The 288358-nt window shown below is 35.0% G+C and overlaps 4 protein-coding genes, 1 long non-coding RNA gene and 1 other non-coding gene across 8 annotated transcripts in view; 2 read left to right on the forward strand and 4 right to left on the reverse strand.

Annotated features, from left to right (window-relative positions):
* Positions 1–18123: 18123 nt before the first annotated feature.
* Positions 18124–28445, forward strand: Gycbeta100B (guanylate cyclase soluble subunit beta-1-like). The gene is made up of 15 exons (XM_073089414.1): positions 18124–18267; positions 19906–19936; positions 20167–20240; positions 20529–20629; positions 21009–21127; positions 21266–21421; positions 21882–22035; positions 22372–22526; positions 22805–22936; positions 23025–23107; positions 23193–23363; positions 23689–23926; positions 24525–24662; positions 24897–25054; positions 27459–28445. The coding sequence occupies exons 2-15, from the start codon at positions 19934–19936 to the stop codon at positions 27577–27579; spliced, it is 1803 nt and encodes a 600-aa protein (XP_072945515.1). The 5' UTR covers positions 18124–18267; positions 19906–19933; the 3' UTR covers positions 27580–28445.
* Positions 25080–26935, reverse strand: stops (SOCS domain-containing protein stops). Its single transcript, XM_073089415.1, has 3 exons — positions 26618–26935; positions 25958–26191; positions 25080–25760 (listed from the first exon to the last, which is right to left on the reverse strand). Exons 1-3 carry the CDS (start codon positions 26745–26747, stop codon positions 25099–25101), a joined length of 1026 nt encoding a protein of 341 aa, XP_072945516.1. The 5' UTR covers positions 26748–26935; the 3' UTR covers positions 25080–25098.
* A 9324-nt stretch (positions 28446–37769) lies between the features above and the next one.
* On the forward strand, positions 37770–142223 carry LOC140754597 (glutaredoxin domain-containing cysteine-rich protein CG31559). The gene is made up of 5 exons (XM_073089641.1): positions 37770–38006; positions 74359–75993; positions 105437–105670; positions 129874–129939; positions 141856–142223. The coding sequence occupies exons 2-5, from the start codon at positions 74536–74538 to the stop codon at positions 142030–142032; spliced, it is 1935 nt and encodes a 644-aa protein (XP_072945742.1). The 5' UTR covers positions 37770–38006; positions 74359–74535; the 3' UTR covers positions 142033–142223.
* Positions 142224–151088: 8865 nt separating this feature from the next.
* On the reverse strand, positions 151089–151170 carry TRNAL-AAG (transfer RNA leucine (anticodon AAG)). The gene has a single exon. It is a non-coding gene; the product is annotated as a tRNA-Leu (tRNA).
* Positions 151171–179747: 28577 nt separating this feature from the next.
* LOC140754436 (synaptotagmin-10) overlaps positions 179748–288358 on the reverse strand; it is a 127052-nt gene continuing 18441 nt past the window's right edge. For 2 of the 3 annotated variants that reach the window (XM_073089446.1, XM_073089447.1), the window contains exons 2-11: positions 238852–239008; positions 236563–236719; positions 225263–225406; positions 211637–211759; positions 206686–206840; positions 201793–201961; positions 193773–193893; positions 185871–186042; positions 182876–183073; positions 179748–182579 (exon numbers count right to left, since the gene is read on the reverse strand). In XM_073089446.1, coding sequence (XP_072945547.1) covers positions 182576–182579; positions 182876–183073; positions 185871–186042; positions 193773–193893; positions 201793–201961; positions 206686–206840; positions 211637–211759; positions 225263–225406; positions 236563–236719; positions 238852–239008 — 1400 coding nt within the window. In that variant the 3' untranslated portion in view covers positions 179748–182575. The remainder of the gene's footprint in view (positions 182580–182875; positions 183074–185870; positions 186043–193772; positions 193894–201792; positions 201962–206685; positions 206841–211636; positions 211760–225262; positions 225407–236562; positions 236720–238851; positions 239009–288358) is intronic. The other variant, XM_073089448.1, reaches the window with a different exon arrangement.
* Positions 204189–205887, reverse strand: LOC140754411 (uncharacterized). Its single transcript, XR_012103657.1, has 3 exons — positions 205733–205887; positions 205214–205422; positions 204189–204869 (listed from the first exon to the last, which is right to left on the reverse strand). It is a non-coding gene; the product is annotated as an uncharacterized LOC140754411 (long non-coding RNA).

Consider the following 288358-nt stretch of genomic DNA (forward strand, 5'->3'; position numbering starts at 1 on the left):
AGTCCATGTGCGGCAATCGCCACTTACCATCAGTTGGATTGCATGCTCGTCTGCTACTCGTATATTATAAAAAAAATACCTATATAATTTATTTCATAATTCCATAAAATGATGTACCTACTTTAAAAGCGATACATCTTTAGAATATAAATGTAGATGTACAAAAATCCTGGCTCACGTATATATTTTATTGCAGCATCCCGGGATTATCCTTTCAGATAAAAAAGGTCCAATGGCGGCCATGCCACTCGAATAGGTTATTTAGATACCTCACTTACGTTTTACATTTTAGATGTCCCTTGAATTACATCAAATGAATAAATGGAAATTAAATTTACATATTATTACACGATTTTCTTTTCAATTTTTCTTAAGGTTTGGACTATCTAACGATTTGGTCTGTCTTTACCTAGACAAAAAAATATTACAACATACAGAAGTTCTGAAAATATAAGGGAGTGTCGTTTTAACTTAAGGGATAGGGGAAGACACATTTGTGACCGAGCTCAGGTAGACTCTTATCAGTACCCATACCATGAGTTTTTACGTTTCGACAAATATGACTGTTTTGGTATTTGTTTACGTATTTGTTATATATTGGCCTTAATCACCATAGTTAGAAATTCGCCTTAAACAAAATTATCAAGAAGACATCTGATCAATTTAGGTTAGATTTAATCCAAAACATGTAATATTCTGTTTTGATTAAATACGTTTATATAAGTAATTCGGTCTTTCTGTATCCTGGCTGCTGCATCCCGACGCATTATACAGGGTGAATCTCCATAATGTGCACATATTGAAACAGGTAAAATTAAACCGCATTTTGTCGACAAAATGCATGCTTTTTTTAGTGTTTGAAAGCTTATACGACGTAGAATTACATTAAATAATAAAAATAAAATAAAAAGCCTAGATTATTTTGAGGAAATTCACGATTACTGAAATTTAACCTAAAAAAATTGCTTTCTTCACACTAATCTGACTATTTTTTTCTGGGAAGATAAACTTTTTTGTTTTTTTTGTTCATGGATTAGTACGGCCTATAATTGGCACTCATTGTAATTTTTGTTTGAACATGATAACTCTTTTAGTTCAAAAGTTATAGCGATTTATTTACTTTAGGTGCACAATTCCAAAAAAAAAACTTCAAAAGGTCGTAAAACCCAAAAAAAAATTTTTTAATTATTTTTTTTATTTTTTTTGTCGACAAAATGCGGTTTAATTTTACCTGTTTCAATATGTGCACTTTATGGAGATTCACCCTGTATAAGTTATTGGCCCATACTATTTCCAAGTTCTTATATAATTCGCTAGGGGCGCTGATTGGAAATAGTATGGGCAAATACGTAAACAAATACCAAAATAGTCATATTTGTCGAAACGTAAAAACTCATGGTAAGGGTACAGGTAGACTTACCTCTTACTTACCACTTTACACCAATACGCTTATACTTTTTACATATCTAAGTGGACCACAACTTAATAAATTATTTATTAATTATATATTTATTACTTAATAAGTTATCTTAAAATATATTTTAAAAAAATGAGATATTTTAAAGTAAAATTAAATATTTAAGTAATTTCTTAATGTTTTTCATATCTATTGTTTTAAAACTTTAATTAAATACCAAAAGGTGTTCTAGATTTTAATTATTACACGTTATTTGAGACGTCGTTTAATAAAGGGCTCTTAGTACAAAATGAAACCAAATAAAATATTTATGGAAAGAATTTTAGTTCAAATGACAGGTTTCTATATATATGGTAGTATTTAAGCACTTGCTAACAGAATTAGTAATTCGAAATTATTATTTACTTAATATAACGTAACTCGAAGTCGTCAGGCAGTAAAGTGACGAAACTACTTTGCGTATTTGAGGCGTACCAACTTATTCCTCAGGGGTACTAACGCATTTGTAGCCTCAGGTAGGATTCTACTCATATTTGTTGTTGATAACAGTACCCTTACCATGAGTTTTTACGTTTTGACAAATATGACTGTTTTGGTATTTGTTTACGTATTTGCCCATACTATTTCCAATCAGCGCCCCTAGCGGATTATATTAGAACTTGGAAATAGTATGGGCCAATACGTAAACAAATACCAAAACAGTCATATTTGTCGATACGTAAAAACTCCTGGTAAGGGTACTGATGTCCATCACCGTCATAGATAAGTATAGATATCTCACCGTCTTGTAATTGAAGAAAGCCATTAAATGGCTTAAACGGCTGACAATTCTGTCAGACATTTAATGGCTGACGTGATGATTACATCGTTAATTATAAGCGGAACAATGCCGACATGCGCAGTTAAGTTGTGCAAAAATACGAAATCGAATAAAAAGTGCGGAGAAACATCGTTTCATAACAAAATTATCTTAAACTACAATTTTTTAATATTTTTCAAACACGAAAATAGATGACAGTGACAATTTAAATTGTCAAAACTGGTTACATTTTCTTGTTAGGAGAGAGTAATCTTTACTAGTTGATTTTGTGAATTAAATAAATAAATAAATAAATTACCGGGCATTAGTTATATACAGTAATAGCAACTGGCTATTACTGTAGCCACTCACCATTATGTGAACTCCACGTACGTTTGCTACTTCAAAATTATAAAACAGTATGTAAATTATAAACAGTTATTTTAATTTAAGTTAAATGTGTCTTTAACTTAAATTAAAATACCTACTAACAAGAAAGAAGACACAGGTTCTCAACTTTCACCTCAAGCTATCAACTTGAACAGTGTGCCTCAAACTTTACGTTCCTATAATGAAATTCCTCGAAGCCAGCAATTTAAGTCTTGCACTTCCGGACGTGTTATAGCAGGGGTAATAAAGTTTATTATTCATAAGTGGTCCAACTTAATGAGTTATGGGCCTTTTATTACTTCTCAGTTTACGCCCCCTTTTAAACACGGGAATAAAGTTTTAAGTGACGATATTACAGTTTACGCGTTTATGGGGAAATGATTTAGGGGCTTCTACACATACATGTGTTCTTCGAATACACACATGCACACACACAGATTGTATTTGTCTGAGCATGGTAAACAAACGCTTTAACAAATATATATCTACTACGACAAAAACCTAATGACCAAAATGCAATTTCCTTTTAACTATTTACTGAATTTGTTTAAGAGTTTGCTACTTCATAAAAGTCTACAACATTCATAATTAGCCAGCGGGCATATGGTCGATTTGGACGACAAAGTCCCATATACACACAGAATAAAATTAATAAATATACCAATTTGAATAATAAATTATTAGGTTGTTTGTTAATGAAGCTTCCAATAGGCAGATACCGTATTGAAATGTTATAGTGTAATAATTATCAATGTTAGTTAGTTAAACATTGTGTTAATGAACTGATTAACATAACCTATCGGTAATCCTTGATTATTATCATATCAGGGTGGGACATATTTCACATAATACATGCGCCACACTTATTTGTCCTCTATAAAAAAATCAAGATCTAGATTTTTTACGCAAACTAGCATTTGTTCCGTCTACCACTTATAGTAAAAGTATGAGTGCTTATTATTATGTATGCATAGAATCTATAACACAAAGAATATTAACCAAAAATTCTTTAATTACAAGAAACATTCATATTTATATGAGAGATCCAAAAATAAAAATAATACACAATTTGACTATGTAAAAAAGCTTTTAATAAAACATCCAGTGTCTAAAAGAGCTGTTTTCGTACGAATTTTAAAAATAAAAGCTTTATTTTAAATATTTTTACCCGATAAATAATAAAGCAGCTATGAATTTCGAATTGTTATTTGGAAAGCAGAGTAATCGAGAATAATTGGCCGTTCGCTACTCAAGTTGCGAGGGTGTTAACAGCCTCGCTATCTTTAAGAATAAGGGTGGGTTTCACCATGTAACCTTAACGTTTACAAAACCGTTACCAACCTTCAAATTTATGACTAAAAATATTTATTGCACCACTTCAGTTAAGGATGAAATCACATCATAACTAACACTTAACATTAACTACTCGATTTCGATCGGTTAAAGTTATTGTACATATTTGTCAACTTCCGTATTTGTCAACGTTGATTAAAAATGGTGGTGACTTAAGTCTAACGACGTTAATAGCACATAACTTAGTACGACACAAAATTGTTACATTCCATCGCTATCATTAAAGTTATTGTTATAGTTAAGTTTAACGCAAATTTTGAATGTGCTTTCGATGCAACCCGCCCTAAGAAGAGATAATTAGGCTCGTTTGTAATACAAGTCATGTCTGAGTGGAAATTTTCAACGACATTAATGGAGAAAATAATCGAAAAATAAGTTAATTATAGTAAATTTTAAATAGATGTTCTAAACAAAGGGAAAGGTTTCATAGTTGATTCAGTACATGATTTTCGACAAAAAATATCGCAGAATTAAGATATTTCGCGGATTTAATTTCTTAATTACCGATATTTCGACACCGTTGTATTCCACAGTCACGGCGACAACCATGCAAAAATGGATGAGTATGGTTCAATGAAGAGGTACCATGGGTCCATCTGTCACAATGGCCGCAAACCTGGCCATCAGATAGATTGACATTATTTTATTATTGACTACTTTAGTTTGACTTAAAATAACGTTTTAGCAAAGAAACTGCTTATCAATTTCATTACACCATATTTATATTTCCTAGGGTGTTTTGTATTATCCAGTATACCAGTAAAACGTCCATTATTCATTTGAATATGTCCATAGTAAAAACGGGATTTACATTTACGACATGAATCTTTATTTTTATTCTCCAGAAGTTTTATTGTAAATCGGTCGGCAATCTCAATTTATCGGAGCGCTGGACGGACAGCTCATTTAAATAATAACACGATTGAATATGCACGGACAGGCGTGTCATTCATTTTATGGGCAACATCCTTCGATCACTACGAAGGCAACATCGTATAATTCGTTTTAGCGGAGAACGAAATGAGCTGTTATTCGATTTGTTGTATCGAATTATTCGATGCAATGCGATTGGATTGGATAATAATTTATTATGTACTTTAATTTAGCTTAAAATTTCATTATAAGCAATGAAACTGGTTATTATCTGTTTTATTATGTATACCACATTTTATCTCTTTCCTAGTGTGTTTTGTGTTATCGATGTATACCAGTAAAGTATTCATTAATTTTATTTAAATATATCCATCGTAAAGACAGTATTTACTTTTATTACAAAGCGAATCTTTATTTTTATTCCCCAGAAGTTTTATTGTAAATCGGTGCGCAATCTCAAATTATCGGAGAGCTGGGCGGTCAGCTCATTTAAATAATAATACGATTGAATATGCACGGACAGGCGTGTCATTCATTTTATGGGCAACATCGTATGATTCGTTTTAGCGGGGAACGAAATGAGCTGCTTTTCGATTCATTCGATTTGTCGGTATTCGATGTTGTGCAATTGAATTGGATAATTAGGTATGTTTTCTGTAGTAATTATTATCAAAGAGAAACTATCTCTTTGCTTATTGTGTTTTACTTTTTTGTATCTACTAGTTACACCACCCACGTCGACTTCTGGATCTTTCCATAAGTTTAAAATTACTTATTGGATAGTAAATCCCATACAATTTAATTCACTGAAATGCCTAAACGTGTAAAATGTGTCCGTTTTAAATTCCGTCTATTCCTATTTTAATCGTTTTTCAAACACTTTAATAAACCTATGATAACAACCAGCACGGCTTAAAATATTATCACAAGCACTAATGGTCCACCATGATTTTTTTTTTTCACACGCGAAAATATTTAGCCTGTACCCTTACCATGAGTTTTTACGTTTTGACAAATATAACTGTTTTAGTATTTGTTTACGTATTTGCCCATACTATTTCCAATCAGCGCCCCTAGCGGATTATATCAGAACTTGGAAATTGTATGGGCCAATACATAAACAAATACCAAAACATTCAAATTTGCCGAAACGTAAAACCTCATGGTCACAAACACGCACACAATACGTACCTATCTATATCCTGGCATGCAGTCCATTCTGCAAAACTTTCATAATAAATCGTTGAGAATCGCATTAATTAATGGGAGATGGATACGGACTCATTTGAATACTATCATTATTAAACCACGAACGAACGTTGGTTTTATAAGCAATATGGGATGATTCGTTTAACAAGTGATTAAATGGGCTAATTGGATTTGGTAATCGATATTCTGCTATTCGTAATAGCCTACTGTCATTATCATTGATTTTATAATTTTTATCATTGTTGATATAAATGCATTATTACGTTTAAGTAAAAGATATTTTTACTATATGAGATAGAGAAATATAGGTAAACATAGATAGAGGCAGAAGAGCGTTATAAGCTATTCTCATTATCTATAATCTATATTATGGCAAATGCATCCAATCTGAATAAATGTAGAGTAAAAATTGAGACGTACGCATGACCGTAGAAATCACACGGCAGCAGCGCTAAAAACGTTTTTTATAGGACAGAAATATGTAAGGCGATACTGCCTCCAGAATCCAACCGTTAGAAACCGTTAGAAAACCAACAGAAAGAAAAAGTTCCAACGTCTTTAAAAATACACATATACCTACATACGTTTGTGTGATTAGTACTTACTGCATATTTTATTTTCTTACTATTTCTTCCACAAAATTCCTACACTAATTCAGGCTTAAATTAAGCAACATTATCCTAATACCCGCCGTTACAACTTGCTACATTTAAGCGAATAAGCGAGAGAAGTTACACGCGAAACTACGATTTACAGCGGCCGCAGTTATTGGTACTTATTCACTTAAGGCTTTGTATGAAGCCAGCGTGAACTTCGCACATGCATGTGTTGGTTCTATTTTATAAGTAATTTTAAACCTAAAATAGCAAACTCACGTGCTCTACTTGTTGATAAGCAGTCGCTACCAATCATGGAAATCTAAAAAACCTTAAATAGGATTAGAGTCCTACTTAAACTATGTTGAAGGTGGTGGTAGTAGAACCCTTTGTGGTTCGACTCCGACGGCACCACCGCCACACCTATTTCTGCCTAATAACAGCAGTGTTAGGCGCTGCTGTGTTCCGTTTTAAAGGGTGTGGTAAGTGAGACATACTTCTCCGAGGCGTTCCAGTTTAGTCCTCTATGGCCGACCTCAGGTAGGAATATCTAATCCTACCTGGGGTTGATTACAAATGTCCATGGGCGGCAGTAGCCACTTACCATCAGGTGAACTGCATGCTCGTCTGCTACTCCTAAATTATATAAAAAAAAAATATATAAAATACACAGTAAATATTTAACAGAAAATAAAACATATTTTTAGCGACCAAAACGGAACGTATTTTGGGACACTTGTCAATTCGGCATATTTTTTTGAAAGCTTACTAATGTTATATGCTGCCAGTCTTATGAATTAAGATAGCAATATTTATGGATGTTTTTAAAACACTTTAGCTACAAGTAAATACTTTGGTTTATTTGATTATAATAATATAATAGTAATATTATTCATATGATGAAGTAGTAGTAGATAAGTAACATTTTAAATGTTAATCCCTATTGTTGAACCCTACGTGGTAGTTATGTTAAAGTATAAAAGTAAAACCTGTAACTATTAAAATAAATTAAGAATAAAATCGATATCTTGTGTCTGCCAATTCGTATTTGGCCAAAGTCCTACCTACTATACCTACCTACTATGGTACAAACCACTCTGGCTCTGCGAATAGACCCGTGCCCAGCAATGGGATAGAAATAGTTATGTAGACTTAAGCCAGGACCTGCTCAAAACCTGCTTTATAACTGCTTGATGACTGAATGTCACTAAAAATGTACATTATCGAATAACCTTTCACCCCATGTACATTGATATAATAACAAAAGATACGTTATTAACCATAGATTAGTAAAGATACTTCGCCGCCTTGAAATTGAATGAAGCCACAAACGGCTTATTAGTAAGTTCTTTTTTTGAATTCTTGAGAAATAAAAACATTTTTAGAGAAAATTTACGCATAAACAACTAATACTGCGTAATTTGTATACTAAATAAATAATTATTTCAAATATGTTAGGGTCATTTTAGAACGGAGACGTGGCAAAACTTTTTTACGCATCCATTTCAATTCTCAAAACTGGGTACATTTTCTTGTTAGGAGTGAGTAATCTTTACTAATCTATGTTATTAGCGGGCAAACCTTGATTGCCTATGTAGTGATGTCAACGGTAAATATAAGGATCTAAGCAAATATCGCAAGGTGAATCCTAAGATTTTAAGGTTAAACCTTATATCACGTAACCACAGAACCATTCTCGAAACAATATGGGGCCCGCATAATTGTTCGGTGCGGGGCTTGAGCAAATCTCTTTTTATTTGCTTGCCACCTGCACAAAGGATACACTGTAATTAGAAGTGCTTAACTCTTGTCTTGTTTGTTTGGGGGTCTTTAGAGAAAGAAATTAGACCATTGAGACGTATTGCTACGTACATTTTCAACGGAGATATTTTCTCTTTACGACAGAATATGGTCAGGTATAAATCTGATATTAGAAAAATATACGTTACTTTCAAATAAATCCGTTTACAATTTAAAATTTAAAAGGGTAAAATTTAAGGTAAAGGGTAAGAGTAAAGGTAGGGTTTAAGGGACTAAAATCCATTACCAGATCATAATATTGTTTTCGTTCATAAAATGTATAAGTGTATATGGATTAACAAATCGAAGCTCCTTTTTTGGATTTTTTTTCGATAATTTTTATGAGGTTGTGTGTAATGTGTCTAATAGATATTATATAACAAGTCTACTTGAAAATTTTCCCTATATAGGCAAGTCATAAAGAAAATAATCAAAAGCAGACACACGGATAACAAAATAGTTAAACATCTGACAGGAGAAATACATCAAAATCCTTTTCCTTTGTCGTAGATAAGTAGGGTTTGCGGGACGTCTTAAAAGTGACTTAACGTGCGACAGACATCTTAATTACTCACCCAAATCTCCATCAATCTGTGCTGGATCAAGTCTTGCGAGCTTTAGAATCCTCTCTATAGAGGGAGAATCGCAACCATCAGACCAACAAAGTGAACACTTATACATATCACATTGAATTTAAATCTAAGCGTCACCTGTATTGCAGGTGTAAAATACATGCTGGAAGCAACTTTCTCATGAAACACAATAGGAACAATAATAATTTAATTAGGAAATAAAATAAGTAATAATGTGTGTTTTCATTTTTATACAATATAGGAGTAGCAGACGCATACGGTCCACCTGATGGTAAATGGCTACTGCCGCTGGACATTTACAATCAACCCCAGATAAAATTAGATTCCTAAAGTTGGCCACAGATACGCGACTGCCGTACCACCGCACTATAGAACTGATGTTCTACCTAAAACCGATCACAAATTCCTTGTATACCCTAAAGCTCCACATTCTTTCGAGAATCTCGTGAGAATCTCGCGATATTCTCATTTCTCGTGATTTTTTCGCGTTCTCGCGAGATTCTCGCGAGAATGTGGAGCGGTCTTATGGATTGAGATAGCTTCATATGTAAGTCGGCCGTCATTCATACCCTTCCCCCGAAACTCAGCACCGTCTCATACTAGAAATACGTAATTGATCATAATTGCATGCATCTAGAATGTACACATTTCTTATAAGAAATATTAACCACTATTATTGGTACCACCACGGTTTAATAACATAGAATTCTTATACCTCCAGAAAATACTAACTAAACACCATATTTAAAAGTAATTTAGCTTTATTACAAAACGTTGCATAAATATTACAGTTTTTCCTAGCGTACTGTTGGTTTTATTAATTTTTATACTGACCATACCCATAACCAAGTTATAATAAAGGGATTATGAATTTTAATAAATTCTTGCTTCTTTTAACTTATTATGGTATTAATTTAGCCAGTGCTTTGAGCTCGTTGGACCGTATTTTAAGTCCGGATTAACTTTACTTGGCTTATTTTAATGTAGTCAGGGCGCTACAGTTCCGCAACATGCTAAAACGCATAGTCTAAGCGCTTTTTAGCTCTTAGTTTTATTTTTCGGTTGTAAGTATTTAGACTTTGGATTTTTAAGTCAATGAGATAAAGTTTTAAAGAACATATTTCGAGGGAAACATATGCGCGACTTTTCCATAGTGAGCGTTGACTTTCCACAATTCCTCAAAAGATGCATCTGTGATGGCTGCATGAACCATAAGTTCTATATGAACGGCATGTACTTTTTTATTTTTTATAATATAGGAGCAGCAAACAAGCAGTTCACCTGATGGTAAGTGGCTACTACCGCCCGTGGACATCTGTAATCAACTCCAGATAGCATTAGATATTCCTACCTGAGGTTGGCCACAGATACCCCTGAGGATTAAGCTGGCACGCCTCGGCAAAATATGTCTCTGTACTATATAGAGTTTGTCACAGATAGCCATGGGCGGCAGTGGTAGTGCATGCTCGTTTACGTTACATATAAAAATGTTTATTTTCAAATATTATTTTTAATTAACGTCGATATAATTCAAGAGTTAAGCTCCTTATCCTTTCGCTTTTTTGTGCTAACGCTAGAGATAACTTTATATATTTTGCATTGAAATAAAGTATACTAAATTCAATTCAAGATTTAGAGAATGAAATATTATTTTTTTTGTAAATAAACTGTAAATAACCTTAGCCAAAAACCTTGTCATTGGTTACCTGTGTACCCTTAGTATGAGTTTTTACGTTTTTACAAAGATGACTGTTTTGGTATTTGTGTACGTATTTGCTCATTTCCAATCAGCGCCCCTAGCGGACTGTATCAGAACTGATTGGAAATGTATGGGAAATACGTAAACAAATACAAAAAAAAAAGTGTGTGTGTGTCAGCTACGACGCACGATTGGAGTTTACTCCTTACGAACGATAATTATGATATATATCGAATAGAAAATAATACGCAGGCGCGCAACACACACGTACAAACATACGCACACATTCAACTCTCAGACTGGAGGTAGTGAACTATACAGTGAGACTACGAAGTGTCGCGCAAAGAGGAGACCCCGAGAATGAGATACGCTGTGTAATGTCTATCTCATTCTTTTACACGTTCAATCCTACAGATATATATGTTTGTCTCTTTCTACGTTACGCCTCAACTTTTCGTGTTACACTTGATTTTACTCCTCATAAAATTTCCGTACCGGGCCTTATAACTCAAATCGTTTCTTAAGGAGTAAACTCCAATAAACTCCAATAAACTCCAAAAACAGTCACTTTTGTAAAAACCCATACTAAGTGTACTTATAAGATGATTTCACTTACAACACCCATCAAAAATGACCTTAATACTTCTAACGAAGCTGTTATTGGGGAGAAAACCTAGTTCTACTACGTTTATTTATTTTTACACTTCATACAACGTCACTCTGACATCGTTACACAAACTCAATAAGTTTACAAAGAAAACACATTACAAAGTTACTGATTACTTCATGTCCTTTATAACTCAGTAGGTTATGTCGTATTTTTACGCCGTAAGTAAAGTTATTTGAACAGTAGCGTGCTAAAACCCTATAACGGTTAGGGCCGACAAATGTCTGCTATTATTCAGCTTGTCCTAATTTAAGCATATTGTTAACGACGCCACGCTTTCGGGGTTGATTTTTGGATTTTGGATTAGTAGTATTGATTTAATTTTCAACGGGCATCCGTAAATAAAAAATTCGCACGTATTTTTTTTTAAATATAGGAGTAGCAGACGAGAGTAGATTTGTTGGTAGGACCCTTTGTGGTTCACCTCCAGCTGCACAACCGCCACACCTATTTCTACCTAATAACAGCAGTGTAAAGCGCTACTGTGTTCTTCTTTAAAGTGTGTGGTAACGGAGACATACTTTTCCAAGGCGTTCCAGCTTAGCATTTTTTATAATATGGAGCAGCAGACGGGCATGCAGTCCACCTGATGGTAAGTGGCTACTGCCGCCCATGGACATCTGTAATCGACTCCAGATAGGATTCGATATTTGTACCGGAGGTCGGACACAGATGCGCCGCTACCCCTGAGGACTAAGCTGGAACGCCTCGGAAATGTATGTCTCCTTTACCACACTCTTTAAACTAGAACACAGCAGCACTGACCACTGTTGTTATAAGGCAGAAATAGGTGTGGCGGTGGTGCCGCCGGAGTCGAACCACAAAGGGTTCTACCACCTTCCAACCACCAGCTCTCAGGGGTAGCGGCGCATCTGTAACCGATCTCATGTAGGAATCTAATCATATCTAGCGATGATTACAGGTGTCCATGGACGACAGTAGCCACTTACCATCAGACTGCATGCTCGTTTGATACTCTTATATTAAAAAAAACTCTACCCTTAAACAATGATTTTCACTTATCACTAATTGGTATAATCATTTAACATTATTTATCGTAACCTTGCTCGGTGTATCTGAGAAATCAAGCGATATTCAGCAAATGATTGATCGGCTCGCACCCTAACGACTATAAAATGAGTCTCTCTTCCGTTAATAAAAATAACTGACGACTTGTATTTGAACGTATTTATCGTAAAAATATTATTTTGTGATGTGATATGAAAACATGATAACCTAGTGGCTGAATCTTGGTTTCATAATCGGAGAGTCTAATGTTCAAATCCAAGCACACTTCTCTGATTTTTCAAATTAAACTTGTTAGAAATTGATTTTCACTAGCGGTACGGTGAAGGAAAACATCACTAGGAAAATTTCACGCCTGAGAGATCTTTTTAAGAAATTCTTAAATCTAAGATAAGTCTACATATTTCCACTTGGCTAACATGGTGGCCTATGTAACCCTTAACTAAAAGGAGACCCGTACTTAGCAGCGGGACAATAATGGGTAGATGAGGACACAAGGCGATAAAATCTAGGCTGTGTTTCTAATCTTGAAACTATCACGTAACTACAAAGAACTTTACAACAAGGGACTTAGTGCTATCTCAAAAAGATCTAGAGCCCAGATAAAAAGCTTCAAACCTTTCACGGGAGCGCACATACCCAGCTAAAACTCGCAATATAAAAATAATTACGTCAACCACTCGTGGAGATCAAACGAGCCTTTCCAACGTGTGATTGATCGCGCCGCTCCGAGCCTAAATGACATTGAAATGAGTCGCTTTCTCAAAATAATCCTCGAGTTATATTAACTCGATGATTAAAGTGGGAGAAACAGCCCTAAAATTCTGTTATATTTTTATATAAACTTTTATTTAACTTGAAAGGTCGAACCCTCTGTGATTCGACGTCAGCGGCATCATCGCTATATCGATTTCTTCCTAATATTTTAAAGGTGGTCGTAAAACCGTCTGAGGTTCGCCTCCGCCAGCACCACTACCACACCTATTTCTGCCTCATTACAGCAGTGTTAAACACTGCTGAGTTCTGGTTTTAATGGTGTGGTAAGGGAGACATACTTTTCCGAGGCGTTCCAGCTTAATCCTTAGGAGTAACGGCGCATATATGGCCGATCTCAGGTAGGAATATCTAATCCTATTCGGTATTAGCCACTTAACATTATGTAAACTGCATACTCGCCTGCTACTCCTATATTATTAAATAAAAAGAAAATAAAACAGTGTTGAGCACTGCAGTGTTTTGATTGGAAGGGTAACAGAAGAATTTTTCCTAGGCATTCTAGCTTAGTCTTCAAGGGTAGTTGCGCATCTGTGGCCGACCTCAGTTGGAATCTGATCTTGTCTGGAATTGATTGTAGGTGTCCATTGTCTTTCAAATCTTTTTGGTCCATTCGGACTTAAAGGCCTTTCTCTGCATATTACAATAAAAAATCTTAGCAGAATTTTATCAGACAAGTTTATTTATGTGAACTTTGTGCCCTTTAGCGAAAGAATGATTGATCTGAGCCTCATTTCGAGCCCTTGATGACAATATAATGAGTCAGCTCCGAAAAGTAACCTAGATATTATATAAAGTATAATTAGCTAGAAAACTTTATTCTCGTTAAATCACGACACATTCAAACAGTACTGAGATACAAGATACATAAAGTATCAAGCATTATAACCATACAAGATAATCAAACAATCGGAGTGGAAATAAAGAGATATAAATAAAAGTAAAATATACTTATTTAATTCTAGTTAGTTTGAAGATATACCTTCTATAACTTTTACAAGAAATGCAGTTCATCTGATGCTATGTGGTCATTGCCACCCAGACAGTCAAACTGCAAATAATTCAACCATTTAAGTATTTTTAAAATTTTCATACAAATACCTAGACACTTTGTAATTCCTAAATTAATTAGAGTTGGTAATTTATCAAGAATTTACAAACAAAAACTCATCGGCAAATTCGTTTTAATCATATAACCAGTGCCTTGGGGACCGTGTGGCAGATTTGCCTGAAACGATACGATGGGTGTGGACCTAATTACATAAATGGAAACCAACATTGCTAGGTGTGCCTTTATGGCAACGTGTGTTAATTTCAACGATTGTTGTCACCGCAGACCGACTGTCTAGTAGAAATGGAGCCTGCAGTAGCCTACTGTACAATAAACAACGGCTTTACAATATTGTAAGCTTTTATAGTATAATATTTAGGCATTGGAGAATGCTCTTCGGCTCTCACAGACTAGCTACTGTTTTGCGTTTTTGCGTTTGTATCGATGCTGCATCTCGTTTTAGCTACTTGCTGCGTTGAGTCACGGTTTCTAAAACAAGCGTTTTGATTGACAACATTAATATTAGGTCGTGTTTTTTGGACTCTGTTGCATCAAACGACCAAAAGTAATAATTGACGCTTTTGAACAGCAAAGCAAACCGTCAGGCGTCGATGCTAAAGTAGCATATCTGTTTATGGCCTTAGATATATGCCCAACAGTGTTCTAATGTACCTTTACCAAAAGAAATTGAAAATTTCTGTATTAACTAGAAAAAATATATAATAATGTATCCTAAGTTAACTTACTACATATTGGTAAAATTTACTGCTCCAGACGCAGAAGCTTTTTTGTAATCAGTTATTTCTTTTTGTATCTCATTGTAAATGAAACTCTGTTTTGTATGAGAATAAAATTCTTTAAACCTAATTGAGAATAAAGCAAAACGCAGTAAGACTTGCAATTATTTTCATGAAGTATGACGAAATGCCAGTGTTTTTAATTCTAGTCTTCTGTAAAATCTTTATCTAAACCAACATAATTAATCTGTACATTATGTTAATTCGTAGATTTTTTTCAATTTCACTTCGTAATCCCTACGTACCTTTTTTTTTTTTTTTTTTTTTTTTTTTTTTTTGTTTACGAGGGGGAAACCTTCAAAAGGTACCCGACGACGTGGGAGCGACGCCGGGTTATGTGGGATTTTTACCGCACTAAAACCCCCCCGGTGGTCGTCCTCAACGCTTGTTGGAGAACTCCGGGATCTCCGAGGGAACACAACCGGAGTCCTCCAAGCGCAATGCCCCGATCGGGCTCTACCCTGGGGGAGCACTTTTGGCTCCTCCCACACCATCTGGTGTTTACGACGGTAGGCGACCACACATACCGTCGTCCTTCTCGGGGTTGCTTGCTGGACGGTCCGAGCTCCCACTCTTGCCACCCGCAACCCCGGAAGCCCCCTTTTAGTCGCCTCTTACGACAGGCAGGGGATACCGTAGCCCTATTCTATTCCCGAGACTACAGGGACAATCCCTACGTACCTAGCAATCTGTAATTTTCAAAGGTGTGTGAAGTCTGTATACCTGTTACATAGGCCTCGAAGAATGGGTTAAGACCAAACGTGGGCTTGTTAATTTGAAATAACATTTAAACGTTACGAAGAACTCAAACACGTAGATTTTCTTATCATATTTTTTACTATTGATATAAACAAGGTGTGCCGTTAAATCGCGTTTTCATCATCAACCCATTACTGTCCCACTGCTGTGCACGGGTCTCCTCTCATAATGAGAAGGATTAGGCCATAGTCCACCGCGCTGGCCAAATGCGTATTGGTAGACCAATCCCGTTTTAGTGTCTGTAAAACAAAGGAATTTCTAATAGACACATGTTCTGTAATTGTCATCGCATGCGAAATGCTGTTACAATTACTTGCTTACACTTAATTGGGCGGCGGATTGTTAGTCTTAGTTGTGTAGATTTTTATGTGAAACAAGTAGAAAATTCCCATGCATTCAATTTGTTAATTAATCACTGTTATTTATAAACATTTGTAATTAACCTTAAATAGGACAGAGGCCGCTACGTATTGTTAATTTATGTTTAACGGCCTGTCCTTATACAGGGTGTATTTTTCAAGTTGGTCTTCAAGGCCAAATCCGAACTATAAGAAATAGGGAAAAATTGAGAAAGGAGTCACATAACCAATTTTAATAAAACTCAAACTGTACATTTTGATTTTTAAAATCAATTTCCGTAACCTGGTATTGGAACGAGTGCATGTTGAAAAAAATCATCCTGTATTATTTCGCCATCGGATAGTGTCGCTTATAAGGATGAAATTCTAGGAAGTAATGTATTTAATGGCCTTGTAAATATATAATTTTATAAAAAAAAAAACAAAACAAATACATTTCCGGCTCTATAAGTAGGTAGTACAACCACCATTACCATCAACTGCATGTACATTGGCTAATAATATTATATAGAAAAATCCCTAATCTAATCCTAATGTTTATTGTAATACTATGTAACTACATATTATTTATAGTATAGGAGTAGCAGACGAGCGTATGTTCACGTGATGGTAAGCGGCTACTGCCACCTTTGGACATCTGTAATTAACTCCAGATAGGATTATATATTCCTTCCTTTATATATTTCTCAAGATCGGCCTCAGATGCGCCGCCAACCCTGAGGACTAAGCTGGAACACCTCGCAAAGGTATGTTTCCATTACCACACCCTTTAAACCAGAACATAGCAACGCTTAACACTGCTGTTATAATGCAGAAATAGGTGTGGCGGTGGAGTCAAACCACACGAAATTCTAGCACTTTAGCTTATATATTTCAAATGATTCCGGCCTCTGAATTTTGTCACTAGCAGTCTGTAGCTGTTGTAGCACCTAATTATGCCTGAAGTTGTTTTTTTAAACAATTTACCTATATTTGGGTGTAAGGGATAGAGAAACCGGCCGAATTAACCCCCCAAAATATGAAGGTCGTGGCATGATAAATTGTGCTATTCCAAAATTCACTAGATTTCTCATCGTCAATGTCACTTTAATGCATTATTATTATTAATGTTTTATGGTTTTGGCTGGAATAATTAAATTTGGAAGCACGCACACTTTCATATCATTTATCATTGAGGTATTGGAATAACGTTGAGTGTGTTTTGGCTCCAAATTTACTTATAGTCTTTGTTTGAAGCTTTTAAGCGTCATTAAGCTTCGACTCGCATTAAATTTCTTTTCTTTGTGTTTCATGCCAATTTTGTTTGGTCATTCAAAAATTTTAGGTACTTAGTTATTAAACTTCGTTTGAGTTACAAGTAGGTAGGTTTACCAACTTAAGGTTTTAGTCATATTTTAAAGATTTATAACAAATAAATGTTTGATTACATTCTAAACGTTTTTTAAAAATGTACATTAATCAACTCTTCATTGAATCAATCATATTTTAAAATGTACAATTTGAGCAGCAATAATTATTTTTGAAACGCATTTTCATCTAACATCAAGACAATAATTGTAATCAATCATTGTTTAAAGCTATTTATAAGTACACAATGTACATATCTCGTCTGCAATTTTAAACTAGTACGCACATAATAAGTATTTATGACATTAAACATAAAAGTTTTTGCATAGTAAATCTTTACTCATACTGCCATCTATTGACAAATAGTAAGCAACTTTTAACTCGGAAAAGTCATGGTAGATGTCGCTGAAAAACGCAAACAAAAAATACATTTCTACGATAAAAATACCTTATAAATTGTTCTAAAAACATACAGAGTACAAAAATCTATTTCTAAACTTTTTGCAAGACTATTTTGTGTATTAAATAGGTATTATTTACGTTTATATGAATGTTTTGTAGAAAATATTTTTCCCTTAAGTAGTGGTGGTGCGTTACGTCAGTGTGCGCCTAACCTTTGGCGCGGACGGTTGTTGGGTGGTTCTGTGTCGGCCTAAATAATAACAAACGATACGTAGCTCCGAAATATATGGCTTCAGTGCTGAAAAAATAATTACTACAACTTCAAACATTATTTGGTGGGGCGAAAATATTTAAAGGTGAGTTTTTTAAGATTTCTTGTTGTCATTACATAGTGTTTATTGATGTTTTGAGTCACTTGGCAGTTTACATTTTTTTGGTGTTTAAAAAATAAGTATACAATATTTTTAGTTCAGCTTTATGTAATTAAATTGTATATTTTAGGTTTGTAACTCATATAAATAAATATGTTAAGTCTTTATTTATTTGTTGATTAGAAAAATGTGTATTAATTAACATTTAAATATAATTTCCTAATAGTTTATCTTTTTATTTATTCTAATTAGAATTAGCTTCTTATTTGTGATATTTATAATTCTTTTTTTAAGGAGAAATATATTTTTGTTTACAATTAATACATTTTGAAATGGACGCAATTCATATTTGTGTACAAGTACAGCCATCTACCGGCGAAAGGAAGGAAGCTTTTGGTAATGGCTCTGTAGCTCATAACATCAGAGCCACGGTCAAAACTTGGTTTGAATGTCTTGCAGTACCTTTATCCGCCGGTAGATGGCACTTACAGTCTTAATCATACGACTGTTTTCACATAATTTACAAATGAGCCATGTCAAATGAAATAAGGTTGTGTGTGTATATATATATCCATAACGACCATAACCTTGTTTTCCTGTTTTATTTGTTTCATAAATGATACCAAAAGCTGAAAACAAGAGGTTTTCTTTTTGATTTTGAATTCCTGTAGGTACCTACAACCTTTAAGTCTAGCAGCCTTGCATAGTTAGGACCCTTGCTACAGGAGACGGTAGTAGACACTATGTTACACGGGTCATCAAAAAACAATCAACATAGTATACTAAATAATTATTATACACCATGAAACTTCGCTATTTATATCACAGGTAGTAGACGATACACTACGCGGAGCATTAAAAATACAATGAATATTGTATACTATAAAATTATTATAAACCAAAAAACTTGTGCTTAATATATTAGCTTTGTCACTCCTATAATTAAGACGAATCCAACGTCACCTCATATAAAATCCGTTAAACCCTTTGGGCTATAGGGCGTGCCAAAGAATGATATACGCTAGAAAAACAGTACTCAAAGGGTAAAACAACTCTTAAACAACAACCATTACAGAAACAAATAACAATATCAGACGAATCCGTTAAACGGGATCCATTTTTATTCATTCGCTCGAGAGAAATTAATAAAAAACAAACTCTTTGTCTTACTCAAAGTGATTGTGGGAAAACACAAAGGAAAATGAATTTTCCACTCGTAAGATAAACAATCTTCGACCTAGATATCTGTGACAGAGTAAGATGGTCTGAGATGATATTGCGTCTAGGATTCTTAACTCATTGGTTTTTCATTATATTTGCAGACGACTTGTAAAATTAATCTTTCAATTTGTCAAATGATATTGAATGGAATGTTATTAGATCTACTGTGATTGTGAAAGGTTTATCTCGATGTATGTAGCTTTAAATCGTTTGCATTTTAGCCAGTTACAAAAAGGTACCTTATAATTTTTTTAGTATATGCATATGTGTTGATAAAGTTAATTTGAAAATATACAGTATTCTGCCCTGATTTTTCTGCTGTTAGAAAATTTTATTGCATTCATTTGGACTTTTTTTATTTACAAATTAAAACTAACGTTAGTAAATTATTGTTATTTTCAGGAAAGTTGAGAGAAACTGAATACCCAAAATGGTAAGGATATTTATTGTTATTCAAATTATATTCTTTTCATTATTTTTAAGAAAAAACGAAATGGTTAACAAAATGAATTAGGAGAATTTTATCAACGATGTTGGTTGTAGTAGAGAGTTGGTTGTATTAGTCTTGGTATTACAAGTAATTTGCCCGCTCTATTATATTGAATGAACAATACAGATTACAATCACTTATCAATATTATTTGATTAAAATTTAACCTTTCAGTACGGGTTCGTGAATTATGCTCTTGAGCTGCTGGTTATGAAAACTTACGGAGAAGAAACATGGGAAAAAATCAAGTAAGAGTCCTTATTCCATTTATATGCCTCTTAACGATTGTTTTAACAAAAAATCAGAACTTTTTGTAGGTACGAGTATTATGGTAGTTTACAGTGACTTTTACAACAATGTTTATTTAGATACAGTTTCTAATATTAAACGTGCACCAGTCAAGCTTTTGAATTAAAGTTTCAATATCATTATTCATTTTATGTAAAGAAGCTTCTAAAATTAGAAAAAGGGATTTTATAAATCTTTTTTTATTTGTTTTTAAATTACTTAATTTACGCACAATTATATAATTATAGGAAGAAGGCCGAGGTTTCAATGGAAGGGTCGTTCTTAGTGAGGCAGATTTATGAGGACGAGATAACATACAACTTGATTACAGCCGCCGTTGAAGTCCTGGGTATGTATTTGTATATATAAGTAAAATATATACTAAGTAAAAATATGAGTATATATAATAGACTTGAAATAAGCATAGAATAATCTATCATCGCATTGAACAAACTAAAACTGCATTCGCAAGTGTCACAACTGCAATCTCAAATGCAATCACAATCTTTAATCTATTCTTAAATGTAACTCAGAATTCCTTGAAATCAATATCCAGAAATACCATTATTTATTTTTAACGTACTCCCGTATTTGTTCACACATGGAAATCTTACTTGTAGTAAAGACAAAAAGTATTCTTCTCATTTATAAATTATGACAGGGTGAAGTCGCAGATATTGTATTAAAAGTGTTGGTTAATTTTATAAACAGCTACCAATATTTTTCAGAGTTACCGGCTGACGCTATTCTGGAGTTATTTGGTATGACGTTTTTCGAGTTTTGTCAAGATTCTGGATACGACAAGATATTGCAAGTGCTTGGGGCCACACCCCGTGACTTCTTGCAGGTATATTTGACAAAATTCCTTAAAAGTACACATTACAGTACGTACCATATACTTTAAAAATTATCGGAGAAAAATTTAAAATTAAAAAAAGTACAACTTAATCGAGATTTTTTTAATATAAACGGTATACACTTTCAGAATTTGGATGGTCTTCATGATCATCTGGGTACCCTATACCCAGGTATGCGTTCACCGTCATTCAGATGTACCGAAAGACCCGAAGATGGAGCTTTAGTCCTCCATTACTACTCTGATCGGCCGGGGCTGGAGCACATTGTCATTGGTATTGTGAAGGTAATTGCTAAATTTTTAATTTATCGAATTTAAGTACCTCAAAGTCGAAGAGTCAAAATTATAGAAAATTTGGAGCTTCGGCTTCGGTGATTAGGTTACTAATAAGATGTTTAAGTCCTCTTCATAAATCCTTCCAAATATTGATGCAGCTCTGACAAAATTTCTTATTAGAAATTCTGTTTAGACATTATCAGAAAATTTATTGTAATTTATTTCTAACTGAATTATTACAACACTAATTAGCTTACTCAGTAGGTAAACAATATATTTTCCAAATAAGTATACACATATTTTTAATTGTATCATCTTTTATTTGAAAGACTGTGTTGGAGATTAAATTTCTTAGAACACTCATTACAAATTTTCCCGATATTTAGAGTATTTACCATCTGATAGAACATACAATATATATACGTTCAACGAATACGGATACGGATGTACAATATATATACTCTTACAGACTGTAACAAGCAAGCTACACAACACAGAAGTAAAGGTGGAAGTTCTGAAGACGAAGGAAGAATGCGATCACGTTCAGTTCCTGATCACAGAGACTTCCACCACGGGACGGGTTTCTGCTCCAGAGATCGCTGAAATTGAGACTTTGTCGCTTGGTATAAATATTTAAAATATTTTCAAAAATATGAATAAAAACTTAATCAATATAATCATGTTGCAAAACCAAAAATCGGATCCAGAAATCATTAAAAAATATTTTATAAATAAGAAAAAAAAGTATTACATAAGTAAGTGTATTTTTAGTTCCCTCTGCATTGAATGAATGAATTTGATGATGATGAACTTATGTAAATAATTAAACATTTTACCAAAGCCTGTCGAATATCCCATTGTACAATACATCGAATACGATATAGTTAAGACAATCATAAAATATTTTTAAGCTACCCGTGAGTTTAATCAATGAGTTTCTTGTCAATTATTTCTTCCAGAACCCAAAGTGAGCCCAGCGACCTTCTGCCGGGTATTTCCGTTTCATCTGATGTTTGATCGTGAGCTGAACATCGTCCAAGCTGGGCGCACTGTCTCCCGCCTCCTGCCAAGGGTCACTAGGCCCGGCTGCAAGATAACTGATGTTTTGGATACGGTACATCTTTCTAACTTATTTAACTTATTATTATTACTCTCACACTGCCAGGCCCAGGTCTCCTCTCAGATTGATAGGGACTTATGCCATGGTAACAGCGGTGGTAAAGTGCGGAATGGTAAACTTCACACACCTTAAAAAAATTAGTACTCTTTGAAGTGCAAGTATCACGATACGCTTAACACATTACTTTTAACATGCAGGTGTGCTTGAATACCTAATTTTATTAAATGGGGATATTATTTATTATCCATTTAATTATTAAAATATTATTATAGGTTCGACCTCACCTGGAAATGACATTCTCCAACGTCTTAGCTCATATCAACACCGTTTATGTGTTAAAGACCAAGCCTGAAGAGATGACTGTTACTGACCCTCATGAGGAGATAGCATCTTTGCGTCTGAAGGTCAGCATCATTTATACATATATATTTAATAATAACTTGAATTAGTTAACAAAAAATGTTATTGTTTCGTCAAAAACATTAATTTCAGGGACAAATGCTCTACATTCCTGAAACTGACGTGGTGGTATTTCAGTGCTACCCTAGCGTGACCAATCTCGATGATTTAACTCGGTATGTATAGATTATTTATTATTAACTATTCTTTAATTTCTTCCCAAATGAATTCCATAATATGTTTCTTTTACGATCTCCACAGTCGGGGCCTCTGTATCTCCGATATTCCTCTTCACGATGCTACTCGAGACCTGGTTCTCATGTCTGAGCAGTTCGAAGCCGACTACAAGCTGACACAGAACCTGGAAGTTCTGACCGATAAATTGCAACAAACCTTCAGGGAGCTGGAAGCTGAAAAACAAAAAACTGATAGGTGATTTATTATTTTATATTTAATGCACTTAAACTTGAGGTATTAGAACTTTAACTGTTAGAAGAATTAAACTTTACTGCAGTAAAACTACATAGTGATATTCTTAGTTTGTTGTACCTTGCTGAATTATCTAAATTAGCTAAATCTCAAGTACAAGTAAAACCATTATTTAAGATTGATTCCACCTATATATGAGTAGCATATCAGTAAAAGCAACTGTACAATGGGATCCCCATTGTGTTTAACTTTCACAGACTAAAAATAAAAATAAAAAAAAATCTATTTTGCTTACTTTACTTTAACTCTTGCTAATAATTTCTTCCAGACTCCTCTACTCAGTATTACCAATCAGCGTTGCAACTGAACTGCGTCACCGTCGTCCCGTGCCCGCTCGTCGTTACGATCCCGTTACTCTCCTCTTCAGTGGCATCGTCGGTTTTGCTAACTACTGTGCTAGGAACATCGACCACAAGGGCGCCATGAAGATTGTGAAGATGCTTAATGATCTGTACACAGCTTTCGATGTTCTGACTGATCCTAAACGGAACCCTGATGTTTACAAGGTAATATTATGACCATTTTTTAATCTCACAAATAATAAATTGGTAATTAATTTTGGAACACATAACTCATTATGCTAATTCTGATCATAACAATAATTAAGAACCAGAATAAGGAACAAGAGAAACTATTCCATCATCATCATCATCATCAACCCATTACTGTCCCACTGCTGGGCACGGGTCTCTTCTCAGAATGAGAAGGATTAGGCCATAGTCCACCGCGCTGGCCAAGTGCGTATTGGTAGACTTCACATGCCTTTAAGATTTTTTTTTATAAATCTCTCAGGTATGCAGGTTTCCTCACGATGTTTTCCTTCACCGTTTAAGCAAGTGATAATTAATTTCTAATACGCACATAAATTTGAAAATCAGAGGTGCGTGCCTGGGGTTTGAACCTCGGACCCCTCGATCGAGAGGCCGCGTTTCTTAACCACTAGGCTATCACTGCTTACTAAAAAACTATTCCATATTTAATACAATATCTTGATATTCCTAAGTTAAATGCTTTGTATTAACTATTTAAATATAAAAAATAAATTAAGATGAAAATAAAATATGGTGGAATGTGAAACTTAAATATGTTATTTGTATTCTTCAGGTGGAAACAGTTGGAGACAAGTACATGGCAGTATCTGGGCTCCCGGAGTACAAGGTGGCTCATGCAAAACACATCTCGCTCCTTGCTCTCGAGATGATGGACCTATCTAGAACTGTCACTGTAGATGGCGAACCAGTCGTAAGTTGTATTTGCTTTAATTTTTTACTCTAATTAAAACAATTATTACAGTTAATTTACATTATAAGGTATACCAAAAACCTTATAAGATGTATGGTAATACGGGGTTATAAGGGTACCCTTATAAGGATTTTGGTATAAGCAGATAAATAAAATAAATATTGTTTTGGCATATTTTTAATTGTTTAGTTTAAGGAGACAATTATTCAACGTATTTTAATTGTTATATCTCAGGGGATTACCATTGGCATTCATTCTGGTGAAGTGGTAACTGGTGTGATTGGTCACCGTATGCCACGCTACTGCCTGTTTGGGAACACCGTCAACTTGACAAGCCGGTGCGAAACTACTGGCGTTCCCGGCACCATTAACGTTAGCGAGGATACATACAGGTAAGTAAAACAAAAAACAACTCCAAATTGTACATTTCAAACATTTAATCATCGAACAAATCCAAATAGCGTTTTAGAGAAGCAGGCACAGGTAACTTATAAATACCGAAAGGTAATTCAAAGTTTTTCCACAACGCTTCACGTACTTTGCATCTGCATAGATGTTTCAGTTCAACTGGTCTCAACCCACATCTTGAAGCAGGCACCAAATGGTCTTCTAATATCTCGCCATATTTTTCCAATGCAACTCTCCTTTGAAAATTATAGTCATTTGGCAATTCTAAATGTCTTAGAATGGCCTTATCGATGGTAAAACTAACATCTGGAATTGCTCTCAGAGACAACTTCAAACACGTGACGAGTTCATAGGGATATTTACGATTGTACTCTTTTAATCGATCCAAAATAGATTCCACAGGATTTGTAGAGGCATTTTCTGGTGTTATTCTTGCTCCAAATCTTAGCAGAATCATAAGCATTTCTGATGCTCCTAATTGAATCACAACTCTTACTGGAGACGCCCTTCCACAACTTTCTAACGGCACATCTATAAACCGAAAAGCCTTTTCACCTTCCCTATATTCAAGATTAGCGTTAGTTGCGTGATCCAAAAAGAAAACAAGAGCGTGAACGTTTTCTTCCTTATCCAAGAAGTCTGATTTCCATCCGGCCAAGAAATGAGGAGCTGATGTTCCAAATATAGCACCTGAAAATAAATATTTAACAAAATCAATAAGATAAAAACATTCCACCTCTTTCAGTCGAACTCTTATACAGTTCGTTCGTGCCGCCATTATACTTTAATTGACTATTTCATTATTTATCTTGTACGTCCTATAAGTATTAATTTTAAATATAGGTAATTTATTTTAAATATAGTAATCTCACAAATTCAACACATACCCAAAAATATCCTCTCGAAAGTTTTCTCGCATGCGTACAGTTCATCTAGTAAGGCTGCAACGACTCCATTATCCTGAACACTCCAATCAAATGCTAGCTTTATGGCTATATAGAGCAGATCATGATATTTCCCCATAAGGCACACATCGCTATTGGTCGATTTACAATGATTGTGATATTTTAAAGTCGATAAGATGAAGTTCTTACAAGTTGCACCATCGGATTTGTTTTGACCTGAAAATATTTCATAATGCAATAATTATAATATTGTAATACACATCTAGTGAACAACTATTAACAGTAAACTAGAATAGTATGATGTGAACTGATGACCGAAGACCATTATTAATAAATCTATACACAAGTATAGTTTATTGATTTCAGTCATAGATATACGTAATTACACAAAAATGGTGCATCATTTTTGTATAATTATAAATATTTTCTATAACTGTACGGAATTTTTAAAACCCAAAATAAGACAAACAGTCGACCAAGTCATTCGTTTCGGTTAATCGCAGTGAAGGCGGGGAAATAAATAAGATACTAAATCAAAGTTTCTGCGTAGATATAGTGGGCACTTGCTCATAGTAATTCCAGAACACGTATTTTCTTATTAACAGAACACAAAATATTTACTTGAAACATTATTTAAAATACCTTTAGCACACCCAGCGATCACAGCATTGAAATACGCGACAAGCTCTCTCCTTTTATATCTTTCATTTAATCCATCACGTTTCATATTACTGAACACTTCTTCGAAATAGTAATCCATAAATGTATCCATATTTGTATCACTTTTTAATTTATCTTTTACAAAAACTACTTCATCAACTGTTACGATATTATGTTTATGTTAAACTTTCATTTTGACTTTTAGTGTATCTTTGACGTTGTTATTTTCTTTTTTTTTATTTTTTGTGTCGTTTGAGTTGTAATGTCACTACTAGGACGGATAGACAAAGTGTGGTGGAAATCAGTATAAAAGTCCGTTTCCAGTAAGAAGCCATGCAAGTGAGCTTAATCCGCTTACCTCCGCTTATTTTCTGGAATCCTTAGGAATGCTCGTCTAGTTTACTAAGTTTTGCTTTGTTGCCAATTTTGTTTCTATTTTTAGTATTCCTATAAGAGTATAAATCACTACATTATTGTAGTTATACATAATACTGGTATATTAATAGGTCATTTTATAATTGCTTTCGTCGTCTTATTTAAAAGATTTATAAAGAAAGTGTAGGATGAATTTATGAATGGTAAATTGTATGACTTGATTGTTTCCATCATATTTTTATTGTCATAAATATTGTTTCTAGAACAGAAAGCTCTGCATTATTAAGACTACTTGCATCCTTTTTACTACTGTCTGGATCTATAAAGAAGAAATAAATAAAATAAATACAAGACAATTTTTTGAGTCACTTTTTTATATTTATTCTTTAAATTATAAACTTATTAATATATTGTTAGACTCAATAAAACATGTTTCCATATTTTTCAGCTACTTGATGAAGGAAGAGAACTTCGACGAACAGTTCGAGCTGACGTACCGCGGTCACGTGACCATGAAGGGAAAAGCTGAGCCGATGCAAACCTGGTTCTTGACCAGGAAGGCTGTTTAAATTCCAAAAAATCATTGAAAATTCCATTATTCGTCTCTACTGATTATTAGCACTTAGTGGATATATTCGATATTTTGATGTTAGAAGTATTCAATGCATTTTTAGAGTAAGGGTAGTAAAATTCTTTGTGATTTAATTGCAGTGGCACCTCTGTCACATAGTATTTATGCTTTGATGCGTTCATCTTTGTTCTGTTTTGATTTTTTAAGGACTGATAAGTTAAACTTGGTTTTCCAACAATCAAAGTAGACCGCGAATCCACTGCAGCTACACCTGTTTTGAAGTATCAATCTGTATGCTGTCTTCTTCTTCTTAAACGTGACGCTCTCGTCAGAGGTCGTGATCATTATGTGACCTTAGTTTGCTATAATTTCCTTCAAAGGTAACCAATTCTAGCAGTCAAAAAGCGGCGAGTCTTATATGAGCTGTGTTTTTTCTTACTTCTTTTGAATTTTTCTTATTTATTACTTTAAATAGGTAATGTTGTATTACTTATGCGTTAGTTTAAAAAACTTAATAAATCGTCTTTTCAAATAGTGCTACGGTAGTCGATTTAATAGTGGGCCTATTTTTATCAACTAGTATTTATAATCAAATTACTTTAAATCTGCCCTTTATATGATTCGATGATTACTATTTATAATATATTAAATGTGTAGTGTACTTGTAGGACCAGAATTTTAGTCGTTTTAAATGGGCCTAGCTGTAGAGGCCTACATATTTCATAAACGATAAATTCATGCCTAAACTAGGCACTAAAAATATAAGGCAAATTATATCATTTCTTATGTATTAAATACTTAATATTATTTAAGAATGCAATACGCTCTCCTCAATCGTTTGGGTTGCGTGTTTAACAAAGTTTTATGTCATATGACATATTCAATTGAGCTTAATGAAGAATATTTAAATATTTTATATCATAGATACTTAGATATATTTATTTATATGTTTAAAACAACTGTTGTTTTTAAAAGCAATTCTATCTCTTTATACTAAAGCATACTTGAAATTGTTGCGTAATTCTCGTATCTACTAATTATTTATATAAGTATAGTAAGAAAATACTGTTATGTGCAAGTTAAATATTGTTACCTTATTTTAAAAATATAAAATGTATCGTTAATTTATTAAAATGCAAAAGCTACAGTTTCCAAAGTTAAATAAAGTCATAAATAAAATGAAATATATTCTAATGAAATATAAATAGCATACAATTAAGTTGTAGAAAAGCAAAATTGCTATAAAAGTATCATCAGGCGCATCGAAGTTTATCATTAAATATTTTTGTCTTTTATTGTTACGAGTATGTTCGAGTACCTAAAGTATGTATTTATATTTCCTAAATATGAACTATTCAAATCTAGTCAATATTATACGTTATGCAATTGAATGCTTTTGCAATACGATGCTTTGTAGGTGAATCTTCAATCGTCAAGTTTAGTGTCTACGATAAAAGATTTTATGAATCGAATACCAAAATAATATAATAAATTATTTCTTCTATGTGATTACAAGAATATTATATCCTTAATAAAAAATAAATAAAATAAATGTGATGTGTGTTTATTACTTATTGTTAATTTAATTAATTACTGACTGCGTAAATATCTTAAAATTGACAGTTTCATAATATGTTTTGTAAGTCTCAAATGGTCCTAAAATATTATATTAATTTCAATAAGGCTGTTTGCACAATAGTGCACATGGACCAAACGTACAGGTGTATATACCTATGCGTATACGTATAAAATACTATTTTTAGAGCATGTTATCAATGTCCCTGTAGTTTGGGGACCAGAATATTGCTACGGTATCACTTGCCTGTCGTAAGAGGCGACTAAAAGGGGGCTTCCGGGGTTGCGGGCGGCAAGAGTGGGAGCTCGAACTGCCCAGCCAGCGACCCCGGGTAGGACGGCGGTATGTGTGGTCGCATACCGTCGTACGCATCAGACGGTGTAGCGAGCGCCAAGCTCACCTGGGCGAAGCCCGACGGGGCACCGCGCTAAGAGGACTCCGGTTGCGTGTCTTTGGAGATCCCGGATCCCTCAACGCAGCGTCGAAGACGGCCACCGGGGGAGTTTTAGTGCGGTAAGAATCCCACATAACCCTGCGTCGCTCCCACGACACCGGATACCTTTTGAAAACGATCAAAGGATGGTCCTTAAAAAATACAATTATGGGTACCTAAGGAAAGGTAAGATACGTGTCCAGCAGGAGACTGCCAAAGGCTGTTGGATGAATGATATTTCTCCAAGTATATATTTAATCTATCAAGGTAAGTTTAGACCGCCTATTTGTATACCGTCTCATGTATTGTTTTATATGTTGCTTATATTTGGTGTACAAATAAAGAATATGTTGTTGTGTTAAAAATAAGCTATAATTAAATGTATTGAAGTTCATTTTGTATAGAGTTTGTGTAGTATTTTTAAATGTATCGTAACACAACTAGTAAAATATGAAATAACACATACAACAATATACGTATAAAGTATATACAAATTCTCCAAACGCATGACAAATGTTTAATCTCGAACCGGATGGTCACAGTGCCTTAAAGTATTTAGTAACACATTAGGATGATACCATGATTATATTATCTTGAATATCTTAGCATCTTTGCGGCATAATGGCAAACGCCTAAAAATAATCAGAATGGAATGCCGACAGACGACCTCGGGCATCCGGCTAACAAGTGCTTGTTACCGATGGTTCTCGAATCTAATTTAATTTTTCAAACTATGCTTTGAAATCGAAATTTTATTAAATACCATTTACAGTAGCAATATTGCTTAACCATTTTTTAACACAATTTAAAGAGCTTTTATCTTATTGTTTGAAGAATGCGGTAATGCACAGATATTCAAACAACCTTCTTAGTGATCTGGAGTAACAACGCATCTGTCAAACTCTCAGGTAAGAATCAAAAGCCATTTTATAACACATTATTAATAGCTTTGGTTTTATTGTTCTGAGAATATGGTAATGCACAGAAATTTACACGGCTTCCTTTGTGGTCAGGAGTAACAACGTATCTGTGGTCAAAACCTCAGTTAGTAATCAAATTCTTATTGCTGTTGATTACAGATGCCCAGAGGTGGCAGTAAGAATCCCACCGGCTTATTTATTACAATTTTAAACGGTTTTATTAATTTAAAGATTTGTTTTCTTTCTGGTATACATCTCATTGTACAATGTACATCCATTATAACCTATTCACGTGAGATAGTGACAATAATGAACAAAGGCGATCTTGTCGCTATTCCGCGATTTCTGGCAGATAAGCTTTAATAAAATAACAATTCATTACAAAAAGAAAGGAAAATAGGCAGGTGTGTTTTACAATGTGACATTTATTAATATACTTTAATTCCTAAAGCGAGTAAATTATTTATAATACGTATTTGTTTTCGAAAAGTAAAATGACATATTCCAAAAGCTATAACCCATATCTGCTACAAATCAATCAATGTAATGGAAATACCAGCTTAAAAACAAAATATATCTTACAATAATTCTAAACAGGTTTTCATTAAACTATTTTATTCATAATCAACATAATTTGACATTTCATTCACAACTCGATGCATTCTCACAAAAATGACGTCATTCCGATCGACATGAGAATCGAACCTGTGTTAGTGGTCTAACTAACTGAACACGCCATAACTGTACTATCTTGTTTACTCCCTGCCTGTTATCATTAGGCCAATAGGATATCGCGCTTGTATTTAACTGTCCTGCTTTAACTTTGTTTATATGTATAATGTACTAGCTGACCCGGCAAACTTTGTACCGCCTCAAAATCAATTTATCATATATATTTCATATAAAATATAAGCCTATGTTACTCGTGGATAATGTATCTTTCGAATGGTGAAAGAATTTTTAAAATCGGTCCAGTAATTTTTGAGCCTATTCATTACAATAAAACAAGCAAACAAAGTTTTCCTCTTTATAATATTAGAAGATAAATTATAATAAACCCCAATCGAAAATTTGAGGTTAAATTGAAATATAACAACAACAACAACAAATACTTTAATTTTTACACCATATAAGATACATATAAAACAATAAATGAGATAGCGCACAAAAAGGCGGCCTTATCGCTTAGAAGCGATTTCTTCCAGACAACCTTTGGGATGGAGTTAAAGAAATATGAGATCGTAAGAAGGCAGGGTGTATACATACAATAAGAGAGTATATACATAAAATAAAGTATATAAATAAATACATAGCAGAAAAGTCAATGGCGTAACATAGGTAAGACGGAAAACATAAGAAGGAAATATGTTATGAGGAAGAAAGGATAAAAGGAAGAAGGAAACCAAGTCAAAGCTGCGAGTAATGAGCCTTGACTTGGTTCTTAAAAATAGACAAGGAACTGGATAGACGGACTAATTTAGGAAGGGAATTCCAAAGGCGGACAGCAACAACAGATTTTTTTGTAGAAGGAGGAGGAGTGTATAGGAGTACTGAGGACGAGGGTTAAGTGGAGGTAATTGAAACGAGTTTTAAGGTAAGGAGAAGAATTCGGATCAAATAGCACGCAGTAGAGAAGTGAGAGAATATGAGCATTCCCGTCGGAATGTCGAAAATTACAATATATCGTCATATATTACAATATATCGTCATATATTGTAATTTTGTGAGCATATTAATTACTTAGGTTCATGTGTGTCGCTTTCTTCTGTTATTTGTGTTCGTTACTTTTAACATGATTGTCATTTCATTGTCAAAGTTCATGTCATTGTTAAAGTCATTTTTGCATAATTATAATGTAGCGAATGTTTTCTATTTTTGGTTTTTAATATTAGAGGAATACGTTTTTATCCGATCATGTACAATACGATAATCCATCTGTTACCGTACAGTTGCAGTACGACTAAAATTTCTAAGTCTAAGTCTAATTTGAAAGGTTCCTAAGATTATAAGCACACATTCATACAAGCTCGTAACGGAAAATGCGAAACAATTCCGTATGAATATGTGGAAAGACCCTAAGTGTATTGCCATGTTTTCGCAAACGAACCTCTCTTTATTTCCATTTGTCCAATAGAATGCACAATGTATTACCAATTTACCTAAACATAGCTTTAACTTACTTTAACTTTAGCTTACGCGTTGTGTAGGTTACTTGATAATATAATATTTAGTTAATTGAAGATAATCTATACAGTGTTTGTGTGCGTAATTTGTGCGTATGTGTGCCACAGTATTAAACTAGTAATTAATATAAAAGCTAGATACGCGACTTAAAAATAAATAATTATAATTAACTGAAAAGGCAAGCAATGTAGTATATGTCACTCCCACAATTTAAACTACTCCAAAGATATCTTATATGTGAAAATCTGTTAATCCATTTGGGAAATTGGGATGTAGGGCGTGCCAAAGGATGTGACATACATACGTACGCTCGAAACATATTTCCCTTAGCAAACGGACAAAAGGGGTTAAAACAGTTTGTAAATTTAAATAAGCATACAAAAATATCCACGGTATTCGTGTGATATTTATATATTTACTAGCTGACCTGGCAAACGTTCTCTTGCCATATAAATAAAAAAATGTTAAGGGTTAACAACCCTTATCACCAAGGGGTATGTAAAATAGATAGTAGCTGATTCTTAGACCTACTGAATATGTATATAAAATTTGGTGAAAATCGGTAAAGCCGTTTCGGAGGAGTACGGTAACTAACATCGTGACACAAGAATTTTATATATAAGCTAAAAAGACTTACTTGACACAAAAATAACCGGCAATAGGATCAAACCTTCAATACAGTTACAGTAGTAATGAGACGCTCAAACATTCTCTTCACAAGATTCATACATAAAATAATCTTAAAATTAACTTATCATATTTTAATATAAACCATCTAACTTTCTATGCGGTAGTAAAAGTTTATTAATATTTCAGACGTTTAATTTACTGTAACATATTTGTACATACATATTTTACTTTACCGCTAAAATATGAACGGAAGCATAATCAGTTTTAATAGTGATAATATTCATAGCGCAAAATTAATTTGGTGATGCAACGCGTTGATGTCTTTTGTTGCAAAGTTATGTGGGATTTGAATTTTACTCTTATATCATCGAGACAGCTCGTCAGATTATCCACTGAGGCTTACCAGAACGAGCACGACCTTCAGAAATGAAAAAAACGACGAAGAAGAAGATCATCGAGGCAGTGATAATATTGAAGGTATTAGAAGTTGTATGGTTCGGGAAGGAACCATTGTTACCTATTTCTTGCATTAAGCAATTGTTGCGTTTTGCTGGAAGGGTGCGGATGCCAGCTAACTTACATATACGAACATCTTAGTCCACTGAAGTGGCAACGCATCTGTAACCGGCTTCAGTTAGGTTAGGTTAGGTTAGGTCACATCTTTAGAAACATTATGAAGAATGGTCTCGCTGTTTACCTTATTCATTTTTCATTAAAGCTTGATTGATGATTTTTGATTTCCAATGCACTTATACCGGAATATAATAGTTTTAAATGTATTTAATAACTTCTTTATTTTTGTAATGAAATGTAATTGTCTTATAACAAAAAGAAATTGCTGGTACAGACTATTTAATGCAAGATTGTATTGTTTAGATAATACAGGCTAATAAACATTTTTTTCTCATAATCTTCCTATATCTATCTAATCATGTTTGCACAAAATTTCAAAATACAGTATTTATTTATAATAATTATTCTCAGTTAAAAAATCGATGTACTTACGTCTATATTATATGAAATATTATCTTAAGAATAATTCTTGTTAAAATATCGTTGTTTAAAAAGAAATTTTCGACCAACCGACAATACTACCAGCGTACTGGTTCGACCAGTTTTTTAAAAGAATTAAAACTTAAACACGGCCTCAAAGTTTATCCTTCGCAGCAAACCAAATAAATATTTTAAAATTCGTCAAATTACAATATTCGATGTACATTGCAACATCAACTTAGAGTTAGTGTTAAAGAGAACTAACAAAAGATTCAATGTATAACAAAATGCTTGAGCTCATGAAGAGTTTTTGTCACTGAATCCTTGGTATGGTGTATTTAGGAAGATGACATCACGACTTGAACATCAGTTTGCGTATAAGTAAAATATCTGTGTGATCATCACTTTAGCCTTTTCGTATGACTTACAATTTAACATTTACACATAGTAAAGGTTACATACTAAAATTATTAGACTTCAATAGGAAAAGAGTTTTACTTAATGCCAATAACAATGTTTTTTTTTTACAATAGTTTGAAAATATTCTACTGATATTTGAATCCTTGAGATCTTCTTCCGATGTTTCACTATACAATATAACAATAATAATAGCTTCTATTCTTATTAAACACATTTGAAAATGCTTTGAAATACTTATTACAGTTATTACACATGTAGGTAATATTTATTTTAAGCTAGGAGATAATTTGACAAATATAAGAAGGTACTATGGTTCAAAATATTTTGTATTGATACGCTACGATAGGAGATATAAAAACGCAAAATTATCAAATTTGAAATTGATTCTGATGTCGAAAAATATGGTCCATTTCCCCTACAATTTCAGTCGTCTTATCCCAGCTCCAATTACTCTTAATAACCTTAAATGTTGTTTAATTCTTTAAATTTTATTTAAAGTATGTAACAAGAAAACAGAACAAGTAATTAATTTAAAAAATCAAAAACCCGACTGCACCAAAAAGGCTGAAATAGAATTTCCAAAAGCAGTGAAATAGGCATTTCATTATTTTTATCCAGAAAACCAAATACAAAGTTTCAAAGTAGGTGTCTGCTTCAAAAACAAAAAATGTTCGAACAATATTATCCTATTTTATCCTCGTAGTGCTCATTTACGCTATGTAAAAAACCTATGTGTAAAATTCCAACACGCTTAAGTTCAGCGGTTTCCCTTTGCGTTGATCTCTGGCACAGCAACTCACTCATTTAGTCAGACAGTCATCCCGATGTGTATATACGAATGTATATGTACTAGCTGACCCGGCAAACGTTGTGTTGCCATATAAATAAAAAAATGTTAAGGGTGAACAACTCTTATCACTTAGGGGTAAAAAAAAAATAGATAGTGGCCGATTCTCAGACATACTGAATATGTATATAAAATTTGGTGAAAATCGGTGAAGCCGTTTCGGAGGAGTACGGTAACTAACACGAGGATTTATGTATAAGATAAATTATGTAATGTATGTGAAATCTCCTCTTAAATTTCTTTATTTTGACACCCTACTCGATAGGTTTGGTTAATTTTTTTTAAAACGTGTTACTATTTCGCGAAAAAATCCACCATTTACGGTCTATAAATTATATAACTTCAGTAAATCAAAGTTTCGGTCATTATTTTACCTCGTTAGAGGATGAATTTAATTATTTTTATCCAACAAGCCTGATACAAAATTTCATAGTGTTTGCTTCAAAATTTAAGATTGTTCAAATGAACTTTTAACCCTTATTTTATCCTCTACGGGGTTGATTTTTCGGAGGGGGATAAATTAGTGCGTACTTGTTCCTATTCAGAAAGCCAAATACAAAATTTTATAGTAGTTGCTTCAAAATTAAAGGATTTCAAAAAAACTGTTTTCCCCTATTTTACCCTCTTAAGGGTAGAATTTCCAAAAGGCCTTTCTTAGTACTTATTAACGCTATATAGAGAACTTATGTGCAAAATTACAGGACTGTAAGGTCCTTGGTTTAGGCTGTACGTTGATTTCTGAAAAATTAAAAAGTAATTTAGTTAGTCAGTCAGTCAGTCACCTTGCTGGTTTATATATATACAAATATGTTTTTATAATCTCCGTTTAATTTCCTTTCATTTGATACCCTACTCGATAGGTTCGGTTAACTTTTTTTTTTAAATGTCTTACTATTTCGCGCCAAAATTCCGCCATTTTGATTTTTTTTTACTAAAACCTATCTAAGGACACTCGGGTCGTTGAGACAAATATAATGACACTTTAACTGTTGAAATTCATCCAGCCGTTTGTTAGATCGGATCAAATAAAGAAAGACAAACATACAAGATACGCGCGAAAAACATAACCCTTCCTTGGCAGTCGGGTAAAAAGAACATTTAAATAAATTATTTACCAAACCCGGAAATTCCTTAGTTGTAATGTTAATATTTATAGTCAATCAGTTGCACCTAACAATTGTTAAGATTACTGTCGACTTATTCTTTAAAGCAGTGGTTCTCAACATATAGTGCATTTTTGATACCGTAATTTAAACAAACACAAGGTTACTATACTCACTACTAGCAACACACTGGATATAATTGACATTCGAACCCTCAGGTTGAAAACCACTGCCTTAAGAGATATGTCAACAAGATAATAGGATGCTGGTATTTTATAAGCATTTCATATTTGTATTTAAAATCGATTTGATTGTACACATTTGATTGGAGAGTAATTCGTCATTACATTCGGACAATTGTAAAAATACAACGATGGAAAAATCCCAAAAAATATTTTCGAAGAATTCTACCTGAGCCTCAGTTGATAAACCAGAACCTTAGGGTTGGTACACACTGTGGCATTGGTTACATATCTTTCTAATTATACGAATATGTTTAGACAATAAAAATAACTTGAAACAATGAATGTAATATTCGTTACAGTTCCAATTCGGATTAGCTTGTGTAATAAATAATGCAGTTAGATGAATTTCTGGTGTTAGGTATGTTTTACTTATCTTTTGACGTATTTTGTTGGCACATATAAATAGTGTGGAGCCAGTAGTACTTATACGTAGAGTTAAATTAAGTTTTTTTTTTTTAATTATCAAACGATTGTATTCGGTCGAGCTCCGCATAATAATGATAGTTAAATCAACTGTTACTAATGACGAAGAATTCTTCTCCTAGGGTTGAGCAGAAAACGTTAGTGTCAATTGACCCTTAACCTGTTCGCGAAAAGCCAGAACCGTTCAAAAGAAACGAAAAAATAAAACAGAACGGGTTACCGCAAAAAGTCGACTCGTGCGCATGTGAAGGCGACCAAGGTGGCAGTATGTCTTAAGGTCCGAAAAAGTCGTAATCAACACGTATTTTACACACTAATCTATACTTTAAGACTGTTGGTATAGTATGAGAGTTGCATGGAAGTAAATTCTTGCTTAGCTTGAATGGAAAAGGTTGTTTGCGTCGCTCGTTCAGAAACGGCTCGAAACATTCAGTCTACGTCTGCCTCTCGTGACCGACGCACGCGCTTACATTGGTCGATTCGAATTCGAACGTCGAAACCGGCCAATCGCGTCAATCGATTTCTTGTCCACTTTTTAGTATCTGTGTACCGTTAGTGTTGTGCTGTGACATTGGAGACGAACTGTTTTTGACAGCTGATTATAATCAAATGTGCAAAGAAGGTCGGATATTATCACGCATTCGTTAACTGGTGAGTTTTAATTTTTATCTTAACGGTATCTAATTTAAGTCGCACGATGTCATGTCATTAGTCGATTGTGATTGCAAAAAACGTAACGTCATCTCGCAAGTGTCGCGGTGAGGTGTGATTTGGATGCCGTTGCAAATGTATGCAAAATTTATTTGCATATATTGCAATTGATTGAAATGTCAGTCTTTCATTTGTAATTAATTCGTGACTAATATTTGTATGTAAAAAATAACATTTTTATTGTCCATTTTTGAAAACTACTGAACCGATTAGGACGAGACTTTCACGTACAGATACCTACATGTTTAGGAAAAAGTGACAGTAGTTATATATTTTATACTCAAAATTATTTGGGTAGGCGTACGGAGAGAAAAACGCACGTTACGATATACTTATTTATTTTTAAGCGCGAAATTATTTCTCATAACATAAAACAAAACAAGAAATTTCTAGTTGCAGACAATAATTGTTATGCAAAAAGTACTGCGGAGATGAAATCTCATAATTATGGCAATTATCTGTCATTACAAGACAATGTGAAGATCTTAATTGATTAGTAGTACTGCGCTTACCCTACAACCGATGTAAGTAGGTAACTTGGGGCATCATGTTCCACTTAAGAATTTATACCGCTTTTCCTATTGTAAACTAGGTTGACATGCAAATAAAAATTAAAGGGACTCATCATATACGATAAGTGGAAATTTATAGAATGCTCAATGAAAGACATTTTACTTTATATAAAGAGGTATTGGTACTTCTAAATTCTTAATTTCGAGTAATTTTGACTTATTTATTGGTGTTTCAACGTCTCAGGACCAAAACAGACCAAAAAAGTCAAAATAACGCAGAATTACAAGTACATAGAAATACAAGTATCTATGATTTTACAGTACATTTACACACTTTAGTACACGAGTCATTTCAACTTAGATATAAGGCTGTAAACGTAACTTAACTTCAATGTCTGATTTCAAAATCAATGCTAATGCAATCATAATCAATATTTTTGGTCCGTTATCTAAACAAACTCAGATTGACGGTTAGCTTACTGAAGTAACACATATATCGCTAAATAAGAAACTAATTTGAAAGATTAGCACAGTGGTTCGACTGGGGGGTACCACCTCCACAAATATTTCTAGGGTGAAACACTTGCGTTTCGATGGAACAGCTCGGATGCCAGCCTATTTACATATCAGGCGACCAGTATTAAGGAATAGCATCTGTGATCCTGAATCAGAAGTCCATGGGCGACAGTGGTAACTTACCATCTGGTAGACTGCATGCTGGTTTTCTACTTGAAGCGAATAAAATAACAACAATTTATTTTGTCACCGTATAATTTAAATAAACTATATATCATCAAGTTACTCATTTATAACTATACATTATTTTAAAGTAAGTAATATTATAAACTGTGAAACCAAATAAGTGTTTAAAGCCATTTTACTTCAGGATATCAAATCTCTAGATAAGACTTACATTACATTTTGAATATTCAATATAGTGTGTATATAAATAGCCTTTAAGCGTTCCATTCGATATGACCTTTAGAAGTAAAAAAATATCGAAATTTCCGTAGTAATTTATAGCTGTTTAAAACAAAATGTCACGTAGTGATTGTACGAAGGCAATTATATTATTAATCGTTTTTTTAAACTAAGCGTATGCTGCGGATTTGCTTTAAATATAAATTTCAACGCATGGCATTTTAAAACGCATCTTTTAAAAAGAAAAAAGTTTATGGTAAAGCACTAACAACAACCAAACTTAAAAACTAGATTTATTTTTAATACAACAAACAATGCAATGCAAGATAAGATTAGAAATCTATCTGAGATGGATCACAGATGCGTTACTACCTCTGAGGACTAAGTCTCCCTTAACACACCTTTCCAACCGGACCGCAGTAGCGCTTAACTGCTGTTATTAGGCAGAAATAGGTGTGGTGGTGTTGCCTCCGGAGTCGTACCACAGAGGGTTCTACCACCTTGACAGTACATACACACTTACTAATAGTAATACGAGTAATAACCACATTATATTTTATTTATCTCAATGTTAATCCGTAGAATACCACAAGTCGACGTATAGACGACTTTAAAGTTATAAAAAGTACCCATAGATTAGTAAAGATACTTCGCCGCCTTGAAATTGAACGAAGCCACAAACGGCTTATTTTAGTAAGTTCTTTTTTTGAATTCTTGACAAATAAAAACATTTTTGAGAACATTTACGAATAAATAACTAATACTGCGTAATTTACATGATAAATAAATAATTATTTCAAATATTTTAGAAACATTTTAGCAACGTGGCTAAACTTTTTTACGCAACTATTTCAATTCTTAAAACTGGGTACATTTTCTTGTTAGGAGTGAGTAATCTTTACTAATCTATGAAAGTACCATTATAATCCAGGGGTTAAATATTCGTAGTACAATGTCACACTTTAAGCAACAGTAGCATGTCACACGTAACGTGACACCGACATGTCACATTCGTTTCACAAATACCTACATGTTTACTTAAAACCGATAAATAATGTCGCAAGTTATTTCAACATCCAGTTTCAATGCGTTATACGTATGTATAATAATAACATAATTTAATTCTAAGACTTGCGACATTTAGTGTCAGTATTTGTTATTACTAACGATTTTAAGCGCTGTTTTATTTTTTAATTAACTTAGTGCACTTTACCGATGTCATATGTAGAGGGTTTCGGATTCGATTCCCGGCGATACAAATATTTTTAGGGTTCCGTACCCAAAAGGTAAAATCGGAACCCTATTACGAAGACTTCGCTGTCTGCCCGTCTGTCACAGGGCTATATCTCCAGAACCGTAATAGATACATGATTTTTTTTTACAGAGGATGCATAACGGTGGCCGCTATAACAACAAATACTTATTTTATTTTAGTGTTCCCATGAAACCCTTTACACGAAATAGTGGAACAATGGAGGTAGAAAGCACTGACTTATTTATTTACATTAAGTTTACAAGTACCTAATGTTTATACGCTTAGTGTGGTAAGGGAGAGTATTTGTGGCCGACCTCAAGTAGTATTACATTCCTGTCTGATATTGATTATTACAGGTGCCCATGGATGGTCATCATCATCATCATCATCAACCCATTACTGTCCCACTGCTGGGCACGGGTCTCCTCTCATAATGAGAAGGATTAGGTCATAGTCCACCGCGCTGGCCAAGTGCGTATTGGTAGACTTCACATAACTTTAAGATTTTTTATAAATCTCTCAGGTATGCAGGTTTCCTCACGATGTTTTCCTTCACCGTTTAAGCAAGTGATAATTAATTTCTAATACGCACATAAATTTGAAAATCAGAGGTGCGTGCCTGGGATTTGAACCTCGGACCCCTCGATCGAGAGACCGCGTTTCTTAACCACTAGGCTATCACTGCTATGCATGGATGGTAATTACCACTTATCAGGTGGAGTGTATGCTCATTTGCTACATACTTACATTTAAAAAGTTTGCGTTGTTTATAAAATTCCTAACTACACACATATCAGGTACACATATAGTAGGTATAGCCAACTCATGTTTAGTAGGGTTGATGATTGTTTCCGAAAAAGACCGATTCTTGAATCGATTCGCATCGATTTGTGATGAATCGATTCACAAAAACATCGAGGCCTAAATAATCGATTCTCCAAAAATCGAATCGAAAGATCTAATTAGGAGCGAAGCTAGCAATAAAAATAAACGTCATTAGGTTCAAACAATCACTGTTATACGTGTCCGCCAGCAAAAAATGTCTTTAACACATTTGATAATGTTCAATCACCTACGAAAAAATCTAATTTCGACTTTCTAGAATGAAAAATCGATGCACTGAATCGATCAACTACTTGAAATCAATTAAAATAATAGATTGCTTGATTAATCGATCTTAGATGGCCATCCCTAACGTATAGACTAGGTCGTTAAATCTATAGTTAGGATACAGTTTTTACAATTTTAATCGCAGCAATATAACTATGCTTAATTTTTGCATGATACGACGACAGACGCACCCCGATTATAGTATTATTATACTCTTCTCGCGTGTTACCATGCATGCGCGAAAGAAAGTATTGCATCCATACATGGTTTGCATTTTTTATTAAAACAGACACATGTGATTCCGATGTCCGGTATTTTTATTTAAATGTACATTAATTTGCGTGAGTTTCTTTTATATTTTTATTGATTATTAGGAACATATATATAAATAGATATTATACATTAAGCAAATGACAAATATATCGTACAATAACATGCTTAGACATTCTCATATTTTGATGGTGGGAGAACTATTCTTGGTTTTATTATGGAAGCACCACCACCACACCGATTTCCGTCGTACGAAGTACTTACAATCTGATAGACTACGTGTCTGTTTGTATAATAAAAAATAATGTACCTATAGTTGTTAGAAAAGCTGCTTGCTTTAAAACGTTTAATAACAAAAAAAATGCTTGTTGCTTAATATTGAATACGAGAATGATCAATAAAAGTTATTTGTTTTCACTATACTCGTTAACTTCAAATAAATATTCAAATGTCAAAGAAAGTGTTTCAATAACGACATTTGAATTTTATATGAAAAACACAAAGTCATTATCAATCTAGTTTCAAAGTAGGTTACCAATCTCACTTTCAGTTGGAAAATTGACTGGTTTATGTTTTTATTAGAGAAATTTAAGTCATTTACCTTATGGCTCGTAACTATAGTTTATAGATCAGTGGTACCATGAAATCGAAAACGTTTTTGAATGAGAAATTGTCAATGAAATTCCATGTTTTTTACTTATTAAGTTGAGACTTGTAATTCTATTGTGGTCACTTCGACGCTTGGAAATTTGATTCTAACTCAAAATGGACCAAGAGTCGTGTTTAAAATCTTGAACATATAGGATTTTTTCTACCACGCGGGTCGTCAAAATCCTTTATGCGGTCACCATACAGGTTTGACGCGCAGAGGGTTCTGGGTTCGATCCCGATCAGACAAATATCTAAAAGATGATTTTAGACATGTGTTCTGGGTCTGGGTGTTTGTGTATTCGTCTTTGTGTGTGTCCATGGAACCCACGAAACGGAATCCTTTGGGGCTATGAGTGTAGAAAGCGCCTATACATCTACAGACACAAAGCGTATTAGACGCGTGCCATGGGAGACAAAAATAAATTCCTGAACCCGACGTAAAGACCCGACTACCTAAGAAAACTTTCTTAAAAAGTATGAAAATAGAAAAAAATCTATACTTAGTGATATTCAGAGGATAGCCGTATTTCCTCATATTTCGCTTTATTCTTCTCCGTACTCAGATAAAAATAAGTTACAAATAAGATTACAACAATCCTATTGGTGTAATACCTTATTCTATGTACTATGTATTCTTGTATGTTCCATGTATTCTATGTACCATGTACCTATTAATAACATATTGTAAACGATTAGAATGTATCTAAATAAGTTGATGAACTCAGCTCCGGTATTCAGCAGCAGTCAGAGTGACACATGGTGACATTTTAAAAAATACCCTAGCGTTTAATATAGTTCAACAATGTAACAATACATCTATGTCTAAATTCTGTGTTGTACTTAATTAACGCAATCTGGATGATTTGGATGTGTATGTGTGAGTACTTTGTAAATATTTTGGTTAGGAGGTTTTGTCTTTCAGTTTTTGTATGCAGCTATTGAATAGTCTACAGTGCTATGATCAATAACTTACAGTATGATTTTTAGTGTAATTAAATTATGTCCATTCTTTATTCTTCATTACAGAAGGTATCTATTTTAAGGAAAATATAATACACAGGAAAGCATACATAATGCACTCAACATGATTAAAATATATTTGATATCGAAAGATATTGATATCGATTATTAATTATTCGATTATATAGAAACGACATCCAGTAATGCATAAATTTTTAGGAACTTCACATTCTTAGAAAGGCGAAATATAATTTAAATTACATTAAGTATAATAAAGCGTTACAAAAATCTCAATTCAGCAATATCGGCTAAGAATCGTGATCGTTTAACCCTCAAGTTCCAAGGGCAATCGGTCTCGGTCCGCCAGACCCTATACGGTTACACTGGGAACCCGAAAACAAAATAAAAGACGTCACTGCCCAGTCGTTCCTGGAACAAGGAACGGGAATAACTGGAGGAGGTAGTTATTATGAGTTATTATGTAATGTGGGAGGACGTAGTTATTATGGGTTGTGAAAATTATATGAGGACTTAAAGGTCCGTGTATTTTATAACTTCGAAAAAGCAATTATTGGAAAACTGTTTTTTAAAAAGCCCTTAATATTTTGATAGCTATTTTTTATTTAGATAAAGCATAGAAGTTTATTTCGGTACCACAAATAGTTTTTGCACTGATTATTATTAATTTCAAACATTTAATTTATGGAAAGCCATATGGGACACCATTTGATAGACTTATTTTACTAGGGACTGATCTGATGACTAGTTTTACCAAATTCTACCTCTCACTTCATGTAAACTAACTAAATGTTTCGAACCCCGGACATTATCCTCTACATGCGATTATAACACAATTATCATATGTGTTGGAACATTAAGGACAAAAAAAGGGCAAACAATGTCTGAATTCTCCTTAGTTTTCAAAGATAGAAATCCATCAATTCGCAATGGGCCAGCGTGGTGGAATATGTTCCAAGTGTATAGAAAGACCTCATTTTTACGCAACAACCAAGTTTGTTGAACTGCAACAGTATTCAGTACTTTTAAATGTCCTTGTTTGACCAGTAAATAAATTTAGTCATGTTTAGATATAAGTTCTAAGAACTCTTTGTAATATACGAAAGTAGTTTTAAGAATTGTGTATAATGTTCGATAAACAAATGTGTCAAACCACGGAAAAATATACAACACAATGTAGGCTTTTTTATAATATAGGATTAACAGACGAGCATGCAGTCCACCTAAGTAAGTGGCTACTGCCACACATGGACATCTGTAACCAATGTCAGAGAGGAGTAGATATTCCTACCTGAGGTCGGCCACAGGTGCGCCGCTACTCCTGAGGACCGAGCTGGAACGCCTCGGAAAAGTATGTCTCTCTTATCACACCCTCCCAACTAGAACACAACAGCGTTTAACACTGCTGTTATGAGACAGAAATAGTTATATGTATCATCATATGAATCTTACAGAATGGATATAACAAATTATAATCTCACTAGAGATTATACGTACGTCACTGTTTCTGAGAATATAATTTTTACATCTTATTTTTTCCTCACTAAGATCGCAATTTGTCAATTTGTTTCGGTACCCTAAACATTTGATAGATCGATTATTATTTACGGACATTTATCCGTCTCTTAAGAGTAGTGTTATAAGACTATATGATTCATATAAACCAGTAAGCAGAATATGGTCAAAGTTATTTTACCAGAAGCAATATTTTGAATACAAATTCAGCAATTTAAAACTCGCGGCATTTATCCATATTGAGCCAGATGCGGAAATATAGAAGATCTGGATCTACCTATAAGCAATACCACATTCGTATGCAAAACAACTTCTGTATACGACTAATAAATCTAGTATGGTCGTGAAGTCTACCTCCTTTGTTTAAACAAACAAAAAACGCATACCATAATACCAATATAACCAAGTAAGTACATCTATACTTCACATATAGCCACATACTAGGATCCCGTATTAATAAAGGTGGTACAGAAGGTTATTTGTAGTGTTAAGAGCTGTTACGTTCTGTTTTGAAGGGTGTGGTGCCGGAGACATACTTTTTCGAGGTATTCCGGCTTACTCTTTAGGGATAGCGGCGTACCTATACTGTGGCTGGCATCAGGTAGGTATCTAATCTTATCTGTGGTGACTACAAATGGTCATGGGCAGCAACTACTAACTATCAGGTGGACTGAATGTTCGTGTGCTACTTCTATATTAAAATAATAATTATAATAAATACAAAGAAAGATACTGATGAGATTGTTAGAAATATTCTCCTAAAAATGAACTCGGCGCCTCTTGACAAATAAATTTTGTGGACATCGTAAATGTCGTAAATAAGTTTTTTCTAAAGAAGCAGTCTCTAATATTTGATAGATCTTCATTATTTCTTCCAACTTAATCTCGAAATATCGATTTCTACAATTTTTTGGCACTTTAGTGTCTAAATATTAAGTAACCATATTTTTGAATGCGAATATTCATCAGTTTGTTTCATTCATAAAAGACAAGTTAACATTTTTATTCAATTCAAATTCAAACAAATATCCATTCTCAGTTTTAGAATAGATTTGTTCATGTTGCATTTTATTCTTTTTAGCTCATGATCAAATAAAATCACGTTTTTGCGCTATACTACTCCACGTTGGTTAAGAAATGGCTAACAAAAATATCTGAATGTCTGAATAGTAAGCATTCTTTGTTATTGACCTTTGTTTCAGACCATTGTACTGCGTATCTATAATAATCAATTCAATCTATGTGAGAAAACTTGTCGTAATCCTAACAAGATAATATTGTTTCAAAAACTGCTATGATGTAAAACTGAATTTGTCTATTGTTAAGCTCATGAAGTTATACGGACTTATTTATAGTTTTTTTTTATACTGCAAAAGTAAAAACACAGTCATTATCTAGACAAAACAAGTTTCTGTATGACATTGAGTTATATGAAGAATGCAGAAGTGCAACATACTTGTATATTTACAATATAATACTTTGTGCTGACATACTTGAAGGTACTATTTTTATAATTTATGTGTATATACATTTGGTATTCTTGGAGCACTTAATTAACAGAATCATCATTATCATTATCACCTTCACCGTAATTAATTGCAACGATAGCACGATAAAAGTCAGAAGTGCCAACAACCTGAACAATTATTCAAAGAAATTTGCCTAAAATTACAATAAGATATGAAGACTTAACATGAAGTCTGTTACATCATGCATAATTTTAACAAGTATTATAAATATTACAGAAAGCAAACGTGTGAAAGTGTTTTGAGATATGAAGATGATCCAAAATTTTATATCAAAAATTCGCCTGTCATCATTGATTCATTTGGATGATTCAATGTATCTCAGTATTGATGAAATTAATCAAAGTTTAGTTAGAAAGGCCCAGTGTGAAAGAGTAGACAGACTTGTTTGAAATGCAGCAAGATTATATATTGTGAAAGTCGTTACTTTGCGGAATTGTATACGAGCAATAATATTGCACATAAATTGTGTCTGGGCGAAGTGATGATACGATATATTAAACGATCTATCGCTTTCTAGCAATAATATCGATTAGAAAGAACATCATTTTACACGGAAACATATAAAACTTAACAAAAGGAAAATACACACACTCAAAATAATCATAGTAAAATTGATAAAACTCTTACTCGTGTGATAAAATCGGTACTTAGCATTGATCTTTTTGTGGAAACACTTCAAAATGGATGCAATCTTTAAAAAAAAAATGTTAATTAGTTAAACACTTAAATTATTATTTAAGTTTTACTTAATAAGTAAACCTTTTCCCTGTTGTCAATATTAGTCAAAAAATAGAAATAAATAATTGTCTACAATTTAAATGAATCATAAAATGTTGATCTTAATGATATTATGAGTAGGAATAAATATTGACGATAATATTTAAATTAGTTCAGAGATTATAAATATCAAATATTATTGCCAAAAAAGTACACAAATGTTATCAACACCCTGACTTTTCTTTCGTTTTTCAACTTTCACAAAATTATATTGTATATTGATGTTAATACCATTAGGAATATAGAATTAAATAAAACAGCTGGTTATCCCTATTTTTCCTACAATGTACAAAAGCATGGACAAGCAATTTCACATCATACTGTATCAAATGTAACAGATGGGTGTAACTTTGGCTCGGAATCCAATTATCACATCCACACTTCTCATGAAAGACATATTTATGCATCGATGGCGTCAGGCTCTGAAGTTATGGGTTTTTGAAACCAGTTTAAAGCGAACGCTTTGCAGAGACCCCAGGCTGAATCAAGGACAACGATTTATTTTAGCATTTCTCAGAGTCATTTGCAAATTCGTATCTGGTTTGCTAATGTATAAGCCTAATAAATAAATTCTTCGGTTTCGGTCGCTGGCGTTTATAAATATGTGCCGATTTAAATTTTGTGTTCGTTAATGTACTTGCATTTTAAAGGATCTCAATTCATTTTGATAATAAAAACGAAATCCGTATTATTTAATACGTCCTTACACGTTTTCTAACTCATACTCTCTAAGAACGGAATTTAAAACAAGGCGCGCACATAATTATGTATTATATATTAATAATTTTATTCTGAGTGGAAATCCGTCCTGGGAAATTATCGAATTGATGTTGATTGATAGTGATTTCAATTATCGCCAATTGAACTGCATCTCCATTTGCTTCTTCCTTATCAAACTCTCTCTTTTAGGAAGGCTTATTTAAATCCCCAGCTATGTTCAAGATAATTGTTATATCAGTATCGTTTTCTACCACAAATACAATACAAATTTCATATTCTATTACACTGTGAGATAATTTCACATTCTCCGTAACTGTAACTGGTCTGAGTAAATTACCATGATTATGTAAAAATATGTACATCGTAAAGGTGATTATAAAATTACGTACATGTACTCCATTCTCGTTTAAATGATTTTACTATTTATATACTACCCGCTCTGTTTATTACAATACATATTTGCTTTCTAATAATAGCTTTAATGTCTTGGAACTGCATGTTGAGAAAATTTTAAATATTAATAGATTAAAGATCAAGAAATAAAATTCTACAGTCTCTTCCGTCATTCTAAAATTTTTCTCCAAATGGTTTTACGTCACATGGCTTAGCAAATTCACTATATACGTCTTTTAATGATGAACCATCAGCTAAAATATTAAAATAACAAAAGCGTCAAATGTTCTATACAAATTTCACTCGTTTCGGTCGATCGAGCGTGCGATTGTCGAAATTTTTCGACTGTGGCCACACCTCATAAGGCTATTGTTACGACATTTCCCAAACTCATTGTGTAGTAACATCTAAACTCAAACGCGTAATGAGCTGACATTTTCTCTTGTTTGTACCAAAATAGTTTCCAAAATAACAGGCAGTGATTGATTATTGATTTCATTTTCATATAATTAAAAGTAAACAATTCGCACTGATAGTCCAATGTGTCATAACATATCTTTCAACATATATAAAATGTATTTATACAAAATCTAGATTTCTACTTAGCTGAATCTCATCCTTAACACTTCACAAATCAGTCCGACGTGATAACAATTTCGCCACATTAATCATCGACATTTGAATTCCAGTTGCTTTAAATAACATACTAATCGCTATTCTCTTATATTGATTTCTTATTAACTTTTTCAATTTCTTTTAATTCGTAAGGATCGCTTCTCGGAACCTTAACTCTTCTTTTTGCGTAACATACTATATTGTACAACTCAACCTGTTTATGCCCGAACCCTTAATTTGAGTCAGGAGAAAAGAAACTCCAGGCTCAGAGGACAACAACCTGTAACTCGTTGTTTTCAAGGCCTTCTGATTCAACTTCATGTAATTGTCCCAAAAAATCATCTACTTGATATTCAAAACGATACATTTGGAAGTTGTGGAATAATCTTCATTTCGTACGAAATTTATTCAATCAAATTATATAAACATCAAAGTTTTTTATAGTTTGTGCAATTTAATAACTATCTTGAAATAGATCATCAAATTTGGAGAGGAAAAAACAAGAGAAACTTCAAAATCAATTTAAACATTTTTGAATTTGAAAGGCAACATCGTTAAATCGTTATCGAGTTTTTATTTGGTTCCGGTTAAGATCTATAACCATTAATCTTTATGTTCATACTGACGATTAAGATAGACCATCAATTCATATACAGAGCATTTTATTACAAACAACTTAATATTGCAATATCAATAAAGATGTAATAACAATTATCTAATAACACTCAAAATAAAGGAGGCTAACAGGAAGTTCATGAACTTCTCACGAAACTCATAAATATAAACTAATAAAAATGAAATAATTATAAGCAACGCTATTAAATTTAGTCATTTAGAATTCTTATCCTTCCTGCTAGGTGGTCAGTTAATTAATTAATTTGCAAATACCGAAATAAGGATATCTTTGCTTCCGGCCATACAAATATATCTTTCATCGACTGATCTGGTTTTCAAGTGAAAATTATATCTATATTATATATTAATCTTCGGAATCAAATCGTTCTACTTCTACGATTTCTATTAATATTGTGTTTCTACGGTCAAGTTTATTCTTTATCTCGTGAACAAGTGATCGATGACTAGTGGTAAGACCAGTAAAATGATTATAAGTCGATTTAGGAATACGGTCGATGTAAAGAACAGTTAAAGCATTAATATCGCGAACGTCAACGATAATGCCGTTTGAAACAGAAAATAATAGAAGTGCTTTATCATGTCTAATGCTATCTATTGGCCGTCAGTGACCTGTATTATAAATATTGCAAAGAAAATAAATACTTTGATAACTCTACGTTTTCTTTTTCTATTGAAAATATTTTCAGTTTTAAAATAAATCTTACTCTATCGATTTCAGATTTTGAAAAATCTACTAACTGTTATTTAATTTTCTCAATTCTGTCTTTTTATCTCAAGGACTAACATGCCTTCTATAATATGTGTTGCTTAAGTAGTAACGTGCTGATGACGATTTTAGACAAGAGGGAAATTTAATGTAAAGTTCTCAATTTTTCTAGTCTTTAAATATATAAACTACCTAACATAATACAACATTTTATCAAGATTCATCGATGCTAACTGAAACAGTTATTTATTCATTATAGTCGTTTAATTCATAGTTTACTAGAATTTAACAGTGACAACATCAGTTACTTAATCTCAATCATAATTACCAGCTCTAAAAACTTGTTGTCTTTATCGACAATAATTAGATGATTGATCACCAACAATGTTTACAATGTCGATTGGTGATTAGGCAAACATTTGTCACCAACACGCTGCCTCGTTACGCTCCGTTGAGCTAAAACTTTTCTTTTATTACTCCTCCGTTCTTTCTTGAGTGAAAGTGGCCTGTTTGTCATTTTAAGTTTGTTTACGTGTGTTGTTTACTAAACAGCTGTAAAGCCTGTTATGCACTACCCATCCTGGTGGTCGTCAAAATGCATGACGTTTTGTTGGACGTCAAACCCATAGTTCGATCTGCATCATCGATTTGATGTCATGTATGGGTGGTGCGTGCGGTACTTAATAAATATTGGCGATTGTGTTTTTTGTCATTTGCTATTCTTTGGAACGACAAATCACGCGACATCCGCTAACGTATAAATACGGGCTCGCACTTAACGTCCGATATATAATTTGTATATTAGCATAATTATAATAAAATTGAAGGAAATTATTTCATGAATACAATTCACGTGATTAAACTTATTGTGAAAGCCAACTGCTACTTGTTTTCCTTAAACATGTTCTTTCGATGCATGTAAACTATCTCTAAATAGTTACTAGAAATATATTTTATTCGTTATCGTTGAAAACATCAAAATTTCAGTTATTCCTTTAAAACTTAAATGTCAATAGAAAGTTTATTCAGCGTTTGCTGTGACATCACTAAGCGACTTCTTTGAAACATTCGTAAAGCGCGGCGTTTCCAAATTTAATTGCATCAAACTGATTTAGCAATTTGAGTGTCATGCATGATTCATCAAAGCGTGGACGAGTTAGCCTCGTTATTTTATTCGTTTCAACCTTAAAGGCCGACACCGCTGTCTAATAGATTCATTGCATTGAGGTTTTTTAATCTTTTTATTATGACTAACGCGATTCTACAGTTTCTATGCTCTAAAATTGATGAACAAGAGGAAGTTATTTAGATATCTCATAAAAATATTAATGTGCTTAGACTAAAAGTTGAATTGGAACCAACAGGATAAGTCCTCCAAATTCTTAAAACTATAGGAAAGCCTAAAACACACTGCAAATAGGTATCAGAAGTTGTAATGAGTCATGATTATTTCCAATACAATTCATAGCAGTAACATGACGTGAAAGGTGATTTTAAAACTAATATTTTTTCAGAACAAATTGAAGTGTTTAAATTCGTAGACGTAATAGATGCTTAAGCAGATATGGAATTTACCGATCATCAATATGAATTTGATATGAACATTGTTACCAGATGTTTCACTTTCCGATGACGCGAGAATGTGAATGACCTGTCGGTGACCGAATGGGACGTGTGGAGCGATTGAACGAATGGTGCACAAGTAGGTAGCACCGAAGGCATCGCTGTCAACTTTCTTCTTTATTGAGTAGAAAGAATTCGAATAGAATGCGTGCGCTTTCGAGATTCTGAACCTTTGAACATTATGATTCGAATATCACTACTTTACAAATGTTTGATATTTCAATAAATTACTTATCCACTAAAGTAAATTAAGGCACCAATATTATCACAATATGCAAAATTTGAAAAATAATTATATGAAGTTAAAGGAAAATTTAACAGGGAAAGTTTCTTAAGAATTCTGTATAAGTCATATTTTCCGACAAAATTTAAATTTACCTCTATACACTAATAACAGCAAAGTAATTAGTTTTTAATGAATGAACATTTATTATCAGTGTGATTAGCTTAAACTTATTATAAGTCTTGGTCGCGTGTATTATGTATTCCTATTATTAAAATTATACATTATTTTTGATCATCTTGATCTTCAACAACGTACCAAACCGCTTTATATTGAAAGTATTCAAATTCATTATACATTTTGCGCAATTTACATGCTGATAAAGTACAAATTTTCGAAACCTGACATAATCAAACTTCTTAAAATTCCAACCTGTCTCTAAGCTATTTTGGCAAACTACGCCAGGTGTGTAAATTTAAAATCAAGTTTTCCTTAAAAACCCCAATGACAACTTGAAACTTGATTAACATTAATATGCACGATATTCTTTCGACCTTGACGAGTCGTGCGTCGTGGTGACGGGAGGTTTGACGGAGCGGAGACAGGTCGAGAGCTTAGAAAGGCTTTAAAAAATCCTTTGTTGAAACTGCTTGGGAAGTCCTTTGTTAACTTTAGGGTATCAACCATTAATAAGCAAAATAGAAAGACACTTCACCGCCATGAAATTTAATAAATAAAACCACAAAATAATGATTTCATCTTTAAAATGTATTGTTTGGATACTTGACAGATAAAGAACATTTTTAGAGAAAATTTACGTACAAATAACGAATACTACGTAATTTACGTCAATCAATCTATGTATTTTACTCATCTGAGGTATGTGTATCAATTTTGAGTCAACACGGATTTTAAGTCTTTGACCTTTGAACTATGAGGCATCGATATTTTTAGTGTCATCAGCTCTTAATCGTCAAGCCGATTGTACCTACATTTTTTGAACTGAAACGGAGTCATTTTTGTGTACGATAGCGCCATAAAGGAATATTGCATTTTACCACATAAATTATAGTATTTTTATATTGATAATTAAAGTAATTCGTGTACCTAACCTAACCTAACCTAACCGTTCCAAAATATCAAAAATATTCAAGTTTTCACTTCTGCCAGCACTGCCGGAGCGCAACCCGTTGATTTTTTTAGTGTGACCGAAGTAAGCGGATCTAAGTCTACTAGATGTTTAGTGACCATCGCAGTCTATGAACATCTGTTAACCCAAGTACGGTAAAAATCTAATAAAAACTTGACCACATATGCGTTGCTAATAGATGCGTAGACGCCTTAATCGAACCATGGAGAGTTATCGGCTGTCAAGAAGATATTTGTAATGTTTTTGTATGTATAATATAGTTTACATTAACACGCGTAACAACTTGTAGTATGTATGTATCTATGCTTAAAATTATCAAATACTAAGTGAATATAATCAAAGCTTAAATTATAATAACCGCAAAGTTAAGCGCCACTGTGTTTCGTTTTGGGTGTGGCAAGGGAAACATACTTCATACATCCGAGGCGTAATAAGTTAGTTCTCAAGGGTAGCAACGCATCTGGGGCCAGCTTTAGATAATGTAGTCTTATTTGGGGTTGATGACAGATATCCATGGGCGGCATTAGCTACTAACAATAGTTTATTTAAAAATAATATATTTTATCAATTTGTTTGAAGTATACTCTAGTGGTCTTGTTATTTGAGAAGGAATTTGCCAACTGTCAATAGATTGCATTGTTTTTTGTTGTTTGTTTTGTTGTACTAACCTTCGACAGCACAATATCGTGAATGTCTAGTTCTACATTGGCTATAAATTTTATCCAAAAAAATATTAATTTAACAAACACTCCTTCTTCCGTTCAGTTGTGACTTCTTTATCGTTTACATCCTACACAACTGACGGAATATAAAAAGTTAAGTTTAAAATTAGTATTTCATTCACCAGGATGTTATTGTCATTTTCTTGATTAATCGCCTTATGTATACCGCTAAACATTAACAGAATTACCGTACCGTTTTCATTTTTAATTAGTTACAATTACAACAAAACCGACTTCATATCAAATCAAATATTTTTTTTTTGTCAAAATAGAAGATTTACAGAGCATTTTTTGAATGTCATTACATCTACCGCCAATTCACAAAGTGTTTCGGTATGGAGAAGAAGCGACGAAAGAAATTCCATAACACACATCTTAAAAAAAATGTTTTTACAATGGCAAACTTAACCTAAGGGTTCTCGTGGAGCTGGAACTACTTCAAACCACACCATTTTATCAGTCAATTAATCACTTAGTTCAGACTTTATTGTAATAGCGAATAAAACCCATAAAAGATTTATCCACCTATCATAATTTTAACGATCAAGTACTATGCAACAGGGAGTTGTATAATCATTTCTTATTCGGAACCGAAACCTGAACTCGATTTTAGAGGTGAAAGTATCGAAGCAAGTGTTACGCGATCCGATGTCTCGATTGAGATAGGACACGCAATCGATTAAGTGGGTCCCCTCGAATCAATCAAAGGCAACGGAAATTATGGAAACCTTTGATGTTTAAGTGGTGGACGCCCTGGTGATTAAACTCTGGAAGCACCACGACCACACCCGTTTGTGCTTTATAACAGCAGTATTAGGCGCTGCAATTCTGATTTCAAGAAAGTAGTATAGGAGAAACCATTTTAAAAGACTTATCAACTTATTTTCCAGGAGTATTGAATATTCGGAGTTATTGCCTATTTCAGACAGGACTCTAATCTTATCTGGGGTTGCTTACTATTCGTGAGTGATAGGATACTCACTGTCGGGTGGACTTCATTCTCATTTGCTGCTTTTGTAAATTCATAAAAACGTTTTGTGTTCTATGAGTATTCCATTCATTTAGATGCTTGATAGAATAATTATGGTGGCAAAATTGTGGCTTGAGTTAGAACCATTATCAGATGGGTAAATATCTGATTCAAAGCGGAAAATAAGAACGGTTACGGTTAAGACATTTATGTGAAGAAAAAATAACTGCAATTAAGTGGATTTAAATGTATAGATGCAATAGCTGAGTACAATACCTACATTCATATACGTAAGATATAACGTGGTTCAAAAACTTCAAATAAGCGGTTTGTGTATATGTTTCTCGCTCACACATTATAGAGATCGAAAGAGAGGTAAATAGATAAACCGCCATTTTAATTTACAACCTTTATTGAACAAAGTTTACATAATTCAAGCCAATTAAAGTAGTAACAAAAACTATTTGACGCAACTGATATCTAATATTTTTTGTTTATAAAAAACTACATCCTTACATTAAGCCTTAAAATAACGGATGGAAATCGCACATCGTTTATTTTTAATCGAAAACCGTTTGATATAACGAGAATTGAATGGTTATCTGTAATCATTGATATAATAACTAAAGATATGTTACTAGCGGCAAAATTTACGTAGGAATCAAACTTAAAACGCAATGTCAAACACTTGTTGTCTTTTTTTATCATATTGTACCAATAGCTCTGTCCCTTATAGAATATTTGTCTATGTAGTAATAAGTAAGTAAATAAAAAATGTGCATGTGTGTGTTGATGCACTCGCGGTTCACTCATTTTTTGTGTTGTTTAGTGGGCAGGTAAGATACCTATAGTTTTAATATATATTCTTGTGTGTAATAGAAAACTTCTACGAGGGATTAAATTATAATACAAGTAATCGGTTTTTAAATTGATGTTAATTAGGAAACCATGTTTTTACACCGTCTGTATTAGAGATCAGATAAATAAAACATTTGTGAGCATACTCGTAAATACATGTATAAATACAACATTTAACTTTTAAAAAGTTGAAATAATCATCTACATGGATTAGTATACATATCATTTATTTAACAGTAGAAGTTTATATTTGATTATATAAGGTTTCTATAGGTTTGAAAGTGGTAGAGCCCTTTTTGGGTCGACTCTACCTGTCTAATAACAGCAGTACTAAGCGGTAATGTGTCATGGTTTGAAAGGTATTATAAGGGATACTTACTTATTCGACGAATTTCAAGTAAGTCTAATCTTAGGAATCTATTTTTAAACCAGGTTGACTACAAATTTATAATTGGCGGCAATAGTCTCTTACTATCATGTGGAATGCATACTCCTATGCTACTATTATACTATGAAAAAAAAACAAGTGTGTGTGTGTCAGCTACGACGCACGATTGGAGTTTACTCCTTACGAATGATAATTATGATATATATCGAATAGAAAAAAGGGTAGGTAAATGAACGCATCTGCTAAAATGATAAGAGAAACAAACATATATCTGTAATTATTCGGATTATTTATATTACTTCAATAATGCGTATTACATAAAGTATGTTACAAAATAATATAAAATAGCGCCATCTAGTGGCAAGTTTTATAAATTGTAAGTTTGCAAGTTTATCAATCTATGTATTTTGGTTCCAAATATTATAATGGTAACTTAATACAATTGTTTATATTAAAGTAAATTTTAATATAATATAATTATTTATATTTAAAACAATGTTAAACGTTTTATAACTTAAAACTTAATAATTATAATTTCTTTGCCATCTATAAAATATCCTTGTTGCAATTTACGGATGAAATTTATATGAGACTCAATAAACATGTTTTTATATGTAATTTGGATTGTTTCTGAATGTTTTATAATTCTAGAATTCATTTAAAACGTATTGCTAATTTTATATAACTTATTTTGAACATAATTCATTAGCAATAATTCTGTAATAAATATTAAATAATACTGTTTTGATTTTGCCCGTTTATCGTTGATAGATGGTGCTGATCAATAATGCATCCATTTTTATAAGTTAAATTAATATATCAGTAACTTACAAAAGCCTCTTTATGTTAAAAACTTATTTTGCTAATATTATATGTTATTCAATTGCTTACTGATTTTATATGTTACTCTTCTTTAAAAACGTTCATAAAAGATTGTTAATCATATAATCATTTATGGCGCCAATGTTCATATTTTTCACAGTGTTTATAAATGATCAAACCTATAACTTAATTTATGCAAAAATGTAAACAAATTAGTTAATGAAGTTTTAATGTTTTATATATTGCTAATTATTTTTATTGTAATAATTACTTTCATATGGGATTTGAACTTACTGTATTTTAAATTAATATAAGCACTCTTGATTCATATTTTGGTTACCGTTACGCCTCAACTTTTCGTGTTACACTTGATTTTACTCCTCATAAAATTTCCGTACCGGGCCTTATAACTCAAATCGTTTCTTAAGGAGTAAACTCCAAAAAATGAATTACTCGTATAAAACGATGGTTTATGACCGGAAAAATATACTACAAAATATGAATTAGGTACATTTAAAGACGATGTTAAATGTCTACAAAAAGAATATTATACCTAGAAACTTATGAATTATCAATTTCAAAGTCGATACACACGTCTATTGCCCTTTCCTGTGGCTAGCGGACCGGAAATAGCTACCTGCGCCGGCGCATGACAAATAGAAGAACGTATTGTCCAACAAAAAGTCGGGATCTTTAATAATAGTCCAGGAAATGATCAGGTTAAGGAATTAAATATTATAATGTATTCTGGTAATTTTTTACCTGAACACGACAGGTGGAGTTGTTTTAAGTGTGTGTGACTATTTTTGTGTGTGTTTGTATGTATGTGTTTCTATTTCTTGGAAATCCGTTGTGGACAAGACAGCTTCACATATATGTATGTGGTGTTGTTTTGGTGTTTATTTAAAATTTTATTATTTAGATATTTTTACCTGAAGGCGGCAGTTGCAGTGTTTTGTGTTTCGGGTATGTGTGTGTGTATGGATATATGAATAAATGTGAGATTAATTTATGTAGCTTGTATGTTTATTTATTCATTGGGAATATGTTGTGGTTCATATAGCTTGATGTATCTCCCATATATTAGGTTTAGTTAGATTCTTGTTGTAGTCTTGGTAGGGCAAATAAAACTGAATAGGTAAATAAAAAATCATCTTCACGTCATTATTTTATTTTTCGACGCGGCATATATAACTTATTTCTTTAATCGGGTTTCGTTTTTGAAAACATGACTTGTTCAAATAATTTACTAGCTTAAGTTCAAATTTGAATAATTTGAATAACATCTTCGTTTGATAATGACACGTGGTTCGTTCTATTCGAATTACTTAAAGTCGTTAAATTTTCCTATCTATTATGTGCAGCTGAGCGCATTATACTTTTTGCATCGATAACCTTTTTGCATCTGGGATCGTTAACTTCGTAATATGTTATTAAACTAGAAATTCCTGTGGGAATGCTTATAAAGGCAATTTGCTTTTTCTCCCCTTCCGGGATATTAGTTTTCCTTTAAATTATATTTTACAATCTTTCTCATAAGCTCATGAATGGTTCATCCAATTTTATAAGGATGCCCTAAGCATCTTCGTTTTAAAAAATCAATTTACACTAGGGTTAATTAAAAAAAGTTTGGTGACGCCCATATAATTTACTAGCTGACCCGGCAAACTTTGTACCTCAAAATCTATTTATCAAATATATTTCATATAAAATATAGCCTATGTTACTCGTAGGTAAAGTAGCTTTTGAATGGTGAAAGAATTTTTAAAATCTTTCCAGTAGTTTTTGAGCCTATTCATTACAACCAAACAAACAAACAAAGTTTTCCTCTTTATAATATTAGTGTAGACAAGCTTTCTCATAAGCTCATGAATGGTTCATCCAATTTTATAAGGATGCCCTAAGCATCTTCGTTTTAAAAAATCAATTAACACTAGGAATAATTAAAAAAAAATGGTGACGCCCATATAATTTATATGGGAAAATCACTCTCACTCAAACGACTCTCACCTGCGTTCCACGCGTATTGTGATAAGACATACTTGCAACAAATCTGCACTGTTATATGAAAACTACGATACTATAAGTATCAACGCGATACGTAATCCAGACACTCCAAAAAACGACTACGAGTAGATAATAATAACTAGATAGATAGACTAGACAAGATTACTTTTCCCAGTAAAGTTACCCTTTTAAGTAAAATTCTCAAGTAAATTGATTCAGTAGTTATCAAGATACCTAGGCCAAACAAAACAAACATTCTGGTCAAATAAAAAATATGTATTTTTTTTTTTTTTTTTTATAATATAAGAGTGGCAGACGAGCATGCAGTCCACCTGATGGTAAGTGGCTACTGCCGCCCATGGACATCTGTAATCAACCCCAGATAGGATTAAATATTCCTACCTGAGGTCGGCCACAGATGCGCTGCAACCCCTGAGGACTAAGCTGGAACGCCTCGGAAAAGTCTGTCTCCCTGACCACACCCTTCAAACCGGAACACAGCAGCGCCTAACACTGCTGTTATTAGGTAGAAATAGGTGAGGCGGTGGTGCCGCCGGAGTCGAACCACAAAGGGTTCTACCACCTTCAAACCACAAAGGGTTCTACCACCTTCAAATAATTTAACATTAAATAATTTAACATTACTATTATCATAAAAATTAGTAGTTATTTGTAAAGGCAGACAGGCAATTTTATTATATGTCATTTTGGTCATGATATTCTATTAGGACAAACATAGGTTAAAAGGATTATTGATACAGAGGTCATATAGTTTAGGAAGATTAACAGAGTTCAAGGTTAATCTTATTAATGTTTTATAAATTGGCTTAGTGTCTAATAAGGATTTTTATCTGTATAATCCACGCAAGAAGATTAAATAAATAAATCAGTTTATGCCTACTTTAAGGATCATCCATATTATCGTTAAAACATAAAGCCTTCAATCTTATCTTTTATTATATAATATTCTAGTAGTAGACGAGCATGTCGTCGACCCGGTAAGTACCTACAGCCACCCATGGACATCTGTAATCAACCCCAGATAAGATCAGAGTCCTACCTGAAGTCAACCATAGATGCGTCGGTACCCCTGACTAAGTTGGAATGCCACGAAAAATGTCTCCTTTACCACACCCTTCAAGCCACAACACAACAGCGTTTAACACTGCTGTTATTAGGCTGAAATAGGTGTGGCGGTGGTCGAAGTGAACCACTGAGTTCTACCTCGTCTGAGCAGTACCCTTAGTATGAGTTTTTATATTTTTACAAAAATAACTGTTTTTGTATTTGTATACGTATTTACCATACATTTCCAAACAGTTCTGATACAGTCCGCTAGGGGCGCTGATTGAAAATGTATGTGCAAATACGTAAAGAAATACAAAAACAGTCATTTTGTGAAAACGTAAAAACTTATACTAAGGGTACTTGTCTGAGCAGATGTTCTAGAAAATGCTCAAGACAAAACATAAGGTCTCGGATCCCAAGCGTTATTTATAAGGTATTGTCCACTGACCTCACAAGGCGAGATTCACCATGTTTCTCGCGAACGGTATAAAAATAAAAAACATCTAAGCCAATAGAAACTCGTAAACAGCCAGATATGGAAACAGGTTCTGGTGTAGTCAGTTTGTCTGTCCATCCGTCGCAACGGACACAAGTTACTGTTTAGTGATTGATTTGGGAGTTTCATGAAATGGACAATTGCTCTATCGACTGTTTTCTGTAGAGTAAGTTCATACTTAAATTAAATGAAATTATTTATTTACATCCTATACATATGTATTTATAATTAAAATTTATTTAAATTCCCAAAATAATTTTGAAGTAGGTATTGCAATATTCATATTAGGTTTTTTTGCGTAGCTTTTCTCATTATTAAAATTATTGAGTGTTAATCTTTGACGGTTTATTATTACTGTTCCACAATATTTTGGCTAGAAAACATATATGAAACGAGCTTTTGCCCGCGGCTTCGCTCGCGTTACGAAGTAATATTATTAACTAAGAAGATTTATACAAACTTTCATCCCCTATTTTATCCCCTTGGGGGTAGATTGATCAAAATCCTTTCTTAGCGGATGCCTACGTCATAACATCTACCTGCATGCCAAATTTCAGCCCGATCCGTCCAGTGGTTTGGGCTGTGCGTTGATAGATCACTATGTCAGTCAGTCACTTTTGAGTTATATATATTTAGATAAACAACAAATCTTCTTAACAATATAGATTGAACAATCCAGAAAGAAAACATTAATTGATATATTCAAACTGGCTGAAATCAAGCACATATTAGTCTGTTCATTAAGTCTACACACACAAAACATACTCGTACTCACACAAACAATGTTCACATTTAGTGAATAACATTTCTAATTATATTTACTTTTGATTCTGGAATATGAAATAATTTGTGATTATTTTAAACAAGATCCAAAACAACTAATCCCATCACTCGCCAACAACATAGCATATTTCTTTAATGGAAAACGAGATCGCTTGGAAAGTCTATGTCGGCCGTCTGAAGGTGAACACGTATAATCTAAGTTGTAATGTAATTGCCTATTTACAGCTTATAATGTAGACCTCGTATTTAATATGGATAGAGTTATATACATATATCCGTGTGAATTGTATATGATTAGAAACTCATATACTTCTTATATATAAGTAGCAGACGAGCATGCAGTCCATCTGAGGGTATGTGCTGACGTGAATTTCTGCTTTAACTGCATAGATAAGTATAAATATCTAGCCTTGTAATTGAAGGAAGCCATTAAATTGACTTAAACAGCTGACAATTCTGTCAGCCATTTAATGGCTGTCATGGTGTAATTTACGGGGAACAATGCCGACTTGTGCAGTTAAGACACGAAATCCAAGAAAAAGTGCGAAGAAATATCGTTTCATTCGTAAACGATCTAAAAACTGCATTTTTTTAATATTTTTCAAACACGAAAATAATTGATAATGACAATTGTCAAAAGGTTACATTTTCTTGTTAGGAACGAGTAATCTTTACTAATCTATGTTTAACTTCTACAAAAATCATCTAAATGACAAAATACTACAACGTATACGTCTTGTAGACACTACCTTAATCAATTACAAAATAACTTAGTTATTTACTTCAAGTCATGATTATAGGTGGCACATGACTTAATAGTTAGTCATACGTTCACAAGGTTAATTGAAATCAATATGTAATCTAAGTTCATAATACCTTTAACTCAGTTATAATACTGGTTGGTTCACTAATTTCTAAAATGCACATAATTTCGAAAAGTCAGAGGCGCTTTCTATACGAAACCGGACCACCGTGGTTGTGTTCATCTGCAAAGATGGATAAAATAAGTTGGATTGACCCAATTATAAAATGAGGTAAACCAAATTTGGTAAAACACAATAATTTGAGGTCCGAGATAAAAAAATTAGACTACGCTTGGCACAATTATACCTTTGAAAAATAATTTTATTATTATAAATAACTTGGAGCGCCATAAAAAATTGACGTCATTTAACGTCACATAATAGCGTTTAGTTTTTTTTACTAAGCGTTTAATATCGTTATATTTACAAGGTATAGAACAACTACTAAGATACATCTAAGATTTCATTTCGTATTCAAAAGAAAAATAAAAAACAAGGAATTAATTATTTGATTTAGTAAAGATAATTTTAAATCCTCATATTTTTTCATAATTTTCTTTATGAGAATGTTTTGACTCCCTAGACTTAGTCTAATATTATTTTAGTCTCAGGTTGCGTTTGATTTGATACGACATGCTTTTAACGTTTTTACAACCAAACCACTATTAGCGGCTTCTACTAATTTATGGCTAAAAGGGTCCGCAGATAAATCTATCACAAAAACTGTTCAGGTAGATAGACGTAAGTGTGTAGGTGACTCACTGTTTTTTTTTCTAATGCAGCTTGCAGTTAAGTGGTCATTGCGACCCATGGACCGAGTGACCGCCAAGTAATATATTATTAAGAAGATTCTAGGTAACTTCTTTCGTCTTTGGTGGTGTGGCAAAGATGTTAGCAGTTAGGTAGTAACTTACCTATATTATAAGTAGGATTCTAATCCTATATTTGTCTCCGACAGTGACCATTTAAGATCAAACTAGTTGCTTGCTTGTTTTTTTTAAATAACCTCTCTTCCTTTGGAAAGTCGGTCAAAAAATGGGGCACGGTTTTCATTAAATGTAAGTGTATTTTTTATAAAACTATAGAAGCAAACGAAAATTGCAGATCATCTGATGATGAGTGATCTCTCCCAGACTCCAGATTAAAAAGATTCTACCTAAAACCGATCACAGATACGTTGCCAGTCCTGAGTAGGTACGAAGATGACTCCCTCATATGTAAGTTAACCTTCATCCACACTTTCCCACCGAAACACGGAACTGCTTCAAGAAATGGGTGTGGTTGTACCACCCGGTCGAACCACACTATCTCTACCTTTCAAATGCTTACAATGTTTTTATTTCTTACAACTGGGCACGAGTCTCTCCCCAAATAAGGCCACCACACATGTAATGTGAAACGGAGAAATGTTTTGGTACGGAACTCTGATTCCACTTGTTAATCCATTATTTATTTCATAATTGGCGAAGTGCAAGGCGAAATCAAACACGGAGAGTTCCGTACCACCATGTTTTTTGTATTTTTTTAATTTAAGTAGGTATTTGGTTTCATATTTTAGAATTTGTTTTCATGTTTGTATAGCAATCATGGAAGTAAATCCATTGTGGAAATGTGAACTATTCAGTTCCATAGATTAAGCGAAACACGCCAAAAAATGACGGTTTATTGTATAGCGACCACCATTTATTTTCAAGCTTTTTTGATAAAGCGGCTACACTTTTACATAATTTGTAAAAATCAACTTGTTATCTATTACGGTTCAAGAGAGAGCACTGTGAAAGACGAACAAACAGACATATATCGGGCGCTTAGTAATAGGGTTCCATTTTTACCATTTGAATACGGAACCCGAAAAAATATTTTTTGAGTAAAATGTGCCTTAAAGAATTGCATCGTAGCAATAAAACTCATTTAATCCGTATTACGCATATAACATCATAAAATAACAATTAATTTAAAATGTTTCTCAATCGGTGGCAACATATTGCTCGCTCTTAAACATTTAAGTAATTAATTTGCAAATTAGGGCGTGATCAGTTACATAATAGTTAAAGTTTGAAATCTTGCGTTGGAATCTTTAATTCTGAAGATAAGTATACAATACATTCTTTTTTATAATATAGGAGTAGCAGACGAGCATGGTAAATGGCTACTGCCGCCCATGAACATCTGTAATCAACCCCAGATAGGATTAGATATTCCTACCTGAGGTCGGCCACAAATGCGCCGCTACCCCTGAGGACTAAGCTGGAACGCCTCGGAAAAGTCTGTATCTCTTACCACACCCTTCAAACCGGAACACAGCAGCGCCTAACACTGCTGTTATTATGTAGAAATAGGTGTGGCGGTGGCGCCGCCGGAGTCGAATCACTAAGGGTTCTATCACCTTCAAATGTACATGTATAAATACTTACGAACAAAAGCATTTTATAAATACTTACGAACAAAAGTAGTTTTAATGACAAGAAAGCTAGAAATTATCTTTTTAATTTAATACACGCCAAGACGAATACACAAACACTGAACACCCAGGGTGAAAATACAATCCACATTTAACATTTCTGTTTGACCCGGAATCGAACCCAGAACTTGTCGCACGTCAGGCTCATAACCACTGTATCATTTTGGTCTACTTATATTCGCTGTATATTCTGTAATTTCGAAAATTTTCACAACTTTTATTAAACAAACCCGCATTAGCATACAGCAAACATAATGAACATAAACACACACACAAACATGAAATGGTTCAAATTAACACTTCATTTTAAATGGAGTTTATAAAGCTATATAACATTTAACATAAATGTTAAAACTAGTGATAATCGCACTTACTTTATCATTCAGCTTCTATATAAACGCACCTACGCAGTGGATCGGCCATCGTCGCATGCGCATCCTACGGCCTTGACTCCGCGACTTTACCTCTAAATGTCGGGATCCGATTCGAAAGGCCACAGCCCGACGATTAGAATCTCATAATAGCAATCATATAGACATTATATCTTGGAACATACGTAATTAGGCACTATGTGCTGTTTGCTTTATAATACTTTGAAGCCCTTGTGTTTTTTGTTCAACTGTGGAAGGTATTTTTTTTGAGCATATATGCGTTTTTCAAGAATACATGTATGTATATCTTATTGCATTAAAAAGCAGTGATAGCCTAATGGTAAAGAAACTCGGCCACTCGAACGAGAGGTCTCAGGTTCAAATCCCAGGCCTCTGCTTTTTCAAAGCTATCTGCGTATTAGAAATTAATTATCACTTTCTAAACGGTGAATGAAAACATAGTGAGGAAATCTGCACACCTGAGAGATTTAAAAAAAATCTCAAAGGTATGTGAAGTCTACCAATACGCACTTGGCCAGCGCGGTGGTCTATGGCCTAATCCCTCTCATTATGAGAGGAGACCCGTGCCCAGCAGTGGGACAGTAATGGGTTGATAATGATGATGATATATTATTGACGGCTTAATGAATTTTAAGATATTATGAATTGTGGTTGTTGAACTGTAGAAATGACATAGAATAAATTTGTCCGCGGTCGAGTTTTGTTTCTATAATAATTATCTATAATTTTAAAGTTAAGTTTGTAAAAACCTACTTTTAATATAAGAGAAACTTCTACATAAATAATTCAATACGTCGTATCTATCCAGTTTTCTAAACACATCTATGTTTTATAGCTTACAATCAATAAAATTTGTAAGCAATCAATAAACGTACGTACTGACGGAAATACCACGAATCTCTTAGATATTTTTATAGGTACTCGTATATAACTATTAATTGCATGTTAGTACTTCCTTGTTCCGAAGATTAACCATTCAATAGATATTTAAATTTCGTATTTCATTATAAAAAAGAAAAAATCAATAGTCAATTAATAATAAAGAACAGTAGTACCCTTTGTATGACTTTTTACGTTTTAACAAAAAAATAACTGTTTTTGTATTCGTTTACGTATTTCCCATACATTTCCAATCAGTACCGATACAGTCCGCTAGGGGCGTTGATTGAAAATGTGTGGGCAAATACGTAAAAAATACAAAAACAGTATTTTTTATAAAAACGTAAAAACATACTAACGGCACAGGACGACCAAAATATTTTCTTAAATTGACGGTTTACAATATTTTGATTGATAAATCTATCAGAAAATCAGTTGTATCTATGTTTTGCTGGAATTATCAATGTCGTTTCGGTTGTTAGACGTTAAAAGATATTGTAATTGCGTTATAGTGGTGTACTATGTTATCGATATTACAAAAAATATTATACGAGTACAGTACATTTGAACAACTTTTTTGGAGTTAATATTCTAGTTAATTGGAGTTTTTCTTTTTTCATTATTATAAAATAAAAATGTGTCTCGTTACCGAATTAGCAACAATACCTTTGCAACTACCTATACTGTACCTTAATAATCTGGTAATCAAGTATTAAATTATATTACCAGTTGAAGATTTGATACGAAAAATCGCAAATGTATTGTACTTAATTATGTAGAAATTAGACCAATTAAAGCAATGCTTCACTCTTAGCAAAGGTGATAATTTCGTCTTATTTCTGTTTTTTTTATGTAATATAGGAGTAGCAGACGAGCATACAGTCCACCTGATGGTAAGTGGCTACTGCCGCCCATGGACATCTGTAATCAACCCCAGATACAATTAGATTTAGATTAGATTAGATTCCTGCCTGAGGTCGGCCACAGATGCGCCGCTACCCTTGAGGACTAAGTTGGAACGCCTCGGAAAAGTATATCTCCCTGACCACACCCTTCAAAACGGAACACAGCAGCGCGTAAACACTGCTGTTATTAGGCAGAAATAGGTGTGGCGGTGGTGCCGCCGGAGTTGAACCACAAAGGGTTCTACCACTATCAAATTTAACTTTTTGGTTTTTTCGTATCGAGTAATATTATGCCATTCGATAAACCTTGTCACATCACTATTACTTGTCAATGAGAATAAGGCACACGACATTTATTGGTCGTGTGATTGACGGCCGAAACCTTAAGTTTTTCTTTGTTGTGGCTATAATTATTTTATGATATACCGATCGCATGGGATTTAGTCACGCCTTTTACATTTGATTTGTATTCCAATTATTTTAGTTGTCTGTATTAATTGAAACTCATTGTTTGGGCCGTAAAATTTAAATTGCTTTTTTAGTCATGTGACAGAGTATCAATAATATCTTCTTAATTAATAATATTCGTCTTCGTCGCGAATATTGCGTTACTTATCGATTGCGTAACTGACTCCTAAAAATAAGGTTCACAATTTAATGTGTATAATTCCATGTAATTTACTGGTATTAATATACATTGGTGTTAAAATTTCAATTCCCTTTTAATCTGTTCTGTTATCCAATTCTACTCATATTGTTTCCTTTACAACGGTATTTTAAAATTTCAAAAACAGCATTAACATTTTCATAAAGCCGTAGTAAATATTTTTTTAATTTCTACGATTCGTACAAATCCTTTGATTATTATCACTTTCCTGTCCTTTACTCTGTTTACAAAGCCAGTTAAATGCCCGTGTTTATAAAACACGCAACTTACTGCAAAATATGTTATACTTCCGAGTAACTCACGTGCAGTGCACAGCATATCACTATCGTGACACTTTGTCGTTTACTGTAATGCATTCAATGCATTTACATGCCCAGTTATGTAAATACACATATTTAGGTGTCACGCATGAAACTGTATGAAGTATAGATTTCACTGAAGCGATCATATTTATAGGAATATTATACTACGTATCATCTTGGATTTTATACGTCAAGATAATGTATTGATGTTTTATGGAGATATTCATAAGTGATACACGTTGTGAAAACTTGCCATAATGAAATGTTTTTTATCATACAGAAGTAGCAAACGAGCATGCAGTCCACCTGATGGTGAGACTGCCGCCCATTAACATCTGTTATCAACCCCAGATAAAATCAGATTCCTACCTAAGGTTGATCTGTTGCTAGTCTGTGGACTAAGTAAGTTGGAATGCCTCGGGTATGTCTTACCACACCCTTCAGAGCGGAAAATAGCAATGCTCAAAACTTCCATTACGAGACAGACAAGTGAGGAAATGGTGCCTGTGTCAAACCATCAAAGATTCTACCACCTTTAAAAGATGGCAGGTATGTAACCACTACCGCCCATGGACAACTGTAACCAAATCTATGTAGAACATCATAGGTATCTACATGAAGCCGTTCACAGATGTGTTGCTACTCTTGAAAACTAAATTGGAACGCCTGTGACAAGTATGAAGAATATGAATTATCAATAAAATAATATCGAAACTTTATCTAAACAAAAATATGTTCGTCAAACAGTATTGTGTACGTGACATTATTCTTTATCTCGTAAATAAACTGTTTACATTTGTATTGTATTGTACAATAAATAAAATCGCCAATGTTTGTTAACAAAAAACTGATGGTGTAACATTAGATAAGTAGCTTTTGTTCAATTTATGTAAGTCAACTATAGTGGTTACTTTTTTTGGGTTCCGTGATCGAAAGGTAAAAACGGAACCCTGTTACTAAGTCTCCGCTGTCTGTCCGTTTGTCCGTCTGTCACAAGGCTCTATCTCCTGAGCCGTTAGATAGACACTTGAAAATTTTACAGAGTATGTATAATGGTGACCACCATAATAACAAATACTAAAAATAATAAAGTTGTGTTGAGAAAAGTTGAGCTGAAATAAAAAAAAATAATGGGGCCGCGATACAAGAAACCGCTATTTTTCTTCGTTTAACGATAAACTTTTGAAACGTCGACAAATAAAATTTTCACAATGCGTGTACTTCAATATCTGTATATTAACAGATAATAATTTAAAAAATGGTCGTACAGAACCCTCCTTGTGCGAGCTCGACTTGCACTTGAACAATTTTTTGCTTACAATTGGCCCGTGAATGCTTTTTACGATAGAATGGAAAACAATGATCATTAGAAAAAAAATACAAAAGTTACAGTGAGTTTTGTATCTACGAAAATATTTAGAAACATTAAAACTGTAATAACCTAATGATGTTGTTACGAAAAGGATTTAAATCGAACTCAAATAACGTGATAAGTCATAAATAAATTTTCTAGAATTATATAAATAAAACAAACAAAACTTTAAAAAGTCGTGATAATAAAGAACTAAGTATATTTTATGCACTTCTTTGTTAATTTTAACAATTAATCTATGTTTCATACACAAACTATTTTTTTGTTAATTATACAAAATTTAAAATACAAAATTACACCGATCACAAATACGTAATGACTAATGAATTTACTGTTTAAATTTATCCGCGTTAAAATTCCATCTCTATTAGATTGCTATCAACACGTAATTACGCAGCGAGAGACGAATGTTCTGTTCGAAAGAATTCGTTAGAAAATTCAATTCGACGCGATACTTAAAAAAGGGAAAGTGTTTTTTTCGTGTTATTCATTTAGCGATCAATTTGTGCGATTTTGTAACTGTTTGCAATAGCTGAGTACTTACACGTGCGTAAGGACTTGTCGTACTAAGGACGTGTAGAGATGAAATGTTACATAAGATTGCTATCAACACGTAATTACGCAGCGAGAGACGAATGTTCTGTTCGAAAGAATTCGTTAGAAAATTCAATTCGACGCGATACTTAAAAAAGGGAAAGTGTTTTTTTCGTGTTATTCATTTAGCGATCAATTTGTGCGATTTTGTAACTGTTTGCAATAGCTGAGTACTTACACGTGCGTAAGGACTTGTCGTACTAAGGACGTGTAGAGATGAAATGTTACATAAGCGATATACTATGAGATTACGGCCAATATCAATACCCTCTCTTTGCGTTAGGCGATCCGTCGCAAAAACTACCAAACCTAAAGAATGCAGTATGAATATTTGAAATATTGCGTCAATGCGAATAAAATTATTAAAATAAACTGGATTAATAATGATACAAAAAAATAATGTTGATGATTATTTATGTATCGAACGTGTTACGTGTTTTGTTATACATATTTGACTCTGAAACATGGTCGTAAAACTATTCTTAAATGTCGATATTTGGTAAGAAAAACATTCGACTGATTGATTATTAACAATGGGCGTTAAATGATCCCGTCCCAATAATCCTATTACAGTTTAAGATATCTCAAATTGTCTGTTATTAGCATTCTGAGTACTCGTATAACTAACTTTATTTGCATCTCGCTTACTCGCCAGCGCTAAGAAAACGACTTTAATTAAGATGTTTCGCTGTAAATAAACGATTTGTTCCGAGAACGCGGTTTATTGCTTTGATGAAAGACTGATTGAAATATAGGCCAAATGACTTAAGAGAAAATTATCTGACACATTCTTCCGACTACGTGTCGATTTGTATAAACATTTTTGAGATAACTTTACAAACATACTCAGTAGTTTATGCAACTATGTAGCTATTGATTGTAACTGTGTTTAAGTGTTTTCAAAGTAGTAGAACCCTTTGTGGTTCGACTCCGGCGGCACCACCCCCACACCTATTTCTGCCTAATAACAGTAGTGTTAGGCGCTGCTGTGTTCCGTTTTGAAGGATGTGGTAAGGGAGACATACTTTTTCGAGGCATTCCAGCTTAGTCCTCAGGGGTAGCGGCGCATTTGTGGCCGACCTCAGGTAGGAATATCTAATCCTATCTAAATATATAAAAAAAAGATATTTTATCTACATTCTTAACTTGAAGTAAGAAACAAGGATGAAGTAGGTACACCTTATTGGGAAGAGGTCACTGTAGCCTATGGACTAAACGTAACAAGTTGCTAATCCTGAAGGCTTAGTTATAATATACATGCATGCTGTGTTTTGATTTGGCTTAAGATACGCGTACATGTGTTATGTTATTATAGTATGTGATGTAACCATTGGCAAACCAAATAAATAAATACACGGGTTCGTATAAGTATGTCTTTAAAACACCTTTATAAACCAGACCGACGAAAAATATATTAATTGAAACTTCAATTTATAAAATGAATCGAAATGTAATAGTAATGGTTATAAAATTATGTAAGCAATTTTACAATCTAGTTGGTACCATAACTATTTCCATGGTTTAACGTAATATTGTCATCATAGTCCCGTTAAATTTGCCTGTAATTTCATTTAAGGTGGTAGAACTCATAATTGTTTCAATTATGCAATAGATTTGTTTATTTTATTTGACTAATAACACCTATTTTTACCTAATAACAGCAGTGTTAGGCGCTGCTGTGTTCCGGTTGGAAGGGTGTGGTAAGGGAGACAGACTTTTCCGAGGCGTTCCAGCTTAGTCCTCAGGGGTAGCGGCGCATCTGTGGCCGACCTCAGGTAGGAATATCTAATCCTATCTGGGGTTGATTACAGATGTCCATGGGCGGCAGTAGCCACTTACCATAAGGTGGAGTGCATGCTCGTCTGCTACTCTTATATTAGGTATAAAAAAAAGCATTCAGTCCACGTGGTGGTAAATGACTACTCCCGCCCATGGAAATTTGTAATCAACTACAAATAAGATTAAATCCTACCTACAGTTGGCCATAGATTTGTTACAACCCCTGTACCCTTAGTATGAGCTTTTACGTTTTTACAAAAATGTCTGTTTTTGTATTTCTTTACGTATTTGCCCATACATTTCCAATCCCCTAGCGGACTGTATGAAAATGTATGGGAAATACGTAAACAAATACAAAAACAGTCATTTTTGTAAAAACGTAAAATCTCATACTAAGGGTACTGAGGACTAAGTAGAACGCCTCGGATAAGTACGTCTCCCTTACCACAGCCTTCAAACCAGAACACAGCATCGCTAACACTGATGATATTAGACAGAAATAGGTGTGGCGTTAATAAGGTATAACCACAACTACCTTCAACTGTATTTGGGTATAATTAGTACAACAACATACCTTGCATAGTTTCTTTGCATAGCACCGGCCCTTAAAACCCGTTATGGCAAGGATAACTTCATAGTTCCATTGCTATAAGTTTTAATGTGGAACATAGATTAGTAAAGATACTTCGCCACCTTGAAATTGAATGAAGCCACAAACGGCTTATTATCGTAAGTTCTTTTTTTGAATTTTTGACAAATAAACACATTTTTTGAGACAATTTACGAATAAATAACTAATACTGCGTAATTTACATGAATTTACATAATAAATAAATAATTATTTCGAATATTTTAGGGATATTTTAGCACGGAGACGTGGCAAAACTTTTTTACGCAAGTATTTCAATTCTCAAAACTGGGTACATTTTCTTGTTAAGAGAGAGTAATCTTTACTAATCTATGATGTGGAATAAGATAGACAACGGTGAAGGAAAACATCGTGAACCTACCTAAGATATATTATAAAAAATTTAAATGTATGTGAAGTCTACGAGTACGTACTTGTCCAGCGCGGTGGACTATGGCCTAATCCTCCTAACTCTGAGAGGAAAACCGTGCTCAGAAGTGAGACAGAGATGGGATGATAATGATGATGAAGATAGAAATTACTTGTATACGTGCATAAGTAATTCAAATTTAGTCTTTAATGGTAGCCACCAATATACTAATATATGGTAGTGACTTGAATCCGAGCTCGTCTAGTAACGTAAAAAACAATTTGATAAACTAGTGATATTTTAACCGGAAAAAGTTAGTAGTGGAGAATTTAGTGGACATAATTTTGAGTGTTTCACTAATTAATAACTTTCTTTCTTGTATATTTAGATCCAACACAATTATAATGATGTAACTTTACCTACAATAACACGTTTGAAATTTTATTTGATACGCATTCCATTATTGCGGTAGCAAGCAATATTGCATACCTTACTCGAACTATTACACAAAGTAATGAGTTTAAACTTTATATACCAGTTATATATAACTTTATATCCAAGCGTATAAACGACTGTTCGTGTCGACGGCTCTCGCTGAATTGTCGCAGTCTGTCGTCAACGACTGTCGCCGTCAGTTATCAGAGACACACAACCGCCTATGTTTGTTGTTTGTCGTCAGCTGTCGCCGGCAGTCGTCAACAATCGTCAGCGGCCTTTATCGAATATAGTCGTCTGCCATTTGCGATCAATGACCGACTCTAAGCACTGACTGTAGCCACCTGTCGCCAGCAACGGTTCGCACCGATCGTTGATATAAACTGTCGTTCATGTATTAACTTACTATCGCTTCAGTAGTGCCCCTCTAAGTAGATATATTTACATTAGCTCAAATTGCTCTACATTAGTGCCTAATGACATATTTCCTATATTTGCTTGCATAACATTTCGTGAAGGAAACAAATGCGATCGTTTCGAATTTCTCGATTAATGTAAACATGATGGCAATAGCAGTTTATAAGAATTACGTTACGTAATACCTACCTTATAGTTTTATTTTTAGGTGGTAAGTCGAAGTCCAATATACATTAAAACTCTTACGAATATTGTGTGAATGTGAAGGAGGAAGTATAGTGTTTTTTACAGTAAATGGTACAGAAAAGTATTCGTAATAAAACATGTTACTTAAGTTATAATAATAAAATAGCAAAGAGAGCTTCCTATTAAAGATTTTTAATGCATTTTGCAATGCGTGTGTTTAATTTCTATAATATTTAATTTTATTATTATACATTTTCAAATAATGTTACACAAAACCCCGATTACTACTTATAACGTTGTAATGTAGATAACATTACAATATTAAAGGTATACAGGTAGTAATATTTTAGCATATTTACATGTAATAATGTGTGGAATTTTCTAATCTGTAATTCTTGTTGCAGGTGTAAACAACGCGCGCAAGAAAATCAGGACGCTCGTGCGGATTATTGACCCAGTCTCGATCGGTCACCGGAACCATTATGCCTTATTCATCCATCACTATCTAACACGTCGCACCTGACTTGCGTTGCAAGCGGAAGAACCGTTAACTAATTATGACGGTTTACTAACTCTTCGACATGATGGAAGAGGTGACAACGCGTCCTAACCTAGAGTACATCCCTCCTCTGCCGCCAAAAGTAAAACAGAGGACTGGATCGACTACTTTTACGCAGATAAGCAACGATGATAACAATCTCAGAGTGAACGGATTCGATGCTATAGACGGCCGGTCCAGCATGGACTCTCTTAGTTCGATGCACTCGCTTGTCCTTAATTCAAAGGCCCCTTCAGCAACGGTATTCATAGCGGCGACCCAGCCAGATCGACCCGTGAACACGCCTGGCGCAGACGCTCTCACCGCAAATGGACCTCACGTAGTCACTATCAGAATAAACACGGATGCAGATAAACCAAAAGCGCCGAAAATATCCAGCGTCCATCTCAAAAGTGACGTTGACTTTGACGCGTATAAAATTAACGACGCCGGCAAAAAGAATAACAGCCTAGTCAGACTCAACGTCGAAGAAAACCGGCCGAAAATTATCGAGAATGAAGATCTGTCTAAAGTAGACAAGCCGCCATACATCTACTGCAATCCGTATGTCAATTCTATGACTAATATGGTCATGTCTAGCGGTCAATGCTCGCCGAGCGATACCCTAGATTCAGGGACGTGCAGCGACCTTGACGGAACGCCGCCGCCGTTGCCCAAAAAGAAGACGTCAAAATCGAATTCCGCGAAGAAAGCCGTGTCCGTCACAGTAATTAGTTCAACAAGAAATCTCGGCGAACTCGATTTCGAAGATAATGATTCGAACATATCGTGCGATTCACTAAACAGCAGCGAGTTAAATGTATCCGTACACGCTGATGAAAGTCATATCGAAGACGCTATCAAAAAAGAAAAGAAGCTATTCGAACCACCTGCCGCGCCACAGATGCCGTTTACCACTAAAACGAACAAAGACGCTAGCTTTCTACCGCAAGGTCTACTGCAAGACATTAGAGACCGCTCAGCGAAACTCAACACGGTCGAAACCGAAAGTGAGTTAAACAGCGACCGACACGGGGAAGTGAGCCAGAATATTAATGAAAATGCTAATATATCAAAAGAAAGCGCGCCGCTAACGTCGTTCCGTTTAGTTTCGCAGTTTAATAGTGAGGCGAAGATAAACGCCGGCGCGGAGTCGTTACCGCCGAACTTGAGTAAAACGCCGTTGATTAGCGAGAGTACTTACGAGGAACGGAAAAAGTCGGACAAAATGAAACAGGAACGTGTGTGTAGTGATTATTTCGATACGGACAAGTATTATGACTTCCACTTGAACGAGAAGGAGTTCGACAATGTGTCGGTAACGAGTGCTAGTGCTAGTGTGTGTGATGATGCTGTAGTGGAATACTTTGCGGGAGTCAAGGATTACAAGAGTGAGGAGTTGCCGTCGACCATCCGGAGCTCGAAGGGAACGATACGCGGCGTGAAAAACCGCGTGCGAGCCGGAATCGCAACGTTTCTACAAATACAGAGCACGACTAAGGTAATTGTCTATTTAATTTCTGTTTTTGCTACACACGTCCAGTTTTAGAGGTCACAGTCATTTCGTTTTGAAAGTCACGTAGTCTAGTTTGTAACAATTCTCGTTTTAATAGCGTTGAAACTGGAAGTGGCACTGAATACTGAACCTTCACGTTCGAAAATTCAAGGAGCTAACAGCTGTCGTGCAAACAATTGACACTTGTTAATTGCGACACATAACACGTTTTTGACGGATATTTCATGATTGTGCACGCTTGATTAGCTGGCATTGTCTATAGAATAACAATAGGTATTATATTTTAAACGCTAGTTTATTTTTGCAAAGGAGAATGCCCATTATTGGTACTGATTTTTCTCATGCGTCAAAATGAAAGTAATATTAAAATTATTTTTTGATTTTTTTACATAATTTGTCGATCAGAATAGTTTCTTCGAACAGGGGATTCCATTTAAGATAAAATAAGACGAAATGTTGATTGTTGTTCTTAAAAATTAAAATGGCGGAATTTTATACTCGGAATTCAATAAGATCTATTAGTTTTTTCATTAATGATTTTTCTCATGCATCAAAATGAAAGTAATATTAAAATTATTTTTTGATTTTTTTACATAGTTTGTCGATCAGAATAGTTTCTTTGAACAAGGCGGTTCCATTTAAGATAAAATAAGACGAAATGTTGATTGTTGTTCTTAAAAATTAAAATGGCGGTATTTTATACTCGGAATTAATTATTTTAGGTTTTTAGGATTATTTTAGGTTTTTTTACCTACTGCCTTTAAAAGTAAATGGAATATGTTATTCGAACTACATTATCAGATACCTACTATCAGTTAAAACCGACCATCAATCTATCGTCGGATATTATCGATTTTGAGGTTATGTAACATTTCGGTAAATAACTTCAGAACCCGGGTGCTGATCTAAAAAATAATTATTGGTGGTAGTATTTGGTTAATTATACATCGTCCACAACAAGTTTCAATTTGACGCAACTCTGGACGGCGGTCCATACTTTCATGGGCATTGTCCTTTGTTTATCGCCATGAAATTTTGACTTTGTGTTTTGTGGGTGACGCAATGTTGTCGTTTGAAAGAAAGTAACATTACATTATTGGCGTTGCATATCTACATATATTATACTAATGCATATAAAACAACTCGCGTGGCTCACTGCTTACCATACCGGTCTGGCTGAAGGTTCCGGTATATGTATTGACTATGGAGTGACAACCATGTCTACGTTCGTTATTTGACTACGGTTTTGATGTTCTTAGAACATATTCGTATCTTACATATTTTATTTATATAAATAGACTTAGTAACTTTTAATAAGGTCCGAGTTAATTGACTGTAAGATATGGACTGGCGAATAGAGATAATGGCAATTGATTGAAAAGTAAACAAATAATCAGGTGAACATTTTAAAGGTTTCATTTCTTGATTATAAAAAATGTCTACATTTAAGAAAAAAAAATAACAAAGAAATAAACCATATTAAATAAACGAGTATGTCGCAAGCAAATGATTCTGTTGACTCGTTAACTGACAGATTTGTGTGTCTAGCTGACAGGTGATACATTTCGCAACCCAGAAAGAATCAATGACCTAAAATCACACCTTATCCGAAATCAGCAACAATCTCGTATGATCGTTAAGCGCATATTCTCAGCAATTACCACCTATTTTCCGCTTTTCCAACGCTAATTAAAGTAAAATCGTTTCCTCTAAAGGTTGCATATGTGACGCGGGAAGCCATTTTAGTTCCAGCGATCTAAACAAGAAACTAGATGGAGAGAAAGTGAGTTGCAGAAAAAATAGTTTGAACCAGCGCATACACTATTGTTGGAAAGCACTAGAAAGCATATTAGTTCTGGAAATTATAGCGTCGCTTCTACTTCTGGTTTATATTGTGGTTCGATCTATATTTGGTTCCTTGTTAGTCTTCCTGCGTTTAATGAATGCGTATGTTAATAACCAACTACCGATGTGTTGGCGTATCAGCTATTGTCATTACACAAGTTGTTTTGAACAAAGCTACTTGTACTTATGAGGTTGAGAAACTCTTGTTCTACATGGTGTTTGTTTCTACATTTTAATTGGTTTGACATGTCTCCTGCACTATTATAACGCACTACACTTTTATTAGTTTTCTATTTGTTTTAATAACGTCTGGTGACTTCTTGGTCCGTTTATAATCACTTAGTTAATAAGGGACCCGCTTGTTGTACTTATGTGATTGTTGAAAAACTCTTGTTCTACAAGGTGTTCATTTTAGTTGTTTTGACATGTCTCTTGCACTATTATAACGCACTACACTTTTATTAGTTTTCTATTTGTTTTAATAACGTCAATTCTTATCTGGTAACATCTTGGTCCGTTTATAATCACTTACTTAATAAGTGACCCGTTTTAAACTTTATTTCTTTTTTAAATTAACCTTCTTCTAAAGCAGAGTAAAAAATCAGAATCAGAATCAAAAAAACAGAATATAAAAAATGGCATCAATGGCATTGGTCATAAACCAAAAAAAATTATACCATAAAATAAATAAACTTAATTACTTCGATTCGTTCATTATTTTCATGTCGAATATAAAAATATATGAATAAATATTTAACTTTAGTCTTGTTTAATAAAAAATGCATACTATTGAGCAAACGGAGCCGGAACAAAAGCTAACATTTTTCGAAATCCAAACAGTAGCTTCTAACTAGTTAATGACCGAATCTGAAAGTATGAGCTAAACTCAGTCACTTTTCAAATTCTTTCCGAGATGATAATCTTCACACGGATACATTTCTTAATTATAAAGTCAAATTTAATTACAGTTTTAATCTTACATTGTTGTTTGGAATCTGTTGTAGTTAAGTAAATCAGATAATTAACGGTGTATATCGATTTTACCTCGTAATTATGGTAATAACAAAAACATGAATGTTGTAAACACGAACAGTGATTATACGATCGCCATTTGTCGCCGGCTCAACGATTGTGACTGACTACTCTCGCCGATATTCACCGGTGGTGACGACAAGCGGCAACAAACGACAACAATTGGAGACGGTCGACGCTAACCGGCGACAGTCGACAACAATTGGTGAGGTGGAAGTCAATCAACGACATTTGACGATAATGGGCAACAATCGACGACACTCGGAGGTGGTTGCTAGCGAGGAAGCGACATGAACTGTCGCTTGTGTAGCTCCCTTATGAGTTTTATATTTGAAAGCGATTGCATTTTACTCTAACATTAGTAAGCCTTCTACGAATTTATAATTATCTTTTTGTTTTAGTTGTAAACTCATAGTCCGACTGCTGCGCACAGATCTCCTCTCATCGTAAGAGGGGTTAAGGATGTAGTCCACTGCGGTAACCAAGTGCGATTCAGGGGACTTCACATAGAAGATATGTACCTATCTTTGAGATTTTTTTAGGACTCTCAGCCGTGTAGGCTTTCTTATGTATGTCCTTAACCTTTATAGGTCTTCTTTATAGGTCTTTGTACCCTATTGTGATAAATAGTTCCTAATACGGATATAACTTTGAAAAATATTAAGTGCCTGGGATTCGAATTACGGATCCGCCGATTGAGAGGCCAAATTTCAAGCACTAAGCAAATACTACAAAAAATATTCTTATGACTAACATAATATATTGTTGTTACAGGCTACAGCTCTAGTTGATCTATAAGCACGACCACAGACAAAAAATCACACATTGTGTCTTCCGTATGTTTGTGCCAACCTTGGCTTCGCTGGCCAACAAGTGCCCATTCACTCGATACGAATTACAACCACGGTCGTTTAATAACACCAATTATATTTATCTATATACATAATTAATAGTTATTGTCTGTATGTTAATCTGTTTTTACCCGAATGCCAAGGGTAATGCTTTTCGCGCGTACACATGTCTCATTCTTTGGAACGCCATGCGGTTCAATGGATACTGGATTTAAACAGGAGATATTGTTTACCTTCTAAATTTTCAGAGTAATGTGCTACATTTATAATCATACGGCTTTCTTATTATTCGGCTATTCGGCATTCGGCTGTTTTAAAATTATGCAATTTAAGTAAAAAACTAACTTGCAGTTCCTTTCCCTAGATATCTGTAATCAACTTGAAGTAGAATGATTCTATTGGTATGATTGGTGGAGCTGCATTATTTTTAATAGTATATGCCTTGGTTTCTGAGGACTACATCGGAATGCTGTGTATGTCTCTCCTTCTCACACTCTGCAAACCAGTACCCTTACCATGAATTTTCATAACAACCCACAATTTTACGTTACGTTCACCCAATCCATTATTCTGTTCCGTTTGCTTTAGTAGACTGAGTAAACGTAACAATAAGTAAGTGCTCAAGTCTTTTTGTCTGCCTCACATGTTCGCAAAAAAGAGAGACAAAACATAAAGCGCCATTTTGTCAATTTAGACATTTAATTTTACGTTACTGACACTATATGTCTGATACAATCCGCTAGGGGCGCTGATTGAAAATTATATGGGCAATACGTAAACAAATACCAAAACATTCATATTTGTCAAAACGTAAAAACTCATGGTACTGAGCACAACAGCGTTTGACAATGCTGTTGTAAGATATAAATAAGTGTGGTCATGGTGTTTGTGGTGTCGTAGTAGTAGTTGTTCCTTGAAATTTCAGATCTAAAAGGTAGCCTTGTTATTAGCGTTAGAAACCGACGTTTTAAAAAAGTAACAATGGAATGACAATAGACGTATGATCTGATTACGCGAATCAAATTATTCGAATGCATTTGTAAATCTTACTACAGAACAATACAGAGGAACCGGTTTTTTTAAGGATAAAGTGTCGTTCAAACTTCAAGTAAATAAGTATTTGTAATACTAGCTGGAACGGAAAACTGTCATGTAATCTACCCATAATTTATCATTAGTTTTTTATAACATTGCATAATTAACGAGCTTGAATTCCACCTGATGGCAAGTGTTTACGGCCACCCATAACATTTAGGATCAACTGCATATCAAACAGATTATATTTGAAGCCGATCAACATCAGAACTAAGATATTCGCCTCATATCGATTGACGAAGAATGATTGACAGCTAAACCGTAGACCTTACGCCTTTGAATGTGTCGACAAAACTGAATTCAACAGTTTTTACATCGAACCGTTTGCAAAATTTACGTCAACAACTTTTAGAATGATCCCAAATTTCATTGGCGCACGAAGAAGACCCATTATTAATAATCAATCTATCTATTGTTTTACATACCAAACATCGACATTTGACCATTTCTGCCAACATGATTATCAATTTTTGAACTTCGGTGGATATGTTTTATAGATAAAAATTAAAAAGATTGATTATTAAAAACGGGTCTTAGAACACAACCAATAAGTAAGCTGCTGTAAGCTAGAACGGATGTGGTGACAGTTCAAACAGGCCACCTTAGCTAATTCCATATATGCTAATAATTGCGACAGATAACTAATGGTTTAATACAAAAACATACGTGTGCTACCCAGATCTAACCGAAGCACTTCTGAATAAACTAGAGCGCCTTCTCAACAATTCTATCAGATTCATATTTGGCCTTCGTAAATATGATCATATATCTCAGTTTCGCAACCAACTTAAGTGGCTTACTATTCGTCAGAGGCGTAACTCTAGAATCCTTTTTCAGCTTTACTCTATCTTGAATGATAATAATACTCCTCCTTACCTCAAGGATTACTTCCAGTACAGGTTCTTAACCCATGACAAAATGCTTCGGTCGTCTCGTAACTTAAGGGCAGATATTCCACCGCATACGAGTGGTTTTTTTCATTTTTCTTTCTCTGTTCAGGCAGTACTGCTTTGGAACGCTCTGCCCGTGCATATTAGGAAAGCACCAAGTAAAACAATGTTTAAAAAACTTGTCCGAGAGCATTTTCTAAACACCGCTGCAATATCGTAATCATCTGTATTGTTTAGTTTATATAATATGTATGTATTTGTATATATTTTGATATATATCTGAACTATATATATCTATGTATATATATAATATAATATAATTTATTTTATGTATATATAATTAACACCTGCCGCCATTCTCTCCTTCCACCCAGGGTTGACTGGCAGAGAATGCCATCAGGCATTAAGTTTGCCCTATTGTATCTTTTTATTTTTATAGAGGTGCAATAAATAAATAAATAAATAAATAAATAAAAACATAAGCAAGCCAGTTTGCAAAAATGCGAATAAAAAATCTAGTAAACATTGACACGATCCAGATTGGCAATAGATTTGGTAATTAGTTGTGCAAGTTGACGAATAACTTGATTTATATCTTGTATATGTAAATGAGAAATGTTAAACAAAAAGGCTTAGAGACGAAGTTTAGCAATAAAACTTATTCAGCATTTTTCGGTATGTGATTATCTTGTGATAGCCTAGTGGTTAAGAAACTCCTCTCGATCGAGGGGTCCGAGGTTGAAATCCCAGGCACGCACCTCTGATTTTCAAAGTTATGTGCGTATTAAAAATTAATTATAACTTGCTAAACGGTGAAGAAAAACATCGTGAGGAAACCTGCATACCTGACAGATTTATAAAAAAATCTCAAAGGTATGTGAAGTCTACCAATACGCACTTGGCCAGCGCGCTGGACTATGACATAATCCTTCTTATTGTGAGACCCGTGCCCAGCAGTGGGTCAGTAATGGGTTGTTGATGATGATGATGAATAAGCTATCTATGCAATGTTTCACGAAATATCGAAAAATGAAAATTTCAGCTATTTCAGACATTATTAATTTTTACCTACCTTTACCTTTTGAAGGTTTCCACTTTGTCGACAAAAAAGGCGGTGCAATAAAAGAATGAGACATTTTAAAGGTGATAGAATATTTGGTTCGACTGCGGTGGCCCACCACCAAAACTATTTCACCATCGTATTTCTATCCAATAACAGTACTCAGGTGCTCAACTTGTGTTCAGGGGTAGCGGCGTATCTGTAGCCGACTTCAAGTAGGAATCTAATCTTATCTGGGGTAGATCACAAATATTCATGGGCGGCAGTAGGTACTGACTATCAGGTGGACTGCATGCTCGTATAAAAAAACGTACATACACATTACGGATAAAGAAAGCAATTAGATAGATCTATTATTTGAATAATACTATAGTAATACTATTGTTATTTCGCGGAACTTGAACACAGCCTTGACTTTTGTATCAACTTTCATTCAAGATGATGATAATATGTAAATTTTGCATAATATATTCGGAATGCATGTAAGTGTGTTACTGGCTTGTATTCTACCGCCTAGTTGTGGTTCAAAATATTTCCGAGAAGTTTTCTCTCTAGGCCTACTTTGTAAGCTTTTACATAGTTATGGAGTTGTATGGCCTTATTTAACAAGTTTTAAAATAATCATCATTTTAAGTGATTGTGATTGATTGATTGATTGATGGATTGTGATTGATTTCTACTATTTACTTCATTGATTTGTTATCGCGAATCCTATCGAAACCGCCGTACAGCCGTCCTTCCCGGGGTCGCCGTCGGTCGATTCGAGCTCCCACTCTTGCCACACGTAACCACGGAAGCCCCCTTTTGGTCGCCTCTTACGACAGGCAGGAGATACCGTAGTCCTATTCTACTCCCGGAACTACAGGGACGTGGCCTGATAGACTATAACCAAGTACGGACTGACAGTGCGGATAGGGTGTAGTTTTCGTTTAAAACGTCGGTGGTCGCCCTCACTACTACGTAGAGGTTTTCCGGGATGTGCATAGCAATGCAACCGAAGTTCTCTGAGCACTGTGGGTGACACCCACGCATTGTTTCAGGTTCGTTCACATAACGTCGTCCCTTGAGCTTCCATTCTTGCTACCCAAAGCCCCAGAAGCCACCTTTTAGTCATCTTTTACGACAAGCAGATAATGCCGTAGCTCTATTCTCATCTTGAGACTACAGTAACACAATTCAGACGTACAAATGAATTTAAAATCTTCATTGATTTTTCCTATCTTTATTCCAAAACTATATATGGTCAAAATATTCCCAAAAAATCCCAAAAATAAATTAATATTATAATTTTCTATTTACCCCAGATAAAAGGGTTATCTTTTATCGTAATTCTATCGTAAACCAAAAGAAAGTGCACACTTACGCGCATGACCAATTTCAGGTGGGAATAATCCGAACCGCATTTTGTTCTGAATCCGTACAAACTGATTGAAAGTAACGGTAAAGAAATTTGATTATGGTTTTCAAAATTACGCGGTTACAATATAACACGTATAAATATACCTACAGAAAATATGATATAGTGGTTTAAATTTAATCTCTTTGAAATTTCGAATCAACAAAATCGAAACAAGACGTACTAAAGCTTATGTTTTCATCATCATCAATTGATGCCCATTGATGTCACACTGCTGGGTACGGGTATCCTCTCAGAATGAGAAGGATTAAGCCATAGACTACCGCGGCCCGCGTTGACCAAGTGCTAATTGGTAGGTATGCTTCACATACCTTTTTTGACAAGATTTCTTAGGTATGCAGGTTTCCTCACGATGTTTTCCTTCACCATTTAATTAAGTGATAGTTAATTTCTAATACGCACATAACTTTGAAAAATCAGAGTTGCTTGATTGCGTGCCTGAGATTTGAACACATTGATAGTTTTTACCACTTGATTCGAAAAAGGAAAATATCGTGAGGAAATCCGTATGACTTAGTGTTATAAATTATACGAGTATGTTATAAATTTGGATACACTCCTTGATTTCTACGTAAAGATATATATAAATGAAAATTATACTAAAAACGTGAATTTCTTGAAGGTGAATCATCTCAGGTGAAGTCACTTTCAAATTAAGAAAAACAAATTGAGTTACATATTTTGTAAGCGCTCCTACAGGACTGCACTGTGTGAATAAATTTTATTTAATTTTATACTTCCAGAATTATAATTACTCTCTGTCTATTTCCCTTCGTCTCCGCCTCTACCAATAGAGAGAGAAGTACAGGTGAAGTAAGATAGAAAAGAGCACTTTTGTTACTCCCCCGAGGACACTAACCCGACCTTGTCAGTTACTCAACACCAGTCATATGTTTTAACAGATTTAATCTAACTATTCATAAAGCACATACAAAAACAGCCATTTTTGTAGAAACGTAAAATCTCATACTAAGGGTACTGATAAAATCTTCGTGCCGACGTCACAATGCCATTGAACCGTATAACGTGACTTACATATGATATTATGCTACTGTTTTGAAACATAGTTTTTATTGCTTTAGGAAGATACAAAAAAGCTTTACTACCTTATAAAACACTTAAATAGCATAATGTACAAAAATACTTTAGTTAGACGTTTTTCTTTTTTTGTAATATAGGGGTAGCAGATGAGCGTGCAGGTCAGATGATGGTAAGTGGCTACTGCCGTCCATGGATATCCGTAATCAACTCCGGATAGGCTTAGATATTTCTACCTAAGGTCAGCCTGATGCATCGCTATTCCTGAGGACTAAGTTGGAACGCTTTGGAAAAGTATGTCTCCCTTCAAACCTTTCAAACCATAACGAGACAGAAATAGGTGTGAATAGGTTGCTACAAAAATAATTACAAATACAAATGACAGATATTTTGAGTAATTGGTTAGTTGGGTGCTTGGTATTGCTACTAAGGCACTTTGCTTATAAGCTTTCTTTTAAGACCTCTATATAATGAATGTTTACTGACATTAAACTCAGTACTTATAACTAACTACTTTGAACTCAGTACAGTATTTCAGAATACTATGCCAGAATTCTTATTTTCCGAACTTTTAATACTATCTTATAATACACAATGTAAATTATTTATTATTTGTTTTATTAATACCATTGCAGGCTCTATTTTTATGGTATTCATATAAAACATCTGTAATTTATTGAATACATAATTTAACAGTTCATACGGCTTAAACACACGTATTTATTTCTCATCCCAACTAATCCTCAAGTTTAATAAGCTCACAAATAACACAAACATTTAGTTAGTATTCTATACGGTAGCGTTATTTGTAATCTTGTGCTTAGGGATGTGAATAATATAATAATCGATTGTTTTTGTATAACAATCGATTTTTAAACAAAAAAAATATTTTTGATTCCTTGTACCAACCTAAAACTACAATTTGAGATCAAATTTCGTAAAACCGTTTTTTTTTTCGATGTCAAATTTCAGGGACTATTGACGACCTATTTATCCGAAAATACATTACTTGACAATATATTTTTAAACATTAAAATCGATTATTATTTAATCGATTAAAATCGATTATTATTTAATCGATTTTCGCTCGTTTTCACATCCCTATCTTATGTCCATTTAACTTCACAACCCATCGCTGTAGGCGAGCCGTGGGCCGAATCCAAGGCATTCCACGTGTTTAACATAACTGGACTCTCCATTCCACTCCGGATTTACCTCTCGAGGCTAATTTATTGTCGCCTGTTTATTATCGAGGTTCTATAGTTCAAATATACGTATTTGGTAGTAGATGAAGAAACGTATTTGTGGATATATATTGAATATTCTTAGTATTGATATATTAATACGTGAAGCGAAACTTTTGGATGCCTTTTAACGAATATTGCGCAAACGGATGACTGTGCGATTTAGTATAATCAAACTTCGTTAATTAAGCATAGTAAAAATATTGACAATGTGGATCCAATCTTTATTTTTCCTATCTTTACATTTTTAAATAACCTAAAAATAATACAAAGACAAAAAACATACATAAGCTCTGTAATAAGTAAATTACAAGTAGAAGAGATTATAACTTGGGCAGCTAAATTCCCGCCATTTTTTAATTTAAACATTTTGCAAATCAAATGTTTCTTGCATAAAGTAAATCAGTAAAAATCGGACGTTTTAACATCTCGAAGAAAAACAACAAAAAGAAAACGAACAAAATAAATTTTGAAAATCATGTTAAAGATTTGAATTGTAGACAGCATGGGAGAATATATCACAAATTATCCGTTGTTAAAGTTTATTTAAAAATACTTAAATATTGGCAGGAACTTAGTTTCCACTGCAAAAACAAATTAAAACACTTATCATGACGTTTGTTCTTAGCCACGTTGCAATACAAATGACAAAGACCTAGCCACCTTCCCACGCTTTCAACTCTCAATGTGTGGAATATGTAGAGATTAACATAAATATGTTGGATGTAATGTTAACGAACTTTTCGGTAACATACAATTAACTGTTCCTATGTTAAATTATATTTGGGTACTATTTTTGCAGCACATTGGGAAATGAACTTCAAGTTCATTTGGCAAAATCTCTGCATATCGTGAAATATATGTGCATATGAAACTGAAATAAAACAAAATACGAAAACAACATTTTCCTCTGCGAACAAAAAAGTGGTAATATAATTCTGAGTGAAAAATAAATTTAGGTCAATTTTATGTCGTGCACGGAAGTCCGAGGTTCTAATCCCGGACTTCTGATCTTTCAATTAATTATGTGTAAGTATATAAGAAATTAATTACTTAATAATTACTTAAATGTGAAGGAAAACGTCGTGACGAAACCTGCATGCTTAGTAGTGAAGTCTACCAATACGTACTTGGTCAGCGCGATGGACTATGTCCTAATCCTTTTCATTCTGAAAGGAGACCTGTGCCCAGCATTGGGCACAGGTCTTCTCTCAGATGTTGGGCACACGCTTGTGCTTCAAACTGGAAAATCCTACGACACGGACATACCGTTGCGGGACATACAAATGCAGATTAGTCGAGAGTTACAAACATATTAGTAGTAAACAGACCCATTCTCGATATATTAAACAGTAAATATATTAAGTTATGCGCTTTTTTATAACTTAAACAATTAGTTCCACGAACCTGTCACTTGAGAAGTGCCGCTAAGACAGAGTGTGTATGACCAATCAAACCTTATCTAAGGTATGTGTTCCGCCAGCCTTGGTCTCACATATATTTGTTTTGTTTCATTTTTTATAATGCTTGTCACAATAAGCGTTGAGGAAAAAACACTTATAAGTTTTCACCCGACTGCCAAGGAAGGGTTATGTTTTTTGCGCGTATCTTGTATGTTCGTCTTTCTTTATACCCTTGGATCTAATAAACGGCTAGATGAATTTCGACAGTTAAGGTGTAATTATATTCCTCTCAAATACCTTGTTAGTGTCCTTAGATTGGTGTTAGAAAAAAATCAAAATGGCGGATTTTTGGCTCGAAATAGTAACATATTTTTTAAAAGGTGTGGTTCAAATTCTTCCATCCAATAGATTTTACCTAAAACATAAATAACACCAATAAATAAACTATTCTGTGAGATGGTAGAACTCTTCGGGATTGGATGCCTGAAGCACCTTAGACTTATTTCTTTTATTTTGGCCTTAAAGGCACCGTGTACTAAACCCTTCAAATCAGAACAGGAGCCTGGTTTGAAGGGTTTAGTACGATATACACCAGATATTTTAGTACTTAGTTGTATAAACGCACATCTTAGATAGATTATTCCTCATACTCCACATAGATGACTACAGGTGACCATGGGTGCTAGACCATCAGAAGGACTGCATGCTCATTTGATATTTAATTTCCCTAAAAGATTATCAAACCCTCAAGTTCGGTACTTAGTGGTACACCGGTAATAACCAGATTATACCAATATTTACCAGTGTAAACTAGTAGAAGTCCTTTGAACAATGAATTTTACCGACTTTACTTCTACGAACTATATGAGTAATACTAAAAGTATGTTAATAAAGCATTATAATATTTATATACGTTGATAACATAACACACAGTTATTATGAAATCGAGCAATGAAATTCATTAGAGAACAATGGAAATTATTTTAATTGTTCCTTTAACCTTGATGACGCAACATAAATATTTATATTCTTTTTAACATAGAATAATTAAGAAACTAATTCTTCTTTTATCATCTTTTTAACAATTTTTTCCATTGCCCATATAAATGGAACACAAGGTATTTGAAGGTAGGTTTTTGAAGGTATAAATGGAACCTACATAAACAATAAGTTTCGAAAATTATACATGCATACAAATACAAACTTGTAGAATGTCAGTTTATAAAAAACAAAAACGGACAGATATTTTATTTGTATAGCCGCACGATATGATATGCCGTACCTTAATCCCATTGTTTCCAGGCACCATTTATATTGCCAGACAGTGAACGTATCATACACGGGCCGTGGAAGAGAAAAGTAAAATTTTACTGTGTACAATATTTTGACCGAGACGGCCCCAGTCTACGCGACTGTATATAGGGTGAATATTTCAAACAGGCCTTCAAAGTCACCTCCGCACCTATAAGGATAAGCTAAACATGCTGACAGGAGTTACGAGTTTTAGTTTTTATCAAAATCTGCCTCGGCCTCGAACTCCTTCCAGCATTTTTCGCTAATTCTTATGTTCCTATTTGGCCCTAAAGATCAATTTGAAAAAATCATCCTGTATTGCATAGGAGGATCCTTATTCGTCTGCCACGGTACGCGTCTGACACGCTGCATATATGTACGAGTATACTTAAACCCTGATACTGCTTACTTAACTAGTAATACAAGACTCAATAATTGAGTTGACAACATTATGAGGCTGATAATGTAATGTAATATGGCATTGTCAAACCGCTGAAGGTAATACCCATTACCTGTGTAATGTGATATTGCTCAAACATGTTGTAATTAGTATAAGTTCCAATAATGAGAGTTGGTTTCGTTTGTGGGTGTATGGTTAAACCAAACTTGGTTTGGTTATGGGCATGGGAGGTACCACCACACCTATTTTTGCTGTGAAGCAGTTATTGCTTTCGATCGTCTCAATATTCAGGAGTAGAAAATAATCTGTGATCAGTTGATTACAAAATCATATGTCATTATTGATTTACAATGAGGTGGAGCCTGCACTCATTTGCTATATCAAGCTGATTATCAAGGTAGTAACCCTTTTTGATGTGATTCCAGAGGCACTACCGCAACATTTTATTCCCGCTTTATAACAACATTTTGGATGGTAGAACCTTTTGCGGTTCGACTCCGGCAGCACCACCGCCACACCTATTTCTGCATCATAACAGCAGTGTTGAGCGCTGCTGTGTTCTGGTTTGAAGGGTGTGGTAAGGGAGACATACTTTTCCGAGGCGTTCCAGCTTAGTCCTCAGGGGTAGCGGCGCATCTGTGGCCGACCTCAGGTAGTAATATCTAATCCTATCTGGGGTCCATACTTCCATAGACGGCAGTAGTCACTTACCATCAGGTGGACTGCATGCTCGTTTGCTACTCCTATATTATAAAAAAGCGATATTAAATGTGTGTGTGTGTGTGTGTGTGTGTTGTGTTATGGTTTGAAAGATGTAAGAAGGTAGTCAACATTTATACGGGGCGTTCCATCTTACTTCTTAGAGGTAGTATTGCATCTGACACCGGCGTCAGGTAGGCCAACCTATCTGGGTTTGACTATAAATGTCGATAAGGGGCAGTTAAACCAAATGTTTTGATTTCCGTATTATGAAAAATGTAATAAAATAAAATAAGCAGACATTATTATGGTATGTAGTTATATTACGAGTATGTGAAACAGGTAGCATATATCTATATAATACATAATATATTAAATATGAACGCCCCTGATCAAGAACATGGCATTGAATATTAAATGTCAATGCATTATTCATAAGCAATTAAGTTTTGCTTATATTTTTTGTTCATCTTTACCGAGATGTAAGCCATCTTGTTTCTGCTCTCATTGTGCGTGGTTCGTTGAAATAAGTTTAATTAAAACTTGTCTTCATTTGGAGCATTTATTTGTTTGGCCTAGTAAAATAAGAGCACTAATAATAACGGTTTTATTCTGAGATACTAAGTGCAAATCTTGAAGATAACATTTTTTATTTGATGTAGATCGATGTCTACAATCAAATGAATTTAATGTCAGCCAGTTTATATATAAAACTAGCTGACCCGGCAAACGTTGTGTTGCCATATAAATATAAAAATGTTAAAGGTGAAATTTTTACAATCCATTTAAAACTATTACTAACCATAAAACATATTTTAATATAGTTATTTTAATTTTATTATACGTTGTTTACGTATTATTAATCATCACCCCAACGCCATCTATTGTTGTATCATATAACTAAGTATTGTTGAAAATAATAAAATGAATAAAAATAAGTAAAACATAATGAAAGTAAAACATAATGGTGGTACGGAAGCCTCCACGTACGAGTTCGACTCGTACTTAGCGAATTATTACCCTTTAGGTATGGAACCCTACAAATAGATTGATAATAAGCAAATAAAGCAATATATCTTACTCATGAAACATTAGACTTATTCAGCTTTACTATAATATCACTTAACAACAGTTTCCTATAACAATATAAACGAACATACTGCAACCGTGTAACAGATAAAGTATACCCAGTCACGAACCAACTCGACCTTGTAAGGCTGAGTTCCGCGCCACACCGGTTTCAAGAAGTGGGGTTGTGCACACAGCTTTATGTCTCTATGAATGCGGAGATGTGACGAAATGAAATATCTTAGTAACCAGCTTACGTTTTATGACAGTTACAAGTAACTTAAGAGGCTTTGAGTAACACGGTAGACTAAATCTAAATTATGCTCTAATACGTACGTATGCAGGTACGAGTCTAACGGCCTATGGAATAAAATCGACCGTAAAAATTATTGAAATTTTGGGGAAAATACCTTATCAACATTTCATATTTCCAAGACTTTTTCTAATAATACTAAGGCTGGCCGTACATTGGCTACTATTATTTGAGCTGGTAGCTTTAGCGATTAAGTAGTGATTAAAAGAACTGTCAACTATTGCTCGGCGATTATTTAGTAGCGCGTACACCTAGAAATATGTTTACACTCAACGGTTGGTAGATTTTTCGGATAAAATCAAACGTTTTTGATACAACAAATTAGTAATCTAGGCGGCAGGGGCTTAAGCAACTTCTCAGTACCTTAAGCAACAAGATACCGTAAGGTAAAAATTGTAGGAGATAATACTCAACGGGTGGTTGATAAAAAGAAAGTTCGTAAATACGAGTAGTTGCCAAATGAGGAATAATCGGTTGACAAATAAAATACGTTATTTTACAGTTGACGAAAATAATATACCTACCTATTATTTAATTCAAGGTCTCATAATCAGGGCCGGATTTAAGGGAGGGCAACCAAGGCGGAAGACCCGGGGCCTCCACAAAAGAGGGGCCCCCACAATAGAGACGTCGGATTTTTTTTTTAATTCCGACTAGTAAACACTAGTAAAAAATATATCTTTTCCTTTGATATTTATTTTTGGCTGTTTTACCTTTATCTACAGTACTTTGTACAAAAATTGTTCATTTTGTTCGGAAAATAATTTGAGACCAGGGGGTCTCCACTCCTTTGTTGCCCCAAGGCCTCTAGACCTCTAAATACGGCCCTGCTCATAATACAACAATATGGTCCTGTACCCTTAGTATGAGTCTTTACGTTTGACGTACGTACAAAAATGTCTGTTTTTGTATATACAATTAATACTGATACAATCCGCTGGGGGCGCTGATTACTACTGCGGGTACTGCTAGTATTTTGTTTCGAGAGCCACATTTTAAGTATTGTGTTTAATCAATTGTTATTGACAAATAAGCTAGTTCGCTTAACATAAACTTAACATGATAGCTAACTTAACATTCACGTATAAATTCTATTCAAATCATCAATCGGCGCGCAGGTGTACGTTGTAAATAACGTATTTCCATAACATAATGAGAAACCATAAACAATATAAATGTAATACAATCTTCATTTAATAGTCAATCGGTCGATGTAATTGTAATACCGGGATTTGCATTTTAATATTTGTTGTAGTGTTATGGATAACAACTTTCGAGTTTGTTGTATAATTTCTATAATTTCATTTTATTAGAGAAAAAGCAGTGATAGCCTAGTGGTTAAGAAACTCGACCTCTCGATCGAGGGATCCGAGGTTCAAATCCCAGGCACGCACCTCTGATTTTTCAAAGTTATGTGCATATTAGAAATTAATTATCACTTGCTAAACTGTGAAGGGAAACATCGTGAGGAAACCTGCATACGCGGTGCATATGCGGTGCACTATGGCCTAATCCTTCTCATTATGAAATGACACCCGTGCCCAGCAGTGGGACAGTAATGGGTTGCTGATGAAGATGATGAGATAAATAGCAAAAAAGTATTAAACCTTAGTAAGTTTGAAGCCTCTGCTCAGCCTCTCTGTTTGGAGGTCCGATATTCAAATTCCTGACCCGCATCATTGAATTTTCAAAATTGTGCTTACCTATTACAAATTAATTACCTTAATTACTATATACCTAATGGTGAAGGAAAACATCGTTAGGAAACCTACAGTTTCCTTTAACAAATCACAACGATTAGGTACCTTGGAGGACTCCGGTTGCGTTCCGTCGGAGATCCCGGAGTTCTCCAACAAGCGTTGAGGACGGCCACCGGGGAGATTTTAGTGCTGTAAAAATCCCACATAACCCGGCGTCGCTCCCACGTCGTCGGGTAACTTTTGAAGGTTTCCCCCTTGTTAAAAAAAGGTACCTTAAAAGTCTATCAATTTCAACTACGGCTGTAAACATTTTTTATCATAACTCTATTTTAATTATTTAATACATGGTAATAATGTAGGTAACATTCATACATTTTTACGTTATTTAATAAACCACATCACATTCTATTGCAATAGATACAAGTTCAAACCAGTCATTTAGCATTTTAGGTTAAGGTTGAGATGAATTACTAATGACTATAATTAAATTATTACATTTAATGAATTTATTGAGACCGCGCTTTAATTATTGCAATTAAGTTTTTGTTTCCGTTCCGACCCTATATTACAGACCACCAAAGGTTTTATTACATAGAATATAATAGACAATGATACTCGTAGTAATTTTTATGTATTTAACTCTTAGTGTCTCACTGTTGGGAAATTCTTCACATTTAAAAGAAAAACTGACCTTTTAATGTTTTTTTTTATAATAAAGGAGTAGCAGACGAGCATGCAGTCCACCTGATGGTAAGTGACTATTGCCGCCCATGGACATCTGTAATCAACCCCACATAGGATTAGACATTCCTATATGAAGTCTGCCACAGATGCGCCGCTACCCCTAAGGACTAAGCTGGAACGCCTCGGAAAAATATGTCTCCCTTACCAGACCCTTCAAAACGCAACACAGCAGCGCCTAACACTGCCGTTATTAGGCAGAAATAGGTGTGGCGGTGGTGCCGCCGGAGTCGAACCACAAAGGGTTCTACCACCTTCAAAGTTAGTGAAGAAGTTAGCCCATAGTCAAGTCTGGTGTCAAAAACCATCGACGTCTTTTTTGACAATTTCATGGAGATGTGCGTCACATTTAGATTATAAATTACTTTAAACAAATAATTAGGTAGGTATTTTTCAGTTTCCATAAAATACAACAAGAGAATTTATCAGAGCGAGTTATCAATTTCATAAAACTACAATTTATGACAGTATGTCTATAATGCAAACAACTGTTAGGCTGCCCACACTTTACACCTATTTCTAACTAATAACAGCAGTGTTAAGCGCTGCTGTGCTCTGGTTTCAAGGGTGTTGTAAGGGAGACATACTTTCCGAGGCGTTCCAGCGTAGTCCTAAAAGGTAGCGGCGAATCTGTGGACGATTTCAGGCAGGAATCTAATCCTATCTGGGGATGATTACAGACGTATAAACTATAGATACCACTTGCTGAAGCGATAGTCACCAATGGGTAGTCAGCCTAAGCCATAAAGAACATTTTATCTATTTTCCCCGGATGAGTTTATTTAACTACACAACACATAAAAAACTTTCTAACCATGAATTAGACTATGACGTAGTTATGATGCACTTTGGATGCAAGATATAATCTGTTGTTTATCACCTGCATACTTTTCTCATTATAAAGAGTAGGTTTATGATGAAGTCTGGTATATTAAATATGTAAGTAATTACTCGTAAAATAAAACATATAATGCAATATTAATTATAATAGCTTTAACAAAGAATGCTGAATGGTTAAATGTACCATTATTAAATACTGATGTAGTTAATGAAATAATAGAAATTGAGCAACATGTATAGATATTTTTATTTGGAATAGCAAACAAGTATGCAGTCCACCTGATGATAAGCGGTCCCTACCACCTATAGATTATTAGATACAAAAACGTTGACAGTAATGTAATTCATACAAAGTTTACATTTAAAACTTTATTGTAATTATGATTTTATATTGTTTAATAAGTAACTCATAAAATAAAGCAAATATTAACGATTCGGCAATGACACGACGCGACCAAATTATCAAACGTCGTGTATAATAAATGTCTCCGATAATAACAGAACAGTAACACACTGCAACACACATTTGAGTCAAGTAACTGGACAAAGCTTCGAAACACAGTAAATTGGTAGGTTTGGTCAGTAATCGCTTCCTACTTTGCTACACGAATATACGACTATTACTCGTATTGAAGCATAGTTAGTGAAATCAGCAGGCTAAGATAATGAGTTCTGGTATTTGCAAAGAAAAGTAAAAAGTTAAAAATAATTTTTGTAAAAAATCTTACTATAGGTTTTTTTTTATAATATAGGAGTAGCAGACGAGCATGCAGTCCACCTGATGGTAAGTGGCTACTGCCGCTCATGGACATCTGTAATCAACCCCAGATAGGATTAGATATTCCTACCTGAGGTCGGCCACAGGTGCGCCGCTACCCCTGAGGACTAAGCTGGAACGCCTCGGAAAAGTCTGTTTCCCTTACCACACCCTTCAAACCGGAACGCAGCAACGCCTAACACTGCTGTTATTAGGTAGAAATAGGTATGGCGGTGGTGCCGCCGGAGGCGAACCACAAAGAGTTCTACCACCTTCAATGTATTTATGGTATTTATGGAACCCTTAGCATTGGGGTTACAATGAACGCCCTAAAAAACAAACAGATACCCCTATTTCACCCCCTTTTTGAACCCCAAATTCACCTTGTCGTCTTAATATTTGTAGTACCTTACATATTTTTGGTACTTCAAATGTTAGCCTGAACGATAAATAACCAATAACTCCAAAATTGATAAAATAGTCTGTGATATTTAAAAATGTTTTGTGATTCCGTTTTTAATTAATATTAAGTATCATTAAGCTTAAATAATAAAAATATTTTTTACCAACGGTCTGCAAATAAAAAGTATGAAAACATTTTCTTAACCTACTTTGCTGACCATACTACCACATGAGTGACGTCATCCATCGGGTCTAGTCATCCGGCATTATACATATTAGCGGAAAAAGTTAGCAAACAGGATCCCATTCTGTGAAATTAACTTAATAAGAAGAAACTGCTTTACGTAACTGCAACAGTTGTACGCGTTTTACAGTAATATCACTTGAGATCGCGGATTGTCTTCCTGTGCAAGATAAAATATCGCTTAAATCTTATATATAAAATTCTCGTGTCACAATGTTAGTAACCGTACTCCTCTGAAACGGCTTTACCGATTTTCACAAAATTTTATATGCACATTCAGTAGAATCGGCTACTATCTATTTTTTATACCCTCAAGTGATAAGGGTTGTTCACCCTTAACATTTTTTTAATTATATGGCAACACAACGTTTGCCGGGTCAGCTAGTATTTTATTAAATACTAGCTGGCCCGGCAAACTTCGTACCGCCTCAAAATCTATTTATCAAATACATTTCATATAAAATATAGCCTATGTTACTCGTGAATAATGTAGCTTTCGAATGGTGAAAGAATTTTTAAATTCGGTCCTGTAGTTTTTGAGCCTATTCATTACAACCAAACAAACAAACAAAGTTTTCCTCTTTATAATATTAGTGTAGATTTAGTTATTTGAAAAAATGTCAAACATGTATGTGGTTACACAATAAGGTTAGTGAATCACATTTTGACGATTGAATAAAAAAGTTATTTCTTTAAAAAAAAACACAACAATTTCATCTTTAAAATTAAAAATTGTTTTTTATAATTTAAATTTCATTTAAGACAGTTTAACATCTGACTAATATTTATTTTGTTTATAGTAATGTCTAAGTTTATTTTACTAATCATATCATGACCCAATAAATAATATTATAAGATTTTCCTTAAAAAATCCTATGTAAAGTCGTTTTATCTTTTAAATATGCTTTTACCTAAATATGCTTTTAAAAAAAACTTCATAGCTGAGCCAGCGCTTCGCTACCACTACAACATGTGTTCAATATCTGGCAACACTGTCCACTTAACCGTTCACATGTCACAACAACCGCATGTTAACGGTGCGGTCTTAATCGTCATGCGATGCGGTTGAGAGCAACTAACTGTTTTAGGGTTAACATGGTATGATAGGGGATGAGATCGGCGTTTGATGATGATCGACTTTTGTATAATGCTAATAGCATCATTAGAAAATAATTATTAGGAAAAAAATATTATCACTTTCTTCAAACGGTAAAAGAAAACATCGTGAGGAAACCTGCATACCTGAGAGATTTATATAAAAAAAAAATCTCAAAGCGATGTGAACTCTACCAATCTTCAATTCTAAACTTGGCCAGCGCGGTGGATTAATAATGGGTTGATGATGATGACGAATGGGCATGATGACAAATTTTAAAATCCCCTTCTATAATGTAAATACATGTCTATTGATTCCAAAAATCGTGTTATTTCGGCAATTATTCGGTTGAAGGTGGTAGGGCCCTTTGTGTTTCGACTTCGGTGGCACCACCGTCGGTGTGGTAAGGCACATTTGAGCTTAGTCGTCTGGAATAGCGGCCTATCTGTAGCCGACCTCGGGTAGGGATATATAATCCTATCTGGGATCGACTACACATGTCCATGGGCGGCAGTACCCACTTACCATCAGGTGGACTGCATGCTTGTATGCTACTCCTATATTAAAAAAAATAACAGTGACCACTACAAGAAAGCTACGTCAATAAAAACACTTTGACTACTGCTATCTCCCAACTGATAACAAGTACTCCACAATGTTATTTTAATGCGGATTAGTGTCACGATACTTATCAATACCAACCATTCAAATTGAAGTGTCTGTCTTTGGTTGTAAACCTGTTTTAGAGTATAGTTATTCATTTTGAACAACACCAAAGGATTAGAATTGATTTAAATTTTGTGTCGTTGTTGTCCATAAATACCTAGACAACAAAAAACTAAAACTGAATCCATTCATCCGTCATGCATTAGAATCGAACAAGGACCGACATAATGACCGCTGTGCCACGCGGTTAAACGTGATAGAGGCATTTACATTTTATGATACAGTAGTAGCAGACGAGCATGCAGCCCACCTGATGGTAAGTGGCTATTGCTGCCCATGGACATCTGTAATCAATCCCAGATAGGATTAGATATTTTACCTGAAGTCGGCCACAGATGCGCGCTATCCCTGAGGATACGCCTCGATAAAGTATGTCTCTCTTACCACTCCCTTCAAACCAGAACACGCGTAACACTGCTGTTGTTAGGCAGAAATAGGTGTGGCGGTGGTGCTGCGGAGTCGAACCACAAAGCGTTCTACCACATTCGAATGCATTTACATTTTACAAAGAAAATATACAGATTGTTAAACATCAAAAATAATTCTTGCACGGAAATACACGAGAACGGTAGCACAGTTTTAAATAAAAATCCCATTACATTTTAATAGCAAATAATACATTTTATACATATTTGCATTTCCTTGCAATTGAAGCTACATAACTACTAACACTGCAGTATATTTGGCATTACATAAATGTTAATTTGAGACAAACTTCCATCCGGTTAGTTTTTGCTTAAGATTAATTCGAACATGATGCAAGGTATGAAATCATACGCTCCATACGATTGGTATTGTATGTAATGTATGTATGTGCGTATACGCGTGTCCGTGTGTGCATGTGTTGCCAAAACTAAATATATTGCTCAAGTTAGTTTCATGTGTGAGGGTAGAGCTTTTATCCGTGTCTTTGTCTGCCTTTCACCCACAGGCTTAACAGGTCCATATCAATTACATTAAATTTCAATGTATCCATCAATTGATTAGCAGTTATAAGACCTCTACTTTGACGCAGTGAGAGGCTATGCGACTAGGTAATTCCTTTAGAAAAGGGACTTTTTCTGTGTGTTAGTAACTGCAGTAGGTAAAAAAACTTCCCATCTCCTGAATTAAATCCATGACACACTCCATGCGACATTCAGGAGAATCTTTGGAATTTATATTTAAGGCCATTATAACATTTTACTCAATCTTTCTTGGCTCAACAATAGTGATACCGCCACCGTATCTTTTCGTCTATTAATAGTAAAGCAAATAACAGCATTTTTCATTTTACCTACTGTGTTTTTCTATGACTAATGAGATCTGATTCTTATGGTAACATTATCCTTAATCCTTAGGAATAGGAAACCTATCTGTTATAGACTTCAGTCCTTGATTTAATCTTTAAATTAAATCTATACTAATATTATAAAGAGGAGACTTTGTTTGTTTGTTTGATTGTAATGAATAGGCTCAAAAACTACTGGACCGATTTTAAAAATTCTTTCACCATTCGAAAGCTACATTATCCACAAGTAACGTAGAAATAAATCCTATTTTACTCGTGGAATATATTTTATATGAAATATATTTGATAAATAGATTTTGAGATGCTTGATTTGAGATACAAAGTTTGCCGGGTCAGCTAGTTCAATATTTGCAATATAATTTTAAACAACCTATGTTAAGCACACGTTTAAGCACACAAACACACTAGCACTCCCATATCACATTAGTAGAGATATTACTGATTAAATAAGCTCTTTGTGTACCCACATATGATATAAGCCTTTTGTTTGGTTTCAACCGGTTGGACATATGATCGGCGAACGGATAAGATTAAGTGAATAGTGAGCGTCAAGTTTTAATAAGACTCAAATTGTATGAATTATTACGTTGTTAATTTAATAGATGGTGTAATAAATCAATTAATAGCAGTTCCTCTCAATGAGAAGATGCTGGACAAATATGTTTTAAGAAATTTATGTAAAGATAGATTGTCGACGTTAAGAAAAGACTTATTGGAATTTTCATCAGCCAATGATTTTTCATTTATTCAACTATGATATTTAAATAAATAATGTTTTAATTCGAATATAATTTTAATTTGTTGCAATCGAACTTACCGATCTTACTGCTCACCTGACATTAAGTGGGTACCTACATACATTGTTAGCTATGGAGATCTATAGTTAACTTTTAAGGTGGTAGAACCCTATGTGGTTCGACTCCGGCGGCACCACCGCCACACCTTTTTCTGCCTTATAACAGCAGTGTTAAGCGCTGCTGTGTTCTGGTTTGAAGGGTTTAGTAAGGGAGACATACTTTTCTGAGGCGTTTCAGCTTAGTCCTCAGGAGTAGCGGCGCATCTGTGGCTGACCTCGGGTAGGAATATCTAATCCTATCTGGGGTTGATTACAGATGTCTGCATGTTCGTCTGCTACTCCTATATTATAAAAAAACAACTCCAAAAATAATTGAAATCCTATATAAGCCCGGCCACAGATATGTCACCCTTGAAGACTAAGATAGGACGCCTCATGTAATCAGAACAGCAGAGATTATCACTACTATCAAAAGTCATAAATGGGTTTAGGCCTTACCACTACCACCTTATTGAAGTGGTGATTTCATAGAAGCTACACAGAATTCTACTACTTTTGAAACCAAATAAGAATTGATTGACTTCACCACACCTTTAAGACAGATATGAAGACCTCATTATCATTTTATTCCTTTTTAATATTTATGTCACAAAAAATATCCAAGCGATTTATTCTCAGTCACATAACTTTCTCGTGCCAACCTTTAACCGTTAACCAAACTGTGTATTGATGACACAAACATTACATGACTTTGGCAAACACACAAACATGTTTAATCTGTGTCAAATATATGTTTGCCAGCGACATCTTTCCTTTCATTTTAGATATTTTTACAAAATCACAAAGAGTATGTTTATAATCTTTACTTAAAGTTGGTAAAAATTGGGTGTATCTAATATTGGGTGTAGAATGTTTCTTAGCTTCATTTAAAGTAGGCAAGAAGTGGGTCATCATCATCATCATCAACCCATTACTGTCCCACTGCAGGGCACGGGTCTCCTCTCATAATGAGAAGTCCACCGCGCTGGCCAAGTGCGTATTGGTAGACTTCACATACATTTGAGATTTTTTTCTTATATAATTCTGAGGTACGCGGTTTCCTCACGATGTTTTCCTTCAACGTTTAGCAAGTGACAATTAATTTCTAATACGCACATAACTTTTAAAAATCAGAGGTGCGTACCTGGGATTTGAACCTCGGACCACTCGATCGAGAGACCGAGTTTCTTAACCACTACCACTGCACTATCACTGCTATTTCTATATTATTAAGAATTGGGTGTAACATAATATCTGGTATGGTGACCGCTCCACCATGCGGGTAGTATTAAAGCTGCATACGAAATTTTCACTATGCAGCTATTTTTTTTTTAATTTTATCATACTAACCAACCCCTCTAATAATCTAATTGTCTGATCATCAAATCGTTTAACCGTCTAGACTTCTAAAAGGTTTGGGTTAAGTTACAAATCACTTTCAACCTGGATACAGGATGAAACTGATCTGATATTCACTTACATGACGTAATACACTTGATTCATACTTTCTAGACATGTTTTGGCGTAAGAGTGAGCTTAAATCTATCGGAAACTATTAAAATCAAGTTTATAATGAATCTATGACAAATATTACATCCTTTTAGCCTTATAACACTCAGAGCATTTCCGGAGCTTACTCACCTTACTTATGAGTATCACAAAAGATTTATAGGTAAAAGCCACAGATCTGTATTAGATATAGTTCTATCGTAAAAACAATTTATATTTAATAAGGTAATTAATTTTTAAACAGTGATAGCCTAGTGGTTAAATCGTGGTCTCTCAATCAAGAGGTTCGAGGTTCAAATACCTGTACCCTTACCATGAGTTTTTACGTTTCGACAAATATGACTGTTTTGGTATTTGTTTACGTATTTGCCCATACATTTTTCAATCAGCGCCCCTAGCGGAGTGTCAGAACTTAGAAATTATATGGGCCAATACGTAAACAAATACCAAAACAGCCATATTTGTCAAAACGTAAAAACTCATGGTAAGGGTACTGGTAACAACTTTGACATTTCAAGGTTATGCGTGTATTATACGAGTACTCTTTCTCTTTTTATCTGCTTTAAGGGCAAATGAAAACGTCATTTGACCTTAAAGCAGAAAGATGTATACTTGAATGATCTTTAAAAAAAAGTTCTCCAAGTTATATAAAGTCTATCAATTCACACTTGGCCAGCGCGGTGGACTATTGCCTAATCCTTCTCATTATAACAGAAGATCCGTGCCCAGCAGTGGGATAGTGATGGATTGATGATGAATTAATTATAAATGGCTTTTTAAATTTACTTTGTGAACTGCATAACAGTTCCCCATATGATTTATAAAATTCCACTAAAGTATAAAAAGTAGAAACAAGTAAAAGTATAAACGAAACTTATACCTAGTAACGTCACTCAGAGCATAGAAGTATGTAATTATAAAATTACGTTATAAGTAAAAGTAGAAAACTATTAGAGGCAATCCATATAAACGCAACTAACGGAATGAAACTGATGTACAACGGAATGTTTTTTATAGTATTGAAGTAGACGAGCAAGCAGTCCACCTCACCTGATGAAAGAAAAAAAGAAAGCAAATAATTTATTCAGAAAAATATACAATAAACACGAATTCAATTGCATACAATATTCATGGTGACTACTGCCGTTCATAGACATCTATAGTCAACCTCAGATATGGTTAGAGTCCTACCTAAATGCGCTGCTGTATTCGGGTTTGAAAGATCAGGTAAACGGCCAAGCATCTTGCTACCTTTAAGGACTAGGTTAGAACTTCTCGAATAAGTGAATCGCCCTTACAACATCTTCCAAACCAGAATACAGCAACACCTAACTCTACAGTAATTAGGAAGAAACAGGTACCTCCGGACCCGAATACCAAAGGATTTTACTAACTTCAAAATTAACATGAACATAAAACTAAACAGCATATTAGAAGATACAAATTGGTTACCGTCCATCCAAATTCCATTACATAAACATCTCGAAGTAGCCGCTAACTAGGAAATTACGCAAATGACGAATGCGCAAGCCGTGCAAATTCGCGGCGACGGTGCCGTGCGACAAACAAACGATTTGTGCCGCTGTCGCAATACGTGCGATGTCCGAATGTGACTTTAGAACCTACTTTAAGATGTACTTTACGCATGATGTTTTCTGAACATGGCGCTTTACAATGGTGAGTGTTCCGAGGAACTATTTTACCTGGTGCCTACGTCACCATTTCTCCACCACTCGCCGAAGGATGAAGTTCCAACCACACTGGACTCGTGGCGGTCCTCCACGGTTCGATTTGCATGTACGTCCTTGCCACGGACGTGCAAGATGTGGAATGAATACCTTCCTCCTGAGGTATTTCCGGAGCGCTATGACATAGGGCTCTTGAAAACAGGTGCAAAAAGGGCTCTCCTCCAACTCCCGTCATGCAAAGGCGACTCCTCTGGTATTGCAAATGTCCATAGGCGACGGTGACTGCTTTCAATCAGGTAGCCCTTCTGCCTCATCATTTGGGTATAAATATTTAAAGAAAATCTTTGATTCTTTTCCCGGACGTTATGTGTGTTTAAATGTTTAATATTAAGTGGATTTTATATGTCAATTATAAGTAATGGGTAATGGGGTATTTTCCATAACGAACCTGGCTATGCGAGTAGTAAAAGAAAATTTCACAGGCCGCTGGCTAGCACTTATTCCATTGCTTAGTCGCTTAATAGACCTATTAAATATACATACTTTACGAATATAAATAAAAAAATGGAAGAAATATTTAAAACAAAGAAATGAAATAGTTTCAGGTGTCTGTCAAAGTAACAAATTTTCTAAGTAAATTAAAATGTGGTAAATTAGTTCTTGGTTTTTTGACAGTTTCTAAGGTAATTTTGAAAACAGCTGAAATGATTTGGAAAATCCTAGTTGACATGGAAAAAATAATCATGGTTATTCTATCTTGTGGCACCCTCTGTGGCGGTTAGAATGAAATTACCAGCTTCAGTAGTGAATGTGACTTTACATAACTGAAATGTGTGCCTTGTAATAGTTTCAATATAGAGCCATAGATGGCGCTATTTACAGTTTCTTTTCAGTAAAACTTAATATGTTAAATAAACGTATTGTGCAAAATATTTCATAAACAAATCTCCATTTATTTAGGTTTATAAAGAATATTTATTTAATCGCATGAAATCATGATTTTGAAACTTTTTGTATCTTCACATCACAATTACAAAGTTTCCCACGGTAAAAATAAACTAAATGTAACAATAAATCTGAATAATGTTAAACATAGGTAGAATATATTAACATGATAATTATTTGTATAATTTTGAAACAAAAACTGAACAATGAGACATAGGTACTAAAAAATTAAGCATTATATTATTTATTTTCATCCTGTTCAAGAGTTTTGAGTCTTAAGAAAAAAGTTCTCAAAGATTTGTGAAGTCTACCAATTCGCACTTGATCAGCGCAGCCTATGGTGTAAGCCTCTTTGTCTTTACAAGGGGACCATTACCCATCAGTGGAACAATAATGGATTGTCGATAACAACCCACGCAAAAACTGTGTGGTGATATACATCAAGAGATGCCGCTACACGTTTCTGAATCAAGATATCGAAGTTTTCTAAACATTTTGTACATATACGAGTACAAGCTCCAAACTGAGCACGACCGCTCCCCGGGCATGATACCTAGCCCGGCGGAAGATCTCCCTTTGCTAAATCTTATATATAATTGCCAAAACTGATCATATTTTTTACAACGCTTTTATTAGCTTGACTTGTATGTATCTTGGTATATATGTATGTAACGGTATCGTTGAACTCGATTTTTACCTACTTTGAACGGTCACTTTAATTCAAAATTTTGAACAATTATCAAGAATCGATGATAATACACGATTTTAGTAATTTTGTCTCATTGTCCCAATAAAGATTTTCGAGACGGTATTCAAGATAGGTGGCGCCGAGTCTAGGTGGTGCGGACTAAATCATAACTAAGTAGCCAAGTAATGCTGTTATCGATCTACAAAGTCCTCTCATTGCAAAGTTACTAGATTGCAACAATTATTACTTTGTAGTTTGATTAACTACAAAAGTGTAGTTTTTAGTTCTTTAAACTATATTTTTTATTTTCTTCCACAGAGTTACAAAGAGAAAGATGCAGGCAAGGTCGTGCTCTACACAACCACGATGGGCATAGTGAGAAGCACGTACCAACGGTGTGTGCTGGTGAAGAAGATTCTCCGAAACCTGCTGGTGAAGTATGAGGAACGGGATGTCTTCATGAGCACGGAGTACCAGGACGAGATCCGGGATCGAATGAGGAGCGATCAGATCCTCGTGCCACAGCTGTTTATCGATGGACAGCATGTTGGGGTAAGTTTTAATATATTCTCTTCTATTTAATAATAGATTTTGATATATTACAATCTTTTTAGGTGGTATAGCCCTTTGTGGTTCGATTTCGACGGCACCACTATTTCTACCTAACAGCAGCAGTGTTAAGCGCTGTGTCTGGTCTAAAGGGTGTGGTAAGTGAGACGTACTTTTCCGAGGCGTTCCAGCTTAGTCCTCAGTCCTCTGTGGCCGACCTCAGGTGGAAATATCTAATCCTATCTAGGGTTAATTACTGATGTCTATGGGCGGCGGTAGACACCATTTGGTGCACTGCTCGCTTGTCTGTTACTCCTATATTATTTTAAAAATAGCGGACGCTTAGTAATAGAGTTCCGCTTTTACCCGTTGGGTACGGAACCCTATGAATAATTTCTACAGCGCAAGTTCAGATTATTTGAATCTTAAGTGCCATAAACACAGTACCTATATCTCATACATAAAATTCTCGTGCCACAATGTTACCGTACTCCTCCGAAACGGCTTTACCGATTTTCACCAAATTTTATATGCTTATTCAGTACGTCTGAGAATCGGCTACTGTCTACTTTTCATACCCTTAAGTGATAAGGTTTGTTCACCCTTAACATTTTTTTTATTAAATGGCAACACAACGTTTGCCGGGTCAGCTAGTATACTTTTTATTACTGCTATACTATGCTATGCTTTGCTCTAAATGACCAAAGCATTCAATACCTTTCCCACTAATTTTGGATAAAAGGAAGCTACATTACATCACTGTTGTTGTAGGTACATAAATGAAATCTAGGTAGTCGTCAATTTTATCGGTTGGATGCGTTTGAACTGTTGATTCTTGCACAATAATCGACATAATCCAAAGTGTTATGATTTGGACGCTATTTGTCATAGCTGAGTAAAAAATAGACTCCTAGCGCAAATAACTTTCTGGTGTTACATCAGACAAATGTAATTTAGAAGTATTGAAATTAATATAGGCGTAGCAGATGCAGTATGCAGTCCACTTGATGGTTAGTGGCTACTGTCGCACATGGTCGTCTGTAATCAACCCCAGATAAGATTAGTTTCTTACTTGAGATCGGCTACAGACACGCCGCGATCCCTAAGGACTAAGCTGGAATGCCTCTAAAAAGTATGTCTCCCTAACCACACCAATCATTACATTAGTCAAATCCAACCTATATAATTTCATGTTAATATTACTGGACCTATCTTAAGACATACTGGGTTCATACAATCAACATATGCTCATTATTAATAATTATTAATAAAAAAAAAAATAATAAAACGCTCTACACTCACAGCCTCACACTAGGATTCCCTGTATCGTGGGTGCTATGGACGCACACAGAGACAAATACACAAACACCCAGACCAAGAAACAGAAATCTAAATTCATCATTTAGAAGTCTGTCTGGCCGGGGATCGAACCCGGGACCCTCTGCGCGTCAGACCGGCATGGTGACCGCTCCGCCACGCTGGTCGTCGTAATCTATTCAATGTTTCGCTTACCTAAGTTCAAAAATTGACAATTTTTGTCTACTAGGAATTGTCAAATTTCGGTCTTCTGTATGAATAAATTGGAATGATTGATTATTAATAAGGGACGATAGACCTTTATAAAGTAACTAGTTCATATACCCATTAATATAAAAGTAACCTACGTTAGTAGAGGTCATATTTATCTGAGGTATACACATAAACTTGTGAGAAACATACAGAAAATTTTCTATAAGTAGTCTATTTTATTACTTCGTCCGTGTAATCTATAGATCATTACGAATTGATGACATTTCTGAGAACTGGGTATTACGATAATAACAATATTGACTGAGTATATCAAAGTATACATAATAATACATAGATCAATATTACTAAATATACTAACCTTATATTTGCTTCATTATTTAAAAGCTACGCTCCTTTTAAAATCAACAAATCATCATCATCAACCCATTATTGCCCCACTGCTGGGCACAGGTTTCCTCTCAGAATGAGAAAGTACAGGCCATAGTCCACCGCGCTGGCCAAGTGCGTATTGGTAGACTTAACATACCTTTGAGATTTTTTTTATAAATCTCTCAGGTACGCAGGTTTCCTCACAATGTTTTCCGTCACCGTTTAAGCAAGTAATAATTAATTTCTAATTTCTAATACGCACATAGTTTTTGAAAACTCAGAGGTGCGTGCCTGGGATTTTAACCTCGGACCCCTCGATCAAGGGGCCGACTTTCTTAACCACTAGGCTATCATTGTTGTTTAAAAAATCATACATTTTCAAACTATATTACATCAGATAACTTCAGAGGTCAGTGCCATTCGTCCTTTTTTTTGTTGACGAGGGGGAAACCTTCAAAAGGTACCCGACGCCGTGGGAGCAACGACGGGTTATGTGGGACTTTTACCGCACTAAAACCCCCCCGGTGACCATCCTCAGCGCTGCGTAGAGGACTCCGGGATCTAGTGCCATTCGACCTAGACTGTAAAGTAGTATTTCAAACCACGAAGCTTTGTGGTTCAACGGAGGCGCCACCGCCACTTTAAGTTCTGCCTAATAACAGCAGTGTTAAGCGCTGCTGTTTTTTTGTGTTCCAATTAATCAGATTATATAGTAACACACACTTATGTTACTATATAATCTGATTAATTGAAACTAATATAAACTTATAACTAATATACCGACGTCAGGTAGAAACCTTATCTTAGTCCATGGGTAGCAGTAGCCACTATAAAAAGATTGTCTAAGACCTATTTAAAATTAAATTGCTGTATTATATGAGATTTTATGTAATAAAGTGGGTCCTATCATGAAATTCTTGGAAACTGGAAAATGTTCCAGCCAATTAGCCGGAGCTAGAGTTACGCGTCTTCTCGTATAAAATACATCTTAGCGGTAATCTCATGAGAGTTCTTGTGAAAATTGTTGTAAAAAATATTTTATTTATTAATGTGTTTTTATTTGTTAAATATTTTTATGTGCTCTCAGTTATGGAGTTTTTTATAATATAGTAGTAGCAGACGAGCATGCAGTCCATCTGATGGCAAGTGGCAACTGCCGTGCATGGACATCTATAATCAACCCCCAGTTTTAGATATTCTCACCTGAGTTTGGTCACAAATGCGCCGCTATCCCGAGAATTAAGCTGGAACGCCTCGGAAAGTGTCTTCCCTTACCACACTAAAAGTAACTAATAAAACCTAAAAACTTTTTTATAAAATGTCTAGTGTTTTACCTATCGCATCCTTTAAACCAGAACTGTGCTCTTCTGCGCTGTTACAAGGCAGAAAAGGTATGACGGTGGTGCCTCCGAACCCGACGTGAAACACAAAAGGTTCTACAACATTTAAAAGTAGCAGTCCATGAAACTTATCGTAAGCAATATGTTTGGTTTATAAATTTCCAATCCGTGGTGACCACCACCTACAATTACCTTAACAATCCTTACTAATATTATAAATCCAAAAGTAACTCTGTCTGTCTGTCTCTTCTTCACGTCTAAACTGACTGAACCGATAAACACTGAACCGATTTTAATAAAATTTTGTACAAACTGGTTCGAGACCCGAGAAAGAACATAGGATAGTTTTTATCCCGGAAATTCCAGGGGAACTAGAGATCGGGGAACTAGGGATCGGGGAACTAGGGATCGGGCGATCTAAGATCGATTAATCGGAGAAACGATCTTTTTGGATCAAAAAGTCCATTATTTTAATCGATATTAGTAAGGATTGAATCGTAAACTACGCATTTGATCAAGTGATGATCTTTAGCAAAGTTGTTGTCCATGAGCCCACGAAGGTTTCAGAGTTGGTACGACCAATTTTCCCCAGATGTCGCCACTTTCATTCCAATGAAGGTACGAATTTTCAGTTTTATGTATGTTAGTATGTCATATTATTATCTTTTAAACGCGGGCGAAGCCGCGGGCAAAAACTTGTAATCTATACGATCGTCCTTTATATACTATCTTAAATTTCCGACTACAATAAGTTTTAAGTACCAACTAACTCTTGATTAAGGCTTTAAGCTTGAGTGGTACAGTAACAGGCTTTGCTATGCAAGCTTTTAGGGAGACTCATAGTTCCAATCTATAAGTTTTGATTTCATATTTTGTAAGGTCAGCATATTCGCGTTATAAAATAAACTTATAATTTTCTATAAGGAACCTTTTGAAAATTCATTGTATTGAACTTAAGTGATAAGCACTTAAGTTCATTTTTATGGCGCCCTTTTCAGTTCTTTGTGCAAAATCAGTGAACATATTTAACCATGGTGGGATTCAAAAATATAAATGGACCTACAATTCTACAAAATACAAGAATTAAATATTATATGCATAGTTCATACGGTAAATTTACTAAATATTTATTTATTATGCATGCACGTAATCGTTATTTAAAAGTACATAATAATAACTACATTAATTTGTATTAATTATGTTGTGTCATGCTGCTGACTGTACAAGAAATTGTATATTACCACTGAGTAGCAATATATAGAGATACCACCATTTGCGGCAAAATAATAAGAACATTCCATTCTATGTTATATTTCCTATAAATACCTCTGATTTTTTTTTATGGTGTTCCTAACTAATTTTAAGTGTAAGGAGTTTAGAAAGTATTTTATTATAATTAACTAACTATAATTATGATAACATATTTCATTTGTAAATATTAGAAATATTACTTGAAAAACGAGGTATTGTGTGACACGCTAAATTACAGTGGCATTTCTAGATATATTTCGCTCTATACTGAACACTAACTGCCTTAGTTAACTGTCTTAGTTAAATTCCCTATAGTCAACGGCATCCTGCTCAAACATATTATGTTATACAAAGATACTGTGAGCTATTAAGATACTTTAAAATTGCGGAAGGGAGTTTGATAGAATATCTTATACATATATACAATTCTCGTGGCACAATGTTTAGTTACCGTACTCCTCCGAAACGGCTTTACTGATTTTCACCAAATTTTATATGCATATTCAGTAGGTCTGAGAATCGGCTATTATCTATTTTTCATACCCCTAAGTGATAAGGGTTGTTCACCATTAACATTTTTTTTTATTTATATGACAACACATCGTTTGCCGGGTCAGCTAGTAATAAGTAAATATGTTATTGCATTTAATAAATTATGAACGCTTACAAGCTTATTTTTTAGTTTGAAAGAGCAAACGATAAAGCAAAAAAGAGTTTACCTGTGCTCCGTATAGAAATAGGGTTCTAACTACAGCCGTTCCCAGATTCGTTGCCGCTCCTAAGGGCTAAGATGGTCGTCTCATATGTTAGTTAACCAACATTTACTCCCTTCTACCAAAATGCAGAACTACTTCACGCTAGAATAGGTATCGTGACAAATCCCTCCTTTATCCGTACTGGTTCTTAGAGGTGCGCAAAATATATCACTAAAGTGAAAAGAGAGAGATATATCTTTTGAACTCAGTGATATATATCACTCTTTTAGCTCACTAGCTCACTTAAGCTCAGTAGCTCTGTAAAGATATAAGCGACATTTTATATCAGTAGTTCAGAGAATCAGATCAAAATGTTTTGACAACATTTTTGATTCCTATAATTAATACAAAACTGGCAAGAAATTATATATGAATTTCACAGCCAACACTATTTGTATATCCCTGTTTTCATATTCTTAGCAAAGAAAAAAGATTTTAATTTAGTGTTTAATACGTAATGCATTTGACTCAAATCAGACTCTCTCAGTCAGTCGCTCATTCGACTCATCACTCACTCGCGAGCGAGTGACTCCGAGTGAGTGACGAGTGTGACGCGGATATAAAGATATAATTCAAAATCGTCGGAGTTGATGAGTGATTAGCTCTTTGGTGAAGATATATATCTTTTATATCACTCACTCGCGAGCTACTCAACTCTACTGGTTCTACAGTAAAAGCTTCGAAGGTGGTACAACTCTTTGTGGTTCGGCTCCGGCGGCACCACCGCCATACCTATTTCTGCCTCATAGCAGTAGTCTTAAACGCTGGTGTGTTCTGGTTGTGTGGTAAGTGGTAAGTGTGGTAAGGGAGACATACTTTTCCGAGGCGTTCCAGCTTAGTCCTCAAGGGTAGCGGCGCATCTGTGGCCGACCTCAGGTAGGATATCTAATCCTATCTGAGGTTGATTATAGATGTCCATGGGCGGCAGTAGCCACTTACCATCAGGTGGACTGCATGCTCGTCTGCTACTCCTATATTATATAAAAAAAAAAAAGAATAATTCTGCCAGCATTCAAAATCGCTACCGCTTTCATAAGCGACTCTGCCCTTACCCAAACATCATAAAGCAGCTATAATTACACAGTAAATGAATTTGCTGTGCATTGTTCATGCAGCCACAGAAGCTCGGAAGCCTTTTGTTAACGTAATCTGAGGTAAGTGAGTTAATTAATACGGAAAATTATTTGCGTAGGGCTTTCCGATAAGGTTCAAAAGGGGTTTAAAAATCAAGACTGATGTTGGAAATGTGACGATTTGCTACCAGGTGATGATTCTGTCTTAAAATACAACGAATGTGAGAGAAACCTTTGGTGTTGACTCAGGAGGCACCACCATCACATTTATTTCTGGCAATAGTAGTGTCAAGCACTGCTTTGTTCCTATTTGAAAGGTGTGTAAGGATACTAACGCCGAGCGAGCTAGGGAGCGCGCTGAACCCGCTCGGAGAAAGAGTCACCGCAGGCTTAGGTAACGCCCACCTGCGCGATTTCCCTGTAGTTCCGGGACCAGAATAGGGCTACAGTATCCCCTGCCTGTCGTAAAAGGCGACTAAAACGGGGCTTCCGGGGTTGCGGACGGTAAGAGTGGTAGCACAAACCGCTCGGCCAGCAACCCTGGGATGGTCAGCGGTAAGTGTGGTCGCATACCGTTGTGCACACCAGATGGTGTGGCGAGCGTCAAATTCGCCTGGGTGGAACCCGACGGGGCAACGCGCCAAGAGGACTCTGGTTGCGTTTCGTTGAAATCCACGGAGTCGTCTACGCAGCGCCGAGGCCTTGTTCTAAATTAGTCCTCAGGGGTAGCAAAGACTGTAGCCGACCTCCGGTTAAACTCTAATCTTATCTGGGATTGGTTACAGACATCTATGGGTGGCAGTAGACACATACCATCACGTGAACTCCATGCTTTTGCTACTCTTTAAAAAAAAAAACTATCGTGTCTCGTGTGAGGGAAAACATCGCGAAGAAACCTGCATACCTGAGAGATCTTAAAAAAATATTCTCAAACGTATGTAAAGTCAACTAATACGCACTTGGCCATCACGGTGGACTATGGCCTGATTCTTCCCATTCTGACAGGAGACTCATGTCCAGCAGTGGACAGTAATGGGTTGACAACGACAATTAAAGTTAGAATTGCCCTAGGATTCCTATATAGAATAGTAGTCTATGTTATAGGCAATGAAAACACCCAATAAATACCCACAATACAAACACCCAGAGTGAAACGATTGAGTTACGGTTTTCCCGTTATTGATACTAGAGGATAGTGCACCATTAGTTAATTAGTAAACAAAGCGCGGATTTGTTTGATTTAGCAATAACACTAAAATTTCCGGGCTCTATTGGAACTTTTAGGCATATAGTTCAATAGAAACAATATCCTGAAGTCCTATTGAACCATTAACTACTCTAAAAAAATGAACACTAATATTCATAATGTCAAGAAGTGTTACTTCTTAACTTATTTAATACAAAGTCAAATTTTCGTAACACTCCCTTCAATAAAGGTCACCTGAATAAATTGAAGCCCACACAATGCGAGTACGAATTATTATTTTCCTAGGAAACTTCTTTGTTTTATTGACTGAAAGTTTCCATGCTTATCTAGGAAGTTGGGGAACTATTCTCAAGCCCATAGCGTTGTTTGGTTTTTGTTGTCCTGTGAAACTCAAGTTTCTTTGTTTTGTTTATTGAAAATTGTCTGTTGGTACGATGCTAGGAATAACATAATAATTAATAACAAAAGTAAAGGAGGTAGGTAAAGGTCGAAAGTGGTAGAACCCTTTGTGGTTCGACTCCGGCGGCACCACCGCCACACCTATTTCTGCCTAATAACAGCAGTGTTAGGCGCTGCTGTGTTCTGTTTTGAAGGGTAAGGGAGACATACTTATCCGAGGTGTTCCAGCTTTGTCCTCAGGGGTAGTGGCGCATCTGTGGTCGACCTCAGGTCGAAATATCTAGGGATGATTACAGATGTCCATGGTCGGCAGTAGCCACTTACCATCAGGTGGACTGCATGCTCGTCTGCTACTCCTATATTATATAAAAATAATAATAATGACAGTCAATAAGATTGAAGTAGCCTGCTGTCCGACTGATGGTACGGGGCCAATGCCAATTACATTTGTAACCACCTCCAGATAGAAGATGTTCTATCTGAAGCCAACCACATGCGTTGTCACTTGAAGACTAAGGTCACCTCTTATGTAAGACGGTATCCACATGTAGCCATCAACACTGAGAAGTTCTTTACCCTTACCATGAGTTTTCCGTTTTGACAAATATGACTGTTTTGGCATTTGTTTACGTATTTGCCCATACAAATTCCAATCAGCGCCCCTAGCGACTTGTATCAACTATAGTGTCAGTAACGTAACATTAAATGAATTGACGAAATAGCGCTTTATATTTTTTCTCTCTTTTTTGCGAACATGTGAGGCAGAGAAAAAGACTTGAGCACTTACTTATTGTTACGTTTACTCAGTCTACTGAAGCAAACGGAACAGAATAATGGATTGAGTAAACGTAACGTAATATTGTGGGATGTTTTAAAAACTCATGGTAAGGGTACTTAGCCCGGTGGAAAGATCTACCTTTACCTTTTAAATATATGTCGGGAGATAACTTGAAAGCCGAGTGTTCCAAACTAACATTTCAGATATGCACTTCTGAATTTCCAAAGTTATGTAATATTAATACTCAATTTTGACAAGTTTAATTGGCGAAAAAAAATTTAAGGCAAACGTAAAAAACATTTTCTTTATTACAAGTTAAAACAGATAACCAGTTTTTTAAATATATTGTACCTGCTATTTATGCAAGTTACTATTTTAAATGGCTGAACCGATTTAAACGGAACTTTTACTAAAACATAAACGACTTTATAAGGATTTACACAAGATAGTGAGAAACGACCAATTCCCTCATAAAAACCATATAACCAAAGCGAGTGAATCTTAAAGAGATATCACTTATCTGCTCATAGTGAGACATGTCTATCGACAAGCAACGAAAACTTGATTGAGTAAGGACGGAAGGTAAATGTCAAGAGGCGTTGGTACGGGTTGGTACGGATTTTTTTCGTTTTATAGTCAAACCTCAGATCAAAAGATACTGACTAATGCTCATCATTGATAATAATCTGTACTATTTTTGCCTAGAAATATGAATTCACAATTTGTGTATACTAAAACTGTCTTTATTTCAAGCTTTGGTATGTAAGACATTGGATAGATAACAGGAGTATATCTGTAGTGAAGCATACAGAAATCTGCCAAATTTCATAGTTCCCATGAATAGCAATTAAAAATTAAAATGACGTCAGAAAAGTAAACATTTCCGTTCCGAAGTCGAAATTCAAATCATATAGTAGAATATTATTCGATATCACATAAGAATTCACATTCAGAAAAGTGTGCGCACAAATTCATTTTAATCACCAGCCCTTTGAAATCCAGTGCTGGACAAATAAGCACCAAATTAATCGTCTTGTGTCCTTTGAATCCAATCGTTTCCTCTAAACTTAAAGTCACATTCACAAACGTGTTTTGCAAAGCGTTGTCTTACTTTTTTGGTCTCACGCTCCAACTTAATCATACGAGATCAGACATGTAATTCCGTATTCCATTCCATTTTTTTATTGGTTTTGGTGTAGAAAAAGCAACTGGTGTGACTTGCTAACATAACTATTAGGATATCAAGTCAGAACGGTTTGTTATTTTTTAATTCCCTATACTTATTACATATTATTTATATTGGAACTTGTAGATTTAGAATAATTCAGGGTTAGCAATCTATATAAAAATATAGGACTTTTTCTGTTTAAAAATTCAACGTAACAGCTTTTTACTAACTTCACATGAAATAATATACGGTACTTATAACAAATATAGGTACAAACAGATATTAAGAGTTTTGTCTGCATGTTTGTCTGTCTGTCTGTTTGTTTCGGCTAATCTCTGAAAACGCTGGATCGATTTTGATGGGACTTTCACCAGCAGCTAGCTCATGCTATAAGGATAAAATAAGGTTACTTTTATTTTTTTAAATGATTAGGGTTCCACGCCAAAAAAATAAAATTTTTGAAATCACCTAAATATTTACATTTCTAAGCGCGAGCGAAAGGGCGGGGCACGTCTCGTAAATAATAAAATTATTATTCAGGACCAAATTAATACAACATCTGCTATCATAGTACGCTATAGTACAATATTGTAGCAACCGAGTAATTTGCCGGCGTAGCCTTTGTAATGCACAGCTAGGGTAACCACACGTTTAAAATATTGTAATGAGACTTCGTTGTAGAGACGTTTCTCAAAATTTGCCTATTATCATGAAGGCAGAACCTTTTTTTTTTTGTTCACGAGGGGGAAACCTTCAAAAGGTACCCGGCGCCGTGGGAGCAACGCAGGGTTATGTGGGATTTTTACCGCACTAAAACCCCCCGGTGGCCGTCCTCAGCGCTGCGTAGAGGGCTCCAGGATCTCCAAAGGAACGCAACCGGAGTCCTCTTAGCGCGTTGCCCCGTCGGGCTCTGCCCAGGTGAGCTTGACGCTCGCCACACCATCTGGTGTGTACGACGGTATGCGACCATACATACCGCCGCCCTTCCCGGGGTCGCTTACCGAGCGGTTCGAGCTCCCACACTTACCGCCCGCAACCCCGGAAGCCCCCTTTTAGTCGCCTCTTACGACAGGCAGGGGATACCGTAGCCCTATTCTGGTCCCGAAACTACAGGGACAATGAAGGCAAAACCTAACCAATATGACTCTCGAATAAAATGTACAAATAATATTACTAGAGTATATAGGTTATAATAGTGATGTGATTAATATATAATCCCATTTAATCCAATTGGAATGATATCATATGAATCCTGGAAGTACTTAATTAACATTAGAAATTACCCTCAGTAACAATATTGGTAAAATAAGTATTGATGTAACATATAGCTAACTATCTAATCTCTATAACTATCAAATATCTATTGCTGCATATTTCTCCTCTACAAAGATACCATAACAATTCTCCGCTAACGCCAAATGTTTTTTTTTTATAATATAAGAGTAGCAAACGAGCATGCAGTCCACCTGATGGTAAGTGGCTACTGCCGCCGATGGACATCCGTAATCAACCCCAAATAGGATTAGATATTCCTACCCGAGGTCGGCCACAGATGCGCCGCTACCCCTGAGGACTTAGCTGGAATGCCTCGGAAACGTCTGTCTCCCTTACCACACCCTTCAAACCGGAACACAGCTGCGCCCAACACTGCTGTTATTAGGTAGAAATAGGTGTGGCGGTGATGCCGCCAGAGTCGAACCACAAAGGGTTCTACCACCTTTAAAGATAAAGATAGTATGTGTGCAAATATATAACGATAAGAATTAACAGCAAACAATTTGATTCTTAAGGTTATGCCCCATACTTTAATCGGATTGGGACATCTTACTTTTCAAAAAATCATGGCCACTCCAGCCACCACAAATATGCTGCGTGCCAGACAGGTCCGGACGAAATCGATAACCGCGAACCTGCACCTGGTGGCTGCATACACTACGTACTACGGTAAACACACACACACATAGAGAGAGAGATAAAATACTTTTGACATCGTCTATTCATCTATTCACTGGGAATGTAGTCACATAGATGATAGCCTAAACTACGCTTCTTAATCGAAAGAGAGTCGAATTTCGAATCCCTCGAATTTCGGGTTTGAACTTCGGACCTTTGCGTTTTCAAAGTTATGTGTGTATTAGATATTAATTATCACTTGTTATAATTGATAGGAAAATATCCTAAGGAATTCTTACACCTCAGAGTTATTTATAAAAAAGTTCTCAAAGATGTGGGAACTCTGCCCATTCGCCCTTGGTCAGCGCGGTGGACTAAGGTCTAGACCTGAAGAGAGGCCAGTCAGCAGCAGGGTAATAATGGGGTGACGACATTCACAGTTCAGATGAATCCAACGGCACTGATCATATCTTAAGATCCATCCAGATATTTGGGCTCCAGAGCGCCACAAATGATGTGATCACATACATATGCTCGAAAAGCTCGAAAAATACTCTCCGCAATCGTGCAAAAAGTAAGTAGACACACGATTGGCACAGAACTGAATAAATCAGAACATAGTTACAATCTACATTAAAGTCGTGTCTTTTAGTAGGAAATGATTGCTAATGACAACACTTTTTGTAGCTGATTCTGCTTTTTGTAGCTCATTTCACTTTGAATAGCTTTACATGGAACGTATTGGAAACGCACTGATTATACTTGCATATATTATGTTAGTAACGCAACTCTAAAGTTAAGATTTGATTGAGATTTTATTCGAAATAATAAAATATCCTTTCCATGTGCATATAAAATTTGAAAAATACCCTCGATTATTTAGGATCCCGTTATCAGATTCGGACCTGATGGCCATTTGACCTGCTGGAAAGTGTACCAATTGAAACAAAATAATAATTTTCCAAATCGGTCTTTGAGTAATCGAGGAACGTAACATGTAAAAAGATTCCGACGAATTGGCCACCATGCTACCATTACAAATTTATTTGAAATCGATTAAAACACAAAGACAGCAATAGCTTCAACGTGTTCTGATTTGAATGGTGTGGGAAGGGACAGACACTTGTACGAAGCGTTCCGACTTAGTCCCCCGGGGGAACATTTAATCTATGACCAACCTCGAGTAAGTCTCCAAATTAATCTGGGAAAAATTACAGTTCATATGAGTGGCTACTTAACTAGACTGCATCGTCTATGTTACAAAATGAAGTCGGTTAAAAAGCTATACTTAAGTGTTTTTTTAATAAATTGTAATAAGGTTATTTTATGGATCTAAGACTCAAAATTGGTAACAAAAGGGAGTTGTAACTGCTTAAGATTTAAGTTCTTTTGTCATTTATCTCATAACAGAGGATAATTTAACAAAGATTAATGAAATAAATAAGGATAATACCAATTTAATACAAATCGTTAATTGTATAACTTCCTATTGTCTTAGTACAAACCATGTTAAATCCGTTATGAAATAGAAATGATTAAATTGTTAAGGGACTGTCGAAAAATTTAAGATTTAATGTAATGAAGATTCAGGATGGAAAATAATATAATTATTGTTATATCTTGATACATTCGAAAATTGTTTTAAAATCGAAATTTCGAAATTTGTTTTACAAACGAACAAAGTATTCAATATACTGTGATTTTACAGATTATTACATTTTCGAAAAGGAAGCATAATGGCTGACAAAATTCCATTCCATTTTATTTTCTAGTTTTTTTTTTTTATATATTTAACCTAACGATAAGGCAGACGGGCTACCTGATGGAAAGCAGTCACCGTCGCCTATGGACATTTGCAACACCAGAGAAGTCGCCAATGCATCGCCGGTTTTATTTTTAGTATGTTTTCAGATATGCAATATCACTTCCATATAAACCATTATTTTAATAGAGATAGGTTAAGTATCAAGTTTCACAACCAGCAAACATTTTTTTCAGTATGTATGTACTATACTTAGTTGTTGTCTTAGTTGTGTAGAAAACTTCCTTAGGATTAAACTTTAGCAAATGACGTCGCTCTTAACTAAAAAGCGATCATTTCATAAACTTGCCTGAGTCTTTTATATTTCCTTTATCATATCCTTAATATTTTCTATCACACTATAATTTTAATGTTTATGTATATTTTAACATGGCGCAACCATTACGTCGATAAAAATGCGATTTCTCGCGATTAGTCAGCCCATCCCTAATCATTACATAACACAAACATATGTAGACATGAATCATGTTTGCTCTCGATTATTGCACTAATGAGTACGCTCATTAATTGGGATGTAAAGTACACACCGCTATCGGAGTTTGGGAATTTCATGAAGCACTCAGTATACATCCACAAATAATGATGTTTTGTTACTGTGTATATTAGACTGAATTATCTGTTTATTTGGTGTTTTGTATAAGTGATAGAAACATATGTATATTTTTACTTCGCTTTTATTAGCTTGGCCTGTATGTATGCAACGGAATCTTTGAACTCGATTTTTACCCACTATGAACGATCCGATTAATTTAAAATTTTAAACATTTGTCAAGACCTGATGACAGTAAACGATTTTAATATTTTTTCCCATTCGCTTCGTCAAGATTTTCCTTCTGCGATTATAGCGTGTTTTTTGTTTTTAAACTATATTATTATTAATTTCAACTTGTTTGTTCTTTTTTTATTTCTTATAATTAACTCATCTCGCATCAACCCATACCCTCACAAGCCATATATCATGCATTGTAATCCATTGTAATCGATATACAAAAATAGGCTACATTAAGTAAGGTTGAGAGTATGATGGGTGACCACTAGTGGCTAGATTTCATGCGATTCAAGGCCAGTGGACACATTTATTCGTTCCCGGTTGTGATAATTCAAATACAATCTTGTCAGAGGCGGAGACGTTAAAACCAACACAGATTTTATATATTGACTTCATGTCGTTCATATAAAAGCTCCCTTAATATACAAATTTCTATAAAACAGAACAAAAGCTGTTTTGAAAAGTGGTTACTGCAAAAATTCATCCCTAATAAGTAAAATATGATATCCAATACTTTTTGTATAGGAATTCTTTTAACAACAACGTATTTAATCTCAATACTGAAATACGTAAGCTTTTTGCGATCCAATGTAATGTAAATTCAATACCAGATAATGGAACCAATGGTAAATAGGTTTATCTGGCCCTACTATTTGTCTTATTATCGTCTCACTTCAAATTCGATATTATCTCACAATAGATAGACTTATTTTCTTTCGGACACCATTAATTGTTTAATACGTGTATTTCATGCCATTTTTATAATAAAAGAGTAGCAGACGAGCATGTAGTCCACCTGATGGTAAATGGCTACTGCCGCCCATGGACATCTGTAATCAACCCCAGATAGGATTAGATATTCCTACCTGAGGTTGGCCACAGATGCGCCGCTACCCCTGAGGACTAAGCTGGAACGCCTCGGAAAAGTCTGTCTCCCTTGCTACACCCTTCAAACCGGAACACAGCAGCGCCTAACACTGCTGTTATTAGGTAGAAATAGGTGTGGCGGTGGTGCCGCCGGAGTCGAACCACAAAGGGTTCTACCACCTTCAAAAAGTTTAGGTAGACTAAATTTGAAAACGGTGTTAATAATCTCCAAGGTTTCTTGTGAACTATATCTAAAATACAAATGAAATATATAGTACAACATTTATTGTGGTGTCTTTCCGTAACGCGTCAAGAGACAGAGCCAAATCATTTTAAGATTTCTAAAAATTTAAAAGCTTCGAACTAAGACTAACGGAGCACTGTCACTACCCAGGCATAATCACTTAGCCTAGTGGGAGACCTCGCTTTGCCAAATGATGAACAAGTTATTATATGTCAAAATATGAAGTATATAGTATATAGTGTTAATTAATTTAATTCATATGAGACACGGCGCTCAAAGAAGCATGTACATTGTACAAGTGAAAATTGTGATTTAATTAATTAATTTATTTATTTTATTGATCTCATTAGAACGGCCGAGACCACTTACACTAACTAGACAGATCTAACATACCGACATCTCACAGAACTCCAAACATACAAGGCATAATAACAAGCACATCACATATTAATGCATTGCTGTGATTTATGAGACTTTATCATGAAAATAAAAATAAATTCGAGAACTCTTAGTACATTCAAAACACCTGTTGGATTAGTTTTAAACGCTGTCTAAGCCCATCGTATACTAGGACAGCATGGCTGGATTAGTTGGATGTTTTATGCGGGAGGGTGGCATGAATGATGCGTTTAAGAAACAGCTTGTAGCAAAGACGGTTTCGCATTTCAGATTTAATATCTAACCAAGAACACGAGTGTTATTGCTCAGCTCTATATATTTTCTCTCAGATGTTATAGTACGTTTATAATTAAAACACAATGTTTTTATGTTTAATATTTACTTTACCTTGTAAATAGTCTTATGTCTTATATCATATCTGCCTTACTTGAATAAGTAAGTTGTAAGTATACGTATAGTCGTATACTTATATGAAATATATTGCTTTTATATATCTAAGACAAATTACATTTAGGCAATATGGAATTTATGATGTGGCACGGCTTGGAATACTCGCTATTTTATATTTGTTTGATTTGGATATTTTTCTTTTTGGACATTTTGCGCTTTGAACATTTTGTTCATTGAAAATTTTGCTAATTACTTCTCACACCATTAAAAAATAATCTGTGCGCAAAATAATAAATGCTCGTAAATATTGTCTCGTTACAAAATATTTATTCTCCACTTGAAAATGTCCGCTGGCTCTCTCCCGTGTACAATCGATCGGAGCTACACGTGCAGGCTGACCTCGACCTTGGGGCTCACCCCTCGGCACTGCAAGAGAGAAATATGTTTCACTTAAAACCCATGGGTGTCTAGACCGCTCTTACTAATTGTTTACTTTTTATCTTAGCTGTTTACGTTTTACCCGGAGCGCTATGTCATGGGGCTCTTAAAAAATGCAAAGAGAGCTTTCCTTCAAAGTCAGGGATACTTGAGCAACTCGTCTGGTGTTTCAAATGATCATAGGCGACGTTGACTACTTTCCATCAGGTAGCACGTCTGCTTTATGCTTGTATGCCCTTTTTTTTTTCTTATAGAGGAGGAAACCTTCAAAAGGTACCCGACGACGTGGGAGCGACTCCGGGTTATGTGGGATTTTTACCGCACTAAAATCCCCCGGTGGCCGTCCTCAGCGCTTGTTGGAGAACTCGGTTCGAGCTCCCACTTTTGCCGCCCGCAACTACGGAAGCCTCCTTTTAGTCGCCTCTTACGACAGGCAGGGAATACCGTAGCCCTATTCTAGTCCCGGAACTACAGGGACAATCCGGATTCGAACCTAGAACTCCTATTGAGAGACGTAACTTACTGTACTTAACGTAATTTACTGTCAGATTTGTCTTGAACTATACAATCTCCCTTCAATTAAATTTCCCGTTGTTTGTATTTCATAGTCCATTAGCCTTACCATTTAGCTCTAATTGTATGCCCTACATACTAAGAATTAGTTTGTAAAACTTTCTATTCCATAACTATTTGTGTACCTTAGAACTATATATATATATATATATATATATATATATAGCGCTGAACACTGCTGTTATTAGGTAGAAACAGTGTGACGCCGCAGTCGAACCACCCAGGATTCTACCACCTTCACAGTATTATGTTTAGAATTCAATTGTATAAGATAACGAATACAAGTTACAATATACAAGAATGTCCGAAATGTCAAGATGTCCATGGGCGGTAGTAGCCACTTACCATCAGGTGGACTGCATGCTCGTCTGCTACTCCTATATTATAAAAAAGGTAGGAATCTAGTATTATCTGGGGTAGATCGAAGATGTCCATGGGCGAAAGTAGCCACTTACCATCAGGTGGATTGCATGCTCGTCTGCTACTTTTATATTACAAATAAAACTTAATAAGCGAAACATAAAGTACGATTACACATAAAAGTCAGAAAACAATATTGTTGCTTCATCAAATTTATTTCCCACATTTAGCACGCACGGACAGTAACATCATCTTCAACCATTGATGTTGCTACTAAACAGACTCCTACTACCAGACTTTTGATAATATAACGGATAAATAAGTCTAAAATAAAATATTAATTTTTAAAATAATTTATCTGTGTATACTCTTTATGTGTCTTTGATTTTTCAAAAAAGTGTTTTATTGTACCTTGTATACACATTTAAAATAGGACTAATAATAATAAAACTAATTTTACTGTTATCTATAAATTTTAAATAACTTATAAATGAATTCAATCTCAATACTTAACTATTACTTTTTATATAATCTATTTTATAACTATATCATTCAATTGCGTATCAGTTTTCAATTCTGTATCAGTCATATTAATAACTAAAACTTATTGACGTTATTTAAATTATTACATGTAGAGTCTATTTAGATCCTTAGTCAGTGGCAACACCCTTATGAAACAAGGTGACAATTGCCTCATGTGTAAACCATTGCGCGATGAGCCGTCGCGCCCATCAAATTTACTGAGGACAGGCGTATCTTAAAGGTCATTCCTAATTGGCTATCAGTCAACCTGCTGCTAAGGAAAAAATACACTTTACGATAGTTGTTAAGTAACTCGCAGCCATTCGTTTATGAACCTTATGCGTATGTGAAATAAGCCTTACGATACGTTTATCGCAGCGTGTATAAAACCAACTTTCTTATGCGCTTCTCAAAGTTGTGTCGTTGGAATGTATGTCTCGTTGAAACGTAATAAGGTTGTTTAATAAATTTGTTTCTGCTCTTAACTTGGTTTCCAAAGTTACTTAATTCGCATGGGAATTTCGGGTCTCGGAGACGTGTGTTTCGGATTTTTGCGGTCACGGTGGTATTTATTGGGCAAGTGTTTGCACAGTGGTCGATTGCCGTCAATGCCCCTGAAGTGTACTCAGTCGGGTAAACACGACAAATTAAATTGAGGTTTTAGAGGTCAAAAGTCAATACTGGGATTGATTTCTGAATAAATAATGTTTACTTACGTTCAAAGCTAGTTATAATTAAACAATATGAACTTAGTACTAATCAAAGAGATTTTGAAGTTGGTAGAAACCTTTTTGGTTCTACTCTGCCACACCCATTTTTTTGATAACAGCAGTATAAGTGCTGCTGTGTTTTTTTTAAAGATATAAAAGTATGTTAAGTAATAAGATATCGTTATTTAACCTAGGCGTTCCAACTTAGACCTCAGGGATAACGACGCTCCGGTGGTTGACCTCAGGCAGGACTTTACACTTATGTCAGTCATGAAGGAAGTATGTCATTGAAGGTGGTAGAACCCTTTGTGGTTTGACTCCGGCGGCACCACCGCCACACCTATTTCTACCTAATAACAGCAGTGTTAGGCGCTGCTGTGTTCCGGTTTGAAGGGTGTGGTAAGGGAGACAGATTTTTCCGAGGCGTTCCGGCTTAGTCCTCAGGGGTAGCGGCGCATCTGTGACCGACCTCAGGTAGGAATATCTAATCCTATCTGAGGTTGATTACAGATGTCCATGGGTGGCAGGAGCCACTTACCATCAGGTGGACTGCATGCTCGTCTTCTACTCCTATATTATAAAAAAAAAAAAAAAAACATGTCAGATTTTAACAGATTTCCATTGGTAGCAGTAGCCACCTACATCAGGTCGACTACGAGTACGTTAGCTATTTCAATTATGAATTGTGTTTTCGGCGAGTAAATACCTAGGTTTTCAAAGTGTTACAGCTGCTCCATAAACGTGGAGAAATGAATGTTAATTATACCTATTAAGTTATTCTTTCCTTTTGAAGTTAACAAAATTAAAAAAAAAAACAAATTAATCTAGGTGGACTTTATTAAATCCATAATATTGTTAAACTTGCACAAAATTATTTATAGTATTTAAAGGTCATTTTCGTAACGAAGAAATCGATCTGTAAATCATATATACATACCCAGACATAGTCTAGACGAGAATAGACTATAAATCTAGACCTCTGGACACCTGCACAGTCCACTCAGGCATTAATGTGCTTGTATAAAAACGATGGATCAAAGACTTGTTTGTCAGCTGTAGAGCGCAAACCGGGATATAGGGATCCCGCATTCTATACCCGTCACTTATCCTGGACGTAAACGAGATCCCACTCAGGATTCCAATCCCGCGAATTGGATACATATGTGTTACTAGCGCGCGGACTCAATTATTAGGAGTCAAATTTTTGATAGTTTTGCAAGATAGCAGAAGGGGGACAAATACTGAGATAGTTGTGTTTAAGAATACCTAATCCCGCTAACACCGGGATTCCAATTGTCTTACGGATTGCATTCCCTAGTCTTCATAATGGGTCAGAGATCTCAGACATAAGCTTCAATGTAAATTATACCTTACGTATACCTCCCATAAGGAATCAGGTATACGAAGCCAAGAATTATGAAGATAGAAGAACAAAGGGAGTTATTTATTAAAACAAGTGGAACTTTCATAATTGAATCGTAATTATTTTTTCCGACTGCGAGGGAAATTGCGCTCTTTGTGTAAAGGAATAAAGTATGGGGAAAGTTTTGTTAATTTTCCGAGGTTTCTCGAATGCGCTCGCTGTATGCAAAGAAAGCTGAAGTTTCTAGTTATGTTGAGATAGAGGATTAAAGGGACAGACATTCGAATATTATTATTATTATGTATGTAGTAGTTATTTAACGTTTTTGTCACTTTACATTGTTTTATTTAATCCAATATTATATTCCGTTTGCTTCAGTAGACTGAGTAAACGTAACAATAAGTAAGTACTCAAGTCTTTCTGTCTGCCTTACATGTTCGCAAAAAGAGAGATAAAACATAAAGCGCCATTTTGTCAATTTAGACATTTAGACTAGTCTATAGGTGTGATACAATCCGCTAGGTGTCTGATTGGAAATTGTATGGGCAAATACGTAAACCAATACCAAAACAGTCATATTTGTCCAAACTCATGGTAAGGGTACTCAAGTTGATTACAGATGTATATGAGCAACTGTGGCATTTTACCATCAGACGGGCAGCATACCCGTTTGCCTATTCTGTATTATAAAAAAATTAAATTAACAACTAGACTGTACTATATTATTGTGATAAAACATAATAACAATATCTCCCGTACACGACGTGTAAATAACACTTTATAAAATTTCCTTTAATCCACGGAAAAGTCACAAGTATCAATTAGCGTTTATAACAGCTTCTGAGAATTGTGAATTGCGATATTGTTCTCTAAGGTTTTCTCGTAACGGAACAATAGAACACTTGTTGTGTGAACCGACGAAAGCTGGGTTCACACTTTGTGATTTTTTGTGACAAATTCGGAAATAAATAAACACTTGTCAAAGTGATGTTGGAGATATTTTTAAGGTGTCAGGAAAAGTAGTATACAAATTTATCGCAAATATTGTATAAGTCAGATAACAAATATTGTTGCTTTCTTTAACTCCGAATGTTATGTAATAAAAACAGATCCAATAAATCTTATATTTTTTTAACTTATGTAACAAATTGTAAAGAATGCAAAATACTTTCCAATCGTTTATTTCTCAATTACGAAATTTTCTTACCGATTTTGTTGTTAATATTTTTTTGACTAATATTTCTGTAGGCGATTGTATACCAACAGAATTACCGACTATCAGATCTAATCATTGTCACAATAATACGTGACCAATACAGATTCGTTGCTTCATATTAACTTGACATAAGTTTAAGGGTAAAAAGCGAAACAATAAGACGATTAAAGTAATTGCCAGCTCAAAAACAGCTCATGACAAATTGACTAATAACGACTAATGCGCAACGCTTTTTGTCACATTTGTGAGCCAAGATTTATGAAAACGACGAATTTTCCTAATAAGTCGAACAATGACATGTGAGAGTGGGTTTTTCTCTGCCGAGTACCATTGCTTGGTACGACCATTGATTCTTTAAGCCTCTTGTTGACATTTTATTGGAGTTCAAAAAACATTTGGTCGAAACTTTCTCGGTTACAGCTTAATATAAATCTGGTTGCTCTCTAAAGGGTTGATCCTTATAAAAGTTATCCATCAGTCTTTGTACCATAAACTTGGAAAATATTGAACCAATTACAAAAATGTATTTCATTGAAAGTATGTTTCTCAGTTGCAATCCCTTTAACTTACTACTAGCATTTTGTAACTTTCCAACCTTTTTAATCGTTTTAAATCTTTACTTGTTGCCTGTAGGAATTAGGGGTTACTTTTTACACTTACACCTGCTTTACATTTACACCTGCAGACACAGACCGTGTCAGACACATACCGTGGCAGACAAAACTATTTATAATTTTTGAGTATGTTAATGTATTTATGTCTACCGTAACCCAGCTGCGCAGACAGGCAAAAGCCTGTTAGAATATTGTATAGAAAAATATGTTCTTTTGTGATACGTTCAATGAAAATAAACGGGGTTTAATATAAGCTATTACATTCCATATTAATAGAACGTTTAATACACGTAAGATTAAAATAAAAACTACTTATTTTGCATAGAACTAAATCTTTTTTATGTATTATGTATTAATTAAAATTTTGCATACCTCTGAGAGGTGTAATATAGAGGACAATTTTAAGGATATAACCACTGTATACCTATATTAAGCAAAATAAATGATTCGATTTGATTTGATTTGATCTTATACAGTAAGCCCCAGCAAAACCTGGAAAGTAAAAGTAACATTACATGTAGGGATATAAGGGAGGAATTTTACGGAACAGGCCATTAAAATTTCCATAACAAATGTATTATAACGTGACATTTAACCTCAATTTCCGTGTACTTAGGGTTACTTTTGCCTTCGGCTAAGTGATAAAACCCTTTTATGTTTTTATCTTTTATCGCATGGAAAAATTTATGCTGATAATTAAAATTATCTTAAGGCAGGAGAGAGATAAAAAAGGAGAGAGATATAGTTTGAAAGGGCTGCCGATAAGGGTTGAGTGATAATGAATATATTATTTATGAAAAGTAAACATTTACGTGTTATCTCAATAAAGTTTGGTTAATGAAACGTCATGTATGTCATTTTTTATACTCTTCTAACATTTTTTTTTATGTAACGCTATTTTCAATCTCTATATTTTGGCCTCATTAAAATACTATGCTTATACAATATCTTATTGAAGAAATTGATTGATGGTAGATTTGAAGTTAGACTTAAAAACGCTCCAGTGTTGCTAGCTCTTTTATTTGTTGAAATCCAGTCTGAAAATTATATATTTTCCTAAATTTAGGGGAAATTCCTCTTGGTTAGCTATTATGTGAAAGTAAGTGCAAACGGACATAATAGGGATTTTTCAACAAATCATTTTCAATAACGAGTCACCACAATACTTTAACATAAAGATGGTCCCAGGTTCAATTTCCAATAAACAAAAAAATCTGGGTTCTTTTGTGAATATGAGCATTCGTGATATTACTTTATATGTAAAAAATAGTATTTTTTTTATTAATACCTTACTCTTAGATCGTGGACAGTGTATCTACTTCCTATAGACTATTCTCACTAAAAGCTAAGAGGGGAAGGATCGCACGTGTGCTCAAATAACATATGTATTCATGCGACACTGGCTGTGCACAGCTGTGTTAAGCTTAGTAATTACTGTGCTAAGCTGGGAAATAAACTTGAAAAGTTAAGGTTTTGATCTTGAAAATGAAAGTGGTAAATGTTGTACAAAATTTATTAGTAGCTAAACATTGTATAAGTTATAAAAAATAGTGTTTTTTTGCATTCTTTTGACTACGAAGGTTCTGTTATACAATCATACACAATTATTTACATTTTTTTTAAATATGTTTTTTATGCCACATGTAAGATTATATATTGCACGCTTGAAATACACAATGGGTCCAAACAAAAATAAATTTAAAAATATGTAGTTTTAATATTAAAAAATATATATTTTGTTGATTGTTGCAATATTTTTGTATTTTGTTTCTGATAACAAATTAGCACCAAATCTAGAAACAGTTTTATTCCTAACATATTTATTCATTTATTTATTTATATATTTATTGTAAAAGTAATACAAAGTTATATTACAACAGGGCAGACTTAATGCCTAATGGCATTATCTACCAGTCAACCCTTGGTAATTGGAGAGAATTTGCGGCAGGTGTTAAATAAATAAATTACATACATAGTCTATCTTATTACTATTATAAACATATCTTTTTACTATTTACGTCAAATCCGTAAAAAAAATATAGGTATGACACGCATTATGTAATAATCTTATTTCTATTTTTTTAATATGCAAATATATAGGTTTAGAATTGTGACACAAAAACATGTTACAATAAATTATTTTTATATCTTTTCAGGATGCAGATACGGTGGAGAAATTGAACGAAAGCGGGGATCTGAGGAAGATGCTGAAGCCTTATAAGGTGGGTATTGAACATAATATAGCTATGTTATCCCTTACGACATGATTTAGTTCTTTCAACATTTTTCAATTTCAGTATTTTCATTCTATTTGCAGAAGTGCCTTACAATGCGTACTGAATGCACTGCTAATATTTTTATAATGAGTTTTTTTGTCAAGTCCATCTGACCGGTCCTTGGACATCTGTAACCGATTCGTATAGAACATGGGTTCTACTAGGAACTGATCACAGATCCGTCGCTACTCTTAAGAACTTCGTTTCACAATATATTTAAGTCAGTCGGCATCCATACTTCCATCAAAAGCGAGTATAGATTTTTGATATGATTCATGTAGTTAATATACATACAGTGATAGTTATTAAACCTTTAGGTCTCCACTATTAAATTAATAAAAATAATTAAAGCGTTGATAACTTCCCATTCGAACCGTACTCATTTAACCAACTTTCAAAATTGAACAATATTTACTTTATTTTAATTTTCAAGTCCATTTACTATGTAGCCTAAAAACGTATAAAAAGATATAAACTCGAGGTATCACTCGAAAGCTTTTGATAAAAATCCCTTTGACAAGAGCTGGCTCTCGGTGATGGATTGGATCGTAAGCCAACGTGGCAACGGATGGACGGAACTCATTCCCGAAGTGACCGAGTGCTTAGGAAAATTCTGGTCTACACAAGATTGAAACTTTTAGAAAGTAAAAACATTTTATTTATAAAGTGAAAAGGCTATTAGCATTAAATTATATTGTAGTATTATTTCTCATTGCAGTTTTCTACATATAAAATTGTAATGTAACTAAAATTTTAATTGTAATTAAAAAATAAGTCTCTGTTACTTAAAATAAACAATTAAATTATTATTCATATATAAAAATTATAAAAATAATAATTTAGATCTGTAACAGGTTTAAATAATCAATTAGATTTCATATTTTATACAGGAATTTGGAAACTCTTTTCCAAATAATATTTACAAATTTCGCCCAAAATTCTATTAAAATCAAGAAAAGATTCATTACCAATATAGTAGACAAAAATTTAACGATTAATTTTGTTCAATAAAGAATGATTTTCAAAATACTGGCTTTTGTATATTATATTTCTCGCTCACACATTGTACAAAACACGGGAAAAATACTTGGATTTTGGATAAAAATTCTTATTGAAATAAGTATACTAATGCATATAGCAATCAATCATCAAATAAAGTCAGGTTCTTCTGCTTACGTAACAGTAACATAACTCTTCGCAAAAACATCAAAAGAACCGACATTGCGCAGTCGCCGCACCTTGAAACGATTGCAGAGAAAATAAACTTGTTTCCACTGCCTTACCCACTCCCCTGCAACCCCGGTCGTCCAGATGCACGGATTTTTAATTTTTATACAGAGAATCAAAATCAAAAATATTTGATACTAAGTACATTTTTACAGAACTCTTTTTGAACGTAAAAGTTTTATGGATGTATGTAGAACCAATATGGTTTGACCAGGGTGGTACCATCGCTACACTACATTTCGTTTTCATAAATATAATGAAGTGGATTTACAACAATTTTAATAATATCTGCCAATACTTGTTCAAATTGAAGCAGCGTAATAGAGTATGCCCCAAACCTCCTCCAGTAGTGGGAAAATCTATGGCCAATAATAGAGTATAAGGTTGCAACCAATAAATAGGTACTTTCTCGATCTTCAGGTAATCCTTAAGATCTAAGCTCTCTGCGTTAGGCATCTTAGAAAATATTATCTGAAATGATCGTATAATATTCTTGTATGAAGAAAATATAGTGTTTCCGTTTTAATAAAGAAAATAAATATTCCCTGCCGTACTCTGTTTTGGGTAGTTATTTATCGAACTAATATATGTAATCCTTATATTGACAATAACTCATGGACTATTTCTATTAAAGCAATTGTTACTATGTAATAAAAACGATATACATCGTATCATATCCTATACATTTTTGCGTAATAAAAGTGAATTAAAAATATGATATAATAGTGATAATTCCAAAGGTGATAATAATAAATAATAATGTTAAGTGATAATTTAGGTGATATTTCCACAGGTGTGTTATGTCCACCAATCTGTACGTAGTCAGCATGGCGGTATATTTATTTATTAATGCATTACGAAATAAATATTAATCCCCGTACAAAGATCTTATCGATACTTTGGACAGCGTGATAATTATTATGGTCCAAACTCTTATAAATTTTGCCCAGTTGAGAGACAAACTTAAACCCACCAGCTGTTGCTATTAACAGCTAAAGTGTTGCTATCAGAGTAAAATAAATGGTTGCTAGGGAAGTGTCAGAAGTAGTCAAACCACCATGATTTTTACCAACTTCAAATATATATTTTTTTAATATAAGAGTAGCAGACGAGCATGCAGACCACTTGATGGTACTATCTGCTACTGCCGCCCATGGACATCTGTAATCAACCCCAGATAGGATTAGATATTCCTACCTGAGGTCGGCCACAGATGCGCCGCTACCCCTGAAGACTAAGCTGGAATGCCTCGGAAAAGTCTGTCTCCCTTGCCACACCCTTCAAACCGGAACACAGTAGCGCCCAGCACCGCTGTTATTAGGTAGAAATAGGTGTGACGGTGGTGCCACCGGAGTCGAATCACAAAGGGTTCTACCACCTTCCAATGGATTCTACCAACTTCAAAATGGATTGTTTTTCACTTTAAGTCACGCTAAAATCGTATAAATTAGCTTCATCCATTTACATGAAATTCACTACCTGTTTTCTAAAATTTAAATGCTTATATAGCCATCATATTCTTCATTCTTATTCAAAATTCCGCAAAATATATTTGTCTAAGTAAATTACCATGAAATCCGGTGTCGACAAACCCGCAAATGGAGTTAACGGATGTTAGTTTATTTAAACAAACCAACGTTTGCTTAAGGAAATATTTGTAATTAGCATATTAGCATTATTTCATTCGCACGGCTTCATTATATAGGAAAATTACGTAAAAATATTTAACCAAAAATAGATATTACTAGCTGACCCAGCTAACGTTGTGTTGCCATAAGGGTTGTACCTTATCACTAAGGGGTATGATAAATAGATGGTAGTAGAATATGGTATATTTGGTGAAAATCGGTAAAGCCGTTTCGGAGGAGTACGGTAACTAACATTGTGACACGAGAATTTTATATATAAGATTATGTTATATAACAACTTGTTTAAATGTTTAACAACTTGTATAAAAAATAATTTTAATTAGCACTTGTTATAACGGTGAAGGAAATTATCGTGAAGGAGTCTACCAATTCGCACTTGGTTCAGGGCGGTGGAGTGTGACCTAAGCTCCTCTCATTCTGAAAGAAACCCGCGTCCAGTAGTGGGATAATATTGAAGACTTGGTTGCAACTCTTTCGGTGAGTGTTTTTGAGCCCAAAAATGCCTCCAAAAAGGTTTAACGACTAATATTTAACGACCGGAACATTTACATGGCATGACTGTAGTTGAATAAAAATATGTATTAGGTCCAGTGAGAACGTTATTTTCGGTTGTCATCAAAAAGTTGTTCTTTCAACATCAAAAACTTTTGTAAAACTAAACTAAAAGTTGCGCAGTGAGCGAACTCATTTTTATAGTAAGTTGTCGAATAAAAATAAAAGATCTGCTCTTTATGTTTGAATTAAAACGACAGTAACATATTATGTTAACTTCGTTGCAATATGAGCAATAGAATGAAGCTTCAAACAAGTTGAAGCTCGCTTGAAAAGCTCCACTCGATATCCGCTCGATGGCAGCTCACTAAACTTTCAGTTTATAGTGCTCTTAACAAGGATTGGTATGGTGTAATTGATAATATAAGTAATATGTTATAGATATTATGGCTTATGTGCTTAAACTCGGCCTCTCATTCGGAGAATCTGAGTTTCACCCAGGCACCCTCCACTGATATTTCAAAATGTGCATATTGGAAATTAATGAACACTCGTAAACGATAAAGATATACACTGTAAAAACACACACACAAGAAATTAGACATTATTTGAACTAAAATTATATCTCTGTGCGAAATTTAGATGCCTCGTCAGTTTTCAACTTGGAACCCACATTATATCAGGTCGATATGTTGACCACTACGCCATACAAATCAATTTATGTATGAGTGATTCTAATAACATTGTTAAGATTTTTCTTTACGTTTTTTGAATATGTGTGTGATCACGTTTCCTTTTTTCTTATTGTACGAATTATTATGTATAGCACATATTAACGTATGCAAAGAACACAAAAGAAATTGTTCACTTTATAAATATTCGAATGGAATACCTCAGAAGAGCAGTCGAAAAACATCGTATACAATGCAAAGGAATGAAAGCTTTCAAGTAAAAGAGGTTCGAGTTTGAAAAGCTCCGCTCTACATCCGCTCGATTACAGCTTAGTAAATTTTCCGTTAAAAATGTAGTCGTGATGAGTATTGGTATGTGATAATTATTTTAGACAAGGTTACTTGGGTTCGTGTGTTACGACCCTTAGACGGGCAACTAAATATGTCTACAGCCTAGATAAAATAAACGTTTCTAAATTAGAACGATTAATTTTCTTCAATATTTGCACTGATGTGTCCTACTTAAAAGACATATTATCTGAGACTTGTCTAGAACCTCCTTCTGTTTCGTAAAAGAACGTGTCCAACAGTTTTGTTTATTTATCCACACACATGATACAGAAGTTCCTAATATATTTAGTTAGCAACCAACCTTATTTTCAAAATTCTTACTAATATTATTTTCCGAGCCAATCACTAAATTACGTTTATATTTTTATCATAACAATTAAATACAATTTAAACAATCGCCATCAACCAATTCACACCATTGCGACTACATGACATGTTACCAACAAACAGGAAGGCTCACTTCCGTTACGCTTGCAGCAACGGATGTATGTTGCTAGCGTTATGTTACGTTGTGTGGAGTGTTATGTTCAATTGATTACCTTGTTTGGTATTATTTTAGCTATGAAATGTAATACTTGTGTGGAGGAATTGTTGATTGAATGAGTAAATATTAAGTTGGAATTGAAGGCAATGATCCTCATTTAAATCTTCTTTCAAAATGGGGAGGATTTAATTCAAAGCTTGTACATTGTACAAGTCTCATTTTACAAAAAAAAAAAAAAGGGATGACATCGTAGAAAGTTTGTACGATTTTCATCTCCAATAAGGAAGGGTAGGTATCTAACTCCTGTCCCTGTAGTTCCGGGACTAGAATAGGGCTACGGTATCCCCTGCCTGTCGTAGGAGGCGACTAAAAGGGGGCTTCCGGGGTTGCGGGCGGCAAGAGTGGGAGCTCGAACCGTCCAGCTAGCGACCCCGGGAAGGACGGCGGTATGTGTGGTCGCATACCGTCGTAAACACTACATGGTGTGGGAGGAGCGAAAACTGCTCCTCCAGGGTAGAGCCCGATCGGGGCATCGCGCTTGGAGGGCTCCGGTTGTGTTCCGTCGGAGATCCCGGAGTTCTCCAACAAGCGTTGAGGACGGCCACCGGGGGGGTTTTAGTGCGGTAAAAATCCCACATAACCCGGCGTCGCTCCCACGTCGTCGGGTACCTTTTGAAGGTTTCCCCCTCGAGAAAAAAAAAAAAAAAAAAAAAAAAGGTATCTAACTCCATATTCACTTGTATGTTGTTCAGAATGATAATTTTTTCTCATCCTTCTGAACATTGCATATAATTCAAAGGCATTAAGATTCTTTATAAGGTTTCTCGATACCTTCAAAACAAATAATTCCAAAGAATGGACTTTCTCAGAAAAACAGGCGTAAAGATAAGCCTTTAAAACATCATAATCGCAGACTTACTATAATGTACCCACTTTATACAAAACAGTAGAGGTCCAATACCGATGATGTATGGTTTAACGTAAGATACAATTGTAATGCCAGTGGTTTGAATCTAAATTGTTTGGAGGGGTGCGACATAGATAATGTCAATTTGAAGGGACTAAATTGATAAGGGTAGGGAATGTTTCCGAAATGTGTGAAATATTGTCCACAATTCTGCTGACAGTAAACACCAGGGTTATGTTTCGAGAATGTATATTGATATATAGAAGACGAATACATGCTATACTATATCTTGTTGTACCTGGTAAAAATATTAATCATTTCTTGACATGAAATGATTAATATTTATTCGGTTATATTAAGTTTTATCACATTGTATAAATCAAATCTTATTGTATAAATGGCGTAAAATCCTGACATTATCTATTGAATTCTATGAATTATGATATTTGAATAATAATAATTAATACTATGGTAATACTATAGTAATAATATAGTAATAATAGTAGTAATAATATAGTATTAATTATTATTATTTAAATACAAAATATTACAACACAAAAAGTACAAAATATTTATTATTTTAGAAAAGGTTACTTTGGTTATTAATTAATTAATTAATAATTTAAATTAATGTCAGTGATGACAAAATGCATAGTATTGTATTGATAAAATATGTATATTATGCATTTCACAAGTAAATTTGATTTTAATTTGAAAAAAAACTATTTTTATCTAATCTACACTAATTTTATAAACAGGAAAACTTTGTTTGTTTGTTTGGTTGTAATGAATAGGCTCAAAAATTACTGGACTGATTCATTCAAAATTCTTTCACCTTTCAAAATCTATATTATCCACGAGTAACATAGGCTATATTTTATATGAAATATATTTAATTAATAGATTTTGAGGCGGTACAAAGATTGCCGGGTATAAAATAAGCTAGTATAAAAGCTAGGGAAGCTAGTATAAAATATGGTCAGAAATATGCAATATACTTTTTTTGGAGTATTGCTTATTTTGTTAAGCGGAGACTAGGCAGCATGACGCCGTTATAACCATATTAAACTATATATGACAAATGCCACAGATTAATAAATAGTCACTACCAATGCATTGCCAGCAAACTGTTTTATTTTGATAATTTTTGGAGTGTTCACAGTTTGGAAGAAAATCTCAAAAGGAAATTTCTTCCACATAAAAATAGATAACTCATACATATCAACACAGCGTAGAATAGATTGCACAAAGCATCAGAGTCCTATAAAAGCATTCGCTTTTAATTCCAATAAAAACCGTATAGATCCGTGACATTCTCTCCCTACTAGGGATTACGGGATCGCTAACGTGCTCGCTAAATCGTGTTTAGTTAAAACAGATATTTGTATAGCTTAGTGTTGTACTAAGTTTAAGCGAGTTAGCAAAACTTTACGTGCATTAACCTTACATATGATGTAAGTATGTTGATCAGAATAATGTGTTTTCACACTTGTCTTAAACAAATATAGTACCGCTATGTATAAAATATTATAATTTCTTCATAAATATGAAAGGTACGAATTGCATTTCATACACTTTTGAGAATTTTTTATAGCTTTCAGGTATGTAGGTTTCCTTATGTTGTTTTGTTTCACCGTCAAAGCGATTGATAAGTAATTTCTAAATTTGAAAAATTAGAGTTTTTTCTTTTCGGGGGGGAAACCTCCAAAAGGTACCCGATGATGTGGGAGCGACGCCGGGTTATGTGGGATGTGCGCAACATCTGGCGATTACGACGGTATGCGACCACATATACTCATACCGCCGTCCTTCCCGGGGTCGCTTACTGGACGGTTCGAGCTCCCACTCTTGCCGCCCGCAACCCCAGATACCGTAGCCCTATTCTAGTCCCGGAACTACAGGGACTGGGTTTCGAACCTAGGATCGAAAGGTAGAGTTTCAACTACTACACAATCAGTGAATGATCATTCATTAGATTACTTAATATTAATAAAATAATGTCAGACTAATGAAACGAGTGAATATTGATGAATTCATAAGTTACAAAACGATTTTTTGACATTATTTGGAATGAAAATGTTTATTTTTGTTCAAGCATCTATTTTTTATTTACAAAACTTCATTTTCATTCAGTTGTAGGAACAACACTATTATAAATAAATCCAAGTATATCAAAATTGTCACATCTCCATAACCTATTTGTGGCCCGTAGCGAGTGAATAGACGCGCGTCCAGACATAAACACGCGTGACTGAAAATAACAGTCTCAATCCGCGGTTTCATAACAATATTTTTATTCTTAGCTAAAGAAAATATTTGCTAGATAATATGTTAAATATAACAAGGATACTAACAGAAAACGCAAATTCATACTACAGATAAACTGCTTCTGAGAACTTTATTGAATGTTTCCAAAACCGTTTATAACAATGTTATTACCTTCATAGTCCATTGAAATGTTACATTTTTTAGGCCTTAGTGTGCATTTGTCAGAGGACGCAATTTTATTTTTTTAATGTGTAGGGGGGGTCAGTAGAAGCTTAAGTTCAAGTTTGTGGGGTCGGCACCCTTGTCCCCCGGCCGCCATCTTGGAAAAGGGGGTGCAAAGGGTTTTCGCGCTGTATCTCGTAAACTAGTTACCCTACAGAAAATTTAATTGAACATAAAATGTAGCAAATTAAATTTCCTACAATTTTATTTCTATTACTTTTTATCGTCAAGTGACCAACAAAAAAGTTATAAACAAAAACAAATGAAAATTTTGTAACAAATTTCCTTTTGGAGGTTATAACTTTTTTTCAGTTCATTTTGCAACAAAATAACATCACAGCGATTTTGTAGAGGGTTTTTCAACGAACAATTTCCTCTATATAATTGTTTCATTTTATTTATTTATCTAGGTTTTACAGCGCTCCAAACTTGAACGGATTCTCGAATGCTCATAGGGACGCAATAAAAACTAAAAATTAGGCTTACTTTTCTATCTATATTTTTTTTATTCATACAATTTATTATGATCTTAACATTCCTATGCTATTATTAAACTATGTTTGACCCTTTTACCCACCACCTATGAGGTAATCCACGGGCAATTTCTAGACAAAATAATGTTATTTATTATTATATATTGAAAAATGTCTATCAGTTATTATTTTTTCATTCTCTTCGATGGTCCAGGCTGCGAGAAAAAATCTGAATCAGTATCCGAGGTGAATTTTTGTAGTATAATGGAAGCAAGTGCAACTAAATTATTTATGAGTGAGAAAGTCGAGTCATCGTTACTCAGTGTTGTTGGCGAACGTTTTTTCGTCTCTTTATATGGCGGAAATAAAGACGATACTCTAGACACTCTGCGATACAAACGATTTGCTAAGACAGTGACAAAAAATGCATTTAATCTCTCTTCACTTCCTCCAACACAAGATGCAGCCCGTTTCCACAGTTTCCGAGTGTATCACCAGATTCAGTTATGGCTCGGTAAATATTGTGATCCAGAAGAATGGGGCTGGAAAAAGCATGGAAAATTTTGGATGCCAATCCAAGCTTCCAAGCCTCCAGCACCCCCCGAGCTTATGAAATTAATCTTTTGCAGATGCAAAGGAAATTGTGGAAGTGCGTGCGGTTGCCGAAAAGCAGGCCTTAAATGTTCACCAGTTTGCCTCCATTGTGGTGGTGAAAGCTGCAGCAACATCGTGGACATATCAACATTACTTGAAGAAAATGAATTAGAAGATGAATTACCGACAATGACGCCAATACCAACTCCCATTATACTACAAAAATTCACCTCGGATACTGATTCAGATTTTTTCTCGCAGCCTGGACCATCGAAGAGAATGAAAAAATAATAACTGATAGACATTTTTCAATATATAATAATAAATAACATTATTTTGTCTAGAAATTGCCCGTGGATTACCTCATAGGTGGTGGGTAAAAGGGTCAAACATAGTTTAATAATAGCATAGGAATGTTAAGATCATAATAAATTGTATGAATAAAAAAAATATAGATAGAAAAGTAAGCCTAATTTTTAGTTTTTATTGCGTCCCTATGAGCATTCGAGAATCCGTTCAAGTTTGGAGCGCTGTAAAACCTAGATAAATAAATAAAATGAAACAATTATATAGAGGAAATTGTTCGTTGAAAAACCCTCTACAAAATCGCTGTGATGTTATTTTGTTGCAAAATGAACTGAAAAAAAGTTATAACCTCCAAAAGGAAATTTGTTACAAAATTTTCATTTATTTTTGTTTATAACTTTTTTGTTGGTCACTTGACGATAAAAAGTAATAGAAATAAAATTGTAGGAAATTTAATTTGCTACATTTTATGTTCAATTAAATTTTCTGTAGGGTAACTAGTTTACGAGATATAGCGCGAAAACCCTTTGCACCCCCTTTTCCAAGATGGCGGCCGGGGGACAAGGGTGCCGACCCCACAAACTTGAACTTAAGCTTCTACTGACCCCCCCTACACATTAAAAAAATAAAATTGCGTCCTCTGACAAATGCATACCCAAATGTAACTTTTCAATGGACTATCATCCGACTAGCCGCTTTGACATAAGCCTCGTTGGTCGCAACGGGATTATCCAACTAACGAAGAGAAACGTACGCTTTATTTCCAGAAAATCACGTACAAACAAGTACTATCTATATCATAAATAATAAGAATTAAAACTTGTATTACTTAGATATAGGATATCAACACAAAATGAAAATTCATAGTACAGATAAACTGCTTCTGAGAACTTTATTGAATGTCTCCAAAACCGTTTATAACAATGTTATTTCCTTCATCCGACTAGCCGCTTTGACATAAGCTCGCTGGTCGCAACAGGATTATCCAACTAACGAGGAGAAACGTACGCTTTATTTTCAGAAAATCATTGTGGAATTTTGTTTGATCGTGTACCTTTTATTGATTATGGAAACAAATCATTTTGCTTTTGTGGTTATTTTTTGGTCATAGTTACAATGAAGAAATATCTAAGTAATCGTCATTAATGAGCACATTAAAAAGTTACAATATTGTAACAATTTAGTTTAAGCAAAATCTCGCTCAAGCTATGTGAGAACAACAAACAAACACGTAGTTTAAAAATAGATATCGGAATCATCATTTAAAATTTGCCTGGGTGGGATTGAACCCAGGTTCTTTTGTGCATCAGATGAAATGGTACCATTCCGCTGCGCTGGTCGTTACCTTCATTGAGACTAATTTTTCTTCTCAAATACGACATCATTCACCCTTTATTTCACTTCACGACTTCAATTTTACTCTTTAGAATACAGAATTTTCAATTCAATTTCTTTAGAATACTCATTAACTCCTCGATACTCATTAACTCGATAACTTCAAATTTGACTTCAAGCTCAGTAATACTGTATTTATGAATGTCCATTCTACCCTGGAATTATCGTTACGAGCCTCAGTTATTGCACGAAGCCTAGATAATACGGTTAAAGCAATAACATACGCTAATTCTCCTGTCCGCACTGTGATTGCAACTGAATATTGGATTACCATCGGAAACTGTTTGCATGTAATTGGAATAGAATGTCGCTTGCTGTAATGGAAATTCAGCTTTGTAAATTGTTGTATTGAAAAACGGACAATGTGGTTCAGATTTAGTGGGTCTCAGAGAAAGATAATTTTGAAAGGTTACTGAAATTGAAGTTCAGTTAACACTCCATCTCATGGCTTAGTGATTACAACACTCGGTTAGGACTTTACCGGTTTCAATAACTGCCACAGTTGCGTCGCTACTCCGGTAACATTAGGATTTAAAATAGTTTATCTTCTATAATATACCGTTTAAATGATTCAATCAGAATACACATCAGAGACAAATCAGAGAACATTTGACACGCTTATTCTAAAGCTACAGAGATGGTAGTGGTGCTACACAAAGAGAATTTTCTAACATCTACTGACACAAAATGTTCACAATTCCATAGCGCACTAGAAATACTTTTAGGAATTTTGCGCTTGCCATTGTATAGGTAGTTCCAGTAGAACATCAAGCCATGATTTTATTACGATTTTTTTTATGATCCATTCCTTTACTCATTACAGAGTCCTGACGCTTGCAACACGTGCCAAGTCTGCGGCGGCTTCCGTCTCCTCCCCTGTCGGATCTGCAACGGATCCAAGAAGAGTCTCCATCGGAACCACTTCACTGCTGAGTTCGTGGCTCTCAAGTGCATGAACTGTGATGAGGTCGGCCTGGTTCGCTGTGATGCCTGCTCTTGAAGACTGCTCAAAACTGGAGGAACTTTCGACGGATCAGCCCATATGTGATGCTTGCTTTAAAGATTTTGATGATCCATGCTTTGTTATCGTGTAGGCAGCCGCAAGATTTGCGTTTCTATTGTATGTGTTAAAAAAATCAATTCTCTATGCATTGAATTGACGAATTATTTTATTTTACAAAAGTAGCAAAGCATATAAGTAGTAGAGGGCGCCACTAGCAACTTTAATCTACCCACACATTTTGTAAAGCCTTTTTATCGTTTTTGAATTCTTTCTTTCATACATACATATTCTATCATAGATTCTAAATGTATTATTTAGTAAAAAAATGGACTACGGCTAATTCTATATTTCACTTTTATTCAAATGCAAAGGTAGAAGAGATAGATATAAAAACTTTTCATAACTTTGGTAATATTTTAATATCTTAGAGATAAAGCAAAGCAAGGTTGTGTGTGTCTTAACTTCAGTGTTCAGTCAATTATGTTCTTAGATATCACAAAATGTACTTTATATTTAAGCCCATGGTTAAGTTATAGTCACAAATTAAGTAAGTTTTTGAGTAAGAGTTTTATTCCATTGTACAATATCTAAATTGTTATATTTACTAACATTTTAATTTACAACCGTATTCATAACTAGTATAGAGCTTTTTTTATAAGCTTAAAGCCAACTCAAAGCTTTTTCTCCAAAACTACATTTTGTGACGTTTTGTGAATGCATGCGTATTTTTTGATTGTTCAGCACTAAGGTGGTAGGTCGTTCTTCAATTTGAGAACTGTAACCTTAGATTTTACGTTTTTACAAAAATGACTGTTTTGTATTTGTTTACGTATTTCACATACATTTCCAATCAGTTCGCTAGTTCGCCGATACAGTTCGCTAGGGGCGCTGATTGGAAATATATGAGCAAATATGTAAACAAATACAAAAACAGTATTTTTTGTAAAAACGTACAAACTCATACTAAGGGTACAGTTTTATTTGTGTAAGAGATGCATGATATTTTATACTTCTAGTACCTTTGCGTAAGCATGCCATAAATTTCTACTTTTATACAAGAAACATTAAAATTTCTAGCACGTTTTATTTTAGGTAACTAAAATAATATTTTAGTGTTAAGTACCCCTCAAGTAATATAGGATATGTAATATTTACTTTAATTTTATGTAATAATTTCTTAATATGCCTTTTAAGTTATAAAACAGATTTGGAAGATGACGTCATGTTTTACCTGCTGTTATTGAAATTCACGCCATCTATCGTGATTTCTATTCATAAAATCTATGAATTGGTGTAATTATTTTAAGGATATACTTAAGAATATTATATTATTTTGCGTAATGTGATATGAATTTTAATATCTATACGTCCATTGGCATTCTAAAAGTGATAAAGATAAGAGATTATATTTGTTTTAATTATCGATATGCGCAATAGTAATCTAATATTATCCTTTAAAAATATTTGTAGTAAATTTTAGATTGTTTTCGACAAAAAAGTAATTTAAAAAAAAAATTTTTTTTTATGATCATGAAGTGGAAATAAGTTTTTATATTAATTAAATCTAAAAAATATAGGAACTCAACTTTTATATCTTATCGTATGTAAAACCAAGCAATTCTTTTCTTATGTAAAAGCAGGATTTTTATGCTTCTCCTCATTGATTAAGTAACCTTAAAGTTAGGGCATTTTGTAAATAATGTTTCAATAAATAATTATTACTCCAAATGATTTGTTTTATTAATAATCACCCTCTCTACCGTTCTTAAAATAGGTAAATATTACATATTATATACGGAAATGACGGTGGAACGAAACTTTGGAATATCCGGAATAAAAATATATCCGAAAACGGAACCGAATCTGTCAAACGGCGGAGTCTAAATGATACACTATTATGAACACTATTCGCCCCAACTAGCCGATACTGTGCCGTTACTTTACAAATAAAAATCATTACTTAACTGAATTTTACACTTTTACGATGCCTGGAATTTGAATATCTGGAATAACACCATATAACTCATACAATATTTTTAATATCTGTATCCATATCCGAAATATCATATCCATATCATCACTAAAAACTCACGCCCAGCAATGATATACAAAACAGGATAACTATAGCAAAAACAGTAGTTCCAAGCGGTAACATAACTACCTCATAACTGTGCCGCTAGATGGCGTAAGTTGCAACACTTGTTACACTGTCGCCTTTAAGTAATTTTTTTCAAACTTCAGCGGTCATGCCTTAAAATATTTTCAACCAAGAAAGTTAAAGTTACAAATTATTTAAAATTTACATTGTGTAGTAATACACAATGTAAATTTTCCAAGTTAAAAAATTGAAAACTTTTAGTAAATGTTGTTTACATAATTGTATTGCGTAAAATATATTATAATAATATTTTAAACCAGATTCACTATGTTAATCGTAATACTATGTAGCTACTGAAGCATAATAATTAATAATTTTGAATTGAAATCAAGTATTATGTACATATATACATATCTGTTATAGCTTTTTATATATTTTACTGGGATTCAGGATAAAAAATAAAAAAATAAAACATATTTTTAACTTTTATTTTTGTTAGTCCAAAAGTTTATTATGTAATTATTTACTTCTAAAATCGAAACATAAAGTCTGTTAACCGCTAATAGTAGATCGCTACGAGTATATTCACTTTGTATGCAAAGCCTTAAGGCTTAAGAACTCCTTAAGAACCCCAATTACATTATGTATTGTTGGTATACCGACCTAAACAAGGCGCCTGTTGCGTCCAGAAATCAATGTCACTCGCCCACAGACAAACTTGCCTGTTGCATGTACTTACAACAGACACGCACACACACACACATAGGGTTGCCTATTTTTTTTAGAATAAACAATGAAACTTAGTAATAACAAAAATATAACACACTCCTAAGTAATTATAAACAGCATGTCTAAAAAAAAAGTTAGTAAGTAAACAACATTTTTGTTTTTTTTTTAAACTTATTTCCTGTATTTATTTTTATAAAAATAAAAATGCTATTTTGATTTTTAAATGTACTATTTTTTTATAATTATATTTACTTATATACTTTGTTACATCTAAAATATAAAATAAAAAGTACTTCAAGAATTTGTGTAGTTAACAAAAAATATATTATATTGTATTGCACGTAAACCTAAACACAGAGCAAGTCTAAATATTACAGAACGGGAGACGTCCCTGCACAATCTACTTGAGGAAGTTCGAACCCACACATCGATTTTCGCCGTTTCAGGGTCTGGTTCACGCACACAGGCGCAACGCGACGAAGGGTAGAGCTGCACCCGGACCGCGGTTGACGTCACGCTGCGCAAGGTCAATACCACCCTGTGTCTCGCTCTAACACACACATTTTTATACCTATCTCTTTCGCGCAGGAGGCTCGCCGGTCTGTCTGGGCCTCGGGGTGCAATTTGTGTGTGTGTGCGTTCTATCGGTTCTAGGGAAATGTAACGACTTCCTACATTTTCGTGTTCACTGTGCACGTCTAAAAAGGGTAATAAAAATAGTTAGGGGTATGTTTGACGTAAAAAAGCCTTAACGGTTTTGCGTGCTTAAGGGTGAGTTTTCAGTGCTAGGGAAAGACATAATTTCAATGTACAGGTATTCCATCGAGATGGCATATAAAATGGTCGTTAAAAGGCTTGCTTTTTATACGCTGATAATGTTTATAACTTCATGTAGGTGGTGTTTTAATGGGTTTTTAGGCTTGTTTGTTGTAAAATAAACTGAATATTTTTAGAAAATTGATGAAAAACCAAACGTATAGGCATAATTTTTCGCACTTTTTCTCATTTAAAAGGTACACAGACTTTTGGTCACGTCTTCAGTACCCTTACCATGAGCTTTTACGTTTTGACAAATATGACTGTTTTGGTATCTGTTTACGTATTTGCCCATACAATTTCCAATCAGCGCCCCTAGCGGATTGTATCAGAACTATAGTGTCAGTAACGTAACATTAAATGTCTAAATTGATAAAATGGCGCTTTATGTTTTATCTGTCTTGTTTGCGAACATGAGAGGCAGACAAAAAGACTTTAGCACTTACTTATTGTTACGTTTACTCAGTCTACTGTAGCAAACGGAACAGAATAATGGTTTGAGTAAACGTAACGTAAAATTGTGGGATGTTTTGAAAACTTGTGGTAAGGGTACAGAGCGCAATGATAAGGACACGTGGCATCAACCTTAAGGGTTCTGGGTTCGATATCAAATGTATTATGAGGCAAGCTTACCACTTATACTGAGGACTAAAATGTAGTGTTATATAAAATATCGAATTTCAGTAGTATTCATGTCCAGCAATGCATACGCCATCGACTTTAGGTGAAACCGTAATTTTAGATGATTATCCTTTTTAATCCCAGTTTTTGAAACTCATACAGGGAAACTTTGGTTCCAATACGGGCCACGGGGTTGCTGTATGAGCGAAAACATAAACTAAGGGTAGAGATGTTCATGGGCGATTGACCACTTAACATCAAAGTAATTGCAAGCTCGTTCATTCATAAAAAAAACGCTTTGCTTAAAATCCCATGCTGAATACAGATGGATAATAAAATTGAAATTCTAAATGTTCCTACTACTTTAGTTCCTGTGAATCCTTTATTGCGAAGCTACGTACAGCGCCGGATGTAGGAAAATAGCCGGAAAACTGAAAATCTCATGATTGCTCTTACAAATAGCTTTCTGCATGAAGCATATCTTTTTGTTAGCATTTTAGCCAATAGCTATTCTGTTGTAATTAATCGAAAAAACATTAAATTCATTGAAATTACAATAGAAATATGAGTGAAATTGTGCGAATATTTTAAATTAAATATAAAAAATACATCAAAAGATATAAAATTCAATAAAAAAAATAAGTTAAATAATTTTGAAAAGCTAAACCAAATTGGTCCCTGGGATGAAATCCCAGATTTATGGCAAACATTCCTCGTTGGATAATGAGGTTAAATTGTTGGCTGAGGTAATCGTGAGATATATATAGGTTGGCACATATTTAGGTTATACCTATACTGTCCCTGTAGTTCCGGGACCAGAATAGGGCTACGGTATCCCCTGCCTGACGCAAGAGGCGACTAAAAGGGGCTTTCGGGGTTACGGGCGGCAAGAGTGGGAGCTCGAACCGCCCGGCTAGCGACCCCGGGAAGGACGACGGTATGTGTGGTCGCATTCCGTCGTATACACCAGACGGTTTGGTGACACAAAGTCACCTGGGCGGAGCCCGACGGGGCAGTGCGCTGAGAGGACTCCGGTCGCGTTCTTTTGGAGATCCCGGAGTCCTCTACGCAGCGCCGAGGACGGCCACCGGGGGGGTTTTAGTGCGGTAAAAGTCCCACATAACCCCGTGTCGCTCCCACGGCACCGGGTACCTTTTGAAGGTTTCCCCCTCGAGAAAAAAAAAAAAAAGGTAATACCTATACATCGGCAAGAGTGGGAATTCGAACCGCCCGGCTAGCGACCCCGGGAAGGACGGCGGTATGTGTGATCGCATTCCGTCGTATACACGACTGAGATACTTTGAGATTGAAAATCTAGGATCGAATCCCTACGGCACCAAATCGCAGAAATATATCTTTAATTATATCTTCACGTTTTTGCAACTTGTGAAAATATAGGTATTTATAGCTATCTTAAATTTAAATCCCATAGAGAATACCGATGGAAATAAAGTTGAAAATTCAGAGAATCCTTAATAGCGGCGCTACGTGCAGCGCCGGATGGAGGATAATAGCCGGAAGAGTGAAATTCTCAAATGATTGCTTTTACAAAAAGCTATCTACAAATATTGTAAAGCCCAAGGCACCATCCCCATAGCAATTTCTGCTTTACAATTAAAGTGACAACTAAACTAAAATGCCTTACAACGTTGTGTTTTATAATAGAGCGCATGGTAAGGCAGATATATTTAAAGTTGTATTGTATCAATACCACTAACCTCGCAAGAATAGCAAAGCATCTATGGTTGATTATTTCCAATAGGTCTTGCCCGTGCCCAGCAGTGGGACAATAAGTAATAGGTTGACGACAGCAGTAATAGGATGTCCACACCTATTTCCATGTAATAACAGCAGTGTTAAACACGGCTGTCTTTTGGTTTGAAAGGTGTGGTGAGGGAGATATATTTTTCGAGGCGTTCCCATAGCCAGTAGGCATATAAAAACAAGGTTGACGACGAACTAAAATGAATCAATGATTTATTATTTGTGACTATGAAATAGATAGAAATAGAACATAGCTATCGATAGTGACCATTTTCATTTATTAATAACTCATCAATGTTTCACTTACAATAACTATAATACCACTACTATGTTTATCCTTTAGAAACAATAAAGCTACGTATCTAAAATTAAACCTTGGTTAAAGTGGAGCAGTTAAAAACTTTTTATGTTAGTTCCGTAACATTGATTGCAATATAACTCCCTAGTTGCGACCATATCTTCAAAGTTAGCTGCTAGTTAATATTAAGGTCATCGCATACTATGTTCCATAATGTGAAGACGGTAAAATCATTTGTTATGCAACAGGTTGCCACTTCACTTATGTTATCGTCGTTAATACGAGGCTTGAATATTAACGATATCTCATTTTATAATAGTACTTCAAAATAATAAGTCACTCTTTGACACTACAGTTCAAACACAGATGCAGTGGGGATGTCAAGTGGGGATATCATGACGGCGCTCGAGTTAACAGAGAGCGGCATTCAGGTCGGAAACTTTGCAAGAACAGTTTGATAACGGGGATATAGTTATAATACCTCTAATCACTAGTGTGTACTTACTTACGTGTGTAATATCGTTACTCCGTACCGTAAATGTGAATATACTAATACATGACTACCTTCAAGAAGACGTTAATTATACTTATACTACTTCCTTGTAACAGGCGATTGTGATAAACCTTACTTGTTATTAGGATTCCGTACCTAATGGGTAAAAACGAAACCAGCAAACGAGGCTGCAGTCTACCTGATGGGAAGTGGCTACTGCCGCCAATGGACCTCTGTAATCAACCCCAAACAAGACTAAATTCCTACCCGCGGTCGAAGTTCGAACACAGATGCGTTCCTACCCCTGAAGACTAAGCTGGAATGCCTAGGAAAAGTATGTCTCCCTTACCACACCCTTCAAAGCAAAACACAGCAGCGCTTAAGACTGCTGTTCTTAAACAGAAATAGGTATGGCGGTGGAGCTACCAGAGTCAAAACATAAAGGATTCTACTACTTTCAAGAGTAGTGGAGTATGGTCCAGGTCTTCGCCAATTGTGGGCACATATGCCCAGCAAACGCGACATAAAAAGAGTTGCATATTTATTATTTTAAACCATAGCACGAGCTATTTAAAACAGTTATGTAAATTAATAAGACTCGGAAGCGAATAAATCATGTCGAGAGGGTTGAAAAGCGCATAATTTTCTCTTTTTTAATTCTATTAGCTTGCTTATCTGTATTCTGTGCTCTGAATGAAAATATTCAATCTTTTTAAAACACTCTACAGTTAAGGCTAATGTGTAATGTGGACTTTTATGAATATAATGTAGCAGAGCATCCTGCAGTTTAAGTGTTGGTAAGTGTATACACATGGTTATCTAAGATAAGGTAAAAGTTCTATCTGAGGTCGGTCAGTCAGGACTAAGTTGGAAATCCGTGGATAAGTATAGCCCTTACTCCCTTCTAACTGGAACCCAGTGCCGCTAAACACTATTAGGCTAAAAAGATATGGTTATGATACCTCCGCACCACTAAGGTTTCTACTACCTCCAATCTATAAAATTGCACGTAAAGTTGACCATAGATAAGTTCTTATCTCTGTAGACTAAGATGGAACGCGTCATGTGCCATAAGCATGTCCCCCTTGATTGAAAGGCCGCATTTTAAGCACTAGGATAAATAAAAAATAATTAAACCACATAAAAGAAACAATATTATACATTCTAGGTACTTATTCTTTAAAAATTCGTATCCATTCTTCCATCGTATTGCGTTTCAAAACCGAATAATATTTTAGATGCTACAATAAAATATCGCGTCAACTCGAAATGCATGAAAATTTATATAATACAAATGGAATTGTCACCAAGATCTATTCGTTCTATTGCGTCTTATTGCTTCAGTTACAAGCAAGCATAAGGGTCCGTTCACACAGACCGGCTCGGAGAGGAGAGCAGTTTTTTATCGCGTTGGAAACAGAGTTTTGAGTATTTTTTGCATGTGCACTTCTTTTGTCACTAAGAATGTTTGAACGCGCTTCGTGTGAAATAATAAGGGGAGCCGACCCGCTCTGACTGTGTACTCATTCTCCCTCGCGCAGCCGATCGGCTACGGTTGTGCGAGTGCATCCGCATTCAGATCTTTACCAGTCGGTCTTTGTGAAATAGTTGCCGTCTCCGCTACCGTCAATTCAAGAGTATACCATCCGGTCTGTGTGAACGGACCCTTAAAGAGGAATTAATGATGACGTATTTCATTCGTAATATACATATAAGGAACGGCTAATAAAACAGTTTTCTAAGTATATTTTCGCAGTAAAGGATTAGAATTAGTTCATTATAAACTTTAAAAGGTAAAATAATAATACTTCACTGCCTTGAAATTGGACGAAGCCTTAAAAGGCTAATTTGACAGTATTTTTTTTTAATTCTTGACAAATCAAAAACCATTTTTAGAAAAAATGTTCCTATAACAGCAGTGTTAACCGCTGCATTATGGTTTGAGGGGTGTGGTAAAGAAGACATACTTTCCGAGGCGTCCAGCTTAGTCCTCAAGGGTACCGGCGTATCAGTGGCCGACCTCAGATAAAAATCTAATCTTATATGCAGTTGATTATAGACACGCGGAAATCTGCCGTAAGTTTTCACTCTAATATAGGTATGATTTGCAAATACTTCAATGATTTTTATAAATATCATTGCATTAATTGCTTAAAAATATACTACAAAATCAAATTAATTATTATTATTATTATTATGCCACTTACAAAAAACACTTTTCCACAAAACAAATTTGGCAGCGGTGGGATTCGAACCCACGCCTCCGAAGAGACTGGTGCCTTAAACCAGCGCCTTAGACCGCTCGGCCACGCTACCACCAGATTGCAGTCCTGAAATAACGGTATATATTGTATATTTTTAATCGTATTTATGTTTAATTTTGCTAACACTTCTTTTTCAGAATATTAATAGATATTAATATGTTATAATATGAGATCTTTACTATCGTTGTTTTTTATGAAAGTTTTATAAGACATCTAGATAATTTAATCACACTACAACTCTGATCATGTCAACATCAACAACCCACCACTGTCCCCTGCTGGGTACTGGTCTTCTCTCAGAATGAGAAGAATTAGGCCATAGTCCACCCCGCTGGCCAAGTGCATGTTGGTAGACTTCACATATCTTTGAAAACTTTCTTTTTGTAATATTTCTTAGGTATGCATTCCTCACCACGCTTTTGTTTGCTGTTTAAGCAAGTGATAATTAATTTGTAATACGCACATAACTTTGAAAAATCGCAGATGTCTGGGATTTCAACCTCGGACCCCTCGATCAAAAGGCCGAGTTTCTTAACCATTAGGCTATTACTGCTACAAGTCTAATCATAACTTAACCCTAATTTCTTATTAGATATCTATTGTTAGAGGTTTACTTAATACCTTGTATATTATTAGGTCGAAACTTCTTCCTTACTTAGTCCAGAATCAAAACTGTTTGGTTTAAGTTTGGCTAACAGTTAAGTCAGACTTCTATATCCTCACAAACAATTGGGCAACAGTTTAATCTAAGCTAAATAGGGCATGGACTAAATTTGAAAGTATTATGAAAATTGAATATGCTAAAGTATTATATCTGTACAGTAGACTTACTTAACTTACTTTGAGTCTAAGTAGTTTAAGTTTAAGGCGTTACGTTAGTCCTGAGAGGAAGTAGCGAACCGGCAGCTAACAGCCGGCAGGTAAGGTAGTTTTATAAAGGCAGTTCTCCTGCCAGGATGGGTGATCATGCAAGGAGAGCGGTTGTTTTTCATAGTCTCCGTTTGGAGCTTGTTTATATCTATGCAATATGTCCAAAAATAATTCAAAAAACTTCGACAGCGTGATTCAGAAATACTAGTCGCGCCATCTATTGATGACTTGCGGAAAGTCACCACAGTTGCAATTATACAGTGTTTTTTGTATTTACATGGATAGCACTTATAATTGAACTGTATACTATCGTAGTAAAATTCATAAAACTAAAATAAATAAACGTAAAATTGACCCCCATGAAACACTTCACCTGCTAACCCCCCTTCACCAAGCTCAGGTCTTGTAATTCACGGGTAGCTTTTCAAAGTACTTTTATATAAATTCTAGTTCACGTGCACAAAGTCACGTGTAAGAACTAGTCTACGTAGATTGGTTTCCTGCCTACGATTGTACGTTTCACGATATCTGAAATAACTAGTTAGACCAATGTTAGAAACATCTGTGGCTACGTTTATTACAGTGGAATAGGACTCAAAATTCTGCGACAAATCGTTTTAGTAATGTTGTTAGACACGTGTTCTATGTAGGGTTGCCAACTGCACAATGATGTGTATTGTAGTATTGTACAATATTCTTAATTTATATACTTACTAGCTGACCCGGCAAACGTTGTGTTGCCATATTAATAAAAAAACGTTAAGGGTGAACAATCCCTTATCACTTAGGGAGTATGAAAAATAGATAGTATCCGATTCTAAAACCTACTGAATATGCATATAAAATTAAGTGAAAATCGACAAAGCCGTTTCGGAGGCGTACGGTAACTAACATTGTGACACGAGAATTTTATATACTTAATAGAATGAGATGAGAATATTATACTTAATGATATGAGAATATTAAACAGTTTCTCGATATTTATCTAAAATCGAATATAATAAATAATATAACAGGGATATAACAAATAATAAAAAAAAATCAAAAGTGCACAAAAATATTTTTCGCTAATTTAAAAAATAAAATATGTCAATAATACATTATTCTATTATATATTTTTTCATCTTTCATTTAAGATACAACATTTTGAAGACTACAATATTTTTCTAGCGTATTCTGTAAAAAAAAACTATCTTAAAAAAAACTAAAAACAATACCAACCCTACTTCTAACTCTATCGTCTGCTGTAACAACAAAATTTACTTACAGTTCCACTGCACGCAATTTCCACGACATAAAGTTCGGAATCGATTGTTTCTGTGGCATTTGTTAATCAAATTCTTAGAGCAGTTTTCCCTACCTTATCACAATTGTTATAGGTTGAGAACCGCTTGCTCTAAGTGTATGATTTAGTGGTGCTAACGCAGATCCCCTTACATGCTGATGACGTTATCATTGTCAACAGTGTCAATGTCAATTCGACCACGGGCCGGTCACGTGACACGCAAATGATTCGTGGACCCAAGGGGTTATTTTTCAAGGGTGTGTTGAAGCCGATATTATTAAACTATAAATATTGAAAATGAGTAATGAATTATTTTTGAAGTTATTTTTCTTGAGACGAATGAGAGGGGAATAAGTATTGGTAAAACAATTTTTGTGCATCGTTAACGGTTACGCTCACAGACCTATATTTGTACCCAATAAAGGTCTGTGGTTACGTTGGAACTTTACAACATCCTTTATGATAATACTTAAAAATATTTATTTTAGATTTATAGATGTGATATTACATGATACGATACTATACAAATACAAAGAAGAAACTGAAATTCAAATCAGCAAGTTTATTTCATTGTTATTAAAGAAATATATATTACCGTAGCTACAGATCTGTTAGACAAGGGGGTTCCAAATTAAATGTGCAGCTACTAATACAAATAGGCCGGCAAAAATAGGTCTTCCTATTTGAAAAAATGCGCTTTTTTTCACCTGTCTTAAGGGACAGTTACCCCCTAACCTTCGTATACGCCCATAGAAATAGGAACTCTTTCTATAAATTCTTTTGATCAACATCTTCCTTAAAAGGCTACAAATTCCCGGTTCCATATAAACGCTTGTCACGTTTCTCGATCGTCCCGAATCTTCAGCCCATTGTAATAATACGGGCTGAAAACCCTACACTGAAAATTGATGAAAAATCTCAGGTGAATTTCCCTTAGTGCTATGCTACTCACGTTAGGGTAGGCTTAAATAGAAAAATATTTATTTTATTCTCCCATCCTTTCCTTTTTTATGGGATACATTTTTGGGATAAAGTTTGCAAGCTCGTTTGGCTTGCAGACCAGCTTACGGTGCTGACCAGTGCCACTCATGGATATTGGTCACCAGTTCCATTTAGAACTTGGGTTCTGCCTAAAGCCGAATGCATTGACACTTCTGTGGACTATAATGGTCGCCTTATATGGAAGAACGAGCTTTTGCCCGCTGCTTCGCTCGCGTTACGAATATTTTATCCCCTTGGGGGTAGAATTGATCAAAATCCTTTCTTAGCGGATGCCTACGTCATAACATCTACCTGCATGTCAAATTTCAGCCCAATCCGTCCAGTGGTTTGGGCTGTGCGTTGATAGATCACTATGTCAGTCCTTTGAGTTATATATATTTAGAAGGGTTCTGCTTCACGCTAAAACTAGGTGTGACTATAGTACCTATCACCTCCCAGATGCGTTGACACTTCTGAAGTTAATGATCGCCTCAAATGGAAGAAATGGTTCCATTCACGCGAGAAATAAGTGTGGCGATGGTATAGTCCGCGCCAAACTACTAGTCCGCTCTGAAGTTGTTGCGAGCAGGTGCAGTCATACAATTTGTTATAGCAACGCTATTCATTTCTATATTCAGAGCGGACTTGCAGTTTTACGTGAGCTATACCACCATAGTCGAGACCACCTTTATGTGAAAATACAACATATAAAGTCTATGTCTACACTAGTATTATAAAGAGTTTGTTTGTTTGGTTGTAATGAATAGGCTCAAAAACTACTGGACCGATTTTAAAAAATCTTTCACCATTCGAAAGCTACATTATGTACGAGTAACATAGGCTATATTTTATATTAAATATATTTGATAAATACATAGATTTTGAGGCGGTACAAAGTTTTCCGGGTCCGCTAAGTGTATAATAATAGTACTTATTAAAATGATTATGAAAGTTTTATTGCTATACCAACTGTTTTTATGATCACTAAGTAAATGTAATATGCTTACGAAGTGTCTCTGCACTCTTCTACCGAAACAATGTTTTGTGATATAATTTAAATAATAATTCCGTTCTGTTTGATTTGGCATAACAAACATATTTATTTGCAATTTCTTACAATTTACTTACAGTTTACTTCTAAAAAAATTGCGACCTACCATTACTACATTAATAATGAATTCAAAAGAATTCATTTTAGAAATGAACTATCAAACATCTCAATTAATTTCCAACATAGGTAAATGACAAATTGAGTGACCCAAAAAAATAAAATGGGCAAAATATTCTATCTAAAATTGTGGAATGGTTTAATTATTTGACAAGCCCCTCTATCGTGGACTAAATAAGCAAAAATCTATAAAAATAAATTAAATTGAAGTGTATGTTTGTCATATTGAAATAACAAATTTTTACCAAAACATATGAGTATATTTATAATAAAAACACCATTTTTTATGTGTCTGTCAGTCTGTTTGTCTCGGCTTATCCCCAAAATGCCTGAACCTATTTTGATAGTACTTTCACTGTCTACTTCACTTAATCTACTTTAATTTTACAAAAATAATTAGTGTTCCCAGCAAAAAAACTCTGAAATCCACCTGCACATTTACACTCTAATCGCGGGTAAAACCGCAGGACTAAGCTAGTTTCATAAGACCTGACATAGATAAACGATAAATGCAGGAGATATTTCATCTCGAGCATTCTTCTAGAGTCCAGCTTAATTGAATTTTCAAAATTTCCGCACATTCAATATTGATATTGTATTGAGCTGTCGTAATCAATCTTACTGGAAATCCCTCGTTATGTGTATGAAATGAAATTTTGTTCAGGTATATCATTTTTTTATTGGATACTATTCATATTCATTAATTTACTTTAAATATATAACGTATGCAAAAATGTAGAGAAACGAATTCACTTACTTAACTACCAACTCCAGGATCCAGTCGTGGGAAAAAAATAGTCCAACAGTGGGATATAATTGTAAATATTACTTAAAAATTACTTCTTCGATTGTTAGTACAAGTTAACTTAGTTGTAGTCTCCGGATAGGGCTACGGTATCCCCTATCTGTAAGAGGCGATTAAAAGGGGGCTTCCGGGCTTGCGGGCGGCAAGAGTGGGAGCTCGAATCTTCTAGCAAGCAACCCCGGGAAGGACGACGGTGTGTGAGGTCGCATACCGTCGCAAACACCATCCATCGCAGATCCCGGAGTTCTCCACCAAGCGCTGAGGACTGCCACCGGGGAGGTTTTAGTGCGGTAAAAATCCCACATAACCCAGCATCACTGCCACGACGTCGGGTACCTTCTGAAGGTTTTCCCCTCGTTAAAAAAAATAACTGCATGTCTAATTCCTATCAAAAAGGATTTTCTAAAGTAGTATTAGCAAAGAAGCATGCAGTTTGCCTGATAATAAGAAGGTGTGCCCATGGACATCATTATGTAATCAATCTTAAGCAAAATTAGATTTTTACCTGAGATCAACCACACACAGGTAAAATTAATTTTTACCTGATTTTTCACAGATGCATTTCTATTCCTGAAGACTAACACCCTTCAAACCAGTATGTATCAGTTATGCTCCAATTATTAGGCAAAAATAGGTGTGATGATGATCTTCAAGGTCGAAAAAGAATTCTATCACCTTTCTTATTTTTGTAATAGAGGATCACGTCAAAAGTATTTCTATATTTCAATATTACGGATACAATGTCGGTGTGATTGATTCGTTGCGACTGCCTTGCTACGCTTATTTGTTGTCTGGACCCCTGTCAACGAGATTCAATAGACCTTTGTACTGTACAAAGCCCCTAGGCGTCTTAGACGTTACTCTGTTCTTTACCGGTTAAATTGTAACATCGTTTTCTGATTAAATCTCGATCAATCGTCGATGCCATCGATTCAGTTGCTCGATGACGGATTCAGACAAAGAGAGAGGTAAGAGAATACTATGTCCCAAGTCTTACTTTCCTAGGGCCGTGGTTTTATCACAGTAACGGATTTACCTGGCTAAGTAAGATTCTTGGGCAGCAGATTTTATGGGAAGCTTAATATTGGAAAACCTTTTTTTTGCTAACATATTTTTATGCGAACTTATTCGCAGACGAACATGCAGTACATCTGATGATAGTAGCTACTGTCGCCCATGAATATTTATAATCAATCCCAGATAGATTCCTAACTGAGATGAGTCACAGATGCGCATCTTCAAACCAGAACAAAACAAAGCTTCACACTGCTTTTACTAGGCAGAAATAGGTGTAATTACTATACAGAAATACAGTATCGCTAGTACTAAAGGTTCCTGCGAGTAAACATTATTTTATAATTTGCAGGCAATGTTACAGGAAATTGAGTTTAATGGCTAAAGCTACCGTTACAATATGAAACTTCGTTTCCAATTAATTTCGGGTCGTGTCGGTACAAACTTTGTTATTGAATATTCCCGTGAATACCAATTTTGAACACCTATGCTCTTTACAATTGAAAACATTAATGACAATCGAAACGTGTAAATCAAATAGTTACGAATGTTACCGCTATATGTGTCAAATAATAGTAGTATTAAAATAGCAATTTTGAATGTGGTAAATAATTACGTGTTCAAACGCGGTAATTATATACGGCTTAAAGTGTAATTATACTCCTAAGTGTCAAACTTTACACAAGGGTAAGGAAACCTGCCTAGTAATTAACTGATAATTAATGTTTGTTAACCAAAAAATGGCAGTGTAAGCCTAGTGGTTAAGAAACTCGGCCTCTCGATCGAGGGGTCCGAGATTCAAATCCCAGGCACGCACCTCTGATTTTTCAAAGTTATGTGCGTATTAGAAATTAATAATTATCACTTGCTAAACAGTGAAGGAAAACATCGTGAGGAAACCTGCATACCTGAGAAATTTATAAAAAAAAACCTCAAGGTATGTGAAGTCTACCAATACGCACTTGGCCAGCGCGGTGGACTATGGCCTAATCCTTCTCATTCTGAGAGGAGACCCGTGCCCAACAGTGGGACAGTAATGGGTTGATGATGATGATGAACAAAAGTCCCTTTTCATTTAAATGAACATTATTACATTTTACTATTGTAAAGTGGCAAAAAAATTGAATAAAGAATTGATATTTTAAACGGCCCGTTTGTATTTAGAACTTCTTCAAAAGCTTATCATTAAAATTTTAATTAAAAACCAATACTAATTTGAATAGTGGATTAATTTAGTTTACTACTATTAATTGTCTATGCCACGACTCTGCGCCTTTTTTAATCTGTGGAGATATTCAATAAGGGCGGTTACAAATAAAAAAAGTATAGTTATTATTACTACAAAATAACTTTTCTATATGATTACTATCAATATACGTTATAAGTAAGTTAAGTTCTTTGAAATCCACTGCAGGACACTTTACGATTAAAACGATTAAAACAGTTAAAGAAGGTTTATTAAAATCGGTCCACTAACGGCGGAGTAATTCGTGTATGTCGGCGAGTTTCCATTACCGCACTTATTTGGTTCCAATAAAATGAACGAAACGATTTTATTTAATATGAGAATCGTTTTTATTTATAATTCGGGCAGAGTAACGGCTTACACGACTGATTAAATGCGAATGAATCACGCTTTACCAGCGCGTGGACTTAAATATTACTCGAGTGACAAACAGCCTAAGAACTACCCTCTCACATCACTTGTTTTGTTATAACAAGCGATGTGATTTACAATAAATTTAACTATTAATAAAATAACATTATATTGAAAATATTGTTTTAAAAATACTGTTGTAAAAATATTGTTTTAAGAATAAATATTTTAATATTATTGTAATTTATATAATTTATTTGGTATGACTAGCAAAGGTTTTGAAGTACTACCGGAAGTCGTCCATATTTTAATCTAAATATTAATTCCACATTGACAATCAAAATTAACATGATACAAATAAATATTTTATATTATAAAATGCCTCGCCGCTCATATGTACATATTAAAAAAAAAAACATACCGGCCGAATTGATAACCACCTCCTTTTTGAAGTCCGTTAATAAAAAACACTTTTTTATAGCACCAGTACAAAGAAGCCTAAAAACGGCTCTAATTTCAAAATTACAGACTTAAATCGAACTTATTCGTACAAATTAATTCAATTGAAATACCAATAAATTGAGTTCTTCAATATTTATGAGTAGAATTGAGAACTAATCGCTTTAGTCATTAATTTGGTATTTTTCATGTCAATGAACTTTATTTCTACTTTAGGTTCTTAGTTATCTTTCAGCGTCCAATGCCCTATAAGTAAACTTTAATTAATTTTCTCATCACAAAATTTATAAGGCTCAATATTCTCGCCTCACCACGTAAAGTCAAAAACATAATCCTTAGAATTAAACTGCAAGTCAGTCTGTTCACATATTGATTACAAAAGTAGTAGTATGATATCACAAAAAGTAATTATAAAAGACTCAATATATCTGTAAAAGAAAAATAAATTCGTCATCATTCATCTGATTGTAAAATCCGAACCGGATTGTAAAATCTTCAATAGAAGATAATGATCGGATTGGATCCGGATCGGATCGGATGATGTATTTCTTTAGAAGTATGGATAACATAAAGATCATAACATAAAGATTTTGAACGAAGAAATGTTTGATACATATATAGATATTTTGAATAGATTATAATTAAATAGACACATTTTATTTTAAATTCAAGATAACGTTTTTAAACCATTACTTTTTTCATAAAAGCTTAAATAACGTGCTTTCGTTACTGTATATAATTTTCATAATAATCCTGTGCATATACATAATACGATTATAGTCTACTGCATGAACGATAAAAATAGACATATTTAAAAAAGTAACTATATGTAAATAGGGTATTATAAAAAGTGTTTCGTCTTCGTTGAAATTATTCAACAGTTTTCTATTTTGTTTGTAAACTAAATCAAATGTGTTACGGTTTTCTGTATGTAAATCAGTAAGTCCAGAGTGGACGAGATATAGGGATCTACTTCAAAACAGGTTGCTTATTTCAAATGTATTTTAAAGTAACACTTTATACGAGATTTACTGAAATAATAGAAAATATGTTAAAGAAAGTATATTCTGAAGAAAATATATTTTAAAGATAATATTCTGCCCTTTAAAGTATACTTACATTTACTAAAAATGTTACAGCTATTTTTAACTAGCTCTGATTGAAGTGCAATGTATCTGTGACAGCCTAGTTAGTGGTTGTAACTTGTCCTTTTTATCCGAAGGTCCGAGGTTCCAATCCTATGCGATGTAAAGAATAATATGTCCCCGCAAGAAATAAAGTGTAAATAAAAAACAAAAAACACCCCAGGGTTTAAGTTAATATGTAAGTAACTTGTGTCATTACCTCTCCCTCACTTTTCTTATACTTTTCTAATCAGAACAAAGCCATACTTGATACCGTAATTACATTTACGTAAAGACGACTCCGGAGTCGCAACACGGCTGTACTTTGGGCCCATTTTGCATAAGAAAAAAAACAAAAGATTCCCCATGCTTGAACAAGGCTTCCAATATTCACATCTTAAACGTCGTACGTACGTACGTACGTATTCACAATTCCACAGGCTCGGTAAGTAGGGCATCTCCAAGGCTTCAGAAAAGTTCCAAGGCTACACAGCTGCGTGAACTTTCAAAAATTCATACCAACACATCCGCCTCCATCTTCAACGCTTCCGGAATGGGAATTAGCTTTAAGCTTCTATTAAGTTGTATAATCTACTTATTTTTTTTTTGTATTTTTTATATTCAAGCCTAACGATAAAGCAGACGTGCTACCTGATGGAAAGTAGTGAATATCGCTTATGGACATTTGCAACATCAGAAGAGTTGCGAATGCATCGCCAGATATGAAGGAAAGCTCTTTTTGCACCTTTTTTGAAGAGCCCCATATCATAGCGCTCCGGGAATACACCGGGAATCCGGGAATATAATAATGGAGACACAATTGTTTTACTATATTTACTACGGCTGACATACATATGATATGATCTAATTTTTTTATTCCGAACTCCATATAAAATATAGGTCCTGTCACCGGTCACCGATCTCGGATACCGTATGGCAGTAATACCGCCGGCGTCGATCCACCAAGGGCTGTATCACCTTTATGTACCACAAAAAGTAAACTATCAATGTCAAGTTCTATGAAAGAGACTGTTGTCATAAAACAAAAGCAATGTTCTCCATCCAGAACGTCGCTGAACACTCGTCTGCGTAACAATGAGACCATGAGTCGAGTTTCATTATAACTGAGTTGCGATTGTGGGGAACTTCCACGGTTGTAAGGAGCGACGCATATTGAAATTATTAAACGCTGGTGTGCAACTATGGATTTTTAAACTAGTTGTCTTTGTCACTCCCGACTAAAAAGTTGAAGTGTTTTAAGCTAGTATTAGGTGTGGAATAATTCTCAGAGCTCCCTCGTAATCCTTAAACTACCTACACAAGGTAAGTAGTTCTACCACCTTGTAATTTATATTCCTAACGTAGATTATGTTCCTTTTTATGTTCCTCAAAAAGTAGGCTGACGATGTTAAATTTCATATGAAATAGATATACAGAATATTATTTATTGCACACTTCAATAGAACATAACAAAAAACAGTACAAAGAGACTGTTGTCGGAAACAAAAGCAATGTTCTCTATACAGCACGTCACTGAACGTCGTCTGTCTGCGTAACAATGAGACCACGAGTCTAGTTTCATATAACTGAGTTGCGATTGTGGGGAACTTCCACGGTTGTAAACAGCGACGCACACTGAGCAGATGAAAAGTTACAACTGCACAACTACTGATAATTTTACTAACTGCTTTTTTACAAATAAAAGGATTTAATAAAATTTTAGTTACAAACGGGCAAGCATTTGATGGTAAATGGACATTAGTCACAATGTTAGTTACCGTACTCCTCCGAAACGGCTTCACCGATTTTCACCAAATTTTATATGCATTTTCAGTAGGTCTGAGAATCGGCTACTATCTATATTTCATACCATTAAGTGATAAGGGTTGTTCACCCTTAACATTTTTAAGCTATTGCATAGCTTCTATCGCGGGCCTTGAGCGTGGAGACCGAACCCAGAAATTCCGTAACGAAAAAACCTAACACCCCCCACCCCGACCGGCACAGCGGTGATACTTTTTAGTAGCGATCTGTGCGCCCCGGGGCGCACACGCCAGTTGTCGGGTTAATGACTTTTTGCATACTGCATAAATAAAATGAATATATAATTGTAATTGCATAAGTTGATAAAAAATGCTATGCAATAGCTTTACCGCGGCAGTCTCCGAGTGCCACACGTATTTTTTATTTATATGACAACGCAACGTTTTCCGGGTCAGCTAGTAAAATATAAAGCCGATCACTAATGAGGACTAAGATGTTCGCCTCTTTGGTAAAACAAATCGTATTCACACCCTCCCACGAAAATGCAGAACTAGGTGGCGGTAGTATCGCAGCCGTCAAATATAACTGGTTCTAATAACTTTTGTTTTTACATCATATCATCAGTTACATACATTTTTCTAAATAGATTTTTGTGCTATACAAAGTAAACCAGAACACATCTATATATACTGTAACTATGAATCAATCAATAGTAATAATGCGTATAATTCAAACCATATCGTTCAATCACCTCTGTATATTTAAAGCAGAATTAACACTCCTCTCCCGTTTAATTATTCCTTACACTTCCTGTGATCCTTGAGAAACTCTTAAGGCATTAAAATCCATTAATGAAAGCCTTTATACATTTCGGTATCACATATAAATTATTTAAACAAATCCGATGTACAGTTTCCTCATTGAAAAATCTATTCATAGAAATAATACATAATATTAATTTATGTTATATTAGAAAATAATATACGTATAATTATTTAATAACGCTTTCTGCACTCATAGATTACACTAGATTTCCTAATGTTGTGGGTGCTTGGACACATAAAGACGAATACAAACACCCAAACCCAGGTCAGAATCTTTCTGGCCGGGCTGGGATCGAATCTGAAACCCATTCGTATCAGACCACTATAGAAACACGGGGAGTCACCACACGCATAGTTTAAGTAATTGAGGTTATAATTTTTAAAAGCACTTAATGTATAAACACTTAAACATAAACACTTTCTACACTTACAGCCCCACACTAGGATTCCCTGTGTCGTGGGTGCCATGGACACACACATAGACAAATACACAAACACCCAGACCTAGAAACAGAAATCTAAGTTCATCATTTAGATATATATCTGTCTGGCCGGGGATCGAACCCGGGACCCTTTTCGCGTCAGACCGGTATGGTGACCGCTCCACCACGCGGGTCGTCAAAACTAACTGTATGTAACTATATTACTTGTGCAGCGTAAAGCGACGTTACGTTTACTCAGTTTACTGAAGCAAACGGAACAGAATAGTGGATTGAGGAAACGTAACGTAAAATTGTGAGATGTTTTGAAAACTCATGGTAAGGGTACAAGTCGAATATAAGCTCGTTTGCTACTTCAATCTTATAAAAAAAAGATAAAAAGATATAAGAAAATCCATTGTCAATAGAAAAATGGCGTTAATCACATTTAAATTTAACATTCACATGTTTAATAATAAAATCGGAAATAAACCCCAGTATACGATATTCCTAATCCAGTTTTTCCTTGGAACTTGCACTACCCATACCCGGATAAAGCGTTTCATTAGGAAAGTTTGATGTCTTCAAACTTAAACGAGATTTTTGCTCGTGTCTTCACTTGCTTTATAGTTTAAAAGTGAATATATCTGTTTCTTTACAAAGTAATTATTTTTTTAAAATAAAAGTAATCTAGCAGTCCAGCAGTGATAGCCTAATGGTTAAGAAACTCTGTCTTTCGATCGAGGGGTCCGAAGTTCAAATCCTTCAAATCAATCCTTCAAATCAAAATCAAATCCAAAGGCACGCACCTCTGATTTTTCGAAATTATGTGCGTATTAGAAATTAATTATCACTTGCTAAAACGATGAAGGAAAACATCGTGAGGAAACCTGCATACCTAAGAGATTTATAAATAAAAATCTCAAGGGTATGTGAAATCTATACGCACCCGGCCAGTGCGGTGGACTATGGCCTAGTCCTTCTTATTCTGAGAGGAGACCTGTGCCCAGCAGTGGGACAATAATGGGTTGATGATGATAGCAGTCCACCTGATAGTCAGTGACTACTGCAGCCCATGGACATCTCAAATCAACCCTAATTAGGATTAAAGTCCTTCCTTAGGTCGTGTCATAAGGGTGTTGCTACCATAGGGACTAAGTAAGTATAAGTAGGTATATCTTCCTTACTTCAAACGCTGTGTACAAAAAAATAGCATGTAGTAGTTTAATTGGATTTATATTAGTAAACCTTACATACTTTAGGCTATAATATATTTTTTATACCTAAACGATGAGGCAAACCTGATGGAAAATACCGTCGCCTATGGACATTTGCAACACCAGAGGAGTCGCCAATGCATCGCCTGCTAGAGCTCTTTTTACACCTTTTTTGAAGAGCCCCATGTCATAGCGCTCCGGAAAAACCTCAAAAGGAAGCTCATTCCACATCTTGCACGTCCGTCAATATATTATTTAGTCAAGAAATATTAACGATAGAAACAGCAACCACTTAACGTGCTTATACACAGTAACATATGTTTTGTATTAAATATAATTACGAAATTAGATAGCCTGCCGCGCCCTTTCCGCTCCCCCCATCACTCCTGTCAATCCTCCCCTCCCCACTCAATCAATTATTATTATTGCGAGAAATAAAATAATGAAAGTCAAGCAATAAATGTTAGTAGAGACATAATGAAATACTATTCATACAAGCAAAAATGTGTGTGTAATTTCCAAATTCAAAACTCAGTTCAAATTTAAAAAAAGTGTACCAATTCTTAGCGTTTCATACAATATATACTTTTGAGGGTACTCGCTCACAAACAAAAAAAAAATGTGGCAATAGAGTTATAATTTTATTAAACTAATTTCTAAATTATAACCCAACCTAACCCCAGTCTAACTTGGAAGATAATAAAACATAAAAATATATTTACATTTCTAGTATGTATGTTTTTTTTAATTTTCCATAGATATATATGTATATACGAGTATACCCATACAAACACACACACACATTTAGTAACTGTATCTATAACGTAAAATGTAAATCCATTTTTAAGTATTACTTTAATATTAAGTATTAGATAAATCCACGGCTTTACTTATGTATGAACATGAGTAAAGCCGTGGATTTAGTAAGTAAATAAATGAATAAAAATAAATGTATTAAATAAAATATCCCAAAAAACATAATCAGTTTTACTCCGAAAACTAACATATTGGAAAACTATATAGCTTTTAAGATTCATTAGTGACAAATTCCGGGCGAAGCAGCGTGTAACACAAGTATAAAATATTATTATATTTTCATTAGTAGAAGTACTGCTGAAACACTATTTCGTACGCCTCAGGGGTAGAAACGAATCACAAGCTTTTCACGTTGATTGGCATAACATGTTCTGTTAAAAGGTCGAAAACTAACTCCGTACTTTGCTGAAATAGCGTCAAGGTCGTGTAGTAGGTAATATTATACGTGGCTTAGTATTTTCAAAGCAGTAAGAAATAAAAAGAGAAGAAAAGCAACACAAGCAACCATTGTAAATCGTCCTTTGAATCGGTCCGAGGTTCAAATCTTACGCACCATTGTACTATTGTACTATTGTTTTTTTTATTATATAGGAGTAGCAGAAGAGCATGCAGTCCACCTGATGGTAAGTGGCTGCTGCCGCCTATGGACATCTGTAATCAACCCCAGATAGGATTAGATATTTCTACCTGAGGTCGGTCACAGATGCGCCGCTACTCCGCTAAGCTGAAACGCCTCGGAAAAGTATATCTCCCTTACCGCACCCTTCATAACGGAACACAGCAGCACTTAACACTGCTGTTATTAGGTAGAAATAGGTGTGGCGGTGGTGCCGCCGAAGTCGAACCACAAAGGGTTCTACCACCTTCTAACCACTTCTAACCTTCTAACTACTGTTGTTTAAATGGTGAAGGGAAACATCGTGAGAAAATCACCACGCCTGCGTCTTTAAAAAAAGCTCTCAAAGGGTATATGAAGTCTACCAATCTGCACTTTGTCTGACTAAGGCGTAAATCTCTCTCACTCAAGAAGGCGACTCCTGCCCAACAGTGGGCAAGGTTGAGGATGAAAAATCATATACAATTGAAATCAAGACTAAACAACATAATATCTTTACAATTGTTAAATGAAATATAAATTAAATTAAAACGACCAATAATTAAATTACATTTACATAGTTCAATTACAATTCAATTGAAATGATAAATAATGAGTTATATGCTACATTGTGCTATACTAAGCCAATACCATATTCAAATCGACCAAAACTTAATCGACTTATTCAAATCGATTATAAAGCTAATCTAATACATAATTCAAAATTACCTTATAACAGGATCATAATAGGCATTAAAATCGAAAGTTACAACAAAGCTTTTGAAACAAACTTTAAGTACAACACTCGAAGGACCTTAGAACTTTTCCAATTGTGTTGAAATTTATAATTTCGTCACTATTTACCAAAAGCTTCTGTTAACTTTGGTTAAATTTACCGTAATTGTATACATATTTGAAAAACATATAATAATATTATATCTTATGTGATAATAGTGCGGTGGTGTTGTTTCATTGTAAATTCTTCCTGCTTAGTGATAAACAATATGTAATTATCTGAAGTAGAATTTGTCGCTAAATAAAACAATAGTCTCGCTATAGAAGTAAGAAGATCTTTTTTTATAATATGAGAGTAGCAGACGAGCATGCAGTCCACATAATGGTATGTGGCAACTGTCGCCCATGGACACCAGTAATCAACCTCAGATAAAATCAGATTGCTATCCCACAGGACTAAGCTGGAACAATTTCTTTACCACACTCTTGAAACCAGAACACAACAGCGCTTATGATAAGCTAGAAATAGTATAAGGTATGTGAAGTCTACCAATTCGCACTCAGCCAGCATGGTTAATTCGTGCCCAGCGGAGGGACAGTAATAAGTTTTTTTTTTTTTTTATAATATAGGAGTAGCAGACGAGCATGCAGTTCACCTGATGGTAAGTGGCTACTGCCGCCCATGGACATCTGTAATCAACCCCAAATAGGATTAGATATTCCTACCTGAGGTCGGCCACAGATGCGCCGCTACCCTTTAGGACTAAGCTAGACGCGTCGAAAAAGTCTGTCTCCCTTACCTCACCCTTCAAACCGGAACACAGCAGCGCCTAACACTGCTGTTATTAGGTAGAAATAGGTGTGACGGTGGTGCCGCTGGAATCGAACTACATAGGGTTCTACCACCTTTTTCCAAGTGTGATACCGAAAGATTGAAGATTGAAGAAGTTGATACCAAATCATGATAATATTTATTATCTGTGGTATAAGATCTATTATTTGTGGTATGTGGTACCTTTTTTCTAAGTAAACTTAAGCTATTTGTCACGTGACCTTGTTTAACTTTACCGCACCGCTTTAAAAATGAGGCGGACTTTTTGTGGTACTTAGACTGATGGAAAAACTTTTGGAGATTGGATAGGGTGTTTTTATTTGCAATGATTTGTCTGATCGAATACTGAAAGGAAACAGGAATACATCACGGGTTTGGTAGTATTCTAACCCACCACTGCACATCCAAACCCCATACTCCCAAATATCAGTGCATAATAAAAATAATTTTTGATACCAAAGTTCTAAATTTGTATTTTTTTTTTATAATATTGGAGTAGCAGATGAGCATGCAGTCCACCTGATGGTAAGTGGCTACTGCCGCCCATGGACATCAGTAATCAACCCCAGATAGGATTGGATATTCCTACCTGAAGTCAGCCACAGATGCGCTGCTACCCCTGAGTACTAAGGAGGTACGCCTCGGAAAAATATGTCTCCCTTACCACACCCTCAAAACCGGAACACAGTAGTGCTTAACGCTGCTGTTATGAGGCAGAAATAGGTGTGGCGGTGGTGCCGCCGGAGTCGGACGACAAAGGGTTTTACCACCTTCAAAATTAACCCAAATTTTCAAACTTCGAACTGTGCTGTAAAAATTGATTATAACTAACGGGCGTAAATGTATCAGTGATTCAAGCAATAGTATCTAGATGGCTAGCTTTGGACTTGTGAGTTTTTATATTAATATTTTTTATAAGCCTATCGTCATTTCAACTTATCTCTTCTTAGACTGAAAAAGCTTAGGACCATTGGTCCAGTATGTGTATTGATGAAATTCACTCAAACGTTATGTCTGAATAAAAAAAATCAGACATCGACAGGGTGTCTAGGTGATCTAGGTATTAATGTGTTAAAATCATAGATTAGTAAAGATACTTCGCCGCCTTGAAATTGAATGAAGCCACAAAAGGCTGATTTGTGAGTTTTTTTTTTATTCTTGACAAATAAAAAACATTTTTAAGAGATAAATTACGAATAAATAACTAACACTGCTTAATTTACATAGTAAATAAATAAGTATTTCAAATATTTCAGGGACATGTTAGCACGGAGCCGTGGCAAAACTTTTTACGCAACTATTTCAATTCTCCAAACTGGTTACATTTTCTTGTTAGGAGTGAGTAATCTTTACTAATCTATGGTAAGATTATTCAACAACAAACACGGCACTCATTATTATAAAAATACATTTAAATCCTTTAACTACAAATGCTATTACGTAAATAATGTATCATCCCTACGCCAATTTCTTCCCTGACAATATATGACCATAATGTGTCTTCAATGTCACAAAAATTCCTTACACATAAATACACAAGCCTTCCCCATTATGTTAAACCAGTTTCGGTGTGTCACCCATGTGACATTAATGTGTGAGGGACGCCTCCTGGTAACATCGGGATGCAGAGCGCATCCCGGGTGACCTACTTTTGGGTAGGGTGACGATACGGCAAAATTTCCATTTTTCCTTTTTTTTTAATATAGGTGTAACAGATGAGCATGCAGCCCTCCTGAGGGTAAGTGGATCCGGCTACCAATAGGCATCTGTAATCCATCCAAGATAGGATAGGATGCATATCTGACGTTGGCCACAGATGCGCAGCTACCCTTGAGGACTAAGCTGGAACGCCTCGGAAAAGTATGTCTCCTTTACCCTTCAAACCAAAATGCAGCATCGTTTAAAATTACTGTTATTAAGCAGAAATAGGTGTCGGATTACTGAGAGCTATACCACCTTTAAACTCATCATCAACTCATCCACTAAGGGCACGGATCTTAGAGTGAGAAGGATTAGGCCATAGTCCACCGCGCTGACCAAATGCGTATTGGTAGACTTCACATACATTTGAGACTTTTTTTAGTAAATAAGTTATTTAATAAATTTAGTAAGTGGTGCAGGTGACAATTAATTTCGAATAAGCACATAACCTTGGAAAATCAGAGGCCTGGTATTTGAACCACGGACCCTTCGATTGAGAGGCCGAGTTTATTAAGCACTAGGCTATCACTGCTTATTTACACCTTTAAATTATTTATCACTAAAACAAATTATGGAACAAAAACTTATTATAGATAAAACGTCCTTTATTTTCCAGGAAGCTTGGCTACTTTGTCATATTTCCAAGTAAGAAGCCATGGCCTTCTTATGTTTTTACACGCAATATAAGCTGTTGAGAAATCGCAGCTATAAATAACAATTTTCTTTTATCTATAACTAGTTCTTGCTCGCGACTTCGTACGTATTTACCAGAACATATTTTACCCCTTAGGAGTCGATATTCCAAAAAACAGCGGTTGCTTTACCATTTGACATTTGACTTTTTTTATTTATTTTGTCATAATAAATACTACAATTTTTGTACATATTTTTAGCAGTAAATGGTCCTACATTTATACCTTAATTTAACTTGATGTGGTAGAAGACGTACCTACTACAAAAATGTATGAAGTTTAAGACAGATTTTTTATGATACGTAATCCATTAAAGATTAGGATTAGGATGAAGAGGTACCAAAATAAAATAAATCTTTAGTCAGATTTTATGATTCATGCAAGGTATTTAAAAATAGTCTTTATTCCTTTGCGCCTCAGAGCATGCCTTCATCTCTCAACCCTCATGCACTCAAGAAATTGAAGATTTTGTCAAAATTAAAATTTTCAGATTAAAAATATTTTAAATGCGTGAATAGAATTTAAAATTTACAAGTTAAGAAACTCTAAGAGATTTATTAAATTCTGTCTAGGCTCTATTGAGTGTAGGCGGCATTGTTATGTCAACATTTTTTATAAGATTAGAATTACCAAAGTGAATAGCCGAATAATTACTTTTCAAAAATAAATTCTTGCTACGTCTAAAGAGATTAAACGCAACGTGGGCTCTAAATATAGACTGCTTTGAAAGACCTGAAATTTCTCACTCTTATTTTTAAGATAAAAATATATCAAGGTTTAGAATTACAACCTAAGAGTTATTAAAGTGTTTGCGATTTGGTCACATAAGACTTTTGTCACAATTGTCGTAAGCAATCCACCTGATTATAAGTGGTTATGCCGCTCATGGACATATATAATCAATTCAGCTGATCACAAGCGTTAAGTGTCTCCCGAGGACCAAGATGGTAGCCTCATATTTAAGTTGTCTGACATCAACACCCTTCCACTAAAACGCAGCAGTTACTGCTTCACGTTAGGGATATTTGTGATGGTGGTAACTCTACCATGGAACTGTATTTTCAAAAATAACATTACAATAAATATGAGTCATTATCCTAATTGAAGCTGTTAGAACCAGAGAAGCCTAACAACAAAAAAACCATTTACAATATGGAGAAAGGTAAAAGTGTATTGTTCGCTCTGAAGTTGTTGCGAGGAGGTATAGTAATACAATTTACTATGGCGACGCAATTCATTTCTATATTCAGAGCGGACTAGCAATTTAACGCGGATTATACAACATAAATTACGAAAATAAAGATATACCTCCTCGCAACAACTTCAGAGCGAACAATACACTTTTACCTTTCTCCATATTGTAAATGGTTTTTTTGTTGTTAGGCTTCTCTGGTTCTAACAGCTTCAATTAGGATAATGACTCATATTTATTGTAATGTTATTTTTGAAAATACAGTTCCATGGTAGAGTTACCACCATCACAAATATCCCTAACGTGAAGCAGTAACTGCTGCGTTTTAGTGGAAGGGTGTTGATGTCAGACAACTTAAATATGAGGCTACCATCTTGGTCCTCGGGAGACACTTAACGCTTGTGATCAGCTGAATTGATTATATATGTCCATGAGCGGCATAACCACTTATAATCAGGTGGATTGCTTACGACAATTGTGACAAAAGTCTTATGTGACCAAATCGCAAACACTTTAATAACTCTTAGGTTGTAATTCTAAACCTTGATATATTTTTATCTTAAAAATAAGAGTGAGAAATTTCAGGTCTTTCAAAGCAGTCTATATTTAGAGCCCACGTTGCGTTTAATCTCTTTAGACGTAGCAAGAATTTATTTTTGAAAAGTAATTATTCGGCTATTCACTTTGGTAATTCTAATCTTATAAAAAATGTTGACATAACAATGCCGCCTACACTCAATAGAGCCTAGACAGAATTTAATAAATCTCTTAGAGTTTCTTAACTTGTAAATTTTAAATTCTATTCACGCATTTAAAATATTTTTAATCTGAAAATTTTAATTTTGACAAAATCTTCAATTTCTTGAGTGCATGAGGGTTGAGAGATGAAGGCATGCTCTGAGGCGCAAAGGAATAAAGACTATTTTTAAATACCTTGCATGAATCATAAAATCTGACTAAAGATTTATTTTATTTTGGTACCTCTTCATCCTAATCCTAATCTTTAATGGATTACGTATCATAAAAAATCTGTCTTAAACTTCATACATTTTTGTAGTAGGTACGTCTTCTACCACATCAAGTTAAATTAAGGTATAAATGTAGGACCATTTACTGCTAAAAATATGTACAAAAATTGTAGTATTTATTATGACAAAATAAATAAAAAAAGTCAAATGTCAAATGGTAAAGCAACCGCTGTTTTTTGGAATATCGACTCCTAAGGGGTAAAATATGTTCTGGTAAATACGTACGAAGTCGCGAGCAAGAACTAGTTATAGATAAAAGAAAATTGTTATTTATAGCTGCGATTTCTCAACAGCTTATATTGCGTGTAAAAACATAAGAAGGCCATGGCTTCTTACTTGGAAATATGACAAAGTAGCCAAGCTTCCTGGAAAATAAAGGACGTTTTATCTATAATAAGTTTTTGTTCCATAATTTGTTTTAGTGATAAATAATTTAAAGGTGTAAATAAGCAGTGATAGCCTAGTGCTTAATAAACTCGGCCTCTCAATCGAAGGGTCCGTGGTTCAAATACCAGGCCTCTGATTTTCCAAGGTTATGTGCTTATTCGAAATTAATTGTCACCTGCACCACTTACTAAATTTATTAATTTTACATAAATTATACTTTATATATATAGATATATAGATAGATATATAGATTATACAACATAAATTACGAAAATAAAGATAAGTCAAAATCATTAAAATGCAGTTAGGCCACTCTGGTAGCAGCCTCAATCATTAATTAATGTCATTTCATTTTCATTTCACATTCAAACAAAAGTTTTATAATTAAAAAGTTACCTCACAACAACACATTGATTTCAAGTAACTTTCAAAGCCATATGTCACACATCACGTACAGTCGCAAAGAAAAGCAATAAGAAAAATGCATTCGCAATCTTATCACGCGAACTTACAAAGTAATAACTGTGGACCTTGCCACACCTCGCCGTTACTTGTATTAGTGAAATGGGGAAAGTTTGGACAAGGTCGAAACGAGTGTACATTTTTATGGTAAAGTACACATGAACTGTCGTTATGATCGTAATGTAGCGAATGCAAGCACATTATCGAATGGTACACTAGACTACGTATCGTCAGTATAGTTCGTAGATATTTTAAACTCACTCCGAATAGATGAAAACTCTTATTTATTGATTAAACTAACATCTTATATTGTAGGTTTATAACATAAATCGATTAGTGTAGTGTGAAATATAACAATTTCTATCTACAAGTAGTAATAGTACTAGTAAGTAAGATTTATTAGAATTATTATTATATTTTAGATATTCGTAGTAAGAGCGTCCTCTGACTAACGTCCTATACGTTAGTCAGAGGACGCTAGTGAGAGACGTAATAAGAGAAAATATAGTTCCTGGAATGACAATTATGTCTACTTTAAAGAGTGTATAGAGCGTCCTCTGACTAATGTCCTATACGTTAGTCAGAGGACGCTCTATACGCTCTTTAAAGTAGACATAATTGTCATTCCAGGAACTATATTTTCTATCCAATGAAGGAAATAGATACATAATAATAATACATAAAGTGATAGAATTCTCCGTGGAAACTAACGGCACCACCGCCAGTTGGAGGTAACCCTCACACGTGTTTGTGTTTAAAGTGTTAAATGCTACTGTGTTCTGGTTTGAGGGGTGTGGTAACTTGTCCCAGACGTACTTTTCCGAGGCATTCCAGCATAGTTTTCTAGGGTAACAGCGGATCTGTGGTCGGTCAGGGGGAATCTGGTCTTATCTGGGTTTGATTGCAGTCCATGGGCGGCAGTAGCTACGAAACATCAAGTAAACTACATGCTCGTCTGCTACTCCTATATTACATACAAAAATACATTTACATATTACATAAGATTTATTTCAACCAAGTCGAAATTATATTCATATCATACAAGAAGATGAGAACAAAATTTTATTAACAACTATTTATTTATTAACACCATGAAAAAAGCCTAGTGACTCTCAGATCCCTTATGTGCGTTGATAGCTTGTTAGCCAAAAGTTCGGGATAAGGTCGTCCAAGGTGTCGCCTTTCGTCTGAAGGTGAAACTTTATAGCCTCGAACGCGGGATTTTTCTAAAATAATTCAATTAAAAAGCAATTTTCCGGTACACAAACTTAGACTTATCTTACCAACTTTTATTATTTTATTTAGGTAAATATAACGAACTTTTATAATAAATCCGGGTATTGTTATTAGAGTGATATTACACTGACTGGTTGATAGGAATAGTTTTTGCAGATCTAATAACAGCAGTGTTAAGTGTGCCTTGTTCTGGTTTAAAGGATTGGTAAAGATAACGTGTTGTGGTAAAGGTGACATACTTTTCCAAAGCATTCCAGCTTCGTCCTCAGTGGTAGCGGCGCATCTGTGGTCGACGTCAGTATCCTTACCATGAGTTTTTACGTTGTGACATATATGACTGTTTTGGGATTTGTTTACGTATTTGCCCATATAAATTCCAATCAGCGCCCCTAGCGGATTGTAGCAGAACTATTGTGTAAGTAACATTAAACGTGGCGAAATGGCGCTTTATGTTTTGTCTCTCTTTTTTGCGAACATGTGAGGGAGACAAAAAGACTTGAGCACTTACTTATTTTTACGTTTACTCAGTCTACTGAAGCAAACGGAACAGAATAATGGATTGAGTAAACGTAACGTAAAATTGTGTGGTACAGGTCGGAATATACAGGGTGAATTTTTCAAACGGGCCTTCAGGGCCAAATCCTAAACTATAAGGATTAGCGAAAAATGCTGAAAGGAGTTACGAGGCCGATTTTGATAAAAACTAAAACTGCATTATTAGTTTTTTAAAATATCTTTTTCCTTAGCCGGGAATCGAACGAGTGCATTTTGAAAAAAAATACACCTCTATATTATTCCATTATATGATTGTGTTTCTTATAAGGATCAAATTCTGGGAAATAATGTTACGTGACAAATTAAAGAAAAAGGAAAATTTTGAAGAAAATACATATTTTTCCCATACATTGGCATACTAATCCTTTGGGATTATACATAACATATGATTCGATTCCCGGCTAGGTAAAAAGATATTTTTAAAAAGTAATGATGCAGTTTTAGTTTGTATCAAAATCGGCCTCGTAACTCCTTTCAGCACTTTTCGCTAATCCTTATAATTTGGGATTTGGCCCTGAAGGCCCGTTTGAAAAATTCACCCTGTATAATCCCATCTGAAATTGATTACATATGTCCATGGGCGGCTGTAGCCACTTACCATCATGTGGTGTGCTTGTTCGTTTGCTAAATAAAATAAAAGTTAAATAGAAATTATGATATCAGTAAACAATAACTTCACTGAGCACTTACATTATGCTCCGTTTTAATACTTGTAAATAAAAGCCTGTACTAAGTAACAATGCTTTTAAGTCTTTTCCAATCACTTCAAGCTGAATTGATAAGAGCCATTCAATATTGCAATAAAACGGAGTACCGGTGCACAGACAGACTCGTTAGTTCAGAAATGCTACTTTAGCCGATTTCTTTGATGACTTTTCTTTGTTGAAACCGGTAGAGTTTAATATTTTCTTATGCAGACAAAGAATAATTTTTCATGTTTTAATTGTGCGTAAGCGCTTAGATACTCTAGGTACAGTGTTTCTATTCTGTATGTTTTTAGAGCAAAACATTATTCGGGTACTTGTCCTTGTTGCCTAGCATTCCCTAAGTATAAAGTTTCCATATTTTTTTTTTATAATATAAGTGTAGCAGACGAGCATGCAGTCCACCTGATGGTAAGTGGCTACTGCCACCCATGGACATCTGTAAGCAACCCCAGATAGGATTAGATATTCCTATCTGAGGTCGGCCACAGATGCGCCGCTACCCCTGAGGACTAAGCTGGAATGCCTCGGAAAAGTCTTTCTCCCTTACCACACACTTCAAAACGCCTAACACTGCTGTTATTAGGCAGAAATAGGTGTTGCGGTGGTAACGCTGGAGTCGAACCACAAAGGGTTCTACCACCTTCATAGTTTCTCAAGGTACAGTTTTTCTATTCTGTATGTTTTTGGAGCAAAACATTATTCGGGTACTTGTCCGTGTTGCCTAGCATTTCCTAAGTATGCAGTTTCCATGACAATTATAGTATTAACACTTTTTAAGATGTTTTTTTAAAGAACTCGGGTATGCAAGTTCGATAAAGCAAGTGATGAATATTTCTTACAGGCACAAAACTTTTCAAAGATCAAAAGTTCGAGGTGGGATTTGAATCTTGGACCCGTCCGTCGAGAGGCCAAAATTAACCACTAGGCTATCACGGCTTCTGCGTAGTATACTTGAGTATTCATATTTTGAAATAATATGTTGTTCTAAGCTATCTAGAAAATCATAACTCAAAAAAATTTAAAGTCCTTAACAATAAATATGTTCATTATATATATGTTTACTTATTGTTAAAAGCTTTGTACAGTAACCGAGGGAGCTTTAACTTACTGGCGAACCTTTCAACTTTGCAATTAAATTGAGGTTCGGAATCAATAAACGAAACTCATAAGCTCTCACCTTTAGCTTTTATTCGAAGCTTTGAACATTGCAATTAAACTGTGGATCGGAATCAGTAAACAGAAACTCACTCAATCTTTCTTTTGTCGGTGAGAATATTTCTTTGTTCGGTTTTCTTTGACGGGCTTGCTATAGCCTGTTGGTACCTATATCTTGATCTTTGGCTATGACGACGATCTTTTTGAGGTTCTAGTAGTCCAATATTTGCTTATAATGCAGAAAATCGAATGGTTTTACACTTTAACATAAACGAACTAGAGAATTCTCACAATTTAGACAAATCCAACAATGATTATAAGTTAAAATCTATCAGGCCGTTTAGGTAAGTGCTAAAAAAAGAGACATAATACTAGATAAGACATAACTGTCCACAGTTAGATAAAAATAACGTATTATAAATCTAAGTCGTACAACCGTGAACCTATACATACTATCATTTTACCTGTCTCCTTATTCTACGAGGTACAAATCTAATTACAGTGTACGTGTGCGCACTAACTGTTCCCGAGTTGGTATTACGTTACGCTGCATGTGCCACACATGCTTGGGAATTACCGTCCCTTGTGGCTTCATAGCGCTAGAGAGATTAAGCTCGTGCAAGGTACGTGTAGCTACGAATTTGTAACGACATGCGTTGCATAGCTTTCTTGGAATTAGAACTTTGCCTTAATCTAAAGGAGGACTGAACATAATTATATTCATTTATTGTTTTTAACGTCAACTAGATCGTTTCATTTTACTCGACTACGGAGGGAATGTTTTTCAATCATATATATGTATGTATGTATGTCTCATTCTTTGACATGTCCTCCAGGCCCAAACGACTTGATTAAATTTAAGATATTATGAAGTGTCGTTGGATTCATCTAAATTGTGGTATAATTTTAACATCGGGTTTTTGTTTTCATAATAATCACTAGTTGATTGTATGCACATGTTTTGTACCTTTAAATAAATAAAAAATGCAATATACGGTAGAACTAAATCGTATAACCGTGCATCTATTCTATCAGGTACAAATCTAATTACAGTGTACGTATGTGCACTAACTGTTTCCGAGTTGGTATTACGTTACGCTGCATGTGCCACACATGCTTGGGAATTACCGTCCCTTGTGGCTCCATAGCGTTACAGAGATTAAGCTTGTGCAAGGTACGTGTCACTATGAATTTGTAGCGACATGCGTTGCATAACTTTCTCGGGATTAGTATTGGACTTAATTGAAAGAACTTCTCTTGCCTAAGCGTAATATATTGTTAAATTTTTTATCTTGCCAAGTACCAAATTCACTTCTAAACTCTACGGACCATTAATAGTGCTATAACATTGAAGGTGTTTGAAACCTCTGTGGTTCGACTAAATCGGCACCACCGCCACTGCTGTGTTCTGGTTTGAAGGAAGTTTAGTAAGGGTACACTTATCTGAGGCATTCCAGCTTTGTTTTCAGGGGTAGACCTCAGGTAGAAATCTAATCTTATCTGAAGTTGATTACAAATGTCGGACCGTTCATCGGTTGGACTGCATGTTCGTCTGCTACTCTTATATTAAAAAAATGAAACAATAATTAATATGGCAGATAAATTATAATGTTTGACTAATTATTAAAATAACTAATTATTAAATTTAATTTCTTATTAATAATATCAGAACTGTATTTAAAATTGTATTTTCGAATCTTATGAGGATTATGGGTTAAAATTAAAATCCAAATAAAAATTGTCAACATTTTATTATATCCATATACCAGTATAAGTACTTACAGTAAATACAGATTTACAGTAAAAAGACTTACAATGAAGTATCCTAGGCTCATACAAAAATAAACTCTCATTCACCCTTCCCTTGTACTCTCATTTCCAAATATTTGTCACCACAAACACGAAGACAAAGAAACCTCTTAGTGAGCATAAATAACATGTATATAGGAAGGAGTCGTATATATAACATATAGGAAACACTAATTACGATTTGAGAATATTCCATATCAACTATTTAAACCGAAAACATCTTTAGGGCTGCCGCATATAAAATCGTTGCGGTACCGCATCGCGAAAGTCAGCGACGCAGTTCGTCACACCATAAACATTACGGCGTTTGCTTGAAAAATAATCTGTTGCGACGAGGTGCCAACGTCAATGCTCATACGCGCGTTGCGGAACCGCACCGCAAAGAAACTTTCATATAAAAGGACAAAGAACTATCATATAAAAGGAAACTAGTGTCACTCGATAAAACATCTAATTTATCGATAATGTCGATAGAATTGAGCCTGAGCCTAGTTTAGATGCTATTACTGCATGGTGATTTATATGGCATGGTGGCAATATATAAATCAATGTGTGTGTAATATTAATAGAAACTACTCGTAATGACTCTCTAAAAGTCCCCAAGCACTTTTTGAATACATGATTTCGTTTAGCTATACCGAACGGAAAATTTAGTCTGATACATAAAATATGAAATTCATGTCTAAAGCTCCTAATAAATTTGAAATTCCTATAAAACTTCCATTTCTCGGAAACTCTTACCAAATTTAGATGTCAGCAAGAGGGAAGTTACGTCGCAACCCTAATATTTAAGTCTCCAAAATAAGCGAGACTAGTCACAAGCTTGTCGCTTACTGAGTTAGAAAGTTAGAGATAAGTTATAAGGTGATTTACTTTTTGGAGGTGTTCCATCTTAGTCCCCTAGATTAGTAAAGATTACTCACTCGTAACAAGAAAATGTAACCAGTTTTAACAATTGAAATTGTCACTGTCATCTATTTTCGTGTTTGAAAAATATTTAAAAATGTAGTTTTTAGATCAAATACGAATGAAACGATATTTCTCCGCACTTTTTCCTCGATTTCGTGTTTTGGCACCACGTAACTGCACATGTCGGCATTGTTCCGCGTAAATTACACCATGACAGCCATTAAATGGCTGACACATTTGTCAGCTGTTTAACCCATTTAATGGCTTCCTTTAATTACAAGATATCTATACTTATCTATGCTTAGTCCTTAAGAATAGCAACACATATTGCTTTAAAGAAAATATTATGTATATGTTGCAAGTTATTTTGATACTCAGGTATTTCTACTGTCAGGTCTACAAGAAATTTTTTCAAAATGTTTTAGAAAAATAATTAATATTACTACTACTACTGCCTAATTTAATATGAAATATTCTCAAATATTTTTATAATCTTATCATCAAAGCATAATGACACTGGCATACAATAAGCTTTTCACTTTTAACTAAAATTAATTTATTTTTTAAAATCTAATACAGTATATTAGTACATGTAAATTTAATTAAGCGATATAAAACGATATAATCATTTCATAGGTAAAAATTGTACATAGGGAATACACATAAAATAAAAATAGTACATAGGTAAACACTTTATTTAGATAAAGATTAGACTTCTATTTGGACCGGAAAAAAATGAAATGTGAACATAATTCTTGGCGCTTCGCTATGCGAGAAAACATTTTGAGAAGTAATAATATCTATTTTAACGTATTTTGCTAATATTTAGACGATATAATGTACGGATTTTTCTATAAATTTTGTGTATAGTAACATTTTAAGCATTAAGTGACGCTTCACCATGCATCAGTCAAATAGGTCTTAAGACATGACTTAAGACACAGTCGTTCAAATCAAAAAGCATGTGTTCTGAATCAATCACCAATTCAGCCCTCTCATAATAACTTATCTATCGATTGGAAAGAAATAACAGATATATCATATGAACAATGGCTAAAAGTCTGCTTTGATTTTTCGTCTATTATAACACGGAAATGATACAGTTCTTTTTCTAATAATCTAACAATTAAGAATTCAAATCGTTACTATTATATATAAAAATGCAATTTCATGATCATTAATAAATGATTTCATGACTATCATTTATAATTGATGATAGTAAATCATTTTTTTTGTTTATCATTAAATCCTGATCCTCTTAGGGACCTGATGTAACTTTTTAAATTTCTTATTAAAGTTTCTTGAACATGTTCAGAATAGTCACGGCCCTCAATTACGTCCGCTACGTGACAAAACTTTTTTAATTAATTTAGTAAAGTAGAAAAAATTAATACAATTTTATCGTTCCCTAAACTAAGTTTGCTAATTTTCTTTTCAATTTTCATGGTTAAATTTGATATGCGTAAAATGATATCACCGATAACCAATATCTGACATTAATAAATGAGTGTTAACGATCAAACATGTCTCTCGATATGAAATAACATGACACATGACATGTGTTCTAAAACACATGTCATATGTTTTACGTAGTGATATGCTTTAAAATGTACTTTATTTTTCATAAATATGCCTTTTTCTTATAATGTATGGTCTGAAGTCGTCTAAGATACTTGCTTAAAAGTCTAAGATTCTAAAATAACATAAAATATGTACCTAATACACAAACATGTCATGTCACATTGTAGAAATATATTTTAACATGTTTCAACGTACCTCAAAGTACATTGAAATAAAACTTTGTTTTTTCAGCTACAATCAGAAAAAAGTTGAGAAATATTGCAGATATTTTAGTTTAGTTTCTTATAATTATAAGTTAAATCTATTATATCTTCAAAAACATTTTTAAAACCTTTGGTAATATAAAAGAACACGAAAAGCTCTACTTTGACATTTTTTATTAATGTTTAGTAATAAAATGACCAAAACATTTATAGAAATTGGGAATACATTATCTTCAAAAAGTTGACTTTTGACTTTGGTCACTTTATTAAAAGTTATTTATTTTCTTCTTATTTCGGTCGTATTAATAGATAAAGTTTATTATAAGATTATTAAATATAGATTTATACAATACATATTTTACTCTTAATTAGATTTTATATGTCTCGAGTGTTGATATATAAAGATTTTTATATATTTAATTTTAAAACGATTTAAAGCTTCGATTTCGTCTTAAAAAGAGTGTAACAGTAACAGATCTTTATAGTGCTGTGCAAAACAAAAATATACTCTTTCTTACCATTTCATTTCAAAATCCATCTACTTATTGTCCACCTCTAGAAGAATGTTTAAAACATTCGCAATATTTAAAATAGCATCGTGCATCAATTTATCATTTCATTCAGAATAGTTTTATTTGAAGAATGTGATATTTGATATGATATATTTCTTGAAAATACATACTATAATAATATACGTCAATCAATTATACATGAGACAGTAATTTTACAACATCTAACTTACATCATAGTATATTATGTACATGGTACGATCAAGTCTTGAATTTGAAATGTGCGTATTTACGTAGATTTGGAAATAATGAAGTTTAAACATATAATGCAGGGCTGGAAGTAATTACAATTATTGTTACAGAGGACACAGAAATAAATCATAGAAGATTAGGTATAAAAAGTTGCAGTTCAGAAAAGAATGGAGGTGATTCTTACAAATTCTAAGTGTTAAACACCATCAATATGTATAGAACATCATCAAATGCTACATCTACTTTAAATTATACGGGGATATATAATTCTTAATGCATTAAATGATTGTAATATCAAGAAATTCATCTTTCTACTTCAACGGAGATCGCTATATTCACGTTCTAATTAACCTCTACTCTCTACGCTCCATATCACTTAACATTCAATGTCTTACTTAAACATCGCTACTGTAAATGGACATACAACCGTAAAATCATCTAATCACATTTACTTAGTTATATCCTTTGGCATCATGAGAGAAAAAGCCCGATGAAGACTCGAAGCCTTTCCGTTCCAAAAAAAATTGCCCAATTTTCTGATGTCAATTTCTTACGTTGTTTGACCTTTGTCTCTTCATCTGTAAAAAAGTTTTTTTTGTAGTTGATATCAATATTCAAAGAGAAATTTGATTTTTTTAAATGCTTTGCCCTAGCAATACTTTTCTATTGACTGATTTTAAAAAGAAAAAAACTAAGAAATGTGTAGAGTTCACTGAAGAATCCAAAAAAGCTTATTTACTCATAACAATTACTATTTTGTAATTATTTCTTTAAATTACAAGAATTCTATCATATAAAGAAAACTCTAACAACAAACTAAGACAATACAATCCTATTTAACTATCTTTGCTATAATTTCTCAAAAACTACATACCTTACACTTAAGCAGCTCAGCCCAACATTCTCATGCTTCGTCGGCGGAGACACATTGGCAGGCAAGCTCTTGTTCAGAGGGTACCACTGGGCCACCGGCTTGCGACGGTTGTCGAGCATCTCCAACCAGTGGTCACGACCGATACCAATCAGCGATGAACCGATGGCCGTGCACCCGATAAGCTCGTTTTGACCGATCCTGGTAAAGAAAATAAGATTTTGAATATCTGTGTGTGTGATGTGATAAAACTTAAAAGGTACACTCATAACAATAGAATCAGTAGAATAGTCATAACACCACAAATGCTCCGCTACCCTCGAGGACTAAACTGAAACGCCTCAGAAAAGTATGTCTTCCTTACCACACCCTTCAAACCAGGACACAGCAGCGTTTAACACTGCTGTTATGAGGCAGATATAGGTATGGCGGTGGCGCCGCCGGAGTCGAACCACGAAGGGTTCTACCACATTCAAAACAAAATACGCCACATCCAAACCCAAACCAAGAATGACCCGGTATTGTGATCATAGAGTTTTTGATACGATTATAAATTATATTAAAAAAATAACAACAGCATAAAAAAATTTGACCAAACAAGACGTTAGTAAAGTATCGTTTTTCTTTATAAATCAACAAATCCAAAAAACAAATAGGAATAAAAAGCAGTGATTTTATCTGAATTACAAACTTAAGCAATTGAGTTTTGCGACATAAATCAATATCAACTTCTACAGGATACTGGTCCCTTCTTAAATGAGAAGGGTTAAGGCCATATCGCTGGTCAAGGACGGGGAGAGATTTAGAAAACATTACGGCTCCCCAAGGCATCAGTTTCCGTATAATGTTTTCCTTCAACCTTTAGGTAAGAGAAAACAACTAATGTAGACGTAGATTTTCGTAACATAGTTAAATACAGAATTGTTTTAAGATACTTAAAAAGGATTGGTTATACTTTACAAATATTTCATTTTAAAGGTATATGTTAAAAATAATTATAGCTTGAAAAACTAAAAAACACGCTTTTATGATAAAATCAACTAAAAAGTAGAAAATATTTTTTCAAATCAATTAAGGAACAGTAAATAGTAAAAAAGCGTGGGGTGCTACATTTATCAGTTTTCGAAAAGCGTCAATTTCTTTGTATTATTACTAAATTCTGGGAATTCTGGCAATACTGTATGAACAACTACATGAACGGTTTCAGCGTGTTTATAGGGTTCTGTACTCAAACGGTAAAAACGGAATTTTATTACTAAGCCTTCGCTGTCAGTCCGTCTGTCACAGGGCTCTATATCTTAACCGTAAAAGATACACTTAAAATTTTTACTAAGTAATTATACATAAGTACACTTTGAATTCATTTTTTACAATATATTTTCTTCTAAATTCCTATCTTACCAAATACGAGTACTAAAAAAAGATGGTAGGGAATCCTCCGTGTGCGACTTCGACTCACACTTAGCCAATTCCCCCTATCATATCTTTGTTATCGTTAAACATATTAGTTTATGTCGATAAAACTTAATTAGCATATGTTTTGATAACTTCGTAAACACTCGACTAAACGTCTTAATCGATGTCTAGACTAGACTAATTACTTCATCGTTTTAGAAACACAAACACGTCAGTAATATCCATATTACTAATTAACTGCTTCCAATAAATGTAAAGCTTAGTACGTTCGATGTGTACAGTAATTTGTTTTATTAAATAAACATTTCTCATTTCAATTTTATAATGATGAATACTGTAATCTGATGTTGTGAAATGTACAAATCTGATATCAGAGGTGAAATTTAATTATGCTGTTTGTTGTTTTGGTGAAATATAATGACATTAAATTACAAATTATCACGTTTTAATATTAAACTCGTAAACCGGGAAACGGTTCGTATAATTCATTATTTGGGCTCGATATGGATGAAATAATTATTGCAATAGCACGTGCTCAAAGCATTTCAAATATCAGCTTACAGAGAGGATTACTTCACAAAACGTTTTTTGAATATGCTTTCGACACTCAAAGCGCAGCCATAGGATTCCTTGTGTCGTAGTTGCTATGGACACACAAAAAGACTGAACAAACACCCAGGCCCAGAACACATACCTATCCATATTCATCATTCAGATAACTGTCTGGCCAGGGATCGAACCCGGTACCCTTTGTGAATCAAACCGATATTGTAACCGTTGGGCCACGCGTGAAGAAGTATACATTTTAAAAACCTATTCATACTATTTTATAGCTTAATTCTTAATAACCGCTTAAAATTAATCTTAAACACATTTATCAAAAAGTTTCAATAGAAAATTACGGGCACACCGATATCCAAGATGGAGTTCATATTGAAACGGCTTATCGTTATTATGAAACTCTTGCATCATGCTTTATCTTGACGTTTATAAGCGGAAAGTTCAAGTTAAATCACCCCAAGTTATTGTAGAAAAGTTCTCAGATTTGAAACACTAAGGTGCTTTAAAATAAAGTAGGGCTTTAGGTAATATTTTCTCTAAGTTAGTGAAATAGTGTCAAATATAATCTAGGTATAGTAATAGATTAACTGAATTTTACACTCGCCTTTTTATTATTTCAATAACAATATATGAAATTGCTAAGTAAATTCAACATATAATACAATTATTTTTTAATTATTTCTAGTCAAAAAGGACTATTTTTTACCCGATTGATGGTAATGTTTTTCGAGCGTATGTATTTATATATGGCTTATATATGTATGTATAGCTCAATCATTGGCATGCTCTACAGCCCACATAGTTTGATAAATTTTAACATAATTTTATACCTTTGGATTTCCCAAAATTATGAAAATAACATGAACTATATGTATTTATAAGCCCTCGGGTTTTATGATTTTATAAATGGTTTTTTTATTAAATTATTAACCGAATAATCATGCCGCTATAAATAAAATGCAAAGTGATAAAAAAATCACCATAATACATAAACATTCAACATGTCATTTAAACCACTTACATGTCATAATCGATGACCTTGACCAGCAATGTGACGTCATACACGTTCTCTTCTGGCAGGTCGAAGACCAAAGCTTCATTGTAGACGGGGCTGAGAGTATTCTTCTTAACAGTCGTCTTCTTCTTCTTGATTCTCTTGCCTTGGCAAATAAGGCAGATCTTCACGTAGGGATCTATGAAAAGAAAAAGCATATTGTGTATACGTTTATAGATTTAAACAGTGATACGCTAGTGGTTTCAATTTGCCCTCTTAATCAAAGATTGAATCCCAGGCACGCGCTTTTGATTTTTCAGAGTAATGTCCGTATTAAAAATTAATAGTCAATTTTTAAACGGTGAATGAAATCATTATTAGGTAACTTCACACAATTTCTGATAAAAATCAAAGTTGTGTAAAGTCTACCAATTTGCACTTGATCGAGGAGAAGAATTAATGCTAGAATCTCTTTTAAACAGAGAAAAGATCCGTATGCAGCAGTGGGAGAATTAAAGACATTTTTAATCGATTTTCATGCTAATTCTAAAGGGAACCCTTAAAATCACCACAGATCATCTAATCGTTTTAACTTTTCTCTAAGTGCTTTAACTTATGTGTGATTTATAAAACTGTGTTGCGGTTATGGCTGTGCTACAAAAGCCATTTAAGCCAGATTATTAGTTCAATATCGCCTCAATCTTGTTTGCATCGAACGAACAAGTTATAATCCAATGAATTCGAGATCTTGTTTATTTTACGTAAAGAGATGATTAACCACATACTGTTTAATTAACGGCTTAGAATATTTACACTTCAACTTTAACAATTAAAGGTTTGAGTAATGCTGTATTCAAATCGATTAAGTTCTAATTTATTTATTTTGAAGGTCATAGAATCCTTTGTGGTTCGACTCCGGCGGCACCACCACCACACTTATTTCTGCCTCATAACAGCAGTGTTAAATATTGCTGTGTTCTCGTTTAAAGGGAAGTAAGGAAGACATACTTTTCGGAGGAGCTCGAGCTTAGTACTTATGGATAGCGGCGCATCAGTGGCCGAGCTCAGGTAGGAATATCTAAGCTATTTGTGGTTGATTACAGATGTCCATGGGCAGTAGTAGCCACTTACCATCAGATGGACTGCATGCTCGTCTGCTATTCCTATATTATAAAAATAGTACATTACGATACGCGTGGCCAAAGTAGCCTTTTTGCGCGGCGTGAAGTTAGCGCCCGAGCGCAGCGAGGGTGCTAAACGCCGTGCACATAATATGCTACTTATGTCACAAGTATCGTATACTATTTTATAGTTCGTGTGACATAAACCCGCTTATACTTGTGAAGTAATATGAAAAAATATGATAATTATTTTGAAAGTTATAAATGATTGAAACTAAAAATTATGAACTAAAAAAGCAATAAAAATGTGACACAACCAAAACCATTGAAATTTGATGTGAAGAAGTCTTGATTTAGAAAATTTAGTAATTATTCTGCTCTTGTGATAAAGACAAATCTAACACCACACATACGTCGAAATCTATCAAGCCATTTAGGCTACATACAGGCGTTTAGACCAATGACTTATGATGGGAACTCCACCTAAACGTATTAAAGAAACATATGATAAGCAATCACATAATGTACTAATACATGACTAATACTAGTGATACAGTAGAAAATCGATTATCCGAACCTCAGTTATAAATATTCGCGATTATTCGGATTGACAAACGTGAACAAGTAACTTTGTAACCCTTGCAAATAAGCCACATTTTGTGTGACATGTCATTTAAATTCCGGAAAGTCCCCAAATCGTAACTAAAAAGTTACTATAAAAAACAAAAACCCGATAGCTAAAAATATAGCCTACGTTATCTCCACAATTTAGACGAATCCAACGACACATCATATGTCAACATTAGTGAAGTCGTTTGAGTTGTTGCCAAAGAATGAAAAATACACACGTAACAAACATAATTATGGTCGAAAAACATTACCTTCCTAAATCGGTTTAAATAACTTTTCTTCATAAACTCAATTATCCAAACTTTCGATAATCCGAATGCCACAAATACGACAACACATAGGTCGCTTAGTAGAGATTCTACTGGTAGTAGTATTATGGCTAATTTTGATAACGCTTCCTAATTTAAATATCTCCTACTATGGTGTGTAGCGAAAATACACAGTCAAAACAAACAATAAACTCGATAATGCCCAACAGTTAGTCTTATAGTGCTGCTTTTGCTTAGTATATACACAATGGCCAAAATATTTATAAATACGTCCAAAATAAAATATTAACATAATTATAGCTTTAAATAAAATACTCATTACTCACTTTTAATTTTAAAATTGCATTTAAAAGTATGAAACGTTCATAGTTATGTTTATTTTTTACAACTGTGAGGGTAGTGTATTAATATTCGTACGGTGTAAAAATCGGCTACTTTGGACACAGAAATGCGTGGCTTAAATGTGGGTTTAGGTCACAGAGTGCTATAAATAATAATAACAGTTTATTTATTTAGACAGTGAAGATATATGTGTGAATGTACGTGTATATGGCAAAGAGAACGCAGTCTTGTGGGGCTCAGTAATTACTTTGTGTGATTACACGTGGATTGATGAATTGCTAACTGTTTTAGTATGTATGTGGGACACGTGTATCGTATACTACATTAATAAAACATGTGTGTAGCGTTACAGTTATTACTTCAATGAAATGAGACTGAACCCAGAGTATACTATGCCAGAACTATTATTTATACGTATATACGAGTATTTTTACAGGAGTAGCAGATGAGCATGCCGTCCACCTGGTTAATAGCTACTGCCGCTCGTACACATGTGTAATCAATCTCAGATAAGATTAGATTCCTATCTGATGTCGGCAACAGATGCTCCGCTAGCTCTAAAGACTAAACTGAAATGTCTTGGAAGACTATGTCCCCTTTACCACACGTTTCAAATCAAAACACATCAGCGCCTAACACTGCTGTTATTAGGCAGAAATAGGTGAGTCGAACCACAGAGCAATCTACTCGAGGGGCAGGTGTCCTCCGACCACCTGGAGGACTGAAAATCTGCACACGCAGCCTAGCACAGGTCACGTTAGGACCGACAGCTGCACCGCTGCCTCACGGCAGCCCACAACACCGGTGGGCAGTGAACCCACTGAGGAGATTGCCCGGGTAAGGAGGGATCCCTCGAGGCCCGTATTCCCTGCGCCATGCGGCGAAGTCACGCCGCGGCATAGGACTACCATTTTGCTTGTACAGAGCGTTCTATCACCAAAGTAAATTTCATTTATTATTTCATTTTGAATAAACGCCGTTGTTGTCCCAATCGATGGTCTTCTCTCAGAATTTCGAAAGTTAAGATCCTCTTTTCATTATAACATTATATTTATTTGAAAAAGCTTCGTTTAGTTTATAAACAATATATTGCGGTAAAATTACCTTTTTGTTTTCAACACTTGAGAGAAAATCCTTAATAACGTACATAATAATCTTAACGTTTTACGACCGCAACTAAGGAACTTTTATTAAGGGCAAGCAGCTAAGTGGGCAGTTTATTAAAACCTTCATAATCGGAGATGACCAAGACACTCTCTGATTAAAAGATATTCTGGAAACTTCCGTCGTAAAATAAGCCTATTAACTCCGATTACTTTTATTTAGTTTCATTTGGCCTCCGTTATATTTTTTTTTGTTTACTGTTTTCTGTTTCTGTTTTCCTACAGTGAGAGGCTGAAGAGTGATAGTGAAGAGTACTCAACCATCATTGTCTCATGCAAATTGATTCAGGATTGCATGGGCTATTGGTCAACTCATGTCATTAATACGCTTTTATTTTTTTATAGGATGGTAGGACTTGGGGATACCTCCATCATACCTATTTCTAACGTAAAACAGCGGTGTGGATCTCAACCAACGTAGATGTGGAGACTGCCTTAATGGCAATGTATCTGTAATCGGCTTTAAGTAGAATCCCTGTCCTCTTTGAAGTCCATAGATGGCAATGACCACTCAAGAAGCCTGCGCCCTCGTTTGTTATCTAATATATAAAATTCTCGTGTCACAGTTTTCGTTGCCATACTCCTCCGAAACGGCTTGACCGATTTTGATGAAATTTTTTGTGCTTATCCGGTATCTATGAGAATCGGCCAACATCTATTTTTCATCCCCCTAAATGTTAGGGGTAGTACAACCCTAAATTTTTTTTTATTTATATGGCAATACAACGTTTGCTGGGTCAGCTAGTTTCACACTATAAAACGTGATTATAAAACATGATTTTCAACCACCCATTAGCTTTTAACAAGGTCTTAGTTACTACTATCCAATGATAATAACCGGTAACAAGAGCTCAATATTCTCGGTTCTAATAACACTTCTGTGTAAGCTTCGGTGAATTTAGCCATTAACGGCTCACTGCAACGTTGCTTATGTAAATACAGAAGCATATGAGCATGTAGACTACCCGATATGTAAGCACTGCACATGGACTACCACTTATATATTCCATAAATAGGTAAGGAGACCTTCCTGAGCTCAATCACAGGCGTCACTAAATTAGAATGATGTTTAAACCAGAACATAGCTGTTTACGTCATTGTGCAGCAGAAATAGAAAGAAATAAGGGTGAGACCGCCACAATGGAGCCATTAATAATATTACTGTTATTTATTTACCTACTGTTTATTATAGGAACACTTTGATATAATTCTATAAATTTAACGTATTATATCCATTAAAGTATTTTTTATTATATAGGAGTAGCAGAGCATGCAGTCTACCCTTCAGATCAGAACACAGCTGCGTTTAACACTGCTGTTATGAGGCTGAAATAGGTGTGGCGGTGATGCCGCCGGAGTCGAACCGCAAAGGGCTCTATCAACTTTAAAAACCTTTCAGCCACCTTTTAAATTACCCGATCATCTTAACTTGAGGGTGGCAACGTTTCTGTTGTCGGCTGCAGGTAGAACCGCTATCTAAATATATATAACTCAAAGGTGACTGACTGACATAGTGATCTATCAACGCACAGCCCAAACCACTGGACGGATCGGGCTGAAATCTGGCATGCAGGTAGATGTTATGACGTAGGCATCCGCTAAGAAAGGATTTTGATCAATTCTACCCCCAGGGGGATAAAATAGGGGATGAAAATATTACTTCGTAACGCGAGCGAAGCCGCGGGCAAAAGCTCGTTTTATATAGAGTTGGTCACACATAGCCATGGGTGACAGTGAATAATTAGTAATTAGCATGCTAATACTAAACGGTAATTTGCTACGTTTTATATAATGTAGGAGTAACAGACGAGCATGCAGTCCACCTGATGGTAAGTGGCTACTGCAGCTCACGGACATCTACCCTAGATAGGTCGGCCACAGTTGCGCTGCTACCTCTGAGGACTAAGCTGGAACGCCTCAGAAAAATATGTCTCCCTTACCACACCCTGCAAAATGGAACACAGCAGCGCCTAACACTGCTGTTATTAGGCTACTTTAATCTTATAAAAACCACGAAAGAAAACGAAGATATATTAACTTCAAAATAATGTACCAAAATAAATACCAAATCTGTTTTAATTTGAATTACCAAGGAAATCCTTCAGATATCATTTACGTTGAGAAATGTTTAATTTTAAGCAAGATTTTGTCCGTGACCTCCATTCCGGAGTGCGGAAGGCTTTAATAATTCTAATTAAATGTAATAATTAAGCATCTTGTCGATTATATAACATCCATGTTTTTGTTATGTTCTACGATATCATGTTGTGTTATGATATGAAACATGTGAAACTGACATGCAACATGTTATGAATTATGTCATGTTAAGTATTGCATATTATTAATAAACAGATGATACACATATAAGGAATGCAAAACTCTTTGTGTTCGTGTCAGAACAGTTTTTGGTCCCCGGCCCTGCCAAAATAGGAATAATGAATGTAGGTATTGCATCACTTTTAAAGCCCATAAGTAGTGGGTTCAATTATCAATTCGCATACAAATCTTATGCAACGTAGACTGGCAGTATAAAGGGTTTTAGAATTTGGTGTCGTTTGTTTTCAAGCCGCCCAAGCCCTCCAAGGTTTAACAACTATAGCAACAACGGTACCAACAGGTTAACTCACGATCATTAATTCAAATCAAAATCAAAATCAAATCAAATCAAAATTTTTTATTCAAAATAGGTTCTTTACAGAGCACTTTTCGAATGTCAAACTACCACCATTTCACAAGGTGTTTCGTTATGGAGAAGAAGCGGCGAAAGAAACTCCATAACACACATCTTTTAAAAAAAATGGATTTTACAATGTTAAACTTAACCTAATGGTACATGTGGAGCTGGAACTACTTCAGACCACACCGTTTTGTCAGTCAAATAATCACTTAGTTTATAGTACGCTTTTTTACATAGAGTTTGTTTAACGACATGTTTGAACTTTTTTTCTGTGAGATTTAAAAATTTGGTCGGGTATAATAATCAATCTTAACTAATGAACACTTCGAAATTTGATACTTTACTTTTCCGAGGCGTTCCATCTTAGTGCTCAAAGTAGCGGCGCATCTGTGGCCGACCTCAGGTAGGAATATATAATTCTATCTGGGGTTGATACAGATGTCCATGGACGGCAGTAGCCACTAATCAGGTGGACTGCATGCTCGTCTGCTACTCATATATTATAACGACCTATTAGATGTTATAACAACGGGTGTGATTTACACAAGCCGTGGGACCGCACATCGTAGTTACTGAAGGTCTTTACGTAACTAGATACCGTTGTTCTTGTTAAACCTATATTATTATATTTTGTTACGTTAACGGTTCAGGGACGCTTGTTATTTTCTCAAATACTAGCGGAAACTCAATATTGTTTACTATATTTTATTATGTAATATTTTGTAATATTATGTAATAGGAAATAAATCTATTTATTACTAAATAGATTTATTTCCTATTACATAATATCTGTAGACTACCTATACATCCTCTAAAGTGTTTTTGAACTAATATAAAGTCGACGAAATTTAAAAGTGTTCAACAAAGTTAATTATTATTGTTTACTACTCAAAATTTTTATACTTATTTTTTCGCCATAACTTCTTTCTGAAACAGATATGATTCTCAATATAAAAACACAAATTTGATTTTAAAACATGCTTCTAATTATACTTTAAACTCGAGATGTGATATTATGTGTTTCGAAACACCATATGCCATATACATAAGTGCAATGTCAATAAAATCCTACCAATAAGTCTAAAATTAATGAGTAATCTTAAAAGAAACAGATTAACTAATCATTTCGTGGTTACCAACCTCATTCTAACCAATTTTCTTTATAATCTCATACCAGAATATCATATTCATAGATTAAACACATTATTACGTGGCTTTCCTTCACAACTTTTATTATCTGGTTTATGGATAAAGCACTCTAAGTTATACTCGGTTTTATGTACCTTATTTCCAGAATATGAAGGATAATACCTCATAATTGATGTATTACCTACATCTCGTATATGTAGTATGTTGAAAAAATAGTGCTTATAAATAAATCTGCATATTTTCCACTTTTCGTCTCCTATTTACACTGTTTAGGGGAATATTTTTTGAAAATCCTTTATAAATACGTTATTAAAGTTTGCTAGTAGACTTATCATAATACCTTCAGTTTGGCCTAATAAAAATGTTTTTGGCAGAAAGGAAAATCCATTTTCCTTTATGTAATATATTTAAATAGTTATCTATAACCATTTTCAAACATAAAAGTAACTTACTCAAATTAATTATTATTGATAAGTACTACCTATGAAGACTAACATGAAACACCTCATAGAAAGTAAGTAGGGCAGAAATCCACGTATAATAAATATAGGGTTATTTCTATATTGTAACCGACGTACCTGAAGATCCGTTGATATCCATAGCCTTCAAATTCCGAGCCTTGATAACAGTCACGGTGAGTCGCCCAGCAGTGGGCAAGTAGCAGAGTGACAGCATCAGCTCACCAAGGTCCTTCTTCTCCTGTGGACAAATCGATACGTTACAAGGTTTGGTAATTAGCAAGAGACTTATTTATTTTCTGTATCTACAAAGGAAGCCATAGTATGTTCTTTTTTTATTTATTTATTCTTTATTAACAAAAATGTGGTACAAAAGGCGAACATAATATTTCGTTTGTTGTCTTTAATTATACTAAATTTCAGATATATATGTGAAAGCTATAATACTGCGTCAAAATTTAGGGCATCCCTCTGAAATGAGACTTTCCAATAAAATGTCTTACAAAAATTATCGAAAACAGATACACAAAACGTAAAACAACTTTTCATTTCTTTTTAATATAGGAGTAGCAGACACGTGCAGTACGCCTGATAGTAAGTGGCCATGCCCATGGGCAGCTATACAACCTAAGACTAAGATGGAATGCCTCGGAAAAGTATGTCTTCCTCCAAAACAGAACACAGCAGCGCTTAACACTACTGTTATTAGGCAGAAATAAGTGTGGCGGTGGTGTTGCCGGAGTCGAACCACAGAGGTTTCTAATCACATCCTTTCTTTTTAACTTTCTTTATTTTTTTGGGTTTCATTGGTGAAATAAATATTCCCAGCGGTGGGATAATAAGTTAACGACCTTCAGTTATTCGTAATTACAGAACCGATCAATATGCTTTTTGCTTTACTGTAAAATCCAAAGGCTTTCAAACGTGATGAAGGTTAGCAGTGGTAGCTTTGCTAGCCCTGAAAGGTATTGCAAATGTTGATTAATGATTGTGGGTCTTATTCCTCGCCGGATTATATAAGTAGATTGTGTAAGCAGAAACCCAATTTTGAGATAATTAATGATATTTTAAGATTTTAGTTTGCGTGTACAGATTGCTCAAATGTAAGAAAATGTAAGTCTAATAAAATAAATCCTAAGTTAATTATGTAACGGCACTTGTGTAAGATAAATACAAAAATGTATAGACCACAATGAACGTAACTCTCAAATAAGAATTTTGAATTTGGCCTAACCCGGATTCGAACCCAACATAACATTGCACTGGATTGAGCAATTAAATCAGTCCAAATAGTATTGGAACTTTTTCACTTTTTCATCTTGCAATAAAAAATACGTGTGGCACTCGGAGACTGCCGCGGTAAAGCTATTGCATAGCATTTTTTATGCTATGAAAACGCTCAGAAGGAATTCCAGAAATACAATATATTCTTCCATAATCATCAACATTTACATTAATACATCTTTATCCACTATTTTATCATATCTCCATTATATAAGACATTGCAAATATCAGCTGACATTTCATAACTCCAAGCAAGACTGAACATTCTAAAATATAAAATAGAAAAGTATTTAATAAGTGACATAAAGTATTAACAACCAGCAATATAAATGAATCAATGCGATGTGCCTGTGACATTTGGCCGAATGTTACAGGTACATCGCATTTTTCATTAATAAATGCACTTTGTTTATTCATATTTAAAACACTTTGTACACAAATTATTTGTACCATAAATCATAATGGCGTTTTGATTTTGTGCTGTCAAGTCTGTCAGTTGTAATTGTACGTTTAAAAATAACAAACACTCTTTTACGTTATTTTATCAATCCAGAATTCAACATAGCTTATGTTGATAAAACATATTATTTGGATAATATGGTAATATAATTTTGAATTTTATAATAGGAATATAAAATATACTTCACGCAATTTTAAGATTTCTGCACGGATTATAAAAAAATGTGTATTACTGCCATCTGTGTTCAAGTTGACGAATTAAGGTTATCAAATAAAATAATAAGGAATGTAAAATAATACTTTATTCAATTATATCCATATTTTTCTATTGACAGTCAACAACTCGGTTGCCTGGAGACTTGATATCCAACAGTCCTCCACCGCTATTTTCACTTACACCACCAGGGGGCAGCATTTGGTCAAGGTGACGGCGCACCAGTATGCCATTTTCAGTTCTGACTTCATAATGGAGTCTACCTAATCTTCGATGACGACTCCGAACTCCCATTTAACTCTTGGGTTGGTGTAACTGCGGACTTGTACCTGCATTGTAATGTAATCTGGATAGTGGGGCGGATTTCTTAAATAAGGCATGCATATAGGTTCTTACCTCTCTGCCGAACATTAACTGATAAGGTGATAACTCTTTTATATTAGGTGTACGTCTCAAGCGTGCCTTGACAGTTAACAGTTTATCAAATAAACTTCCGCTCTTGCTGATATAAAAGAACATTCAGGTATTAGCCGATTATTTTCTTTTTGTACATTCAAAAATTTAAATTTTAGCTTTGTATATATTTCTTCAAATTCGTACCTGTATTTTATTTCCTCTTCTAAATTTTCTTCTTCTGTAAGCCATTCAATTTTTTCTTGAATCGCGTAGAATTTGTTCAAATTTTCTTGTAAAGAATTCAGTCGTATATTTATTTCTTCAATGTCAATTTTTTCTATTCCCGAAATGTAATTTTCGGTTCGTTTCATTAACCCACGTAATGTGGCTCGTATTTCCTTATTGTTTTTTAGTTCATTCGACATCTCGTCGCCAATATCAAATAAAATAATAAGGAATGTAAAATAATACTTTATTCAATTATATCCATATTTTTCTATTGAAAGTCAACAACTCGGTTGCCTGGAGACTTGATAGTTGGATATCAAGTCTCCAGGCAACCGAGTTGTTGAAAGGTGTTACTTATTTTCGTTACGGAATTTCTCGATTCGGTCGCCGCGCTCAAAGCCCGCGATAAAAGCTATGCAATAGCTTAAAAATATTCATATAATTTAAAAGCAGTAGTAAAATCGCAACTTCGAAAAGAACTTATGGTTCCAAAGAGCCCTGTGATAGAGGAACAGATGAAAAGACAGCGAGACTTAGGGTTCCGTTTTTACCCTTTGGGTACAGAAACCTAAAAATGGTTAACCATTCAAATAAGATTCTTTAAAATCAATGCGTCATAATGCTATTATTTTTTTAATCGAAAATAATTATAGTTTAAAAACAAGTACCACGCTGAAATCGCACAACGAAAATCATTAATCCTAATTCCTGATGATCCTGATGAGGAGAATGGGATAAAATTATTAAAATCGTGTATTGTCGTCAATTCTTGGTAATTATTCAAAATTTTAAATCAATCAGACCATTCAAACCGGGTAAAATCGATTACAAAGATTACGTTACATACATACATACATAGATAATCAGAGCGTGTTAAAAAAGGCACGTTGTCGTCAAAATTAATAAATATATATAAATCCTTCTCTTCAAAATCTGAAACACTTCTTAACAAAGCACCGTGAATAAAAACGGTTTTGCCAATATTCGCGAGTTGTAAGTACGAAGTGTTTTCGTACTTACAACTCGCGGGGAAGTTGGTGTGGCTTATTAAGTTACATTACTTGCCAAAGTTTGATTGCTTACTTTTATTTTGGCGAACAATGTGTACGAACGATATTTTTATCTTTATTTTTGGGGTACTGAAGCTAAATCTGTAAACTTTAATGTAACTCGTATACAAATTTTCTATTTGTTGCTTCCTTTGATACTTTTGTAGGTTGAATATTGAAAATTGAAGTTTTGTTTTTATGTAGGTAGGTGTAGTAGACGAGCATGCAGTCCACCTGGTAAGTGACTACTGCCGCTCATGGACATCTATAATCAACCCTAGATAGGAGTAGATTCCTAACTGAGGTCGGCCACAGATGCGCCGCTGCCCCTGAGGACTAAGCTGGACCTCGGAAATATATAGCGGAGCGTTCACGATACCGGTAAGACACGCTAAAGATTCCGGGTTCGATCCCCGGCCAGACAGTTATCTGAATGACGAATTTGGATAATATCTATCTGGAGCTTTGTGAATTCGTCTTTGTCCGTGTTCAAGGCACCCACGACATAGGGAATCCTGTGAGGCTGTGAGTGTAAAAATCGTGAAAAAATGTGCCTTTAGACTTCATAGACATAAATGAATCATAATCAACCTTACAGCTACTGTCCCATTTTCAATATAAACAAAGAAAAACAAAGCTCAAAACCACAGTAATAGTTGGATATTCAAAACAAAGAATCTCATAGATAGTGTAAATAAACAGCGAATGAAACGTAAAACTACATTTCGAGGATCCAGAAAAATAAATAACTGGAGCAATATTTTCCAGACAATTATTATTTACCTTCGCTCGTCGCAGAGACAAAACAAACGAATGTGTAGACAAAGTAAAATTGGACAAACATTCGTGTAGGGTATAGTATCGCGTACATGTACTTAGACATCGATAAACAGTTTGGCGACTACCCCCATACATTGAGGGCAAAAGTACACATTTTCGTGTATACACGTGGTATACGCATAAGCAGTAGCCTAGTATATAGTTGAAATTTGGCCTTTCAATCGAGGAGTCTGAGGTCAAATCCTCGTTCACTTACAACTTTTCAAAAGTTATGTGCGTATTATATAATACGTATAAATACGCATAAATTACGTACCCCCCACTACATAAATGCACTAGGAAGGCGGCGACAAGAAACGAGTGGCGGCGTATTGTTAACCGCCGACCGCTCTCTTTTTTTTTTTTGTTTACGAGGGGGAAACCTTCAAAAGGTACCCGATGTCGTGGGAGCGACGTAGGGTTATGTGGGATTCTTACCGCACAAACCCCCCCCCCCCCGTGGCCGTCCTCGGCGTTGCGTAGAGGGCTCCGGGACCTCCAAAGGAACGCAACCGGAGGCCTCTCAGCGCGTTGCCCCGTCGGGGTCCGCCCAGGTGAACTTGGCGCTCGCCACACCGTCTGGTGCGTACGATGGTATGCGACCACACATACCGCCGTCCATCCCGGGGTTGCTGGCCAGGCAGTTCGAGCTCCCACTCTTGCCACCCGCAACCCCGGAAGCCCCCTTTTAGTCGCCTCTTACGACAGGCAGGGGATACCGTAGCCCTATTCTAACCACGACCGCTCTGACAAGAGCATAACCCTTGAGAAGCATAAATTACGCCTAAGCAGTGGATGATACTCGGCCTCTTAATCGAGGGCTCAGAGGTTAGAATCCTAGGAACGCACCTCAGATTTTATAAATTAACTAGCTGACCCGGCAAGCGTTGTGTTGCCATATAAATAAAAAAAATATTAAGGGAACAGCCCGTATCACTTAGGGGTATGAAAAATAGATAGTAGCCGATTCTCAGACCTACTGAATATGCATAGAAAATTTGGTGAGAATCGGTAAAGCCCTTTCGGAGTGCGGTAACTAACATTGTGACACGAGAATTTGATATACAAGATTATCTCTTGCCTTAACGCGAAAACAGCCTAAAGAAACCTGAGAGTTCTTAAAAAAGTTCTCTAAGATATGTGAAGTCTACCAATTCGCACTTGCCCAGAGTGGACCTAAAGTAGATAAGACTCGTGTCCAGCTGAGACAGTGTCAGGTTGAAGACGACGCAATAGGTACGATCCTTTTAAAAATCGAAAACCATTAAGAGAAAAGTTCGTTGAGAGACAAACTCAGTTCAGCAAGATCTTTAAAGAATGATTGATGAATGGATGAATAGACGGTATTTTGCGAATTAAACCACATGTACTGTGTATGAAAATACGTGAAAGCATATTCATTCGTCATCTCATTTACTATGTTTTGCGGTAATAGATAGACTTTATATCATGTACGGAATGTCTCAATAATAGTATATTCAAAATCGGGAGAACTCCTTGAGATAGGAACATTTCATTCGATCAGTAATAAGTTTCTTTCTCTCACTGAAAATTAAGTTGGGACGGATAAATAAGTATAATCTCACATCCCCCGAAGTGCAGAAATGATAAGTTTTACCGATAATTTAACCTCTAATAAACTAATGTATCTAATTTTAGGGTTCCGTACCCAAAGGGTAAAAACGGAACTCTATTAGTAACACTCCGCTGTCGATCCGTCTCTCCGTCTGTCACAGTGCTCTATTCCTTCAACTATAAGATATAGACTCTTCAAAGGTTTACAGAATATGTATAAGGGTAGCGCTATGACAACAAATACTGAAAATAAACAGTTTTTTTTATAATATAGGAGTAACAGACGAGCATGCAGTCCACCTGATGGTAAGTGGCTACTGCCGCCCATGGACATCTGTAAACAACCCCAGATATGATAAGATATTCCTACCTGAGGTCGGCCACAGATGCGCCGCTACCCCTGAGGACTAAGCTGGAACGCCTCGAAAAAGTATGTCTCCCTTACCACACCCAAAACGGAACACAGCAGCACCTAACACTGCTGTTATGAGACAGAAATAGGTGTGGCGGTGGTGCCCCCAGAGTCGAACCAATTGAAAATAAATGGGGGTCGCCATACGAAAACCCGCTACTTTTCGACGTTTTCACTTAATCTATTAAACCTTAATAGGTAGACAGTTCAAATTTGCACAATGCATTTATATCAATAGCTGCTATAATATTACATACTAAAAATAAAAAAAAGTAAATTTTGATGGTACGGAACCTTCCGTGTGCGAGTTCAACCCGCACTTGGCCAATGTTTTATTATTTTACGCACCCTTTGGATTCGCACACAGCATTAAATACTTTGCATTTAAGACGGAGATAGATCGGCTAATTGAGATGAAATCAATAAATTTAACTTTTCAAATAAATAGGTATACCTTACAAGTGGAATTGAGTTCTAAACTTGTCCTGCGAGACACGAAAACCCTATTAGTGCTATTAACGCTATAAATTAGCCATTAGCGGTCACTAATGCTTGTAGAAATCGCAGTTTGCGTTAATTGCTGAGCTTAAGTAAACTTTGTGGTTTTATAAAAGTCATTTTGATTGATTTATTTTTATTAAATTAAAGTAAATAATGTAACCTGATGTACGATTCGTTTATTTTATTACAATATACTTAAACTAAATTTAAAACAAATAGAAATAAAAATATTTACAGTAATTAAAGAATAAATAAAACTATAATAAATAAAATAAATGAGCTAGATCGCTGCCCCGCGGTAGTGAACCCAAGACACTAGCAACATTACCTCGTTGTATTGCCAAACTTATTTGTTGACCGAGGTAAGCTCCAGCTCTTGGGTCACCAGAGGTCTCAATCAAGCGCGAAGACAATTCTTTAGAAAACCTGATGTTATATTCACACAGCCATGTATTAACATCTTTGATTTATCTCTAATACGATTGCAGTCCTACCTTAGGTTAGCGAAAGACACATTATTACTTCTGAGCATAGATTAGTAAAGATTACTCACTCCTAACAAGAAAATGTCACCTTTTGACAATTGTCACTGTCAATTATTTTCGTGTTTGAAAAATATAAAAAAAAATGTAGTTTATAGATCATTTACGAATGAAACGATATGATCTTCACGCTTTTTCTTCAATTTCGTGTTTTAACTGCGCATGTCGGCATTATTCCGCGTGAATTATACCATGCCATTAAACGGCTGACAGAAGTCAGCTGTTTAAGTCATTTAATGGCTTCCTTCAATTACAAGGCGGTGAGATATTTATACTGATCTATGCTTCTGAGAGGTAAATTAGATAGTCTCGCGTAAAAGTCACCAATTTTACTACATTCTTCATATCAAAACACATCCGCGCACGTAACTGCAAATATAACGCTGAGAGAGGTACCGTGTAGTGTTTGTGAGTGCGTGCACGTGTCCGTGGGTGTGTGCACTATGCATACTGTGCATGCGTGCGTGGAAGTGTGCGTTCATACGTGTGTATGTGTGCATGCGTACGTGGATGTGTGCGTGCATACGTGTAGGTATATGTGTGTGTAACGTACCATACGTTCTACCACGTTTAAAAAGTGTGATGTTCTACTACGCGTGGAAAAAACTTGCGTTCGAACTCTATTTAGTGCTTCTTTGATGAACTAGCTTAAAGTTTTTACCTGTGGCGCAGCAAGGATGTTCATGGTGTACTCGATCTCCTGCTGCAGGTCAGCTGACTCCAGCAAGCCCTTCAACACCACGTGGCCGATGAGATCATGGCGGCTGAAGCGGTCAAAGTCGTAAACGGAGAATTGTAGGTAGCGTTGCCTCAGCTCCTCGTAAGGAACGCTAGGAGAATGAAAGAAATTATAAATTTAAATAAAATAATTTGGTTTATGAATGAAATATGATCTAACAAATGAGTATTTTATTTGATGTTGAGTCACAACTACCGAAGATGGACAATTAAAATCGACTCCAAATAACATAAGAGTTCTACGTCACAGCACGTCATAGTTTTTTTTTAATATTAGGCTAGCAGACGAGCCTGCAGTCCACCTGATGGCAAATGGCTACTGCTGCCCATTGTCTTCTGTAATCAACTATTATCAACCAGATAAGATTAAATGAGTACCTGAGGCGACAGATGCGCCAACACCCTTGAGGACTAAGCTGAAATGTCCCGGGAAAGTATTCCTTAACTTCTCTGACTCCCTTAGCTCAGAAAAGCCTAGGACAAGTTTATGAATTTAAAAATTGTCCCCCTATTATAACGTATCCCTGATCGCTAAAATAAAATAAGTAATAACTCTGCCTACCTTAGTTTTCTATTAAAATTCAATAGCTTCATTTCTGACTTTTAAATTGAATTGGAAAAGAACAACCTTTTTATCTTAACTTCTTTGCGATCTAATCTTTGAACCTTTGGCAAATGGATAGGTACTTTACGAGGTAATAAGTATTTTAAGTTGAAATCGAATTTATAATAGGTAGACCCTTAGGCTCTTACTCTTATTACTAATATGGATTCTCAAAGATATTCGATTCTAATTATATATATTGCTTTATTTGAAATCTCTTTTTATGAAACAAATATTTCACTAAATGTACTTATTACTTTCTTTATATCAATTTCAGTTGGTATTTACTTCAGTACAAATTCGTAAGTCGTAAATATGAACAAGGTCGTTACAATCTAAAACTATTTGGCCGATCATTGTGAAAATTGGCATATGTATGTGATTTTTCTGTAAGCCCGTTAACTACATTGAATCTATCGAATATTTACCTTTTTTTTTTGTTTACGAGGGGGAAACCTTCAAGAGGTACCCGACGACATGGGAGCGACGCCGTGTTATGTGGGATTTTTACAGCACTAAAACCCCCCCCGGTGGCCGTCCTTAACGCTTGTTGGAGAACCCCGGGATCTCCGAGGGAACACAACCGGAGTCCTCCAAACGCGATGCCCCTATCTGGCTCTGCCCTGGGGGAGCACTTTTGGCTCCTCCCACACCATCTGGTGTTTACGACGGTATTCGACCACAAATACCGTCGTCCTTCCCGGGATCGAATATTTACCTACCAATGATCGACATTTGACACTTTTTACTATTCAATCTAATACCTTTAAACGAGCAATTCTTGTATATATATATATATCAACGAACTCGGAAACGGCTCCAACGATTTTCTTGAAATTTTTTATCTAGGGGGTTTCGGGGGCGATAAATCAATCTAGCTAGGTTTTATTTTCAGGAAATGTCGTTTCAACCGTGTTTTCATGGAATAAAATCCTCCTACAATATCATTAGAGTACGAAGCTAAATTTCGCCATTATTTACGAAGTTAGAATAGCCCGGTGGAGAAATCGGATGCCTTAAAACGCAGGAAACCTGGGTTCAAATCTCGGTCAGATTGTTTTTTTCTTTTTTTTCTCTTTTTTTCGTGTTTCTTATTTTTGTGAGAAAAACTGTTCTTGGGAAACAAAAATGAAACATTTTTTTTTTTATTGACTTAGCTTAAAAAAGGTAGTCATTCAATTACATTACAACATTATTTGGCTCTTCCTGCCATCTATTGGCGAGTAATAAGTACTATTTTTTTCTATTATGAAGTAACTGTCATGTAGTTGTCATGCAACACTATCAAAGAGTATAGTAACCTAGGTAAGAAAAGAGAGGCATCTTACGTGATAAAATTGACACGCTTGCGCACAACCGCCGCCAAGTGAATTGGTGTGAATTGTTGCTAAAGGTACATACGTATAAATAGTACGTATCTATATGATTCATATAAAATGCATAGTACCTATAATATCTCATATTTCATAAAGATGATTTTTTTTATACTGTGTGGAGACAAAATTAAGAGTTATAAAGACGCTTATATTTATATACTATTTACTATATAAACAGTATTTTATAATAATAAATAAATACAAACGTCCATATAACTCAATTATGTCTCCACACATTATAATAAAATTAATCATGAAATAAGAGATATTATACGTATGATGCATTTGTACATATATTGAAGCGCCAGAATTGAAGGTGATATGAATAAAAAAAATAGATTAAATAAATATTTATTATATATTATGAAAACGCTCAGAAGGAATTCCAGAAATACAATATATTCTTCCATAATCAACATTTTTACAATTATACATCTTTATATGAACAAATTTATCACACTTCCATTATAAAAGAAGACGTTGCAAAAATCAATCGACAGTAATTCATAACTCAAAGCAAGAGTGATCATTCCAAAAACATAAAAATAGAAAAAGTATTTAATAAGTGTCACAAATTATTAATTATCAGCAATTAAGTCTGTCTGTAACAATATTAACAACTTAGTATATATGCAATACTAACAAACTATTTCAATATGCGAAATATTTAATTTTCACATTTTTATAATATTTTTATAAATATCTTCTATGCTTAATAAAATATTCTTGTGCATGTTGCTTAAGATGGTCATCATTTTCTGTATAAATATACAGAAACCAGATAATTTTACCAGATAAAATACGATTTATTTGTCTGCACCAGCACCATAAATAAAAATGTTATTTGATACATCAATAAATACTATCCTGAACTCATTTGTGTGGATATTACAATTAAACATTTTAGGTTTTCCATTTGTGATTTTTGTTTTCCTTTTGTCATTTTTCTTCTTAAATTTCTCTTTTCTTCCTGCATGGTTCTGTATTTTCCAATCATAAAAGCTGGCCCCTTTTTCTGATCTGCAAAATAAATGTGGCTTTATTAAATATTTATATAAGTAAAAGCAAAGATGTTAAAACTTATATTTAGATTTTTTGTAAGTTTTTGCTACAAAATGAATCAATATTAACCTGTAATTAACGCTTTGGATGTTGAAGATTGGGCATCATTGTCTGATTTCAGGTTAGCTTTGAAAATGTTAATTAATGTTTTACAATTTTTTTTTATATTTGGGCCTAACAATAAAGCAGATGTGGTACCAATCAAATAGTTTTACTTTCTATTTATATAGCTTCTTACTACCCATGCAGAATATAGACAGTCTGTTTACAATTTGTTATACATAAAAGAAATATAGACCTACCATTTAAATGAAGTGAAGCTACTGCCAAATTTTTTAAGCAATGATTGTTAGGAACTTTGTCTTCTGGTATTAAGTGGTAATCACACACTCCCTTATTTTAATAAATCTTCTCATATTCATGTTCTGGTATTTTGTTACCCAAAATGGAAAGCCAAGATGCAAACAACTCCACTTTTTACTAGGATGAGGATAGCGATCCAGATAAGCTCCTGAAAAAGTACAACACAAGTAAGAATTTAAAACTAACTTAGTAACTTATAATTCAGTTATAACTTCAATACTATATAAATTACGTAATGATTTCAATACTTGACGGAATATATTAAACTCTCAACACTTAGTTGACAGCAAATTGATAATGAATAACTGCCAAAAGTTGTATATTGGCACACTTAAAACAAGAAACTACAAAGGACTTCTTCCTCGTAAGATAATTACATAAAAATGAATCGATGTTGGTTTATGCCACATCGAAAGTTGCATTATGAATGATAAATAAAATATGTTTCTGTAACTTACCAAACTCCGCGCATCCGAAAACGCAATAAACTTTTCTTTTGGAGAACATTTTCAAGAGTTAAATCAACGATAAAACATAACTGGGATTTTGGAAAAAGTTGAACTCAACTGTCAACAGGAAAATTTTCCATTGTAGAACCACAGAATACCTATACTTAGAACGTTCCATTGCACACTTTCATCACAAATCAAAACATGGATATATTATTATAAATAAATATATTAATAAATTAAGAAATATTATTACATAATAATTATATTTTTATTAAATTTATATATTATTTTTATTAAATACATGTTTAGGGGAATTTTCAAATAATTGAGCCAATTTTAGGGGGTTTTGACTTAAGTTTAGGGATAAATATTTTTGAGAGTTGGTAACACTGGTTGATGCCCCCAATTCTACAGATGAAGTTTTCCGGAAACGAATCTGAAGTTTTTTTCTAAGTGTACCTCCCTGGTGACGACTATAAGCTTTTATGTATGCGTTTGGTGACTTTTTATTTCAAATAATCGGTATTTTTGTTTTATGATTACAACACCGAGCAAAGCTCGGTCATCCAGGTACTAATTAATTAATAGAGGTCATAACAAAAAAGGGCTTAAAAAGTTTTATGCAAACTATTTGACTTTGTCTGGTGTCGACTAATAACATCGAGAAAATTTATTAAATTATGTACTTAGAATATTTTATAAGCAATTACTCCTTTTTCGAATCATTTAATCTTTCAATATACAGACAGAGTTTAGGTGGAAATCTAGTCTTATCTAGGGTTGATTGTAGACGTCTATCGGTGACAGTAGCCACTTACCATCACGTGGACTACATGCTCATCTACTCCTTACCCTTAAAAACTTACCACATCAGTAAACAATACATCACTTTGGGAATATAGCAACAGTACCTTTATGTTTTTTGTACGAGCAATATGAAAGAGAGTGATTAATCTTACCTAAACAGGAAGGTCTCATTAAACACCGGGTTCAGGTTCTTGCGGTGGACTTTAGTCTGGAACTTCTTCTTGCGGTCGGGAAGCAGGAACACCTTGATGTAAGGGTCGCTGCTGCCAGAGACATCCTTGACGGGAAGATCACGAGCCTCGAATATCTGGGAAAGGATTATACTCGTATTGTTAGTATTTTAGTTTATTAAGGTAGTACCAGTATGGTTTGACCGGCATTGCTATAACTATTTCTTGTTTTTTTTTTATATAATATAGGAGTAGCAGACGAGCATGCAGTCTACCTGACGGTAAGTGGCTACTGCCGCCCATGGACATCAGTAATCAACCCCAGATAGGATTAGATATTCCTACCTGAAGTCGGCCACAAATGCACCGCTACCCCTGAGGACTAAGCTGGAACGCCTCGTAAAAGTCTGTCTCCCTTACCATATCCTTCAAACCGGAACACAGCAGCGCCTAACACTGCTGTTATTAGGTAGAAATAGGTGTGGCGGTGGTGCCGCCGGAGTCAAACCACAAAGGGTTCTACCACCTTCAAAAGTAGTGTGTTCTTGCGTTTTTGTAAATGGATGTGGATGATCCTGACTTATTATGAAGTGATCATCTTAGCTTTTAGGAGTACCACCGCCACATGTATGTATTTCTAGCGTTAATAAGTTATTCCGTTTCGGGGTATGTGGATGATGCCGTCTTATGTGTGAGACAAAGGGTCTTTAGGAGTGGCAAGGCAGCTGTGATCGGTTTCAAGTAGAACCCATGGAATTGATCACAAATATTTATGGACAGTTACCACTGAACAATAGCGCTTAGCTATTAATTCTGATTTACTGTGCTATGTCAATCAAATTAAATTTTATCTATTTTATATTATAGAGTTTACATCCTAGATTATTACTAAAATTCCCGTTCATTAATATATGTATTACAGAATTCTACATCATACTAGTAACCCTATATCTAACTAAGCAGAGGAACAATGGCCTTCTATAAAGAAGATTTTGGCCTACCCTTTTAAGATGAAACTTCCAAAGGGTTCAATATATTCACAGGTGATGTTGATGAGATAGGGCAAGTATATAAAGACCTTACCATTCAAAAAGAAAATAACTAATCCTATTAGCAATTCAGTTGAAGCCCTAAGGGATGACCCCAGGTGATGTTATCGTAATTGTCATCACATTTCGCGTTTAGGTCAATTACTTTCCGATATGGAATAAAGTAATCCCTTTGAAATTTTAGGGTTGCCACTTTCAGAATAGTGTTTTTTTTTCAGGAACATAATTATATATAATATATCTATCTATTTACAAACTTAAAATCTATATACAATATACACAAAAAATATAATTTAAACAAAAAAAGGAATATTAAAACTTAATAGTATTAAAACTTAATATTAATAGTGTTTATTTTTCTAGACATTGAAGTACCAAACTTTTGAAATATACAGACTAATATATAAAAATGTAATTCTTATGTGTGTCTGTTTTTTTTGCTTATTTTTATGTATTCTGTTTTTAATTATTCAAAACAAATTTCAAATTCACATCACATAATTCAAAATCACAGGTATTCAAATAGGCTAAATTTTAAATAAAATTGTAATAAAAGTAAAAGACTGGCTTCTAGATAATATTTTTATGGCCTTAATGATTATATTGATGCGACAACAAAATAATAAAATTCATTGTATAATTTATTGATATTTACAATGTAATTGAACTCGGAATTATCAATAATGTATAATTTTAATTTAATTACATTTTTTAAATTACCTATGTAATTTCGACGATTCCTGTAAGATATATATTTGACTTTGACATGTCAAGTAAATCATTAAACAAGATAGATAAACCTTTCCCGCCCAATATGGTAGAACATAAGGTACTCATTATATATTTAAGATCTATAAATCGTATGTAAAATACTATATCCTTGCAAATAAATGATTTGATTCGATGTAAATGTACTTACTATTACTTATTTGAATTTTCCAAAAGTGACAACCCTACCTAAATGAACAACACGTTCCACGTTGACGAAACTCATAACGTTACACCGTGACCCGCCCGCCCAACAACACCGTAGTTAAACGCTAAACTGGGGCATATACAGATCTTTCACCCCTACACTTAGGTAACTAGTTAACTTCGTTACCAAAGCAAGGGCGCATGGATAAACATCTGTATTTAAATTGTTTCAGCAAATTAATATGCAGCAGTACAATTAGCCTATTTTCTAGGGTATATACTATAGAAAGTAGTAGCCTAGTGGTCTGAATTTCGGTGTTTACTCTACCGTTACCGAAGGTCGAAAGTTTAGGTAGCACCGTTTGTTTTTCTAAATCCGAAAGAAAGTTTAAATTTCTAGTCAAACTTTGGAAATATACAGACTAATGTATAAAATGTAATTATTGTACGTGTTTTTTTGTTTATTTTTATGTTACTTAATTAAGTAATGAAAACAAATTCTAAAGTACCACACAGGTACTCATATTCGCTAAATTTTAAATAAAAATTCAATGTAATATAAAGTAGATAATTGACAAAAATCTCAAAAAATTCTAAAATTGACAACCCTACCTTAATGAACAACACGTTCCACGTAAGACATTGACGAAACTCATAACGTTACACCGAGACCCGCCCGCCCAACAACACCGTAGTTAAACGCTAAACTGGGGCATATACAGATCTTTCACCCCTACACATAGGTAACTAGTTAACTTCGTTACCAAAGCAGGGGCGCATGGATAAACATCTGTATTTAAATTGTTTCAGAAAATTAATCTGCAGAAGTACAATCAACCTATTTTCTAGGGTATATACTACAGACAAAGATTTAGTGGTTTAAAATTCGCTCTTTATGCTACCATAACCAAGGTTCAAAACCCAAGCTCGCACATTGTTTATCGAAATTATGTCCGTATTAAAATAATCATCACTTTCTTTAACGATAAAAAAGTGTAGAGTTAAACAGGTTAGTTCACAATTTGATAAAGCAGAAAAAAATAGCTTTTATTCGTGTATGTACCATGATTTACAAGATTACAAGCTAAATCAAATAAACTTATCAGGAAGATAGATACTCGTATTACGGTATGTATTTGCATTACTACGTTGCGCTCAGCAACCCGATGTCAGTACCACGCATTTACACCAATATATAAGCTTAACGCTATAAGCCATAATAGACGTATCGGTGGTACCACTTATATGGTTTGCCGTCTATTTAAGTCAAAGGTTTATTTGATTGTCGTTTAACTCAGCTCACGTAGCAACGCCTTATCGAGCGTTTGACAAAAGGCTACTTACCTTTGAAGGAAAAGACGTGATAGAAATCTGAAGAAAATACCCTATTTCTCGAACATGTGTTGAAAATAAAAATAATTGGGGTTTCGTTACGTATTAAATAGTGATATTTTAGCAAATTATTTATCGTTTTTATCGTCGACCAATTACTGTTGAAAATAATCCCACTGCTAGGAATCATTCCAAAAATGAAAAAATTAGGCCCCAGTGCTTAATTGGCAATTTGCAAATTATTAGCTCTCATAATACTGGTGCACCTTTCTAAATATGGAAACATAATGTTCTCAAACTAGTTACGAAATTTACTAATTATTTCTCTCTGTCTATCATAACATTGATCCCAAGTAATATCTAGATTCCTGTGTCTTAATTAAGACATACGTATTTCAGAAATTAATTATGCTGTATATGTGTAGCAAATAAACATACCAAGGAGAAACATGCTATAACTACAAATTTCATTAATATTTAAATATACAATCCACACTTAGTTAAGTCAGTATTTAATATGCACATAACATCGAATATGAGACGTATGCCTGAGATTCGAACCCTGAACTTATATCCATTAATCCACCTATAAAATTCCAGAGCTCGACTCTCCTAATCTGTGCCACTCCGATTCAGAATCCTGCAGTTTCCTACCGTCCCCTTCAGGTCATCAGTCCACCTGGTCGAGGGACGTCCTTTTTCCCAGGGCAATTACCTCAACGTGTACATTGGTCACCAGTGTTTTGAATTGCCATGAGACAGTGACGTAGCTTTTGGTCTTCAACTTGCTAGGCTGCGTTTATAAATTTAGTCCTCAAGTAGAAGGACACATAACCCTCGAATTCCCGAAGCAGCAGCGACCGTCTGTGGGCCGAGCGTGAAGGGGCGTAAGACCATTCAGATGGGCATGTGGCCCATTGGCCGCGCTCATACATACAACGGACCAACATGACCTTAAACCTGCCCAAGGGCGGAAGCTTGAAATCGCGCTCCAACACGTTCCTAACATAGCGGCCCTTCACGATTGCTCCGAGGGACAGCCACGAGTTTTCACACAACCACATCATATCGTATTACCATATGAAAAGCCCCTAATTTCACAGACGTGTCCCAAATATCAATGTCTGTCATAACGATATGTTGATTTAATGTAATGTAAACAGCTTGGAACAAAAATTAATTGAAATTCATACGAGACACGTGCTCGGAATGTTTAACAGATGGCACCTGCGGTAATTAGCTACGATTATGTACCGTTATTTGTCACAAAAGTTCTAAATTACAACATAAATTTTGAATTTCATGTTATGAAAAATGAGAATTAAAAAGCGATGTGTTGCCAGTTGAATAGCTGTTCGTTACATAAAACATACCACTACAACATCAGTAATTAGAATCTAGTCATATTATTATTATCCTACTGCTGGGCACGAGTATGTTCTAAAAATGAACAGTGAAATATTTATATCAATATGTCTTTATAAAATCAATAATGAATTAAAAAAATATGTAGTTCCTAAGACTTTGAAAAAAATGTGATTGTCTTAAAAATGCATTTTTTCTTTAGATTGTCATCTCATAACTCACATGACATTATCAGATAACATCATAAAACAGAAAATATTTTTATGTCTTACCTTGACAACAAGAGCCTCAACTTCCTGGTCGTACTTCAGAGCGAAGTGTAGTTTCCCGCAGAACTCTAGCTCAGCACTGTCCGTGGATGACTGGCGTACCAGCTCATTCTTGTAGAGTTCGGGCTGGGAACAACACATTGGTTTAATAATAACTCTTTGAAGTTCGTCTGCCATTTTTTTATAATATTAGAGTAGCAGACAAGCATGCACTACACCTGATGGTAGGTATGTGGCTACTGCCGCCCATGGACGTCCGTAATCAACCCACGATAAGATTAGATTCCCTGAGGTCAGCCACAGATTCACCGCTCCCCCAGAGGAATTAGCTGGAATGTCTCGAATAAGTATGTCTCTCTAGCCACCTTCAAACCATGATACAGCAGCGCATAACACTGCTGGAAAAGGCAAAAATAGGTGTGGCGGTGGTGAGGCTGGAATCGAACCACAGAGGGTTATACCACCTTTAAAAGTTTTATAAAAAAGTAAAATATAGCATTACTGCTGCTATTAAAAATTATTGCATATAATAAAATCAAAAAAACTCATAAATACTGCACAGACTCATAACTTAAGATTATTTGCTCAAATCCCATGTCTTGTTATCGGACAAACATAATCAAGGCGTTGACTTGTCTCAGGATCTTAACTCAGGCTTAAACCTCCATTTCACGTAATCCCACCCTTTGTTATAAGGGATTACACCCCTTACGTCACCATCTCAGACAAGTGATGACTGCTAAGGGTTCGCCTTTTTCAATGTGTGCGATTTTTTGATATTTTCAAACTTAAAGGGTTTTGGTAGAAAGCTGAGTTTCTCAAAGTTTGTGTACCTTTTGAGATATGCTAATTAATAGAAAGATGATAGAAAAAATATACGCGACGAATAGATAACCTCTCTTACTTTGGGAAGTCGATAAAAAATTAACATTATTGCGCCTGCTCAAAAAACTAATTCACATGGGTCCATATCAACCGAAAATATTGACGGATATTTTCCCCGAAAAAATTAAGATCAAGTAAAAAGATCCGATAAGAAACTCACCGACTCTCTTTTTCATTATATATTGTCTTTTTACACGTTACTACCTAACCTGTTTTAAAATGTTAAGGGTGAACAACCCTTATCACTTAGGGGTATGAAAAATAGATAGTAGCCGATTCTCACACCAACAGAATACGCATATAAAATTTGGTGAAAATCGGTTAAGCCGTTTAGAAGAGTACGGTAAGTAACACTGTGACACGAGAATTTTATATATAAGATTATTTCACATATAATAGTGAAAAAGCTAGCTCTAGTATTTTAATTCATTTGTCAAAAATATATGTAACTCGAAATAATAGATACGGCTTATTCTAAGTCACAAACAACTTTATCTTCCATGAGACGCAAAACTTTCTAGTAGGACTTTTGGTTAATAATACAATTAAATTTGATGATACTTATTATGGAACATGGTTCAACTAAATAGTTTTTAGCCCATTTGTAGTAAACGTATTTTTATAATGGTAACACATTTGATAAAATAACAGATAAAATAAGTTTTTTTTGTAATTTAGCCAAAACCAAATATTTTGTTTTAAAATATGTTGTTTGTAAATATTTATAGTTACATTTTATCTCAAAAACTAAATTAATTTTCACGAAGCTTAACAAATTTAATCCTCAAAGGCCCAAGTGAAGTTTATACTTCACTTCATTTCATCTTTCACCTTCAAAAAGTCTAAACAAAAAATTAATTATTTATGAATCCTTCATATTGCTCTTGATATTATTATTACTTTAAGTAAACCTAAACTTCCATGTTTCCGTAACAATGTTATGATAGAATAACTAAACTTAACGTAAACAATAATAAGTAAACAGACTAAGCATCTACTTTATAAGATCGTTTTGTAAGTAATAAAATAACCTTATCAGTGGTCGACAACCTTTTTGGCAACACGGACCACATAGTAACTAAATGAGCGCCATATTCACAAGTAAATATTTTATGCTAAAAAAACGATCGTAAAGAAATAAACACAAATATTTATCGGCAACAAATAAGTAGTAAAGCAAGTAATAAATTACGAGTAGTTTCTAGTAGGGTCCGCGGGCCGCAAGATTATTAGGAAGACCCGTGGGCCGCAACGAAACGGTTACTTGTCACCCTCTCCTTGCATCCCGCGGGTTGAGGGTTGCCGACCGCTGGTCAGGGATTCTCAACGCATCCTCAACGATTCTCTGTCGAATTTTCAACATAATAATAAACGTATCAACCTTCCTTAAGTTCACGTCCCATTTTCAAACACAAATTTACTTCCTCAAGATAGAGTCAGCAACAAATTTAAATTAAAAGATAAAAAACATGAAACGTTTTTTGCACTCACAGCCCCACATTAGGATTCCCTGTATCAAGGGTGCTATGGACACACAGAGACCAATACACACAGACCCAGACCCAGAAACAGAAACCTAAATTCATCATTTAGATTTCTATTTGGCTGGGGCTCGAACCCGGGACCCTTTCCGCGTCAGACCGGTATGACAACCGCTCTGCCACGCGAGTCGTCAATTCCAGTTAATTTGGATTTTACAACAGCACTAAACTTGTAAACAAAGAACTGCTAGTCCTCTCTGAAGTTGTTGCGAGCAGGTGTAGTCATACAATTTGCTATGGCGACGCGATTCATTTCTATATTCGCGGACTAGCAGGTTCATGCGGACTATACCAATCAATTTGTTCTTTTAATTTTTCCTAAACGACCAATAGAATTCATATTTGGCGTGAAATTTTAACGAGCAAAAACACCGAAGCGTTTGCTTGAATTAGAATTGATTTCTTAATGGTATTTACTCTGCTCTCCAATTCGTATAAAATTGATCTGAATTTTGATGACGTTGAATACGTTAAACGGATTACATTTTTATATCTGAAAATATAATAGTGTTTAAATGTTGTGACTAAATCAATAAACCATACTTTCTCACTGCTCTTATATACATATTTTTGATGTGAAACATCTATAGCCGCACGGTAAAACCGATTTCTGGCGTGGCGACGCATGCCGTGGCGACGCGTCGACACGTTATACGATGGTAAATATATATACAGTCTATATGCAGTAGTGTGTACGGTGTGGCGACGCGTCGCCATGCGCAATCGACTGTGCGATAATTAAGTAGTCACGATTTGAAATAAATTCGTAATTTTTTGTATTTAATGAAAATAAATGTTTATTCAATAAATAGTCATCGTTATCTGGAAAAAAATCGTAATATTTTATTTTATCATTATGACATATTTAGTTCCTATCACAATATGTTCTTTTCTGCATATTACTTTTACAAAATAATGTCGATGTTTCACATCTGCCAGGCGTCCCGTGACGGCTCACATTTTTTTTATATAATATAGTAGCAGCAGACGAGCAGTCCACCTGATGGTAAGTGGCTACTGCCGCCCATGGACATCTGTAATCAACCCCAGATAGGTTTAGATATTCCTGCCTGAGGTCGGCCACAGATGCGCCGCTACCCCTAAAGACTAAGATGAGACGCCTCGGAAAAGTATGTCTCCCTTACCACACCCTTTAAACCAGAACACAGCAGCGCCTAACACTGCTGTTATGAGGTAGAAATAGGTGTGGCGGTGGTGCCGCCGGAGTCGAACCACAAAGGGTTCTACCACCTTTAAATAAGGTAAATTGTGGTAATTAAATGTAGAATGATATTTTTTTATTGATAACATTATACAATATGCCTCGAAAGTTATGAAAGTACTAAACACTAATTAGTGGCATAAGCTACTTATGGACAAAGCTTTATTATAAAGTATTAATATCAATTAAAACGGACTTTGTTTGATAATCTACTCTTAAAAATAGATAGGTATATAATAAGGTTAATTATGGCTCTTGAAAATAGAACCACTTTCACTTTAAGTACGGACTAAATGCTAATCCAATTAAGGGAAATTTTAAGACGATTATGATTCTAGACAGTTAATGACCAATGTCGAACAACTAGCTTAGACAAACGTATCAATAGGTACTCTTACGACAGGCAGGGGATACCGTAGCCCTATTCTGGTCTCGGAACTACAGGGACAATTAAGTAGATATCTGTCCTATGTGTAGGTGTTACTGTATTAAGCTTTGTGTGTGTTCGCGACACAGGAAAAAACCCAATATAAACTTCAATAGAAGGTAGGCATGTAAATCGATGCCAATAGATTAAAACGTCCACAAAAATGAACATCAACGCAGCTCAAATAAAAACAAACAAGCTTCTACCTTTTTGTAAAAAATCATAAAAGGTTTTTGCGTTTCATACGTGTTCTGTAGAGTACTAATAGGGATAGACTAGCAAATAAATTTTCACAAAGTGAGCCAACTTAGTCTTCAATTTTTTAAAATTCAAGAGACAATAAAATAAATGCTCTATTGTGATAATTCTTCTATAATGTACAAATAGCATGCAGTCCACCTGATGATGAGATACTGCCGCCCATAGGCTTCAATCAATCCTAGATAAGACAAGAGTTCTAACTTATGTCCACTTTACTGTTGGATAGGGTGTGCCCTTCACAGATTTTGATATTGATAATAATAATTAGCGCTAATGTGTTTAAATTGAAGGCAACTTCATTGAAATTGAAGGCAGTGATAGCCTAGTGGTTAAGAAACTCGGCCTCTCGATCGAGGGGTCCGAGGTTCAAATCCCAGGCACCTCTGATTTTTCAAAGTTATGTGCGTATTAGAAATTAATTATCACTTGCTAAACAGTGAACATCGTGAAGGAACCTGCATACCTGAGAGATTTATAAAAAAAATAATCTCAAAGGCATAATAAGTCTACCAATACGCGCTTGGTCAGCGCGGTGGACTATGGACTAATCCTTCTCATTATGAGTGCAGACCCGTGCTCAGCAGTGGGACAGTAATGGGTTGATGATGATTGTGTTTAAATTTCTCACACGTGGTTCGGCATGAGGCGGGTTAACTTAGTCTACAGCTCTAGCAAAGCTTTTCACTTAGATCTAATCTTCCTAGAGATTCCCTACGCCTGCGTTCAAAAACGACCAATGCACATAGACGCCATCTCAATTTCTTAATACCATACACATTGCCAATTCATTAGCACTCTATTGCATTCACACTCTGTGATTGCATATTGCATAACGCCGTAGGGGAAATTCCTTGTTTTTCCTAAACTATGTTGGATTTAACTTTTACTTTTATTTCTGTTACAAAGTAATTTCGTTTAAACGGTCGTAACTTTAATGAACGTACATGATTAGTAACAAATGGTATTTTGTAGTGAAAATGTATGCGAGTACATTCATTTAAAAAGTTATTCTACGAGCATTATAAACTTTGTAAATATTGTTAACTGCGGATGGCTACCTTACATACATGTCAGTCAGGAGTGACAACGTACCTGGTATAACCAGTTGTGTATAGAGTTGGTCACTGATGTCCCTGTAGTTCCGGGAGCAGAATAGGGTTACAGTATCTCCTGCTTGTCGTAAGAGGCGACTAAAAGGGGCTTTCGGGGTTGCGGGCGGTGGGAGTGGGAGCTCGAACCGCCCGGCCAACGACCCGGGGAAGGACGGCGGTATGTGTGGTTGCATACCGTCGTGTACATCGGACGGTGTGGTGATTCAATCTCACTTGGGCGGAGCCCGACAGGGCAGCGCGCTGAGAGGACTCCGGTTGCGTTCCTTTGGAGATCCCGGAGTTCTCTACACAGCACTGAGGACGGCAACCGGGGTGGTTTTAGTGTGGTAAAAATCCCACATAACCCCGTGTCGCTCCCACGGGTACCTTTTGTAGGTCTCCCCCTCGAGAAGAAAAAAAATCGTCACTGATGTCCACGGGTAACAATTACCATTTACCACTAGTGAATATGCAGTCCAGCTGTTAGAAAATGGTCACATGGCCCACGAACATTTTCAAGTAACCTTGGATAAGGTTGTAGTACTGAGGTTGACCACAGATGCATTTAATCCTAAGAAATAACTTAAAACGCCTGGTATAAAATTCTGTCCCCTACCACATCCTTCAAACTAGAACACAGCGGTACTTAACACTATATTTATTCGGACCTATAGAAATAAGTACGGCGATGGTACCTTCGAATTCTAGCTACAAATGGTTCTACTATCTTTAATTTAATACATCTATTTGTAATATTAGCTTCTTTTACAATTATATTAATAATGAAAATAATTCAAAAAAGTATATTATCGTAAATTATCTGAACAAAATAAGATGCAAAATAATCCTTATTTTATCAAAGAATATTATATCACCAGGTATTTGAGATAAGCGTGTTCCCTAGGGCTACTTAGAACCTTGAGCTACCCTTTACAACCCTTTACGATAAATTACTCGTTTCGTAACACCCTTCTAATATTATAAAAGCGAATTTTAAATTCCAGTGAAATTTAAATAAAACTGAATATAAATAAAAAAAATACTTATAAAAAGTAAAGATGTTACGAGTATTTTTTAAATAGCACACGAGCATGTAGTCCACCTTTTGGTAAGTGGCTACTGCCAACCTATTAATAACCCCCATTTATAATCAACTCCAGATAGGATTAAATATTCCTACCAAAGGTCGGCCGCAGATGCGCTGCTACCCCTGAGGGCTCAGCTGGATCGCCTGTAAGTATGACTCCCTAATAGTCTATCATGTGGTTCTTCTTCGACGGCACCACTGTACACTTATTTCTACATTACAACAGCAGTGTTAAAAGCTCCTGTGTGCTTCTTTGTAGATTACAATATAGGAGCCCGTTGTGGTTCGACTATACAAGTCTACTGCCATACCTATTTCTGCCTAACAACAGCTGTGTTAAATGCTGCTTTGCCCCGCTTTGAAAGCTATGGTAAAGAAGACATACTTATTTAAGGCGATCTAACCTTTTTTTTATCGAGGGGGAAACCTTCAAAAGATACCCGATGACGTGGGAGCGACGTCGAGTTATGTGGGATTTTTACCGCACTAAAACCCCCCCGGTGGCCGTCCTCATCGCTTGTTGGAGAACTCCGGGATCTCCGACGGAACACAACCTGAGTCCTCCAAGCGCGATGCCCAATCGGGCTCTGCCCTGGGAGAGCAGTTTTCGCTCCTCCCAAACCATCTGGTGTTCACGACAGTATGCGACCACACATACCGCCGTCCTTCCCGGGGTCGTTTGCTGGACATCATTTACAGGTCCCATCATTACCCATTTTGACATGAATTATATTCGTTCCAATAAATTAGCGCCACACCGAGACAAAAACAAAGCAAAATATGTTCCACACAATTTATGCTGAACTAACAGAAGCTGAAACGTTTAACTATGATAACTGGTGCACGTCAATACCTGTTCAATGACGCCCGGAATTAACGCCGGAACAGCCGACATGTCATGTCATGTTCGTGTAAATGGAATATGGAATTCACGTCATTTCAATAACTGAAACTCAGTGCTGAGCTTTTTTATTCTTTGCGTATTTCTATCCAATGTTTTCCCTACCAAAGGTCGACATTTGACAATTTCTACCTAAAACATTTGTCAAATTTTGATGAGTAAAATCTGTATAAGATTGATTTTATTAATACCGGTGTAAATTGCGCAATCATACAAATTCGTATTAATGCATCTTGGTAAGCTATTCTGCAGGATTCTGGTTGTGTGGCAATACCCAGACCCAAGGCCTATCAGTGGGACATCTTCGGGTCCCATCATTACCTATTGTCAATTCAATTTCATTAGTTCCACGAATTGAACACCATACAATATACTCGTATAGTAAATAGACTAATATAGAGACTTTCCATCAAGTGACTGTGAACCTTTTAAAATATCAAAGCCAAATATATTCCGCATAATGTACACTGACATAACAGAAGCTGAAACGTTTATCTATGATAACTGGTGCACGTCAATAGCTGTTCAATGACGCCCGGAATTAACGCCGGAACAGCCGACATGTCATGTCATGTTCGTGTGAATGGAATATGAAATCCACGTCATTTCAATAACTGCAATTCAGAGCTGCGCTTTTTTATTCTTTGCGTATTTCTATCCAATGTTTTGCCTACCAAAGGTTGACATTTGACAATTTCTACCTACAAACATTTGTCAAATTTGGGTAGGTAAATTAGATACATTGATTTTATTAATACCGATGTAAATCTCGCAATCATACAAACTCGTATTAATGCATCATGGTAAGCTATTCTGCAGGATTTAGTTGTGTGGCAATACCCAGACCCAAGGCCCATCAGTGGAACATCTACGGGTCCCATCATTACCCATTGTCACTTTAATTCCATTAGTTTCACGAATTTAACACCATACCAGAATCATGGCTTTATAAAAATGAAACAGAATATATTCCATACAATTTATGCTGACATAACAGGAGCTAAAACGTTCAACTATGGTAACTGGAACACGTCGATAGCTGTTCAATGACGCCCGGAATTAACGCCGGAACAACCGACATGTCGTGTCATGTTCGTGTGAATGGAATATGAAATTGTGAAATGTCAGCATTGTCGTTTCAATAACTGCAGCTCAGAGCTGTGCTTTTTACGACACATAACATGATATGAACATGTTTTAAAATGGTCAGGATTTTGAATGGAAAATAAACGATGGTTTTATCGATGACATGACGATTTAACTGAAAAATACATATATTTCTAGCAGGTTACATTTGTGTTGTTTTACTATAAAAAGCTCGTAAATCTTGTCTATAGATAGTTAGATTTTTTTACAACGATATGCCCACTTAGTCGTGTCATCTCAGTCATGTCATGATAGAAAAGTCTTCAGGATTCTTGTTGTGTAAAAAGATCCAGAGCCAAAGCCCAATAGTGGGACATAAAATAGGTGGCAAGAAATTTCTAGCTTCTATTTTTTTATTATATTATAAAAGAGTAGCAGACGAGCATGCAGTCCACCTGATGGTAAGTGGCTACTGCCCCCAATGGACATCTGTAATCAACCCCAGATAGGATTAGATATTTCTACCTAAGGTCGGCCACAGATGCGCCGCTACCCCTGAGGACTAAGCTGGAACGCCTCGGAAAAGTGTGTCTGCCTTACCAAACCCTTCAAAAGGGAACACAGCAGCGCCTAACACTGCTGTTATTAGGTAGAAATAGGTGTGGCGGTGGTGCCGCCGGAGTCTAACCACAAGGGGTTCTACCCCCTTCAAATTATTTATACCAGCGTATTACAAATGACATGTAACACGTCTTAACTTGTTCATCACGTTAATACTATAAAACCAATTTTAACGAATTCTCCTGTTTCTATGAAGTAATAATTTAAGAGCTGGTATTAAAAAATTCCGTTACATTACCTTTTGATAATGTTTCTGAGGAGGTATTAGGCCTGGAGAACCCGACAAGGGGCTAATTCTGTGCCTCTTAATTAAAATACTCTTCGCTTTTGATATTCAAGTAGTTTTTGAAGCTCATTATGTAAAGTGTCGGATTTTATAAGGATTTGATCATTTTATTATTTAGTAAGTGCGATAGTTTTATTTGGATGTCTGGCTACTATTAACAATAGATATTATACAGCTTTATAATTTTGACTTAACTGATGTTCCATAGTATTGCGTAAACTAATCGATTATCAAATGAAATGGGATAGTAATCCCACTGCTGGGGTTTCTCCCAAGAAAGATTTAGGCAAACGCCCACCATGCTGGCCAAATGTAGATTGAAAGGAATCCTAGTTGATAAGGCGACTTTCAGATAAGTAAGTTTCCTTATGATATTTATCCACTCCGTTTAATCATAGTCACTACAAATAAGTACTACACGGCGATATTTGTAAAATCAGAAACCTAGTAATCAAACTCAATATGCAGAAAAAACATAAAGTTAAACTAATTTTAATAATTTGAAATTGTTACGAAATATTTGAAAGAAACATACAAAGAAAAAAATTAATATAATGACGGTAATATATCAAACATATTATGTCAAACTATGTTACTTATATATAAGCAATGTACGAGTAATTAGAGAATAAACTAACTCAAACATTTAACGTCTTAACTCATCATCTAAACAAAAACCAATTATAATTCAAACATACATTGTTATATATGTGGGGTCGTAGAAATGAGAGGTTGATGGTGATAATTAATACTTATTTTATTTCTCAGAGCTCATGTCAAATCCAACGTACATCGTTTTAAACTCTCTAACTGACTTCTTCTTCTTCAGTGTTGCTACTTTTACCAAATTAAACACTTCGTCAGAGTTGCTATGTAATAATAAAAATAAAAAGGACAACTAAATCATATACTAAATAGATATTATACCACATATATATGTTTGGATAATAATACTTACCAGTGAAAATAATGTTGCCGTTATAAATTTCAATACACGACCTACTTCGCATATTACGGACGCCTAGAATGTAAAACATGACTGTAAAAGAGCAATTTTCCGTCTAAAAATATTAACAGCGACGGAACATTTTTAATTTATAGGGTTCCGTACCCAAAGGGTAAAAACGGCGCTCCATTACTAAGCCACCGCTGTCTATCCGTCTATCACGTGGTTCTAAAACCGTAATAAATAGACCTATTTCTATCTAATAACAGCGGTGTTAGGCGCTGCTATGTTCCGTTTTGAAGGGTGTGGTAAGAGAGACAGACTTTTCCGAGCCGTTCCAGCTTAGTCCTCAGGGGTAGCGGCGCAGCTGTGGCCGACCTCAGGTAGGAATATCTAATCCTATCTGGGGTTGATTACAGATGTCCATGGGCGGCAGTAGCCACTTACCATCAGGTGGATTGCATGCTCGTCTGCTACTCCTATATTATAAAAAACATAATAATAAATAGACACTTAACATTTTTACAGTTTATTTATTTCTTTGACCGCTATAACAACACATACCAAAAATAAACGGAAATTTAATTCGAAGATGGCTCTCCTTACAAAAACAACAATTTTTTACGGGTTTTCTATTGTACCCTCTATATCTACAATCATAATACTTATATCATATACTTATAAGCGTATTAAGAAATTAATTATCACTTGCTAAACGGTGCAGGAAAACATCGTGAGGAAACCTGCATACCTGAGAGATTTATAGAAAAAAAAATCTCAAAGGTATGTAAAGTCTACCAATACGCACTTGGCCAGCGCGGTAGATTATGGCCTAATCCTTCTCATTCTGAGAGGAGACCCGTGCCCAGCAGTGGGACGGTAATGGGTTGTTGAAGAATACGTGAAGGACTATAGCTGCTGTCATTACAAATACCTAAATGAATAAGAAAATATTGTGGTGCGGAACTCTCGATATATGAGTTCGAGTTAGGCTTAGCCATTTTTTTTTAATTTGTATTCAAAAAATGTGCTACGGAACCTTGAGTGTGCGAGTTCGACTCGCGCTTTGCCATTTTTTCATATTTCCACGGTTGGCATTCTCTCGTCTTTTTCCAATAGTTGTTCGTCGTTTAATTTACAACTTTATACCTAGCTGTCCTTTGTCCCAGGCGTCTTTTAAGGGTAAGAATTTTAATTTATTACAAGGTTGTCATTCACAACTTGTTCGTTCTTTTAATTTTTAATTTTCTAGTCGAAAGTCAGAGACTACAATGTTTAGAGAAATAATTCTAAGTTAAAACCTATAATAAACATAAAACAGGTATGTATTCTACCTAGTATAAGAATTGTGGCAGAGGAATACATGAAATCTTATGATGAGCTACCTAATGGAAAGTAGTCACCGTCGCCTATGGACATTTGCAACACCAGAGGAGTCGTTGATGTATCGCCGGCCTCTACACTAAGTCGAACAGACCCCTTAGTATGAGTTTTTACAAAAAGACTTTTTTTTTATTTGTTTACGTATTTGCCCATACACTTTCAACCAACGCCCCTAGCGGACTGTATCAGAACGGATTGGAAATGTATGGTAAATACGGAAACAAATACAAAAACAGTAATTTTTGTAAAAACGTAAAAACTCGTACTAAGGGTACAGAAGTTTAGTTGATGAGGACGACTTGTTTCCCCATACACAAACCACTTTGTAATTTAGTCCCCGGGCACCCTCAAACCAAACAAAGGCATAAAACCTGTTGATATACGAAAGACAAAGATGTGGTGTTATCGTATAGTGTTCAATTGAAATAAAGAGTTCTATAACTGTGAATTAATTTTATCTCTATCTAATTCGTGATAAAATATTTTATAATTAAACCTTGTAATCCCTAATTAAACATCTTCAACTATGAATAAATATCTCCTTAAATAAATCAAGATTACCCAGTAGGTATACTTAGTATGTTTGTATATATATTTTCACTATTATTATATATTTTTTTTAGTTTTTTACTATTTCTTAATTTAGATGACGGGTGGTAATGTATGGTGGTAAATGAGTGGAACCGTATCGGCCAAGTTATTCGTAAATATCAACTTATCTTCGTCATCTTTCAGTCAGCACCACGCACATAGAAAATACATTGGCGTCGAATATGATAGACACATATATTTCGAAGTTATAGATTGTGTACCGGGCCTTATAAAATGTACATGAAAAACGTGACCAAATGAACTTGAAAAGTCTCACGCTACATTGAATTATTTATGAACTGGAAATACACGTACTCGTAAAGAACACGAATATTAAAAGAATAATCTATATATAGAAAAATGAATGTTTGTCTGTATGCCCTTTATAATATAGAATCGTTGCAATGCATTTCCTTCTTAGGTATCCCCTCAGGACTATGACATGGGGCTCTTCAAGAGAGGTGTAAAAAGAACTCTCCTTCAAAGCCGGCGATGCATTGGCGACTCCTCTGGTGTTGCAAATGTCCATAGGCGACGGTGACTGCTTTCCATCATGTAGCCCGCTTGCCTTATCGTTATGTTAAATATAAAAAAAATGATCAAGTGTCGATCTTTAGCAAAGTTGTTGTGCAAATTTTCAGTTATATATGTATATGACGTTATTTTTTAAAACGCGGGCGAGTCCGCGGACATTACTAGGACATTTTATGAATAAATCTAACTTGTTTTTGCTGTACCAAAAACATAAGCTTACTTACGCAACATTGCATAACATTTTCATTAATATTTCGGTTTGACCGTACGCGAAATGAAGTGGAAAACGGTCTAGGATGTGAAATATTTGCGTAGACAATGTCCAAAACATATTGAAACTAGAGAATTAAAAAAAAATCCAGACTGCTTAAAAATATAGCCTAAAAATGCTGACGTTTCCAAATCATTTGTTAAGTAGTTTGAGCTGCAGGCCGTGCCAAAAAATAAGACATACATCGAGACATGCGAAATGTATATGTCTCATAGCTTTAAAAACATTACCTTCCACAATTTGGTAAAAATACCCGAACGCCTATTTTCTGATATTACATCAGTCAATTAGATCCTATCTGGTCGCAGTTCGAACTAATCAGTGTGTAAATCTGGATAAAAAATACCACATATTTAATTAAACTTTAATATTTATCAAAAAAAAACAATACTAAACTGCTTAATAGATATCGGAATACTTTTTTTACAACGCATACAAACGCATAAGTATGCGTTTTGTAAAAAAATGCATAAAATTATTTACAAACATATCTTACCTTGATCAGACCAATGGAGGAATCAGCTCGCTCCAAGCTGCAGATGCTGAACTGAATGGAGGGCAGGTCCAGGCGATGTGAGAGCTGCCGCTGGAAGGTCTGGTGCCTCGTCGGGACGATGGGGAGCGTAGTTTGGCGAAGGACCTGTAACATATTACGATTAGTATATGTTTTGTATATAACACCTATACATCTTTTTCCGCGCTTTTGTAGTTTGAATGGTGGGGTAAACGTAACCGATATCCGAATCATTCCCACTTATCCGCAGGGGCAACAATGCACTTAGGTCGACTTCATGTAGGACTACATGAAGTCAGTCAGTACAGGACGACTTATCCAATAAGTTTATCTTTATTACTTTTGAAACCAGAATACAGCTTTAATCTGTTGTTACTATAGTCTGATCCATAATTAGGTGTCCAAAATGTAAACAAACAAATGACACTGTCAAAATTAACAAGAAACAAAAATTTTAACAAACTCAACAAAAAACTAAAACTTTACAATTATTCACAGTTTAACAAACTAGCTATGAAACCGATAATACATTCGAGTTCAATTACAATCACGAAAATGAATAACATCAGCTACGAAACTTAAAAATGACTGCACAAGAAATGTTCGGGGTTCCGATTGTGTTACCATTATCACATTTTAATTTTCTACCATAAACCTTGTTTTTTATTATTATTACTGTATGGAACGAAATTGAGGTAATATAAATATTAGAAAATGTGAATTGATCTTATTTTTTTTAGATTATTATTTTATTATTGTTGTATTAATTTGATATTGTCAAAAATAAGAAACTACCATTTGAAACGTATTTTCTTGATAGGTCAACACCTTTATTTACATTTTGGACACCTAATTATTATGAATCAGACTATAGGTGTATCTCTGGAGTGGTATCACGAATGGTTGTTCAACTTTCATGTATCTTATGTATGTATGTTTATGTAGTATGTTTTATTCTCCTGTTTGTTAAAAGTTATAACCATATGAAAAACAAAAGAAAATTTTAAAATAAAACCCTTTAAATAAATTTTAAAATATGTACATTTTCACATTTACCATAATAAGAAGCAAAGAGAAGCAATAGGCTCATAGAACCGGCAAATAACGCGCGAAAGTGGGGCCACGATTATGTGCCTTTACCTAGTTGACTAAGCATAAAATTTCACCGATATAGAAAATGGCTGGAAGAGAATAACCCTTTTTGTTATCAACCTCAGATAATCTTACTTGAAATAATCACACTTAAACTCCTTAAATTAATTAAATTTATTACTTTTGCAAAGTTGATTTCATATAAAGTTATCCCTTTTTATAATACAAGAGTAGCAGACGAACATGCAGTCCACCTGAAGGTAAGTGGCTACTGCGGCCCATAGACATCTGCAATCAACTCCAAGTTGGATTGGATTGATTGGATTGGATTGATTGGATTGATTGAACTAAGTTGGAACTAAGTTAGAAAAGTATGTCTCCTTTACCACACCCTTCAAACAACACATCAACGATTAACACTGTTTTTATTAGACAGATATTGAATCTTTATGAGACTTCCAAATATTCTGATTGTGAAAATTTTCATAAAATTAATTTCTTTGATTGTATCCAACGAATATTTTGTCATATGATATAATTAAAATTATATATTGACATAATATTACCTAAACTCCTTAAAACAATTAAATTGATTACCAATTTATTTTTTTATTCAAAATAGGTTAATACAACTATCACTTCACTAGGTGGCTTCGTCATGGACAAGAACTTGCATAGTTCATTTCATATAAAACCACTTAATAGGGAACGAAATAATAACAAATTACAAATAATGTTATCAACAAGAGTTGCACCTTCTAGCAACTCTAACTCCGTGTAGTAATGAAGGCGCTTCCAACTCGTTTCCGTCGTGGCAAAATATTGCTTCTGTAATATTGTTAGCGATATTACGTACTTACCTCCGAGTATTCTACGGCATTTAAGGGTTTGTCCTACTTTTATATCTATTATTTTTTATATTTTTGTTACTTTATTTATTTCAAGTCGGTATAATCGTGGTGTCACTAGAGAGTCAGATCGATATCTATTTCTGCCTTATAACGACAGTGTTTTTCTATTTTGATCTGAAGGGTAAGAATGCATGCCTTACAAACCTTGATCCTCAAGATTTGTAATTTGCTTTTTTATTTTGCACTGCTGAACCTGGGTGTCCCTTCTAAAATGGAAGCCTGGCGCATTATACCACGCTGCCCCACTACACATTTGTAAAACAATATCTATATAAGTAAATAGCTTTATCGATTCTCAAATCACATAAAAACTACTTGATATTATTCATCATCTTTATTATAAACCCTTTATTACCCCAATCTTTTACAGATCTCCTTTTAGAAACAAAAAGATGTAAGTCATAATCCTTCACGCAAAGTGAGTTGTAGTGGACTTTATATTCATATCTTTGAATATTTTTTTAAAATTAAAAAATGTAAGTTAAGAAATCTAAACAATGTCTTCCTTCGCGGGTAAAGCTTATGATCAGCCATTTACAATCTACAATCATGTTCAATCGCATTGATAACTATTGAATTGAAACTTACTATTATTTACCGCAAAATATATGGTTTGTAAATAGTCGCGCGAACGTGGGTAGAACGAATTTTCATACCACGCAAATTAATTTAGAACTTAGTTAAGTTTAATCTAATTGTGAACTAATTATGTGATAACTTCATAAATTTTCATTACCATTTTAGTCTCCTCCCACGCGCATTGAAAATAAACGCAGACATTAAAGGCCGGGCCCACACAGTACCCTTAGTAGGAGTTTGTACATCTGTTTATTTATTTCCCATACATTTCCAATCAGTTCTGATACAGTCCGCTAGGGGCGCTGATTGGAAATGTAAGGGCAAATAGGCAAATAAATACAAAAACAATAATTTTTGTAAAGACGTAAAAACTCATACTAAGGGTACAGGGCGCGTATTCTAGCGCGCTAGGGCGTCAGTGCTAGAAGTAAATCCTGATGCCGCTGAGTTGTATTGTATTGTTAGTAGGAAGCAGCCACACAGCGCGCGTACGCGTACGGGCGTACGTGTACACGCGTAATTTTAACACGTTTTTATTAGCTTGGGTTGTATGTATGTATGTAACTACGTAACGGAATCTTTGAACCCGATTCTATCCACTTTGAACATTCAGTTTAATTCAAAATTTTGAAGAATTATCAAAAACCGATGACAATACACGATTTTAATAATTTCGTACCATTGTCCTTATCGACGTCTTCAGGATTAACGATTTTCGAGGTGAGATTGTTCGAGCGCCTTAGAGAAAGTTCATCGCAAAGTTACTAGATTGCAACAATTATTGCTTTTTAGTTTCAATAACTGTTATAGCGTGATTTTTGGTTTTGAAAATAATAATGTTATTCCCATATAATGACGCTTGTACGTAAATCTGTAAAAAATACAACGCTTGGCGACAAGAACGCATTCTGTGTGACCGCTTAGTACTAACTCAGTACAACACAACTCGGCGCTAGAACGCGGCGCTAGGATTTTCTTCTAGCGCTAACGCCTAGCGCGAAAATACGCGTTCTGTTTTGCCAGTCCTTAAAGGTTTAAATATACGCGTGGGCTTTTACCCAACTTCACAAAAGCTTTAAGTGTGTTTACTTGGAAAACTTAAATCAAACAATTTAATTGATATAATTATTTCTAGTTGTTTTGATTAAGTTTGCAAACTTTAAAACTTTATTAATAAAGTCTATGAGGATTCTTTTAGTTTTCATTACATCTTTCAATGAAAATGTATTTTATGATAAATAATATTTAATTGAAAATTATCTTGTCAAGAGATAAATTCGTTTTACTTTGATTTAAAAAAATTGTTGAAATTAAAATAGTTTTTTTTTAATGTTTCTTGTAGGTCACTTTTTGAGCGTTACTAGCTACCACGGCTTTGGAAGGCGATTTACAACAAACACAAATACAACTACGCACTCACATAACAGAAATTTATATTTACCATTTTCTCGTATTTCACTGTTCGAGCCCCGACTAGGCAGATATCTGTCAGGGCGATGCTCCGAACCTGTACCCTTAGTACGAGTTTTTACGTTTGCTCGAAGACTTTCAACGTTTACGAATTCGCGTGTTCACAATTATTAATTTAACCATGTTTTTTTAATAATGTGACCACAGGTTTTGAAGGTGGTAGTAGGACCCTTTGGCACTGGCATCACCGGCACAACTATTTCTTCCTAATAACAGCGATGTTAGGCGCTGCCATGTTCCGTTTTGAAGGGTATGGTAAGGGAGACATACCTTTCCGAGGCGTTCCAGCTTAGTCCTCAAGGGTAGTGGCGCATCTATGGCCGACCTCAAGTAGGAATATCATATCCTATCTGGGGTTTATTACAGATGTCCATGGGTGGCTGTAGCTACTTACGATCAGGAAGACTGCATGCTCGTCTGCTACTCCTAAATTATAAAAAAAAAAAAACCATTGAGTGTATCCAACCCAAAAGACTCTTTGAGTCGCTTTGAACAAACAGACGTACATTCGTCTCAAGTACATTTATTTCGAGATTCGAGTAAAAGGCCGGTTAGGACCAAATAGCCTGAAGCCTTAACCTAAAATAACAAAGGAATAAAATAATTAAGTTGTTACTACGTTCAAAATTGTTTTGTTGCTATCTGTTACAAAAAGATCTGTTACGTAGGACTGTTGCGAGGGAGATCTCCTGTCTTTTTATTTATTTATTTATTTACATGCCAACAGCAACACACACAATACATTATATAGTACTTAGAAGTACACTATAGTAGTATTAATAATAATAAGGCTCGTATGAGTGCCAATTATAGGCATGAACAACGTTTATATATCTATTACTTTATATATTTAATTTGTATGGAACAAATCGAACCATACGCAACCATTATAATGCTGAATGTCTGAATTGTCTTTTGAAGTCAAACTTGATTGTTGGCACGAGTAGTTTTTAAACGGCACTACAGATATACTACATATATAGAGTAAGGTATACACGTGTGTTGACGATAATTTGTCAACTTAATTGTAATTAATTAATTCATAGCCTAGTGGTTAAAAAACTCGGCCTCTCGATCGAGGGGTCCAAGGTATATGAAGTGTGAAGTCTACCAATACGCACTTGTCCAGCGCGGTGGACTATGGCCTAATCCTTCTCATTCTGAGAGTCCCGTACCCAGCAGTGGTACAGTAATGAGTTGTTATGAACGTTTGGGTGTATAAGTATTTTTGAAGCCTTAATATGTTCGTTGATACTACTACAATCAATGCTATAAAATGGTCTGTAAGATATATTCATCCAATTAAGTTGCAGGTAAAATCGAAACATAAAATTCAATCTCGATCATAGAATATCCAAACATCGTTAAAATTCTTAAAATACCTTTCAATAACTTTTTAATCTTGTTAAAACATTGGAAAATCACAAAGTCAAAGTATAAGCTTATTAAAGACATGAAAACTCACGAGAATTCCATAATTATAGCAGTTAAATTTAAATCCTAAAGTTTTGAACAGGAATCATTTTCCTAAACTTCAAACGTATGAGAATATGAAGGTGAGTGTGTGGATGGAGGAAGTTTTTGACATCCCAACCAAAATAATACGCCAAGTAATAGTCGAACTCGCACAAGGAGGCTTCCGTACCACCAAATGTTCATTATTTTACTTATTTTTATTCATTTTATTATTTTCAACAATACTTACTTATATGACACAACAATAGATGGCGTTGGGGTGATGATGAATGATACGTAAACAACGTATAATGAAATTAAAATAACGATATTAAAATATGTTTTGTGGTTCTTATTTGTATTTATTATAATGCCAGTTATAGTAGTAAACGAATTGTAAAACTTTCAACCGTCTTCCTAGTACGGTTTAACAGTTAGATCGAAAAATGCCAAAAAACATCCGGTTTGTTGTATGGAGACCCCCTTTAATACTAAGCTTTATTTTATTGTTAGTATTTGTTGTTATAGCGGCTACCGTTATGCATCCTCTGTAAAAAAATAATGTGTCTATCTATTACGGTTCCGGAGATATAGCCCTGTGACAGACGGACAGACGGACAGATAGCGAAGTCTTAGTAATAGGGTTCCGTTTTTACCCTTTGGGTACGGAGCCCTAATAAAAATGACAGTGATTCGATGTAAAAAGCCCAACCAAAATAAAAAATATATACTAACATTTTCGCTTTTGGAATACCAAAATATAACTTGTCGTTTTTTACGTAAATGTTATCTAATAGAGTAAATAAAACCCAAAAAATGGTCCTTCGAGCCAGATCTGAACTAGCAATCAACAAAACCTTAACAAGGAATATTCACAGAAAAAACTTATAACAACCACAATTCAGAGATCTTACAATGTGTTTTAATATAATAAAAATACTTACGACTTTCCTTCAGGAATACGAAAGGAAACGATTCGTTAATTTCAAATGACAATAATAAGGCATACGGATGCCAAAAACCATGTTTTCCTGAGTACTTCATATCATTCATTATTATCCCTTATTTTGATGTATCCAAAAATGACAATACATTTATTCTTCTCAGGAATATTACTTACGTAATCATTTCTCTCCGATGTACTTTACTTAAATAAAGAAACATGCTTTTACTTTTTGGATATACGAAGTTTTGAAAGTAACAATGTTAAGTGGATACCATGGAGTGGGTCCTTATGGACTAAAATGGAACGCCACTACCGTTAACTAGTAGTTACTACAAAAACAAAAAAAAAACCTGCTTTATAATAATGTGTTGAGAGGAGTATTTATTTAGCCTATGACACTCCTACAATTAAGAAAAATCCAACGACATCTAATTAAAATCCGTCAGACCCCTTTGGGCTGTAGGGCATGCAAAATAATATAGATACATTATTTTTATAATATAGGAGTAGCAGACGAGCATGCAGTCCACCTGATGGTAAGTGGCTACTGCCGCCCATGGACATCTGTAATCAACCCCAGATAGGATTAGATATTCCTACCTGAGGTCGGCCACAGATGCGCCGCTACCCCTGAGGACTAAGCTGGTACGCCTCGCAAAAGTATGTTTCTCTTGCCACACCCTTCAAACCAGAACACAGCAACATATAAACACATACATTCGGAAAACATTACCCGTGGGCGTTGGAAAAAATCTCAAAGTAACTGAATATTCTCGTGGTATTTACTTCTGTCAAAGAACATCCTAAAATGTTTGCACTGTTTCATCCGTCCGAATATGTAAAAGAAAACTCAGTATTTCTCCGAAACTTTTTACCAAATTTATTTTCTGGAATTATTATATTACGAAATTACGAAATTACAAAATTATTAATTAATGTACTTTTCGTATGAATGTTAAAGCAAAGGAATTACAATTATTGTGAGGATCTATAATATCCTCTTACCTCAATTTTGTTTCATCATCAACATTGTATTTGAAATAAAATATAGGCTCCATCGGACTAGAATAAAGGCGAAGTTTAGGATACTCAATAGTAGAAAGATATCATTCACCGTTGTCTTTGATATTAGAAGTCTTCGTGATTTATTACTGTTATAGTCAAAGTCCGATACACAGTCTCTTCGCGGAAGGACTGGTTTGGCCAAAGCCATCAGGCAATCCCCGAAATACATTTCAATTTCGCCCTTTGCCTGAAGTATTTTTAGTCAAACCCAGGAGCTCCTAACTTTTCAGTCAAACGTCGAAAGTAAATTATTCTGTTTCGGTTTTGGCCTAGTCAATCCTAGAAGCGACTGCAAAACTCGGTCAAACGTTGATCTGAACATGTTTAAACAGGTTCATAATGTCTCTCGCGGTGTTCCGACCGATTGTTTTGTCATTTCATGTTCGTTCATTGAGCGTGCGGGCGTGTAATTGTGTAAAATTGAAGATGAGTGAGGTTAGGTTAGGTTAGGTTAGGTTAGGTTAGGTTAGGTTAGGTTTTTTTAAATTATTAAAACAATAAACATCAAAATTTTAAAAATGTTATTTTTTTATACCTAATCTTACAAACTAACCTCCGTATATTCCAAAGCATTTATTTATTTATTTTATACTTTATTGCACATCGTACAAAAGGTGGGCCTAATGCCACACGGCATTCTCTCAAAGCATCTCAAATATAAAAGTGAAAATCACGTAAGCTGACCAATCAGGTGTCAGAACTGGCAGAGTTAAGCGGTTCTTAAGACTGGAAAGCTGCTTAAATGATAAAATGCTTCTAAATATACGAAGATAAGACACTTCATACCTATATCGGAGTTTGACTCGTCAAACACCCGATTTAATAAAATTGTGTTTTGATGTTTGCCTGACCAAATTAGTCTCTCCCAGGTTTGACGAAAATTGTTTAGTCAAAGGCCGAAAATTTACATTTGTTTGGGCTTTGACTAAGTCATTCAGTCTGACCTGAGGATTGACCAGTCCAACCTAGGAGCGCCGGAGCTTCGGAGTTTGCCTATAACATTACGTTTATAGCTTCACCGCACTAGAATTACCTCACACGAATAAAACTGAAATATTAAAAATTGAAAATTAAGCTAAGTACAACAGAAAATTATGGATATTAAAATCCCCCGAAATCACTCCATGTAGAATGACGTTAGTTACGTGAAACTTAAGGTAATTGGTCATTAAAAGAGTGTTCCTGGAGGCTATGCCCAAAAAAGCAGCATAGACCATGAAATGGCAATGGGCCTTGACAACTGAAAAGGCGAAAAAATATCTTCATAACCGCACATAACAATATATGTAGATGCCTTTTACTCACACGAACACGAATACACAAACACTTAAAAACCAAAAAAAAAGAAATATAACTCCTTCTTCAATTATTAAACCTTACTACCCAGGATTGAACCCCGAACTTGTGTCATTAACGTCACAATAATATCGTTAAAGTCAAAAATTACAAGACAATAACTGTTTATAAACCATAATAAATTTTATATATAAAATTCTCGTGTCACAATGTTAGTTACCGTTCTCCTCCGAAACGGCTTTACTGATTTTCACCAAATTTTATATGCATATTCAGTTGGTCTGAGAATCGGCTACTATTTATTTTCATACCCCTAAGTGATAAGGGTTGTTCACCCTTAACATTTTTTTATTTATATGGCAACACAACATTTGCGGGTCAGCACTAGCTGAAACTACTAGCTGAAACTTGCGATAGTTATGACTTATGAGTGAGTAATTAAATATTTTGTTTCCCGTTAACTAAGTTCTAATACCAAGAAAGTTGTTCTTTGCTTTCCTCGAATCTTTCTCAGAGAATATTACTAAAATGTTTTAATCACTGGAAATAGTAAATTAGACATCGTAATTAAAGTTGGAAAATGTCAACTAGTAATTTGTTGAAGTTGCCAGCTAAGATTTATTAAAGTAGTTATCTTTGAGAGAGATATTCAGCAAGTTTGACTTATTACGGATTAATTTGATTTTCAACTTTTTATCTGTATTTAAATTTAAAATGAATACCAGACATGAAAGTGGTAATAAAAAAAAAACACTTTCTACACTCACAGCCCCACACTAGGATTTCCTATGTCGTGGGTGCCATGGACATACACATAGACAAATACACAAACACCCAGAAACAGAAATCTAAATTTAGATATCCCGGCCAGGCAGATAGTATTTAGATATCTGCCTGGGCGGGGATCGAACCCGGGACCCTTTGTTCAGACCGGTATGTTGCCCGCTCCGCCACGCGGGTCGTCGTAATAAGCCGATCTACATTAACAAAATATATATATATACTAGCTGACCCGACAAACGTTGTTTTGCCATATAAATAAAAAAAATGTTAAGGGTGAACAACCCTTATCACTTACGGGTTTGAAAAATAGATAGAATATTTGAAACTGCGATGGTAGCGAAGTCTGTCGACTCCAATGTGAAAAATTCCAAAATCAACAACTACTTACGAATTCAAAATTAATTAAAAAAACCTTTTCCCACGGACTAAATTGTGAATCTGAACCATTCTCAAATCCCCTTGAACACACACGACAAATTTCATCAAAATCAATCCTGTCGTTTAGGAGGAGGTCAGTGACATACACACGCACATAAGAAATATATATATAAAGATATTTATATTTTTTGAATGGGTATTAGTTGGCTGTATAAATAAGTTAACGATGATTTTTTACCGCACACACGTATTTCTTTAACTGAAATGAAACGAAATGAGCTGCAATATATTTATTTTGTATAGGCCAACGACGGCACTTAGCAATTGTCAGTTACAATATTTTTTCTTAAACTACTACTGAATCGAAACTCTATCACCGAAGAGTGCAAGTAGCTGCAATGATAAGTTTGCGATTTCGACTTATTAACTTAATCACGCTTATTAATTATATTTATGTGTTGAATCAGCAGGATGGAGCATACAAGGCCTCTCCTAATAATAAGAGTCCTGTGAGGTAAGCCTGGGTCCCTCACAGGACTCTTTCAGTGTCGTTAATATAAAAATTTCTTCGTACTGTTATTTTAATTGTTACTTTACAGACCTTTTTTTAGGGTTCCGTACCCGAAGGGTAAAAACAGAACCCTATTACTAAGACTACGCTGTCTGTCCGTCTGTCCGTCTGTCACAGCGCTCTACCGCTTAAACCGTAATAGATAGACACATGAAATTTTGACAGAAGAGGCATAACGGTGGCAGCTGTAACAACAAATACTAAAAATAAAATAAAATTGAATATTAAAAGGGGTCTCCATACAACAAACCGGATTTTTTCGGCATTTTTCGATCTAACTGTTAAACTGTACTCGGAAGACGGTTGATTTTTTTATAATACGTTTACTACTATAACTGGTATTATAATAAATACAAATAAGAACCATAAAACATATTTTAATATACTTATTTTAATTTTATTATACTTTGATTACGTATAATCGTCGTCCCAGTGTCACCCCAACGCCATCTATTAGTGTGTTATATAACTAAGTATTGTTGAAAATTTACGTATCATTCATCATTACCCCAACGCCAACTATTGTTGTTTCATATGACTAAGTATTGTTGAAAATCATAAAATGAATTAAAATAATGAACATTTGGTAGTACGGAAGCCTCCATGTGCGAGTTCGACTCTACTTGGCGAATTATTTCATAATGACGTCTACTAAGCTATCAGTAAGATGTCCATAGCCGAGCACTACGTACCTTACACTCTTATTAGTAGATAATAGGTTTATCAAAAGGCTTACCTTCTTAGCCGGGTCCTTGTGCTCCTGAACGTACTCCTGCTTCAAGGGCTCCGTCTGCAGGTCCGGTAATGAGTGGCTGATGCGGATAGCTGCTTGTCGGGACAGCGAGTCACAATTGCTGTCCTCTGATTCCCGTCTTGTCCTGAAGATAAGGCATCTGTTTACAGGATGTGAGTTTTAGAATGCTATGCTTTAAGGATTATGGAGAGGAATAAGATAATTTAAAGTAAATAAATAACTACAATTTTAAAAGTGATACGACAAGTAGATGCATAATTTAGGAAAAAAGATCGAGATTTTTAAAACGGTCAAAGAATAGGTTTTAACTGCATAGCGCCCATACAGATTTATAACTCCACTTATACTTATTTCTAAATCCTTATGCCATATAGATTATCTATATTTTTGTCATTATTTGTTTATGATCAATAGTTATGAGTTGTTATTGAAACAACGGAGCATTTAATCTACCACGAGGTAAATGGTAGCTCTGTTCATTTGTATTCAACCCTATGTAGTCAGGCTTACATGAAATTTGTCACAGATACACATTACACATTGGCATAATTCTACCCGTGTTAATTAAGATGGAATACCTCGTAAGTCTTAGAAAAGCCCTCGTAAAGCCCTTACCACACTTCTCAAACCAGAACACAGCAGCGCTTAACACTGCTTTTATTGCAATAGGTGTGGCGACGTTATCTCGTCAAATAACGGAATATCCCCTTAAAAATAAGAACCGTTTCTACAATTCTACGGTCGACATATCGGATAACATCTAGTATCCATTAAATCTATTCTACGTAGGAAAACCATAAATTATGCACACACGGTAGACAGGTACCCGAGGATTGGACTTTGATCTGAAGGAAATCCACCATAAATATTGATATCCTTTGCACTACACGTATAAATTAGCTGTGATTTATTTACAAATAAGATTCCGGGGTTACGTGCACGGCTTTTTCAGTTTACTGTAGGAACCCTAATTGGTTGAGCGGTAACATTTAACCTTTGTGTATGTTGACAAAAATATTCGAGAGCAAAAATATTTAATGAAAAAGTGTGTAATTAACGGTTATTATTTCTGCATTTACTACCGCTTGTGCAACTAATATATTAAAACCAATCTAAATATATATAACTCAAAGGTGACTGACTGACATAGTGATCTATCAACGCACAGCCCAAACCACTGGACGGATCGGGCTGAAATTTGGCATGCAGGTAGATGTTATGACGTAGACATCCGCTAAGGAAGGATTTTGATCAATTCTACCCCCAAGGGCATAAAATAGGGGATGAAAATATTACTTCGTAACGCGAGCGAAGCCGCGGGAAAAAACTCGTCATTAATAATCGGCCTATATAGTGTTTTACGCATAACACGTGAATAGTGTTTAACGGTTTACCTCAATCAGGTAGCATCTCAAAAGTTGCTCGGTAACTATTTAATCGTTCACGCAACTACTCGTATAACAGACATTCTCGTAGACCATCGACTGTTGACAGACTATTCGAAAAAAATGTATACCGTTCGTCAGTTACTCAAAGAACAAATTGGAAACCCGAGCGGCAGTGTTCTAAGCAACTGTTCAGAAACTTAAGCAACAATATTGTAGCTTACGCAATCATCGCTCACTCCATAGTAACGAATAGGCAGTTAGTCAGGATTCTATTTGGCTGCTAAGTCCATATTCTATTAACAGCCTTCAAGGAGCTACTCTCCTAATGGTTTATTTATTCATGAATTAAAGCAATAGTCATTGGCGTACATACAGCTGAGAACACAAGAGTATCCAGGGAATGGTTTCGGGAAAATGTTAGAATTACTAACAGATTTTAGAGATTATAACCGCAAAAGTAAAAAGTTACTGAAACCACTGAGTTTGGGTTCATTTGAAATGAAATATTCCACTGGGAATTCACAAATAAAAAAGACATATTTTACCGAGGCATGCCAGCTTAGTCTTCAGGGGTAACGACTCATCTGCGGCGGACCTCAAATAGTAATATAATCCTATCTCGACTTGATTACATTTGTCCATAAGCAGCAGTAGCCAGTTACCATCGTATGTTTCTTCTATATTATAAGAAATAGATTTCTGGCAGGCTGGGTATCGAACCTGGATCCCTTTGCGTGTCAGACCGACAATAATAAATCGCCTAGGGTTGACTGACAGAGAATACAGTTAGGCATTAAATCCTCCCTTGTTAACCTTAGTTTAAAGTGTTTCAAAAATTAAATAAATAAATAGATAAATATAAATACAGTGGTTGATAAGGTACCTTCCCATAATCCACCTCCAGGTCGCAGCACACTGGTAGCCAACAGCAGCAAGCAGCACAGCCGCCATCGCTGCTAGCATCAACGCGGCAGCGTAGTCCACTGAGGTGGCGCGCACGCTCGCCTCCCCCTCAAGCCCTTCTGGAGGCCACGCTCCTACTGCGAAGAAAAACAATTTTAAGATACAAATTACATTTCTTATCTCGAAGGCACGGATGAAAATGGCGACAAATTAAGAATTATATGAAGTGATAATAGGTATCTTTTGTATTTAAAATATTAGAGTTAGAGTTAACCGATCCATTTTGTCTTGATAATTAGAATAATGGAAATAGAAAATATAAGAAAAACTTAAATATTTTATCAATTAAGGGTAATAAAAGATGAATTCCTATTCAAGTAAAATAATACTAAAACTGGGATCGTTTTTAGAAATATAAAAAATAATAACATTATAAAGCACAAATTATACTATATTAGATTATTTATTATATTATATTAGAGAAACAAATTATTTACAACAATCTGAGAACTATATAAAAAAGTTGGTATCATATAATCAAATATTATACAATTTAGACATCGTCACTTATTGTAACGTCATCCTTAAAGAGTTAGGAATAGTCTAATTAAAAAAAATAGTAGGAATTTTAATACTTGTTTGAAAGTCCCACTAAAATACATAAAACACACATAGATAACGAGATACCTAGCAATAAATTCAGCCGTGACACAATTTCCACTTTCACAACCATTATGCTTGTATCTCTAACGTAAAAAAATCAGTTCCAACAAATATTTACTAGCATCTGTCTATAAAAAGGTTTAAGTAGGCCATTGACACATTTGACACTTTAGGAAAATATGCGTAGAATATTAAACGACATATTTTTATAGTAATTTATTTTCTAGTCTTTGTAAACTTTGTTTATATAAGAAATAGATAAATGTTTAATGCGGTTAACATTTTTTATAATATAGCGAACGAACATGTAGTCCTGAAGTTAAGTCAACTGCCACCTATGGACATCTATAAACGAGCTCAGATATTATTAGATTCCTACCTGACGCCGGCTACACTACATTACGACATAGATAAAGGACACCTGAGGACTAAGTTGGAACTCTCCGTGTCTCGCTCTTACCACACCCTTCAAACCAGAACATAGCAGCACTTAACAGTCTTAAAACGTATATGTATAGTCCTCTCGAAACTGCTAGTCCGCTCTAAATATAGAAATGAGTCTCGTCGCCATAGCAAATTGAATGACTACACCTGCTCGCAAAACCTTCAGAGCGGACTAGCAGTTTGGCGCGGACTATACGACGATATAATACAGGAAGCCCCCCGACCAGGTGGACCGATGACCTGAAGCGGACGGCGGGTAACCGCTGGATGCAGACGGCTCGAGACCGGTCGGAGTGGCGCATGTAATTATTTGTTTAATAGAAAATCATCATTCTATTACTTGTTTTTATTACGCCAATAGACTAGGGGAGGCCTATGTCCAGCAGTGGACTTTTCAAGGCTGATAGATAGATAGATAGATAGATACGACGATGTTGGCTCCAGAAACCTACCACCTTCAATACGTTCTTAATCTTTCCAGTACTCTTGATTGAAACTTACATAATTACCTTATGTAAGTTTCAATCAAGACTAATGTATTTAATGTAATCAATCTTATAATTAACTAACGTAAGATATTGGTTGCAATTAATTAATTACCAGAAGAGCGCTTAGTTCCGCGGTTCGTGTAGATCCACAAAGTTTCGAAACTTCAACATCATTGACAAATTTTGCTCACTACTGGGCATGGTTCCCCTAAAGTAAGGATTTAGATCAACCACAGCTGCCCAAACACGGATTAATCGACTTCATACAACTTTCAGAACTTTTTATACAATTCTCGGATAGGTTTTCTACGATGGTTTACTTCGCTGTTTAAGCATGGGATAATAAATTCCTAATACCGACATAACTCCGAAACCTTGGAGGAACGTGTCTTGAATTTGAACCTGGGAACCCCCACACGCAATATACATGTGCGGGGGAAAAAGCTCATAGGCCCTTCGTTGAGCTGTGTCGGTTATGTATATGGCAGTCTTATAATTAGTTTTTTTATAATATAGGAGTAGCAGACGGGCATGCAATCAACCCCAGATAAGATTAGATATTCCTGAGGTCCGCCACAGATGCGCCGCTACCTCTGAGGACTAAGCTGGAAAGGCTCAGAAAAGTATGTCCACTTACCACTTTCCACTTACCCTTCAAATCAGAACACAACAGCGCTTAATATTTTTGTCAATAGTCAGAAATGGGTGTGACGGCGGTGCCGCCGGAATCAAACCACAAAGAGTTCTTCCACGTTCAGAATAAGGATTATCTATTTTATTACTTGTTTATTACGCCAATATAAACTACATACTTAAAAAAATCGGAGATATAAGCTTCGAACCTTTTTTACAACTACAACAATATTCGTAAGATATAGAACAAAAATACAATTACCTCCATGTCAATAATCTCATACCGCTTTCAAGAGGTCATTTATTCCCAGATCTATTTCATATTGTCCTTCTTATTTATTGCCCGTAACGATCATTAATCACTTGTAAAGTCATTAGGAAAATTGGTAAATGGTTCAACGGAAAATATATTCCTTAATATATTGCCTTAGATATAGGCGTGTCCCATTTTATCGGATGACTATTGTTTTAACCTCAAGACAAGGTTGTATGAGTCTCAAGACTTTGCCTGTTTGTCTAGATTTTAAAGTAACAGATGTCTACGCCGTCTGTCTGCGACGCATCGTAAATCTTAGACGCCAGAACTGATGTAAAAAATGTTTTATAAGTTTAAATAAACAGAGATCGTTTATAAATGTCTTTTATGAACGTTTATTAAGCCTTTTAATTGTATACAAGAAAGACGCATCTACACTCACAGCCCACCCTATGTCATGTACCACCCCACGTGACTTGGGTTGGCTTCCCTTCAGGATGACCCTTCAGAAGCCCCACACTCTCCAGGCACCGGGCGTCGCGGCCTGGGCGTGCTAGGATTAATTCACCTGCCTCCCTCCGCAAAGGGTAGCCCATTTTCCACCTATTTATCTGAACGACCAAAAAAAACCGACGTGAGTTGATTAGATTATTAATCTCACCTGTTTATGGGCGGTAGTAGCCAATGGCCATCAAGTGGAATACACGCTCTTTGCTACTACTATGTGAAATATTACATATTTTTCCGTGGCGTTCCAGCTTAGTTCTTAGGGCGAGCGGCGCGGCGCATCTGTGGTCGACCTGAGGTAGGAATCTACTCTCATCTAGGGCGGACGCCCCATATCCATACGCGACAGAAGCCACTTACCATCAGGTGAATTGCATGTTCGCTTGCTACGCACATATTATATTAAAAAAACAATAGTAAAAAAGCTGAATAATCACAGTCTTCACAAGTACATTTAACCCCTCAAGAATTTCTGCTGCATAGGGAAAACCCTCAAGGTCGCGTTCGACACTCAAGGATATTTCCTCTCCATTGGTTGTCAGACGGTTATTACACATTCTTTTAAGCATTGAGGAATATTGAATGAGGAAATATTCCCCAGCTTAAATGTACAGACATTTGTGGTTATGAATTTTGAAGAAGAATCTACTTAGTAAGAATAGTATCATGCTGCTGTATTGTGGTTTAAATGGTATTAGAGATAAGGTAGGCGCTTTCCAAAAATCCCAACTTAGTCCTTAAAAGTCTTAGCTTGTGGCTGGCTTCACATAGGACTTCAATCCAATCTATGATTGATTATAGATGTCCATGGACTACAATAGTGCTACTGCTTACCACTAAGTAAACTGCGAAGTCAACGACTTGTATTAATTGGTGTAAAAAACGTATTTATTGAAGTTATACTTCTTTAGGCGCGTTATGAAAAACTGATGAGAGTGAAATTTCAAGATGCGCGCGCATCACTGTAACACAAAATTAACAGGATGAAGTTGCCCACTCAACCGAATTCATTAAGTCTCGGAAAAAAGCTACCAACGAAATAGAAATAAAACCTCTCTTAGTCGCGCATGTTGGTACGCTTGTTATACCTTGTAGCGCATCTGATGGTAAATGGTATCTACCGCCCACAGACATCTGTAATAAACTCCATACGGAAGAATCGTTCTATCGACTGATCACGGATGTTCCTACTCCTGAGGACGCTTTATAATAAGATATCTTTAATATTAGTATTATTCCACGCTGGCTCAATCAGCGTGGACTAACACAGTAACTACTGCATCCCACGCTCTGTTCCGTACGACTGTTTGCTCCACTATCTCGGTTAAGGGAATATTTGCGTTTTCCTAGCTATATTAGATCGGTGTTTGTGGGTTTGTATTTCAGCCCACATTTTCTACTGATATGGAAAGAATATCAAAGAATTTTCACCTATCTACACACTCCATTTATTACTAGCTGTAGGTAATAACTTAGTGGTATCTGTTTCAGCCCAACAGTGGGAAACCAGATTACTTTTTAGGGTCCCATACTGAAAGGGAAAACCGCACCCTATTAATAAGCGTCCGCTGTTTGTCCGACTATATATCTGTCTCAGTGCTCTATCTCTTAAATTGTAATAAATAGTTACTTGAATTTTTACACAGTATGTATAACGGTGGCCACTATAACAAATAATACTAAACATTTAAAGCGATATTTCCACTGGCTTAATCAGCGTGGAATAACACAGTAACTACTGCATCCCACGCCTCAACACGACTGTTTACTCCCCTATCTCGGTTAAGGGAATGTTTGCGTTTTCCTAGCTATATTTATCGGTGTTTGTAGGTTTGTATTTCAGCCCACATTTCGTACAAACATGGTTTGAAAAAGGTCTAAGGTTTATAGGTTTTCTATAAATGTTTTCCTTCACCGTTTAATCAAGGGTTAATAATTTCTACGCGTGTCTAGAATTCGAACCTTAGCCCTTTGATTGAGACGGCGAGTTTCAAACCGCTAAGTCATCACTGCATCAAATGAAAACTGATATATAGTACTGTAACTGAAGATGAAGCTAATTGATAAAATATACCACACATCTCAAACATTAAAAAGAAAAAGTGGATATTTCAAATAAGTCACAATATTTTTTCTAATCACTGTGAGGACAAAAACAAACTTTACGAATACGAAAATATTTGTTATAAAGAAATAAGTTTATAAATGACTGGAGTTACCAATCGAGTCTTATAAAGGTCATTACGCACTACAGTGCCAGTCTCCTAGCATAGGCTATTTACAAGTTTCAAATTATAATTCTTTCAGCCTCGGAAAACCCACTGCTATAAATTGTGACTCATCTCATACGAGCCCAAATTTTTTTTTTATAATATTGGAGTAGCAGACAAGCATACAGTCCACCTGATGGTAAGTGGCGACTGCCGCCCATGGACATCTGTAATCAACCCCAGATAGGATTAGATATTCCTACCTGAGGTCGGCCACAGATGCGCCGCTATCCCTGAGGACTAAGCTGGAACACCTCGGAAAAGTCTATCTCCCTTGCCACACCAAATACGTTTCGGCCAAAAAAGAGATTTCGGCTAAAGTTTCGATCTCGGCGAGAAATCGACTGAACCAAGTGCTTCTATAACTATATCCTACGGAATGTAAATACATTTTTGAAATCTAAAGCAGTTACAATTTTTTTTGGGACGACGAACTAGTTTCGGTCACTAAAAACAAGGAAAAATTATAACAACAGTGTGTATCGACCCTACCTAATAATTTCTGCTGGTATGTCTTACTTTTTGCGGTCGTGACGTCATGTCTCCATCATGGAACGTATTGTAATAAATTATTCATTCGTGAAGTCTACGATATTCCACATTGATATAATTCAAAGCTTCGGAAAGCTCTGAAAGACTGAAGCTTTCAGTAACGGCATATGTTGCCCTTTTTAAAATTCAGACGTAAAATGTAGATGGGGAGGAAATACCGTAAGGGTAGGACGTTTATGGTTTAGGGGGAATAAGGGGTGAAATATTCTCAAATATGCGCAGATTTTGAAGCAATGATTAGAAATTGTAAGAACATGTTTTTTTGTAAATTTAACCCCTAAGAAGGAAAAATAAGGGCTGGAAGCTCGTACAAGATAATAATGTAATGTTCAATGATTTCGTAAACGTTTGTATTGCATATGAATTATTTACAATTCAGTACATAAAATGTCAGTATCAGTTCCTTTACTTAATTACTAACTTTAACCACTTTAATAAATCATGAGCACTTTTCATGAGTAAATCTTCTATGATATAAGTATTTTGGCACTGACTTCACCGAATTGCCCTTTTATTTTGTCATCAACTTCAACTTAGTTACACGTTACGTAAGTTAACTTATAACTTAACACCCATTTACACTCTGAATCTTAGAAACTCCGATCTTTAGTAATATTACTTAGTGTATGTGTTATAGTCAAAGTCCGATACACAGTCTCTTCGCGGAAGGACTGGTTTATCCTAGGTTTGGCCAAAGCCATCAGGCAATCCCCGAAATACATTTCAATTTCGCCCTTTGCCTGAAGTATTTTTAGTCAAACCCAGGAGCTCCTAACTTTTCAGTCAAACGTCGAAAGTAAATTATTCTGTTTCGGTTTTGGCCTAGTCAATCCTAGAAGCGACTGCAAAACTCGGTCAAACGTTGATCTGAACATGTTTAAACAGGTTCATAATGTCTCTCGCGGTGTTCCGACCGATTGTTTTGTCATTTCATGTTCGTTCATTGAGCGTGCGGGCGTGTAATTGTGTAAAATTGAAGATGAGTGAGGTTAGGTTAGGTTAGGTTAGGTTAGGTTAGGTTAGGTTTTTTTAAATTATTAAAACAATAAACATCAAAATTTTAAAAATGTTATTTTTTTATACCTAATCTTACAAACTAACCTCCGTATATTCCAAAGCATTTATTTATTTATTTTATACTTTATTGCACATCGTACAAAAGGTGGGCCTAATGCCACACGGCATTCTCTCAAAGCATCTCAAATATACAAGTGAAAATCACGTAAGCTGACCAATCAGGTGTCAGAACTGGCAGAGTTAAGCGGTTCTTAAGACTTGAAAGCTGCTTAAATGATAAAATGCTTCCAAATATACGAAGATAAGACACTTCATACCTATATCGGAGTTTGACTCGTCAAACCCCGATTTAATAAAATTGTGTTTTGACGTTTGCCTGACCAAATTAGTCTCTCCCAGGTTTGACGAAAATTGTTTAGTCAAAGGCCGAAAATTTACATTTGTTTGGGCTTTGACTAAGTCATTCAGTCTGACCTGAGGATTGACCAGTCCAACCTAGGAGCGCCGGAGCTTCGGAGTTTGCCTATAACATATGCACTTGTGTCTCTCTAAGCGATAAAATATCGAAGAAATTTGCGAACGAGCGGTGTTTTATTATACCAGAAAATCAATACAAAACAGGACATGAAAACATACATGTATTGTATAGGAATATACAGATACTTATTAGATTCAACGGCTTAAGAATTATTATTTTATACCTACATCATTGGGCATCGTTTATGGGGTATTATTTATTATGCAAAAAGTGTTTTTATCGACTTGTTCTGTTTCCAACTGGGGAGATAAATTTCTTTTAAATCTCATTATATGGTTTATCAATTTTTATCAAAGTCGGTCCCAATATTTTCTTCATATATTTTTCGCTTTTTCGGATTTCGCTTTCTATCCAACGAGCTTTCGCCCGCGGCTTCGCTCGCGTTACGAAGTAATATTTTCATCCCATAGTTTATCCCCTTGGGGGTAGAATTGATCAAAATCCTTTCTTACCGGCTGCCTACGTCATAACATCTACCTGCATGCCAAATTTCAGCACGATCCGTCCAGTGGTTTGGGCTGTGAGTTGATAGATCACTATGTCAGTCAGTCACCTTTGAGTTATATATATTTAGAAGATTAAAAAATCAATGTGTGTAGAAGCAATTTCTTTAAATTTTTTTGCCAACTTTGCCCAGCTGTGGGACTTCATTATATTATGGCATTTTTACCTAAACATTACAAATAAAGTAGTCAACTTCTATTTCTATCTTCAGTTTTCTCATAAAGCTTACTCTCAGCTCGTCTTTAGTAGATCAACTGCACCACAATTACGCTCAACAATATTCAATAGACGGCACGTGCCGAGACATCCCTCGGGAGTTGCATTATGATAAATGTATTTCAATAACATTGGCAGATGGTTGAACTCAGATGAACTTATACGGAATGGTGAATATCTGTTTAATTGATAGTATTAGTAGTATGCGTAATCATAAAGGGTTTGGGACATGGATCGAACAAAAGATCAAAATGTATTTCTAATCTTAAATGGCCTCAGGTTTTATAAAGTAGAACTCTATGTTATTTGCTGAGACACAACCATTCTACCTTTTTTTATCCTCGAAAAAATCCTCATGGATCCCCTTTTGCCCCCGCGGGCAACAGTATGTCGGACTCTTATCGACTAAAACTTCGTGGCGTTCCTCTGGACGTTCGATGCCGAGTCACGAGGAGCGACCATCCTGCCTAATTCTACCATATCGACGGGTCTTAACATTATTCAACGTACATAGTTAAAATTGTAAAATGGTATAATTGAATCCTTTTGAAAAAAAAACTGCATTATACGTGAATAATGTTAAAGTTACACGCATTAGAACATTCAAATCGCTCTACTGTAAAGTTGTGAAAACGCACTTGCACCAGTTTACGTAGGACCCGTCGATATGATGAAATCGGCAACCGCATCAGTAAACGCATAACCTATTGTAATAGTATTAAAATATAATTACATATTAAATTACTTGCTTACTCATTAATGCTCAAACCTTAACTTGATTATAAAGGTGCCGTGTCGGCGTCGATAAAAAATGAAGAAATAACTGCGGGTATCGTATCATCCCAATGAATTTAATAATTAAGTTCAAAGGGTATGGTGACACATGGTATCTATATTTACATATGTTTTGTAACTATAAGATACACATAAGGCACTCAAACTTAATCATCGGACGCACCTTATCAAGTTTAAGAACGATCTTGCCTCAGGCATCATAGAACTGCAATCACTATTTGAAATTAGATTTAATATGTAAAACTTAACATTCTTATGTATTAAAATTGACACATATGCAAAACGGAGCATAATATTCTCATGCTGAGATAAGCAATGCATAAATAATACATATTCATAGGTGTAAAACATATGCAGAATATTGTACTCACATTGCATTGTCAGTAAACAAGAGAACGTGTGTAGAGATAATGAAAACTTATCTTAATTAACCAGAGTAATTTAATAACCATGGGTTCAGTGGTCTTATAGGCACACTCAACATAACCACATGAATCTAATAGTTTCCAAAGTATCTCAGTTTATCAGGGAAACCTCCAAAAGTTACCCGACGACGCGACGCCGGATTATGTGGCATTTTTACCGCACTAAAACCCCCCGGTGGCCGTCCTCAGCGCTTGTTGGAGAACTCCGGGATCTCCAACGGAACACAACCGGAGTCCTCCAACTTCAGAGCTCCCACTCTTGACGTCCGCAACCCCGCAAGCCCCATTTTAGTCGCCTCTTACGACAGGCAGGGGAAACCGTAGCCCTATTCTAGTCCCGGAACTACAGGGACGATTATTGTCCCACCTAGAGTTATTTTCTCACAACAAGAAGGGTATAAGCCAGACTGTCCAAGTGCAGATTGGAAGACTTATAATGGTAGACAAGCATGGTATTCATCTGGTGGTTAGTGACTACTGCCGCCCATAGTATATATAATCAACCCTAGATAAAACTAGATTTCTGAGCTCAACCACAGATGCGCCGCTACAACTGAGAACTAAGCTGGAATGTCTCGGGAAAGTGTGTCTCTCTTACCACACTAAATTTATTTTTTTTTATTAAAATTATTGTTTAAAAGTATGCTAGATCAAAACACACACCATTATATCTATTAAGCATTCACTATTGAATTATTCAAAAATAATTCATAAACTTCCTTTATAATTACAATGTCATCTAACATAATCTAAAGGATAGACATTGTTACAAAGTAAATACAGATACAGCCACCAATTTGCAGGAATGTCCAACTCTCTGACACGAAGACAATCGTGATCACAACTAAATAACTCAATTATAAACTGTCGTAACAACTTTCAGTTTTGAATACGTAATCTATGCTAAATATTGTATAAACTACATAGTTTCAATCTACACTTACAATATACAGTTGTAGTTTGGCTCCGCCGGCACCACCACACCTATTTCTGCTTAGTCTATACTTAATATAATTTTATAAAGAGGAACACGTTGTTTGTTTGTTTTATTGTAATGAATAGGCTCAAAAACTACTGGACCGATTTTAAAAATTCTTTCACCATTCGAAAGCTACATTATCCACGAGTAACATAGGCTATATTTTATATGAAATATATTTGATAAATAGATTTTGCGGCGGTACAAAGTTTGCCGGGTCAGCTAGTATAGTATAAACATAATAATAAACGCTTTCTACACTCACAACCCCACACTAGGATTCGCTGTGTCGTGGGTGCCATGGAATACACACACATAGACAAATACATAAACATCCAGACCCAGAAACAGAAATCTAGATTCATGATTTAGATATCTGTCTGACCAAAGATCGAACCCGGGACCCGTTGCGCGTCAGACCGGTATGGTGACCGCTCCGCCATGCGAGCCGTCTCCCGGGCGGGTATAGTTGAATAGCTTACAATAATAAATTGATAAATAACTTTTTTGTAAATTTTCTTAAGGTTCCGTACCCAACTGGTAGAAACGACACCGTAGCAGTTAGACAGCTGACATTTTTACAGAGTGTGTATAAAGGTGGCCGCTATTATAACAAATGCTAAAACTAAAAATCTCTTGAAAATTAAGAGGGGTCGCCATACAAGAAACCGCTATTTTTCGGAGTTTTTCGCTTTATCTATTGAACCGTAATTGGTAGAATCTTTTAATTTTTTACAATATATTTACTTCTTTGGCTGTTATAAAAAAACAAAAAAAAACAACTATGAACATATCATGATACGGAACTCTCCATGTGCGAGTTCGACTCGTGCTTGGTCTATTTTAACTTCTTTTATACTAAATAGTTTAATTATTTAAGGCAAACGTTCAAGTAAACAACAATCAACGAGGATAGGTACAAAGCGTACTGCCCTAAGCCCAGCAGAGGTCAAAGGGTCTCGATCGGACCTTTAAGGATAGCGAATTAATGAGAAAATACGTGAAATAACTTCTTGTCTAAGAAAAGTACGGTAATTCAATGGAGATCCACTCTAACAATTGAGTGTAAGGCATTTACTGAAGTGAGAGAGGCTTAAGTTTCCCTGATGAAAATATTTTCTTTGTGAAAGTAGCTACGAACATAAGCAGTGATAGCGTAGTCATTTGAGAATCCTATTATAAAGAGTTCAGGGTTTGAAGGTATATCAGTTTTTTATGAAGACATCGCGAAGTAACCTGGTATAATATCAATAGACGACTTGCGTTGTATAAAGGTGGTAGAACCCTTTGTGGTTCGACTCCGGCGGCACCACCGCCACACCTATTTCTACCTAATAACAGCAGTGTTAGGCGCTGCTGTGTTTCGTTTGAATGGTGTGGTAAGGGAGACAGACGTTTCCGAGGCGTTCCAGCTTAGTCCTCAGGGGTAGCGGCGCATCTGTGGCCGACCTAATCCTATCTGGGGTTGATTACAGATGTCCATGGGCGGCAAGAGCAGTGATAGCCTAGTGGTTAAGAAACTTGGCCTCTCGATCGAGGGGTCCGAGGTTCAAATCCCAGGCACGCACCTCTGATTTTTCAAAAATTATGTGCGTATTACAAATTAATTATCACTTGCTAAACGGTGAAGGAAAAACATCGTGAGGAAACCTGCATACCTGAGAGATTTATCAAAAACTCAAAGGTATGTGAAGTCTACCAATACGCACTTGGCCAGCGCGGTGGACTATGGCCTAATCCTTCTCATTCTGAGAGGAGACCCGTGCCCAGCAGTGGGACAGTAATGGGTTGATGATGATGGGCGGCAATAGCCACTTACCATCAGGTGGACTGCATGCTCGTCTGCTACTCCTATATTAAAAAAAAAGAACAACCACCATATTAGTCAGACATACAATGGGTTCTGGATTCGATCCCCAGCCGAGCAATCTAAATAAATTTATATTTATGTTCTGGTTCTGAGGTTTTGTATTCATCTCTGTGTTTATTGCATCCACGAAACAGGAAAAATCGTTGTGTGAATCTTTGAGTGTAAAAAAATGTGAGCCGTCACGGGACACCTGGCAGATGTGAAACATCGACATTATTTTGTAAAAGTAATATGCAGAAAAGCACATATTGTGATAGGAACTAAATATGTCATAATGATAAAATAAAATATTACGATTGCGCATGGCGACGCGTCGCCACATCGTACACAGTACTGCATATAGACTGTATATATATACCATCGTATAGCCACGGCATGCGTCGCCACGCCAGAAATCGGTTTTACGTGCGGCTATAGATGTTTCACATCAAAAACGTTCTTAGTTTTAAGATATTAGGGGGCGGAAATAATAATATCAGACCTTAATTTACTTGTTCAGTATGAATCTAAATCGTTAGGTAATTCACGAAAGTAAACATCTTTACTTATCAAAGCTTGAACTTACGTCACTTGATTTATTAACTTTAGACCAAACAGAAGCTACGTGAGACACGGAGATAGCTATCTCTCTACAAGAGAGCTACTACACGAAACATCGGAGTATTGTAGCGGCGCCGTCGCGACATATTTCATCGCTACTTCGCTTCTGCCATGAACACGAACGCTCTTCGCATCTGTTCCTACCGTGTCCGTCGTCTCCTCTGTCTTACCCACGTTTCATAATGATTAAGTACAAGTAATTACTATGTATTAAGTTAAATTAGAACACGATATACCCCGCGTCTGGTATGTAGTATGAACGAAGTAGTTTATTTGAGGCTCTCTTAGCATATTGATCAAATACTATTCTAGATCTAATTTCTATTTAATATTGATTAATTCATTATGTTCGCAAACCTAAACTTCAACAGTACAAGTATCTGCTTGAACTAGTTTCAATTTTCAAGTTTCCTTGAAAATTTGAAGGTGGATATTGATATTAGGAAATTTAACTGGATTGTTAGTTTACTTAATAAAATTCGACACAGGCTGAATCACAACGCACAACTTAATTTAGTGGGTCTAGAAGCTTGATATTTTGTATAGGAGCTCCTTGTTACATAACTTTAATGAGCACTAAGAAAGAATTTTCGTAAAATAGTCATATTACACCTTTCTACCAAAACACAGAAGTACAAAATAAAGATAGGTGTGGTGGTTCTCCACGGTTGAACCATACTGATTTTACCACTTTTCAAATACTTAATGTATAAAAAAATACATTCAAAATTGTAAAACAACCAGAATATGATTTAAGTAAATAATTATAATTTAAAAAGGTCTGGGTAAAATTTCTAAACGACTAAATATTTTAATAAAACCTAAAGTCATTACTAAAACACGTCTCAGTAATTATGAATTATTCAAATCGAACGACTAACTTCCAAATAGTAAAATATAGGTTCAACAACCTTCTATATCCCAACAAATGCATACGAAACATCTGTAGCAGGGTAACGACACCATATTTTGCCTCAAAACATAAATTGCGGAGTAAAAATTTATACAATAGCGCAGCACTAACTTTACCACAGTTCGAAAATTATTCCCATTTATAAGGGAACGTCGGGAAGGACAGTAAATAACTGGAAATGACCGTTCAGCGGGTGTTCACCTCAAAACTTAGCGGGTGTTAGGAATGGCGGAACTTTACTTATAAAGATCCACCCGAACCGATACGAATTAAGAAACAGTTATAAATCAAAAATAACGATTGTATCGACACAAAAAGTTGAGTTCTCTTTTAGAAATAAAAGACATTTTTAGAAATAAAAATACAAAAACTTGTGTTTTTGTTGAACTGTACGAAAGTAACCTTTAATCTTAACAAATCTTATAGATGTTTATTACTTATAATCTTAGATGATATATAATACAATAGTAATTACAAATACAAAATAATTGTAGCTTTACAGCTTCAAATGATACATACATTGTTTAGAAGCTTTGCGTAAAAATATATGCTTGTGTGCCTTCTCATATTGTAACTCTTCTGTAAATAAAAGCAGAAGGGTACTTAGTTCTAGACTTAGACTAATCATCACAAGGCCTAAATTATTAAAGCTTGAATTTGGAGTGTAGTTTAATAAAGTCATTCTCGATTTATAAAAAATATCATAAATTTTACGTAACTAGCTGACCCGGCAAACGTGTTGCCATAAAATAAAAAAATGTTTAGGGTGAACAACCCTTATCACTTAGTTGTATAAAAACAGATAGTAGCCGATTCTCCGGCCTACTGAATATGCATATAAAACTTGGTGAAAATCGGTAAAGCCGTTTCGGAGGAGTACGGTAACTAACATTGTGACACGAGAATTTTATATATAAGATTTATACTAATACTCAGACCGCTCACGCCCATACTTCACGATGATTTAGTTGAAACTTTAGTCTTGTTTGACCACAAATGTATCTTGTACATAATTATGTGTCAGTGAGAGATGAGAATTAATATGTCGTGTGCATTAAGCTATAAGGTCTATAGTACTACACTAATTGCGTATTGCGTAATTATTTTCCTCATACGAGTTACAAAATATGTAAAATAAAAAGTACATCTATAGAGAAAAACAAAAAATATAATACAGTAGCAGAAAATAGAAAATAAATACGTATATTATTATTTATTATTTATTTAACATATTAAACAACAAAACATATTATTTTACGTTACAACGTTGCGAAATACAAAAGATACACAAAACAAAATGGCCGAACAATAATAATATTTTTATCAAATCTCAACCGGACTTCACCCGCCATATTTCATCTCACATCTAGCAAATAAAAGTATCATTTATTATTAACGAAAACAAAGAGAAGTAACCCGAATTGCGTAACACAACATATAAAACCATACATGTGACAAATACAAAATTTTACGGGTCGTGTGACTCTACTCAACCTAATAAGGGCAAGAATATACAGGGTCATAAGTGTCTCATATGTAACAGTAAGCTATAACTATTATCGCTTGGGATCGGTATTCGAAATATTTGTTATTTTTCATAATCAATTGGATTGGAAGCTATTACTTACACAGAATGCCTAAAATAAGTATATCTTCTTTACAACACTCTTCAAACCAGTACCCTTACCAGGAGTTTTTACGTTTCGACAAATATGACTGTTTTGCTATTTGTTTACGTATTGGCCCATACGATTTCCTAGTTCTGACACAATCCGCTAGGGTCGCTGATTGGAATTTTTATGGGCAAATACGTAAACAAAACAGTCATATTTGTCGAAACGTAAAAACTCCTGGTAAGGGTACAGAACACAGTAGCGCTTAACACTGCTGATGCCACTAGTGCCACAGGAGTCGAACCACAGATGGTTCCTCCTTCAACCTTGTTGCCTCTAACTAATCCAAGTTAAAAATTATATATGATCGGCAGTTGAATGTGCAGATTGCTAGTGGCGATATTTCGTGCGCACTTTTGCGCTTCGAACATGTTAAGCCGTTCCGATGATATTCTTGTATAAAAAGAGATGAAAGAGACCAGGAGTATAGTTACTTGCACGGTTCTAAAGAGGATTAGTACAGGAACGTTTGAAACGAAGAGCTCGTGACAAATGTCGGAAGTTTAATGCTCACCTACTACAAGGTTTGCCGAATATTAACCAAGACCACTACATATCTAATTATGTAGTGTATTGTTTAAACATAAAATAGTTTCTACTTAATAAATAAAGCAATTTGTTTTTGTAAGAACCACTAATAAGAACCAGTTAATTGTGGAAAACGGTGCTGGTAGCAAAGTTAAATAAAAATGTTGGATGTAATCATAGTTCTGTAATATTGTATTTTGTTACTGTTTGTTTTCTCTTATAAATTAAAAAAAATACCTAAGAATGCTACATACAGAGATGCTACATACATAGACACAAAATGCTAGCATAAGCATCTTTCATAGTTAATCGCTTGTCAGTCAAACAAGTTAGTAATGCAATAAGACCTTATGTACTCGACATAAGGGTCGAGACACGCAAATTGATGAGACGTGACAAGAAACAGTCCATATATTATCGTTAACATTAAACAAAAATGTTTGTGTAAGTGCCTATGCTCTCATATCGTAACTAGTAGGGCCCGCGGCTTCGCCCGCTTTTTTGAAATAATAACATAACATACATAATAATATGTACATATGTAACATTACATGCAACTGAACATTTGTACCTTCATTGGAATGACAGTGACGCTATCTGTCGAAAATTGGTTGTACCAACTCAGAAAGCTCGTGAGCTCATGCACAACAACTTTGCTAAAGATCATCTGCATAATTTACGTTTCTACAAAGGACATACAAACATTCATTTTTATATATATAAATATATATTTATTTCAGCACTCCTAAAGCATTTTAAAAATTACACTTTCCACACTCAAAGCTGTAGGAGCTGTAGGATTATGTTTTTTTTTACTACGACGGTATGCGCCCACACACACCACTGTCCGTCCCGGGGTTGCTTGCCGGACGGTTCGAGCTCCCACTCTTGCCGCTGGCAACCCCAGAGGCCCCCTTTTAGTCGACTCTTACGACAGGCAGGGGATACCTATTCTAGTCCCGGAACTACAGGGACATAAGGGCTAATCTAGTCATTTTGGGGTATAGCAACAGACGAACCGTGCTTAGGTAGTAATTTGAAACTTGTTAAAAGCAGTATAGGCCGGGGAAGTATCACTGCCACCCTTATGTCTACTGCGAAGTAGTGCTCGGACAAAGGTATGTTAAAGGTAGAACCCTCTGTGGTACGACTCCAGCGGCACCACCGCCACACCTATTTCTGCCTCATAGCAGCAGCGTTAAACACTGCTGTGTTCTCAGTTGAAGGGTGTGGTAAGGGAGACATACTTTTCCGAGGCATTTCAGCTAAGTCCTCAGGGGTAGCAGCGCATCTGGGTCCGACCTCAGGTAAGAATATCTAATACTCTGGAGTTGATTACAGATGTCTATGGACGGCAGTAGCCACCTACCATCAAGCGGATATCATGCTCATTTTCTACTTCAATGTTATAAAAAGCGTCTCTACACAATATTTTCCTACAAATCCGAACTATAGAAGTGGTTAAATCGACTACAATAGAAATAATGTACAAAATGTTTCACGGGGCGCGTTCGAATTGATGACCGACGATAAGTTTCAGAGCGTTGCTAAAAGGTTTCGTTTACACAAATATTGTATCTGAATAGTGTTTTGTATTTGTAGACAATAAGAGAGATGATATTTAATTAAACGGTAATATGACTCTGTACGTTAAATAAATAGAAGTGAAAGTCTGGTGGTGTGAAATTAGACCTCTCAATCCGAGGTTTGAATCCCAGGCACGCATCTCTGACTTTACAAAATTATATGCGTGTTAGAAATTAATTGAATAACATCATGGTGTTTGCAATATATTCAAATTATTTATAATTATAATTAAGTATTATTTTAATTAATTATTGTGTGTTATATTCTCGATGTGTTATTTTTATAATAATAAGTGCCTATTTATATAGTCACTGTCTGTATGGGTTATACGATTATGTGCATTAGCAAAAAAAAAGAAAAAGAACGCGCTTGGCACAAGACTTGTATTTTACGCGGGAATAATAAAAAATTATAAATTGGACCAAGAAAATTGTTTATGTTATTAATGGGTACTATTTAGTTGGTAGGTGAAGTTTTTTTTTAAATCTTAAAGGTGTGTGAAGTCTAGATATTTGGTCTTGGGCATCGCGGTAGTGTATGGCCTAAACCTCTTTTAGTCTGAGACCTCAAGTCCAACAGTAGTACAGTAAATAGTTGACTATGATGACCCAATTGTACAACCATTACAATTTTATACTTTTTTACAACGAATATGAATTGTCGCATAATTTAAAACATGCTTTTGACGACGTAATCAATGTTAAAATAATCTGCGTTTTAGGTACTTAATTATATATTTCATAGATACTTAATTATCAAAATAAATAAAAAATTTAAGGATTTCAAATTGTCTTATAACAAATGTACATTAACTTATTCAAACGCACGTAAGAAACAGTGAAGGACAGGCGTTCGTGATATTTACATACTAAGGGGGTCCTAAAGATTGAGAAACACTGGTTTAAATAAACTCTGAACACAACCACATACAAACGGCTTTATTTGCGAGGAAAGAGGGCGAGAGAGTAAACAACAGAGCACTCCTCCGTCACGGTTCCCCGCAAATACTTCAGATACGTCTTGAAAAATCATGGTAAACCGAAGATATTTGCCAAGATGATGGCTTTGAACCGAATACCCTTTTATGTTGTACTAGATTTACCCGAAAATGCTTCGCTGTGGCATAATATGTTAGAGATACTTCCTTACAAATAAAAAGTATATACGTGTTCTTATATATCTTATATGTATATAAAAATCTCATGTCACAATGTCAGTTACCGTACTCCTCCGAAACGGCTTTACCGATTTTCAACAAATTTTATGTGCATATTCAGTAGGTCTGCGAATCAGTTACTATCTATTTTTCATACCCCTATGTGGTAAGGGTTGTTCACCCTTAACATTTTTTTTATTTATATGAGAACACAACGTTTGCCGGGTCAGCTAGTTTTTTTATAAACTTTTTCGACTCACATCGATAGAAACCGAAATTCATCGTTGCAGGTAGTCAAAACGTGTATGGGTGCCTCGTGGCCTCAGTTGTATGACCTTTTCCTAAAAACGAGAAACTACTTAGTAGCCAATTGAATCTCACAGTTCCGTACTAATAAAATTTTCAACATTTTTATTTTTTGTACAGGGACTCCGTACTTCCTTTTGTACTTGACACTTATATTTGCGGTATTTGTCGGTATAGCAAAAATAAGAATTTAGAAATACACACTCTGTAAAAAATTTAAATGTGTATCTATCACAATATAAGAGATAGAGCTCTGTGACAGACATATGGACGAACAGACATAGGAAACTTTGTAATAGTTTCCCATTTCTACCCTTTAGGTATAAAACCCTTAAAACGAACCAAATTCAAACCATAACTCTACTCAAAATCTAATACAAAATACCACAACTGAAATGGATTCGTTAGACTTCAAGTACCGAAAGCCTTTTGATGGCGACGGATACCGCATTTGATTGGGCTATTCGGTTATCGACCAATCAGAGACCAGAATTCATAATTCCACGAATTCAGTGCGATAAAATATTCCCATAAACCAACCAGGCGAAGCGGTATTAACTTGATTTATTACTATTGTTCCGTTGTAAACTGGGGTCATTTTTAACCGCCACGCCTGTGACATATTTTCATTATGCCCATAATGGTCGTCATTATATGCATTATATAATAATAACATTAATAAATGTTATAATTAGTTACATATTTCCAATTTATGTATTCCATTTCAAATTACAATCTATATAAATAATAAGAATGAAGTGTCTGTTTTCAGGTGTTAATTTCATTTATTACTATTGTTCCGTCGTAGTCTAGGATCATTTTTAACTGCCACGAATGCGACATACTTTCATTATGCCCATAATAGTATGTGTATATGTATAGTATGTGTGTATGTGTATGTATGTATTATTTAAAAATGCCGCTAATAAATATTGGTCACATATTTAACAATTATTTATTACAATTACAAAAAATGCAGTGTCTGTTTCCAGGTATTCATTTGATTTATTACTATTGTTCTGACGTAAACTGGGATCATTTCTCATCATCATCAATGGTTACATTTTATACAAAAAAGAATTCAGTGCCTGTTTTAATGTATTAATTTCATTTATTATTATTGTTCCATGGTAAACTAGGATCATTTTTAACCGCCACGCCTGCGACATATTTTCATTATGCCCATAATGGTCGTCATTATATGTATTATTTAATAATACCGCTAATAAATATTAGTCACATATTTAATAATTATTTATTACAATTACATAAAAATTAAGTGTCTGTTTCCAGGTATTCATTTGATTTATTTATTACTATTGTTCTACCGTAAACTGAGATCATTTCTCATTATCATCAATGATTACAATTTATACAAAAAAGAATTCAGTGCCTGTTTTAATGTATTAATTTCATTTATTATTATTGTTCCATGGTAAACTAGGATCATTTTTAACCACCAAGCCTGCGACATATTTTCATTATGCCCATAATGGTCGTCATTATATGCATTACTAATGGCACTTATAAATATTACAATTGGTTACATATTTAGGTATTATATATTACTCGTACAATCTACACAAATAAATATAAATGGATTATTTCTCATAAGGTAATTATTTGATTTATTACCATTGTTTAGACGTAAACTGGAATCATTCTTAACCGCCACGCCTGCGACATACTTTCATTACGCCCATAATGGTCGTCATTATATGCATTATTTAATGATGGTGTTAATAATTGTTCACATATTAAATAATTATGCAGTGCCATCTTCACAAATAACTAAATATGAAGTGTCTGTTTTCAGGTATTAATTTGATTTATTAATTACCTCTCAAACTGGGATAATCTTTAACCACCACGTATGGAACACGCTTTCATTATGCTCATAAGAGTCGTCATTATTTGCATTAATAATGCCACTAATAAATATTGTAACTGGTTACATATGCACTAATTATGTATTACAATATACACAAATTAACAAATTTGAAGTGTATTTTGTAAGGTTAAAATTTTATTAATTGCATCTGAAAGTGACCGCGGGCACAGAAAAATACTTCGATTTGCTTAAGAATTCCTATCTCATACCAAAAGCCTATGTCACTTGCACAATGTAAACGGATCCAACAACACCTATTATATTAAAATCCGTATTACACAAATTTACACGAAATTACCTTATCACTTAGGGGTATGAAAAATAGATAGTAGCCAATTCTCAGACCTACTGAATATGCATATGACATTTGTAATCGGTAAAGCCGTTACGGAGGAGTACGGTAATTAACATTGTGACACGAGAATTTTATATATAAGATAATTAAATTATTTTATTAACATTAAGATAAGGCTCTCAAGGTCAACCTTAACGTTCAATAGCATATATTTCATATGGTTAGATATTATTCGAAGTATTAAAACACTTTTCGCGAAAATATATAAATATTTGATAAATCACGAGAAAACTGTATTCTTCAAACCATATCATGGCATACTAAAATCCTTTCGTCTTTATATATTGTACGAAGCTCTTTTCTCAGACAGGTGCTTTGTTACACCTGCCACTCACGGTAGGCATTCTTCAAATTCAATGCTAACGGGGGAAGGAAATAAAATACCCGAATTTGATAAAGTTTGACTGACACGTCAATAGATAACCCCAGTAACCCAAATCTTTTGTCCCATTCGCAAAAATGGGTCATTTTTCCTTAAGTGTTACTGAATAAAGATTTCCTGAATATCATTTCTTTAGAAAAAATGAAGGCCGACCAATTTATTTCTGACCTAAAATACCTGTATTTATGCAAGGCTGGACCATTGAAATTATTATACAGGGTGATTTTTTTCAAACGGGCCTTCAGGGCCAAATCCGAAACAATAAGGGTTAGTTATTTTTATAGATTTTTATAAAAACCGAAACTGCATTATTATTTTTTTAAAATAACTTTTATATCACGGCGTGCGTAAATGGACGTTTTACGCACGCTTCGCGTGCGCAAATCCCCCATTTCCGACCCCGTAATATAAAATTTTATACAACACGCGGACGAAAAATGTTTTTCTGACTCGTGTGATTGCAGTCCTCGCCTGCGGCTCGGCCTGCAAACTCACACTTGTCAGAAAAAAAATTTTCGTCCTCGTATTGTAATGTACTATTTCCCTCCCGGCTAGGGAAATTCATTACTTCCCAGATTTTGATCCTTATAAGCAACACTATCAGATAGTGGAAAAATACAGAGGGTGTATTTTTTTTCATAATGAACTCGTTCGATTCCCGGCTAAGGATAAAGATATTTGAAAAAACTAATGATGCAGTTTTAGTTTTTATCAAAATCGGCCTCCTTTCAGCATTTTTAGCTAATCCTTATAGTTTCGGATTTGGCATTGAAGGCCTATTTAAAAAATTCAACCTATATGATGACAAGTATTACAGAAAAACTCAGTAATTACAGTACATAGTATAATTTTGTAATATTTTGCAAAAAACATCCAGTAGCGCTATTTTGTAAAATCATAACGCATTTTGTTAAATCTCAAGCCTCAACATGCCGTCACAAATTCAAACGCGTGGAAAATACAATCTGAAAGTTCATTAAAAATGTTCTCAAAGGTTTATGATGTTTACCAATCTGCAGTTGACTAGTGTGATGGGCTATGGCCTCAAACCCTCTCACTCTGAAAGGAAACTCGCGCCTCATCATCAACCCATTACTGTCCCACTGCTGGGCACGGGTCTCTTCTCAGAATGAGAAGGATTAGGCCATAGTCCACCGCGTTGGTCAAGTGCAAATTGAAGACTTCACATTCCTTTGAAAACTTATTTTTTGTTAAGATTTCTCAGGTTTGCAAGTATCCTCACTATATTTTTCTTTAACGGTGAAAAGCAAGTGATTAATTATATATATAGCGCTTAACAGTGAAAGAATACTGAGTGTGTGACGACATAAGAGACTGGATATTATAATCATTATTAAGTATCAAATGTTACCTTGAGTGAATTTAAATAGTTTGAAAATTTATGAGGTTACTTAGCATACCTCATACTTGATGTATAATGCGCTAATAAACTCCAAATGAGGCATAATAATATACTGGTTTAATGAGCACTTATCCATACACTTAAGTTTAATTAATGCTTTAGTTTGCTTATTTATAAGCATCATCTCATAAATACTTGGTTCTCAATATGTACTCGTAATTCAAATTTATTTTCTTATATAAATGAAATGTAATACATTAATTGAAAAATAAATTTACCCTGCTTAAAAATGTGTTTAAAACCTTATTACAAAGCCGTGTCCATCTTTTTTAGTTGAAATTAAAATGTTATAATGTTTTATATAAAATTTCAACTATTTTTGAATTTTTTTATGAAACATCTTTTTAGGCAAAATAGGCCTTTCTCTATGTTATAAATTTAAAAACGTTCTTATTATATATTATACAGTAAGTATGACGTAAAACGGACTGTCACACCCTCTAATTTGGGACACAACATACATACTAGTGCTACATACACGCAACGCATTATATTGAGCATAACGCGCAATATAAATAAAAAAATCGTATCAGCTTTCTCGTTTCTTCGTAGTACGTAGAAATGCATTAAGGCCATACATTTCCATATTATAGCCATTTCATTCGGCGCATAACAAGTAGTGAGTCATCTTCGCTACATCTCGTAGTCTGCTACGACGCCAGTCATGCATAACATTTGAGACGTAGCTAACCCGTGCGTAGCCGGAGCGTAGCTGACAGCGCGTTTCGTAGAACGAGCTACGATATAATTTCTGACTACTTTATACATCTTGTATTCTCTTTAGAGTAATAGTAACGTTATAAATGAAAAAAAACGTTCGTGTTTATAGACACTTTAGGTATGAATAGTGCAAGCTATTACGTAAAATATAATGATGAAATAGACTACCATACCCTCTAAATTGGCAAACTACATACTAGTGCTACACCCTATAATGTGCAATATACATAAATAAGACATAATAAGTAAAAATCGTATAAGCTTGCTCGTTACTCGTAGTACGTAGAAATGCATTAAGATCATACATTTCCATATTATAGACATTTCATTCGGCGCATAACAAGTAGTGAGTCATCTTCGCTACATCGCAGTCTGCTACGACGCCAGTCATGCATAACGTTTGAAACGTAGCAACCCAGTGCGTTGCCGGAGCGTAGCTGACAGGTGTTTCGTAGAACGAGCTACGATATTATTTCTGACAACGTTATCCTTCATCTTGCTTTCTCTTTGAGTAATGTTGTGATAGTAACGTAAATTGTAGAATGTTATTGTAACATTATGTATTACTTATTAATTGTTAATAATTTTAAGTAGATTATAATCTTATACTTATTTAAGCAGTAAGGATTGGACATACATACTCGTATAATTCATTGAATAATACATTTTTTTACTATTTTTGTAAAAATCGCATAATTAAGTTTTAATACGAATTCGTGTACGAACATTTAATACGAATTTATTAGCATTAAAATTTACTTAACTAATTTTAATATTACTATTATTACTACGAACGTGTACGGCGTTATTGTCAAATTATTTTTACATTGTATTAAATAGCGAAGACAGAATCGGATCGGCAAATATGTAAATTAATATATAAATAATGTATATATGTATTTATTTACCGCGCTTAGAAAAGGAGGTTTATAGTTATAACAGTAAGTGATAAAAATCAACCTCACCACACCCACACCATTTTGTGTTATGAATATATGGTGCCTAAATGAAATTTTCTGCATTATTTCATAAAGCCTCAAACAAATGTTGTAACCTATTTGTCTGCGTTATAACATAAACTTTAACCCCTTTTGTATTTTAGTTTCAAAAGTAGAGCAAGGTGAAAATATTATAAGAAGTGTTCCAACATAGACTCATGGTTGGCAGTGGTCGTTTAATAATATTTACAGTCACTTTGATAACATTTAGAATATTAAAAATAATTATTATCAAACCAGGTTACTTACAAGATTTGCGGAACAATAATTTATTTACAAAACAATAATATACATTGGGATATTAAATACATTTTTACCTAAGTTACTATTCGTACTCAATTACGCTCTATAACATTGGACAGATTGATTATTAATAACAGACATTAATCTACAGAATACCGAGTTTCCGTATATCAACATACACATACTTAAAATTGTAATAACAAGAAACATCAAATAACTGTTTATATTAACAATTATATACATCTATCAACAAGATAATTTGTTGTACGGTACAGAGAAACAATGCGAAATATACCAACGCCATATTTCACAGAAGTTTTACCGGAAAGCAATTTAAACTTATCTCTGAATTGTACCCGTAAATGACAGTAATATAACAGGATGTTTATGTCGCAAAAATAGGAATAAATATTCAGTCAACCTGGTGGAATGTAAAAAACAGAAACGAGGGTACCCAACAGTACCCTTACCATGAGTTTTTACGTTTTGACAAACTTGAGTGTTTTGGTATTTGTTTATGTATTGTCCATACAATTTCTAATCGGCGCCCCTAGCGGATTGTATCAGAACTATAGTGTCCGTAACGTAACATTAAATGTCTAAATGGACAAAATATTTTGTCTCTCTCTTTCAAATGTCTTTTTTGCGAACATGGGAGGCAGACAAAAATACTTGAGCACTTACTTATTGTTACGTTTACTCAGTCTACTAAACCAAACGAAACAGAATAATGGATTGCGCAAACGTAACGTAAAATTGTGGGATGTTTTGAAAACTCATGGTAAGGGTACAAATATTGCTATTGTTACAGACAGAATAACATCCAACACAACAATAGCAATGAAGTATCACTTGCTATAACAATGAAAGAATACAATTCGACGAATTTAAACGCCTGAGATTCTTTAAGAGAGTTCTTAAAGGAGTCTGAAGTCTACCAATTCCACCTGACCAGGGCTGTGGACAATGGTCTAATACCTCACACAAAAAAACTGTCGTTTTATCGACAGTTTTTTAGTGTGAGGTATTGCTCAGTGCTTGTAAGTGCCCCGTAGACATGAAATACGAAGTTACAATAAATAAAATCTATGTTTTTTACACTCAAACTTGATATTAAATACGAGTTAAAAACGAAGTTGCTAATTACCATTACGATAATTTGATAACATGTAACAAGAAATATATAATTTTACTAAAACTTATTAACTAGTTATACTCGTATCTAGTGAAAAGACCTTGAAAAATTTTCCTGGAAAAGGAAGATGATATGTTTTTCCCTTGTTACCATGTTCGATGTGTTGTTATTGTTACCAAGAGATTATAAAGTTATGTTTCAATCATTAACACTGTAATAAGTTGCATTGTCATTGAATAATATACTCTGTATTAGAAAACGGAATTTCAAAATAAACATATCGTTAGTTTTACTCCTGTCATGCGTTTATGCATACGCATATACACGCGTCATGCGTTTATGCATACGCATGTACACGCGTCACGTGTTTATATATACGCATATACACGCGTCACGCGTTTATGCATACGCATGTACACGCGTCACGCTCTTTTTCTGTCATGCGTGCCAAAACAAGTGTCGCGTAGTGACTGCAACAAGATAAAAATCGTGTTCGTGTGTTTTTAGGGTTCCGTACCCAAAGAGTAAAAACGGAACCCGATTGCTAAGACTTCGCTGTCTGTCCGTCTGTTCGTCTGCCCGCCTGTCCCATGTCTCTATCTCCTGAACCGTAACACATAGACACTTGAAAATTTTACAGAGGATGCTTAATGGTGGCCGTTATAACAACTTTAAAAAGGGGTTCCCATACAACAAACTGGTATATTTCGATATTTTTTTAATTAACTGTTGAACTGTTATAGGTAGACAGTTCAAATTTTCACAGTGTATGTACTTGGCTGCTATTATAACAAATACTAGAAATTAAAAAAAATGAACACTTTGGTGGTACTGAACCGGGTGTAGGTTCGACTTGCACTTGGCCAATTTTTATTTACAAATGCGCGACAAGAAAAATGTCCTTGGATATTTAATTAAGTTCAATATCATAAATACAATAAACACACACTCAAATACGCAATACATAGGTTGAACAGATCTCGAACATTTAATCATATGTTATCACGGCCTTGTCATCCCCGCCTGTCATCTAGATATTACGTGATGACGTCGCGTTAAGATATACTGCATATAAATTCAATTAATTAATTAATTGTAGTTGTTGCTTTTAATAAATTATTACTGTTACATTTCGATAATAGAAAATAACAAGTAATTTTAAAGTGATGTAAAATAAATTGCACAAACAAATTACTACTTAAAGGAGAATGCCCATTCTTGGTACTGATTTTTCTCATGCGTCAAAATAAAAGTAATATTAAAATTATTTTTTGATTTTTTTACATAATTTGTCGATCAGAATAGTTGCTTTGAACAGGGGATTCCATTTAAGATAAAATAAGATGAAATGTTGATTGTTGTTCTTAAAAATTAAAATGGCGGAATTTTATACTCTGAATTCAATAAGATCTATTAGTGTTTTGACTAATGATTTTTCTCATGCATCAAAATAAAAGTAATATTAAAATTACTTTTTGATTTTTTTACATAGTTTGTCGATCAGAATAGTTTCTTTGAACAAGGGGGTTCCATTTAAGATAAAAAAAAGACGAAATGTTGATTGTTGTTCTTAAAAATTAAAATCGCGGTATTTTATTCTCGGAATTCATTATTTTAGGTTTTTAGGATTATTTTAGGTTTTTTTACCTACTACCTTTAAAAGTAAATGGAATATGTTAATCGAACTACATTATAGGTACCTACTGTCAGTTAAAACCGACCATCAATCTATCGTCGGATATTTTCGATTTTGAGGTTATGTAACATTTCGGTAAATAACTTCAGAACCCGGATACTGATCTAAAAAATAATTATTGGTGGTAGTATTTGGTTAATTATACATTGTCCACAACAAGTTTCAATTTGATGCAACCCTGGACGGCGGTCCATACTTTCGTGGGCTTTGTCCTTTATTGGAATGTACGTTTTACAATATTTAAAAAATTATTTATTTCCAACAGCCAGACTCAACTAAATGTACATTGTACACAATAAATACAACAGACAGATAAAACCTCAAACACGTAAAAATTTCGTAACACGCGAGGGATTTATAAAACAAATAAATAATTGGCAAATCCCCAATAAATTCGACATATCAAAGTCACACCTGTACACATTAACCCTTCAACTTTCCGCCGCAGAAATAGAAAAACGTTAAATAATGCGATAAATCAATTTGGTATTGGAGAGGCCCGTAAATCACTTCGGCGTCCGATTTCGGGTTATTTTTGTCCCACGTCCGTTGCGAGCAATTGAAACAAATGGTGGCGTTGTTTTACAGCTGGTGTTGGCGTTTCCTGATTTATAAGGTGACAATTGTCAAGGTGATAAACCTTTTTATAGTGTTACTAAGCAAGAGAGACTTAGGCGACTCGTGTAGCGAATCGGTTACCGTAAAGGTCTGACACACACATTCACGTTAAGGCGGACAATTAAATGGAAAATCTCTTTTCTAGGTCTGGATGTTCCTTATCCACTACATCCATGACATATAAGTCACTGAAGTGGTGTTATTGGAGTCAGTGGAGTGTTCAAACATTTCCGTTGGTAAGCAATTCAAATTTTACCGCCCATGATGATCTCAACAATTTGGTACCCTAGTTCAATATATAGATAGAGGAGCTTTTGCTCGCGGCAAAAGCTCCTCTATCTATATATTCGCTCGCGTTTCGAAGTAATATTTTCATGCCCTATTTCATCCCTTGGAGGTAGAATTGATCAAAATCCTTTCTTAGCCTACGTCATAACATCTACCTGCCAAATTTCAGCCCGATCCGTCCAGTGGTTTGGACTGTGCGTTGATCACTATGTCAGTCAGACACCTTTGAGTTATATATATTTAAGAAAAGCTGGAAAAGTAATTTATTCATCGCAACAATGACGAAAAAGGATCGCCCAAATAAAAATGCTCTCATAAAATCTGCAACCCAAGTTTCCAGTCTACCGGCTCTTCTTCTTCTTAATGTGCCTCTTCACTACTGAAGGTTGGCCGTTAGTTCCTTGAACCTCTCTCTATCCATGGCCAGGCGAAACAGTTGTTCGACAGAGGTGATGCCTGTCCACTCCCTGATGTTTCTGAGCCACGACTTTTTCCGGCGCCCAGCACGTCTCTTCCCTTCCACCTTGCCCATCATGATGAGTTGCAGCAGATTGTCTACCGACTCAGTATTGGTTAATTCATCACTGCTATAAGTGTAAAAATATTTGGTTGGCATTTTAAAAAAAACAGCAGTATCTTTCATTGTTCGAACGTACACACTTTACCTTACAGCGGTGTTATTGGTCACATTTATATTTTACAGTTTTAATTATTTGCAGTATACAATACACAGCCATAATATTTCCTACTCAGAATAAATTAAAGCACACGAAGCCCTGACCTGAAAACGTAAAGCTGGTCCCAAGGAAGTAATTACAGGAACTGGTAAACTGATATTCTAAACACACGGTTCTAAAGATGAAGGTTACTCGCGTGGATGTGTGGTGTTAGAAATTGATTGTATTTTATCAAACCATTTGAATAGTTGGTTAAAATATGGATATTAGTTGGATGGTAGTTTAAATTGAAAACACATTATTTGAAAGACCGAAAATGGTCTCGATCGGGATCAATGATCTAAACCCCTTTTCACACTGAGAAAACACCTATGTCCAGCAATTTGACGGCCTGCGTGGCGGAGCGGTCACCATACCGGTCTGACGCGCAAAGATAGATTTCTGTTTCTAAGTCTGGGTGTTTGTGTATTTGTCTATGTGTGTGTCCATGGCACTCACGACACAGAGAATCCTAGTGTGGGGCTGTGAGTGTAGAAAGTGTTAAAAAAACGTCTTGCCAATGACGGTTGACTCTAAGCTAAATATATAGACATACATATTACATAATATAGATATAGTAAAACAGACAAAAGATACGGCTCTATTAATTTTATTTCAAACCCTTTATACGAAGAAGTACGACAAATCATTTTCTCCATTGTAACTTAAAACATATTCACAATTTCTAAACTTAAAAAAATGATAATAGAAGCTCACAAAAGACGCATCTAATTTGTATGGTCCCTTATTAGAGCCGAGTCGTTGACTTCTGAAGTAATTGAGACCCGAGGTTGAGAGCTGGAAGAAGGTCCTAAGTTTTTCCTTAAGGGATTTCAAGGGAATATTTGAGTAGAAAGTTATTAAAAGCACTGACAATACCACGAAACATATTTCGTTTTATGCTCAGATAAAAGTGAATGCTTCAAATCGGCTGTAAAGTCTGACTTTGCATATTAACCGTCTACCAGTACCATTACCATGAGTTTTCAAAACATCCCACAATTTTACGTTACGTTTACTCATTCCATTATTCTGTTCCGTTTGCTTAGTAGACTGAGTAAACGTAACAATAAGTAAGTGCTCAAGTATTTTTGTCTATCTCACATGTTCGCAAAAAAGAGAGACTAAACATTCGTCAATTTAGACATTTAATGTTACTGACACTATAGTTCTGATACAATCCGCTAGGGGCGCTGATTGGAAATTGTATGGGCAAATACGTAAACATATACCAAAACAGTCATATTTGTCAAAACGTAAAAACTCATGGTAAGGGTTCAGATAATAAAAAAGTCTTGGAAAATACAGTTTAAATAATACTTGATATTATTCGAGTTTGCTGGAATAGATTTATTATTGTCAAAAGAAGTCTTTGAACCTATAGACAATGTGATAAGAAAAATATATTTTTTGGCATTATTTCAATCAAATAGATTTTATGTAAAATAACGCCTATTATGCTTATTTCCATGATTGATCAAGTTGACAAATGACGATGTGAATTAGTTTTTCGTTTTCATATAGCTATGAGTTTATAAGGCAGTGATAACCTAGTGGTGAAGAAACTCGGGCTCTCGATCGAGGGGTCCGAGGTTCAAATCTCAGGCACGCTCCTATGATTTTTCAAAGTTATGTGCGTACTAGACATTAATTATCACTTGCTAAAACGGTAAAGAAAGAATACATCGTGAGGAAACTGCGTACCTGAGAGTTTTATAAAAAAAATCTCAAAGGGATGTGAAGTCCACCAATTTGCACTTGGCCAGCGCGGTGGACTATGGCCTAATCCTTAACACTCTGAGAGGAGACCCGTGCCCAGCAGTGGGAAAAAAATGGGTTGATGATCTTGAGTTTATTAGACCGACATAACTAGGCAAATTCAGCACAACGGTTGCTATTAGTCTACGAGGCAATACATTATGGGCAACACAGAATATTCTTAATTCTACCTTATAACAGCAGTGTTAGGCGATGCTGTGTTCCGGTTTGAAGGGTGTGGTAAGGGAGACAGACTTTTCCGAGGCGTTCCAGCTTATTCCTCAGGGGTAGCGGCGCATCTGTGGCCGACCTTAGGTGGGATATCTAATCCTATCTGGGGTTGATTACAGATGTCCATGGGCGGCAGTAGCCACTTACCATCAGGTGGACTGTATGCTCGTCTGCTACTCCTATATTATAAAAATAAAACTTATCTTTGAATATACCACAAATGAAAGAGACATGTAAATAAAACGAAATAACGTGAAAGCCCACACGCAAATTGACACTTACAAATCATTGTCAGTCCATCGCATAGCGGATAGATCCGTAAAGCTCCGCTCAGGCAATAAAGATTGTTGTGTGTCTAGATTAGCATATGAATAAATCCCAGATTTAGAAGTAAAGCTAACTTTGTAGGGTTTTAGCTGGTCATAGTATAAGAAACGTACAATAAATGTGTTTATGCAAAAGGTTTTGGCGAGAAACAATACGCATGTTTTTTTCAGTGAAAACTTCTTGGTTGTGTACTTTTTATGAGGGTTTACCCCTTGTTAAACTTGTTAAATGTTAAACTTGCGTCCGAACACGTAGCCTGATCGAAAATTCGTAAGATGGCAAAGCAAACTGCAAAAGTCAAGATGTCATCCGGTGTCAGCATAAAAAATATCTCAATGGGAGTCAGGTTCATTTTTTATGTATTATATTTTATTATTCGGGTTAAGTTTTGAAGGTTTTCACTTCTGTCGGCACTCCCGGAGTGCAACACTTTTATTTTTTTTTTTAGCATGATTCTCATTTGCTGATATTATATGTAATGTACGATCACTTAATAGTATAAACCTTGAAATATTTTCATTTGTGGAAAGAAAATTGAAGCATTTGGTGAAGATTTTTTTCTTTATAATATAGAAGTAGCAGACGAGCAGGCAGTCCATCTGATGATAAGTGGCTATTGCCACCCATGGACATCTGTAATCAACCCCAGATAAGATTGGATATTACTATGTGAGGTCGGCCACGGATGCGCCGCTACACCTGAGGACCAAGCTGGAACGCCTCTGAAAAGTATGTCTCCATTACCACACCCTTCAGACCAGAACACAGCAGCGCTTAATACTACTGTTATGAGGTAGAAAAAGTTGTAGTGGTGCCGCCCGAGTGAAACCAAAAAGGGTTCTTCAAAAATGGAGACATTTAATAAATTTAATCCTCAGGGGCAGCAACGCATCTGTGGCACAAGTAGATTGGTAGATATCTTTTTTGTGATTGACTATGTCCATGGGCGGCAGTAAACTACTTACTATCAGGTGGGCTGAATGCACTTTTGCGATTATTACTATAAAACCGGTTGGAAATGGAACTGTAATTGTTACCAAAGGAGTTTTCAGTGTTAAAGTACGTTAATGTTCTTAGTAATTCACGTTAATAGCGTTGCAATTTTATTCGCTATTCTTAAGCTAAATTACTAGAATGCAGCTCTTAATGCAGGTCGATTCGTTACAACAAAATAGTATTCTCTATACTTTTTAAATACTTGCTTTTTGTCTTTTTATTAGTGCATTTTTTTTAAATTGTATTATTACTTTTTTTGTTTTTATTTATGTGCTGTTATCCAAAGCCTATTTTTTTTTTTAATAAAATTCGATACCAAGGTAATATCTATATTATACGTATTTTATAATACAAAACTTCATTTGATTAATAATAAATTACGTAATAAATATAAGTAGGTTTTAAATATAAAAAGTTAAGGTATGCTTTTTACGTATATTAATTACGGAATATTAAAATTCAAAGTATTTTGCAGCATACATAATTAAAGACAACTTTCCAACTTAGCAGGGACAGTAAATAAATAATAATAAACTACAATAAAAACAAAGGGAACCTCTTAAATCTCACAGTTATTTAGATAGTGCCATATTGCGAACATTTCTGCACAGTTATTCAAATGTGACTGTGATAAATGTCTTCTACCCTTTTAGTTTTGTTGCCAAGGGTCCCTTTACATACACGATACATAGGTACTACAACTTTAGTTCTGAATACAGGGTTTTTACTGAGTAGAGGTCGACGACCAACCCGATTGTCGAATGTATTTATAAGCGTTATTTAGCTTGCTTTGTTAGTTCGTTTGTGAGGGTCAAATCTTGCAACATAGTTAACCTCATCTGACTGAGAAAAAAATTGCATCGTTTGGTTTAGATGACATGCTTGACTGGCTTAATAATATATTTTAAAAATAAATTCAATCTATAATGAAGCCTAAATACGATTGAAGTCCTTTCTGAATCACACAAATGCGTTGCTAACTTGAGATAAAAACCCTCGATTAAATGTTCTTTCTTTACCACTGCCTTTAAATCACTGAATAGCCGAACACAGCACGCGATTTATTAGGCAAAAATAGGTGTTTGGTCTTCGAAATAGTCGAACTACTAAGAATAGAAGTATAAATATATTTTCAAAATTACTGTAATGCCACACGTCACACGCATAACACCGCGACCGAAACATATAACTTCGTGTCAATGACCACATGGCAAAAAAGTTTGTAAAATTTTACGTAAAAATATATTTGTTTTTTAGACGAATTGTCACGTACACAATGATAAGGATTATATTTCACTTAGACGCTTCTTACGGGAGAACTTCATAAAAACCCGTATTAAGTTTCCTAAGGTTTATTAGATTATTGAACTGCCATTTCAGAGTCGGTAACCCGTATGGGTCATCGACATCTATGGTCTCAAGAAGAAGGTTTGGTCGCATATGATGAGTTATTCTTCGGAGTAACTTATAATGTCGGTTTCCTACGGTTTGTGATTTTACGGATGGATGCAGACCAACCCTCATCAACGCACTATCGCAAGAGTATCATTTGAAGGAGACAAGTCCGTAGCACCCTACGCATTTGCATATAGTTAACTTTGCATTTTGGAATTACTATATCATCAGTCATTAAGTAATTTACTTTAATTTTGAAAACGAACTGACTTCGTAGAACCTTATTGCATTCGTAGAATTACGCAACGTCGGAAGTCGCAATTTAAGCAGGTTCTTAAAAGGGATGTAACTGACAGCCTTTCAAAAAAGGAACGTTTATTTTAAAAATGGAACCTGGTCTCTTGGACTAAGAAGAAAAACATGAAAAATCGCAGTGAATTTCGGATGTAAATTTTGGAAGCATATGTTGACCTAAATGAGATTTTAATATCGTTTCCCCGCGCTTTATAGCCTTTTTTGTGGAGAGAAACAAACGAGCTGCCACCTGGTCTTAAATGGACATTGCTACCCATGGAAATTTGTCAGTGACTCTAATAAAAAGGACAAGTGTCCTACCTATTGACATTATGAAATGTCCTTCTCCTTATGTCATTATTTTTAGATTTCTCTTCAAACTTTTGAAATCAAAACATAAGTTTTGGAGGATCATGGAAAGGTGGTATAGCTAATATGGAAGCAGTTCCCGTTTCCGTAAACGTTACTTACATATGTGTCGACTATCTTAGTTGTCACAAGTGGTAACGCAACTGTGATAAACTTTAGGTAGAAGCTTTATATGGAGTCGGTCACAGGCGTCTATGGAGACAGTGATTGCTTACTGTCAGATGGACCGTAAGCTCTAATGCTACTGCAATCGTATAAAAACATACATACTCAACTTAACATTATAAAGCAGAAATGGTGAGATGGTAGTACGAACGGACCTAAACTAAAATATTGTAATACCTTTTACTGGTACTTATTTTATTTTTGAACGTGGTAGAACGCTTAGTGGTTCAACTCGTCTGCTACTACTATATTATAAAAGAAAAAATCTGGTTATTTATTTACCTCGTGACTATGTAGATTATTCTACCAACCTTCAAACCTTCCAATATATCTCCTGAATTTCTTGGAGTTCTAAGAGATCGAGTTATGGATAACCCTTTAATATATTTTATGGAGATCCGATTATATGGGGGTTTCGTTCCCGCTAATATATTATGCTACCTGAGATCCAATAAAGATCCAATAGAAGCAATTTATTAGAGCCGTATATTGTTATTTTATTCTTTACTTTACCAAAAAGGCGACTTCTCTGAAAATATTTCAAAGTCTCAAATCCTACGTCGTCCGCCCATTATTGTCCCACTGCTGGGCACTGAGTCTCCTCTCAGGATGTGAAGTAACTGAAAAAAGCGTGTTAAAAATTAGGGCACCGCGCCGGCCAAATGCGAATTGGTAGATTTCATACACCTTTTAACTTTTTTTAAGTAATCTTAGATGTGTAGGTTTCCTCACAACTTTTTTTAGCATAACAGCAAGTAATAATTAATTTCCAATTTAAACCGAAATACAAGTAATTTAGATATATATAACTTGTACCTAACGAGTTTTTTACCTCGAATTTTTACCTAACATTACTTAACTTTTGTACCTAACGAACTTCAAGCATTCCAACACGGTTAATTTGGTAATTTATTAGGTGTGTATATTTTACGTTTACGGTAAGCGTTCAAGAGCGGGTCAGAGACTGACCTAGTTCTGTGTCACGGTCAGAATTCCCTAGCTATGTGCGTTGCTAGATGACTCTGCCAAGATATTGAATAGAGCAGTGTTTCTGGACCAATAGTATGTGGAACATTGGTGCAATGCTGATCTCTGTTTGGCCTGAAAGTTGAATGTTAGAGAATGCTTATAGCATTAGATCCACCTTTGTACCATTTTTTAGGTATATAAAGAATACATAAATAAATAAATGCCGCAGCGGCACTAAAAAAAACCTTTTTACACTCATAACCCTGGGTGCCATGGACACATACAAAGACGTATGTCTGTAATATGAGGAAAAGGTTAAGAACCATTGTCTTAAAGCATAATTGTACCTTTGTGATAAAGAAAGTTCGCTTTCAAATACGTAAATCGTTTCTTAAACTTCAGGCCGACCTGTTGCCCGCCCGCCCTTAGGGTTGGAAGACTTCACACAACTCTGAAAAACCTTTTGCCATGCACGTTTCGTCATAATATTCCTACGCCGTTAGACCTCGGTATAATTTGCAAAGTACTTCAGGTTTTTGTTTTTCTTAGTGGTACGGTTTATGATTTTTTTTTTTTATAACATAAGAGTAGCAGACGAGCATGCAGTCCACCTGATGGTAAGTGGCTACTGCCGCCCATGGACATCTGTAATCAACCCCAGATAGGATTAGATATTCCTACCTGAGGTCGGCCACAGATGCGCCGCTACCCCTGAGGACTAAGCTGGAACGCCTCGGAAAAGTCTGTCTCCCTTACCACACCCTTCAAACCGGAACACAGCAGCGCCTAACACTGCTGTTATTAGGTAGAAATAGGTGTGGCGGTGGTGCCACCGGAGTCGAACCACAAAGGGTTCTACCACCTTCAAAAATTATCTAATATTGTTAACTGACCAATGTCATATTCATATATTATAGAGCCTAGTATGTATCGTCTTCAATTTTTCATAATATGTGAGTAGCAGACGAGCATGCAGTCATGCATACCTGATGGTAAATAGTTACTGTCGCTCATGGACATCTGTAGTCCCAGATAAGATAAGATAGCTACCTAAGGCCGGCGACAGATGCGCCGCTACCCCTGAGGACTAAGCTAGAACGCCTCGGAAAAGTATGTCTCACTTACCACACCCTTCGAACCAGAACATAAGCTATACACCGCTGTTATGAGGCAGAAATAGGTGAACCATAAAGAGTTCTACCACCTTTTATTATCAAACTCTTGAATTATACTCGTATGTATGCCTGGACAAAGATCGAACCTGGTGCTTGTCAAAGCGCTATAGTGGCCGCAACACAAGTCGTCAAAATCTTATATATAAAGTTCTTGTGTCACAGTGTTAGTTACCGTACTCCTCCGAAACGGCTTTACCGATTTTCACCAAATTTTACATGCGTATTCAGTAGGTCTGAGAATCGGCTACTATATATTTTTCATACCCCTAAGTGATAAGGGATGTTATTGTTCACCCTTAACATTTTTCTATTTATATGGCAACACAACGTTTGCCTGGTCAACTAGTCAAAATATAAAAATATCTCCTTAATATGAAAAGCATCAAGTATAGTAACTTCATACGGTTAGTTAAAAATAGAGCAAGGTAGTAATAAATTAGTACATCCAGCAGTTCAAGACCGCTCCCAGTGTAACCCACTAGCATGTCACGGTCTCGAAGCAATAAGGACGCTTCTTGAAAGGATTAACTGAAATATTAAAGTTGTTTCTCCTTGAGAATCTGCCCGGGCAAAGAGGGTACCCTTAAGACAATAATAATCCTAATAATCACGAGAACGCGTTTTATAAATAAATATAAAAAATGAGATCTTTAGGAACCGTAGGATAGATGGTACTCTGTAGACTAGAACAATCACTACCTATTCTGATCCCTCATACGCTAAAAAATCGTCGTCTAATCAAATGTGCCAAAGATGGATTAAGATATTCAAGTAATGTACAACCATACATTGAACATAAAAGCGTGAAATAAAAATAAACTACGATACTGAAACGGAAGTTCAAGAGCGGCCCGGTGCGACCCAGTTCCGTGTCACGGTCGTCCGGTCCATCGGAGCCTGATGACATTGAACCATGAATCAATACGAGCTATTAACGAATCATACTGAAATAACGCGTTGGAAATATTCTCTGTATCTATACGTCACTTGAGTACAGATAAATTGCATTATTCACAATTCATAACTTTGCATTAACTTTTTTTTACTTCATCCATCCGCATTAAAGTAAAGTAGAACGCCAGGCTTCTTCCAGTTGTGGAGACAAACGTACCCAAGATAGAACATAAAAGCGTGATTTTTTTACAATATTGGAGTAGCAAACGAGCATGGAGTCCACCTGATGATAAGTGGCCACCGCCTCCCACGGACATCTGTAATCAACCCCAGATAGGATTAGATATTCTTATCTGAGGTTGGCCTCAGATGCGCCACTACCCCTGAGGACTGAGCTGGAACGCCTCGGAAAAGTATGTCTCCCTTACCACAACCTTCAAACCTATTCTAACAACTTCGTCAGAAATATAAATAAACTACTACGATACTGAAACAGAAGTTCAAGAGCGGCCCGGTGCGACCCAGTTCCGTGTCACGGTCGTCCGGTCCATCGGAGCCTGATGACATTGAACCATGAATCAATACGAGCTAGTAACGAATCACACCGAAATACAGCGATGAAAATATACCCTGTATGTATACTTGACTTGACAAATGCATAATATTAAAGTTTTATAGACTTGGCAGTACTTATTTTCAGTACGAAATCAAGTAAACGCCTCTGACTTCGAAGTAGGTTCCTATACGATATAAGAGTACCTAACTTGCTGTAATAAATATCACACAAGACTAAAAAGTATTCAATTCCTTATAACTGTCATAGACACGTAGCTTGCAAATTTTTACTTTATTTGTTTCACGAGAAATTGCCAAAATGCTTCCTTTCGAAAGATAATGATTGAGTGTATCCGTAATAATGATTTCATTAAGGAAATCTAATAACAAAATCATCCTTTCTAATATTTATGTCACAAACGCAAATTGACAACTACTACCCAAGAAATTCTAACTGTCTCCTGTACCCTTACCATGAGTTTTTACGTTTTGACAAATATGACTGTTTTGGTATTTGTTTACGTATTTGCCCATACAATTTTCAACGAGCGCCCCTAGCGGATTTTGTCACAACTTCAAAATTGTATAGGCAAATACCAAAACAGTAATATTTGTCAAAACGTAAAAACTCATGGTAAGGGTACTGATAAAATAAGGAAAAGTTTTATATATAAACAAGCACAAGCAAATCCTTAAAAGACCGTAGCAACAAAGACCCTAGTAACACAACTGTAGTATAAGAAGTAAAAAAAATATAATACGGATAATATCGTCATCTTCATCCCATTACTGTCTTACTGCTTAGTATGGGTGTCTTCTTAGACTGAGGCATAGTCCTTCATGCCGGCCAAGTGCAAATTGGTAGATTTAACACACCTTTGAGAACATTATTTTAGAACTCTCAGGTGTGGAGGTTTTCCTCACTATGTTTTCCTTCGCCTTTATACCAAGTAATACTTAAAAACCAATAAGCTAATAAGTTTTAAAATTCAAAAGAGTGATTCGCTCGGACCCATTGATTGAGAGGCCGACATTTATTTTAACTTTTTTTTTATATAATATAGTAGTAGCAGACGAGCATGCAGTCCACCTGAAGGTAAGTGGCTACTGCCGCACATGGACATCTGTAATCAACCCAAGATAGGATTAGATATTCCTGCCTGAGGTCGGCCACAGATGCGCCGCTACCCCTAAGGACTAAGCTGGAACCTTCAAACCAGAACACAGCAGCGCCTAACACTGCTGTTATTAATTAGAAATAGGTGTGGCGGTGGTGCCGCCGGAGTCGAACCACAAAGGGTTCTACCACCTTCAAACTTTCACTGTTCCTTAGTAATATCGCGTTGCTATGTACGAACCTTAAGAGGTTCTACCATCTCAACATCTATTTATAGTAATGTTAGCGATCCCTTCTAACGCAAGGGCACGGCATTGAAAACTTCCAATCCCCGATTGTTTGATCAGGATAAAATCCTTTGGCGGGATATCCGTTGTTTTGTCAATAAATTGCTATCGGGATGGGAGTTAATCGCTCGAGAGATTATAAAGTCGTTTTGGTTTTGTTTATAATTTGTATGGAATTATTTTGTTTGTTAATCTTCGGATTAATTTGGCGTTGATTAGATAAATCAGAAATTTTCATATTGGCATTGACTGGGTGTTAGAATTAAAGCCACGATTTTAATGATTAACTTAAAGGTATCATTTGTGGTTCAATTTTATATTTCTACCTAATGACAGCTATACAGCTGTAAGCGTAAGCGTATGTGGTCTGGTTTAGAGGTGGTAAGGGATGTTGCGGACCTCATGTAGGAGATTCGAACCTTATCTGGAGTTGATTACAGATGTCCATGGGCGCCGGTAAGTATCAGGTGGACTACTTGCTCGGTAGCAAGTTTTGTGTTATAAAAAACCTGAGATAAATGTATAAATATGAAGTTAAAACACTTATTCATGCGTCGCTACCCCTGAAAACTAAATTGGAAAGACTCGTTTAAATGTCTCTGACATATTACATGCTGCAAAGCAGATCCCATGTACCTTCATTATGAACCCATTACTACCGCACTGTTGTGCACGGGTCTCCTCTCATAATGAGAAGGATTAGGTAATAGTCCACCGCGCTAACCAAGTGCGTAGACTTCACATACATTTGAGAATATTGTTATAAATCTCTCAGGTATGCAGGTTTCCTCACAATGTTTTCTTTCACCGTTTAGCAAGTGATAATTAATTTCTAATACGCACATAACTTTGAGAAATTAGAGGTGCGTGCTTGGGATTTGTACCTCGGACCCCTCAATCGAGAGGCCGAGTTTCTTAACCACTAAGCTATCACTGCCTTTACGCTCAACAATGTTTTAAGGGCAAAAAAAATCGTTACGTTTTGATCTAGATATTAACGTTATGTTGTTCATGCAAGCACGTATGCTCATTAGATGTATATATTAGATACCTTTTTTATAATATAAGAGTAGCAGACGAGCATGCAATCCACCTGATGGTAAGTGGCTACTGCCGCCCATGGACATCCGTAATCAACCACAGATAGGATTAGATATTCCTACCTGAGGTCGGCCACAGATGCGCCGCTACCCCTGAGGACTAAGCTGGAACGCCTCGGAAAAGTATGTCTCCCTTACCACACCATTCAAAACGGAACACAGCAGCTCCTAACACTGCTGTTATTAGGTAGAAATAGGTGTGGCGATGATGCCGCCGGAGTCGAACCACAAAGGGTTCTACCACCTTATGTCGTTCATGCAAGCACATATGCCCATTAGATGTATATAATAGTTACCTAAACAAATATTAAGATTTCTTACCCCAGAGGTTCCATTTCAATTTGGTTTCCTGAAACAAACCTGTCCTTTCCTAACCTTTCAGAGATTTAATGTCAAAAGCAAGCCGGCCTTCCGGGATAGCGGTAAGCCCTAAGGATTTATGTTTCTAAGAACTGGAGTCTGATTTCCGCTTTTGTAATTTAATATTGTTCGGTGGCGAAAATAATAACGACTCTATGTTCTTACCTGTGTGGTTGATGGGTGGGGATTTCCGGTGTCGTAGGTTTTTTTGGACACCGTCCCTGTAGTTCCGGGAGTAGAATAGGGCTACGGTATCTCCTGCCTGTCGTAAGAGGCGACTAAAAGGGGGCTTTCGGGGTTGCGGGCGGCAAGAGTGGGAGCTCGAACCGCCCGTCAGCGATCCCGGGAAGGACGGCTGTATGTGTGGTCGCATACTGTTGTACACACCAGACGGTGTGGCGAGCAACAAGCTCACCTGGACGGAGCCCGACGGGGCAGTGGGCTGAGAGGACTCCGGTCGCGTTCCTTTGGAGATCCCGGAGTCCTCTACGCAGCGCCGAGGACGGCCAACGGGGGGGTTTTATTGCGGTAAAAATCCCACATAACCCGGCGTCACTCCCATGGCGTCGGGTACCTTTTGAAGGTTTCCTCCTCGTCCTCGAATTCTTAATATATAATTGACATGTCTACCTGACCAGGGATCTAACTGCGATGGTTTTTGGTGTAACGGTATGATTGTGAGGTCTAACAGTGGTGATGAATGTGAGTTATGAAAACGTAACTAAAAGTTCTCCAAAACTATCCTGGTTTGTTTGTATCAATGCACACTTGGTTAGTTGGAAAACATTTATGATCAAACGAGTTCGCTTGCGTTACGAAGTAATATTTTCATCCCCTTTTTTCTCCCCTTGGGGGTAGAATGGATCAAAATCCTTTCTTAGCGGATGCCTACGTCATAACATCTAACTGCATGCCAAATTTCAGCCCGATCCGTCCAGTGGTTTGGACTGTACGTTGATAGATCACTATGTCAGTCAGTCACCTTTGAGTTCTATATATATAAAAGAATATATGTAGAACTTAATTGTTACTTCGAATTATTTAAGGGTAGCAACGCATTCCTGTTATGTACGTAGCCATTTTGCAAAACATGTGACATGTGCAGCCATCATAAATGTCGATTTTAAATGTCACAGATTCACTCTTATAATTTTTCAAAACCCATATTAATATTTGCAAGGTTACTCCAGGTTAATTTAACAAGGTAAAATCCTTTTATATCCTTAGTTAACCCGAAATACCTTTAGCAATTGTCAGGTACAGTTCCCGAGAGTAACCTCCCGAAACAATTCTGAAATTCGTTTCGTGTAAGCTTACATTGTTTTAAACACGAAATATTATATTGTAAAATAATTCGTATTTTTTTAACAAATAAAATGATGTTTGTGAATATGTAAAACAATTGATATGAATATTGTAGGAAAAGAACTCCGTAGTTAGATGCAGTCTACGTGTCTACGGTTCCTCCGAATTAACATTATTAGTGGAAAGTTACACTGATGATTTGATATTTAATATATTAAATAGCAAAAATAATATAATAAGGCGCTCCAATTTGTTATAGTTTAAAATTGTAAAATTTGAGATTTGAGTCTTCCTCGGACTTTGAAAATTTATGCACATAAAGGAAATTATTGACTATATCCTTAAAATCCAAATTGTTATACTTTAATGTTGTAAAAATTAAGGTTTGAGTGCGCCCTGGGATTTTGGAAAGTTATGCATATAAAAGAAATGATTCACCATTTGCTTTAAGGTGAAGAAAAACATGCTTGAAAAATCTGAAAAATAATATATAATATACAGTATGCACTGTCTTAGTGCATATAACAATCCGCATTTGACTAAGCTTTCTCATATTATCTCATATTAATTTCTCCCTCTGGGTAAAGACTCGTGCCCAGCAGTGGAACAAATATGATTTGGCCATTTCCCAATTTAATTAAAAAAAAACCTACTATTTGGAGCTCATTGGCTCATCAATATCATATCTCATCAAGTGGATTGCGTGTTTCCGAATGATTGATGTATATAATTAGCATTGAGGACCACAGGCAAAATTTAGCATGTTTTGTTTTAACCTAAATTGTTGTGTCATAGGACCATCACAATATATGAAGGTCGCGCTTCGTGACGGAATGGTCATCATATTAATTTGAGATCCGGGTTCGATCCGCGGCCAGACAAGCAACTAAAATATGTATATTGACTTATGGACTTATGGACTATGACAGTAGAAACCATCTTGTATTTGAACTCTTCTTATTTCTAATATCATTTTATTAGTATCAAATTCTTACAAAAAGTAATATTTTTCTGACCAAGCTTTTATATCCCCGAGGTAAGAACTTTACACGGATAGAACGATAAAAATGACCCTTAGTAACCTCATGTAAAGTTTTTTATTGTGTCACAAAAAGTTGAGTAAGTCTTTTCTCCGGGTCAGTGAATGGTTTAATTAATGAAAGAGGGACAGGAACGGTTAGGACTCGACCGTTCATTTTTTGCGACTACAAGATCCTTGATTTGATCTTATCTTTTTTCTATAATCTCGTAGCAAACAAGCTTACAGTCCACCTGACCCTGCTGCCACCCATCTGCAATCGAAACCATTTTTTTTTATAATTATACCTAAACGATGAGGCAGACGGGCTACCCGATGGAAAGCAGTCGCCGCCTATGGACATTTCCAACACCAGAGGAGTCGCCAATGCATCGCCGGCTTTGGAGGAGAGCTCTTTTTACACCTTTTTTGAAGAGCCCCATGTCATAGCGCTCCGGGAATACCTCAGAAGGAAGTTCAGATTTCTAAAGATTCCTATCTGTCTTAGAAAACAAATGCGTAACTACCTCTGAGGACTATGTATCCACACTATATGCATTAATAACATATATCCTTTAAATTTTAAAGGATTAAGCTCACCCTTCACATTGATTTGACTGAGTAAATATCGTATTTATTTGTTTGTTTTTTCTCAAGTCTTTCTTGTTATTTTCCGTTTAAATTCTTTTATAATAGAATATTGCACAATTTCATATTGTGGTGTTTTAATTTTCGTTTCGATCAACCTAACGTAACTAGGAAGTTACGTTATGTATATTATAGTAGGTACTATTTATTGTAGGTACCTATTTCTTTCGACTGTCTTCTTCAAATAGTAAGCTAGGACAGGGCGCCGTGAATATTAAACTTGTAAAAAAATATTTAACTTGTAACTGCGCCGCGGGTTACAAAAGATTGGGAACCCCTGCTTTAAAACATTTATGTTTTCCCTAACAGTCATGAGGCTCTTACCTACTTAAGAACCATAGAATGTACGATCGAAGACAAATAAAAACACATTATTCCTTATTCCGTTCAAAGCAGTAAGGTCATTGAGTTTCCGGGCCTTGTTAAAGCGACCAGATCCAATCGGAAAGTTTTCCTAAAACTCAATCGATCTTTCGTTGGAAGTTTCCTGTCCCTGACTGGCTTGAGTGAATACGGCTTTGCATTGTGTTTTTACTACATATGTCTTTATATAATTAAGATAGAATATACATAACATTTTTATCTATTTTTTTTTATAATATAGGAGTAGTAGACGAGCATGTAGTCCACTTGATGGTAAATACACTGCCGCGCATGGACATTTGTAATCAATCCCGGATAAGATTAGAATCCTGCCTGAACTCGACCATAGATGCGCCGCACCCTCTGAGCACTAAGCTGGAACGCCTCGGAAAAATATGTATCTCCCTTCAAACCAGAACACAGCAGCGCTTAGCACTGCTGTTATTAGGTAGTAATATGAGTGGCGGTGGTGCCGGAAGAACCACAAAGAGTTCTACCACCTTCAGCTGTTTAGTGTGTTTACTTATTACGGTTTAAGAAGTAGAAACCTGTGGCAGACGGTCTCACGGACAGACAATTTAGGCAGGCTTTGGGTACAGAACTCTAAAAAAATATAGATCCCTAGGCAACATGAACAACAGCTTATACCCATATCTAACCAAGATTGCGTATATTTTTTCCCTTTCTTACAACAAAGAAGTGAGAATAATAGCTATCGTTTTCCAATTTCCTCTTTAAGACAAGCGCATTATTCATTTCATCTGAGTCGCAAACGATCTTGATTAAGATCTTGTACTTAGATGAGAAAAATACATAGATAGATCACTAACAAGAAATTGTAACTAGTTGTGAGAATTGAAATTGTTGTGTAAATAAGGTTTTGCCACGTCTCCGTTCTATGTCCCTAATATGTTTGAAACACTTATTGATTTAATACGTAAAGTATAAATTAGTCTAGTGGTTAAGAAACTCGGCCTCTTGATCGAGGGGTCCGAGGTTCAAACCCAGGCACCTCTGATTTTTCAAAGTTATGTGCGTATTATAAATTAATTATCACTTGATTGAACAGTGAAGGAAAACATCGTGAGGAAACCTGCATATCTGAAAAACCTTTAATAAAGGTTTTCAATGGTATGTGAAGTCTACCACTACGCATTTGGCCAGCGCGGTGGACTATGGCCTAATCCTTCTCAATCTGAGAGGAGACCCGTGCCCTGCAGTGGGACAGTAATGGGTTGATTTTCTCTAAAAATGTTTTTTATTTGTCAAGAATTCAAAAAATAAATGATTAAATTATCATTTTATGGCTTCATTCAATTTCAAGGCGGTGAAGTATCTTTCTATTTTACTTATCTCAGATCTCGTATTGAAAGGAAGCGGCCCTGTTTATCAATCGCTTTATGACAACGAAAGTACATAATGAAATGAAGTGAAGTGGAGTTTAATTTCCAATGATATTTGAGCCGTTCTACTCGACACTGAGAGATTTCAATAATGTTTAAGTATCTACGATTTATTGATTCGTCTTTGAGATCAAGAACAAAAAAGGAAAATAATTACTTTTAGTTATAATTATTAAAATAAATACGCTTTCTACTCACAGTAGAAAGCGTACACTAGGATTCCCTGCGTCGTGAGTGCCATGAACACACACAAAGATGAATACACAAACACCCAAACGCGATACAACAGATGAGATTACAAATTCGTCATTCAAATGTCTGTCTGGTGAAAACAAACCCGGAATAGTTTGCGCGTCAGAACAATATGGTGGACGCTCCACAACACGGATCGTCAAATAAAAAAACGACAATTATATAATGTCCCATGTGTGAAGGCATACATACTAACACACTTTTACAACCCTTTTGTGTCTCCCATCAATGCGAAAAGGTACTTGTGAGTTATATCTTAGTAATAAAGAACGTAAAAAGGCTCGCATTATATTCCGAAGGAAACCCTCCACAAGGACACCGAACATTTAATTACTCTGCATTTTCAACTGGAAAAATAATATTCAAAGAATTTCCTCATTTTATCTCCGCCCGATGCCCGTTAAAATTACGTTTCGAATAAAGTTTTATGGAAAATTTAAACCTGTACTTCGAGTTTATATGATATTTTATATTCAAGCAGGTCTTAAGGAGTTATGAATAGTTTTTAGTAGTTTTATATAATTTTAGTTTTTAATGACATACGACAGATTCTTAGTTTTAAAAACTAACTTTTGGCCCTGATTCCGTCTTCGTAGACTACTTAACTATATGGCTAATAAGACTAATAAAGTAAAAGAATACAGCAGAAAATTACTGGTTTTAAAAGTAACAAACTGGCAACTTCTGAAAAGAGATGTAATGATCACACGCAATTTAGACAAATCCAACAACACCTTATATAAATTCTGTCAAGCCGTTTTGGACTGCAGTGCGTGCCAAAGAATGGCACGTTCGTACATATGTACATACATACATACATACATACATACATACTTACATACGTATATACGTATACTCTCTATAAACAATACCCGCCGCTATCAGGTAAAAACACAAAAGCCAGATTACAGATTACAGTCTCTACTGAACCATGCCTAAAAACATTTGTCTCGTATTCCGCCATCAAATTAGCCGACAAAACTTTAAATGGGACAATCACTTTGACAAAATGGCCCAATTCTAACAAAATGACCCCGAATTATTCACGGTAAATGGATACGCGAAGTTATCTTGTTTTTTGTATTAGTTGTAACAAAAGCGTAGCTTGACTGCAATCTCTTTTATCCTTACATATGACTTACATACGAGGTGATCGCCTTAGTCCTTAAGAGTGGCGCAGCATCTGTAATCAGTTTCAGGTAGAACCATTGTTCTATAGCGACTTCCCGCTACTCGTCAAGAGATGGCGCTGCTGAATCACGCTATCGAAGTTTTCTAAACATCTTGCATATACAAGCTCCGAACTGAAACTGTCGGAGCACGACCGCTCCCCGGGCACGATCACCTAGCCCGGCGGGAGATCTCCCTTTCCTAAAGTTCTATATGGGTTACAGACGTTGATGAGCAACAGTGGCCCATGATCAGGTGGGCTGCATGATTTGCTACTTCAATCTTATCAGGAAAAATATGCCACCGCTAGGGAGGGTATAGTGAGTAGGTAGTCCTTCAAACTGCTGCAATGCACATTGGTAGAGAAGTGCAGATTTGTGACTTATCCGTATCGGATGCTTATAAACCGCTCCTAGGAAATCCGATAAACTTTATACAGAATTCAACTCCTACCTTGTGTTAATCCCATACATTCTACCCACGATAACTAAATTAGAATGTCTTGTGAAAATGCCTCTCCCTTACCGCATCCTTCAAATTAGAACACTACAGCGCTTCACAAGTTGAAACAGCTATAAGGCAGAAATAGGTGAAGAAATCGTGCCACCAGAATCGAATTACGAAGGATTTTATCATTTTTAAAGTTTCTAAGCTAATGTCTAGCCAGCCATTTATAAGCCAAAATTAGCTCAAACTACTATTAGTAGCAAGTCGTGTTATACCCGCCATCGCATCTGAACACTAGTTGCATATAAGCTGTTCTTAGAGTAAGCCTCTTATGCCATTAGAGATACGATGCCTAAACTGCTTATAAGCTATAGAGCTCGGTTAACACTCTGTAGCTTATAATTTGAAACGTCACTTAAAATATCATCTTGGAAGAGCATATTAAAAAAAGACTACCTTTGAATAGGCAAGTATTACCTGCCAAGTAAAGAAATGTAGGCTCAAAAAATATAAGTCAACCAGCATCCATACCTTTCCAAAGCAAAAAGAGGTAATTATGTATATATAAGCTGCCTAAGAACTCAATTTTTAATTTGTAAACAATAGTTCATGCCACATAATTCTTAAAAACTTTTTTTCCAATGACGAGAACCTTGGGTGTTGATGAACGAAAAGGATTGTCCAAAGTACCCATTATACCCCGATCTTGCTCATAAAATTCTAGATAAATCCAGAAATCCAGATATGATTCCATTTTCCAAGCCCGTACAAACAATTCAACTCCCCAAAAGACCCTGACTTCTAAACCGGGAACTCATTCAGACCTCACCACGTTACAGCGCATGCGTGTGACGTCACCGCGCTGATCTTGACACGGAAATGGGTCATGATCAGGTCCCGCGCAGTAACCTTGGTCCCGGCACCGGATGTTACCCAATAAGACGATATTTACGGAACTACGACAATATTTTCCTCGTTTTAATTAGCTCTGTAATCCTTAATGTATATTGTTTACGATGAACTACATATAAAACAAGTTGGGATATAACATATCTGTACATTACCCTTTCAATAACACGAAACATAAATTGCCCACTCAGACAATTTGTGTTGAAAATACAGAAGAAACAAAGAAGCCGCTCTTTAAGGAACTAGGAAAATAATTTTGCTTGTTCTAATTAGCTTAGTTGTCCTTAATGTTGCTTACGGAGTTCTTGTTCAGCGCATGCGTGTGACGTCACCACTCTGGTGGTAGAGACATCACACATACCACAGAAATGGGTCATGATCCCGCGCAGTAACCTTGGTCCCGGTACTGGATGTTACCTAATAAGACGATATTTACGGAACTACGAAAATGTTTTCGCTCGCTTTAATTAGCTCTGTTGTCCTTAATGTTAATTACGTGGTCCATGTTTATACGGCACTAAGTAAAAAGCAAGATGGGAAATAATATATCTGCACAGTATCATAAAAATACATTTCAATAACATAAAACATACTG

This window comes from Epargyreus clarus, unplaced genomic scaffold, assembly GCF_041222505.1.
Source record: "Epargyreus clarus isolate Ecla_fem2 unplaced genomic scaffold, WU_Ecla_fem_2.2 ptg000029l, whole genome shotgun sequence".
Taxonomy (NCBI): Eukaryota; Metazoa; Arthropoda; class Insecta; order Lepidoptera; family Hesperiidae; genus Epargyreus; species Epargyreus clarus.

What these genes read in the sequence shown, in the direction of transcription:
- Gycbeta100B (XM_073089414.1), top strand. An exon ending in GAAAAACAAAAAACTGATAG is followed by an intron (nt 23,364 to 23,688) that starts GTGATTTATTAT and finishes AATTTCTTCCAG; the next exon opens with ACTCCTCTACTCAGTATTAC. An exon ending in GTTAGCGAGGATACATACAG is followed by an intron (nt 25,055 to 27,458) that starts GTAAGTAAAACA and finishes CATATTTTTCAG; the next exon opens with CTACTTGATGAAGGAAGAGA.
- stops (XM_073089415.1), bottom strand. Translation starts at nt 26,747, where the DNA reads ATGGATACATTTATGGATTACTATTTCGAAGAAGTGTTCAGTAATATG. An exon ending in GATCGCTGGGTGTGCTAAAG is followed by an intron (nt 26,192 to 26,617) that starts GTATTTTAAATA and finishes AAATATTTTCAG; the next exon opens with GTCAAAACAAATCCGATGGT. An exon ending in TTTCGAGAGGATATTTTTGG is followed by an intron (nt 25,761 to 25,957) that starts GTATGTGTTGAA and finishes ATTTATTTTCAG; the next exon opens with GTGCTATATTTGGAACATCA.
- LOC140754597 (XM_073089641.1), top strand. Translation starts at nt 74,536, where the DNA reads ATGATGGAAGAGGTGACAACGCGTCCTAACCTAGAGTACATCCCTCCT. An exon ending in AAATACAGAGCACGACTAAG is followed by an intron (nt 75,994 to 105,436) that starts GTAATTGTCTAT and finishes TTTCTTCCACAG; the next exon opens with AGTTACAAAGAGAAAGATGC. An exon ending in AGATGCTGAAGCCTTATAAG is followed by an intron (nt 129,940 to 141,855) that starts GTGGGTATTGAA and finishes TACTCATTACAG; the next exon opens with AGTCCTGACGCTTGCAACAC.